The sequence below is a fragment of the Rhinichthys klamathensis genome, unplaced genomic scaffold, assembly GCF_029890125.1.
Source record: "Rhinichthys klamathensis goyatoka isolate OS25496 unplaced genomic scaffold, OSU_Roscu_1.1 h1tg000123l_1, whole genome shotgun sequence".
Lineage (NCBI taxonomy): Eukaryota > Metazoa > Chordata > Actinopteri > Cypriniformes > Leuciscidae > Rhinichthys > Rhinichthys klamathensis.
In genome coordinates this window covers 7,056,563-7,344,920 of record NW_026606660.1, presented here as the reverse complement: position 1 = coordinate 7,344,920, position 288,358 = coordinate 7,056,563, and the positions used below count along the sequence as shown (strand labels likewise).

The window sequence follows — 288,358 nt, the reverse complement described above, 5'->3', positions numbered from 1 at the left end:
ATACTAAACATATGACATGTGACACAGGTGACAATAACAGGACAAGAAGACATTACTCACCGTGTTTGTTGACTTATTTCTTACTTACCTGGACTTTATGAACTCAAAAGGCGCGGGCGCGCGAGAGAAAATAAATATATAAATGAGCGCACGGGTGGCGCATTAGCAGGCTAACGTTAGCGAGTTACTAGCGTGCTGTCTTAACAATAACGGAAGCTAGAGATGTAAGGTTAATCTGAGATGTTGGGTAAGCTGTATTTAGTAGTATAAACAACTAGATAGTAAATGATGGCTCAAAACATCAAGACTTTGAAAAACTTGTTCATGTTTTCATCACCAGCAGGGTGGATTATTGTAATGGACTCCTCACTGGCCTTCCCAAAAAGACCATAAGACAGTTGTAGCTCATACAGAATGCCAGGATTCTGAGCAGAACCAGAAAATATGAACATATCACACCAGTCCTCAGGTCTTTACATTGGCTCCCAGTTACATTTAGGATTGATTTTAAAGTATCATTACTGGTATATAAATCACTCAATGGCCTAGGACCTCAATACATTGCAGATATGCTCACTATATAAACATAACAGATAACTCAGATCATTAGGATCACATCAGAAATACCAAGGGTTTACTCTAAGCATGGTGAGTCCGCTTTTAGCTACTATGCCAGCAGCTGGAACCAGCTTCCAGAAGGGATCAGATGTGCTCCAACAGTAGTCACATTCAAATCCAGACTCAAAACACATCTGTTTAGCTGTGCATTACTGAATGAGCACTGTGCCACTGTGCGTCCGACTGATTACACTGTATTTTATTTTGCATCCTATTTAATTTTCCCCCCTCTATTCTTTCTTGGTTTTCTAACAGCACTCCCTGTAACACAAGTCTTTGTGAAAAGAGAGAGGAGGATGAGGATGTTTACACACATAAAGTACCATCTCCAGAACCCAGTGTGTCTGTGAACAGTGACGGATTCATGAAGAACCCCCCTGATCTCAGTGATGGAGCAGTGAACACTGACCCTGAGTGAGTATAAACATCATGCAACATGATAAACGAGGATGTTGACCACGTAAGATCAAAGCGAACAATTTCTTAATGTTTCTTTTTTGATTATTGTCACGATACCTGTGCAGCGTGATGTGTTTTGTAAGGACTTTTATGTTGAAGTGTTTTCTTAGTTCCCATTGTTTCTGTGTTCACTTCCTGTTTTGCCTTGTACCTTGTTTGTCGCCGTAGTTACCCTCATTAGTTCCCATGACATCAAATCACCAACACCTGTCCCTCATAAGCCCCTTGTTAACCTGTTTTTTTAACCTGTGTGCTTCAGTTGTTGTTTGTCATTTGTTATACTTTTGTTCTTATGGATTACCTGTGTTTATGGTTTTTTTTTAATAAACTTTTGTGCTGACCAACATTGAGTAGCCTACATCTTGGATAAGATTCCTAAGCGTTTTGCACCTAAGTACACATTACAGACATAGATGCACAAATGTGGATAAGTTCTATATGTCTAAAGTATATAAACCAGTCTTAACATCTTAAAATATTATCTGCATGCACAATAAACTATAGTCAAATTTGACAAAGATTTTTGAGGGTTTTTAATAAAATGTTATTTAATAACAGTAGTCATAAAAAGCATAGGGGAGAGCGGGGCACAACCTAACATTTTGGTTTTGGCTCAATTATTAAAAAAATAATTAAGTTAGATTTTTTTCCAGGGCCTACCATTTTCGTACAGTTGCACTGAAAGTGACAGAAATGCAAATGTTACAACTTACCCCATATGCGGGGTTAATTGTAACAGACAGAGGGGTTAGTTGTAACACTTATGTAAAACACATAATTCAGTACTATTTTATCTGTATAGTTTGATATTGTTTGTACATCTGTCTAGATAGATATCCATACATCCATTCCTCGTCCAATCATCCTTCTATTATGAATATCATGGATAGAGATATAGAAAAGGAAAGTAAATAAAATCAAATATTGTAATGCAGTTGAATTACATTTGTGTGTGGCAGCTGCATGTAAAATTATTATTATTAATAACAGTAATATAATAAAAATAAAAATTTAAAGGGTTTATTGCATTAAAAAAGGCTATATTTTAAATAAATAAACAAGTGATCAATGCATAGTAAACTAAATAAAATGAAAAAATCCAACATTGTTTGTGAAAGTCCAACAAAGTTAAATATATAAATACTCAAACCTGAAAAGTTGTGTGGCTCCCTGTTTTCATTTGATTATCATTGTACACGTGGCGGCTTAGTTGTAACACTGCGCTACAACTAACCCCGCTGTGTAAAAAATATTTTAAGCCATAGCTAACACTTGCTAGGAGTTGCTGACAGGTTTTCAAAACAGTGCTATGTTTTAGCCAACAAGACAGTGATTAAGGCAATATAAAGTTAGATTTGGAAACGTACACACCCAACTCAGAAACCGAAAAAAACCTATGATGAAAAAAATTCTTGCATGGTGTCAAAACACTCTTTGTCCAGTATCTTCACGAAATATTATCAAAACTTTCCACAAATTCGCGGGAGACCGTCTTTTGGCAGCGAGAGAAAAAGACTGGAAACACAACCTGCTTGATCCTGACTAACTATGTAAAAGGTCCGTGTTACATTTATGTCACAATTTGACTGACATACAAGTGTCGAAGGTGGGTCTAGAACCCAGGTCTCCCGGTTAGAGAAAGCTATTTCTCTACCTCTGGTCTACTGGGAAGACAGTTTGTAGAAGACCCATGTGCAGAAGCAAAAGCAAACTAGGAGGCTCAGATAACTCAAAGCAGGGAGTCTTTACTTGAACTCAGTTCTCAAATACAAACAAAAGAGCAGTCATAGCTTTACAAAACAAAACATAAAGTAAGCCCAGTGGCAACAGAGAAACAACACTTAACTCTTCTAGAACTCAGGAAATCCATAGATGGTGGGCTCAAGACTGAACACAGCTCAATGAAAACTGCCAACTTAAATAGGGCAAAATTCAGGTGGAACGCATTAACTTGATTAGCAGTCATTATTAAAGAGTTCACAGCAGGTGGTGCCGCCTAGTGACTGGGAGAGTAATTGCAGAAAGGAGCAGACAGCACTCTCTAGTGGCTTGGAGTGTCATTGCAAGAGGGATCAGGCAGTGCTCCCTAGTGGCTTGGAGAGTCGTTGCAGGAGGAGTCTTACAATTTAACCCCGCGTTAGGTTGTGCCCCGCGCTCCCCTATTTCCAATACTTGCCTCAGGCTTGCATAGTATCGTCAACTCACTCATCAGAATCCTCTGTAATCCTTGGCAAACTTTGCATAATATAGGAAGTTAATCAAGAATCTAAAGGAGTCAGTGTACAGAAAAAAAGCAGTCGTATGTGTGATGTCTTCTACCAAAATGGAGTTGTTTCTAGACAGCTAGTGGAATGCTGCTTGAACTGACAGTTCTGTGTAAATGTGTAATTTCACATTAGAGTTTAAAGTTTGGTGTGCTGGAACATTTGAATGTTTTTCTCTATTTTGCAGCTTTTTCACCATTTTTCTGTTTGTCTCACTGTTTCTGCAGAGTGAAGAGAGATGGCGTGATCAGTTTAGTGATGTTCTACCTGACTCACTTTGTCTCCTACTGTCGGAACCTCATGGGGTGGCACAACACAGAAGCAGCCCTTCGGACACTCACACTGCTAGAGGAGACTACAGACCTGCAGCATGATTCTCACCAAACAGTAGATGATGTCCTGCAGAGAGTCAAAGAACAACACAAAACCATAATGAAGAACAAGTATGGGAGCTTATTGGAAGGAATAAAACTAGAAAAGAATCAAACCCTCATGAACAGGATCTACATACAGCTCTACATCATAGAGGGAGAGAGTGAAGGAGTAAATGAAAAACAGATGGAGAAAACACATGACACTCCAATCTACTGCAATGATATCTTTAAACCCTTACATGAATCAGGTTGTGAGAAAGACAAAATCAAGACTGTTCTTACTAAAGGCATCACTGGAATTGGAAAAACCGTCTCTGTGCAGATGTTAATTCTAGACTGGACCGAGGGAAAAGCCAATCAGGATGTAGATTTCATGTTTGTGCTTCCATTTCGAGAGCTGAACTTGATTAAAGATCACCAGTACAGTCTTCATAGACTTCTGCTGGACTTTCATCCTGAACTTCAAGATCTGGACTTAAAGATTTATGAGGAGTGTAAAGTTGTGTTCATCTTTGATGGTCTGGATGAAAGCAGAATTACACTGATGTTTTCAGACATTGAAAAAGTTTGTGATGTGAATGAGTCTTCATCAGTGGATGTGTTGATGTCAAACCTCATCAGAGGAGAGCTGCTTCCCTCTGCTCTCATCTGGATCACCTCCAGACCAGCAGCAGCCAATCAGATCCCCTCAAAATACATCAACCGTCTGACAGAAATTCAGGGATTCAACGGGCCTCAGGAGGAGGAATATTTCAGGAAGAGAATCAATGATGAGCATCAAGCCAGTAGAATCATTTCACATATTAGAAGATCAAAAAGTCTTCATATCATGTGTCACATACCCGTCTTCTGCTGGATCTCAGCCACTGTGCTTCAAAACCTCCTGAAACAAGATGACAGTGCAGAAATCCCTCAAACTCTGACTGAAATGTACATCCACTTCCTACTGACTCAGATCAACATGAGGAATCAGAAGTATGATGAACGAGATCCAGAGAAACTCCTGCAGTCCAACAGAGACATGATTGTGAAACTGGCTGAACTGGCTTTCAATCAGCTGATGAAGGGCAATATGATGTTCTATGAGGAGGACCTGAAAGAGAGCGGCATAGATGTCACTGACACCTCAATGTATTCTGGGATGTTTAAGGAGGAATCTGTGATTCATCAGAGGAAAGTCTATTGCTTCATACATCTGAGCTTTCAAGAGTTTCTGGCTGCTTTCTTTGTATTTTACTTGAATGTAGTCAAGAATACAAAATCACTGAATTTGTTCCTGGATGGCTGTAACTGGAACATCTGGGAAAGCTTTCTTCTGCATGAACTACTAAAAGCAGCAGTTAATAAATCCTTACAGAGTGAAAAGGGACACCAGGATCTCTTCCTGCGGTTCCTACTGGGCGTCTCACTGGAGTCCAATCAGAGACTCTTACAGGATCTTCTGGCACACAAAGTGAACAGCTCAGAGACCATCAAGAGAGTCACAAAGTACATTAAAGACAAAATCGAAGGTGATGAATGTCTCTCAACTGACAGGTGCATCAATCTGTTCCACTTTCTGCTGGAAATGAATGATCAGACTCTGTACAGAGAGATTCAGGAGTTTGTAAAATCAGAGAATCACTCATTGAAGAAACTTTCTCCATCCCACTGCTCAACAATAGCCTACATGCTTCAGATATCAGAGGGACTGGATGAGTTTGATCTGAAGAAATACAACACTTCAGATGAGGGCAGAAGGAGACTGATACCAGCTGTGCTGAACTGCCAAAAAGCTCTGTGAGTATTAATTTATGTGATTGTGTGCAGTAATGTCTAAATATATTCATCCTTATGAATTGCATCCTTCACAAGGATTGCATCCTTCCTCTAGGCCTTTAAGATCTGTACATAGGTTTCAGTTAACCACTCCAAAGTCTCGACTTAAATCAAAAGGAGACAGGGCCTTCTCTGTTGCAGCTCCCTGTTTATGGAACAGTCTACCCCTCCATGTTAGATCTTGTGCCACCCTTGATGCATTTAAATCTCTTTTAAAGACTTATCTCTTCTCTCTTGCTTTTGACTGTAATTAAATTCTTGCAATTGTTTTATACTTTGTTTTATAATCTTAGATTATATGTGCTGGGCTATATGTAAAGCACTTTGGCCAACGTGTGTTGTTTTTAAACGTGCTATATAAATAAATGTGATTTGTGATTTGATTTGACAAAACCAACAATATCAGATCAAGCTTATTTTGCAGCCTTTTTGGACTGATTAAGTTTGAGTTCTGTAAGTCAGTTTGTTTGATGGTACATCAAACTATTTTAAAAGGAAAATGTATGCAGAAAAAAACAACCACAGCCTAATAAAGTATATCAAAATCCAAGTCAGGAATCCAAAAAGGTTGAATAGTATGAAGGCAGCAAAAGACAGAGACCATGTTAAACTGGGAAGATGAAGGATCTGGACTTGAATCATAAAGTACTTTATTGAAGTAAAGTGATTTGACATGAAGGCCAAGTATGGTAACCCATACTCAGAATTTGAGTACAAACACACACACACACTACACACACCCACTTCAAACCATGGGTACACACCTTGAGCAGTGGGCAACCATTTGCTGAAGCACCCGGGGATCAGGTGTCTTGCTCAAGAGCACCTTAGTCATTTACTGCCTGTATTGAGAATCAAACCCGCAACCTTTTTATGGGGTTATTACATTATGTTCAAGAACAATGGCTGTCATTCTTATATGTGTTGATCTCTTATTTCATTTATACAAGTTACTGCACTGGTGTGTAGAATCAGTTGCTTTAGAAAATAAATCAATTGATTTCAGCAATCAGAGCTTTGCCTGTGTCAAATATTTGACTATATTATGTCTCGAGTCAGTTTATAATAATGTCAGTTCATTACAGAAAAACCAAAAGGCCATAGCATTATTTTTTTCCTGCCATCTTTTCTTGTGATATCAACATGATATCTTGTGATATCAACAGCAGTTGTTGTTGAGCTTTTGACTTCATTTTCTCACTAGACAAAAACTGAACATCACTTGCTATTGCTGTGGTCAGCCACAATTTATTTTTATTTAGCATTTGTCAAACATCATTATATTATCATTCAGGCATCCCAGTACCTTGAAGTGGCAGGCAGAGAAATTGATCACATGTTCAGAAGCACTATAATGTCTATGACGATTGTAGCTTCTTTGTCAACTGTTGGACACTAATTTTGAAGTGGTTTATTGCTGAAAGAAATACTGTAGAGCTATTTCAGTTTCAGTCCCTAATCAAAGTTAAACCCCAATAATATATGCAGCATTATGTAGCTATATAGCAATTATATGGCTTTTGTTAACTTGAATTGGTATTTTGAGACAAATGAGTGTTGCTATGTTGAGATGACAAGATAATTAAGTGATCATGACTTAATAACTCACATCTATTTACTGAGCCATATTTCACCCTGTGTTATAGACTTACTGACTGTAATCTCACTGATCAGTGCTGTGAAAGTTTGTCTTCATCTCTACAATCGTCAAACTCCTCACTTAGAGAGCTGGACCTGAGTCGTAATGACCTGCATGATTCAGGAGTGAAGCTTCTGTCTGATGGACTGAAGAGTTCACACTGTCAACTCAACATACTGAGGTAATAAAAGCAATAAAGATTCACTTGTTTTGACATTTAAGATGCCTTCTGCTCTGGTCCCGATCTCCTGGGTGTTTGCAATGAATCAGCAGACCCCAGTCTTAAGAGGTTACAGTTAAGTTAATGAAAAGGTTGAATCATTATCACAGGGAGAATTTGGTTTTATTGTTCCCTTTTACTCATTTGCTAGAAGGTACAAAACACAAACTGTTTACCCTTTTATAAACTCCAACAAAATAGTCCCAATAATTATTTCCATTACACGAGAGTAGATGTTAAAACTTCATGCTGATTTGTACTCGGCTTTCGCCAAGATAAGCCAAACTAAGACGTAGCTTTACAGTAAACTATGCTTCTCCATCCATTTACGCTTCTTTCCATATGGTGGTGTGACTCCCCTTCTGTCCGGCATTAACGGCTGCAGTGTACTTGGCGCGTCAGCACACGCGACGGCTGCAACTACAGGACCAGCACGACAACCGTCTGGATTGAGCCGAGTAGGGGACATCTCTAGGGTCTTCAAGTGGGCACCTTCCGTCCTCAGTGTTTCGTCGACTAGCCCACGACACCTCAAGAGGGCTCGACAGTGACTCTGGCGTCCCAGAGTCACCCCCCTCCGTCCCCCACTCAACTCAGCCCAGCTTACTGACCTCTACATCCCTCCTGCTGCTGAGACCTAACCACAATCTCACAATCTCTCCGCAACCCAACCATACGCGCCAACCCGTTTGACTAAGGCTGTCGAGCCCCACTGGTGCGTTAAAGCAGTTTCAGTGGCAATGGTTCCGTATGGCATACCACCTACCGCAAAACACAATATCTACCCAACCACCCGTCATTCACGCAATATCCACAGGAACGTATACAAATAAACCAACAGACTCTTCAAGTTTTCAAGAATTCTACGAAACCGTAGCGTGGCGGTCTGTACACAGCCAGCTAGAATCTTTCCGTCTCAACCACAGCCAGTTGCTGCTCCTTTCTGCTGCTTCAGATAAGTTCTTTTCTGTGCGACGCAACTCTTGGCCGCTGAATCCGACGTCTCTGAGGAACCGGGTTGTAGAGTGTGCCACAAAACCTCGACAACCCACTTCCACTGGATAAACCTGGACTCTCTATCCTCGCTGTTCTGCTTCAGTGGACAGATGAGCATACCGCAGTTTCTTCCTCTCATATGCCTCATCTACCGCATCCTCCCATGGCACTGTTAACTCTATCAGTTGAACCATGCGTGCTGATCCAGACCACAAAACAATATCTGGTTGTAGGTTAGTGGTGGCAATCTCAGGTGGAAAAATAAGCCGTTGATCAAGATCAGCCAGCATCTTCCAGTCCCTAGCAGCTTCCAGTTGTCCTGGGCGAGAATTGGTGTTAACACCTTTTCTTGGTGGTAGCTCGCCTGGGCGGAGTAATATTGTCTTCTGCGTGTAATGTTTTGCTAGAACAGGCGGCAACTTATTGGTCATACTACGCTTGCCTTCCAATGCTAAGGCCAAACATCGCAGTACTTGGTCATGGCGCCAAGTAAACCGACCTTGGCTAAGAGCCAACTTACATCTGGTCAAAATGTGCCTTAATGTGGCAGGTGATGAACACAAAGGACAAGAGGGATCCTCTCCTGCCCAGAGGTTTAGGTTCTGCGGTGATGGGAGAACATCATATGTTGACCTAATAAGGAAACTGATCCTACTCTTTTCCATTGACCAAAGGTCTTGCCAGCCCATCTTGCGCTGTTCCACACTCTCCCATCTCATCCACTCTCCCTGCTTGGCCTAGGAAATGGCCTTTATACACCTCATCCTCTCCTCCTGCTTTTGCACCTCGTTGACTACCAGCTTCCTCCTTTGAGCTGGGTCTGCCTTGTGCCATTTAGGAGGAGCTAAACTGAGCCCAAAACCCCCTCTTCCATGCTGTACCCGTCCCACGATATCCCCAATTTGAAGGGCAGCCTTTGCCTCTACTACAGATTTCTTTGCTGATCACTTTCTACCAGTTTTTAACACAGGGGCTGCCTCCCTTACACATTTGTTGCGTGACTCTACTAAGGTCATTTCCAGTCTGACCTTGGCACACTTAAACTCCTCGGTTAAAGCAGAGACTGGCAGCTGCAATATTCCTTTACTATAAAGTCCCACTCTGCTGAGGCAGCGTGGAACTCCCAACCATTTCCTGATGTATAAACTTATCAACGCTTCCAGCTTATCCACTGTTGTCAAAGAAACGTCGTACACGGTCAGTGGCCACAGTAACCTCGGCAGTAGACCAAACTGAAAGCACCAGAGTTTTAGTTTGCCAGGTAGAGCACAGCTGTTTATGCTCTTCAACCCTTCCACTGCTTGTCGTCTAACTTCTCCCACCCGAACTGTGTCCTTTAGATCCCCATCGTACCATCTCCCAAGACTCTTCACTGGCTTCTCAGAAACTGTTGGTATTGCCTCACCATTAATGAAGAATGTTTTATCTACTACCTTTCCTTTAACTATCGAGATGCTCCTTGATTTAGAGGGCTTAAATTGCATTTGTGCCCATTCAATATTATCTGTTAACTTCCCCAATAACCGATTAGTGCAGGCTACTGTTGTAGTCATGGTTGTCATGTCATGCATGTATGCTCTAATTGGTGGTAGTCGCATCCCAGAAGCCAAGCGCTCTCCTCCTACTACCCATCTTGATGCCCTAATGATTACTTCCATTGCCATGGTAAAAGCCAGTGGAGAAATGGTGCATCCTGCCATTATTCCAACCTCTAGGCATTGCCATGCAGTGCTGAATTTTGGAGTTGAGAAACTGAATTGCAAAACTGATAACATTGATGTGTTCTAAGCATCCTGAGAACCCTGAAATGCCCGCTTCTTGAACTGAGGTGCCAATGAAGCCATTCTTTAATAGGTAGGTGGACAATCTCTGGACAATAATGCTGAAGAAAATCTTACCTTCAATGTTTAATCGTGAAATAGGACAAAACTGACTGATGCTTGTAGCATTTTTTCTTTAGGTATAAAGACTCCACCTGCTCTGTGCCATGCTCTAGGTACAACCTGTTTTTCCCATGCCACTTTTATGAATTTCCACAGAATTCGCAGAACTCCTGAAGCAGTCTTGTACACTCTGTACGGAACTCCATTAGGCCCTGGAGATGATGAAGCCCTTGCCTTTCTCACAGCCTGCTCTACCTCTTTCCACTTAGGTGCACATACCTCCATTTGGTATTCTGGTGGGTTAATAGGTGGTATGTCTGATGGAATTGACATGGGCTCATGCCTTTTTGCATCTGTATGCATGTCCTCCAAATATCTCTCTAGCTCAATCCTAGATGTTTTTAAAGTGCCATTCTTCTCACTGGTGAATAACTTCTTTACGAATTTAAATGGGTCTTTATAGAAATTAGCCCTCGCACGTTCCTTCTTTTTGTAGCGTTTACGTAGGCGCTCAGCTCTGCGTAATGTTACCAGCTTATCTTTTATGGCCCTTTGTAAGAGATTGAGTCCCTCCTTCTGACTTTGTTCTGCTCTTTTCCATTGCTTCCTCAGCTGTCTCCTTTCTCTAAAGCCCCTTTCACACAGAGATTCCGGAAAATACGCGGATAATGTGACCCGGCATTTGTCCCGGGATTGTTTGATTTTGGTTCATTCACACTGCCAGTGATTTTCCGGGATCTGTGAGTGCGTTCACACACATCCCGTAAAGATCCCGTAAAGACACATGACGTCAGGATGAGACGTGTAACGTACGCGTCGAAAACATGTACACGCGCGTACCATTCCACAAAGCTGGCGAACGATCTCAGCTTCAGCGCGGATAGTAAGGAGCTCCTGGTCTCTGCTTCGTTCCAGTTTGCAGACATTTTTTCGTTCTTTCTTTGTTGAGGACGAACACAAACTTTATTCTAAGAGCAACAGAGTCGCACTATGACACACCCCTTACGGCATTGGTCGTGGCTTTTGTTCACACAGGGCGCGTTCCGGGACTGATCCCGGCAATGTTACTAGGTCCTCAACCCGGCATCAATGCCGGTATCAATCCCGGGTCGTGTTTGCGTTCACACAGCGTTCTGGCAATTTGCCGGGATCATCGCGCTGTGTGAAAGGGGCTTAACTAACCCTTCAATTTTCTGCTGCCGTCTAGACATTCCAGGAGTAGTTTGTACTTTTTCCTTCCTTTTTTTCCACACCAAACCTCTCACTTCCATATGCGTAAATGATAATAGAAGTCCATGAATAGGCTTATTGGCCTCAACACATTAGTCTCTAAGTCCATAGAAATAAAACGTATTTGCACAAATAATACTCATCAGTCTGACGAATCTGGGCAGTCAGCAAACTGAAAGTCCTGAAAGTCCAAATGGAAAAATCAAATGTCCCTAAAAAGAGAAAAAGTATAAACAGCTGGAATTGTATTTGGTTTCTTTTTTTTATGTAATGTTTCACCTAGCCAGGGTTTCCCCATGCCGCCTTGAGTGCAGCACAATTTTATTCACGCTGCTGGGCAGCCTGGATACCATGAACCAGATTTTCGCCTCAGCGAGGGGACCGATCACAGAACGGGGAGAACGCAGCAAGGCGATGACGACGTCTATGCGACACACCGAAGCAGTTTGTTTATATCTATGGACCCAACATGGCAGCAGATGCGAAGTTACCTTTCGATGCAGCCTTAGATAGTATTCTAAGTAGTTTATATATAGTAGACATAAATCTCTGACCCATTGTCTTCTTCCTTGTCGAATTTCTGTCGCTCTACATACGTCATCTGGTATAATTGAAACGATTGGCTATGAGCTACGTGCAGGCGCATTTGATAGACATTCGTAGCACCCAATAAATGGCTCTGGACATTCGTAAACCACGCCTCAAATACGAAAAAATGAACATGTGGTTCCCAGACCACGTCTCAATCTCAATGAGACGAGGTCTGATGTTAACCAGGCTATGTTTAACCAGGAAAATGTGACAATATTAAGTGTAACGGGCATGAATTTACATTTGATTTATATATAAAGAAAACATTTTTTTTAAAACTGTGAGGACTTTGCCTCCTCATTTCAGAACACTACTGCATGTCACTGGTGCACATACATTGTTGCAGTAGTGTAACACAACTCCTGTACACAAAGTACAAATATAAATAATTTGTCATTTTCTTTTACGGTATTTGTACGGTATTTGATCTGTTTAGATTGACAAGCTGTAATCTCACTGGTCAGTGCTGTGGAAGTTTGTCTTCATCTCTACAATCATCAAACTCCTCACTGAGAGAGCTGGACTTGAGTCGCAATGACCTGCATGATTCAGGAGTGAAGCTTCTGTCTGATGGACTGAAGAGTTCACACTGTCAACTCAACATACTGAGGTAATAAAAACAATAAAGTTTAACTTGTTTTTGAAATTAGAGATGCCCTCTGCTCTGGTCCCGATCTCCTGGGTGTTTGCAAGGAATCAGTAGACCCCAGTCTTAAGACTTTCAATTTGTATTTGCTTTTGTCTGTATTTAGGGAGATGAACAGAAGCTGTCACTGAGATCAATTCTGCTCCTTCAACACTGTGACACTCAGTAAAACACTGAACCCAGAATTACTCCATATGAACCTAAACCTGTAATCAGTGATCTGTGGATAAAACAATTGAACATTAAATCCATTTTATTTAAAATTAGAGGTGGGCATAGATCATTTTTTTTTAATCTAGATTAATCTAGATTAATATTGAAATTAATCTAGATTAATCTAGATTAAAATGGCTCATTTGAATTCTCCCGAAGGCATTCAGAATATGTGTGCTACCCAAATAATGACTAAAAGTAAGTCTTTGAGAATAGTTTGCCTCGCGTAGGGATGTGAATTTCTGCCAAAAATGCCATTCGACAATCGAGGAGCAAAAGTCGAATATCGTAAAAAAACAAAAAAACAAACAACGCAATGACAGAAAGGGAGGCCAATTTCATCTTTAGCGATTTGTCATCAAACAAACTGTTTATTAATTGAACAAGTAACATGTTTTCGTCCTTTTTTTAACATAGTAGGCTAATTGGAAGAAAAAAAAAACAATACGCACGACAGTCCGTTTTTGCATCGCCAATGCTCATTAGATCAAAAAATAATGTCATCATATGTCATAAGAATTTTATGTGAACCTGCCTTGTTTCTGCAATAGCCTCATTTTTAAACAAATTAGTTTCAATCAATGTAAACTATTCGTGTGATTATGCCACTGCGCAATACACGCGCAATACACACACAATGTATTACCTGAATGAAATGAAATCGAATGTATCGTCCTGTGGAATCATTCATTCACAGACAGCTGACGAAGATGATCAACTAATAAAGATCTTCATCGCTGGCAAAAATATGATGCATTTGCAGATTTGCATTCACTAGACTAGACTGTAGATTGGCCACTTCATCCAACGCTCTTGATGCTCTTAAATCTTCCTGTTTCGACTCCGAGTGTGAATTGAAAGCGCTTTAGACGATTCAGTGCGCGAGGAACTGAACAGATCAACTGATTCGCGAACCGATTTAGACAGATCATCTGACAACTTGTTTGATTAAGTCTTTGAACAGAATCGACTCAAAAGAGTGATTCATTTGTAAATGAGCATCGCTCATGCCCATACAAAGGACACAGCGCGCTTGGAATAAACTCATTTAACAACGTATTGCATTAAAATAAAGTAACGAGAGGAACGTCGCCCAACGTAACAAAGTAAAAGTACACCTTGTGTCCCTGACAGGAAAATACCCTACTGGGCGATCTGTGACAGTAGGCGCGGCGTCATACTACACATTAGAATTGCGCGAAAATATAACGATATTCGAAAAAGCTATTTATGATCCCAACCCAACTTTGATTAACGGCGATATTTTTTTTATCGCCCGATAAGAGTCTCACGTTAACGCAGCACGTTAACGCCGATAACGGCCCAGCACTATTTAAAATTATTTTTAATTAAATCAGAATTACAGGAATCTGAACACACTGGGCCTCATTCATGAAACTTTCATAAATATATATTTAAGTATAAGTAAAATGGACCTTCCCGAAAACTCTCCTCTGGATTCACAAATGCTTCATAAACCTCGGATTTGAAAGTTAAACATGTTAATGAATTGCATTAAAGCTACAACATGTAATTTCTTTCGCCGCTAGGGGTCGCTAACCTGTTTTTTACCATGACTGTGGTATGAAGCAGGGCGCGATTGCTAATGAGACAGATATCAGCGCCACACGCAAGTCCCGCAGATATAAAGGAATAAGGACATTTCATTACCGAACTACCCGCAAGTGCTGAATTACTATTCATACAGGTGTTTATTTGACGAATTAAACTTGTGAGGTAACGCAGGGCTGTTTCACTTTGTCTAACATTACACTATCATACTAAACTGCACTTGAGTGTGTTGAAAGTTATAATGTTATTTATGTGTTAGTTTGTTGGCTATATGAGACTAGTAGTAAGCTAGATCAACATTAGAATAACATACTGATCATATTCTAACATTTCATTATGTTGAGCTATATTGTTATGTGGATGGCGGATAACCCAAGCGCAGACAGCAAATGACTTTCACAGGATTTATTAAAGCACAAAAACAGAAAACAAAAGCCCACGATGGGGCAAAACAAGACAGGGCAAGGCAAATACTCAGACAGTAAACTAACAACTACGACAGGAACCGAACTTGATGACAAGACTCTCAACAGATTACTCACGGTAAGACTCACACAACGTATGACGATGTCAAACAATGAACCGACACAGGACAGCAAATACAAGGGGATTATAAAGGAAACACTAATGACAAGGACAGGTGAAACTGACTAGACGATGATAACAAGGGGGCGGGGTAACGTAACGAGACAACACAAGCACATGGTCCAAACAATTGGCCATGCGCTTGTACACAAAACATGATTCTGTCATGATCCTGCCTCACGACTAGGAAGATCAAGGATACTAAGGCAGAATTATGACAGAACCCCCACCTTAAGGAGCGGCTACCAGACGCTCCTCAAGGGGACATTAAACACGGGACATGACAGACTGTGACAAAGACACGAACCAACAAAACATGGAAAACATTAATAATGGCAAACATGAAAAAACAATAACAGGGCTGGGGTGAAACATCAAATACAACATACAAGGCAAAGGAGGTGGAGGAAACACAGTTCATGGGGGGAGGTCCAGGGTGGATGGGAGGACTGGGGGTCTTGGGTCCACGGGATGAGGGCTGAGGACGAGGACTCTGGGCAGGTTTAGACGGAGACACACGAGGGGAGGTCTTGGGGGAAACAGTCCGGGGACTAGTGGTGAGTGGAACAAACGGGGAAACAGTCTGGGGACTAGTGGCAACAGGAACAAACGGGGAAACAGTCAGGGGGCTGATGGAGACAGGGACGAACGGGGAAACAGTCTGGGATACTGCTTCAGTGGTGGCAGCAACAGATTCAGACATGGAGGACACAGAGGATGAGGAAAAGGGACTCCTGACGGGGGACATAGCAGGCGAAGGGGCAGGACTGGGTGCAGCGCTCCCCATGACAGGCTTGGGGGCAGCGCTCACAGACACAGTGGGCTCGGGACAAGACATGACCGGAACATCGAGAATCTTGGCAAGGTAATCTGCTAGAGTCTCGGCAGCAACAACGATAGGCATCCTCTTACGAGCAGACACCGCTTGCAGGACTGCTTCTGCAGCTTGATCAGCCGCAGCTCTCACAGAGGCAGATTCTGTAACCGGGCAACCAGCTGCTGACTCAGGAACAGCGCTTGGAGTAGCGGGTTCCGGGACGGCGCTGGCTGGAGCGGGCTCTGGGACGGCGCTGGCTGGAGCGGGCTCTGGGACGGCGCTGGCTGGAGCGGGCTCTGGGACGGCGGTCACGGCTGCAGATTCAGGAACAGCGCTTACAATAGCAGCTTCAGGAACAGCGCCTCCAGCTGCAGACTCTGGGACAGCGCTTACTGTTGCAACCTCAGGAACAGCGGTCGTGGCTGCAGACTCTGGAACAGCGCTAACTGTTGCAGCCTCAGGAACAGCGGTCGCGGCTGCAGATTCAGGAACAGCGCTTAATGCAGCAGACCAGCATTCTGAGCTCTCAGTTGCAGCAGCGGGCTCTGGGACAGCGCTCGCAGTAGCGGGCTCTGGAACAGCGCTTGACGAAGGATGGGAGGCTCCCCTCTTCCTCCTCTTTCTCCTAGGTCGGGAAGCAATGGTTACAGCAGGACTCGTGATCGGCTGGACGGGCTCAGCGGAAGACAAAACAGGACCTGGGAAGACCACTTCTGGTAGGGTGAGCTCAGATGACGATGACTCCGAGGGGGAATCCCAAAAAACCCGTCTCCCTCGTTTACCACGGAGGTCAGCGGGTGTGGAAGACGCCTCTGGAGTCGTGGGGAAACCAGCCTTGTCCCCAAGCGTCACGACGCCTATCATACGACCCTCCGGGATTGCGGGCAGCACACCAGGTGGTGAAGACACGGAGGAACTCTGCGACCCCTTCCGAGACAAACAGTCCACCATCTCACGGAACGGGCGGCTGACCAGCCTTTCTCGTTCAGCCAGAGGAGGGGGAGCATTGAGACCCGCGATGAGGTAGCAATTGAAGAGGACATCAGGTAAGAAAAACCTCCTCTCATTAGCTACCTGAGCATACTCCCTCAAGGACCTCTCTCCCTGAGGAGGGAAAGGAAGCTTGCCCATCTTCATATCAGAAAAAGTGTTCTGCCACCAATGTTTAAGGTCCTCCGAATGGTGGTCGACAGAAGAAAGCATACTGTCTGCTGGGTTCTGCGTTGGTCGGTTCATTCTGTTATGTGGATGGCGGATGAACCCAAGCGCAGACAGCAAATGACTTTCACAGGATTTATTAAAGCACAAAAACAGAAAACAAAAGCCCACGATGGGGCAAAACAAGACAGGGCAAGGTACGTTAGTTGTAAACTAACAACTACGACAGGAACAGAACTTCTTGATGACAGGACTCTCAACAGATTACTCACGGTAAGACTCACACAACGTATGACGATGTCAAACAATGAACCGTCACAGGACAGCAAATACAAGGGGATTATAAAGGGAACACTAATGACAAGGACAGGTGAAACTGACTAGACAATAATGACGAGACGAGGATAACAAGGGGGCGGGGTAACGTAACGAGACAACACGAGCACATGGTCCAAACAATTGGCCATGCGCTTGTACACAAAACATGATTCTGTCATGATCCTGCCTCACGACTAGGAAAATCAAGGATAGTAAGGCAAAATCATGACATATATAACATTGATTCGTTTTATGTACATTTGCTCACCTGTCTAAAAAAGTGCACGTAAGAGCTCTCTGTCAAGTCGTGAAGCTCTGTCAAGTCCAAGTTTGTCGTGGAGCTCTCGGCATTTCGAAAAGGCCACGCCGATATTGATCCTTGTTTTATTTCCACTTATGTCCCAAAGTCTGCTTGCCATGGTCCATAATGTTTGAACGAAACAAGAACAGCGTGAGCTTGAGCATGTTGCTACCGCTAGACGTAACACAGTTGTCCACGTCTGTTGCCATGGTTACTATGGCAGTACAAGCGGAAACCAGGGATAACGCGGATATTACGTCATTGGCAGGCGACAAGTGACAAGGGACAGGCACTATTTAAAATTGTGATTTTCTCTGAATTTACAAATTTGTGGAAACATTTAGGATAATGTAAGTACACAATTGAAAGAAATATATAACACTGTGCAAGTGGTTTTTGGATATTTTGATACAAAATTCTTACATATTGTACCTTTATTTCGTAAATAAGGTGCACGTGCATGCTCATTGACAATAAGCATAAACCTCACCTATGAATTACAGCTACATGAATAATGTGTACCGGAACGCTGTGGGATCTTCTGGACTCCCTTCTCAGGTTTGGCTCCATTATATTGCATAAATGCAATTGGCAATATGCCTAACAAAAATTATTAAATGAAAGTAGACTACTGGTGCTCAGAATAATAAAAAAGGAAAACAGACTACACAGCTGCAAGTGTATTTTCACATTTAGCTCATTGGTTAATTCATTTTGTTATTATATGAAATTCCTAAACTCTACTCCGGGAGGAGTGAAAATGATCTAATCTTGCAAGTAACTGCTGGAGCATATTAGCAGTTACTCACCTTGCTTCAGCATCCCTCCACCTCTCCAACTCCACCAACATAATTTAAGTATCTGTCACATTTGGTTTTGGGGGTTATGTATCACAATTAGGTTTTTATGTCTTTCATTTTCTATTGTCACAGTTATGTTTCTGGTTTTGTAATGTGTTTCCCTGACCCCATCACGTGATCCTGACATGTGCCCTGTCAATAAACTTACAGTTTTTAACAATCACTTTGCTACTATTTTCAGAACCTTCATGTCATTTTTCAAAACTCTAGACACAAAAATCAAAACGGTTATCACTTGTAACACAGGCTGTCTAATGTTCAAAACATTGCATTGTGCATTCACATCTTTAAAGAAATCTTGCACTTGCACAATCATTGGTTCAAAAAACAAATTTACTGTGAAATACCATTTAAACATAACTATAGATCACCCACACACAAGCAACCGATAGTTTCACTGTGTCATTGTTCGTACAATCATTAAATTTTGTAGAACAAAATAGGTGATACAGGTTTCATTATGGTACTACATGTACAGTAAATATATCTCTGTAAAATTACAGTAGTAGTAGAGAGAATACTACAGACACAGTGGAATCATTGAACAAAGTTTGTAATATATTGATGCAAAACACTACAGTGCAATCACAACATAGGTTTATTTGAATCAAAGCAAAAATAATTAGCTATGAAATAGAAAAGAAAAGACACTACTGTCATCAAATGCAGTGGTCCTCAACTTGCTTGGTTGTAATGTAAGAAACAAAACAGGAGTGATTACTGTATTTCTACATTGTAATCAACTCTGTGCTGTGGATTTGGCCACAGGTTCTCATCTACATCACAATGGATGGTTTCATTAGCCAAACATCTTGGAAAACACCTTCGGCATGGCGAATCCAGGCCTGACACTGGTCTGCTGCGATGGCATTGCAGGCGTCGTCCATGGATATTGTAGTCAAATTGGTTCATGCTCCACGCAAATTGGTGACAATGAATCTCGTTATCTTGAAACTTTCATGATTTACTGTAAACATGGAAGATTGTCTGTTTCCATACAACTATGCATTACTAAGAGTAATGCAACAGTTACTTATCATTTTGAGCAGTTGTATCAATTGATAGTTAGATCATTGTACTGAAATGAATAGACACTCATTTGAAATGTAATATGTGAATTGCCTTTTGAAATAGTAGTACTTTGATGTTAAGTTGTGTCATATTGAACAGGTGATTTTTGTTAAATGAACAAATGATCTAAGTTTTATGTGTATTGTATCCAAGCAATTGAGGAAAGGGTTAGAGTTTTGAAAAATGTGCATTTTGATCATTGGTTGAGAGTTTTGTGTCTAGAGTTGTGAAAAATGACATCAAGGTTCTAAAAATAGTAACAAAGTGATTGTAAAAAACTGTAAATGTATGCAAAAAAATGACTGCAAGTAATATCAAGAAAAAAAAATGTATATCAGAATAACACTTCTGTGTTTTTTCCCCATATCTATTATACTAACAAAACATCGCCAAATTACTAAAGGTCACTAAAACAGATGTTGCATGTTGAGGGCTTGAACTTGATCATTTGTAATGTCACAATCATGTTATCTTAATTTTGTGTATGTGTGTGTGTGTGTGTGTGTCTGTGTCTGTGTCTGTGTCTGTGTCTGTGTCTGTGTCTGTGTCTGTGTGTGTGTGTGTGTGCGTGTCTGTGTCTGTGTCTGTGTCTGTGTCTGTGTCTGTGTGTGTGTGTGCGTGTCTGTGTCTGTGTCTGTGTCTGTGTCTGTGTCTGTGTCTGTGTCTGTGTCTGTGTCTGTGTCTGTGTGTGAGCGTGTGCGTGTGCATGTCTGTGTCTGTGTCTGTGTCTGTGTGCGTGTGTGTGTGTGTGTGTGTGTGTGTGTGTGTGTGTAGATTATCTCGCTGTATGGTGACAGAGGAAGGCTGTTGTTATCTGGCTTCAGCTCTGAGTTCAAACCCCTCACACCTGAGAGAGCTGGATCTGAGCTTCAATCACCCAGGACAATCATTAGTCAAGCTGCTCTATGATCCAAACTACAGACTGGACAAACTTAAGTATGTTTAACATGAACAATCATCCTGTCATGTGTATTTGGACATGTGTGCATTATAAAGTCATTGAAAATGTGTACATAGATCTCTGCATATAGCACATTCATACACATACATACTGCACATAAAAATAAAATAAAAAAACACGTCTTGAACTCTGTGACTGAAGATGATCTTGATTCAGCTCAACAGCTGCTTGTCACCCATAACAGCAGCATCTGAGCAACATAATCAAGTCTCTGATCCCAAAACATCAATTCAAAGGTTGTTGCTGCTCTAGAAAGTAAATTATCATTGCTGTCAGAGAGGCTGAAGGAAACACAGATCCCAAATACAGGCTAAGAGATCACAGTCTAAATGAGCAGAAATTATGTTTGAACTCATGATACTCAATAAAGCAGATCAGCACAGTGGAGCTGAAAAACAGTTGCAAAGTCAGGGAGGACGAGGGGCAGGTCTAGTTATGCACTACTGGCCCAACCAGACCTGGTTCCTGAAACTCATGCTCCTTGCGAAAGCCCCTCCCTGGCGCATTCCTCTGAGGAAGGACCTGCTTTCTCAGAGACGCCCAATGGCGGAGGACTTAGGTGATCTACCCCAGGCGGGGATAGACATCACTTCGGCGAGTGTGCCCTCAGCGATGCACGTCTACGCCTTGATGTGAAACCTGTTCGTCGAGTGGTGCTTTTCTCACCGAGAAGACCCCCGGAGATGCCCAATCATGGCTGTGCTTTCCTTCCTGTCTCCCTCCAACCTGGAAGTGTTGCCGGTATTGCCGCACATCACAATGCACTAGATGGTAAATTTGTGGGAAGGTATGACCTGATCATTAGGTTCCTATAAGGGGCGCGAGAAGATTAAATCCTTAAATCCTCACCCTCACCATGTACCCTCTTGGGACCTCTCCTTGGTGTTAACAGCCTTGCAGAGAGTGTCCTTCGAACCACTGCAGTCAGCAGAACTTAAGATCTTGTCGTTTGAGACGGTGCTTCTGACTCCGCAGGCTTCTGTAAGAGGGTAGGGGACCTGAAGGCATTTTCGGTCAACGAATCATGCCCCTCCTAAAGACCTGGTACGTTGTGCTTGGAGCAAGCGCGCTTCCATTCATACCCGCTTTGCAGGGCGGGGTGCGCGATGCAAATCTCACACGCTAATGTCCCTTGGCTCGTTTAGTTTACGCTTGAAAGGGGATTGGGCTCTCAGGCTCTCGTCAGTTCAATTCGTCAGATCAGTTCTGACGTAACGTCTCCGTTCCCTCCTTCAGGAACAGTACGTAACCAAGGCGATTTCTGCAGTTAGTAGATGAATATCAGTTATTGATTAAAACACTTGCACAAATGGAAGGATAAAGACACAAATGATCAGTGAATGTAAAGGCAAGTCAATAGCTCAAGACTTGAGGATGTTATCCAATGATAGACGCTGTGAATCAGGAACTACATCAAATGCTGGAGGATAGACAGAGGATCTCAAAGGATCTTCATCAGAAGAGACACCGGACAGATTTTGGAGATATAGTTTAGCTGAAAATGACAATTTTGTCATCATTTACTCACCTTCAGATCTATAGAAATATGTATGACTTTAATATACTGTGGTACTTTTTTTTATGAATGTAGCAAAGTTAGGCCCAGGTGAACTAGTTGTAAAACTGTATGGTGGGTGATAATACATATGCCCATGAACCATATAAACAGAAGGAAGAGTAATAGCACTAAACTACTAGTGCAAACATGCAACACACTAGCTGATCTTCTGACACTGACAAAGTGTAAATTTATCATTGTCAACTACAATAGATCATGTAAAATATGAGCATGAACAACCATCCACGTATATAATATGGCAATAATTTTTATGTAAAATGTGTGACGTCTTTTGTTTTTATAGTGTGGATCATGCAGGAGAGTTCAGGATTACAACAGGACCACAGAAATGTAGGTCACACACACACACACACACACACACACACACACACACCTTAATAGTGGTTGTTTTGTTGCTATTAATGTTATTATTTATCTTCTTGTGTTCAGATGCATGTGATCTCACATTGGATTTAAACACAGCAAACTCTCTTCTCATGCTGTTTGAGGAGAACAGAAAGATGACACATGTTTCAGAGGATCAGCTGTATCCTGATAATTCAGAGAGATTTGATGAATGGTGTCAGGTTTTGTGTAGAGAGAGTCTGACTGGACGCTGTTACTGGGAGGCTGAATGGAGTGAGCGAGCTGATATATCAGTGGCATATAAAGGAATCAGCAGGAAAGGATGGAGTTATGACAGTTTATTTGGATACAATGAAAAGTCTTGGAGTCTGAACTGTTTTGAAAACAGATTCACTGTCAGACACAATATTAAGAGAAAAGTCATACCTGCCCCTTCACATCCTTCTAACAGAGTAGGAGTTTACCTGGACTGGCCAGCCGGAACTCTGTCCTTCTACAGCGTCTCTGACACACACACACTCACACACTTACACACATTCAACACCACATTCACTGAACCGCTCTACGCTGGATTTGGGGTTTATTTTAATAGTCCAGTGTCTCTACAAGATTAAATGGCTTCTAGTGAGTCACACATGCACTTGAGAGAAAGAAATACACTCACATTATCTCTGTCTTTAACTCACACGAGTTTGAATGAGTGATCCAATTTGTGGAGTTCTTTTTCCTGTTTTTGACATTTATTTCACACTGGTTGTAATTTTATACCTTTTTAAAAATCATTATGTGATTAAAAACACTAAAATATAGAGATATTGCAACAAAAAAAATATGGGTAAGGTAAAATATTGTTATTTTTAGGCATTAACTCAGCTTAATGTGTTTTACTTAATAATGCACTGAGGTGGAATTGTTGTTAACTCGCAACACTGTAAGGACGAAATAATAATTTGGTGGATGGTTTAAAAATATTCGTTAATCACCTGTAGTGTATTCATACTCTTCATACTTCATGTAATCATAACGGGTTCCTGATGGCGCTATGCACAAGATCCTGCTTAGCTCGAGCATCAAGATACAAAAAATAAATACATAAAATGATGTACACTTTTTATCATGTGGTATTCTTCTTCTCGGTTTTAATTATTAATTGAATGGTTGTGAACACAAATTAAGCAAGTGTCACAGATTCAGCCAGCATGCCATTGGCACCAGGTCCTTAAGCTCCACCCACTCATTCAAAATCACAAAAATACTACAGTAACATGGCACACCTCACAGTGTCAATCAAGTGTCAATCCCTTATCAAGCACCCTGTCAGCAAGGTGTGCAGGAACAGACTGAAGAGGCAGATGATGAAGATCACACGTAATATTTCATAAAAAACCACAAGACAATCTATAATAGGGCAGAGGAAAAACAGACCAAACGCAAACGTGACCTGACACTGAATGACTGTGAAGGACGAACTTAAATAGTAGACAGAACAAGGCTAAACAAGGTAATTAATCAAACACAACTGAAAAGAACAAACTAATAATGACGTTGCCATAGAAACAAAGGAGTGGGAAAATGAACAAAGGAAGATATAAAACTAATAAATACAAACTAAAAGTCCAAACTAAATAAATGAAGTTCCTAAGTGTAAGTTAGGGAGGAGTGAGCCAATCTAATCTTTCAATCAACAGCCTGAGTATATAAGCAGCCGCTTACCTCTCCCTAGCATCAGCTGTTCCAGTATCCCTCCACCTCCCCAAACTCCACCTTCATCTTAGGTACCTTGCCCTTTGACACACCCATTGTAAGAACACAGCTCACACTCACTATGGCTGCGTTTACACTTGGCATTAACATGCGACCTGTATCCGGATGTTGTCCACATACACATTGAAAAGTGTAATCGCGCTTCTGATCGGAATGTTATCCGATCAGCGTGTCCAGGTTCGGAGGTAGTCGAGGACGCATTGTGATTGGATCTCAGTGTAATGTAAACGCAATCCAGCCATCGTGTCTGCATTCACAGGTGGACGTCACACAAAACCCTGCCCACTGTCATCATTCGCCCTCCTCTTCTCAGGAAGTTCTGCATGTAGCTGTGTGGTTTTGCAATACTGTCGAGTGAGAAGTACATCGCAAATATACTGAAATGTTTGCCTTTGCAGTTCGCACCCGAAAGTTGCAGAACCATTAATTTTCTGTAAAGAACGCGCAATTGTCCCACCACAGCTGGCAACGTTCTCGGACCCATACGTTTCACTGTGCCGTGTCCTGATAGGCAAGATCATTGAAAAAGTTGTCTTCAATCAGCTGAACAAATTCCTAAGCTTGAATGGATACTTTGACAATTTTCAATCTGGTTTCCGATCACATCACAGCACAGAGACAGCTCTCATAAAGATAATAAACGATATTCGCTTAAATACTGATACAGGGAAATTATCAGTGCTGGTACTACTCGACCTCAGTGCTCCATTTGACACTGTCGATCACGACATACTACTTGACAGGCTGGAAAACTGGGTGGGGCTTTCTGGGATAGTCCTAAAATGGTTCAGGTCATACTTAGAAGGGAGAGGTTATTATGTGAGTATAGGAGACCATAAGTCTGAGTGGACGTCCATGACATGCGGAGTCCCTCAAGGCTCAATTCTTGCACCACTCCTATTCAACCTATATATGCTCCCAATGAGCCAAATAATGAGAAAGAACCGAATCTCTTACCACAGCTATGCAGACGACACGCAGCTCTTCTTAGCCCCATCGCCTAACGACTACAGCCCCATTGACTCCCTGTGCCAATGCATTGATGAAGTAAACAGTTGGATGTGCCAAAACTTTCTTCAGTTAAACAAAGACAAAACTGAAGTCATTGCGTTTGGAAACAAAGATGAAGTTCTCAAGGTGAATGCATACCTTGACGCTAGGGGTCTAACAACTAAAAATCAAGTCAGGAATCTTAGTGTGTCTCTAGAGTCAGATCTTAGTTTCAGTAGTCATGTCAAAGCAATAACTAAATCAGCATACTATCATCTGAAAAATATTGCAAGAATTAGATGCTTTGTTTCCAATCAAGACTTAGAGAAACTTGTGCATGCTTTTATCACCAGCAGGGTGGATTATTGTAATGGACTCCTCACTGGCCTTCCTAAAAAGACCATAAGACAGTTGCAGCTCATACAGAACGCTGCTGCCAGGATCCTGAGCAGAACCAGAAAATATGAACACATCACACCAGTCCTCAGGTCTCTACACTGGCTCCCAGTTACATTTAGGATTGACTTTAAAGTATTATTACTGGTATATAAATCTTTTAATGGGCTAGGACCTCAATATATTGCAGATATGCTCACTGAATATAAACCTAACAGATCACTCAGATCATTAGGATCACATCAGCTAGAAATACCAAGGGTTTACTCTAAGCAAGGAGAGTCTGCTTTTAGCTATTATGCCAGCCGCAGCTGGAACCAGCTTCCAGAAGAGATCAGATGTGCTCCTACAGTAGTCACATTCAAATCCAGACTCAAAACACATCTGTTTAGCTATGCATTTACTGAATGAGCACTGTGCCACTGTTCGTCCGACTGTTTTTACTGTACTTTATTTTTTATTCTAAACTGTTTTAATTATTCTTATTTGTTTTGATTATTTTAATTTCCTCTATGTAAAGCACTTTGAATTACCATTGTGTATGAAATGTGCTATATAAATAAACTTGCCTTGCCTTGCCTTGCCTTATGGCATCTATCCACATTATTACTTCACTCTTCTCATTTTGCGAGATTTGTAAAATGTCCCCAGACTGAAAACTATTTTTAAAAGAAAACCCACCACTTTGCACCAGAGCCATCCTTTTTTTTCTTTTCTTTTTTCCCGCGGGAATGCAAGATCCGATCTGTTATCCAGATACAGAAGCCACTTGATGTGGACAGAATAAACGCACCGTGTCCTGATTGGCTTATGATCCGATCTGCTTGATCGGATCACTGTGATCGCATGTTAATGCCAAGTGTAAACGCAGCCGTCGGTCAGTCTCTACACAAGAGTGAACCTACCCGACTACTCACCTTGAAAAACCTACCTTCTTCATCCTCCTTATACTACATATTCCTTCAGACTGTATATCATTGGTGTGCTCATAAACCATCCTGCAAAGAGAAAGATTTGTCAGTTGAGTGGTATTGCTAATTGAACTGATCGCAATCAGCTTGTGAATAAAGAACTAAGTTTATCTTCATGTCTCACGTCCTGTTTGATGACAGCATGATAAAACCAAATTACACAAACTAAACACTGTGTTTAGTTTCTTTTTCATGGACTTTTAGTTTGCATTCGTCAGTCACCTGTTTCCTATGTTTCCATTGTTCCTAGTTTCCCGCCGATTGTTAGTTGTCATGGACACTCATTAATCATCACAGCTGTTCGTCATTGTCTCGTCAGCATTGTGCATTTAAGTTTCTCTTTAAAGGCCCCATTTACACTGCATGGTTCAAGTGACCCAAATCCGATTTTTTCCTCTCATGTGGCATAGATCGGATATGACCGGTGAACGTGTAAGCAGGAAAAAAAACGCATGGATTCCGATTTTCTCAGATCGGATTCAGGCCTCACTCATATGTGGTAATAAATCGGATATGAATCGGATACGTGCATTTGCGTGTGCCATGTAAGCAGAATAATCGGATATTCCCCAGTAAATGCGAGTCGTACGTCATTAAAAAGGGGACGTCAACTCAGGTGGACACCTGCGGAGGACGAAGGCTCAACACAGTGGAGTAATTTTTCTCCGCCTTACGAGAGCAATGTTTTGCTGACCTTTGAAAATAATGCGGAAAGAAAGTAAAACACTTGATAATTAGAGATGCGCGGATGAGTTCCAACGTCACCCAAATTCACAGCCAAAAACAAAATCATACCCGCACCAATAATTTTCTCTGATTTAAAGTCCCTGTAAAGGCAATTCTAAAAAAAAATTCTAAACCCATTATAAATGTTAGAAATGTATTGCTAAAACATATTACAAAGACTGTGAACTGTGAATTACTGAATTGTGGAGTTAGACCGTTAAACAGTTTTTCACCATTGCTATTTTCCGGATTATTTGGGCGGGGCTAAAACGGGGCTCGATGACGCACTGGAGCCCCTGACCTCGTGGACACGCCCCTACTTGATGACGCACTGAGGCCACTGAGGCTGGCTCCTCCCCTAACAATAGAGCACATTCACTTCAGTTTGGCGCTCAATCGCGAGTCACTGTACTACTACAGCCTACAGTTTGCTAGTTAGCTATGCCTTCGACACGGAAATGTGTAGGCTACTACCTGGATGCGATCATGTACAAAACAGATCGGTGTCTTTATTTAAATTTCCTGAAAACGATCACATCAAGAAGAGGTGGATTAATTTTGTGAAGAGCCAACCTTGATGGAGAGCTGAGGATCACCGCCAACACTCGCCTCTGTAGTGATCATTTTACACGGATAGTTTTATAAACTTTCGTCGAAGACAACTGGGATTCACTGATAATCCGCTGTTACTGGTGAATGGGGCCGAACCGACTATCTCCCGCCTCGGCCTTCATCTCTCCGTCCCGGAAGCAGTATCACCGTCGGCAGCTTTCCCGCGAGTGGGCGTGGTTTCAGCGCAGCCAGCGGACATGCCCCCAGCGTTTGAGAGCAGAGAATACTGCTCATTTTTTCACGATTTTGATAGCTTATTTTACGTACTTTCCGGCTTTTTTTATCATTCAAATTTGGCTGGGTGGCTATTAACACATTTTTCTATGGTGTGACAAACTCAGAACACATACTTAATTTTGACTTTACAGGGACTTTAAGTATCCACACCCGATGGTCAACTTACTATTATTCTTATGTGTTGTAACCCGTGAGGATAAATGGATTATCATCACCTTCAACGGCGGACTCGGCGATCGACGGTTGATGCGCGCATCTCTGGTAGTATAGGCTATGATAGCCTACACTGATGAATGCGCGCTGCTTTTAAATGAACATTTCTTTAAAACAATATTTATTTGACAGAATTTTCATTTTCTTAATGGCATTAATTGGCTTTACTCCCTTGAAACTGTAGTATCCTCAGTACTAATCAATAAACAGCAGACATCGAGGTAGCTTTATCTGGGAGTTTACTGAACACCGGACATCCATACAAACAGTGCCAGCCAGTACAACAACATGAGCCTGCAGATTCTTCCTCGGCTATGTACCCCATACTCCTTTGACTGAGCTACTACTGCCACCTAGTGTACAATTCTAATATGACAAAGATAACTCTCCCCATCTACCACTTTCCTTCCCCCTTAAGCTCTTGCCTTCGTCCAAACCCCCAACATCACTTTAACATGTGCTAGTCATATTTAACTCTTAACACTTTTTTATTTTTTTTAATAATTTTTTTTAACACTCATAGTCCTTCAAGGTTTCGAAACAGTTCTCAACGACCGGCGTACTGGGGCAATCGAGGATAGTGACTGCCTTGGAGTACCTGGAGGTTGAAAGTCCATCACTACTGGTTTGGCCTTTTCTGAAACAGGTTTTCCCACACTTTGAGTGTTTGTCTCTGGAACACCGCAGGTTTCCTCGGGAATGGATGTCTCTGATGCTGCCACAGCTGCCGCTGAAGATTCAGACAACCCCAAGGGTTCCATAATCTTTGGTTCCATCCAGTCCTTATCCTCAGAACTGGCCAATATCTGGTCGACATGTCTGTGTACAATGTTGCCACCTCCTAACATGACCTTGTAAGAGACAGGACCTGTTATCTTGATAATGAACCCGGGAATCCACTTAGGTCCATGACTGAAATTCCTTGTGATCACTGCATCTCCCTTCTGGAAACTTCTCCCGGAACCTTGCTTGTCATGATGTTTCTTTTGAAAGCTCTGTTGCCGTTCCACCCTCCTTCGGCGGTCCGGATGAATAAAGTCTAATGTCGATCTCAACTTCCTGCCTTGTAACATTTCAGCAGGCGACAGCCCCGTAGTGGACTGTGGTGTAATGCGATAACTAAATAACACCCTTGATACTTTAGTGGCTAGGCTTCCCTCACCTACCTTCTTCATCATCGCCTTGAATGTCTGGACTGCGCGTTCAGCACAACCATTAGAGGAAGCATGATAAGGAGCAGAAGTGATGTGTTCGATCCCATTCTTCTGCATGAACTCTCGGAATCCGTGCTCACAAAACATGAGCCGTTATCGGACACCATTGTCTCCGGTATTCCTTGATTGCTAAAGCTCTCCCTTAGACATTCAATCGTGCTGGCTGAAGTTGAGGTCGTTACAGGGTACACATCCATCCATTTGGAATGCGCGTCTATCAGAACCAAAAACATGTGTCCCATAAAAGGTCCTGCATAATCAACATGTAACCTTTGCCAGGGTTTGCTCCGCCACTCCCAGGGATGAAGAGGTGCTGGAGCTGGAGAATTACGATGTTCTTGGCATGCTACACATCTTTTAACGACCGCTTCAATGTCTGCATCTAACTTGGGCCACCAGAAGTAGCTTCGTGCTAATGCCTTCATTCTAGTGATGCCGATGTGACCGTGATGTAGCTGCTGTATCAAGGCGTTCCGGCCTGGCGGTACACATCCACCTTGCACACTTAACTCTGTTTTCCTCACAGCATATGGTTGGAAAACTGGGTTCCCGTCTGGTGGCGGCCAACCATGTTGGACGAATTGCCTCACTCTGGACAACACAGGATCTCTGCTTGTCCATCTACTCATTTCTGCTGCTGAGACGAGGGTCACATTCTCCAACATCAGCACTCGCTCCTCCTGCTCTTTTGTGACAGACGGCTGAGGTAGAGGAAGTCGACTCAACGCATCCGCATTACCATGATGTTTTCCGGGCTTGTAAACAATCTCGTACTCATACGCTCTCAAGGCAACTGCCCAACGTTGTATACTAGGTGAAGCCATTTGAGGTACAGCCTTCATCTCATTAAAGAGAGCTAGTAGCGGTTTGTGGTCCGTGCAAATGACAAACCTCCTTCCATATAAATATTTGTGGAACCGCTGAATGCCAAATATCACTGCCAGACCTTCTTTGTCCAGTTAGGAGTAGTTTAATTCAGCTGACGTTAATGTCCTAGACAGGAAGCTGATTGGTCGTTCCTGCCCATTTGGCATGCGATGCGACAGCACCACACCCACCCCATAAGGAGAGGCATCGCAGGCCATGATCAGATCTTTTTGGCTGTCATAATGTACTAACACATCAGACGACAGCATGAGTCGCTTGGACTCCTCAAAAGCGTGCTCCTGTTCGCCCTTCCATTTCCAAGTGGTTTCTTTCCTTAATAATTCATGTAAAGGCGACAACAATGATGACAGGTGTGGCAGGAACCTGTTGTAATAGTTAAGCAGTCCTAGGTACGCTCTCAGTTCTGTGACATTAGTCGGTGCCGGTGCTTCTTGTATTGCCCTGACCTTATGTGGCAAAGGATGAAGTCCAGCTGCGTCTACCTTATGACCAAGGAACTCTGCTTCCTGTTCCATGAACACACATTTGTTGCGCTTCAAGCGAAGACCAGCTTCCTGCAGTCGTGTCAACACCTGGTTCAGCGTTGCAAGGTGACCCTGGTCACTATGGCCCGTCAGCAAAATGTCGTCCAGATAGACGGCCACATTCGGGATGCCGGCCACCAGACTCTCCATCATTTGTTGGAATATGGCTGGACTGGAGGAAACACCAAATGGAAGACGATTCACCTGAAACAGACCCTTGTGCGTATTAATAGTGACATATGGCTTAGATGTCTCATCAAGTACCACTTGCTGATATGCATGGCTCAGATCCAGTTTACTGAACCTTTTTCCTCCTGAAAACTTCTCAAACAAGTCCTCCAATTTCGGTATTGGATACTGCTCAAGCTTCGATACCTGGTTGACAGTGAGCTTATAGTCACCACAAATGCACACAGAATTATCAGCTTTTAACACAGGCACGATCGGTGCTGCCCACTCTGAGAACTTCACTGGCTCATTAACCCCCTGGTTTGTGAGTCTCTCTAACTCCACCTCCACCTTTTTCCTCATGGCATAGGGCACGGCCCGGGGTTTATAAAACTTTGGACTCACCCCTTCGGTAATGTAAATTTTTGCTGGTGGACCTCTCCAAGTACCCAGTTCCTCCTTGAACACATCTTCATTTTTCCGTAGCACATACTGCAATGTTAACTCTTGCTGCTCCATCTTATTTATACTGACACAGTTAATTCCCAGCTCCTTGATCCATGCCCTGCCTAACAGGTTTGGACCTGGCCCTGTTACCACCACTACTGGTAGCTGTTTGACTTGGTCTTGGAACCTCACAGTCACCCTTGCCACTCCTAGTGTTGGTACTTTTTCGCCTGTATAGGTTTTCAACGTCATTGAGCAGTCGTGCAACTCTTGCGTGTCCCCTGCGGTCCATAACTTGTCATATGCAGCCTTTGACAAAATCGTCACGCTACAGCCAGTATCCACTTCGAATTCCACAATGTTCTCATTTATGTTAAGCTGTGCAGTAATGGGATCGATTTTCGTTAACTTTGGCTCTGTTAGATTGTACATCGTAAATACATCTTCATCACTCGTGACATTCTCCACAGATTCACTTATGTGATGCGCCGACTGATTTTTATCGTTCCTAAACCTTCCAGACTGCTTGTGCTTCCCTCTCCCTTAAGCCACTGGTCCGCCAGAGGTGAGGATTTGCACACTCTCTTCAAATGTCCCTTTTTACCACAGCCATGGCACTTTTCATTGACAAAACGACAGTCTCTTGCCATATGTTCACCCCCACACCGGTAACATGTCAATGGTGATGCTTTTGGTGGTTTGATGGTTTGACTCCACATTATGCACTAGCAGTTGATTACTGACATTACTCCCGACGCCCTCCACAATTTTCAATTGCAAATCACGGACATCCCTATTTGCTGTCTCAATGGCCAGTGCCACTTTCAACACTTTTTCAAATGTGAGCTCAGGCTCCGCCAACAATCTCCTCTGCATTCGATCGTCCGCTATGCCACACACGAGCCTGTCGCGTAGCATCTCTTTTAACTTATCGCCATAGTTGCAATGTTGCGCGAGCTCTCGCAGCACTGCCACGTACTACATCACAGTTTCATTCACGGTAGTCCGCAAATTAAACTTAAATCTTTTGACTATTTCACTGGGCTTTGGGTTATAATGCGACTGCAGCAGGACCGTCAAATCTTTATATGATTTTTCGCCAGGCTTATTCGGGCTCAATAAGTTCCTCATTAAACTGTATGTCCGACTGCCAACAGAGCTTAACAATATTGCCCTCTTTTTTTCCTCATCCTCAATCCCATTCGCCATGAAAAAATGTCCCAATACCTCGACGTATTCCTCCCATGGTTGGGTCTGATTGTCAAAAGCAGTAAGTGTTCCTACCATCGCCGTAGCAATCTCGACGTTTTGGTTAGCGTTAGCTGCCTCGTCAATCCACTTCCGTCAAATTTCCGCATGATTGACTCACAAGCTTCTTCCGAGCTCAACCGCCATCCTCGTCGCCAAATGTAGTATCCTCAGTACTAATCAATAAACAGCAGACATCGAGGTAGCTTTATCTGGGAGTTTACTGAACACCGGACATCCATACAAACAGTGCGAGCCAGTACAACAACATGAGCCTGCAGATTCTTCCTCGGCTATATACCCCATACTCCTTTGACTGAGCTACTACTGCCACCTAGTGTACAATTCTAATATGACAAAGATAACTCTCCCCATCTACCACAGAAACTTAAACTGGAATGGAACATGCTCATATTTTAGAGAAAGTAGGCTAGTTAATATTTTCGTAATAATGATTTATCACATCCACACGAAATTAATCAGAATGTTATTTTTATCACTTGACCCGCCCGATCCGAGGATTATCCGCAGAGCCCCCGCGGATATAACCGCGATCCGCGCATCACTAATCATTTTGTCTGCTTCTGTGTCCAATGCATATCGAGCTGTTTTACTTCATTTTCAGAACGTCTATATTGGGATGTTTTGGCAGTATAGTGTAAATGCAAATATCAGATACGGGTCACTTTTAAAAGATGATGTAAGCGGGTAGTCAAAAAAATCGGATATAGCCTAGTCAGCAAATCGGAATTGGGCATCAAGACCTGCAGTGTAAATGCAGCCTAAGTGCTCACTTCAGTGTCCGGTATTGTTTGTGTCTTACTACTGGCTGTATGTTATCTGCTCCTTGTATTGGATTATTTAAATTTGTTTTGTAAATAAATACTTTGTTTTGGAACCTTTTTCATCCTTCTCTTCATCATCTGAGCCTTCATGTGACACATTCACACATTGATTCACACACTCAGGTTTCTTCAACCATTGATCTTGGAGTTGGACTGACAAAAACATATTTTGTTGTGAATAAAATCCATAAAAGAGTTTTGATTAATGTTATGTACTTGCTGTAGAGTTCATAGCCATACTGAAACTGATAAAGTGTACCCAAGATGTTCTTTTTTTTTTGGACTCTCCTCATGTGTTTGCAATTTGAATATAATGATGCATTTAAATGGCTAAACATATCTTTACAAAAGTTCACAATGCTGCTGCGGATGCAATATAATGTGGACAACATTGCATAAATACATTTTCTTCAGGTTAGATACTGATAATTAATCACTCTCAAACCCCTTTATCTAAACCTCTCTAACCGCCGGACTTGCACATCCTCCATGTCTGTAGTTTTTTAACACTTTTTATGGTGTTTGTAGTTCTAAACGAATCCTCGTCCAACGAGCAATGGTTTGGGGGCAATATTAGCCATTAGAGTGTGCATCGATCTGCACTTCGGATTCTGACCGGAAATAGTAGACCATTCGGGTCTCTTTGGAACACTCATTTCAAGATACTACGGATTTGGGACGTACTAATTCTATTTTCGAATACTGTTTAGGATGGATAGTATGTGAATTGGGATGCACCGTCTGTGATGGAGCAGTGACCTCTGACCCTGAGTGAGTATAATGTGGTTTCACTGTCCTGGACTGCAATCCACTTTCACTTATGCCCTTCCATCACAAATTCCTTCCATCTCTTATTTCCATACTTTCCATCTTCCAACTATGACTATAAAAAAACACAGTCTTAAAGGGGTCATATAATGCCATTTTTGTACAAGCTAATATCATTCTTTAGGGTCTAAATTAAAAGTTTGTAATATACTTTAATTAAAAATTCTCATTAGTATTGTAAGAAAACACTTATTTTACCTGGTCAAAAACAGCTCTGTTTTCAGCACGCCGTTTCAGTGCATATGACTTTAAATGATCATGAGCTTTGCTGACTCCGCCTCTCTGTTCTATGCGTACACGTTTGTAACACAATACCATAACGTGTTGTTCATTATAAACGTGGGATTATGAATTACATGGAGAACGTCGTACATAGAAAACATGCAGTAATGTACCCTGAGTGTAAACCTTAGACTCATTCATCGTGAAGCGATTTGCAAAGATATAAATATTAATATAAAGTTTAATAAAACGTTACACTCACTTCAGTTGTTCTAGAGGTTCAGCAGGAACACGAATATCTGGTACCGATTCTTTATTCAGGAGCAGCTGCTTAGCAAATCCAGCTTTATACTGATCCTCGTTTATAAAGCAGTCTGCTGAGAAATGATTCGCGCAAACATGAAAGCATTGACGTTGCTCGTGGGGAATATTCCCGTCGAAAACAAACTCAGCCACTGCGTCTTCAGCGGTTTGGATTTAGGAACATTAAAATGACTGCTGTGTTCGTTATTACACCCAAGAACAGAACACCACAATCGCTTAGACGCCATTCTGCTCATAGACAGTGCTCCAGCATATTAACAATGACCGCGCCGGTCCGTGCGGATTATGATTGACAGCTCTCACGAGCGAGGGCGGGTCTGTGTTGAAACGCGCCTATCAATCAACAATCGTGGGAGGGGCGTCCAACCGTGTGACGTCACACGGTCGAACGGCTCGATTTGAGGCAGGGGAAAACATATAAGGAGATTAAAACAAAACCACTGGATGGATTTTTATCATTATATGATGGTTGTGTACAGGCACTGCCAACACACATTTCAGTACAATCAGAGAGACGCAAGAAAAAGTGCATGTACCATTATATGACCCCTTTAAAGGTTCTCTAAGCGATGTCGGGGACGTCACTTCTTGTTGACGTTTAAAGTATTGTCAAACAAAACGGAGGCTAGCTAGACCCTCCCTCCTCCTCATCCGCGCACTAACACCCCCAAACCCCGCCCCCAAGTCCTTCTTGTCGGTGATTGGCTAGAACAGTTTGTTATGTTTCGTGGAGCGGGTCACCGCAGTTTGTTTTTGTTGCTGTTTGTGGAGCCTGGGCTGTCTACAGAGATCGCGTTTCTTTACAGTGTGTTCAGGGGACAGGCAGCCAGCGGATAGTGAGGAGATGTTTGCTGTATGTGACAAAAAATGTTTAGGCCTAAAAAACACGTGGCATCGCTTAGAGCACCTTTAAGGTAGCTAGAATAATTCATATAGCATTCACTAGAGTTGTGTGGGGTGGAGGTAAGTTAAACGCGATCTTCTGTGACGTTGCATTTTGGGAGATTGTCACAGTTGGTTGCAAATCAAGTTGAATGCAAATGATTTTTGACTTGCTTGTGTTTAGCTGATCTAAACACAAGCAATTTTTAGTTTATTTTAACAAAGAACTCAGGATATATAAAACTCAGGACAGAAAAAGCTCAGAAAAAGTCTGAGTAAGTTATAAAGGACCCATACTCAATTTCATTTTGGCAATGTCAAACGCTGATTTAACACTCCACTTCTTATCGTCCATGTATTAATGTTAATTATTCACAATTATGTTAAGTGCTCAACAATTTGAACCATGTCATAATGTAATTCTGCTGTAATTCTGATCAGTCTTATTGCTCTCGCTGGATATCTGCTGTCCATCTGCTGATTTAAAGCAACATAACTGGAGAAGATTCACACAAGCTGTTAAAAGACACAGAGACTAAATAACTAAAAATGCTCTTGAATTATAAAGTTTAATTTGCATTAACAAGCAGCAAACAAACCTCAAGACTGAGTAATGACTCCATTGTCTATTATTATCTTCTTCGTTGTGCGTTTGATATCACCAACCCGTTAAACTCTTCCTAAAGTAATGTGTAGTCTAAAATAATATGATGTTTACCTTTATTGGTCCAATTAAACAGCCTTTGAGTTGTAAACAGAATTAGGGTTAAAAAGCTGTGCGCCTCAGTTTAGCTTTATATGCATAATCATGAAACAAAATAATTATTATATGTAAATATGTTCATGATAAATATTCAGGAACAGTATCCATATGAAAAATAAAATAATTTAATTTAGGCTATTTTATTTTTTGTTGAAACCTGGCATGCACAAGTAAAAGTGATCTTAACAGTGAACTTTTGGAAAGTTTACTGTTAAGATCACTTTCAGGAAGGGGAGCTCCAGTGAACTTATTTATTCACGATGTTCTCTCTAAAAAAATAATCATACATGTCTAAGGGATTGTAGTCTGTCAGAAAACACGAGCCCACTGATGTAATTAATTCAGTAAACCTGCCATTATATGCCAACCATTATTCCTATTCGGGGGCTTCCAATAATATTTATTTTATTGGAAGCATTTTATATGTTTGTAAGTGGTATTGCAGGGATTCAATGATCCTCAGAAGGAGGAATATTTCAGGAAGAGAATCAATGATGAGCATCAAGCCAGTAGAATCATCTCACACATTAGAAGATCAAGAAGCCTCCACATCATGTGCCACATACCCGTCTGTAGCAAATGTCAACGTTCGGATCAAGGGAAGGAAGAGGACAGGGTCGGCTTGAGGAGACTGTGGGTATTTATTCAAATTCAAAAACTCTTTCAACATAAACAAAAAGTCGCGCCCCACGCGCTGGACAAAACAGACTCAATTCACGGTGATCCGCTGTCACCCGATGCCTCTCGCTCTCGTCACTCTCCTCTCTTTCTCTCTCGTCACAGTCGCGTTCACCCACAAGTCTCCACCGGTCTCTCTCAGCCACTCTCTCGTTTCCTCGTGGCTTTTATCCGTCTCCCCACGCCAATTACTGAAATAAGACACAGGTGTTTGTCATTCACACTTAACCCACTCACGCCGCACCTGTCTCCCGAACCTCTCTCCCGTCACAGACTTCGCTGAACCACGCCCCCTCTGCCACACCGTCTTCTGCTGGATCTCAGCCACTGTGCTTCAAAACCTCCTGAAACAAGATGACAGTGCAGAAATCCCTCAAACTCTGACTGAAATGTACATCCACTTCCTACTGACTCAGATCAACAGGAATCAGAAGTATGATGAACGAGATCCAGAGAAACTCCTGCAGTCCAACAGAGACATGATTGTGAAACTGGCTGAACTGGCTTTCAATCAGCTGATGAAGGGCAATATGATGTTCTATGAGGAGGACCTGAGAGAGAGCGGCATAGACGTCACTCCCCCCTCTCTCCCCCCCCCCTCCTGGAGAGGAAGTCAGCCACAGCCATCTGTGCACCCGGCCTGTGGACCACCTGGAACTTAAAGGGTTGTAAGGCTAGATACCAACGGGTGATCCGCGCGTTGGTATCTTTCATGCGGTGGAGCCATTGGAGGGGCGCGTGGTCCGAACAGAGGGTGAATTCCCGTCCCAGGAGATAATATCGGAGGGTGAGGACGGCCCACCTGATGGCTAGACACTCCTTCTCAATGGTGCTGTACTTAGTCTCTCTCTTTGAGAGCTTGCGACTAATGTACAGCACCGGCCGTTCCTCCCCCTCCACCTCCTGAGACAGGACTGCTCCCAGCCCCCTGTCCGACGCGTCGGTCTGTAACAAAAAGGGGAGAGAAAAATCAGGAGCCTGTAGTAGCGGCCCACCACATAGAGCAGCCTTTACCTGGGTGAAAGCCTGCTGACACTGCTCCGTCCACTGAACCGGATATGGTGACTCCTTTTTAGTGAGATCAGTCAGCGGGCTGGCAAGGTCCGAATAATTAGGCACAAACCTTCTATAATATCCCGCCAGCCCCAGGAACTGTCTCACCTCCTTTTTGGTCTTGGGTCTCGGGCATGTTGCAACTGCTGCTGTCTTATCAATTTGGGGACGCACTTGCCCGTGACCCAAGTGGAATCCCAGATACCTGACCTCTACACGCCCAACTGCACACTTCTTTGGGTTGGCCGTCAGCCCAGCCAGCCTCAGTGCTCCGAGGACCGCGCGCACATGCTCCATATGGCGCTGCCAGTCATTACTATAAATGATTATATCATCCAGATAGGCAGCGGCAAATGCAGCATGTGGCCGGAGTATTCTGTCCATGAGACGCTGGAAGGTGGCTGGAGCCCCGAACAACCCAAACGGAAGTGTAACGAATTGGTGTAACCCGAACGGCGTCGTAAAGGCTGTTTTTTCTTTAGATAGAGGCGATAAGGGGATCTGCCAATATCCTTTAGTTAAATCCAGCGTCGAATAAAACCGAGCAGTGCCGAGCCGATCAAGCAGTTCGTCAATCCGGGGCATTGGATAGGCATCGAATTTCGATACAGCATTAACCCTGCGGTAATCCACACAAAACCGAACTGAGCCGTCGGTTTTAGGTACTAAGACTATCGGGCTCGCCCAATTACTGTGGGATTCTTCTATTACGCCCATCTCGAGCATCGCCTCTAATTCCGACCGAACCACATTTTTCTTGTGTTCGGGCAAACGATACGGCCGGCTGCGCACCACCACGCCCGGCTCGGTCTCAATATGGTGCTGAATGAGGTTCGTTCGACCGGGTAGGGGCGAGAACACGTCTGCAAATCCTGCTTGCAACCTGGCAACGTCAGAAAGCTGAGACGGCGAAAGATGATCTCCGCCTGGAGCCAGTGCGAGAGATGGGGGTTTGATATTCGCTTCTGGTCCGAGATCCTCTTCCGCACTAATCACCGTCGCCAGCATTCCTGACTCCGCCTCACTCCATTTTTTTAGGAGGTTGAGGTGGTAAATTTGACGTGCCCCGTTCCTATCCGATCGAAGTACCTCATAATTGAGATCCCCGACTCGCTGTGTGACCTCAAAGGGTCCTTGCCACTTCGCGAGTAATTTAGAATTCGATGTGGGAAGCAATAGAAGGACTTTATCTCCCGGTGAAAATTCTCTTAGTTTTGTTCCCCTATTGTATAACTGGGTCTGTCTGCCCTGAGCCTGTAACAAATTCTCCATTGAGAGCCGCCCCAAAGTGTGGAGTTTTGTTCTCAGATCCAGGACATACTGAATTTCATTTCGACTCTCCGAAGGCCCCTCCTCCCAAGTCTCCTTCAGCACGTCTAGCACCCCGCGGGGCTGACGACCGTAAAGGAGCTCGAAGGGGGAAAACCCCGTGGAGGCTTGCGGGACCTCGCGCACAGCAAACAATAGGGGTTCTAACCATTTATCCCAATTTCTGGCGTCTTCGTGAACGAATTTACGAATCATCGTCTTTAACGTGCGATTAAATCGTTCCACCAAGCCGTCCGTTTGTGGGTGAAAGACGCTGGTGCGAATCGATTTAATGCCCAATAACTCGTAAAGTTCGCGTAAAGTACGTGACATGAACGCCGTGCCTTGATCAGTGAGGATCTCTTTCGGGATCCCCACTCGGGAGATTAAACGAAACAGGGCATCCGCTACACTTTTAGCGGAGATGCTGCGGAGTGCCACTGCCTCAGGATATCGCGTTGCATAGTCCACTATGACTAATGCAAAGCGATGTCCCCGTGCTGACCGTTCTAATGGCCCGATGAGGTCCATCGCAATTCGTTGGAAGGGGACCTCTATCAACGGAAGTGGGCGCAATGGCGCTTTTGGGGCGGCCGGCGGATTTACCAGCTGACATTCACGACAAGCCGCGCACCACCTGCGCACGTTCTCGTGAATGCCCGGCCAAAAGAATCGGGCCATGAGACGGTTAAGTGTCGTTATTTGCCCTAAGTGTCCCGCCATGGGATTTGAATGAGCCGCCTGGAAAAGCATTTCCCGACGGCTCTTTGGTACTAACAACTGGGTTGTAATTTCTTTTGTTTGAGTGTCTTGTATCACTCTATACAACCGGTCTTTCAGGATCGCAAAATATGGATACGAGAGCGGTCGAGCGGGCTGGAGAGGTTGACCGTCGATGGTACGGACCTGTTCAAAAGCATGTTTTAAAGACTCATCCTGAGACTGTTCCAGGGGAAAATCATCACGCTCTGGGAGAATCTGTCTCCCAATTGCGTTCGGATCCCCTGGTTCCAGTCCCGGAGGTCCCGGTTCAGCCTCTCCCAACCGCACGACCGCTTCCCCCTCCTGCTTCCCTTTTCCACAAGAGACATCCGCACACAATAACCCCAATAATTCAGTAAAAGCAGGCCAATTAGTCCCCAGAATCAGCGGATGCCTGAGGTGCGGGTTAACTGCCACCTCCACACTATGGTTTTGACCCCTAAATTTAATCATAGCAGACATGAGCGGATACTTCACCACATCCCCGTGCACACACCTTACCCGAACCATGCGGCTCATATCCAATGCCTCAGGTTGAATCAGGCTTTGGTGGATCGAGGTTTGGTTACATCCTGAGTCCACCAGAGCCTGATAGGTACCCCCCTTTATACTCACAGGTATTTGGTACCGGCCAGCCTGATCGTGGGCAGCCTGCGGGGCATCCGGGACCCGGATCATTGTCCCCACATCCATCATCGGACACCTGTCAATGAAATGGTCCGGGTCCCCGCAGCGCCAGCAGGCCGGCCCAGGCCTCCCCACCGCTCTATGGGCAGGAAGTGGGGTAAGTGACTGGCGTGGGGAGAGGGAAGGAAGGGAAACCGGGTCTGCTCCAGCGGAGGTTAACCCCGTGCCCCTGGGCTGAGGTCTCAGGCCCACTGCCGGATCCAGCGAAGTCCCTCCCCGTCCCCGGGGAGGGCCACGGAACGGTCCGGGAGGACGGGACCTAGGAAGGGGAACAGGTCGAGGGGCAGAAGGGGAAGAGGGGGAAGGAGAAGAAAAAGAAGAAGAGAGAGAGACTGTTGGAAGGCTCTCGCCGACCCTGGAGCACGCCACCAGCTGGTCCTCCGCCAACTGAATGGCCAAGTCCAGCGACGCCGGTCGGTGGCACTGGACCCACTCCGCGGTCTTCCGTGGTAAACGGCTGATGAACTGTTCCAGCACCACACGGTCGATGATCTCCCCGACGTCGCTTCCCTCAGCCAGCAGCCACTTGCGGCAGGAGTCCCGGAGCTGCTGAGCCAACACGAAGGGTCGGCCGCTCTCGCCCAGATCCAGTGAACGGAACCGCTGGCGGTGTTGCTCTGGGCTCCGGCCGACCCGCTGTATAATGGCTCTTTTCAGGTCGTCGAAGACCAGGAGGTTCTGGACGGGTAGCTGTTGTGCTGCCGCTTGCGCCTCCCCGGTCAGCAAAGGGATGAGGCGCACCGGCCATTGCTCTCTTGGCCACCCACCTGCCTCCGCTGATCTCTCGAAGAGGTCCAGGAACGCCTCTGGGTCATCCTGCGGACCCATTTTATTCAGGGGCAGGTGGGGGCGCTCGACCGGTGGCGGCGTTGGTTCCGTCCGAACTTCCCGGTCCATCCAGCTCCGGAACCTCTCGCGATCCTCTTGTTGGCTTTGAACCAGGAACTGGAACCGACCTTCCAGATCGGTCCTCATCTCCAACATGGCTCGATGTTGATCTTGGTGGAGGACCGCGAGGGAAGCAACCACGTCCGCAAGTGGCGAGGTTGCCGGGGACTGCATGCTGGCGGCGGCTTCCGTCTTCCTTCCCGGGTTTCGGCACCAGTGTAGCAAATGTCAACGTTCGGATCAAGGGAAGGAAGAGGACAGGGTCGGCTTGAGGAGACTGTGGGTATTTATTCAAATTCAAAAACTCTTTCAACATAAACAAAAAGTCGCGCCCCACGCGCTGGACAAAACAGACTCAATTCACGGTGATCCGCTGTCACCCGATGCCTCTCGCTCTCGTCACTCTCCTCTCTTTCTCTCTCGTCACAGTCGCGTTCACCCACAAGTCTCCACCGGTCTCTCTCAGCCACTCTCTCGTTTCCTCGTGGCTTTTATCCGTCTCCCCACGCCAATTACTGAAATAAGACACAGGTGTTTGTCATTCACACTTAACCCACTCACGCCGCACCTGTCTCCCGAACCTCTCTCCCGTCACAGACTTCGCTGAACCACGCCCCCTCTGCCACACCGTCTTCTGCTGGATCTCAGCCACTGTGCTTCAAAACCTCCTGAAACAAGATGACAGTGCAGAAATCCCTCAAACTCTGACTGAAATGTACATCCACTTCCTACTGACTCAGATCAACAGGAATCAGAAGTATGATGAACGAGATCCAGAGAAACTCCTGCAGTCCAACAGAGACATGATTGTGAAACTGGCTGAACTGGCTTTCAATCAGCTGATGAAGGGCAATATGATGTTCTATGAGGAGGACCTGAGAGAGAGCGGCATAGACGTCACTGACACCTCAATGTATTCTGGGATTTGCACTGAGATCTTTAAGAATCTGTGATTCATAAGAGGAAAGTCTACGCTTCATACATCTGAGCTCTCAGGAGTTTCTAGCTACTTTCTTTCTGTTTTACTCACATGTAAAATAAAATGATTGAATAAAATGAATCACTGAAGTTGTTTCTGAATACAGAATATCAGTGGAAAAAATCTCTGTCTGAGCTTATAGTGGTAGCAGATAATAAATGTTTGTGAAGGAAAATGCACACCTGGATCTCTTCCTGCGGTTCCTACTGGGCGTCTCACTGGAGTCCAATCAGAGACTCTTACAGGATCTACTGACACACACAGTGAAGACCACCCAGAGAGGCACACAATATACATCAAAGACATAATCATAAATCAAAATTTCTCAGCTGACAGATGTATCAATCTGTTCCTTTGTCTGCTTGAAATGAATGATCAGACTTTGTACAGAGAGATTCAGGAGTTTGTGAAATCAGAGAATCACTCAGTGGATAAACTCTCTCCGTCTCCCTGCTCAACAATAGCCTGATATCAGAGGGACTGGATGAGTTTGATCTGAAGAAATACAACATCAGATTATGATCTATAATCATATCATTTACAATAAGTGCTTTTGAAGAAAGGGATCGTACATGTCCTTCTCAAAAAATTAGCATATTGTGATAAAGTTCATTATTTTCCATAATGTAATGATAAAAATTAAACTTTCATATATTTTAGATTCATTGCACACCAACTGAAATATTTCAGGTCTTTTATTGTTTTAATACTGATGATTTTGGCATACAGCTCATGAAAACCCAAAATTCCTGTCTCAAAAAATTAGCATATTTCATCCGACCAATAAAATAAGTGTTTTTAATACAAAAAAAAAAGTCAACCTTCAAATAATTATGTTCAGTTATGCACTCAATAGTCAATACTTGGTCGGGAATCCTTTTGCAGAAATGACTGCTGCAATGCGGCGTGGCATGGAGGCAATCAGCCTGTGGCACTGCTGAGGTGTTATGGAGGCCCAGGATGCTTCGATAGCGGCCTTAAGCTCATCCAGAGTGTTGGGTCTTGCGTCTCTCAACTTTCTCTTCACAATATCCCACAGATTCTCTATGGGGTTTAGGTCAGGAGAGTTGGCAGGCCGATTGAGCACAGTAATACCATGGTCAGTAAACCATTTACCAGTGGTTTTGGCACTGTGAGCACGTGCCAGGTCGTGCTGAAAAATGAAATCTTCATCTCCATAAAGCTTTTCAGCAGATGGAAGCATGAAGTGCTCCAAAATCTCCTGATAGCTGCATTGACCCTGCCCTTGATAAAACACAGTGCACCAACACCAGCAGCTGACATGGCACCCCAGACCATCACTGACTGTGGGTACTTGACACTGGACTTCAGGCATTTTGACATTTCCTTCTCCCCAGTCTTCCTCCAGACTCTGGCACCTTGATTTCCGAATGACATGCAAAACTGAGCAACAGTCCAGTGCTGCTTCTCTGTAGCCCAGGTCAGGCACTTCTGCCTCTGTTTCTGGTTCAAAAGTGGCTTGACCTGGGGAATGCGGCACCTGTAGCCCATTTCCTCCACACGCCTGTGCACGGTGGCTCTGGATGTTTCTACTCCAGACTCAGTCCACTGCTTCCGCAGGTCCCCCAAGGTCTGGAATCGGTCCTTCTCCACAATCTTCCTCAGGGTCCGGTCACCTCTTCTCGTTGTGCAGCGTTTTTTGCCACACTTTTTCCTTCCCACAGACTTCCCACTGAGGTGCCTTGATACAGCACTCTGGGAACAGCCTATTTGTTCAGAAATTTCTTTCTGTCTTACCCTCTTGCTTGAGGGTGTCAATGATGGCCTTCTGGACAGCAGTCAGGTCGGCAGTCTTACCCATGATTGCAGTTTTGAGTAATGAAACAGGCTGGGAGTTTTTAAAAGCCTCAGGAATCTTTTGCAGGTGTTTAGAGTTAATTAGTTGATTCAGATGATTAGGTTAATAGCTCGTTTAGATACCCTTTTCATGATATGTTAATTTTTTGAGACAGGAATTTTGGGTTTTCATGAGCTGTATGCCAAAATCATCAGTATTAAAACAATAAAAGACCTGAAATATTTCAATTGGTGAGCAATGAATCTAAATTATGAGAAAGTTTAATTTTTATCATTACATTATGGAAAATAATGAACTTTATCACAATATGCTATTTTTTTGAGAAGGACCTGTATATTCATCAACCCGAGCTTTATCATTTTGTTTTTCCTCTCACTATGCTCACAAATCCGTGTTTTTAAAACAGTAAAAGACATGATAAAAAAACAACAACATAGACCCCACTTTAATTGTATTTAAATACAATTTGTTGAACTTTATTCTTGTACAAACAGATGCTGTATTACGTAAGCAGTACATACAAATATTGCATTTATTTCACTTCATGATAACTCTTTATTTTGATGGTCCCCCTGTGCAGAATTATTAGGCACGTTGATTTGCATGGCACATTGATCATATTTTTTTCCAGACACATTTTACCAATTCCAAACCACATTCATTTTAATAACTACTATTAATTTTGTATTTAATCATTTATAAGTGATATATAATTGTTCATGAAGGCTGGAAATGAAAAACACCTTATATTCATCAGGTGTGCATAATTATTAGGCACGTTTTCTTTTACAGATAAAATAAGCCAAAAACGAGATTTATCTCAGACTGAAAAGTCAAAAATGATTAAATGCCCATGAGAAGGATGCAATACTAATGCAATACTAGAAATTGCAGTTAAGGCATGACCATTGGACAGTGAAATGCTCAGGTCAGCAGGGTCAGACAAAAACAGGTGGAGAAGAAAAGACACGTTAACTGCAAAATAATTAAGAATTAAGTGTGAAACTATCAGGAACCCTTTAGTCTCCAGTGCCACCATTTTCCAGAACTGCAAACTACGTATGGAGTCTCCAGAAGTACAAGGTGTCAGAATCTCAGAGGTTAGGAAAAGAATCCTAAAAAACAAGAAACTCAAGCTGAATTGTGGTAAAATACACAAAGACTGTTTTTTTATAGGCTTTATAGACAGATTGAGAGTGACTCTTGAAGGACCAGCACCACATCCTCTCGTACCACTATTTGAAGAATTCATCTTCCAGAATCTGGCAGTAAGTTTTGGGAGTTTATTTTTAGTCCATCTCTGCAAAACGGACTTCAGGGTAGGAGATGAACAAAAAATTATTTGATCTGTAAAAGAAAACGTGCATAATAATGTTTCATTTCCAGCCTTCATGAACAATTATATATCACTTATAAATTATTAAATACAAAATTAATTGTATTTATTAAGATTAATGTGGTTTGGAATTGGTCAAATGTGTCTGGAAAAAAATATGATCAGAAAATCAACGTGCCTAATAATTCTGCACGCACTGTAGATAGTGACTATAAGTTACTTATCTACTTACTTTCATCAGGGTAGTATCTGTAGATTGTCTATTAAATGTTCTGTAGCAAATATTACACTGTATGTGACATGTAATCAACAACTAACAGCTAATCTCTTCATTTTTTATGTACTAGAACACACACATTGACTTCCATCTAGATGAGACACACCACAGTCTTCTATTGTGTTTTAAGACGTTTGAATGCAGCTGAACAAGAGTTTTGTCTTTCTGATTCTCTGAGCGCCACCTGGCTGGAGGAAGATTAAGGAATTAAGGTGATCAAAGATGAAGGTGTCTGAAATCACCCCCCTATATCTTTAAATAGGACACTATTTAAGGGGACAGCCATTTGAGGTGTCCGAAACCATAGTGGACATTATTGAGTGCACTCATTCAATCCCATAATGCACTGCAATAACGAGTGTACAACTGATGCAAAGCCACTTAAAGGCAGGCCTGCAACCTTAGCCGAAAAAAAGCAGATTGTTCTTGTCTCCATTTAACAACGACCTTTGCGGCCTTTGAAGGATGCAGCCTCTGAATTGGGACGCAGGTACAAAGCTACTTGAAGGCAAGCCTGCAACCTTAGGCGAAAAAAGCGTCAAGCCTGTGGTACGCATGGGAGATGAGGCCTTTTTTTTCTCTTTTTTTTATTGATGTAAATGGAGGAGAGGCTTCATTATGCTGAATAAACTGCTTTTGTGAGGAAATAGCTTATCGTTTAATGAATTGAAAGCCCATTGGCTAATCTTCAACACATTTGCTCTAAAACATTCGTTTCGGATTGATCTATTTTATACCAACAACAAAAAAATGCTGTTTTATAAGAGAAGTCATATTGCACAACAGGTATTATTCAGTTTACAGCACTTCTAAAAATGTAGAGACACGGCTGTGAAACCTTTAAAATGAACCTTCTTCTGTGAAGACATACAGTAATAATGTTATTGAATTGTGGTCTGAAGACAGAAGGTTTTTGGGTAGTGAGTGATGATGTAATATTATAAAATCAAATAAAATGGTACATTTGTGTTAAGAACATTCTTGTGATCATCTGATTAATTTCAAAGTGGACATTTTGTTTTAAAATCTAATAACAGGTGAAACCGTGGGACATGTTTTTCCTCATGTCTCCAGAATCAGTGACGGGATGGTTTGATGTTTCAAGGTCAAATGAATGTGGCATCCAGTGCATTCATCTCACCACTAGGGGTCTCTGTCACCCGCTCAATGCAATGGCGTGTCTGAATGTCTGTACATTCTGTACACTGTGATTTGTAATATATCTCCTCCTGTTCTGCATCATTAGTGTCTCCTTACAAACCCTAATATCAATTGTGTTACTTCTGTGCATTTCTGAATGTATCTGTTTCTTTTTGAAGATGTTCTGTGGAGTTGAGATCTGGATAATCTTGCAGGATAGGTTACTTTTCTGGCTGCCTTCATATAGCCTAATATAACTGAAGTAAACATAATAGAAACACATTTTAGTTGGATTTTCTTCATTGCAACAAGATACTCATACAGATATCATGCTTGATTAAATGTATAATAATTGTTTTTCTGTGTATTTGTGTCTGTGTCTGGTGTTTGACCTGCTTTCACATGAAGTGATGCTAAAGGAGGAGGTTCCTGCGCTCATGTTGGAGGATGAAAACAGGACGCTCAGTTTGTGCTCCAGCAGCTCAGGAGAGAGATGTGACGACACACGCTGTGATTTCAGGTGAGAATGAGCAGATTAAATGAGCACTGACTGCATGACACAGATATACATCAGTCAGATCACTAAACTAATGTGCTGTTTGCAATTATTGCATGCCGGCTGTTATACCAGGTATTATATTTTTGTCTTATTATAACACAGAACAGCTTGTCTACAGGCAGATGGTGCAATGTTGAGGAAACTCTGACCTGTTCAGATCGAAACTTCCTTTTTCCTCCAGTTGTTTCAATATCTATTTGATTCAGAAATAGCATGGCCATGGCAAATATCTAGGATGATGTGCATTTATATTGGATCTGAATTTCAATCTGTATCAGAAATAATCTACAAAGCATCAGGATATACTTTCACTATGATTGAATCGCTCTTGACAAAGTGGATTTCTGATTCAACACAGTCTACAATTCAGTGACTTTAATCTACTGGCATGAATAATAAAAGAACAAACCATTTACAGTTTATTTCATCTGTATGATGCTGCAAGAATGCGATATGAAGTGATTCATTCTCATCTTTATTCTGCAGGGAAGCTTTTTGGATTGTCATGGCCGGACTGGAATGCAACAAATATCTATGTCTCTTACCAGCAAGATGGAGCTGATTTGAAGTGAAGACATCTGACACCATGACGAAGATGATGCAGAGAATAAATGTCATTATTATTTGGTGTCTTTCAGTCTTACTGTTCTGTACCCATCCCATCTCATCAGCTGATGTACATCAGAGGTCCGTGATTCCCAGGCCAGCGTCCCGCTCGGTGGCGAGGATGGACGGCGATATCATCATCGGCGCTCTGTTTTCTGTCCATCATCAACCGGCGGCAGAGAAGGTCTCGGAGAGAAAGTGCGGTGAGATCAGGGAACAGTACGGGATCCAAAGAGTGGAAGCGATGTTCCACACACTGGACAGAATAAACGCTGATCCCAACCTTCTTCCCAACATCACTCTGGGTTGTGAGATCAGGGACTCCTGCTGGTACTCATCAGTGGCTTTGGAACAGAGTATTGAGTTCATAAGAGATTCTCTCATTTCCATCCGTGATGACAGAGACGGGTTGAAGTGGTGTGTTGAGGGAAATCCTTCCGCTCAGCCGCCGGCCACTAAAAAGCCCATCGCCGGTGTGATCGGACCTGGATCCAGCTCAGTGGCCATTCAAGTTCAGAACCTGCTGCAGCTCTTCAACATCCCTCAGATCGCGTACTCGGCTACAAGCATTGATCTGAGTGATAAAACCCTCTTTAAGTACTTCCTGAGGGTCGTGCCCTCTGACACTCTTCAGGCCAGAGCTCTCTTGGACATTGTGAAACGCTACAACTGGACGTATGTGTCAGCCATTCACACCGAGGGTGAGTTATACTGTAGCTCTTCTGAAGCTCGAGATACTGTATGACCTGGAATTCTGAAGTATCAAGAGGTTTCTCCTGAGAAATAATATAGACACATTTTGATGCACAACAACAAGAGTTTAGAACTATCAAGTGAATGTGTGTTAGATCATTTGATTTTGGAAGAATTTGATAAGAAATGTTTTGCATTGAAATCAAATCGGAGCATGGTTTGACATGTTAAGATCTATTCTGAAACTTTTGCTGAGGAGAAACTGTGAATTTGACTTTCTATTTGCTTTCTCATTGGTGTCCAAGAGAAGCATTTAAATAGCATGAAATGATCTGATCAAATATCACTGGAGCCATGCAGGGTCAAAACGGCAAGACATTTTTTAACAGACTTTTTAATCACCATATCATTATCGAGAGATTGATATTGGTCTCATATCAAGCACAGCACATTATTCCAAATATAACCCAATCTGTGATTAAAAAGTAACACTGTAATCTTCTTAACAGCATTTGAAAGCACAATCAGGGTCACAAGCTGAGCTCTCAAATCATTCAATTAAATAAATGCCTGTGTCATAATCTGTAGTTTCATTCATTCATTTGCTTAATTCCTTCAGTCATTATTTTGTTTTCATTTCAGTTGTTCATTCGTCATTCATTCAGTCGGTCATTATTTGTGTTGTGCGTTGGTTCGTTCATTAATTTGTTTGTTTATTCTTTCATTCTTTTTAATCATTAATATTTTTCACTCACCCTTGACATGATATTGTACTTTTTAAGTAACAGTAATGCTTTTTGAATTGAATTGTGAATTGTGAATATGGATGTTGTTTTCAATTCACATAATACACATAGGCTACTTTGCCATTTCAATTCAGTATCCTGAATTGAAAGGAGACGATTCTTACATTCTGAATACTAATAGACAACTCTGGGTCTGTTTTTTGTGTAATATTCAAGGTAGGACATGAAACTTTAAGGCGCAGTTTCACAGACAGGGCTTAGATTAAGCTAGGATTAGGCCTTAGTTTAATTAGGACATTAAAGTAGCTTTTATAAATGTGCCTTAGAAAAAAAACATTACTGGTGTGGTGTATCTTGAGACAAAACAATGGCACTGATTTAAGATATCTCAGTGCAAGTAGCTTTCAGTTAAAACAGGTCAAATATGCACTTTAATCTGGGACTAGTTTAAATCTAGTCTGTGAAACTGGGTGTTAATGAGTTAGTCTAAAGTCAGTTTGCATTGTTCTTCTGTTTTGAAGATGCTGTTAAGTTGTCAATCTCACTGCATTTTCACTGCAGTCTCAGGTGAGCTGGATTGAGGTAATGAGAGAAGCTCTGATGCAGATGCTCTTGTGTTGGTGTTCGTTCCTCAGGGAACTATGGTGAGAGTGGGATGGAGGCCTTTAAGGAACTGGTCTCTCAAGAGGGTCTGTGTATAGCACACTCTGACAAGATCTACAGCAACGCTGGGGAGAAACACTTCGACCGGCTGCTGAGGAAACTTCGAGAGCGTCTGCCCAAAGCTCGCGTGGTGGTCTGTTTCTGCGAGGGAATGACTGTTCGCGGTCTCCTCATGGCCATGAGACGCCTTGGTGTGGCTGGAGAATTCCTCCTCATCGGAAGGTGACTATGTTTAGTTTAGGGACATTAAGGACATTTAAAGGAATTAAAGCATAATCCTTGATAGTTTCAGTTTCATAAAGCACCAGATCTATTCTGCTTAGAAATCATCATGGTTTCCTGATGCTGCAGGTTTCTATTAATGAGATATTAAAATGATGGATGACTGTTCCATAGGGTTTTTTTCTTTTTTGCTCAGCAGAACCCTCTCTTGTTGATGTAAAGTATTTCAAACCTCTGTCTTGATGCCAGTGCAGTCTCTATGAAGTGAAAAGAGGAACATCAATTGGCCAAGGCTGCTTTATTCTAGGTCAAGGAGACAGTTTTAAAGGAGACTAGTTCATAGCCATATACTTTAGATATTTACTGAAAGACATACTAGTCACACCAGGCTGATTTGACTAGTTAAAAGTGTGTGCACTGCATCAATTAAAATTAGTCAGTTTTAATGTTATGTAGGCTTTTTGAGTATTTTTATTTTGGGAAAACTGTTTTTACCTCCCTACATTCCAAAGAGACAAAAACACGTGGATACAATCTGCATGTCATCTGAAGGTTTTAGATCCAGTCACTGTCTTCCACCAGAGTTGTTTCATATTATGGTATTTTATTCTTTAGTACAGTCAAAGACATACATACAGCACATTTAAGAGATATAACCAGCTTAGATGGACAGGATCTCAAGCTGACAAGCTGAAGACGTTACTAATAGACACGGTACTTCCTTGAAAAGAAATTACACAGCACTACAACATCCATAATGAAATGACCCTTTACAATAGATAATGCTTTACAATGAACTCTGTTACTCCAACACATTCTCATCCCAAGGCGTCATCTAACTGACACTTTTGACCATGCGCCAACATGCCGACGCACATGGTACCCCTTAAGCATCAATATGAGACGCTCATCCTCGGGCATCATCTAACTGACGCTTTTGACCATGCGTCAACATGCCGACGCACATGGTACCCCTTAAGCGTCAATATGAGACGCTCATCCTCAGGCGTCATCTAACTGACGCTTTTGACCATGCGTCTAAATCCGACGCACATGGCACCCTTTAACGTCAGTTAGATGACGCTTCCGTTATGGGTAGGTTTAGGTCTGGGGTAGGGTTAGGGTTAGACCACTAGGAGGCGCTAGTGGTCTAACCCTCATATTGACGCTTAAGGGGTACCATGTGCGTCGGCATGTTGACGCATGGTCAAAAGCGTCAGTTAGATGACGCCTTGGGATGAGAACGGGCTGGTTACTTACCTGTTGAGTAATAAATATGCCATCTCTGTGTCACTGTTACATTTCAAATCCCATCTCCAAAAAATGCCAAGCCAACGTTGATTCTTGTTTTATTACAAGCTCTGTCGCATTCTTTTTTAATTTTTTTATTCCAGCAGACTCTCCTCTGTTCGGCGCTTGTTTAAAATGGGTGATTCCCTGTTCGAGGTTTGAGAATTATCTGCTTTCAACCTTTCTCACTCACTGTGACAGCTATAAAAGGTGGTAACCTGAAATTGTCACCTTAAAGGTGCAGTGTGTAGATTTTAGCGGCATCTAGTGGTTCAGTTGCGAGTTGCACTAATGGCTCAGCCCACTGCTCACCCCTCCCTTTCGAAGAAGCTACGGTTGCTAAAACGGGACAAACATATCGTCGTCTGAGACAGCAGAGAATAGCCAGAGTTAGCCAAGTTTCTGTACCACAGTCCATTATAAACCACATCATGGATAAAGTTTACAAAGCCATAGTCAGACTCAGGTGAGGATCAAGGGTATTAATATATAATATAATAATAGCAATCAGCTGATTGTCTCACGAAGGTAACCAGCACATTTCTCCCCACATAGCAAACCCATAATACAGCGAGGGAGAAGAACCACATGAAACTATTCAACTACATATTTTTTCTAACAGGGTAGTAAAAGTTTAGCTGGCTAATATGAGTTATGCTGTAGAGCTGTGGCTGAGCTGGTTAAAGCGTAAAGCCTTGTTTAAACTCGACGCGACCGAATGAGCGCAAAGGTGCGAGTGGCAAAAATGACGTGATTGTAACAGCGCGCGCCTCCGCATCCCCTAGACACCATTTACTACACACAAATTAATTAATAATAATGAATAAAAATATAGTTTTTTTTCTCTGCTTTTGAAAACTCTTCGCGATCGACTTAAAATGCTTTCAAGATCGACTTGTCGACCGTGATCGACGGGTTGGTGACTACTGTAACGTTACTGTTTCACGGTCAATAGTACTAATCAGCTGATTGTCAAAGCCATAACACAGCGAGGGAGAAGAACTAAGGGTGCTTTCACACCTGGATCGATTGGAGACGTTGTTCCGAAACAAAGGGGCGTTTCCCTTTTGGCCCGGTTCGTTTGGTCATATGTGAACACAAAAATTGCACTCTGAATCGGAACAAAACAACCGAGCCGAGACCGCCTAGAAGGGGTAGTCTCGGCTCGATTCCATACGAACCCTGGAGCGGTTCGTTTGTAGTGAGAACACAACCGACCCACGAACCGGAACAAATCAATAGGCAAGGTGGTCTCGTACCTTTATGTACTGCTGTCGGAGTTTTTTCGCCTTTGCGCGGCACTGCTCGACGGACCGTTCATAACCCCTCTCTTTCATTTTATAGCTGATCTTCTTGTACACTTCGGTGTTCTTGTGTGTAGTGTCCAATATCCGGGAGATGTGTTCTTCCGACCAAATATCTATGAGGCATTTTACCTATTCGTAGCACCAAGTCAACCCGTGATTCATTTTGTGTTAGGCTACTGTTGTCATGGCGATGTCCCACAATGGAATGCGCGACCTGAACGCATGAGGTAGTGACGAAAAGCCGTAAGGAAAGCCTTGGAAGGGTGCGCGATTTGGACCGCTTTACAACAGTGTGGTGTGAACAGAGTGACGTATTAAATTGATTCGGAACAAAGTATTCTGTTTCGGATCTGTTCCGGAACAAAACAAATCGATCCAGGTGTGAAAGCACCCTAAGTTACATGAAACAATCCAACTACATATTTTACACCACTGACAAGGGAAAAGTCACTACTCACAGTGTTTATAGCTAGCTTCTAACTTTCTGCGGCTTCTCTTTCAAGGTAGTGACGAAACGCGCTCTGTAGCGCTGTTTGTTCGCTGTCGGCTACGGTAGAAACATGACTCACAATTTCTCGACCTTCATAGAAGGGGTGCCCGCGGTTATGTAGATATAAATGTCTCATTCTAAGGTAATAAAAACATTACGGTTTATTAAGTAAGTTCTTTATACACCACTGAACACATAGTTATGGATCTCATATTGCATTTCTGTCAAAAGATCCTCAGAAATATTACACATTGCACCTTTAAAGAGATTTTTTTTATTTGATCTAACCCATAAAAAGGAATTTTGTTGGTATAAACTAATGTATTTAGGTTGATTCAACAATATCAAATAATATTTTTGACTTGGAATAAATTATTAAATAAATTAATTTAGATGTTATCATTTTAGGTTACCTTTTTTTATCAGTGTACGCCACTCCTACGCCATGAGCAGGGGCGGACTGGCCATCTGTGTGATCTGGAGAATCACAGAACGGCCGGTACTCCAGGACGGCCGGCGGGCCGGCCCACCAGCCGCCACACACATCCCACAGTCTCCCGCATATTGATAGCGGCTCCCTGATGTCCGCAAATTAGTTAAAATCTCCCGGAATCTAGAGCGAGTAAAGGTGATGATACACAGGGCAACTTTTTGAGCAATGTTGCTGGGCAATGTTGCCGTCAACAGGCAACCAGATGAGACACAGGCCCCACAACCGACCTAAAGTATCCAGATAGAAATGTATTGCCCATTTTCAATGGGAAAGTGCCCAAGCAACAATCGCTCGGCAAGATTGCCCAGCAACATTGCTCAAAAAGTTGCCCTGTGTATCAACACCTTAAGAGCGCGCATTAGTAGCGCGTGCACGGCAGAGAGAGAGGGAGCGAGAGATTGCGTGTGTGTGCTAGTGTGCGCGTGTGTGCTAGTGTGCGCGTGTCCCTCACGAAGCGCATGTAAGGACCCAACCAATCAATTGTCAGTGCGGGCGGGTTTTTATCTCTACTACTCCCAAACCGAATTAATCAGAAATTACTTTGCAAGTTACTTGCTAGGGATGATGTTAGGAAGTGATATTCAGCTTGCTACATTTTTAATGATTACAGTAGTTAAAACAGCTAAACTTCAACATTTTAGCTGTAAAATGCCACATGCAGTTGCTAATATTAAGAAATAGGTTGTGCTTTTACTTTTAAAAATGTTGGTAATGTTACAGTTAATGCTTACAAACTTTGAAGATTTTGAATACAAAAGTTACATTTGTAATGGTGTATTTTCATTTAGATGTGGTATTATTATTTGTGCAGTAGCTAAGATTATTTACTGCATAAACTAATTAAGATTATTAAGTAATAAATTCATTTTAAGACAGCATGGAATAGATTGTATAATATCCTGTTAGCTATAATTTGGATGGTATAGTATCATGAGCCACAGTTAAAGTGACACTCATGGCAGGCCGCAGGCGTTATTGTTGTTGTTGTCGAGTTTCCGCGCACCGATTGCTTTGGGCCGGGCCTAGTCAAAGTCCAGGGCCGTTTTTTAGTCCCAGTCCGTCCCTGGCCATGAGACATGCACGGGCGAATGACGTATGTACGCAATTTCCCGCAAAAACATCCCGACAGGTCTAAAATGTAAACACATATAATAAGCTTACCTTAGCGACTCATCTTTTGGAAGAAATGTTGATGATGTATTGACTCATTATTTAAATGTTGTTATTTTTGAACAAAAAAAGTTACATAGTGTAGCTTTAAAATAACACAGATCGGTGTCTAATGCATCTTCCATGCTGTTTCAAATTATATATAAAACTAGGCTATATATATAAAAAACTGCCGTGTTGGCAGTTATTCTTAAAATGGTAAAACGTGAGGTCATTTTATATTGTGTTTATTCAGTGTTAAACTAACTTCAATTTATATAAAAAGTTAGCTGTTAGATTTATCTGTAAGAATTGAGAAAAAAAAAGTTTTTCACACATGACACGGCAAAAACTTTCCAAGACAGATTTAATTTGACCTAAAAATCTAAATTAAAATCATCCCCTGGGACATAAAAGTGCCTGAAGTTGAAGAAACACTTGATTATGGCTTCTTTTTTTTTTTTTTTGTGGTAATACATTGAGAAGACAATGCTGCTGGTAAATTGTTGTCATCTGTGAAATATGAATGTCAACTAATAATAGTCAGTTTTTGGCATTCTGCCAGGAAGATGCTGAGAGGCAGATGGTGCTGATATTGCCATGACCACAGAAAGATACCTTCATTATGAACTCAAGCAACACACGTTCACGGTTCAAGCAGGAATGGACTGGGACTAAAAAAAAACTTGGACCAATGCTGGCCTAATAGACTCTACCGCCTGCTATGTAAACGTTTTCATGCTATTTTGATATGTTTATGCATTGCAGATGCTTCTAGTTGCACACTATTTAACTTATTACCTCCTAGAATTTTTTTCAGAGAAGATTATACCAATCTGCTGGCAGCCATCATCTCATCACTTATGCCCTAATGATGAAACTTATAACACAGAGTAAGCATTGTAAGCATTAGTCTATGCCAAAGTAGTTCAATGCACAGTGTCAGATCCAGTTCTTCTCTGAGCCTGTGATTACTTTCGGGACGGCGATAGCCGCTTTTTATTTCCCTGTATCCGTCATGACTATCCTTTACTTGGCGAAGCTCAAACGTGCTGCGTAACACGAGAATGAACCTCATTGGTTCTTGCCGAAGCTCAAACGTGCTGTGTAAAACGAGAATGAACCTCATTGGTTCTTGCCGAAGCTCAAACGTGCTGCGTAACACGAGAATGATCCTCATTGGTTCTTGCCGAAGCTCAAACGTGCTGCGTAACACGAGAATGAACCTCATTGGTTCTTGCCGAAGCTCAAACGTGCTGCGTAACACGAGAATGATCCTCATTGGTTCTTGCCGAAGCTCAAACGTGCTGCGTAACACGAGAATGAACCTCATTGGTTCTTGCCGACGCTCAAACGTGCTGCGTAACACGAGAATGAACCTCATTGGTTCTTGCCGAAGCTGAAACGTGCTGCGTAACACGAGAATGATCCTCATTGGTTCTTGCCGAAGCTCAAACGTGCTGCGTAACACGAGAATGATCCTCATTGGTTCTTGCCGAAGCTCAAACGTGCTGCGTAACACCAGAATGAACCTCATTGGTTCTTGCCGAAGCTCAAACGTGCTGCGTAACACGAGAATGATCCTCATTGGTTCTTGCCGAAGCTCAAACGTGCTGCGTAACACGAGAATGATCCTCATTGGTTCTTGCCGAAGCTCAAACGTGCTGCGTAACACCAGAATGAACCTCATTGGTTCTTGCCGAAGCTCAAACGTGCTGCGTAACACGAGAATGAACCTCATTGGTTCTTGCCGAAGCTCAAACGTGCTGCGTAACAGGAGAATGAACCTCATTGGTTCTTGCCGAAGCTCAAACGTGCTGCGTAACATGAGAATGATCCTCATTGGTTCTTGCTGAAGCTCAAACGTGCTGCGTAACACGAGAATGAACCTCATTGGTTCTTGCCGAAGCTCAAACGTGCTGCGTAACACGAGAATGAACCTCATTGGTTCTTGCCGACGCTCAAACGTGCTGCGTAACACGAGAATGAACCTCATTGGTTCTTGCCGAAGCTCAAACGTGCTGCGTAACACGAGAATGAACCTCATTGGTTCTTGCCGAAGCTCAAACGTGCTGCGTAACAGGAGAATGAACCTCATTGGTTCTTGCCGAAGCTCAAACGTGCTGCGTAACATGAGAATGATCCTCATTGGTTCTTGCTGAAGCTCAAACGTGCTGCGTAACACGAGAATGAACCTCATTGGTTCTTGCCGAAGCTCAAACGTGCTGCGTAACACGAGAATGAACCTCATTGGTTCTTGCAGAAGCTCAAACGTGCTGCGTAACATGAGAATGAACCTCATTGGTTCTTGCTGAAGCTCAAACGTGCTGCGTAACACGAGAATTAACCTCATTGGTTCTTAGAAGCTCAAACGTGCTGCGTAACACGAGAATGAACCTCATTGGTTCTTGCCGAAGCTCAAACGTGCTGTGTAACACGATAATGAACCTCATTGGTTCTTGCTGAAGCTCAAACGTGCTGCGTAACACGAGAATGAACCTCATTGGTTCTTAGAAGCTCAAACGTGCTGCGTAACACGAGAATGAACCTCATTGGTTCTTGCCGAAGCTCAAACGTGGTGCGTAACACGAGAATGAACCTCATTGGTTCTTGCTGAAGCTCAAACGTGCTGCGTAACACGAGAATGATCCTCATTGGTTCTTGCCGAAGCTCAAACGTGCAAGCATCAGGCGTTCAATGCAAGCATCAGTGTTATTTAGGCATTGCAGGTGAGAGATTGAAAAGGAAGTTGGTGGTAATTTTGTGACGGGTTTCCTTCAGTGATGGCTGGGCAGACCGAGATGAGGTCGTGGAGGGCTACGAGCAGGAAGCTGTTGGCGGCATCACTATGAAGCTTCAGTCGGCAGAGGTCACGTCCTTTGATGACTACTACCTGAAGCTACGCCTCAACACCAACAATAGAAACCCATGGTTTGCTGAATTCTGGCAGCATCGTTTCCAGTGCCGCCTCCTGGGACACCCACAAGAAAACACAAATTATAAGAAGAACTGCTCAGGTATGAGGAGTGAGAGAGAGGCTGTATATGGGTCATTCCTACTGTATGTAGTACATTTCCATGTCCCCATCATAGATGACCTAATATATTAGATAAAATATTAATGAATTCATATGAGTTAGTTTTCTTTTATTAAAGTATCACAATGAAAGACTTATGTGTACTAATTTCTCAAATGGGGCAAAAAATTATTTAGAAATATTCCAGGTAATTCTTCATATTTTCCTTTCTCTAATTGATCTGTGTCAAGCTTCTAGGTATTGTTTTAATTTGCAATCAGTTAAGTTTTTTAAAAATGTTATCCTTTATCCTTTGCCCTCTATAATTTTCTGTGAATAAAACAGATATTTTTTCACTATTGTAACCATGTGATCCTCTTTAGGGCTGTGTGGTATGTAGGGAGGCACCGATCCGATACTCCCATTTTTGCCGGATCGGCCGATCCAAATCCGATATTGTGCGTATACTATTCTGTGTTATTGTTAAGCCCCACAAAAGGCACAAAAACATTATAAAGCACCATAAAGTTTTCGTGCACTATATTATAAGTGTTCAGAAGCCATTATATAGTATAATGTGAGATATTTGATATTTAAGTCATTAAATTCAAGATCACGTAAACTTTTCCCTCCACGGCGGCTGTCAATCATTCTTCATTCAGCATTCAAACAGCGCGCCGCATTCGGTTACGACAGTCAACACGATGAAACTCTCTCCAAGATGATTCAATGTTACCATTATTATACTTGATCTGTAGATAAAGGTCTATGGCTTCGCATAAAACAACTTTATATTGCTGTACTTCATTGTTGTAACTAAATCATGTTACTTTCTACCGGGTGTCTGTTCGATTACAACACTAGAGTAGAGTCAGAGCACTATAATTGTTCTTCACGCGCACAGTAACTGAAATTTAAAACTGTTAAAAGAAAAGGCTCAATAAACTATTGCATAGATAGATACTGTATAATACACTACGCATGTCTTTCCTTTGTGCTTTGAACTTTTCAATGCGGACTCGATGCGCCACCATTTGCCTCACGCAGTGCAACACATCTCCTTCGCATAGGGTTGATCAGGTTGTTGATTGTGGCCTGTGGAATGTTGGTCCACTCCTCTTCAATGGCTGTGCGAAGTTGCTGGATATTGGCAGGACCTGGAACACGCTGTGGTATACGCCGATCCAGAGCATCCCAAACATGCTCAATGGGTGACATGTCCGGTGAGTATGCTGGCCATGCAAGAACTGGGATGTTTTCAGCTTCCAGGAATTGTGTACAGATCTTTGCAACATGGGGCCGTGCATTGTCATGCTGCAACATGAGGTGATGGTCGTGGATGAATGGCACAACAATGGGCCTCAGGATCTCGTCGCGGTATCTCTGTGCATTCAAAATGCCATCAATAAAATACACCTGTGTTCGTTCTCCATAACATATGCCTGCCCATACCATAACCCCACCGCCACCATGGGCCACTCGATCCACAACGCGCACAAACCGCTCACCCACACGACGCCATACACGCTGTCTGCCATCTGCCCTGTACAGTGAAAACCGGGATTAATCCGTGAAGAGAACACCTCTCCAAAGTGCCAGACGTCATCGAATGTGAGCATTTGCCCACTCAAGTCGATTTCGATGACGAACTGCAGTCAGGCGAGACCCCGAGGAGGATGACGAGCATGCAGATGAGCTTCCCTGAGACAGTTTGTGCAGAAATTCTTTGGTTATGCAAAGCGATTGTTGCAGCAGCTGTCCGGGTCTCAGACGAGATGCTGGATGTGGAGGTCTTGGGCTGGTGTGGTTACACGTGCTCTGAAGTTGTGAGGCCGGTTTGATCTACTGCCAAATTCTCTGAAACGCCTTTGGAGACGGCTTATGGTAGAGAAATGAACATTCAATTCATGGGCAACAGCTCTGGTGGACATTCCTGCAGTCAGCATGCCAATTGCACGCTCCCTCAAAACTTGCGACATCTGTGGCATTGTGCTGTGAGATAAATCTGCACATTTTAGAGTGGCCTTTTATTGTGGCCAGCCTAAGGCACACCTGTGCAATAATCATGCTGTCTAATCAGCATCTTGATATGCCACACCTGTGAGGTGGATGGATTATCTGGGCAAAGGAGAAGTGCTCACTAACACAGATTTAGACAGATTTGTGAACAATATTTGAGAGAAATAGGCCTTTTGTGTACATAGAAAAAGTCTTAGATCTTTGAGCTCATGAAAAATGAGGGCAAAAACAAAAGTGTTGCGTTCATAATTTTGTTCAGTGTATATCTTAACAATTATTTTGAAGTTCTTAATATAAAGCATGGATTATTACTAATTGGATTATGCACTTTCCCTGCAGAAGTTCCTCCGCTATTTGCTATTTTTCAGATGCGCTCATAATATCAAACTAATGTGGGCTCCGTACTCGTTATTGCCTCATTATATAGCCTATCGTTTATAAAAAAATATCTATTGTACAAACTCAATATCCCACCCAGACCTAATCATCTTAAATGGCCTTACCCAGTTATTATAAAAACCCGCCCAACAATTTACCTGGTCATTTCTACTATATTTCTGAAATATCATGTTTTGTTTTTCATCCTGTTTGATTAAATTACAGTCCATGTTTACTAGTCAATACTTCACTGAGCAATGACGAGCTTTAGCTCTCATCGTAGCCATGCTGTGAATTTTTTAGTTATTAAAGTGTCTGACCACCAGAGTATGTTTTATAAAGCTATCTTCTTAAATTGCAATTGCAACAAGCATATATATTTTAAAGAAAAGTTAAAAAATTGTACTGCAGAACAGGAATGACCCATTCCGCATGCTACAGTATAGCTGTTATTTCCCAAAACAGAAGAAAATAAAATACTTGCTTATTAGGTTTATACTAATTTAAAGCCACATTTTGTGTGTTTTTTGCTCTTTTTGTATCTTTGAAACATTCTCTGCTGACTGAAAAAGGTGATCTAGGTAAATTAACTCTTTTTATGGCACATTTCTGGCTGGCTGGGTTGATATGTATTAACATAAGATATTTAACATCCCTATTTAAAGACAACACTCTGTAAGCATGTTGTCAAAATGACACCTGACTTTCTTTTCTGCATTTGCAGCCACATCTTTCACAATGCAATAAATACTTTAACGTGATAAATAATGTTTTTTTTTTAACCTTTATACAACCTATTTAAGTGCCATTGTAAATACAGGGAAGCATGCCACTCACTTTATTATCTGATTTTATGCTATTTTCATGTTAGTTGTCCGTGTGTGTTTTTTACAGCATTGCTTTGCTATATAACTTTTATTTATTTATTTATTTAATTTATTTTTTAGTTGTTTTAGCCAAGAGGTGAACTGTCATTGGTCAAATGATTTTGAAGCAAAATTATCATTTTAACTCTGTGCAACGAACATAAAGCCAAAATGAAAACTGTTACAAATAATCAAACAGAGAAATAGTCATAGTGTGTTGTTCTGTTATTATTTCTTTGTCTAGAACTCCAAGATGGTAAGTGAATATTTTTCTGAAGAGCTAACGTGGAGACACCTCACTTCAGAAATATAGATAGAGGTCGACTGATATTGTACAACCATATGAATTTAAAGTAAATTATGCTCTGTGATTCTGTGTCTGTATAAAACATAAGTCTTTTTTCTACAATTTCGGATCACTAGTAAAGGTTATTAGAAAAGACTGTCCTTTACTATTGTCAATAAGGTCACAAAGCGGCACAGTATATCGGTTGACCTCTAATATATGAAGTTATTGGGATGTTTTATCCCCAAAATATTGGCGTCTGTAAGGGTACTTTGGTTTGAACTTTACTGTATATCCCAATAACATTAACTAGATCTCTCATGCCAGTTGGCTATGCTGCATGGGGAACTTTTTTAAGCTCCAAGCATTTTTAGTTGCTTGTGCTAATATGAATCAGAGCCTTCAGAGAGAAGAAATAAAGAGGTCACGCTTCTTATTTCTATAGATTTGGCTCCACTTACAACATGCATCTGCTAAATATGCACCAAAAACAAACAAAAAAACAAACACTGTATCGATGTCATACTGTGACTGTGGTGGAAGAATTTTAGAGTGTTTGGTGTTTTGTTGTTCACTATTTTTAACACAAATAATAGAGGGACACATTATTATCCAGCAAAATTTACACAGAATTTTAAACATGGTAAATGGGGCCATAGTATATGCGGACTACTTATTTATTTACTCCTAAACCATAAAATATTACAAAATGTACAAAAATTTGTTCGAAAGTTAAAGTTAGACAACACATTAATTTCAAACATATTATCTGATTATCGTAATGGTTTTGATGGGATTTTTTATGAGATTTGATGATTAATTTTTATTGAGTTGAAATATCATATCACAGTATCATATCTTTACTGAGACCTTCTGTCCTAAATATTTCTCTTTGCATGTAAACAAACCTTTGACATACCATAGAAAATATGTAGTTTTTGCACATAAATGATTGAATAGAGAGCGAGGGTGTAAGAAACACTGAGAAATCCTTCTCGCAATCTGCCTTTATCATTAATAAAACATGGATTTAATGTTTCAGTTTGTCCTCAAAGTGTCACTGCTTTCTTATGGTTTGTGCCCATTTAAAATTAGGGATCAACCAAGACAGCATTTTCAGCGAAGCATGCCTAGGTTTTAGCTTTCGCCCGTTGCTTGCTGCAATGCCCTTTATTTTACACGTGTAATGTGAGAGCCATGTTATGATGAGAGTTTTCTTTGAAAATGTGTTTCTTAATCTTCAAAATCATCATATTTATCAGCTACGGTGCCTGATACTGCTTCCTGCTGGCTTGTTACAGATCACCAGATAATGATCCGATAGGGTGTCCTTTGACATTGCCCATTCCTTTGAATTAAGACGGCGACCTTTTTTTTCAATTGTCAGCCACATTTACATTTGCTTGAGGGAGACGGGCAAGAATGAGAACATGGATGAATAATTAATTTCCTTGCTCAATTAATAATAGTGTCAACATCATGACCATTACTAATTAAATGCTGAGTTTGGTTACATAAATGGTTTGCTTCGCCATGGCAACAAGCATTTCCTTTGATCTTCTGTTTTAATGCTGCTGTCTTTTGATTCACTGTCTAATGGAAATAGAAAGAACTTACTGTCCTGTCGCCCGTGGCTTCGGAATAATAATATGTCTCTGGACACCCTATCGTTCCCTTTCAAGTGCTCAAAAATTATATTTCTATAAAATGTGGTCGGAAACTATGGCTGAACTGTTACGGATGGGTTTTTTTTGTAACAGTGATTTTCATTTCAGTAAAAGTGGAATAATTATTTTGTAGAATTTGCAGGTATTGCTAAATGATTTAGTGTAGTCAATATGAAATCAAAATGGACCCTATTTACTTTCTTAATGCATGTTTCTGGTTTTACTGTGCACGATATTCTAAAGAAAAACTATTTGTCTTCATTGTCTGTATAAAAAGACTTTCCTTTTCAGCTAACATCACTTAGGCCATGCAGGCTGTTGGACAATGTTAACCAATAGTCAAATAGGTGTTTAGATATATAAGGAAGTAAATTGGGTTGCAAATGTTGTTTTATGTTGACTAAGACGCTCAATTTGACACAGTGAAGCTCTAATAATTGCTGTTTGGTTTGCTGATTCTCTCAGGGTATGAAAGCCTTGAGGATAACTATGTCCAGGACAGTAAGATGGGGTTCGTCATTAATGCCATCTATGCCATGGCTCACGGCCTTCATGATATGCATGAGTACTTGTGCCCGGGTTACGAGGGACTTTGTGAGGCGATGGACCCCATTGATGGCAGCAAACTGCTAGACTTTCTCCTCAAGACCTCATTTACTGGTGTGTCTGGAGAAGATGTGTGGTTCGATGAAAACGGGGACTCGCCAGGCAGGTCAGTCTTACTTACTGGCCTACATAAAGCTACATTTTATGCACTAAATGAATAACACAAAAATAGCTATTAATTAATTTTTAAACCACCGTGGAGTTGCATCCAATAAGTCCAATGGCCTGGCTTCAGCAAACACTCACTTGCAGGAATTTCTGGATGTTTTGAGAATGGTTTACTAAATTGTGTTTTCTGAAGAATATGTGGAAGACACATTATTTAAGGGATCATTCGTGTTTTAGCACAAACAGTGTACGATGAGTTACACATGCAGTGTAAGTACTATGGAAGCTTGTTTCCGCCACAGAATAAAACATTTTAAAAGATAATTGCAACTTTTATCTCACAATTGCGAGTTTACAACTCACAATTGTGAGTTTATATCTCGCAATTCTGACTTTATATCTCCCAATTGCGTGTTATAAAGTCAGAATATAAAATGCGTAAATGTAACCAGCAACAATGATAATTATGATTGACTGTAAAACAACTTTGTGTCTTTCTTTCTTGAAGGTATGACATTATGAACCTGCAGTATGTAGAGCCTGGAGTCTACGACTATATAAACGTCGGCTCGTGGCATGAAGGCATTCTGAGTATTGATGATTATATGATCCAGATGAACCGCAGTGAGATGGTCCGATCTGTCTGCAGTGAGCCCTGCTCCAAAGGAGAGATCAAGGTACGTTTGTATATTTATTAGCATTTAGCAAACACCCTCATGCAGATGCATTTGTATTGTTGCCATTATTTTAAGTTGCTTCTTCTCAAAGAAACTTTAGTCCACTGGGGAAATGTGTGTAATGTGTCCTCATAGGTGATCAGGAAAGGTGAGGTGAGCTGTTGTTGGATCTGTACAGCCTGCAAGGACAATGAATATGTCCAGGATGAGTTCACCTGCAAAGCCTGTGAGCTGGGATGGTGGCCAGACGAAGAACTGCACGGTACTTCATTTGCAATTGTCATCATTTTATTGCAACAGTTATATTGTTTAAAGCTGTAAAAATGCATTTTTGAGCAAGTACATAACCAGCCAGTGTTAAAAACTATTTGCTTGCCGTAGCTCGATTCAAAACGGTAAGCTTGTAATCATGTTTTAACTCCAGTGGTACTGGTGGATTTCCGCGGGAGATTCGAGCATGTCTTTGCGTCATTACATCACATCTGTACACATAAAGAAGAGTCTCGGCTAGTATAAGCTATATTGCGTGTGAGGATGCTGGAGGTGGAGATTTATAGCCTTTTCTCACTGCACTTGATATAATTAAACTTATCAATTTGATGGCGGATCCAGAAAGGTTCAAACGACAATCACCAGTGACAACTGGAGACTGGAGACCGTTGTAAAAACGCAAAAGACTTTGTTCGGACTTCGGAGTGGCTACAGTAAACTAGGATAATATCGCAAGGGCATTAAATGTAGTCACGTAATGCTGATGTTGTTAACATTAACAATTTGAGAACAAAGAATAATTTGTACGGTTTGATGTGATATGATAAGCGATCGTTAGATTTAATCAGCGCGATTTACTGCAATGCAGTCCCTTAGTTGGTCAGAAGAACAAAGGTGGATGTTACTTACTTGTTCAGATGACATTTTCAGGTGAAAATTCTTATGTTGGTCATACTTCCAAAAAGTAGAATCTGTGATTCTGAATGACATTATCCACACCGGCGCGGTGACTGACATCCACACACTGTCCTCAAAACATTGTGTTCATCACAATGTGCCGTCCCGAAGCACAACCCACGTAAAGTTGACAAAGAGGAAAAACTACCGACTGCATCTTTAATGTGGTCAGTTCTCCTTCAGGGACTACCGCTGCGTGTAATCGCAGTGGGAACGCCCTCAGCGTGACGCGTCTGAAGCATGAATGAAATCAGTCAATGGAGAGAATGAGCGTACGGCGAGTGACGTCATCGACCAGGAAGCTATAAATATCCCCTGAGCACACAATACACCAGCTTTTCGTACTTCAGCAAGCTCTGTGTGTGTCTGAATCTGTCGATTGTGTTTGTCTGCTTTGTCAGGAGTTTATCACTATATATATTATATAAAAAAAAACATTATGAGCGAGCAGTATAAGAAGTGTGTTCCCCCCTGTACTCGATACATCACGGGTGGGGATTCACACAAGCTATGTGTGGCTTGTTTGGGAGTTCAGCATGCCCAGTCGGCTCTTGAGGGAGTCGATTGCGAGCATTGCGAGCGCTTTCCTCTGAGAACTCTGCGCTCGCGGCGATCGCTCTTTGAGGAGAGTGGTTTGCTGCGAGCTCCCCAATGCTCGGGTCCCGCTTCTGTTGAGGCAGAGCGGCGGCGCTTGTTTTGGGGTTCGCAGATGGATCTCACCGGCGACGTTGAGCCGGGCCCCGCCCTATGTCAGCTTTCTCCGGCGGGATCCAGTGCCTCTCACCCGGCTTTGGAAGCACGCGCTGCGGCGTTACTTCTGCCCGAGTGGAGGCACATGATGATGTTGAATTGAGATTATCCAGTTCTGAGGATCTGGATGTCGAAAGTTTTGCATCAGAGGAAACTAGTGTGACACATTATACTGCAAATGAAGAATGTGTTATCTCGGGCTGTTGAAAAGCTCAGTATCGAGTGGCCAGCTGATAGACAGGATTCTAAAATTAAAAGAAGAAAAAAAAAAACTTAATAACAAACTAGATGATAGATTTCTGTCTGCACGACCTCAACCTTCTCGCCAGTGCTTACCGTTCTTCCCAGACCTTCATGCTGAGGTTTCAAAGACCTGGGTTAGACTAGTTTCAAGCAGAATTTACACGAATCAGTCAAATGCTTATGGTAACATTTTTGGTGCTAAATCTGCTGGTTATGTGACGATGCCGAAGGCGGAGGAGACGCTCGCGAGCTATCTCTCTCCTGCTGCTTCGGTTTCACTTAAAGCACCGGCTCTTCCATCTAGACCACTAAAGAATACCTCTGTGCTGGTGGGGAAGGCTTACTCGGCGGCTGGGCAGGCGGCTGCGTGTTTCATACGATGGCTATTATGCAGGCTTATCAGGCCGACCTGCTCAAAGATGTGTGTGAGGGGGGTGAAATTTCTGCTGATATGATTAGCGAACTCAGGCAGACTGCTGATCTCACTCTGCGTGCCACCAGAGAGTCCACGAAATCTATTGGTCGGTCTATGGCAGCCATGGTGGCCACAGAAAGGCACTTATGGTTGAGTCAGACCTCTATGAAGGAAAAAGATAAGTCTCTCCTTTTAAATGCTCCTGTTTCGCCTGTGGGCCTCTTCGGTGACGCTCTTCACTCGGTCACGGAGAGGTTCCAGGAAGAGAAAAAACAGGCGGCTGCTTTTCTTAAATTTATCCCTCTGAAGGTGCGTGTCACTGGGGCTGCTGAGCGAGGGCAGTCCCAGCCGTCGAGTTCTTCTTCCAAAAGAGCACAGCAGAAGCGGAGTGTCGCGTCTCGTGCCCCCCCGCAGAGAAACTGGAGGGATGAGGCGGGGCGTTTTCCGGCGCGGCCTTCTCGGGGCAGGACTGATCTGAAGGAAGAGGAAGGCCGCGTCGAAAAAGTCCTGACGGGCTGAACGTCAGGACTCTGAGGGTGGTCCCCATCGGGAAAAACTTGAGTTCACCGCACAAGAACACGGTGCCCTGTCTTTCTCGATGCCCTCAGGGGTCTGTTCTACTAACCCTGCCTATACAGGGCGTAGAGAGACTCGGCGAGCGATTTCCCGAGGGACGCTCGCCCCCTCCGAGGAGGGTTGTGGAGTGCTCAGACCAGCTGTTTCCTGCCAGTGTGTTACAGGGCGCTGTGTCTGTCACTCGGGATGTTCATCCAGAGGCCAGCCTCGAGAGTCGTCGCGTTATGCTAATGACAGATGCCTCTCTCACGGGTTGGGGGGCGATCATGAGTGGTCGCCCGGCTCAGGGTCTGTGGGAGGACTATCACCGTCTATGGCACATAAATTGTCGGCAGTTGGCAGTGTTTCAGGCCCTGAAACATTTCCTCCCAGACCTAAGAGGCCACCATGTTCTTGTCCGGACAGACAACACATCGGTGGTCTCTTATATCAACCATCAGGGGGGTCTGCGTTCTCGCCCGCTTTACAAGCTGGCACGTCAGATCCTTCTATGGTCCCAGGGGAAAATTCTCTCTCTCAGAGCTATTTATCTCCCGGGGTATTTGAATCAGGGGGCAGACGTCCTGTCGAGGCAGGGGCCGAGGCCCGGGGAATGGAGTCTTCACCCCGAGGTGGTGGAGCTCCTATGGGGACATTTCGGTCGTGCCGAGGTAGACCTATTTGCGTCCGGAGAGACATCACACTGTCCACTGTGGTTCTCTCTCAGCCAGCCAGCCCCACTGGGGTTGGATGCGATGGTACATCCGTGGCCGAGGTCATGCCTGTACGCTTTTCCCCCGATCGCTCTGCTCCCAGGAGTTCTGGAGAGGGTTCGCCGGGACGGGCTCAGTCTCCTGCTAATAGCCCCGTTCTGGCCGGCCCAAGTATGGTTTGCGGACCTAGTGGGTCGTCCTTCACCCCCGTCCAGAGCTATGGAGGCTGTGGGCTTGGCCTCTGAGGGGGCCCAGCTCATAGATTCTGGTCTCTCGGCTGAGGTCGTTGAGACCATCCTCCAATCCAGAGCTCCCTCCATGAGGAAGTTATATGCCGCGAGGTGGAAACTTTTCACCTCTTGGTGTGGAGAGTGCCAGCAGGACCCAGTTAACTGCCCGGTTGGTACAGTGCTGGATTTCCTGCAGGACCGTCTTTCCACAGGGTTATCCCACTCCACACTGAAGGTGTATGTGGCGGCCTTAGCTGCTTACCACGCCCCTTCGAGTGGAGGTTCCCTCGGGAAACACCCACTTATATCTCGCTTCCTTCGTGGCACCTTGAGGCTGAGGCCTGCAGTTCGCATGAGGGTACCAGCTTGGGATCTGGCCATCGTCTTAGAAGTTCTCTCCCTTGCTCCTTTCGAACCCATCGAGGAAGTTTCGGAAAAGTTTCCTACTCTTAAGACTATCCTTCTTCTTGCTATCTCATCTCTAAAAAGAATTGGACATATTCAAGCACTTTCGGTGGCTCCCTCGTGCCTGGAATTTGCTCCTGGTATGGTTAAGGCCTTTCTCTGTCCGAGACCAGGCTATGTTCCTAAGGTGCCAACTACTTTTGTTAGACCTATAGTTCTGCAGGCTTTCTGTCCTCCGCCTTTTCTGACGTCAGACCAGAAGAAACTTAATTTCCTGTGCCCTGTTAGGGCTTTAGATGCTTATGTCCACAGAGCTGCCCTGTGGAGGAGATCGGAACAACTGTTTGTCTGTTTTGGGTCACCTAAGAAAGGGTGTCCTGCATCTAAGCAAAGGATGAGCAAGTGGGTGGTCGAGGCCATCTCGCTTGCTTACGGTTCGGCCCATCAGCCTTCACCTTTGGCTGTAAGGGCTCATTCCACCAGGAGTATGGCTGCCTCTACAGCTCTTCTTTCAGGAGCTTCCCTTCAGGACGTTTGTGATGCGGCAGGCTGGTTCTCACCGCACACTTTCATCAGATTTTATTCCCTTGACCTTAGCTCCACTCCAGGGCTCAGGTTCTCTCATCGGTTTGTGTCTCCTGATGACACACGACGGGGATTTGGTCGTATGGGGATGTGGGTATTGCGTTCCCACTGCGATTACACGCAGCGGTAGTCCCTGAAGGGGAACGTCCCGGGTTACGTATGTAACCCTAGTTCCCCGAAGCGACGGACGCTGCGTGTCCTGCCATACTCTCGGCATCCCCTTGGGTCGCTTGCTTCAGTAACTTTTAAGCTGGCGTATTGTGTGCTCAGGGGATATTTATAGCTTCCTGGTCGATGACGTCACTCGCCGTACGCTCATTCTCTCCATTGACTGATTTCATTCATGCTTCAGACGCGTCACGCTGAGGGCGTTCCCACTGCGATTACATGCAACGTCCGTCCCTTCGGGGAACTAGGGTTACATACGTAACCCGGGACGATTTCACTCTGTCAGATGTTTCTCCTAAAATTCCTCAGAAGTAAAAATAGATACTAATAGTGACTATAGGGGACCAAGTAGAAGTATAAATCTACTGTATAAAAGGAATCTGCATAGTATAGCTGAGAAAATTAAACTAAGGGTGTATTCACACCTGCCTTGTTTGGATCGATTGAATCGAACTCTAGTTCGTTTCCCCCCTTGGTGCGGACCTTTTGGGCAGGTGTGAATACAGCAATCGAACTCGGGTGCGGACCAAACAACCGAACCGAGACCCAGCTGAAGAGGTGGTCTCGGTACGGTTCCAAACGAACTCTGGTACGGTTCGTTTACGGTGTGAACATGAACCGACCCAATTGCGAGAAAGCACTGCGCCTCTGAGTTAACAGGCTTCCGTAGTCGGAGTTGCGTTATGGGAAAGTGATCTGTTGTAGCCTACTACATTCCATTCCGGCGCGCTGTCTGCCGCGCCACACGATACTGTTGCGCGTCTTTCTGCGCGTCGTGTGTGCATCATTGGAATGGAATGAATGAATGAGTGTGTGCATCAGGACATTCACATACAGAGCGTTCTCTTTAGTCTAATGGCGCATAGATGCAAAAAAAGCTTTTGCTTCTCTCACGAAATATCTCCATGCTGAGCCTTTTTTCCTGATTTCCCTACTTGAGAATCCTTGTCCAATGAATGGACGACCTTAGCACACGTGTGGTTTTGTTTACAAATTTTGGTTCACTTGCAAAAAGAGCAGTGTGAAAGCGAACCGTACAAAAAAAAAAAAAAAAAAAATTTGGTCCGGACCAAAGCAAGTGAACTATCGGACTTTCCTGGTGTGAATACACCCTTAATTTGAGAAATGTTTGAGGTCGTATTTAAGACTCAGATTACAAGCTTAAGTATCTGTTTCTGTTTCTGTTGAGACCTCTTTTCAAGCTGTAGAAGAGACATGAGATTACTGAGGTCTTTAGCAATAAATAAATAAATAAAAATCTGAGAGTCAAGAGACTTCAGCAAAAGTCTACAAAAAGTTCTCCATTTAGTCTCGTAGTTGTCTTAGAAACAATGGAGATACTGAAGGAAAATTATCTGACATAATCAACCACTCTTCATTTGAATGTTTTTTTGTAAAACTAAATATTCAAATATATAAGCTAGTCTGCATCTTAAAACAATCCATTGTCTGTCAGTATTTATTCTATCAGGCTTGTTGAGGAGAGGTGTAATATTATTTTTCTAAGCAATCAGACTTACTGTGGTGACTTTTGCATTGACAAGCAAAGAAAATGTCTTCAGAAAATGTCTTCAGAAAATGTCAAAATCCAGTACTTAAAGATTTACCTATGGTGCTTTTGCCCAGAGTTTTGATAATTCACTTTAATCGGTTTTGAGTTTTGAAGTAAAAAAAAAATGTGTCTGAATCAAAGCATCAAACACCCATGCAGAGGACTATTCTCCAAGTCTAGCATTATTACTGATTTGGCTCTTTAAGAGACCTTCACTGTCCTATTTTCAAAAGGTTTCCCATGACACCTGAAGGCCATTTATCATTTTTACAGATTGCTTGGGCCGTACAACTTATCGCCTGTGACAGCCCTACTTCACTGCCTACTTCTCTGGCCTATTTTCATACACTATGATGGTCAATGTCAATGCAGCAGCTTAGAGTGTCCTAGCAATGTATTTTTTATTAGCTCTATAGTTCCATATATGTTTCTGCCGTAATGCACAGATTCACCATAGCTCAAGAAAAACCCATGCGGCAATGGTCAGGAATGCTGAAAAATATGAATTTTATTTATCTTTTAGGAAGTTATTCATATCCTGCTAGATGCAAATGGTTGTGTCGTTGAGTTTTAATCTTTCGTAAAAGGGTCTGGCTTTCATGAATTCTGGTGTTGGTAATGAGGAAGCATTCATTTCCTCTCTCCTGCTGCAGTCTCTCAAGTCTCCTTTGGCTTGGTTCTTTCTTATGGCCGGTCCCTTAGTGGAGATGCTGTTTATTTTTAGGTGAGCTGGAAACCTACTTTAGCACTTGGTGCATAAGCGAGCTGGCCACACTCAGATGGCCAGTCTTACAAAGACACGCAGCAATGCGAAGTGAACGCTTTAGCCATTTTTATTTCATATTCAACAATGTACGCTTTGATCTCACTCCCCTGTTGGCCTCTTAAAGTGTTTTCATATTGGTGGAGGCATAAATTCATAATGCATCACATCTTATGAATAATTTGAGTCCACAGTAAAATGGGAAAAAGCTCTGCAGGTGTGTTGGCCTTTGGTAAAAGAAAACAGACCCAATTTTTTTGAGAGGTTGCCAGGGCATTGCTATGTGGTTAACCCTTTGATGCGCAAGCTATGGATACCCCCTCTAATGCACACCATGGGTCTAAAAAGACCCATATTCATTTCCTGTGTTAATTCATGCATGGCTCTGCATTTTTTTGTTTCACCTTTTGAAATCACTTAATTTGAGCATTTTATATTCCATGATCTATAAATTTCATGACTTATGAATATTCAAAATATCTTGTTTTCAATTATCACAAATTCATATTTTAATATTTCCTAGGTTTTGTGTAAATACATCAAGTTTACACACATGGGTCTAAAATGACCCATCTATGCAAGCGTGATAAAACAAAATAATAAAGAGAACTTTTTGTTAAAATAACCATTGTCACAGTTGTTTAGATCAACACATTTACTGTAGCACTTGAAATATATTTATTGGCCACTTTGTCACGCATAACACACAAATATAACCGATAACACTGAAATTGAACTGTAGGGTAGTGCAACTGTAGGGGGATCTCCCCACCACCAATGATCTCCCAATGTGCAGCATTCACCCGGATGATGCGACAGCAGCCATAGTGCACCAGAACGCCACCACACAACGGCTTACGTGACCGATAGCATTGATTTATGACCACAAATAAAAATGAATGGAGGTACTGCCCAGGTAAGGTTTCTGCCCAACAGCGCCAATATATACTTGTATATATAACTTTCTATTGCAACTTTTATTTTGTTGACCTAGCTAACATTAGATAAAATAAAATATGTTGACCGCAAGCTAGCTAATAGTATTGGACATGTTTCTCTTTTGCACTAGTAATGGATTTCAAGGTCAAGGCTAAGGTTAGCCTAAACGTTCAAATTTTAGGCTATATCTAGATGTCTTTCACAAAATATCAAATATTTTCTGAGACAAAAAATGGATTAAATAAAACTTACATGCATAAAATATACAAAAGCAGCCGTGTTGAATTGTGAAATGTGTGGAAGGTGAATAGTTTTCTGCAGTAAATGGGTCATTTTTGACCCATGTGTGTAAAATTGATGTAGAAATACAAAAACCATGTTTGTTTATAAAGTAAGAAAGTAAAAAAATAAAAATAATGATTTGTGGAAATCAAAAAGAAGATGTTTAATGAATACCTGGATTAATAAATGATAAAATACATTTCTTTCAAATATTCAGCAAAGAAACATGAATACGGGTCTTTTTAGACCCATGTTGCGCATTAGAAGGGTAGTGAAACAAAAACAATTTTTATTCGAAAAGTAAGAAAGGAAAAATTTAAATAAGGATTTGTAATGATCTAAAACAAGTTAATTGAGGAATACCTGGAATACTGAATGATGAAATTAATTTCTTGCAAAGATATAGAAAATGAAAACTCAGTCGTGTCTATTTAGACCCATGTTGTGCATCAAAGGGTTAAAAGGTGTTCAGAAACATTTAAGTGTATTGTATTGTTATGCAGTTGCTAGGATGTTCATAATTGTTACTTTTGAGGTCTTTTGAGGTTGTGGTGCATTGCTATGCAGTTGCTAGGGTGTTCAAAATAGTTTCTAGGGCATTGCTAGGTGGTTGCTTACTGGTCCAAATCAACAGAACACATTCCAAAATTTTGTGGGCATTTGCCAGGATGTTGCTATGTGGTTTTGTTTTTTGTGCATTGCTATGAGGTTGCTAGTGGATTGCTAGGTAGTTACTTACTGTCCCAGGTTCTGAGTGGGGTTTAGTGCATTTCTGAGTAGTTGCCTAGGGCATTGCTAGGTGGTTACTTACTGGTTCAAATCAACCAAACTCAATTCAAAATGTTTGTGGCTGGTTGCCAAAACATTGCTTTGTGGTTGCTAATGTGCTCTGAGTATTTTTTTTGTGTTGCAATGCAGTTTGGTGTTCAAAGTGGTTTCCTAGGATTTTCTGATCTGTATTTTTGGCAAGGCTCCCCCTTCAGTGTAAGTCTGTTGGATTCTTTAGGTCACTTTATTGTACACCAGACAAAATCGAAAGTTTGATGCTTATAAAATGAATTGCACATCGCTTATAGCACAGTATAGTGTTGTAGTCAAGACTAAGTCAATACCAAGACCTGAGTGTGTTGAGACCAAGATCAAGACCAAGACTTGAGGGGTTGAGACCAAGACAAGACCTGACCAGACCAGCAGCACTCTGCAATTTCATCTGAAAGATACACATTTACTTCCTGAGAAATGTCTTATATTTAATAAATAAAGTTAGAATAGTGTAACAATAACAGTGTATACTATACAGTTATAATAATAATAATACACTATGTAGAGCATGTAAAATAAATCCGACAATGCACAGGAAATTTAGTGATGCCACTGCAGTTGTGGTCTTGACTGTTTTTGAAATAAAATCCAGAGTCCTATTGGTCTGAGACCGAGACGAGACCTAGTACAATTACAAATGCGGTTGATACCTAGACAAGACCGAGACCTTCAAAAAGTGGTCTCGAGTACTACAACAGTACAGCAATAATAATAATAGTGATGCTTGCCGTAACAAACACTTTTAATACTAATTTCATGCATTGTGTTCATATAGTCTCACATTGATATAATAATTTTGTCTTTTCTCTTCAGTCTGTGAGCCACTTCCCCTGCGCTACCTGGAGTGGAGTCACCCTGAATCCATTGCTGCTGTCGTCTTTTCATGTCTGGGCATCCTAGTGACCAGTTTTGTCACCTTCATCTTCATACTGTACAGAGACACGCCAGTCGTCAAGTCCTCCAGCCGTGAACTTTGCTACATCATCCTGGCTGGCATCTTCCTGGGTTACATTTGCCCTTTCACTCTCATCGCCCGTCCCACCCTAGCCTCGTGTTACCTGCAGCGCCTCCTCGTTGGCCTCTCTGCCTCCATGTGCTACTCGGCTCTCGTCACCAAGACCAACCGCATTGCTCGCATTCTGGCCGGCAGCAAGAAGAAGATATGCACGCGTAAACCGCGCTTCATGAGTGCCTGGGCACAAGTGGTGATCGCATTCATCCTCATCAGTGTGCAACTGACTTTGGAGGTCACGTTGATCATCTTGGAGCCTCCAGAGCCGATTAAGTCCTACCCCAGTATTCGAGAAGTGTTTCTAATATGCAATACCAGTAATGTGGGCATGGTGGCGCCACTGGGCTATAATGGCTTGCTCATTCTCAGCTGCACCTATTATGCGTTTAAAACTCGCAATGTCCCTGCCAACTTCAACGAGGCCAAGTACATTGCCTTCACCATGTACACCACCTGTATTATCTGGTTGGCCTTTGTGCCGATTTACTTCGGCTCCAACTACAAGATCATCACTACGTCCTTCTCTGTGAGTCTCAGCGTGACGGTAGCTCTCGGATGCATGTTCACGCCAAAAATGTACATAATACTCGCTAAGCCCGAGAGGAACGTACGCAGCGCGTTCACCACCTCCGATGTGGTGCGTATGCATGTGGGCGATGGAAAAATTGCTTGCAGGAGCAACAGCCTACTAAACATGTTCAAACGTAAGAAGAACTCATCTGGAAATGCCAAGTAAGTAGCTCAGCGGCATTAGCACAGTCTTTCTCCGTCCTGTTGCGCTAGAGCCCATGGATCCAGTCCTGTAATTCTCTCCAGACCTCAGGATCATGCCATTTCCAGGAGCTTACTCAATTAACGGCTCTCTCAGACATCTTGTGATTTTCAGGTCAACTACAATTAAAACCTGCACACCCAGGGGCGTCTAAGCAGCAGGGCTGAGAGAGACTGTGTGACTATAGTAGCTTTAGATGTATGTAATGGCAAGTGCAAGAGTTATTATTCTTCTACAACCAACTATTGAGTTGCTGGGCAGTTTCATGGTGTATATCAGATAATGGAAGGAATGTGTCAGCCGGAAAAAGATTTAGCTATAATTTTTATTCCACAGTAAATATATTGGTGGTATCTACACATGAAAGCAGTGAAACAAAAAAGTAAAGCAAAAATACAGAGAAGGACTTGTCACAAACAAGTCAAGATATGTATGACCTCTGCACCTAGTTCTTTACGGTTGCAACTTGTTGCATTTAATATAGATCATATTATGTATATGCTGTTTTGCAACAGCTGTGGTAAAATTTAGAGTTGCAACTAATTGTTTTATAATATTAGTTTTACTGTTACTGTTAAAATACTGTTTTACAAGTATTTTTTCAATTCAAATGTCCCATAATGCGAAGCTGTTTGTGCACTGATGCCAGACTAATTATTTGTTATGAATAATCTGGTGTTTGGTTTGAGTCCATCAAGTTCCAAATAAAATGGGAAAATAATCAAATAAGCTGAAGTTCCTTTTATTTGTAATGTATTTTGTGATATAAAGTGGGGACCAAAAGTCTGAGTGTAGAAATGCTGCTATTTGCTATTTCTTAATGTAATATTTTATATATATATATATATACACACACACACAACAGTTTGTTCTGGTTCTCGAATCTGATTGGCTAAGAGCCTTCTCCAGCCATGCGATATTCTACCAGTATCCCCAAAGAAGCTATTTCACCTTTTGTAACACACTGCTTGCAGCATTACTCACATTGAGTGTCATGGCGGATGAGCAAACCCACTATAATTTACAAATACTACTGTTGTTGTGTGATGGAATGTAGGTTTAAGAGTTTTTTAGGAGAGAATGAAGTTATTTAGATCTCAAATATGTGACTAACATAGCACCTATTTGACAATTTGTTTAGATGTTTGCTCCAGGCCATCAGCGGCCGTTCAGCGTGTGAAAGTTAGGCAGCAAAGATTGTCTTTATGAGTGAGTCAGTAGCAAGTTTGCAAGACGTTATTTTTACTTTAAACAACACCTTATAAAACGCAACCAACAAATTAATTGACTAGCGCGGTCATGTGAAATCCCCTTAACTAAAAGGAAAAAGACAAAGATATTCATTCATATTCATCAGTGGGCATTCACACTGATTTTGTGATTATAATGAATATAAGATTGACCTGAAGAATATCAGATAGATGCATGTAATTCACTTGCTTAGTCGATCTCTCTCTCTCTCTCTCTCTCTCTCTCTCTCTCTCTCTCTCTCTCTCTCTCTCTCTCTCTCTCTCTCTCTCTCTCTCTCTCTCTCTCTCTCTCTCTACATAATTCAATAAGCTTTAATGAAGCAACTCAGCGTTCCTGCGTTGCTAGTTCTAAAGTTACGTTTTAGACTTAGTAACGGAGGCTTGGGCTCAACTGTTAAACTGTCAACTTGAGATTTGAATCTGTGGTTGGAAGGAAGTAGTTCTGCACAAAAAAAAGGGTTTCTAAAGACAATGTTGTTGTTTCTTATTTATTTACACATTTGAGCCATCGAACTGTTCAATGGGTGCAATGCCGGTTCTCATTCAAACAGCTCAGCAGGATTTATTCTGATTCAGGATTTATTCGGTGGAGTGGAGTGGAGTGGACTGCCCCTCCCCCCCTCCGTGCCGGTTCTCATACAAACAGCTCAGCAGGATTTATAGTGATGAGACCTGCATGGCTAGAGCTCTGAGCTATTTGCTTGAGGGAGCTGAGCAAGGCCATGTCAGAGGGAGGACATGTGACAAGCTTATGGAGGAAGTACAGTCCACGGCCAACTACATACTATGTGCAACATGTTGCGCATTAGTGTCTTTGGGTCATGCGATGGCCAGAGGTGGTTCATCGCCATCTGACGCGTTTCAGGCATGGTTTGAGAACTCCCAGAAACAGGAGGAATCTCTGAAGGGTTCACTGCCTAGAAGTTCAGCAGACCAGTGCAGTCGTCTGCACAACCGAAGTTTAGGTCGTCTTCCCGACCGTCACCAGCCAAGAGGCCAGCCACAGTGCTTGGGAGGCTGAACGGGCGCACACACAGCCTAAACAGCAGGCGTGGTCCGGGAAGAAGGGTCCGCCCCCGGCAAAAGGGAGATATTTCTCTGCAGGAAAGAAGAGGCAGTCAGATCCCTAGATTTTAGATGAGGGAAGAACGTCGGCCCAGATGTAGCCGCATTCTTCTCTCTGTGCAAAAAAAGACCCTGCAAGTTTGTTATCAATAAAGAAACTTTGTCTTCAGCATACAATGCCTCATGTGTTGGTATGTCAAAACAATCTGCCGACAGTTGAGAAAAAAGCAGTGATATGCAATATCCATCAATGTTCACAAAAAGAGGTGGGGGTTCCCCGGTGAACGTGATTTCACCAAGTACCACATGTTCCTGGATCAACATCTTTGTTGATCCTGGATCAACTTTCCAATCAACCAATCAGATTTGAGGGACAAGTTTACCGTTTATGTCAAGTTTAGGCTTAGAACCAGGGTGAAGTACTTAAACATCAGTGTTATTCACCTATCACTACCCTTTTCGTTACCCATTACGATTTTAGGGAAACGTTATGGGTAGGGGTAGGTTTAGGGGTAGGGAATGGGTAAGGACTACATTTTGGGACAGGAATGTTGATCCAGGATCAACAAAATATGTTGATCCAGGACCATGTCTTACTTGGCAAAATCACGGTGACCGGGGTTCCCCAGGTGATGCCAGGGATCCTCGCTGTCTGTCTCGAGCAGTGGCGCGCATGCGCACTATAACACCGTGGGTTCTTCGCACGATTCAGTGGGGTTATCGGCTGCAGTACCTTACGCGCCTCCCCTGTTTCAGCGGAGTAATTATGACTTCAGTGTCGTAAGAGGCTTCCCCAGTCTTGAGGGAGGGAAATCGTGTTCTCCTCAGCAAAAGGGCAATTCAGGTGGTTCCATAAGGGAAAATGGGGGAAGGGTTTTAAAGCTGTTACTTCCTCTTCCCAAAGAAAAGTGAGGGCTTGCGCCCTATCCTAGATTTACAGCAGCTGAACAAGCATCTCAGATGTTACAAGTTCAAAATGCTTACAGTACGTCACCTGCTCTGCTCTCTGTGTCCCCGGGAATGGTATACATTGGTGGATTTGACCGATGCATATTTCCATATCAAAATCCACCCAGGGCACAGAAAATTCCTGAGGTCCTTCTTCAAGGGGAATGCATATGGATTCCAGGTCCTGCCATTCGGGCTGTCCCTAGCACCCTGCATATTTATGAAATGTGCAGAAGCGGCATTGGCTCTGCATCAGGGCATGAGTGTGTTCGCGTAGTTAGATGAGCTGCTCCTGGCTACAGACAGCAGGGAACAAGCAGTGTTGCAAACACAAGCACTTGTCTCCCATTTATGAGCTCTGGGATTCTTAACAGTTCAGCATATTTCGTATCTCGGTTTAGGAACAGATTCAGGACAGAACATAGCTATTTTTGAGGATTTTTGCAGTCTTTCTCAGCTGGGCAGGCGAGTGCATTTTCGTAAAGTGTTGAGACTGCTGGGGCTCATGGCCTGAATGATAGCGGTCATTCGGCTGGGTCTCCTCTTTATGCCTGCATTCCTGAGCACTGGGCTGAATGCCATGCGACATTTAAACGGACAAGTCATGACAACGCTATCGTGCGTTTGAGCTCTGATCCCCTGGGAACCCAGGATCTGTTGTGAAAGGGAATTTCCCTGGGCAGGGTTACGTCCCGTATAGTAGTGACGACAGATGTGTAACTACATGGATGGGGAGCTCTATAAATGGGGAGTGGTCAGCGACAGTGCTGAAACAGCCCACGCTAGACAACATGCATCAGCAGGGTCTGTCACTGATTTTAGTGGCCCCTTGCTGTCCAGCGAAGACATGGTGCGCTAGTATCGTAACGTTGCTGTCAGGGACACAATGGTGTCTTCCCCTATGCAGTGACCTGCTATCTTAGACAGTGGGGGCAGATTCTATACCCTCAGCCAGAACTGTGGTCTCTATGAGCCTACACGCCTGAGAGGGAGAATCTGAAGGCAGCGGGGCTCCCAATCAATGTCGTGGCCACAATACAGAGCACAAGGCCGCTGTCGACAAGGGGGCTATATGTGCATATTTGAAGAGTGGTGCGGGCGAAGATCTTTATTGCCTTATTAATGCCTGATTGCAGGAATATTGAGAATTAATGGTGGAAGGTCGCTCCCATTTCCACGCTGAATTTTTACTTGGTGGCCATTTTGGTCTCTCATGAGGGCATTAATGGTGCTGCGGCAAGCGTGCACCACTGCACCTGCTTGCCATTCAGTTTCCTGTGTGTGGTGTCTATGGCCCGTTACAAAATCTGATTGTAGTTCTGGAGGCGATTTGTGAACCTTTATTTGAGCCATTAGAATCCTTGGATCTAAGGATGCTGTCTTATAAAACAGCTGCTGGCACTGGCGTCAGCGAAGCACGTTGGTGATCTCCATGCACTGTAAGATGGGTCAAGAGTGGTGTTGCATCTCGTTCGAGCTGCCCACCCTGTCAAACCTCTCTATTGACTCGGAGGAAGGAGACTCCATGCCTTGTGTCCTGTGCGAATTTTACGCAGGTACATCAAGCAGATGCAGGCGGTGCTTTCTTCTGGCCAACTTTTTTTATTTTTTGCCAACCTGGTTCATGGGAAACCACTATCTAAACACCGCCTTTCACATTGGATCATGGAGGCGATTTCTATTGCATACAAGAGTAAAGTGTTGGCTCTGCCGGCAAGAGGCATGACGACGTCATGGGCGCTATTTAGAGGGGGACATTTGAGTGGAGGCCAGTTGGGCTTCGCTGCACACGTTTGTTCAGTTTTACTGACTAGATGTCACTGTGGCGACGGTGGCTCAGTCCGTGCTTACCGCGGGAACTTTAAGCCAGGGGCTATCGCTCCCATGAAAACATGGGGATAATATGTGGCGGTGCTGGTCCCTTTAGGTTTAATTCAGCGGACTAGTAGTTATATGCATAACTCAACGTTTTGAGCGAATCAACCGGGTGAACCAATGATTCATAACGAGCCATTGACTTAATTCCTGAATGAATCAGCCATTTAAACGAATGACTCAATGACTTACTTATTTAGACATTTACCGCCACCTACCGGCAGTATTAGTTTCTCTTTTATAGTTTCATTAAAATGTTTTTTCAAATATTGGGGATAGTTTGCCCAAAAAGGAAAATTGTTTTTTTTAGCCTCTACTCACCCTCATGTTGTTTCAAATCTGTATGACTTTCTTTCTTTTGTGGAACATAAAAGAAGGTATTTTGAAGAATGTTGGCAACCAAACTGTTTTGGTCTTATATAAATACCAATTCAGATGCAGCTTCTGAAAAAAATCATGGCCGTTGTAGCCTAAAAGTGTATGTGTAATAAATTCTGTTAAATCAAATAAAATATTTCTTTCTAAAGCAAATTTTTGTAATGTCTATTTGTTGCTTTTCTCATTTAACACAATTAATAATGATTTTAAACCATCTTTTGTGCGTAATTTCTCAGCCAAATTTGTTGTTTTGAATTTGCGATTAATTAGCATAATCTTTGAGTGAAAAGTTTAATTGAATTTTCCACATATTTCTGTATCTTTAAGTATTTAGTTTTACTTTTACTATAAAGGGATAGTTCACCCAAAAATGAAATTATCCCATGATTTACTCACCCTCAAGTTATATCCTAAAAAATATCCTTGCTCTTCCAAGCTTTATAATGGAAGTGCATTTTGAAGTGCATCCATCCATCATAAAAAACATCCACACGACTCCAGGGGGTTAATAAAGTCCTTCTGAAGTGAAGCGATGCGTTTTTGTAAGAAAATATCCATATTTAAATCTTTAGAAACTATAATAACTAGCTCCGGGCAGACAGCCTATGCAAACCGACTTATGCCAAAAGAGTAATCTCTGACATGACGCACTGACGAATGCGTAAGCACAAAGGATAGTCTATAACGAGAATTTTTAAAGAGAAAAATCGGAAGATTTCGATATAAGAGAAGAGGAGCTTGAGTTTGTTGCCCAGCCCTGTTTGTTTGAACTCCAAGAGCTTATGGCTTATGCTACATACTACGTCATACATCGCATCAGAAGTTACTCTTTTGGCGCAAGTCGACTTGTGTAGGCCATCTGCCTGAAGCTAGATATTTTAGTTTATAAAGTTTTAAATATGGATTTTTTTTTTTACAAAAACCCATCCCTTCGCTTCAGAAGGCCTTTATTAACCCCCTGGAGTCGTATGGATTACTTTTGTGATGGATGGATCGACTTTTTTGGACTTCTAAATCAGGAATAATTTTCACCTTTGGGTGAACTATCCCTTTAATGACATCGGGACTGGATTTGAACAAAACCTGAAGATCATAAGAAGACCATGTTCCAATGAGCATTTAATAGAAAAACGTCTGACTGTCACAAAGAGTCACATGATCCAGGTTTATGTGGAAAAATACCACATTTAAGTTAGTTTTAGACTTTTGGTCCCCACTGTAAATCATTATGCAATATAAAATTGTTCATTCTGTGATAAAAGATTTTGGTCATAAAAGATTTCCACCCACCTCTATTGACCTGTAAACATATATTTTTAAGGATACTCTAGATGTATGAATAATAATAATAATATTCAGCATAATTTTTTGCTTGTTCAAACTTTTTTTTACACGAACGAGAAATGTTGTTCTTGTGTTCACCTTTCTCGGTTCCTGTGAAATAACAGTCGTCTTTATTTTGTTCATAGTTCTAATGGAAAGTCTGTGTCATGGTCTGAACCAGGTTCAAGACATCCTCCGAAAGGGGAACACATGTGGCACAGACTGTCTGTACATGTGAAGAGGCAGGAAGCCGGATCCAATCAGACGGCTGTCATCAAACCCCTAACTAATACCTACAATAACCCAGGCATGGAGTTTTCCGATTTAAGCACCAAGACTCTATACAATGTAGCCGAGGAGGACGAGGGCGACCCGATAAGATACAATCCCTCGGGCAGCCCTCCTCTGATGGCTCTCAGGCTGTCGCCTGTCAGCAAGCCTATGAAGGAGGTGGGCGCCCATCTGACTTTTTACACTTCTGAGCAATACGTGCCACAAAAAAGCAGTGTTCTCCCCCAACATGTTATTGCAGACCACTTTCAGCAAGAGATGCTCAAGTTCGTGCCCGATCTGGATGAGATCATAAGCCTGCCTGAGCCAGGTGACAGGGTGATGCTGCCGCTTCAACCCCAAATATTGCATCCACATCCAATTTTGCCCATGCAACTGGGTGCTTACCCAGACGAGCCTGTCTCCCCTTTGGAGGAGGATGAAAATGAGCAGTTTGGACTTCTTCATGGCTACATGTATGACAATGCACAGATCCACGATGAGGAGGAGTTGGTACAGATCAAAATGTCAATGGAGGACTCTCTGGCTCTGATGCCACCTTCTCCGTTTCGTGATTCTCTCGGCTCGGGCAGCCCCGTTCCCAACTCCCCGGTGTCTGAGTCCATCTTATGCACGCCGCCGAGTGTGACGTACGCGTCCGTCATTCTCAGAGACTTTAAGCAAAGCTCCTCGACCCTCTGAAACACATTTATTTTAAGAGATCATGTCAGCTGTTGTGAAATAATAGCTACTAGTTTGTACAGTGGTGTGACTTAAGTCGCTTGCACTGGAGAGCTTTAATATTATATGTGTTTGATAGAGCATCTGTATGGATGTATGTTGACCAGGGTCCAAAATTAACAAGTGCCAAATGCAAGTCAAATTTTGCCAGTACGTCTTTTAAAGTTGCATATAGGCATGGAGGCATGGAGCGTGTGCACAATGTATTTATTTTCAATGAGCCAGTGTTTGTTATTTTAGTATCTTTGGTTTTTAACTATTATAGTTTTTTGTATTATTATTTTGAACTAGTTTTTATTTTCTATTTTTATTTTGTAATGTTTTTGTCATTTTCATTATTTTTATGTCTAGTTTTTATTGCTTTCCATGTCAGTTTTAGTTACTTTAGTACTTCAGGTTGAACTACATGAAAATTAGAAATGTTGCCTTTGCGACCAGCTGAAATAAAAAAGTTTACGTTTTTTAAATATTTTATTTTATTTCAGTTAATGTTTATTTTATTTCAAGTAACAAAAATGTTACTTGAAATAAACATTTTTTTTATTATTATTTTACAATAACCAACAATATAACAAAATGGCCATTACATTTTCTCAATTTACCCACAATTGGCAGGTGTGGCCAAAAAAGTTTTTCATTTATTTTTCATTAAATGTTTAATTTTCCATTTTAAAGTTTTGGTAATTTTGTTGTGTTTTGAGATGCATATTAGTTGTTCAAGTTAAACTAAATTAAAATGAAAATACTGAAATAAAATGTGTTTTTTTTTCTAAAAAAAAAAGTAATGAAATTATTTTTTTTATGATTTTATAGCAGGCAAATTTTCAAAATTCACCCACAATTGGCAGGTGTGGCCAAAAAAAAAAGAAGAAGTTAATTTTGGACCCTAATGTTAATGCTGGATTGAGTAAAAGCAGAAACCCAAACATGCAGGATCCCTTTGATTTCTGTCACTATCACTTGCTTTAGAATGGCAGCAGTAGTTGACATGAAAACAACACCAGTCATTGTAATGCTGTATATTCTGCGCCGTTTAAGCTTTTAATTATAGATCAAAATATCTAAAGGACCAGCAGAAAATAACCATTGTAGCAGAAACTGAAGATTTAGAAATTTAAAAAATGTGCAGCGACTCTTATGAGTGACAATTTAATGTTTAATGTGTTTAATGTGTTTTATACAATCAGTCTACATGACTTTTATAAACTGTATTTTAAAACTGAGACTATATTAAATGGACATGATTATCAAACAGTTTTAGGTCTAGTTAGGGCATCATATCAGTGTATGTATGCTGTAAACTAAGTGTAGATAACCAATGCCTAAAAGTACAATGTAGCAATTAACGGATAGTGTTTAAGTGCCAATGTCAATACTAACTGTATTTTTCCATGCTGTATTATTTTTATGTAATTTTTTTATAGTTTGTGTGTTTGAAGTACAATAGAAAGTGTATATATTAATTTTCTTCCATTTATGTGTGATTTTTTAAAAGTTATGAAGTAATGTAAATATTTATAGCTTTGGATTTAAATGGTCATAACTTAAAGCCAGAGTTTGTATTATTACATAGACCTTTTCAATAGACAACATTGATCTTTCAGTTTCAATGCCTGTATTTAGTAACTTCTCTTTATTGTTGGTTGAATGTTTTCATATCTGTTCCGAATACTTATATGCTTCATACAGATAGTGTGTTAATGAAGATTCAAGGACCCCTAATGCTCAACAGGGCCACCGACGGCAGTTTCACCAGAATGTATCATGAGTCCTCATATGTTTGCAGCATACCTGTAGACAGTTATATCCTCTTATTGTTATGACCATTTAAGTTCTGTATGACCTGATGGTTACTAAATTAGTATTATTAATAATAGAATTTTAACTTTTTAAGCAATTATAGAAAGTTTTTGTAACTTATAGATATTAATGATTATGCTGTAAGCTTTTTTTTTCTTTTGCAATGCAATGTGTTTGTTTCTGATCTTGTCAGATTGCATACTATAGTCTTGAGTTTATCTTTAAACATTTGTGCTATTATATTTTTGAAAATAATCATCTGTGTCCTATTGCATACCATATAGATGTAGATAAACTACATGTTTCTACAGATTAAATATACAGTATAGTTCTGTATTAGTCAGAATTGCTTATCTTATAATAGTGAGCATGTTTTATTGGGTTTATGTTAAATATTGTACATTGTTAATAAGCTCTCAGGGTTGTTGCTGCAGGTGTTTAGTTAATAATTTCCCAAAATGTGACTAGTTATTGCTTTCATATGACAATGTTAAAGAACTGTCTACAACACCCGTATGTCTCACTGTCACTTTATGCATGTTTTTTGCATTTGAAATGCCAAAAATGGCCTTTTATACCTTTTATGTGACTTATTTGTTTTATGTAACTTCTTTTTGTTTTATCGTTTTGATGCTGGAAACTGTCTGTGTTAGGTAGTTGGAAAACAAGACAGGGATTTCAACGGCAGAATAAACCTGAACGATCATTTGTTGCAGATGAGATTTGTTAGAACTATCCAAGGAAAATGTCAGAAAGACTCAGAATTAAGATTCACTGAACATTTCTTAAAAATTTTAGTGATTGGAGACCATAAAGTTGGGAAAACCAGCTTTGTTAAACGATATGTGAGTTGAAAACGACTATGTGGATTTTCCAATGAAGGTGATCGATTGGGATAGTCACACACGTGTGAGATTACAGCTTTGGGATATAGCAGGTAAGTCGTATTACCTTGTTTAAAGGAAATTATTTTAATAGAATTATGTAGATTACATTTGTTATTTTGATTTGCCATAATAGATCATGAATGCATAAAACTAATAATTTTAATGTGCATCATGAGAAAAAATGGAGAATAAGACAGAAATTAAACACTTATAAAAAAATCATGGAACAGTTTCACTTTCATATTCATATTTCATTTGCATATTCATTCATTTTATATTCATATTTATTGAGTACAAAGCACCAGGCAAGAATTACATGATATCCGAAATGCATGTAAGCTGATCAGTGTCTGTGTTTCCATGAAACTGGAGAATTGGGACCATAATTTGCTTTAAAAATGTTTTTATTTGCTGCTATTTAGGTCGCGCGTGAGGGGACTGAACCGAGTGTACTTCAAGGGATCCAGTGGTGCATTTGTTATGTATGATGTGATAAACGGGTCAACATTGGATCGAGCTCTGAACTGGAAACATGAACTTGATTGCCAAGTAATGTTGAAAAATGGCTGTCCAATCCCTGCTGTTCTACTGGCCAATACATGTGATGAGACTAAATTGTGCCAGAGGAATGCCTCTCTTTTGGAGAACATCTGCCAGGAGAAGGGTTTTATTGGATGGTTTCAGACATCAGCAAAGGTGACTGGATTTGTATCATGCTAGTTTCCATATTTAGACTATACATTTAGGGTTGGAAGCTGGGGTTCCCTTTTGGGGCAGCATCATGGAGTTGACGCTATGGGGAACACGTGTACCAAGCACGGCAATTTTACTGGCTGATGGCAGTCTTTGACATCATGAGCAGGGTTTTCTAAGTAGGACTCAAGCTCCCCGGTGGCACCCTCGGGTTGGAGCCTAGGTGATCATAAGTTTTTGGGCACACTATATTATGCACTGCTTTCATTTTCTCCCTAGAGGAGTAGGTTTCCCCTTGAAGGAAGAGCAAGTTGAACAGAACTGCGGTAATTCACATCTCCCTATCTTTCGTTTATCTAACTCCCCATTATTATTGGGTTCTTAAGTAGAGGTTTCACTCTTCTTTGGATAGGTGCTCTACTTAAACTAATTTCTGGCTATAGCAGTTATGAGCTGTTTCAATGTTCAATGACATTGGGGTTTTAAGTAGGGCCTGAGCTCCCCTGCGGCTCCTTTTGGGTTAAAGCCTGGGTAGGAGTTACTGGGCACATTGCATTATGCCCTTCCTTTTTGGCAAAGTACAGAAGTAGGCTTCCCTCTCGGAGGAGCAGCAGCTCTAAGCAGCCTTATAATGCCCTGCTCTCATTCTCCAACGCTATCTCACGACCAATGCGTCCGAATTTGACGAGTGATTAAAAGATGGCTAATTCGTACAAATTCGTACGACCTCATTCGTACGAATTTGTACGATTTGTCTAAACCCATGTGATGGGTAGGTTTAGGGGCGGGGTCAGGGGTAGGTCATTCGTACGAATTCATACGAATTGGGCAACTCGTCAAATATGTACGTTTTAGCAAAAATCTTACTAATTCGTACGAGTGAGGTCGTACGAATTGTTACGAATTAGCCATCTTTTAATCACTCGTCAAATTCGGACGAATTGGTCGTGAGATCGGGTTGCATTCTCCCTCCTTTGTTGAACAGGAATAAGGAAGGGAAGGGCAGCAATAGTGAAGGTTGTGGCCTGGAAGGCTAATGACTAAGTTTTTAGCATTTGGCAGGCTCCCTTACCTAATCTGCTCTTAAGATACAGGGTGGACAGAACTACAATGGGCCACTCACAAGATTCCCCCTGTTTTGTTTACCTGTTTCCAATTAATATTGGGACTTGAAGTAGGAATATCGTTACCCTTTTGAAAGTGTGCTCTACTATGGTCCACAATGCTAATACGTAGAGAAAGTTTACCTGTGATGCATCCCTGCTTGTTAGCTGTCACCTATAGTCTAGTGTCAAAAGAAAGAAAGAAAAAAACGAGGCGCTAGCTGTAGTGGATCTTAGGTTGAGTACTTTTACTCAAGGCAGGGTTCGAGCTGCCAATTGTGCCCTGTCACATTGTCTTAAAGTAGGGCTCAAGCTCCCCTGCAACTTTCTTGGGGTTTAAAGTCTGGGTAATGAGAATTACTGGGCATACTGCATTATGTATTGCTTTCATTTCCCTCCTTCTCTAAGTAGGACTAAGGATTAGGCTCTCTCTTGTAGAGGCAGAAGTAGTAAATAGCCTGAAGGACAAATTACTAAGGGTTTGAGCACTTAAGCAAAAACATGAACTCCTCTCAAGATACCCGTGGGGTACAGCAGGAAGGATGGAATTGTGATAGGTATTCACGAAATTCCCCAGTTTTGTTTATTCCCTCCCCAACTAAGGTTGGGTTTTGAAGTAGGACATTATGCTCCCCTATGGCTGGATATTGTGCAAAGTCTCTAGTTGGTCCATGCTGGCCTCCCTTCTTGTTAGGGCCGCACTCTGATCAGATGCGTATGGAGTCTCCTAGTGGTTCCTGGATAGGTTATTTGCTCAAATAGGGTTAAGCACTCTTCCCTATGGCTTTAGGGTGAATAAGTAGAGCTTAAGCTCCCCTGCTGTTTCCCTAGAGGTTGAGTTGCAATGGCAAGAGTTTGGGCATTTATTTTATGCCACTCTCTCCTCTGATGAAAGTGGAGGTTATATTCTCCCCCTTTGAAGTAGTGATACATTGAAGGTTGTAGTTGATTTACTCCCTTTGATAAGCTACTCCCTAAGAGCTTTGTCTAATACTGACATAGCTAGCACTTTATTAGAGCTTTTGGCATCATAGACTGCTGTAAACCAATAAAATTGGAGTGTTTAGTACACGTGCTCAGACACCGGTGATGCTGAGGGCATCCCCATAGTGTCAACTCCATGACGCAGCATCTCTTTCCCTTTCTCGGGGAATTCAGGGTTGCAGTCATAACCTGAGATGTTTTTCAACCTTCACGGAACAAGGGTTTTCTCATACTACATAATTCACATAATTACAACAATTTGTATTTATTTATTGGAATGTCATAAAACTTAATTTGTCACTACTTGTCCACCTAGATTTAATTAAATTAAAATAAAAGTTTTGTGTTTTGTCTGTTGTGTACCGAGCCCCCCTAGTCCCACTTTGTCAAAAAAATTAATTATAACTATCTCATGGCCTCAAGATAGTAACTCGTGGCCTCAAGATAGTATCTCGTGGCCTCAAGATAGTAACTCGTGGCCTCAAGATAGTATCCCGTGGCCTCAAGATACTTTCTCGTGGCCACGAGAGATACTCGTAGAGATACTATCTTGAGGCCACGAGATACTATCTTGAGGCCACGAGTTACTTTCTTGAGGCTACGAGATACTATCTTGAGGCCACGAGATACTATCTTGAGGCCACGAGATACTATCTTGAGGCCACGAGTTACTATCTTGAGGCCACGCGTTACTATCTTGAGGCCATTAGATACTATCTTGAGGCCACGAGATACTATCTTGAGGCCACGAGTTACTATCTTGAGGCCACGAGTTACTATCTTGAGGCCACGAGATACTATCTTGAGGCCACTAGATACTATCTTGAGGCCACGAGTTACTATCTTGAGGCCACTAGATACTATCTTGAGGCCACGAGATACTATCTTGAGGCCACTAGATACTATCTTGAGGCCACGAGATACTATCTTGAGGCCACTAGATACTATCTTGAGGCCACGAGATACTATCTTGAGGCCACTAGTTACTATCTTGAGGCCACTAGTTACTATCTTGAGGCCACTAGATACTATCTTGAGGCCACTAGATACTATCTTGAGGCCACTAGATACTATCTTGAGGCCACTAGATACTATCTTGAGGCCACTAGATACTATCTTGAGGCCACTAGATACTATCTTGAGGCCAAGAGATCTTGAGGCCATGAGATACTATCTTGAGGCCACGAGTTACTATCTTGAGGCCACGAGATAGTTATAATTATTATTTTTTTGACAAAGTGGGTCTAGGGGGGCTTCGTAGTTGTGTTTGTTTTAGTAGAATATCAATGTGGATGAAGCTGCTAAATTCCTGGTGAAGCACATTCTCAAGACCAATGAGGAGTCAGTGAAAGAAGAAGAGCACACCATGCAGATAAACCTGAAACAGCAGACAAAGACGAATTCTGCCTGCTGCTGATTTTATAGTCCAACTCTAGTATATTATTCTTTCTGTACAGTATATAATTTCGAAATTATTAAATATTTTTTATGTATTTTATTTTCAATGATTAATACTCGTCTGAAAAATTTCAGTGGCCATGAACGAGTACCATGGTGAGTATCTAATAAATACCCCTGTGGCGATGCGTCTCAACTTCACTGCTAGTCCGCTACATGCTTACTGGTTATTAAATACATTAGCAGGTAAGGAAACTAACTGAGATCCGCTGTACACACTTCAGCCTAAAATATTTCATCAAGTGAACAGAAATACTGTAAAGATGCCAGATTCATTATGTTTCTCTCTTCAGAAAGGACTGTGCACAGGGACATGGCCTATATTTTGTCATGTATAACTGTTAATTTGTTTCTTTGGAAAATAGCAATAGGAGAGAATGGGTTTGAAAATAAAAAATCTAAATAAGTTGATGAAAAATAAAAGTATCTTCAGTGTAAAATTCATCAGGGCTTTAGAGGCTATCTGTTGTTCCATCAAGCGTAAATGCCTCAGAATGAAGTCAGATCGCATGCTAATAAATCTATCTGTGATCTTAAAGCTCTTTTTACATTATTTGACAAATAAATCAGAATTTCCATTTCAGTGCATCATTTTCAGACATTTCTGCAAACTTAATTGAGAAGTTAGAAAGCAGACTCTAATATAGGCCAATGCCCTGCCCTATTTATCCAGTTTATTAAATAATCAAATATATAAAATATAGAAGTAAAATATCCCTCATACAATGATTATTTATCCAGGTCAAGGGAGCGATTAAACACAAAAAGGGAGCTTCCATACACAACGGCCGATGTCACAGAAATAGGAAACAGTTCCAAGCATGACCCATTTTTGCTGTGCATTTTTGAGGGAATGTTAAGAACTCTGGCGTTCTGATACTCCCCCTAGAGATCTGTACTATATTGAGCAAACAATACTGTGTTCAAGCCTCCATACCAGCCTGAACTGACTGTAGGCATCAGCTGCCAGCAGATTCTGTATTCTGTGGATGGAAGAGCGGGTTTAAATGCGTTTATGTGCTCGTACACAAACATCCATCAAGTACAGGTTTCATGGTGCGCAGTGCATTGTGTTCCCCCAGAGGCACGATAAATGTTCCCATCTAGCCCCCAAGCGCTTCCCATCTGTTAGCGCTGCCAGACAGGTTGTACAGGTGTAGCGCTTTTACATTTACTGGCAGATTTCCATGTGAGTATTGTGAGCAAACGAGAAGGCACTGTTGCATCATTGTGTTTTGATAAAGATGAGTTGTGACTCTTTGAAAAATTCAGTAGAACGTGGATTATTTATTAATTGACTCATTACTGTGCTGGTCTCATTCTGGTCTCACTCTCATTACTGTGCTGGTCTCATTCTGGTCTCAATCTCATTACTGTGCTGGTCTCATTCTGGTCTCAATCATTACTGTGCTGGTCTCATTCTGGTCTCACTCTCATTACTGTGCTGGTCTCATTCTGGTCTCACTCTCATTACTGTGCTGGTCTCATTCTGGTCTTTCTTATTACTGTGCTGGTCTCATTCTGGTCTCACTCTCATTACTGTGCTGGTCTCATTCTGGTCTCAATCTCATTACTGTGCTGGTCTCGTTCTGGTCTCACTCATTGCTGGTCTCATTCTGGTCTCAATCATTACTGTGCTGGTCTCATTCTGGTCTCACTCTCATTACTGTGCTGGTCTCGTTTTGGTCTCTCTCATTACTGTGCTGGTCTCATTCTGGTCTCACTCATTACTGTGCTGGTCTCGTTCTGGTCTTACTCATTACTGTGCTGGTCTCATTCTGGTCTCTCTCATTACTGTGCTGGTCTCATTATGGTCTCACTCATTACTGTGCTGGTCTCATTATGGTCTCACTCATTACTGTGCTGGTCTCGTTCTGGTCTCTCTCATTACTGTGCTGGTCTCATTCTGGTCTCTCTCATTACTGTGCTGGTCTCATTCTGGTCTCTCTCATTACTGTGCTGGTCTCATTCTGGTCTTTCTCATTACTGTGCTGGTCTCATTCTGGTCTTTCTCATTACTGTGCTGGTCTCATTCTGGTCTCTCTCATTACTGTGCTGGTCTCATTCTGGTCTCTCTCATTACTGTGCTGGTCTCACTCATTACTGTGCTGGTCTCGTTCTGGTCTCTCTCATTACTGTGCTGGTCTCATTCTGGTCTCTCTCATTACTGTGCTGGTCTCATTCTGGTCTCTCTCATTACTGTGCTGGTCTCGTTCTGGTCTCTCTCATTACTGTGCTGGTCTCATTCTGGTCTCTCTCATTACTGTGCTGGTCTCATTCTGGTCTCTCTCATTACTGTGCTAGTCTCGTTCTGGTCTCTCTCATTACTGTGCTGGTCTCATTCTGGTCTCTCTCATTACTGTGCTGGTCTCATTCTGGTCTCTCTCATTACTGTGCTAGTCTCGTTCTGGTCTCTCTCATTACTGTGCTGGTCTCATTCTGGTCTCTCTCATTACTGTGCTGGTCTCATTCTGGTCTCTCTCATTACTGTGCTAGTCTCGTTCTGGTCTCTCTCATTACTGTGCTGGTCTCGTTCTGGTCTCTCTCATTACTGTGCTGGTCTCATTATGGTCTCACTCATTACTGTGCTGGTCTCATTATGGTCTCACTCATTACTGTGCTGGTCTCATTCTGGTCTCTCTCATTACTGTGCTGGTCTCATTATGGTCTCACTCATTACTGTGCTGGTCTCGTTCTGGTCTCTCTCATTACTGTGCTGGTCTCATTCTGGTCTCTCTCATTACTGTGCTGGTCTCGTTCTGGTCTCTCTCATTACTGTGCTGGTCTCGTTCTGGTCTCACTCATTACTGTGCTGGTCTCGTTCTGGTCTCTCTCATTACTGTGCTGGTCTCGTTCTGGTCTCTCTCATTACTGTGCTGGTCTCGTTCTGGTCTCACTCATTACTGTGCTGGTCTCGTTCTGGTCTCTCTCATTACTGTGCTGGTCTCGTTCTGGTCTCTCTCATTACTGTGCTGGTCTCGTTCTGGTCTCACTCATTACTGTGCTGGTCTCGTTCTGGTCTCACTCATTACTGTGCTGGTCTCGTTCTGGTCTCACTCATTACTGTGCTGGTCTCGTTCTGGTCTCTCTCATTACTGTGCTGGTCTCGTTCTGGTCTCACTCATTACTGTGCTGGTCTCGTTCTGGTCTCACTCATTACTGTGCTGGTCTCGTTCTGGTCTCACTCATTACTGTGCTGGTCTCGTTCTGGTCTCACTCATTACTGTGCTGGTCTCGTTCTGGTCTCACTCATTACTGTGCTGGTCTCGTTCTGGTCTCTCTCATTACTGTGCTGGTCTCGTTCTGGTCTCTCTCATTACTGTGCTGGTCTCGTTCTGGTCTCACTCATTACTGTGCTGGTCTCGTTCTGGTCTCTCTCATTACTGTGCTGGTCTCATTCTGGTCTCTCTCATTACTGTGCTGGTCTCATTCTGGTCTCTCTCATTACTGTGCTGGTCTCATTCTGGTCTCTCTCATTACTGTGCTGGTCTCATTCTGGTCTCTCTCATTACTGTGCTGGTCTCGTTCTGGTCTCTCTCATTACTGTGCTGGTCTCATTCTGGTCTCACTCATTACTGTGCTGGTCTCATTCTGGTCTCTCTCATTACTGTGCTGGTCTCATTCTGGTCTCTCTCATTACTGTGCTGGTCTCGTTCTGGTCTCTCTCATTACTGTGCTGGTCTCATTCTGGTCTTTCTCATTACTGTGCTGGTCTCATTCTGGTCTCTCTCATTACTGTGCTGGTCTCATTCTGGTCTCTCTCATTACTGTGCTGGTCTCGTTCTGGTCTCTCTCATTACTGTGCTAGTCTCGTTCTGGTCTTTCTCATTACTGTGCTGGTCTCATTCTGGTCTCACTCATTACTGTGCTGGTCTCATTTTGGTCTCTCTCATTACTGTGCTGGTCTCGTTCTGGTCTCTCTCATTACTGTGCTGGTCTCATTCTGGTCTTTCTCATTACTGTGCTGGTCTCGTTCTGGTCTCTCTCATTACTATGCTGGTCTCATTCTGGTCTTTCTTATTACTGTGCTGGTCTCATTCTGGTCTCTCTCATTACTGTGCTGGTCTCATTCTGGTCTTTCTCATTACTGTGCTGGTCTCATTCTGGTCTCTCTCATTACTGTGCTGGTCTCGTTCTGGTCTCTCTCATTACTGTGCTGGTCTCGTTCTGGTCTCTCTGATTACTGTGCTGGTCTCATTCTGGTCTTTCTCATTACTGTGCTGGTCTCATTTTGGTCTTTCTCATTACTGTGCTGGTCTCATTCTGGTCTTTCTCATTACTGTGCTGGTCTCATTTTGGTCTTTCTCATTACTGTGCTGGTCTCATTCTGCTCTCACTCATTACTGTGCTGGTCTCATTCTGGTCTTTCTCATTACTGTGCTGGTCTCATTCTGGTCTCTCTCATTACTGTGCTGGTCTCGTTCTGGTCTCTCTCATTACTGTCGTGGTCTCATTCTGGTCTTTCTCATTACTGTGCTGGTCTCATTCTGGTCTTTATTACTGTGCTGGTCTCATTCTGGTCTCTCTCATTACTGTGCTGGTCTCGTTCTGGTCTCTCTCATTACTGTCGTGGTCTTATTCTGAGTCAATTATGCGAACGCTGAGCCTGAAGGCAGGTTTTTGCTGACATGGTGCGTATAGGAGGGCAGATATTTTTACTCTCCCATCTGTTCCACACTGTCCCGTAAGTTTTACTTTGTAGCGTCCTTGGTGTGCGTCTAGGGATCTGTTCTACATACCACTTATTTGAGCCCCTCCGCTGCAGTTGTTTACAAATATTGTGGAGTGAATACATCTGTCCTGATATAGCAGAGAGTCTTTATAATTGATTTCAGCACATAAAACGTTTAAGATTTTCTTTGGTACTTTGTATCAAATGTGACTGATTCATACTGCTTGCAATGTTCTGCTCTGATGGATGCACATGCATTCTAACTGTTTCTGATTGCATTCGAAGTGGATATTTTGCTAAGAGGAAAAACAAAGAAAACAGCCTGTGTCCTACTTCAGACCTAGTTTCAGAGACAGAGTGAATGAATATCTGTAGGAAATACTAAAATAATAAGCACAAAAAATATTACATGTATAAAATATTTCAAAAACTTTAGAATTCTACTCTCTTAAAGGTACAAGTTTATTTAATTTTGATTAGCATTAATGTCAGCCAAGGACACATTTCTCATATGGCTTAGGTTGCTTTGCCTAATCTGAGACAAAGAGGTGGTTAAGATGTATCAGTGGTTTTTATAGAATTATTTAATGAAAAAAAAAAAAGTTTATTAAATAGAATTTTGGTAACACTTTACTATAAGGTTCCATTTGTTAACATTAGTTCTGTCAGGACCACTATCGCCAAAGGTGATTGACAAATTATCATGCAGTTTGGATTTGCGGTATATGATTCTGTTCTGGGCAAGAACTCCTGCCCATCCATGCAGCCTAGCATGGATAAGAGCAGGGAGAGCAGCAATAACCCCCCTTAGGGTAAACAGAACAGAACCAACATAAATCTATTGCAGATATCATTAATGTTAACAACATAATTCAAGAAAACTGAGTCTGAATCGCAGAGGAATTTCATAAGGATAAGTCCTGACTGAACGAGAGGAGCTGGTGATGGAGGGGGTAATTAGCTCCTTAACAATGCGATAAAGCTGCTGATAAAACTGAATGGACCTTATATACAGTATCCCTGTTGGTAGACGTGGATCAGCTGAGAGTCAGCTGATGCGAGCTTGCTAACGCAATGCTTGATTTAACTATATTAGTAAAATCTCAATCTTAGTTTGTTAATTTCAACATTTACTAATAATTACAATCAAAAGTTTTATTTTTAAGTTTATTTACATTTTTATAAATGGACCTGAGCTAAAATAGTATTTTTATTAACTAAAATTAACAAAGATTAATAAATACTGTAACAATTGTGTATTGCAGCTAGTTAGTTACCGGTAATCAATTAAACAAACTAAAGGAACCGGATTGCAAAGTGTTATCAGAATTTTCTAGAAATTGCTTGCATGGTAAAATATATATATATGTGTATAATTTACATGGTTTATATACATTCTACATGATACATATTTTATACATGTTAGAGATTTTCTAATGTATAAACCATGAAAACTGTCTGGCTAAAAAACCAAGGAATTATTAAATAAAGCCCGAACTGGTATCTGTGGGGTAAAGTGTGTCAGTGACAAATACAAATACAAATTTAAACACTATTGTATTGGTCTCATTGTCAGTACACAGACATTTAGGGGCAAATTAATTTCTGAATATTAAACCCTTTCTGGTCTTTTTCGGATCATAAATCAGATCATAAATCATTTACTACATATTCCCATCAACTTTCCCCTTGACACATGACAGCTTACCCCTAACAAACTGTGTCACAGGACACAAAGGGCACTGCATTTGTGTCTGGTGGGTAAAGCGGCAGCTCCATGTGTGAGAGCAGATGGCTCTCATGGAGAAGCGGATGATGACTTTGCTGACGTACGGAGCCTGAGAATCGCACAAGGGAGGGATGCTGGACAGAAGAGAATCCACAGGATGCATGAAGAGCTGCGCTGAAAATTATTCTACTGCAAACCAACAAGACCTTTCTGCACTTCAGTTGTATTTTTTGTGCTTGATTAAGCTATTAAATGTATAGTGGGGTTGACATTCAAATATGGGATTTTCATAAGCAAAAAGAAGTTTTAGGGTTTAAAATGTTTTGTTTTTTTAAAGTAAAAAAAAAAAAAATCATTTCATAAATGCTATGCTGATAATGTATTTTGATAATACTTAACTTGAAAATATGCTAAATCATTTTCACTACTGCACAAAGAAAAAAAAAACATTACAGAATATCGCTGATGATGCTATAAATAAGTAATTGTCTTTTTGGATATAGTGATTGTTTTCTTTTCATTTAAAATCCAGCATATGACCTAGTCTGAACCTCATTTTTGGCAATGTTAATTTGGGCATCTAAGAATGATTATGGCACCATCTAGTGGGTGAAACACACACTGCCCTTTCATTCAGTGCTTTTAGGAAGACCAGTGGCCTATTTGTGCTGTAATCAAATGTGCTTTAATAGTTTCTCTGACTTTGTTTGTTGCAAAAATTAAACAGGTTTGTCTTTTGGCCACAATATATAATAGAAATGTTAAAAACTCAAATTTAAAAAGGAGTACAGTTGAGATTAGTTTGAAGCTATTATAAAGAACAGATTAATCGTTAAAGATCGGAAAAGAGATTTGTTTAAAAAGTAATGAAACAAGTCAAGTATAAGTGAGTCATTGAATCAGTCATTCATCTTTTAAATAATTCATTATTAATTAAACATTTTAAATAGACTGCAGCAATTAACATTTTGTCAGAACCTTTAGCAAATTACATGTTATTTTGTTTAATTGTTTGTTCAGATTTGTGACCTGTATTTGAAAATAAATAAATAAATCATAAATTTCAATTTCTCCCGAACATGCAGTTCTATACTGTGATGACCCAACCAACATAAAAATTATTGCAAATGTATTATTTAGCATTTTTACACACTAGTGTTGGATTGTAAATTACAACATTAAACTCTTGAGACACTGAGAGGAGAGGAGACCCTGGAGACTTTTGTGTTACCAAGCACGTACCCAGACTGAGGCTCCCAGATGATCTGATAAACTCAGTACTGATCACTCATGTCTCAAAAAGAAAACTGTTGCCAGTGATGATAATATCCAGAAACTGATGCAATCGCATTAGCCTATAGACTAGAACAGAACATACATTATATTATTGATCTGCCTTACTTAAGGTGGACGTTGACGCAATTTTCTTTTAGAAACAAACTTTGTTATATTGTTTTCATGTTATCACTGTGAAGCGCTTTGATACAATCTGTATTGTAAAAAGCGCTATATAAATAAAGGTGACTTGACTTGACATTAACACCAATACATTCACAAAAAATCACATAAAAACTACAAATTTAGGAATAAAATCTCCTCTACACTACACACAACACTTCTGCCTGTCCCCAAAACTCACTAATTTGCAACCACATTTTTAATTAACTTAAAAAAAGCAACCTTTGTTTTAATCCTTGCAGAAACAAAAGCCTTTAAAATAACTTCAGGTAAAGTCGTTCCACTATCCTTCTGCTTGTTTTTACTTGTAATCCATATTGCCAGCTTTGTGTTACCAATTAAGAAAATTATAGAGAATCTGTGGCAACATACTTTATATATTTTCATCCATATCTTCTCCAAGTGTTATAAGTCACCTCTTTAAAATCTGAAACAAACCATTTTACCTAGAAGGATCTAAAAATAGATTTCTTCATGACCACAAAAATAACATTCTTTCCCCACAGTGGGTCAACACGTGCCAAATATCTATTCGTCACAATTGCAGAATGTACAATTCTCCACTGAAGATCTGCAATGCGTTTTTCAATGGGTGACTTATACAGCGACTTCCAACATTAGGAGATGAGTCTTGCCCAAACAGATCCGACCACTTTGATACTTTTTTGATGCTTTTTGAATCTCTCTTTACTTGAAAGACACAATTCCCCACTTTTGAAATTGATTTATAAAACAGAGAAAAATCCTTCATTCCATATCTTTAAGGCTGATTAAAAACAAATTCATATCATATTTAAAACAATTCATACTGCGCAATAAGGAACAAGCTGTATCAGCCTAACAGATTTTCCCAGAGTAACTTGTGCTCCCTGCAGCCTGAAAGCCTTGATTCTGCTTTTTATATCTATTAAGCCTTGTCCACCTTCACTGACTGGTTAATATAAAATAGCAGACTTTACCCAGTTCTGACCCGGCCAAAAAAAGTCATTTATATTCTTTTGTAGTAAATGAACTACTTCATCAGGTGGATTCAACACGTTTAGTTTATGCCAAAGTGCTGAAGCAGCCAGATTGTTTGCGACCAAGTCTCTTCCCCTAAATGATAACTGAGGCATCACCCATGTCCACCTTGACAAACGGTCACACATCTTATTCCTTCCCAGTTCTTCTGAATATATTTGTCAGTTCCTAAATAAATACCCCAAATTTTCAGGCCTTCTTTACCTCATTTCACAAGGCTGGTGGCTCTTCTCCAGACCAATTTAATAAAGCCTTTTCCCAGTTTACCTTTGCTAAATAGGCATTTTAATACTTCTTTAAAACTTATTTTAAAACAAACACATGTGGAGGTTCCAAAGATTGGGACGAGGGTCCCATAGGGTGCCCCGTCCCTGAGAAAGGAGGTCCTTCCTCAGAGGAATTGGCCAGGGAGGTGCTGTCGCGAGGAGTACAAGTTCGGAGAACCAGGTCCGGGTGGGCCAGTGGGGCGCAACCAAAATGACCTGCTCCTCGCCCTCCCTGATCTTGCACAGGGTCTGTACGAGAAGGCTCGCTGGGGGAAACGCATACTTGCGGAGGTCCTGCGGCCAGCTGTTCGCCAGTGCATCCGTGCCGAGCGTGCCCTCGGTCAGGGAATAAAACAGGCTGCAATGGGAAGAGTCATGGGAGGCAAACAGATCTACCTGAGCGTCCCCGAACTGTTCCCAAATCAGCTGAACTGACTGGGGATGGAGTCGCCATTCGCCGGAGAGAGGCTGAATCCGTGAGAGCTCGTCGGCTGCACAGTTCAGGTCTCCTGGAATGTAAATAGCATGAAGCGACCTCAGATGCTTCTGACTCCATTAGAGGAGGTGGCGAGCGAGTTTTGACATACGGCGGGAGCGTAGATCACCCTGACGGTTGATGTACGCTACTGTCGCGGTATTGTCTGAACGGACTAGTACGTGCTGGTCTTTGAGCAACCCATGGAAGCGGTGCAGACAGGGGCGGACTGGCCATCTGTGTGATCTGGAGAATCACAGAACGGCCGGCCCACCACCCGCCACACACGCAGTCACAGACATCCCAAGTCTCCCGGAAGTTCCGGGAGTGTCCCGCATATTGATAGCGGCTCACTGATGCCCGCAAATTAGTTAAAATCTCTTGGAATCTAGAGCGAATAAGAGCGCACATGCGTAGTGCGCGCACGGCAGAGAGAGGGAGCGAGCTAGAGACCTTGCGTGTGTGTGCTAGTGTGCGCGTGTGCCTCGCGAAGCGCATGTAAGGACCCAACCAATCAAGTGTGGGCGGGCTTTTATCTCTACTACTCACGAACCGAATTAATCAGAAATTACTTTGCAAGTTACTTGCTAGGGATGATGTTAGGAAGTGATATTCAGCTTGCTACATTTTAAATGATTACAGTAGTTAAAACAGCTAAACTTCAACATTTTAGCTGTAAAATGCCACATGCAGTAGCTAATATTAAGAAATATGTTGTGCTTTTACTTTTAAAAATGTTGGTAACGTTACAGTTAATGCTTACAAACTTTGAAGATTTTGAATACAGAAGTTACATTTCTAATGGTGTAATTTCATTTAGATGTGGTATTATTATTTGTGCAGTAGCTAAGATTAATTACTCCATAAATTAATTAAGATTATTAAGTAATAAATTCATGTTAAGACAGCATGGAATAGATTGTATAATTTGCTGTTAGCTAGGTATAGTATTATGAGCCACAATTAAAGTCTTGTGACACTCATGCCAGGCGGCAGGCGTTATTGTTGTTGTTGTCGAGTTTCCGCGTGCCGATTGCTTTGGGCCGGGCCTAGTCAAAGTCCAGGGCCGTTTTTTAGTCCCAGTCCGTCCCTGGGTGCAGAGCTAATCGTACTGCCAGCAACTTGAGGCAATTGACATGCAGAAGGCGCTGGGGTCCTGTCCAGGAGCTGTGTAGCCGAAGCGGCACAAGGGCTGCCTCGACGACCTTCGTAAAGACGCAAAGAGACAGGGCTAGCCCGAAGGGGAGAACCGCATACTGACATGCCTTCCCCTCGAAAGCAAACCGAAGAAACGGTCTGTGTCGAGGAAGAATGGAGACATGAAAGTAGGCGTCCTTCAGGTCGATCGCTGCAAACCAATCCTGTGGCTGAACACATTCGAAAATGCGTTTGGCCGTGAGCATTTTGAACGGAAGCCTGTGAAGGGATCGGTTCAAAACGCAGTTCAAAAGGCCCAGGATTGGCCGTAACCCACCGGATTTCTTCGCTACAATGAAGTAGGGGCTGTAGAACCCCAACATCATTTCCGCTGGAGGGACAATCTCGACCGCATCTTTCGCCAACAAGGTTGCGACTTCCGCACGCATGACAGGGGCATTGCCACCGACCATAGTGTAGCGGACTCCCCGAAAGCGGGGAGGAGATCGTGCGAACTGAATCGCATAGCCGAGCCTGATGGTCCTGGCGACCCAGCGGGACAGGTTGGGAAGCTGAAGCCAGGTTCCCAAAAACTGTACCACCGAGGTCATGGGGACCACAGACGTACCCTAGGTGAGACAGCGAGGCGGTATGACTGGCTCGGACTGGGGAGGCATACCGTCCTGGTGTGGGAGCACAGTGTCCTGCGTCCTGACAGAGGAGACCAGGGAAGGACGTGCGTTCCACTGGGGTCTCGTCTGACAGGGGTCTGGCGATAGAGGGGGACCCGAGTGGCGAGGCTCGTAAGCGGCGCACACTGTCATCCAAGAACTCTGTGATAGAGGGGAACGAGAGTGGTGAGGCCCGTAAGCGGCACACACTGTCATCCGTGCACTCTGGGGGCTCAGAGATGGGGGTGTTAGTTCTGTCCTTAGCCACATAGGGGTGCCGCTGTCCGGACGGCCAGCGGCAAGAACAAGAGTTTCTCCCCCGGCCCTCCACCAGGGGAAGGAGTGGCCCTGCTACCACCTCCTTGGCAGAACTGTAGGCCATCTCTGAGCTGTCCGCGTCAGGAAGCGGACTGGGGCGCCTTCCTGCGATCACCTCCCTGGCGCGGCCCGGTAAAGGCTGCTGCTGGGGCCGAGCAGGAGGGATGGAAGTCGCAGGGGGCGCCCTCGGTGGTGAACAGACTGAGTGAACTGTGCCGGCGGCTGGGTGGAGGCAGCAGCTGGCCGCCGGGGCAGTATGTGCTTAATAGCCTCAGTCTGTCTCTGGGCGGCACAGAATTTTTGGGCGAAGTCCTCGACCGCGCCGCCGAAAAGGCCTGCTTGGGATATCGGGGAGTCGAGGAGACGAGTCTGCTCGGCATGCCGCATATCAGCCAGGTTAAGCCACAGTTGTGTTTCCTGGACCACAGCTGTGGACATCACCTGACCAAGGGAGCGTGCGGTCACCTTCGTCGCTCGGAGAGCAAGGTCGGTGGCGGCGCGCAGCTCATCAAAGAGCTCTTGGTCAGCTCTGCCCTCGTGCATGTCCCTGAGCATCCTGGCCTGGTAGACCTGGAGGATGGCCAAAGGCATGCAGTGAGGCGGCGGCCTGCCCCGCAGCTCTGTAGGAACTTGCCACCAAGGTAGACGAAAACCTACAGGCTTTGGAGGGGTGCTTTGGGTCACCACGCCACATCGAATCACTCTGTGGACACAGTTGCATCGCAACAGAGCGTTCGACAGGGGGAACCCCAGTGTACCCTTTCACCGCGGCCTCATCAAGGGCAGAGAAGGCGGAAGAGGTCGCCGAGCGATTACGGGAAGACAACGGGGACTTCCAGGAGCTTGTGACCTCCTCATGCACTTCCGGGAAGAAAGGAACTGGGGGGGGGGGGGGGGTGCGCCGCCAAGAACCAATAATCCAACCGCGAGCATTCAGGAGAGGGTGGAGAGTACCACGCTAACCCGACACTCGCGGCGGCCCAGGAAAGCATAGCTGTTAGTTCCGGGTCGGACTCGGACAATGCCGCGACCCTGGGGGGCGGCAGCACATCCGAATCCTCATCCACAGAAAATACCAGCTCGCCTTGTGATGCGGCGATCGACATCGCCTCATCATCTGGAGCACTGAATGAGACACGAGGCACATCCAAAGACGGCCCCGCGGCTGCACTCGAGGTGCTTGCGGGTTGCTGCGCTGGTGAGGGGGGTGTGGCCCGAGGACGCATCGTCGGGACAGAGTTCCACACCATAACCCTCTGATCACCCTGACCACCAGCCAAAGTATCGCCTCTCGTGGAGGGGACAGATCGGGTGTGGCAGAGGGGACTCTACCTTTAATAAGGTCACGGAGTCTCGATCTTAGAGCAGCGATGGTCATGTTCCCGCAGTGAGAACATGACTCATCCATGAAAGCTGCCTTTGCGTGTTCTAAGCCCAAACACGCAAGACAACGATCATGCCCATCAGATAATGAGACGGAACGACCGCACCCAGAAATACACGGGTGAAACATCTTGAAAAAGACGTGCCCGTGCAAGCTCTTTTGTGAAAGGACGCTCAGCAGCCTGTGCTGAAGCGGCCAGGGAGAAACATACACGCTGGATGCAGACCACTGCACAAATCAGCAAGGCAGGAGTGTGAAAATCGCTGGGAATCGCCTTTGCACCAACACAGACTGGAGAGCTGCTCGTCTCAAAGGATACTCGATGACACTCAGAGAGAATTCAGGCTGTAGGAGTGAAGAGGACCTCTTGGCTCCGAAGCAAAAACATGTCTGCATTCTGCCAGCGTTCTTCCTTATATACCCACGAGGTGGGGCGGAGCTAGGCTATGCAAATTCCGCAGACCCATGGCATTTCTTTGCCATTGGCTCGTTTTTTAATACTCGAAGGTGATAGGCTTCTAAGCGAAACCCCCCATTCAGTTGCCATTCGACGTAACTCGCAGTGACTACAAAAGGGAACTTAGGTTTGAGCTTTTTGTCCATCAATTAGAAAGCCATCCAAAAAAAAAATCCAAATAACGAAGCAAAGGTTCAATGGCTAAAGAATATTACATTCCTGACAAAGGACAGCCTTGTCTACTACGTAAGGACACTGGTTGGCTTAGCCCTTCTCCATGAGTCATGAAATAAAAAGAAAACCAAAAGCTTTAAGGGAGCTAAACAAATAAAAGTGACTGACTCTATCAAATGCCTTTTCTGGATCAATTGCAAATATTCCAATACTGTCACCAACCATCTCTTTTTTCCAATATATTATACCACGGACAAGAAAGATGTTATCCATATTAGTTCTGTCAGGAATACAATAAGTTTGATAATCATTTACTATATGTTCTAAATACAATTTTAATCTATTTGAAAGACAGTACACAAAATTGCCACTCGTCTCCAGTTCTTTAACAGACCAAGATCACCTTTCTTTGGTAACAAAGACAAATCGGCTCTTCTAGAGCTTGTTGGCAGTTCTTTTTTTCCTGTAAGAGGATTTATAAACCTCAAGCAAATCCTATTTTAATAAGTCCCAAAAGTGTTTATAAAACTCACCTGGAAGTCCATCAATTCCAGGTGCACGTCCAATGGATAGCTGGCTAACAGCCTTTTGTTATTTCATCAATATCACTTTCAAATTCCAGTTGATTCCTCTGTTTATCAGTCAACTTTGGTAAATCTTTAAAAAGGTCATCCATACAGCCAATGTCACATGGACCATCTGAAAAGAGTTCTGTATAAAAATCAATAGCCATTTATCTCATTTCTTTAGGATTAGTTGTCACAGTTTCATCTGATTTCTTTAGATGTAGCATTGACTTCCGTGCTCCTTCCCTCTTTTCAAAACTAAAAAAAAAAGAAAGAACTTAGTGCACCAGATCATGGATCTCTTAGAGAAAGGAAACGAGCTCTTATTAAAGCTCCCTTAGCTCGTTCATAAAAAAGTGAGGTCAAAGCTTTCCCTTTTTCATTCAGTCTTTCAGTTGATTCACCATTTCGGTTAATTAGCCTTCTTTCAATTGATTGGATTTCATTTTCCAATTCCATAACAGTTTTTTAAAAACAATAATTTGCATTAGCTGTATAATTTTGACAAAAAATCATGTGTGCTTTTCCCACATCGCACCAATGCACAACATTAGCAAAATCAGTCATTCGCTCTCTCCATTTTGCCCAAAATAAATGAAATTTTTCACAAAAGAAAGCATCCTGCATGCAGCAATTTTACATTAAAATGCCAATAATAACTATGACATCTTATCTTTTGTAAATGAAAAAGAATCATACATAAATGATGATCTGAAAAACCATTCGGTTAAATACAGGCCTTTAAAATTCTAATACACCAGTCTTTATCAATATTAATACGATCTAACCTAACAAATCGGATGTGGTCACTTGAAGACTTACTTAAGTATATTGTTTTTCTACCGGATGTCGTAATCTCCAAACATCACACAAATCAAAATGGCTTATTACATTATTTAAACAAGTAGCAGAAATCTCCATTCTAAGGTAAAATCTAATGTTCAATGTACAATTCCAGTCATCACCCAAAACTAAACAAGCATTTTTTATCGTAATTCCCCAACATATTTTGGCAATTTTTAAAAACCTTTATCCTTTCTGCACCATTATTGGGTGCATAGAAATTAACAAACACAAATGAAAAACCCATTAAATTAACATGAACGAGATGCATTCTGGGATATCTGCTGTCTCAAGTCCGCACAAGTCACCTCTCGATGCATCCTCATAAAAGGGGCAGATCATGAACACATCCGGGGATTTCCACTGTACTTAGATGTGAACTTTGAATTGGAACAGTACTTGGGCAGGGACTGATGACGTTTCATAAGTCCACAAGAACACAAGTACAGACAAGAATGCATTAAGAAACAGCCGGAGAGAGTGACAAATGCCCTGTCCAAATACCCACACTTGCGGTCTTGGCCACTTGAGAGGGCGCATATCGACCGCAAAAGGGGCGCTCATGAGCACCCTTCTGAAATGACAAATGGTACACCCTACGGTCTCATGGACTTAATGGAAACGCGCAAGTGGCAGCCATTGTAAGTCCACAAGACCGAAAGTGCATATGAAGGGTGCCATTTACAGGGCCTATCTCGAATGCCACTTCGGAGCGGTATTCAAAGCTAAGCGTATCCCATAATGCCTTATATTTGGGAACTCAAGTGCCCCGAAATCGCGAGATGTTGAGGAAAACATTCCACTGTAAGTTAAATTAATTCGATATTTGGTAGTAAAACATAAAGTGTTATTTTTATTGGGGCAAAGAGGAGCAGGCTGTGTGTAGTTTGTACAACATTTGCAACTGCTTTTTATCATTTAATTAGAAGCACCACAATTTTAAACTGTCTTCTGTTACGTAGGGACTACTGGCAGGCATTTAGAAGTTTATTTTAAAATGCAAAGTATTGAGAATCAAAATAAAGCTCTGTAAACATTGCATTTTTGCAACACTGTGTGTCCAGTTTCCCATCGGGTAATCAAAAGTTCTACACACACTTGCAGTTTACACGCCAACTTGAACACTTGGGCCAAATAGAGGAAATACGTCAGGTAAGTAGGCAAGTGGTCAAATCCAAAGACTGCAAGTGTGGGTATTTGGACAGGGCAAGTGACAGAGAGATTAAGCGTGTGAATTACCTCAGTCTGTGCATCTACCAGTTTTGGGTTTTGGTTCTTTTGTTGTTGTAGTCTGTAAGGACCTTTGAAATAACTGAAATCATTTGGCGAAGTGATATGGAACTGTAATGTGGTCGAGAGCTGCCTGGAACTACTTTATCCTTAGTAGCCTATTTGTCAACCAATCAGAATCAAGCATTCAACAGTCTAAAGTATAACTAATGTTAAAATGTATGTTTTTTAACGTAACATTCTCCCTTTGTATAATACTTTGAATAATTTATGCAATTTCACATTATTTATTTTAAAGAATTAAAAGAGCAGTTTCATGTCTATCCTTGTATTGTTCAACTGGTCATGAGTTTTTAGAAAGTAATTAGTAATTCATTTTTTTCTCTCACAAAATACAAATTACACATTACCAAAACAAAACAAAAAAACTAAAACAAAAACATCCATTAATTTCATCCAAAAATAACTATACAAACAACTCAGAAACTACAAAATCCCATATCTCGAATGAATTTTTTTTGTAAATATAACAAATGTAAAAAATAATTAATATTGCTTATAAGTATACTGGCATATTAAACAATAGTCCAGTTGCACTACAATTTTCTGTAGAAGTAGTTTCCATCAAAACTGAATTATATTTTTGAGAATTCTGTCAAACTAAAAACAAAACCACATTCAAAATAGACATGAGTTATAATGTTATAATTTTTTTTAATGAGTGTTTTTTTTGCACATTTAGGTGGGGGCAAATTGCCACATTGTTATCAGGGAAAGCTGCAATATACGTAACTTTATACAGTCAATTACATCTGTTGTCCAAACAATGAATGCATATTGGATATGAATGGATATTTCTATATGTTGCTGTTTCATGACTTGTTCTTTGCTTCTTTTGTTAATTGTATTGTAGTAGCCTAGGCTATAATTGACTATAATAGACTATACAGATTCCCATTGCGACAACTACTTCAATTTAAATATACAATTACAAAGTATATCTTTTTTTCCCTTTGTTTGTTTATTTTATGTACAGGATACTTTTTGTATACATTTTTTGTGAGACTTGTGTCTGTTTTGTAAAAACTGTTATAAATAAACACTTTTTTAAAAGAATCCTAAAAAGAATGATCAGTTTATCCAAAAATATTAAGCAGCACAACTGTTTTCAACATTGATAATGATAATAAATGTTTTTTTGAGCAGCAAAAAAGTCTTATTTTTATTAAATATTGTTAAATATTATGATAATAATAATACCAAATGTAGTACTTGTTTATTAATATTGTTAAATGATAATAATAATAATAATAATAGATAATTTATAAAAAAATAAATAAAATTGTTTCTTTATTATTTCATTACCATTCATACTATAGTGATTCAATAAAATTGTATTAGGCTATTATTGAGTGTACAAAAATAAAACCGAGGAAAGCCATCCTCATCACGGTGGGTGATTGCTCTCATCTTCATCATAATCCTCATCTAATGTTGGTAATGTTGGTACTGTTGACTTTGCTGAAGGCTGAAGGTTATTTTAGATAACTGTCATAGACCAATCGCACTGATCCTGAGTCAGTGCGCCGCAGCGGCGCGTCTCCTGCACATCCGGGTGTCGCGTCGACAGCGCAGACTCGTCGCGGGGATTGCAGCGCTCTGCGTTTCCGTGTTAGCAGTGGGGGGAACCAGCCGAGGGGAGGGAACGGAACACAGTGAGATTGGCCAAATCTAACTGGATTACGCTGTCCGCGACGCGATTAAGATGAAAAAGAAGTGACATTTCGATCCTCCGGCCTTGTTTAGGAAATGAGCGTGGGATTATGACATTCGCTCGGGCACGAGACGGGATGACAACACTGCCTGACATGTGAGACATCAACAACAGTGCGCTTGTGTGGCTGTCTCCGCCACCTTCGGTTAATGCTCGCTCTTGTTCATGCACATTTTGCATTCGTTTTGCTTTTGCTGGAGGTAATATGAAGAAGTTTAATATCAGGAAGGTGTTGGACGGCTTGACTGCGTCCTCCTCTTCCTCCTCCGCTGCCGCGTCCCCTCCATCGGGAAGCAGAGAGAATGACATGATTCAGGAGACCCTGCAGTCAGAGCATTTCCAGCTCTGCAAGGTGGGATTAGTTACTGTGATGTGTGATCTCACACAGGGGGGCTGAGTGTGTGTGTGTGTGTGTGAGTGGCGCCAACTCGCCTCAATATTCTAATGATATTCTAATGCATTTAAAAGCTGCTCGCCAAGGGTCGATGGTTTTCAACTCGAATCACAGTCGGTTAAATCACCCACACTCGTTTTTTAACCGTCACCGACTGGAATAATCACCCAGAGGTCGGTCCATCGAGATAAATCACTCGTGTGACGTCCGAGTTGACTGTTGACTAATCGGTGTTCGGTGTTTAAAACGAATTGATTTACTCTAATTACTTTTTCAAAGAGAGAAACTGATTCAAGTTAGTATGAGGAATGAGTCATGTTAAATGACAGACTGATTTCTGTCATGCCGAAAGGCGTGTCAGTCTCGTCTGTCAAGAAATACCTGTGCTAATCTCTTGTCTAGCAGTTTAATTCGGATTTTAGAACAGAACAGTGTGAATGCATCGTTTATGTTCTAATTCGCTGGCTGTTGAAAATCGTAGTAGCCAAACTAATGATTGTTTAATATATTTTTTAAATATTTTAAATGATTAAAAAAGATTACATATTGATATTAATAATGATAATAATTAAAATACTATTTTAAAATAATAAATATTATTATTTTATTATTATATTGATTGAGTGTCACTGTGTATGGTGGATCTAGTCATCATCTAATGTTGCTTTCCTGAAGATTATTATGGAAGCAGAGAAACTGATTTAAGTTAGTATGAGGTATATGACAGACTAATTTATGTCAAACTTGTCTGTCAGGAAATATCAATTTTTCTGGTGAAAGTAAAGACATACATCAATTAAGAAGAAAGCAAAAATATTAAATGTCCTGGATGTATATTTACTGAGTAATCCATTAGGCTATTTTGTATAGAGGGGTCAAAATGACCTAAAAGTACAAAAATCCCCCCCCCCAACCCCCCCCCCCCAAAAAAAAAAAAACTTTGGGCAAAAAAAAAAAGATGTGCTTTTTCCCCATTTTTGAACTGTCACCATTGGCACATAATGCCAAAAAGTTATTAATAATAGACCAACCAATCTCTGTGTAAAATAAAAATGATGCTGTCATCTTTCTACAGTCATTTTTACCCCCCTGTTCTAAATCTCAGGTGAAAATTGTCATTTTGACCCCCTCGACAAAACAATGGATAACTCAATATACATCCATGACTTTTAATATTTTGGCTTTCATCACTTTATGTGTTCTTCTTTTTTCAGAAAAAAATATTAACAAAATAAAAAATTTGAGCTTGGGAAATTTCGAAAATGTTGTAGATTTGACAGAATTACCCTATTATAATAAAATTATGACCTTGCAGAAACTCAAAATAAATAATATAAATATGAGAAAATATAACTCAAATGATTTAACAAAAATATAGATATTTAAAATGTTCTAATTATATTTAGTAATTTCATTTTCATAAACTGTGAATATACTGTAATTGCAACTTTTTAACTTTTCAAATGTTATATGATGTACTTTGTGCTATTAGGAATTACTGCGTTGTGGTGGCAGAACTTTCGGGAACGTTTAAAATTAGGTTCAAAACAATCACACCCTGTTCAGACCCTGTTATACACACAGTATTACTTTAACTTTAGTAAGCATTCGACTACTTTAAAGTTCTTATCGCTGATAAAAAGAAAGGCCTTGCTATATTGTTCCTTTTTACTTTTCTTTGTTTACCTCATGTATATTGACATACTCAAAGTATCATGATGATTATGCACTGACCTAAGGATGTTTCCGCATATGCAATGTTTAACTAATATTGTGTTTTCTTTGCTCAAGTCTTTCAGAGATTCTTTTGAATTATTGACATGGAATGATGTTATCTGTCATGCGTACTATTTTCCAAAGGAAAGATTAAGTTTGCCTAAAAAATGAAAATTATTGTTATTATAGTATTTCCAATGGAATAGAAATGGAGAATTTTTGTATGTCTTTCTTTACGCAGATCTTTCACATATAATAACATGTCTGTAAAGCTCTAAAAAAAGTATGGTAAAAGTGCTTCATATTCTAGTCTTCTGAGGCTGTCTGAGGGACAGATTGGATTATAGGTTCTTTTCTGAAAATATCAGCTTTAAATTTTATAAACCAATCCACATCTTTGAATTGGTGCATCGTGTTTGGTCACAGGGAAGGTTATCAGTAAAGAACAACTTAAATTTCTGTCAGTTTCTCATCAAAGTTGCTTAGAATATAGTGCACTTGATAAACGTGGTCAACACAGGTTTAGATCAAAATGTGAATAAGAACTTTAATTTTTGTGTGAACTATTCCTTTAAGAACTCCATTGTCATGTTTGTAGTTGAATGCAAATCATGTTCTGCTTCACAGACACTGCGACATGGCTTTCCCTATCAACCCTCTTCCATGGCTTTTGACCCTGTACAGAAAATTCTGGCTATTGGCACACAGAGTGGAGCCCTAAGACTGTATCCTTTTTTTATGAAGAGCTGGCAACATAGCTAGCCTAACTCACTTCGAAGAAAGTGTCAAATGTGGATGCGTTGTTTGTGTATATCTAAACAAAGGCAGTCCTCCCACCCTTCGGTGTTGGAAGTATTGTTGCACATAGTAATTTTGCTGCATGTGCGGCTCCTTTATTCCTGACTTCCACGCAAACATTTGATTACATAAGTAGCAAAATACAAGTAACAACATCCTTTGGCAAATAAGCTTCTAAGAGCCTTGCTGTTCCCCCAGGAGATATGAATATTTACCCTAGAGAACCATCGTAGGAGCTACTGGCTCAACGCAACTAAAGGAAAACTAAAGGAAAGACACCCAAGCCTGTGGGAAAATGAGCTTGAACATGATCAAAACATGCCTAGAAATCAACATGCCTAGTATTATTGATTGACTGGTGTGTGTTACTCAGTGACCGATGTTGATGCCAATATCTAGAAGGCAGTGTGGCTGATATAAATATGACATTAAGGCAATAATGATATTTTATTTTGGTAAAACACCCTTGTAGTAAACCTATGTGACTCATTGCTTTTATAATATAAACAGCAGTATTTTGTTTGAATTAAAAATGCATTTATTCTCAGTAGGGCTGGGTATCGTAACAAAATGTTCGGTACCGATACCGATACCTTGACTTCGATACCGGTTCCTGAACGATACTTTTTTCGATACCAATTTTATGTAACCAGGTTTAACAATATAACATTACCTAATTTTTTTTTCAGTTTGTTGACTTTTTTACACTCATATTTTGAGTATGTAAAAAAGCACCAATGCTAAAGTTTTCTATGTTTCCTAATCATTTAACAACATGTATTCTTTACTTCAATGAGCTCATTGTTTCTGCTTTAACTTAATGCATTAATTAACGATGAAACTGAATGAAAATTAATTGAAATGCATTACACTGTCACCTCTGATAACAGATCACTCTAAATTGTAATTTAGACATGCATTTTCTGTAAAGCTGCTTTGAAACGATATGTATTGTGAAAAATGCTATACAAATAAATGTGAATTAAATTAAATATAGGCTACTGGGGGGCGGGATAAATACCTGCACGTGAAGCTTGCAGCAAAGCACTGGCAAAAGTAGCCTAATGATTATGGATGTGGAAACAATAGCAAGGAGATATTTTAATTGTTTATTAATGAACAAGTGTTAACTAATGGTGTGTTCACACCGAACGCGAATTTAATTATTTGTGCGAGTAGATTACATACATAGTCAATGCAAAGACGCGAATAGACGCATCATTCGCGCCGGGCGTTGCGAATGACGCGAATTGGGTGACGCGTTTGCCGCGAACGTCTTCCGCGCAAGTTGAAAAATTTGAACTCGAGCTGAAGATTCAAGCGTCGAACTAGACGCGATAGACGCGTATTTGACGCTCTATTCGCGTTCGATGTGAACACCATTACTCTCAAGTGTATTTTGTGCGCTTCAGTGCCTAGATTTACCGTGTTGCCGGTCTTGGCAGCAATGATCTTGTCGAAAATATTGCATCGCGTGCATCTGGCATCGAGTCTGGCACATGACATAGGTACACTTTGGATAATTTCCACATATTTTCTATCTATCTGGGTTGGGACGCACGCTTACACACACACACTGCAGCCTCACGTGCGACGAGCCGCGTCTCTGGGCAGCCGCGTAATCTAGTGTTTTTCCGCCACAGCCAATCATGCTGCATGCTTATTGTTTCACTGACGTTGACGAGATTAACCACTTAGGTACCGAAATGTGGTACCGAAAAACAAGACATGTTTCGATACTCGGTAGTATCGAGGCAATTCGGTCGGTACCTAAAAAGTACCGAACTCGGTACCCAGCCCTAATTCTCAGTGCTGTTTTTAAATGTTCACACTTTATTATTCAGACAAGTACGCAGAGTTATTGGCCAATGGTGACATTCTCAGATATACATTGGCCTGTCTGATAAATTGTGCATATCTAGAATACCTCCTCCATTGCTTGACTAAAAATCAAAATAAATATATATAAACATTGAGCATTTTAAAAGTGGTGCTTTACATGCTCAGTCATCAGTGAGAAGTTCAGTTGATTCCAGGCGGGTAAAAATCAAAGAAGCCAGTTTCTCAGAGTCATGTATTTGAGCAGCCTCATTTCAGAGGCACATTTCCTAGAAGCAGGGTCTTTATCCCAAAGAAAGCTGCACTCATTAATGATATCCACTGTGGCATGAGCAGCTCTGTTGCCATATGTTGCAGAGCTCGTCTCATCATTGGTGCTGCCGACTCTCTGCCAGAATGCCACCTCGCACGTGCTGGAAACATCGCCAGTCCTGCTGGGCACGTCTGTTAGAGACACACACACTCAGCCAAGCTGCTCCAGCTTATTACTGAGTGTTTTCATGTTCAGAATCAGATATACACATTTCTGTCAAAGGAAACATGGCTATAAAGTACAGCTTGGTGGTGCAATAGTAGAAATTTGTCAGCTGGTTAAGAATCTGCACGACTCTCGTGGGTTAATATCTTATTTTAGTGTACATCTTATGTTCAGTAACTGGTCACATCATTTTTTGACCTTCACTTTAAAGCACTCTGCAGTGTGATCAATTTAAACGTTTCTTGAGTTTGTCATTTAATATGTAGTCATTAAAACTAGGGGTGTAACGATACCCTCATGTCACCATTCGATACATATCACGATACTGAACTCACGATACGATATTATTGCGATACTCCAAGACATATGATAAAAGGTTAACAAAAAATGTAATGTAATTAAAATTCTAACTTTGATATTACATTGTGTGTGTAAATGAATAGGCTTGGACTCAGTGTTTTTAACCCAAGGACAATGGTGACACCAGAATAAAAATATTCATGATTCTGAAGCTGAAAATACAGAACTATTTTAGACGAATATGCTTGCACTTTTTCACTGACTAGATATATTTAAAATAATGTTGGACACTTTTTACTGGTCAGGTAACATTTGGTATTATCAGGGCCCACAAATATTCCCCCATTGCATTATTATACATTATAATCAACATTATATATAGTAGTTTAATGTAGTACTGACACTAAAACTCTGAAAACTTGAATTTTTTTTCTCACATAGTAATTTTTTTTGGGGGGGGGGGGGACTATCCACGATACGTATTGTTGCATTTTTGTATTGCGATATATTGTGGCACGATATATTGTTACACCCCTAATTAAAACTGAATGTACTATAATAAAAAAAAAAAAAAACCGTTTGTTTAAAATAGTTCTCGGGTATAGCATGTTTACTTCCCAAATGTATTTCATGTCATCATCTATTTTGTGAAATACAGCATTAACGTGATGTATATAATAGGGGTTGCATGACTGATTTCCTATTTTCTTTCGTGGTTGGTTACTTGTCAAAACAATACACGAGTTACTCGACTACTCGTCTTTTTGTTAGTTATAAATAAAACAAAAAAAATGTTTGTGTCAACAAGTGTTTATTAATCGACAGCCCAATGTTTGCCACAATAACGCCTCTTTCATGTATGATTAAAACATTTAAATAACACGTGACGTTTCATTTTGTATTTAACTTTGGAAAAATAACACGTTGTACAGTAAATTGACATGTTGACAGCCGCGTCTTTGACGCCGAACAATATCCGCATACATATAGGCTATTAATAAAAATAATTTTAACAGTTAGCCTATTAACAGTTAGTGTATTATAAAAACAATAACTAATCTGTACTCGCATCACTAAGATCTTCCCCAGCTTAAATACTCTTCTACACCGAGGCCATAGAAATATACAGAGCTACAGCAAAAACGAAAGTTCGAACACAAAGAGTTAAAGATGGCTGCACTGCACGCTTATTTGCGCTTACTGGTGTATAAGCTCTATATAATATAAGTTATACCACCCATCCCTACTACAGTTGCACGGTTGCAAGGCCAGACTTGGTGTTGTCAGATTTTAATTTTGAGAGTAGGAGTGCACTGGTATTATGCTTTTGTAACGGTGTGCAGTGGATTGCCCATGACTACACTGTATCAATGGCATTTTGTCCTTGTGGAAAGTCACTAGCCACCCACCTGGTCAGTTTTCTCTGTAGTGTATAGTTGAGTTGATTGGCTCTGTCCTCAAACTCAGCTGTTGCCTGGATGTGTTAATGTGCAGCAAGAGGTGATGGGCTTACTGTCATTCAGTCGATTGGGCTATTTATCAAAAGACAGAATGTATCGATTTGCCTCATTGCCGCCAGCATTGGGGAACACCGCCACAGCTCAGCAGACACAAACTCAATGAGGTGTTTACTAACAGTAAATATCTAATTTTACATGATTGGTCCCTTGTGTCTCAATCTGTGTGTTCATATAGAAGCCTTGCAGGTCATCCAGGGGGTTTGGTGGAGTTTTTTTAATAGGTACTAGCAGTTTGTTTAAGATGTTTGGCGGAATAAAAACAGTGAAGCGCTCTTTAATATGCAGTCTCGCCGCTGCTTGGTAGTGTTTTTACAAACTGCAGTGCTAAGGAGCGAACGTTTTTGAGGTTTTATGCATGAATAATTCACAAATTGATTCTTGTTGAATGAATCAGAATCTTCTGTGTTTAAAACACAAAAAGATTTGTGCAAAAAGTCTGAGTCAAGCATCACATTTGAAGGAACCCCTCCTTAGAAACACCACAAACCACGGTGGTTTACCAAATGAGGAAGTTGCCCTCTTTTGCTTTAGAATGCAACTTTCTTTCATCTTTTCTTATTTTGCAGCCGTCTCACTAAAGACGAGTACTGGATAATGTGTAAGGACTTCAACAAGTCAGGTGATGCTGTCATAGGGTTAAAAAGCTTGTGACTAGATTGCTAAGCCAGGACATTTCTCATGCATGGGACCTAAAGAGTACAATTGATATACTAGTTCTGTTTTTTTATTTTAAGAGAGTGAACTATATAATTTAGTGTAGATTGTGCTGCAAAATTTGTTCATGATGATGAATTTTGTAATAAGCTGATGAATGTAGAATTAGTGTCTGAATGGTGGAGTTTGTCTCTGCTGCTGTGGGTTATAAGTAAGTGTACTTAGATACTTAGATATTCAATATAATGTAAAATATTAAACTTTGGTGTGTAACTTATTCTGCATGTTTGTGCTGCAGACAAATTATATCTCAAATCAGGTGACTTCTTGTGAAAAGGAATCTTTACAAATTTGTGCAGGAGGTAAACATCAATTACTCCTGTTCGTTTATTCAATATTATTCGTTTGGTAATGCTTTCATCTCCCAACAAGAATGTAGTAATCTCAGCTCTGTTTAACTTAATTAAGTGTATTTCACAGAACTTCCTACTAAGATTGGTACTAGGGGTGTAACGATACCCTCATGTCACGATTCGATACATATCACGATACTGAACTCACGATACGATATTTTTGCGATACTCCAAGACATATGATAAAAGGTTAACAAAAAATGTACTGTTGATTAAAACAAAACTTGGTGCTTGTAACCCAAGGACAATGGTGACACCAGAATAAAAATATTCATGATTCTGTAGCTGAAAATACAGATTTATTATAGACGAATATTTTTGCACTCTTTCACTAGCTAGATATAGGCCTATTTAAAATAATGTAGGCCACTTTTTAATGGTAACATAAGACATTTGGCATTATCAGGACCCACAAATATTCCCCCATTGCATTATTATACAATATAATCAACATTATTTATAGTAGTTTAATGTAGTACTGACACTAAAACTCTGAAAAAATGTAATTTATTTCTCACACAATAATTTTTATTTTGGGGGAACTATCCACGATACATATTGTCACTATCCACGATACGTATTGTTGCATTTTTGTATTGCGATATATTGTGGCACAATATATTGTTACACAGGAGAACTTAGCAGGTTCCATCAGGTTCCATTAATCTGGTTGTTCCAGGGCTCCAGACTAACAGTTGAGAGAAGTAGCACAGATGCCACTAAGTTCTACAGATGGTGGCACCAGCACCTGATCTGGTAGCGCTGGGGGATGGGGGGATTTTTAATCATAAAGGTAAATTAATTATATAATTACTATTGTTTTTGCATTAATAAGTGCAGTAACTAATAAAATTACGTTGAGATGAAGATAAAATGAACTTTTATTATCCCAGTAACATGTAAAACCCACATTTTATAGGGAAAAATGTAGTCATCATTTTTTTTTTGGTCATCACAATAAAATCTTTATTTAAATTCGATAATATTTTGAGCTTTGAAGTGCTGGAAAATGTGTGAAGCACAAAATCACATTCAAAAGTTTGCATGAACCCTGAAATGAATAATCTAAAAACATGTGACTATTTCTGCCACAATACCATGGTTACAGTTTGCGTTACTACATTTAATCCATGGTGAATGTTGGTGATTTGTGGACGGAAAAGCCTTCTATAAGTTGTTCGTTCATGGCACAATGTTTCTCCTGGTTTCCATGTCAGCTCTCTTTTGATCTGATATCTATGATTTATTACAGAATTCTGCACTGAACTTGAATGCTTCTCACTAGATCTCGCAGCGATGTATTAATACTAATTCAAGTGTTTTTTCTCAGTGGATCTCTCAGCGCTGTCTGTGTAGTAACGGTGTCGCGTGATCAAGATCGGTCCGCGAGTAAACCTGTTCTGAGCTCGCGCTGCGCTGTAATATTGCTGGCACTGCGAGCTGATAAACGGTCCTCGCTGTGCAGCTCAAACGAGAAGTACGGATTTGTTCCACTTTCGTTTCATTGCCGTTTCATATTTCTCATATGCGACAGAAATGGCAGCTCTTGTCGGTTGGGAAACGTGTTGGTCGTACTCTAACAAAATTTAGTTGCACCGACAAGACAAAATGTCGCAAAATGCAACTATTTGTTCACAGTCTGGAGCCCTGTTGTTAGTTTTCTTGTAAGTTATTATGTTTTTACCTGGTGGTTGAAAAATGACATCCAAAAGGTTGGACTCCTGAGCCATCTAGAAGAATATCTTAGGGTGTATTCACACTAGGAAAGTCCGATAGTTCACTTGCTTTGGTCCGGACCAAATAATTTTTTTTTTTTTTTTGGTACGGTTCGCTTTCACACTGCTCTTTTTGCAAGTGAACCAAAATTTGTAAACAAAACCACATGTGTGCTAAGGTCGTCATTGGACAAGGATACTCAAGTAGGGAAATCAAGAAGTGCAAAAAAGGCTCAGTCCCACTGTGCGGGAGACCTCTCATATCCCCTCTCCTTCATCCGTTCAGTAAACATGTTGAACACATCAGTATTTTTATGTGTCCTCTCCAGCAGCTGCGCTACATGGGCATCTGCCCAAATGTTAATAAGGCAGCTCGTCTCTTCGAAGCTCCAGGTCAAACCACGACTCATTTTATCAAATGTAGTAGGCTACAACAGATCACTTTCCCATAACGCAACTCCGACTACGGAAGCCTGTTAACTCAAAGGCGCAGTGCTTTCTTGCAATTGGGTCGGTTCATGTTCACACCGTAAACGAACCGTACCAGAGTTCGTTTGGAACCGTACCGAGACCACCTCTTCAGTTGGGTCTCGGTTCGGTTGTTTGGTCCGCACCCGAGTTCGATTGCTGTATTCACACCTGCCCAAAAGGTCCGCACCAAGGGGGGAAACGAACTAGAGTTCGATTCAATCGAACCAAACAAGGCAGGTGTGAATACACCCTTAGAGATTTGTTGTCACTTGGTCTAACCACATTGCAACGCACTTATACAAACCACTCAGAACACATTTTCAATAACTCATGTTTATTATACAACAGTAAATTAAACCACTTGTGTGGAAAACAAATTTTTAAAGTCCCCTATAGTCAATCATTTTATTCCTTTCAAACTCATCTTTGATCACCCAAATTACATATTTAAACGTATTTTCCTGTGAAAAAAGGGATTGATGCCTTAATTTTTTGAATGCAACTCTACACCCTTGCTTCATTTAGTATATGTGGACCCATGAATATGCTAATTAGCCCCGCCCCCACTCTCTCACTCTCTCGCCAGCTCAGAGGTTCACTCAGCCAACTTACTGAGGTAAACACTGCACAATGGTATCGCTCTTTACAATGTCGGACACATAACGGTAATTAATATGATTAGCCTCAAACAGCTAATGATGTGTTGCTAATGCCACACAAACTATGTTCCCGTTCGCCATCTCAGTCTGCCTTTTAAGAATCATCAGAAATGCTTTGAACAACTCATCAGTTAAGAAAAGCATATAGTTCATCATAGCATTGAATCGTAATATACATTATACACCCACTATATTGCTAAATCTACCCAATTTTTCATATCAACAGAAAAATATACTGGGATAACCTGGCATCTCTCTAGACTCCCCTGCTAGATCGCTGTTTATGATATGCTAAAGCCCGCCGGCACGTTGACGTGATTGGTTACAAGGTTGTGACGCCAGAAACACCAGCGATTTCAAACCGTGTTTTTGAGACTGTTTTTGGTTCACTGCAGTTTTAAGGAGAAAATACCCAGTAATGGTGTCGACTTATGAATTTGCACATGGTTTGTCTTAAAGCATATTAAAAACACCACATAGACATATAAACAACATTAATAACTTGATTTTCACCACAGGGGGACTTTAAGAAACGTTCAAAATCAAAAGGAGGAAGTGCCACCCAAGAACTGTGTGCTGAAAACCGATATCATCTTCAGCTCTCTACATGCTTATTTACGCAGCCAACGACGCCTTACAATTCATGCTCGAAGAATTTTTTATTAGGCTTAAGCACTGTATAAATTGAATTGATTAGTGCTATTTTTAGTATCATCAGCGCTGTTTCAGTGTTGCTTGCCCTGTGATCTATGACCCTCTCCTCTGCTCTTCTTGTAGGCTGCTGTTGGCAGCATCCAACTCCAAGTGCTTTAAATAACGGCCATTTGAGACTCCTCCAGTTTGTTTAAGGCACCCAGGGCCTGTTTGATTACTGTTCTTAATCTTGTTTGGACAGATCCTATCTCTACTTTATCACTCTGAAATCTACTAATGGCTCAAGTTCGGCTTGGACAGGGAGGCAGAGTGCAAGCCGTGGAGTCAAATAGCTCTATAATTTTATGTTTTTTTTTTTTCATTGCGCAAAGAGCTTGTCATTAGTGTGCTATGTGTATATCTGTTTTCAGAAGCATGTTGGAGAAGGATGCAAGATTCTTCTGTAGATTGGAGGATATTAGATATTAATATTTTTAATATCTATCTAGCAGTGTCCTAGCAACCATTCAGAGCATATTAACAGCCACCTAAAAATGCCATTATCTATCTGTCTCTGTCTATAATTGTTACGTCTAGAACTAATAGGGAAAGTAACATGTATGTATTACATTTAGTCAAATAAATAAAAAGAAAAGAAAATAGGTTCAGTTACTGATAACTTGTGTTGAGATGAATTAGAGAGAGACAGATTTTGTTGAATACTTTTTAGTAGGCCATAATAATAACCTGATGGTTTTACAGTTTCAAAGTGAAGAAATAATTATTTACAGAATATACACAAATGATAATACAAAACGTAGAACACAGGAGAAAGGGACAATGAGCGGTGCTGAAGCAAAGAAATAAACATAACAAAACACACTAACCTTAACCCCTTTGATATTCCTAAACTATCAAAGAAATACAGGAAAATAAACAATTCTCCGGCAACGAATCGCCATCTAAACTACACTAAATAACAAACATAAATGCATGAGGTAGCACCCGCTCCTTACCTGATGTATATAAACAAACTCAAAAGAAAACCAAAATACGACACAGACGTAACAATAATATTAGCAACTGCCTATCAACACCTTAGCAACAAGAACACCTAGCAACACCCTAGCAACCACTGGTAAAAAATTAGCAACAACCTATCAGCGTCCTTGCACTCTGAGGCGTATATAATCTCGTAAATGTAGCTTTCAGGCAAGACTTTGTTAAACCAACAATCAAAGTTAGTCTTGATGAACTTGCTTTCGCTTTCTCGTTAATAGATTGTGTTTTTCATTAAATATATTTAAGTCTCCTTTAATGAACTACTCAAGCGTACTTGGCTAGAGAGGCAGAATTTTAATTATGCTCTGATGACAGTTTTTTTAATAGATGTACATCCTTGTGCTGTGCAAAACCTACATGTGTGTAGACCGTTCTCTGACTAGTCACCTTCTCCGTTATCTCATCATCATTCATATCTCCTCTCTGTTTTGCTCTTCTCCTCCTTGTTCTCTCTTTTCAGAGCTGGTTTACTGCCTTGTTGGCACTGTTCAGTTTCCAGAAACAAATGTCAGCGGTTGCGTTGACAAGTTTGTCTGCTTCAGCTGCATTGTAATCTTTTGCACTTGAGTCCTGTATTATTAGGGCATATAGAATGACAGCACCCTTATCAGATTGCACGGCTGTTTGCTCTCAGCGGAAGCCCCTGTTGTTTGAAGTGAGTCATCCATTGTGGTCGGCAATATGACGCTTTAGAAAGTACAACTTTTGTTTGGATTTCCTAAATGTTACAGTGCTCTGTTCTCTTGCACATTATAGCACTTAAACCGTGTTGCATGCATGTAAACATTGAACATTAATCAGAAGGAGTTTAGGGTGAATCTCATGAAACCTGTCAAGAACTCACCCAGGTCATATTTCACCTCAAAATCCAAAGAAAGAAAGAAGGGTGAATATTATTGTACTGCCTTAGATTCTTTTGAGTTCAATCAGCATAGATGCTTTTACAATGAAGCCTATGGTGTTTTCTGGCTAAGGACTGCACTCTTCGATAGAAAGGGACCGTTTAACTGACATTTAACACAACCAGTCAGTTAGCTTTTCCCCACATAATGTCAAATGTATATAAATGTATATTTTAGGTTAAATTTAAATACAACAATAATTCAAAGTTTTTGTTCATAATGAAGTGCACATTGTTACTGTAGTTTAGTTTTGCATACTTTTTAAAGTAGGTCTTTTGCATGCATTTTTTTTTTTATCTCAGTTGGCAAAAATATTTTTGTTTACTAGTACATTTTGTTTTCTTAGTAATATGCATTAACAATGATGACATTGTGTCTGCTGCTTGAAAATCTCTCTCTCTCTCTTTATCTTCAGTTCTGTGGCTTCTGTCTCTTCTGACAGAGTGTTATGTCACGTGTTCACACATACAAATAATCAACAATAATAAACAAACAATAATAAAGATAGAGTAAAAGAGTATTTGGTGTGCTGTCCAAGGGGAGGACTCTGGCTGGGATGTGGGATGGGAGTCGGGGTGGTGGAGGGATGCAGAAAAAAATGTTGAGGAACATATTTAGTAGGCTAAATATATATAGGCCTCCTTTCATGCTGGTTGGGTAGATAATTTGAACGTGCTCCTCCCGAACTTTGTTAATAAAACATCATATGTTGGTTTTGTGGTGATCAAGATATTCAGTAATAGAATCGAACAGCGATCTGTTTGTTGGGTTGGACTCCGGCTCCCATGGAAAGTGGAGAGCGACTGACTGAGTCTGACCCTGGGCTCTGATCCAGCGTCACAGAGAGCATAAGCTGAGGAGAAACTGGCTGGTCAAGGGCCTGATGCTTACACTTATGAATAAATAATGAGTCAGTGGTCCACTGCAACTTATTTATAACAGCCCTCCATTATTTATTCAGACCATTTGCCAAATATGGTATAGGCAAGCCTGCTGTGTAAACATCCCTGTTTGGTTTCCCATCAGGGCATCAAGACATGGGATGTGAGAGAGAACAACATTTTTTTTTTTTTTTTTTATTTTTTTTTTTTTTACAGAAACTGAAATTCACGTTTTTATTTACCCAAAAACTCTAATTTATTTTATGATTTTTAGAAATTAATTTACTCATAGTCATGTTCCCGATTTTTCCAATGAACAAATTGTTCATATTGATACTCATTGCATCATTATTGTTCCACATTGCTGGCATGTTTACCTTTTGAAGCTTATCCAGGTTGCGTGCATGAAATAGATGCTGAAACGGTCAAAACGCATCATCAGAGAAGCTTTAAAACCTTTATAAAATCTGGCCCTCTCCACCTCTGACCATATAATTTTGTTAAAAATAAAAACGGAAAGATTTTTTTAGATTGAAAAACGTGCAATGAAAACAAACACCTGCAATAGCTTCACTTTATGTTCACTTTATGTTCACTGAATGGGCTGGAAGCAGATAATAATGCCTACATTTTTCCTTTTAAAGCATTATAGGCCTAATCTTTACAGGTACTTACAGAAAAACCACATGAATTTCCCATGTTTTCCACATGTGATAATAACGTGGATAATGTCATCACGTTTCACATGTGATCACATGGATTTCACATGGGAACCGTTCCAAAACCACATGTTTCCTATGTGCAAAGTATGTATTTCACTTGTGTTTTTGCACAGGCGAAATTCAGTTGGTTTTTCTGTACGTTCCTCTGTCATTAAAATAATTTTTACTTCCGGTTTGACTTCAAATTACCATTATTTAGTCATTTTTAAAGGTTGTGATCTCTTTTCTATACCACAGACTAAACCAATTTTGGATTTATAATATGTGCTATACTATACTATACTATTTATATCAGTATTGGTTATCTGTCATAACAAATATGGTGCACCATAATGGCCTGACAAATTGTCCATGCCCATAATATCTCATGTATTTCTCATATTTTCTCTATAATAGAGGGCTAGGGCTCCATCGACTTAAAAAAGCTCACCACTATGATTTAGTGGTGCCTTGTTACTCACTGAATTTGTAATACACAAGGTTATACATTTTAAAATAGGTACTATAGGTTAGGGATTTGACCCCAGTATAATAGTGGCTGACTAAAGCCCTATTCAGACGGTAATTGTTTCTCATGGGGATGTGAGGTATTTTCAGCATTTACAGGGGCTAGTCTGTGATTTTATTGCTGTCCGATCCAGAACGTCAGTTTTTCTCCCACCAACCGTGTAAACATCCCCGGCCGAATTACCTACTGTTTTTTTTTGACGAACATCAAGGTCGTGTGGTAATTTTAATTGCCGTGCCGAGTTTACAAGAGAAGATCAATTAAAAATTCACTGTTTAAATCCTTTTTGACCACTCCCGAGCACCATAATATAACTGTTGTGCTTCGCTGTACTTGTCATGCATTTTAAATATGCATAGCGAATGGAGCTGTTAAGAACAAAAAAGGGAGAAGGAGAAAAAAAGCATGTAATCATTTGAAATGGACTGTTATTGTGGCAGCAATACATGCTATACAATTTTCAAATATTATATATAATTATATACATTAAAAATGTAAACCAAGCAGCTTTATGTTTACCTCATGTAAATAAGAGGTTGCATTTAACTTGATTTAGCTAATTTCCATATTTTTCAAATGCAAAACAGAAAACCATTTCAAATATAGTGTGTCTAGCTTTCTATTTTTAAACAGGAGATTTAGATAATTAAATCATAAATAGGACATCGTACTCCTTTTATTAAATTAAATATGAATTTATTCATATTATTCCAAGCATATGACATTTTATGTACAGTTGACAATCATGCGACTGACCACATGAGCTAGCGTGTTCGCTAGCTCCTCCACCGTGAATAAATTGCCATCCGAATGCACGAGCTTTTCACTGAGGTCCCATGCTAATTTATTTTTTACAGACATCCACATGAGAAACAATTACCATCCCAAAAGGGCTTAATTGTAAGTTTCTGCTCTGTGAATCTCAAGTGCACTTTCTAAACATGCTGTGTTACAGTGAAATATTAACAAGACTAAATGCGTAGAACATGCATTAGTTTTGTCTTGTTCTTGGTTTATTGCCCTCTCGTAATCTCTGGTGATGTCTTGTTCGCAAACCGTTGTGTCAGCAAGGTGAGTTTATCTTCAGTGTAATGGCTCTCTTCCTGAGCACAGCCCTACCAATGTTGCTTACCATAATTTATCTGTTTAACAGAGATACGTTAGCTGGAAGGGGTAGAACGTACAGGTATGTGACTGTACAGCACAAAGTTAACATATCAGACACTGTAAAGCTTCACATACTGTTAGCTGGCCGCGTGTGCTTGTAGGGCTCTCAGCAGGTCTTATATGTTTTCACAATAGCAAGTTACTCAAGAGGAAATTAGTACATTGCTGCAGGAAACCGCTGATTCAATACGGATGAGAAAGCCATTTCCTGTTTATAGCGTCAACCATTTCAGAATTCCTTCCCTGGCATTAGAAGTGTGTTAGATGTCCTGAGGTAACAACATACAGTGTCCATATGTTGTTTTGCAGTGTTTTCATTTGGCAGATAAGTAGCTTTCTAATCTGAGGTTATTGCTATAGCAAGAGCCTCTTTTTACTCGCCAGTATTGTATTTTGCATTATACAGACGTTGAATTAAAGCTCTCTAAAGTATCTGCATGTTTTATTTGGGATTTAAAAAAAAAGATATTACAAGAGCTCTATTTGGTATTATAAGAGCTCTTGTTGGTAAACGCACAAGAACATAACAGTTTCTTCACCCGTTGTGAAGCCCTGGAATCTGCAAACTGATATGGAACAGTACTCGCATTTGTTTCTGAATGCACATAGAAAGCATGCAATGCAGCACAGCGCTGATGAATATGAAGGACTGTTTGACTGTAGACAGTCGCTGTTGTCCTGCTGGAGAAGGGGTTTATGGGAGCAGTTAGAGTGCTGTACTCCAGAGGGCTGAAACAGCATTCACAGACAAGACTTAAGACTCCGATTAGAGACTTTGTATAATCCTTTTAGTTAAGTCAATGGACAAGACCCTCGGTAATATGACGCACCGTCCTCTGCGAACACAGATTCCCTTTAGTGCTGCACCCTGTTGATTTACTTGCATTCTTTTTTTGTTGTCTACTGGTAAGCTGAGAAGTAACATGACATGAACAATTTTCTCAGCAAGGTTTTAATGTTAATATGTACAGGTCCTTTTAAAAAAATTAGCATATTGTGATAAAGTTCATTATTTTCCATAATGTAATGATAAAAATTAAACTTTCATATATTTTAGATTCATTGCACACCAACTGAAATATTTCAGGTCTTTTATTGTTTTAATACTGATGATTTTGGCATACAGCTCATGAAAACCCCAAATTCCTGTCTCAAAAAATTAGCATATTTCATCCGACCAATAAAAGATGTGTTTTTAATACAAAAAAAAAAGTCAACCTTCAAATAATTATGTTCAGTTATGCACTCAATAGTCAATACTTGGTCGGGAATCCTTTTGCAGAAATGACTGCTTCAATGCGGCGTGGCATGGAGGCAATCAGCCTGTGGCACTGCTGAGGTGTTATGGAGGCCCAGGATGCTTCGATAGCGGCCTTAAGCTCATCCAGAGTGTTGGGTCTTGCGTCTCTCAACTTTCTCTTCACAATATCCCACAGATTCTCTATGGGGTTCAGGTCAGGAGAGCTGGCAGGCCAATTGAGCACAGTAATACCATGGTCAGTAAACCATTTACCAGTGGTTTTGGCACTGTGAGCAGGTGCCAGGTCGTGCTGAAAAATGAAATCTTCATCTCCATAAAGCTTTTCAGCAGATGGAAGCATGAAGTGCTCCAAAATCTCCTGATAGCTAGCTGCATTGACCCTGCCCTTGATAAAACACAGTGCACCAACACCAGCAGCTGACATGGCACCCCATACCATCACTGACTGTGGGTACTTGACACTGGACTTCAGGCATTTTGGCATTTCCTTCTCCCCAGTCTTCCTCCAGACTCTGGCACCTTGATTTCCGAATGACATGCAAAACTGAGCAACAGTCCAGTGCTGCTTCTCTGTAGCCCAGGTCAGGCGCTTCTGCCGCTGTTTCTGGTTCAAAAGGTCCGGTCACCTCTTCTCGTTGTGCAGCGTTTTTTGCCACACTTTTTCCTTCCCACAGACTTCCCACTGAGGTGCCTTGATACAGCACTCTGGGAACAGCCTATTTGTTCAGAAATTTCTTTCTGTCTTACCCTCTTGCTTGAGGGTGTCAATGATGGCCTTCTGGACAGCAGTCAGGTCGGCAGTCTTACCCATGATTGCGGTTTTGAGTAATGAAACAGGCTGGGAGTTTTTAAAAGCCTCAGGAATCTTTTGCAGGTGTTTAGAGTTAATTAGTTGATTCAGATGATTAGGTTAATAGCTGGTTTAGAGACCCTTTTCATGATATGCTAATTTTTTGAGACAGGAATTTTGGGTTTTCATGAGCTGTATGCCAAAATCATCAGTATTAAAACAATCAAAGGCCTGAAAAATTTCAGTTGGTGTGCAATGAATCTAAAATATATGAAAGTTTAATTTTTATCATTACATTATGGAAAATAATGAACTTTATCACAATATGCTAATTTTTTGAGAAGGACCTGTATATGATTGTATACGATGCATATATTTAGGTGCTGTGACTTTTTCCAGTTCAATTAAATAGTCCTACAGTACAATATGTAGTCTCTCTATTATAGTCCAACTCTGTATTATTTTCTTTTTTGAAACACAAAAAGGAGATTCATGGTAAGAAAGTTGGAGCTATTTTCTGTTCAAAGAAAAGTGATGGTTTTTACTGCAAAGCTTCAAGAATTAGCTCTCGAATATCTCTCAAATTTGACATGGATTAATCAGTGCTGTTTGCTGTAAACGCATGTAAGAATAATATAAATTTGCACCTGTTCTTCACACAAAGACATTGGTGGGAAAAATCACCAGCTAGTTTCATCGTATTGAATTCTGCCTAAAATCTCACCTCAATAGCAAAAAATGGAATTACATGAGGGTGAGTGAATGATGACAATGTTACTGTTTGAGTGAAATATCCCTTTAATTTTGCAATGCATTTATATGCAATAATGGTATTTTGGATTTAGCACATTTGACGGGTACTCTGAGGTGTTCAGTGGTGTATGTACCTTAACTGAGCCTGCAGATTCGGCCGAGCTGGAGTGGAGTGTTACTGCCAGCATGAGAGCGGATCGGCTGTCATCCAGCTGGAGTTTCTTGTCAATGAAGTGAGTTCTTCTGCCTAATGGGCATTTCATCTTTCTTACTTTCTCTCTTGGTTTTATCCCTCTTCCTGTCATTGTCTGTAGCTTTTTGGTTTAATATTTAGTCATTTAAAATGAATAATATGTTCAATATGTAGAGAATTACAGATTTAGAGCTCTCTTTTTGTGTGTGTTTGGTCCATAGGGGGCACTGGTTAGTGCTTTGGCAGATGACAGTATTCATTTGTGGAATCTGAGGCAAAAACTTCCTGCCATTCTCCATTCTCTTAAATTTAATCGGGAGAGGTAAGCATTCTGCATACAAGTAAACCATGCACCTTTACATTAATTAAATATATGTACTGCATGTTTCAGAGTGAAGTGTGGCAACGTGTTCTTTTACATGTGAGCAGTTCATTACCCACCGGTGTTTGCAGCGTCTCAGAGCAGCTCGGTTCACAGTAAATGCTGTTCCTCACAAACTCCATCTGTGCATCTGCTCTGCATTTGGTCGCTTTAATGTGCATTTGGGAACGCAACATACGCCAGTCATCTTTCCAAACTTGTATTGAAAAGCGCTTATCATCAAAAGAGAAGCTTTAAAAGAAAAGAAAACCTGCTGTTTTCCATAAAAATAAATGCTTGATGGTTTGACGTTTAAAAAAAGAAGGAATTATATGTTATTATTGTAAACATTATAGAGTTGTATTGTAAAATATTATTATTATATTATTATTATTTTTTACTGTAAAATATGACAAGTGGTATTAGTAGTATTTCTGATTTTGTTTATATTTAGTAATGTTTATATTTTTATAAAATAATAATAATTTTGTAGCCATATTCATATATAATCATACATTTTTTACCAAAAATGAGCATCCTTACAAACAAGCACAACAAAACTGGATTTTTTTTTTAAATCACTGTTTTTTTCCCCCTGAAAAGGTTTTTTCTCCAAATCGTGCTGTCTTAACTGTTACTATTGCTCATATTTGGGATTAAGGGTTTATTCAAAACATCCTAGCAACATGCTATCTCTAAAAACCTTATCAAGTGCATAGCAACACCCTAGTGACCACCCAAAATACTCTAGCATTGTGGCAGCAAGGTTTGCACAGGCAAACACCACTCACGTTTTCTTCAGAAAATGCAAAAGTTGGCCTTTACCTGGGCAAAGGGCCCAGTTGACTGCTAATCAGCAGACCAACCCAGAATAAAGGGGTGAAATGAATGTTTGTTCAGAGACAAGAGGGCAGGACAGTGTTCTCAAGTGTCCTTAAATGCATATAGACTTGATTGCTGTGCCATTCACAAGACACACAATGGCAGTAATGCACAGTCGTCCACAGTAATACCAGTTGATTTATCAAACGTGACTCATTCATTTTGCCAGGTTTCACTCTGCTGATATTGGCATTTCATCCTTAATGCGTCACGACACACAAATCAGTCAAATGTTCGCTATCGTATGAGATAATCGCAGTGAGTATTTCACTTTGATTAAGGTCAGTTCTCTCTTTGTCTTTTGGCAGGATCACGTTTTGCCATTTGCCGTTTCAGAGTAAATGGCTCTACGTGGGCACGGAGAGAGGGAACATTCACATCGTCAATGTGGAGTCCTTCACCCTCTCAGGCTATGTCATCATGTGGAACAAAGCCATTGAACTGTAAGGGTCTGACTCTCCATGTATAGACACCATAAACTGTTATTCTAATTAAATATCTTATGCTCAAATATTTACACACATGATCTTTGCATCCAGCCTTTCTATTTGTCAAAACACTATAAACTGTCACCTCTCTTCAACAGTTCCTCAAAGTCTCACCCTGGACCTGTAGTTCATATCAGCGATAACCCCATGGACGAAGGGAAAGTATGAAGATTAAATATATTTTCTGATTGCTCAGCTTTTAGTTTGCACCATTTCAGAAAAGTTGTGTTTCTTTTTTTGCAGCTTTTAATTGGTTTTGAGTGCGGTATAGTTGTGCTGTGGGACTTGAAATCGAAGAAGGCTGACTATCGGTACAACTATGACGAGGTGAGACATTGTTATTGTAGATTACAGTTGCCTCCGTGCATTCTGATTGAATTTCAGAGTTTGAGGTAATGTTTTTTTTTTAATATTAGGACAAACTTTTTACATAGGACAAAGCATTTTTTAAACAGTTACTTAGTCTTGTTCAGTTACATCCCTGAAAGGAACGAAGGAAGGTCTTCAAATTGGTACAGGCTCCAAGCACTCGACAGGTCTCCAGACTGCGACCACATGATTGCATTTTGCGACCTTTTTTCTTGCCGGTGTGTGACTTTTTTTGTACAGTCACGGAAAGACTGCACATTGTATATAAACAGTAAGCATTTGAGAGTAAAATGGCAAATGCTGACAGAAAACATGACAATTTGAGTGAAGAAGAGACCGTTTCATTCTTACCTTTATTAGTCCGAAGTATCCATTCAGTATAACCTCGATAGTATAGTCGGCAATACAAGGATGTGCAATGCTAGAGCTTTTATGTAAACAGGTTGCATGCTGTGTTCATCCAATCAATGACACTGACCCCGCAAATATGCAAATAAGAACTTTAACCCAGGGTTAGTGACTGTACAATGTGAAACATCAGCTTATGAATACCCAGGATTAATTGATAACCCCGGGTAAATTATGAGCAGTGTGAAACGTGAAGCAAGATAACCCAGGATTCAGTTTACTCCAGGTTTAGAATGACCCAAGGTTAAATATTTCAAGTGTGAATAGGCCATAAATGAGTTATAGAAGGCTTTTCAGTCCACAAATCACCAACATTCACCATGGATTTAATGCATTAACGCTAACCATAGTTAAATGTTTTTACATTATTCATTTCAACTAGGGATGGCCCGATACCATTTTTTTTCAAACCGATACGAGTACGAGTATTTACATTTGTGTACTTGCCGATACCGAGTACCGATACCGATATTTCTACCGCAAAAGTAATAGGCTCCCAGAAAAGAAGATGACTATTTTAGAACACAGGTAGGAAGACTGTTTTTATTTTCTTCTCTGCTTGTTTTAACAAGTCTAAAAATAAATAAAAATTAGTAAAATAATAAATGTATTAACACACAAACCACTGTTAATTTAACATAAAAGCAAGCAGGCTACTGCGTGCATGGTCTGGCATGACTGAATGCGCGCAAAGTGCGCTCCCTTAATAAATCCTAAAAGCTGACAGTTCATCGCGATCTCACACATCTCTGTTATTATCAATGAAGCTGACTGCACAATCAATCTTTCATAATATCCACACTTTGTTTGTTATAATTAGAGGATTTGCCAGCATACAGAATTCAGCACTGAACAAAAAAGTCCGTTTTGATCGGTGAGGGGAGTCTATCTTAAATGCTTCTGATTGGCCATTGCGTTCCAGAAATCAACACATATGTCTGTGATTGGCTACATCGCTCAACGCTGTAACCATGTTATGAATAGAAACTCTGTCCTGTAAATCGTTTCTATTTTGTTGTAGTTGTTCTTGTTGCTTTTCTGCAAGAGATGAATAAAAATCTTTTAGTTTTTATGTTTTATTCATAGATATTTCTAGTTTGCGGGAGTCCCGCGAATCGTTTCTCCCGTAACCCGCACACACAGAGTGAGTGCATTACCGCCCGTGCGCGCACTCGGCCATCAAATCTATGATGCGTCTTCAGATGTTTAATTAGATTGCTGGTGTTAAACGATGTACTTTCTTTCCCTCCTCTCGACACCTTAGCTGAACATAACTCACAGTCTGCCTTGCTGTTGTCATCATCCCTTATCTTGAAATGAGCCCAAACCGCCGACATTATACTTTCCTATGCCTCAGTTCACCTCGACAAAGCACTCGCAGCGGCCAGTTTCGTTTTGCAAAATGTACGTGGTATCGGTGCGTGGTATCGGCAAATTTTTATGAGTACGAGTACGAGTATATTAGGACAGTATCGGCCCGATCCCCGATGCCAGTATCGGTATCGGGCCATCCCTAATTTCAAACTTTTGTAAGTGTACAACCTTTTGCACTTTTTCAAGGACTTTTAAGAGCTTCACATTTTTGCACCATTTCAAAACTCTAAATATTATCCAAGTTAAATGTTCTTTTTAAAGTCATGACCAAAAAGAACATATACATATTATATATATATATATATATATATATATATATATATATATATATATATATATATATATATATATATATTTTTACATTTTTACATGTTACTGTTGTTAATAAAATAAAACATTTCTGCATCTCAACTCAAATGTGCATTTCCAAGAAATAATCATGTAATATTATTAGTTACTGCAACTTAATGCAAAACAATACAATTACATTTTTACATTAAATTAAAAATCATAATCACTAAAAGAAATTAGTGGCATCTGTGCTACTGTTCTCAAATGTCCGGAGTCCTGGTACTCAGATGTGACAGCAGTGATTGATCATGAAAACAATAACTGCAATAATTATTCACTTTAACACAATAAAGTACTTCAATTACAACTGTACACATTTTTAATTTTAGGATTAGTTGTGACATTATTTTTGGCGGTAATTTGTCATTCACATCATACAATTACATAAATGCTGTTTATGGTGAAATACGTTTGTCAAAGTGGAGTGCGGAGTGCTCAAATGAACAACTTTAATCTACAGGAAGTAAATTATTCCAGAAGAACAGAACAGAACTAAGATGTTTTTTTTTGTTGTTGTTATGTTTATTATTATTATCGACTCGTATTTGCTGTCACAACACATGAACCGTAGTTTGCCTGACCTGGTTTTCTTGTGGTTCATTACTCATCCTTTGTTTGGCCTGTAGGCGATCCACTCGGTGGCTTGGCATCATGAGGGGAAACAGTTTGTGTGCAGTCACTCAGATGGCACACTTACCACATGGAATGTACGCATTCCCGCCAAGCCTGCCCAGATCATTACACCGCATGGTAAGCTTCTGCCTAAACAAACTCCTATTCCAAGTTCCTCAGGTTCAGAGGTTCAGGGAGCACAGAATAAATATCAATATCAAATATCAGAGGTCAAGTGTGTCATTTGTGTGCCACTAGCAGCACAAATGAACTGGAAATGTTTGTTTTTGAACAGGTTTCTCAAACACATCAATGTTCTGTATTTACACTTTTTCAATAAACTCTGCTACAATAATATGTGAGCAGCATGTATGTAAAAGTTTGTAGTTTTGAGAAAATTACGTTTATGTGTGGTTTGTGGAGAAAAAATTAAGTCACTGAAATAAGGCCATAAAACAACACTACACAATCCAAATATACATAACAAAGGACAAAAAAGGCACATTATTGAGCACACTGATCTAAAGACAGAGACTTGAGCAGTCACACACCATTGGGCCATTTCGAAACAGTTCCTGTTATACCTGTCATTGCTTTTTAATTTACCATGTTCATGTAGAAGCTTGCTGTTGTTGGTACAAAATACAAAACTTATCTGTATGACCAAAATCGACTGAGTATTTTGAGTTTTTTTCGCACTGATAAGAAACAAAGCGACCCCAGGGGTTTAATAAATCCATAACCTTAATAGGGGCGGAGCAAAACAATCTTTTCACAAATGCATCATGATTTTGAAAAACGTCAGACTCAATCTGTCCACAGAAATGAATCATCAGAAATGTGTATTATTGTTAGTTTTAAAAAGATGAATAATTCGGTTCAAATAAGGGACATTTGGGATAAGCCACCTCAATGTGTCAAAGAGTTGTGTCTCTATACTGTTGCTTAAAGATTTACCAACAATCATTTTTTGGAATCAAATTGTTCCCATGATTAAAATACACAGATACTGGAGAAAAAAAAAAAAAAAAAAAAAAGTGAAGGTATATTCATATGCACACCTTGTTTAACATGCAATATTCTCTCGCAGGTAAACAGCCCAAGGATGGAAAGAAGCCGGAGCCTTGCAAACCCATCTTGAAAGTGGAGTACAAAACTACCAGGGCAGGGTAAGGCTCCGGGTTGCATTTAGGAAGCAAACAGAGCATGATGCATTGGTTTAAGACTTGTGCAGCGTTGCATTGCGAGAGACTGTCTGGCTTCTGTTTTATAGGGATGACATGATGATTTACAGAGGACTGACATAAAATATAAAGCTAATATGACAATTATTTTTGGATATGAAAGACAAGTTTTGCATTTAATCATTTTCTTCATTCCACTCCTTCTGAATGAAGCACTAATTTGTTTTTACTTCCTGCTTGGCTTTCCCTTTGCATCATGGAAAATTGAGATTTGTTCATTTGTTTTGTTAAGGGAACCATTCATGATACTGTGTGGAGGTTTGTCATATGATACAGTGGGTAGGCGAGCCTGTCTGACTGTGATGCATGGGAAAAGCACTGCAGTGCTGGAGATGGACTACTCCATAGTGGATTTCCTTACGCTGTGTGAAACCCCATATCCAAACGGCAAGTCACTGCCCCACCTATCGCTGGATTTTCCCATAACATTTCCTGTATATTCAGCAGTGCCTTTAAAAACAAGAGGCAAAAAAAAAAGTTTCTTTCGTTATCTTTAAATCTTGACAAATTTAGAACTATACAAAGTACTAAATGTTTGGCTGGGCGATATACTACTACTAATAATTTTTTTAATCTAATGAACTGTAATTTGGACCAAACAGTTGTTGCAAAGTAGATTCAACTTTTATGCAAGCACTAAAATGCAATAAAAATATAGTTATTAAATCATTTTCAATCAACAGTTTTTCACTAGGAAAAATAAATGGTATTTTGTAAAGATGTCTCATCTAAGTTTTAAAATAATTGTTCCTTCTGTATCTCCACAGATTTCCAGGAGCCTTATGCTGTTGTCGTCCTGCTGGAGAAGGATTTGGTTGTTATTGACCTTGCACAGATTGGGTGAGTAAATCCCAAACGGGAGAGAAACTCTAATCTTTTGCGCACAGTTGATTTCTAAACAGCTCTCTGTGCAGGTATCCGATCTTTGAGAATCCGTATCCTCTGTCCATCCACGAGTCTCCGGTGACCTGCTGCGAATATTATGCGGACTGTCCTGCTGAAATCATTCCTGCACTTTACTCAGTGGGCTCCAAACAAAAAAGACAGGGCTTCAGTAAGAAGGTAACGTTCTGCCCTCCGCTGAGGACCTATTATGCCCTTTTACAAAGTTTTGATTTCGGTTTGGGGTCTACTAGGATAGGTTTTCATTAGTGCTGTCAAACGATTAAAATATTTAATCGCGATTAATCGCATTAATGTCATAGTTAACTCGCGATTAATTGCAATTAATCGCACATTTTTATCTATTCTAAATGTCTCTTGATTTCTTTTTGTCCCATTATTTGTTTCTCATTTTAATGCTCTTATCAACATGGAAAAGTGGATCGGCTTGCTTTGTGCAAATGTTTTTTTATTGAAAACAACATGGGCATATACTGTGTTCAATTTCACACTAACATTCTCATTTGGAGCAAACAATCTCTCACACAACGTAACACTGTCCATCAATAAAAGGGTGAAAGAAATACTGACGAGGTCCTGATATTGACGAGGGGGCGGAGAATTCGCATCAGCTGTGTGTGTGTGTGCTTGGCCATCAAGTGGTATTTCAGACTCGACGTGCTGCGGTGATGATAGCTCAGTTCACAACGACAAAACACACAGATCACTTTGGTCTTGTCAATGGGACCATTTGGCAACTTTTTAAAAGTAAACTTTCCATTCAGAATCTTATTGGCATCCATTTCGGCGTCTCGCGCTTGTCATCCACTCAAAACGTAACGTTAGCCAACTATTTGGCCGCCTCGCAAGCCCAAACAAGTGTGTGCGGCGTGCCTGTTATTTTGTTTCCGGTCTAGCTAGATCCGCTTGTGCTTTGGGTCGACGTAGCAACAAAATGTCCTTGCGCAGCGCAAGCCATTGAAATGAATGGGTTTCATAGTGCAGCGCCGGGCATGTCCTGTTGCAAAAGCATGTGAAAAAAACTACAAAGTTTGCTAGGCCAAAAAGATCGTTAATCTCGCGATAAAAAAATTGACGCCGTTAAAATGGGTTTGCGTTAACGCCGTTAATAACGCGTTTAACTGACAGCCCTAGTTTTCATGCTTGTATGTTAAAAAAAACAACGTTTTTTACATATTTAACATTGTTGCAGGACCTCTCTTCCCAGTCTGTCAGAATCGCTCTGTTTAGTTCCGGTCTCTATGAAGCCCCTCCTTCTGAAAAGCACAATGTGCTCTGATTGGTCAGCTGATCCAGTGTGCTGTGATTGGTTAGCCGCCTTACAATAACCACGAGTTTCAACACACTACTGGTACTAACTAACTCAACCAGGCCCCGCCCCTTTATATTGCGTATGCCTTTGGCAGGAATTATTTAAATGAGAAATATTGTGATGTGTTCATTCCCGGAAGAAAACTCAAGACTACAATGGAGGCGTTTCAGGGAGTTCAGAAACAGTGCGCACTGATATAGAGAATAACTCCCTCTGGAGGGACTTTGTGCTTTGTAACTTTACAGAGCTTTTTCATGCTCAAACAGCAACATTACACACTAAAGAAAGTTAATAATGTACAAAAGCATAATAGGTCCTTTAAAAAAAAAAAGAAAAGAAAAAAGGATAGTCCTATATGACTGATACAAATCTGTGTTTATGCAGGAGTGGCCAGTAAGTGGAGGTAACTGGGGCCAGGGAACACTAAGTTTCTCAGAGATCATCATCACTGGGTAAGTGATCTCTCACACACATACATAAACTCTTTGCTGTACCGAAGCCTTTTCACGTTTAATAATTGGATTAGCGAGGGACACCTTTTATACTTGTTGGACGTGAAATGCTTTTTAATGCTTTGGCAGTATTTCAGGGCTGTTATTGGTTTCTTTCTTTCTTCCTGAAACACCAGGCATGCTGATGGATCTATCAAGTTTTGGGATGCCTCAGCATGTGAGTTTCTGTCTCAGAAAACAAACACTTACTTTTGATGTCACATGTAGATTCTATGGCAATGTTTTGAGTTGGAAAAATATAAATCAGATGCACACAGAATCTGCACAGGATATTTCTGCAGATGTCCAAAGAATAGATATTTTTACTAATAAGAGTAAAGCATTCTCAGCTACATTTAAGACATTTTTACTTGTCTACATCCATTCTGCAGACTTCTGCAGATGCTCCCCAAATTCAGAAAATGCAATTAATTTATTTAAAACAAAAATGATTAACAACAGCTAATAAAGATAATTGGTAACACATTTGCTCTGTTGTGTCTGTTAGTAATGCTGCAGGTTTTGTATAAGCTAAAAACAGCAAAGGTGTTTGAGAAGCCCCGTAGCAAAGAGGAGAAATCCAGCACTGACATTGTGGATGAAGATCCGTTCGCCATCCAGATCCTGTCTTGGTGTCCAGAGAGTCGTGTGCTCTGTGTGGCTGGAGTATCGGCTCATGTCATCGTCTACAGGTTCAGCAAACAGGAAGTCACCACTGAAGTGGTCCAGGTCTGACCCATTTTAATACAGGACGTTTATATGTGTATAAGATATGAACAAGATGTGTTTAAGGTAAATTTCAGATGATGTAACTGCTGGTCACCATTTGATTAATTTTTTACCACTTTTATTTCACGATTTCATTTTAAATGGTCTAACTATGTGACACATGATTAATATTAATATGATGTCCTAAAACACTGCATGGTGATTATAATGCAATTAGAAGAATGCTGTTGAAAGCCGTTTTAGACTGAGTTTAGTATGCACACTGCAGGATATTTCATTAAACATTAAGTTGTTTTGACACATGATTTCCAACAGTTAAACTACCATATGCTGCATCCACACAAATGAGTAAAGCGCTCACATATTTATGGTTATTAATCCTAAAAACCTTGCTTTTTTTAATGAGTAGGTTTCACACTGAAGGACTGAATAAATTAATGTTGAAGTAACTTAACATAAATATTACAAATGTAATTAACAGCGGGTAACACTCTCCTTCATCCTTTCATGCCTGGAAAATATTTTCCTGTCCTGATTAGCAGTGTTATATAATATTAAGACTCCCCAAGAGATTGCTCAAGCAATAAATGAATTTTGTGTAGATTTGTCTATATATATATAATTTTTTTAATTGATTTAAACATTTTAATAATGTATATAAATAAATTAAGCAAATATATAGTCATTTGGCAAAACAAGACAAGACAAAACAATCACCTCTAAAAAATACCCCAATGAGATAATGCTAATATATTTAGTATTTCTAGACATACACTATCAGTTCAAAAGTTTTGGATCAGTAAGATTTTAAATTTTTTTTTACTGCTCACCAAGGCTGCATTTATTCGATAAAAAACAGCAATTTAAAATAACTATTTTCTATTTTAATATATTTTAAAATGTAATTTATTCCTGTGATAAAAGCTGAATTATAAAAAAGGATAGTTCCAGTCCTTGATTTTGATTGGTTGGGTCGCGTTCGAAGCCGTTGTAAATTACTCAACAAACACACACCTGTGACCGCATTACATTAGTGTTACTGCGCAACTGTGTTTGTGATTCTTTGTTGCTGCATGTGTTGCTTGGCAACCTCTTTGGAAATACATTGCTTGGCGGAGAAATAAATGTGTTATAACATTATATTTTTTGTTGCTGGTGTTTATGAATAAAATATATTCATAAACACCATCATAACTCCAGTCTTCAGTGTCACATGATCCTTCAGAAATCATTGTAATATGCAGATTTGATGCTCAAAAAACATTCATTATTATTATCAATATTGAAAACAGTTGTGTACATTTTTTTCAGGATTCTTTGATGAATAGAAAGTTCAAAAGAACAGCATTTATTTGAAATACAATCTTTTGTAACATTATGAATGTCTTTACTGTAACTTTTGATCAATTTAAATCGTCCTTGAATCCCTTGACAAATAAAAGCATTGATTTCTTTTATTTATTTCCCCCAAAAAATAAAATACAAATTCTTACTGACCCCTTTTTTAATGTTACAAAAGCTTTCTGTTTCAGATAAATGCTGTTCTTTTGAACTTTCTATTCATCAAATAATCCTGAAATAAAAATGTAAAAAACTGTTTTCAACATTGATTTTAATGAGAAATGTTTCTTGAGCATCAAACCAGCATATTAGAATGATTTCTGAAGGATCATGTGACACTGAAGACTGTAATAATGCGGAAAATTCAGCTTTGATCACAGGAATAAATTACATTTTACTATACATTCACATAGAAAACAGCTGTTTTAAATTGCAATAATATTTCACAATATAAAAGTTTTTTGGGGGTATTTTTTATCAAATAAATGCAGCCTTGGTGAGCAGAAGAGACTTCTTTTAAAAACATAAAACATCGTACCGATCCAAAACTTTTGACTGGTAGTGTATACTTTATGTCCATATCATTCATTTTAATACATTTCTTTTGTTTATTTTGAGGACAGTCAGATTTGTGGAAAATACTAAAATATTACACAATTTGCATAGATAATTTTGTGTTAATGGACAAAATCTGTGTACTTTTCTGTCCAAATAAATGATAAAAAATAAAATAGAGGAGAAAAATTGATTGGAAATGGAAATCTGGATATCCATTTATAGACATGCGGATCTATGCATATGTTCATGTAAATCTGTGTGCAGAGTTAATGAAAGTTTTTCTGGTGTGCAGCTGCTGGAGGTGCGTATGCAGTGTGAACTGAATGAAGTGGAGTCTCCTGAGGGCGGAGGAGAGCAGGCGTCTGCCGTTTCCACCCCAGGAACATCATCCAGCCCTCAGACCAGCCTGCCTCAGTCCCACCCCTCCACCAGCAGCAACAACTCCTCCGACGGCCTGCGAGATAACGTGCCCTGTCTCAAGTATGTCAAAACATGTCAAAACAACGAAACCAAAACTTAAAGGGATAGTTCACCCAAAAATTTAAATTAGCCCATGATTTGCTCACCCTCAAGTCATCCTAGGTGTATATGACATTCTTCTTTCAGACGAATACAATCGGAGTTATCCCTTTAATATGGCCTTTCCAACTACATTTGCTTTGATGTGAATCAGATTTATTTATTTATTTTGCTCAAATGTCTGGCTGTGAGAAAGAGCCTTATGAATGACATGGTCTGTGTTTATATTAGCATATAGTTAATTGTGTCCTTTGTCCTATTTGGCCAGAGTCAGGAGTTCTCCTCTCAAACAGTCTCCGGGTTACCAGGTGGAGCTGCTCATTCAGCTGGTGTGGGTCAGCGGGGAGCCGCCACAACAGATCACCAGCCTGGCCGTCAACTCTGCGTATGGCCTGTAAGTCCACCAAACGACAACACCAACTCATTTCCTACACCTATGATGTGTTTACTGAGCAATTAAAAGTGCTTTCCTTCCACAACAACTGTTCATTTTCTTTCAGACAAGTTTTATGTGTCATGATCCATCAAATTTAAGCCTAGCAGGCATGTAAAGTACTTGAATAATTGTTCTTAATTATGATAATTAGTGGAATTTGAACTGTATTTGAACACTAGTGTATATTTAAAAGCAGAAATGTAACTCGCCACAAAAATGGCCATTCCCAAAAATGTTTCTTGAGCAGCAAATCAGCATATTAGAATGATTTCTGAAGGATAATGTGACACTAAAGACCATAGCTGTCAAAATTGAACATTGAAAATAAGGGAGATTTCCCGGAATCCATCCCCAAAATAAGGGATTTTTTTTTATACATGATTCTTACCCACAAACTTTTTTTTAAAAAGAAAGCACGAATCATTAACAGTCTAAAGCGTTTATAACTACATATGTGTGTGAGAGAGAAAGAGACAGTGTGTGTGTGTGTGTGTGTGTGAGAGAGAGAGAGAGAGAGAGAGAGAGAGAGAGAGAGAGAGAGAGAGAGAGAGAGAGAGAGAGAGAGAGAGAGAGAGAGAGAGAGAGAGAGAGAGAGAGAGAGAGAGAGAGAGAGAGAGAGAGAGAGAGAGAGAGAATAAGAGACAGTGTGTGAGAAAGACAGTGTGTGTGTGTGTGTGTGTGAGAGTGAGTGAGTGAGAGAGAGGTAGAGAGAGACAGTGTGTGTGTGTTAGGGGTGTAACGGTTATTATATAACCGTGAGACCGATGGTTATAGTTGAACACCGTCATTATAACTCTATAACCGCCAAAACCGTGTTATTAAAATATTTTTTTACAAACATTTTTTTATCATAGAGATCTGTTTAAATACCAATATCAGCTTACGAGGGAAACGGAGTTAGTGGTGTTTCGGGGGCTGAGTGCTGGAGATGATTCGGGAGAGGTCTGTGCTCCTTTACCGATCAGAGCGCGCGCTGACACGGAGTAAAGCCTTGTTTATACTCGACGCGTCCGCACGAGCGCGAAAGTGCGCGCGGCAAAAATGACGTTGGGTGCGCAAGACCGATAGGCTACTTTACTGGAGGTCTAGCAACCCAAGTGCAAGCCACACAGATAGTTGCGTGTTCTGAGTTTAAACACAATCAGGGCGTAAAAATACGGGATATTTTACGGGAAAATACTAAAACGGGAAGACAGCGGGAAAAGAGCTAAAATACGTGAGAAACCCGGAAAAAACGGGAGGGTTGACAGCTATGCGTAAAGACTGAAATGATGTAATGATGCTGAAAATTCAGCTTTGCCATTACAGGAATAATTCACAATTTTAAATACATTTTCGATTAAACATAATTATGCAGCCTTGGTGAGCAGATGAGACTTTCAAACACATAAACAAATCTTAATGATTCCAAACTTTTGACCCATAGTGAATATCTGTCATGTGTTTTACAGAGTTGCATTTGGCAATGGTAACGGACTTGCAGTGGTTGATTACCTTCAGAAAACACTTCTTCTGAACATGAGCACAGCCGAGTTGTACGGCTCAACAGATCCTCACCACAGACAGCCACGCTCACCCCGCAAAGCCAGACAGCCTTCGGCAGGTGAACAAAAATCTTCATACTAATAATCATAACCTCTGCATGTTGTCAGTCTATGTGTATCACTTTCTCTCTGATAAAGTAAAGCACATGCTCAGTATGAGCAGTGTCAGTGTAGGACTCATGATGCTCCTGCAGGTGGTCATCTCTGGTCGAGGAACCATCTGCTCCTGATCTTAGAAAGTCTTCCGATCCATATGCTCAAAAAACAGGAGCGCCGATGTTTGTTCTTTTCTCTCCCTTGTCTTTGCATGTTCTTTTAGTTGTTCACTCATCTGAGTTTCAGTCTTTGAAATACACAGATGCCAACAGACTGAATTTATGGCCCATGTGATATTTTACATTATTGTTAGCGATGATTTAATACAGAAAATCTGACCAATACCAATTATAAGTAGTGTTTGATAAAGCAATTTTTGATTATGTAACTGTAATTGCTATTGCTAGTGCTATTGCTCATACTTGGGGTTTGAAATGTACGAACTGGCATATTTTTTGACTTCACTCATTTATTGAAAATGATAAAGCAGAACAAATGTGTCCAAACTGTCCTGAATCCAGTCTCTGGAGTCTAGGAGTTCAAAGGCCTTTCAGCTGTTCATTTGATTTTGTGTCATTGTTTTGTCTCACCCTTTCAATATTCGTCTCTCTCTGTGGTTTCGTAAAGACACTCAGCATAAGAAGTCTTGCATGTCCGGCCTCTCTAACTTTTATTCTGAATCTGTGAAAAAGCTTCATTCTTCTTACCTCAGTAAGTCACATGGCACTCATCAAAGGTCTTGTCCTTCTCTTTATATCTGTCTGCATTCTTCTTTATGTCGTTGTTTAACACTATAGTATATTTTTGTACGTTTATTTATTAGTTTTAAGTGTTATGTGATGTTTCCTGTACGAAGTCCATCTGGCTGTTTGGTTTAGACGTGTTTGTTTTCAACAGGTTTTTGTGATGGTAATGATGCATCAGCCACCCCAGAGGAGAGATGTAAATCACCAACTTCAGGTAAAGATGCCCTCATTATATGACAGGATTTACTGGTAAAACATGAAGAGCATGAATTAATGCTAGTTTTATAATGAGTTGATTGACAGACCTTTAAAGGAACAGTTCACTCAAAAAAGTAAGCTTTTGTCATGATTTACTCGCCCTTGTGTTGTTCCAAACACATGTTTCTTTCTTTCGTGAAAAATAAAAAGAGACCTTAGGCAGAAAGTGTTTCTTTTTGATAAATCACCATCCACTTTCATTTAATACTGCCAAGCTCCTAAAAACATGTTCTTTTTGTCAAAATCCTTTATCCCTGAAGCATGTTTTATTATATATATATTGTGTTGGTTTTAACCCTGTCAGAAAACTTTAACACTGGAAGAATTTTTTTTTTAGCAAAAACTGATTTAAAAAACCTGATATTAGATCTTCTATACATTTTTCTCACCAAGAAAATGGCCACAGAAGCTGGCATGACATACAACAACAAACAAACAAATCAAAACAAAGCTCCAAAAATTTAAAAATACAAAGATTTGTCTATATTTCAAGTCGTTTGACACTATACAATATCTGAGATTAATAGTCCAAAATTTTAGACCATAAGTCATTATTCGTTTTCTTATTACGTAAGATTTACTACCACTGAATTTGAAAAGTGCAGCTTGCATCTATAGGATCAGATCAACATGAGGGTGAGTTTATGAAAGACAAAATGTTTGTGTGGGCTGTGCCTTTTAAAAGTGAAATATGTAATTTCCCCAAAAGTCCACTGCCAGCATGGCTCGGACCAGCTGGTAGTCCCGCCAAGCTCATGCTTATCCTCTGGAAGTTCCTTTTGGTGAGGCAGAAATTACACACTGCAACTTAAAGACAGACATATTGACAAACACTGCAATGCCAGAGCATTGGATGTGAAGCTCCATTATAGTTGAAAAGTCTTTAGCACAGCGAAAAATTAAAACAATTCTGCAAGCGTCGTCAGAATTCAAGTCAGGTGTGCTGACCAAGGAAATTTCATTTACAAGGAATTCGACTTTGATATGCAGATAGTTGCCAAAAGTTACATAAGACCCCATTGGCTGTATCACATTATTATGCAGACTGTGTTGTTGCTATAGGCTCCGGTTCACCATGCAATTCTGATGAAGACAGCAAACACAAGTTCATTGACAAGGGTACAGTACATTTACACACCCATTTTGTGTCTTAGAAAAGCCTTTATTTTCTTTGATTTGATTCTTTTCAACACATTTTCCAGTGATGTTCAAAAGCAAGCGGATATCCAAGACTGTTGCCAATGACTTTGGTACTGTATAATGTTCATATTACGGCAGTCTGGGTCTCTCAGTTTCTGTGCTAATGGGCTCTTGTGCACTAACCAAATGAACTAACCAAACAAATTAAAACGGGTTTGCTTAAGTGCATAGTAGAGCTGAACTTGAGCTTTGTGCATCTGTTGCTTGGTGGTTAAGTGCGGCAAAAAATGGTGGAGCAAACTTTTTACAAAGTCAACTTTCTTAATGTACTTATGTTTCTCTAAGGAGAAAATATTTTCGTGATTTTATTTAATTTTTTTCCCTGAAATGGATTGTAAGTGCTGCACATGTTGACTTTAAACTGTTTTGAGATCTAAAATGTTTTTATTCTCATAATATCAAAATTGAATCTCCTGCAGGAATGCTTTTTTTCTAACCTTGTTTAACATTACAGGCTTTTACTCTGCTCTGCTGCGTTTCAAGGGTAAAAATACACCGGGCAATGGAAATGATGTTAGACTTTTAACAAATCTCTGATTTTGAATCGTATGTTTTACTCACAGATTTCTACTGAACATCTGAAATCATAGATCTTCATATGGGCGATTACACACACACACACAATGTCAGAGAGAAATGAGGCTCATGGTGTTCTGACTCTGGATCGGTGCTGGTTTCATTGCCACTAATCTCAATGCAATTTTCTGGGCATGATCAATTTGCTTCTGAGTGTAACATACTAAATAAACCAATGTCTCTTTTTAAGGCTGCTGATGGGCTCATGGCTTTATTATACATCATGATCCTCCAACTTAATCTTAACCTGCTTATTTCTGTCCTCTTTTACCTGTTGATTCATTCTTATTTAACATTTTAGTAACAATGATTTCCCAGATGAACGGCTTTGATTTTATGTTCAGAACAATGTTTTCTTTTTTCCAGCTAAGATATCCCGGAAAATTAACATGATTGCTGATCAGAAAGATGGTAAGCGTTTGTTCTCTCACTTTAGTTTCTAGGAGTAGCTGTGCATCTTTTGCAGGTGATCATTGTCTTCCACGCTTATGTAAACTGGGCGTTATTTTTAAGCAGCACTTGTCATCAGATTGAAAGGGCAGCTCTTGAAGTAGCGGTACTAAGAGAACACTAATACTTCATCACTGACTACTAGGGGTTGAACGACTTCAGAAGTCGAAATTTATGTGATGAAAGTCTAGTCGACGTCGACTCGTCGCTGATGACTTCATTAATGAACAAATAAGCCTCGAGCTGAGACTTGAATGCGGGTTGCCTTGTGCACAGATATGGCATATTGACACAGCGCTGCCCACAAGGCTATTGCTTCTACATAACAGCTTATCTTTATCAGTTCTTTTGTCATTGGGTCGTTACATTTCTCACAGATTTCTGCTCGTTCTAAATCAGATTCAAATAAAGTAGCACAGTAAAGATTACATGCACACTCACCTAAAGGATTATTAGGAACACCATACTAATACTGTATTTGACCCCCTTTCACATTCAGAACTGCCTTAATTCTACGTGGCATTGATTCAACAAGGTGCTGAAAGCATTCTTTAGAAATGTTGGCCCATATTGATAGAATAGCATCTTGCAGTTGATGGAGATTTGTGGGATGCACATCCAGGGCACGAAGCTCCCGTTCCACCACATCCCAAAGATGCTCTATTGGGTTGAGATCTGGTGACTGTGGGGGCCATTTTAGTACAGTGAACTCATTGTCATGTTCAAGAAACCAATTTGAAATGATTCGAGCTTTGTGACATGGTGCATTATCCTGCTGGAAGTAGCCATCAGAGGACGGGTACATGGTGGTCATAAAGGGATGGACATTAGAGGCCTGCATTTCAGCCCGAGCCCGACGGGCCCCAACTTATTTACCCTTCTAGGGCCGGGCTTCGGGCCAATTTTCATGTCATAGTTCACACGCGGGCCGGGCCTCGGGCCTGTTTTAGGCTTATCTCTTTTTATAGCCTATTTTAGACATTAATTAAAATAAAATATGAGAAGATGACGATTGAAAAGCAAACATAGAAAGACGTTTTATAACATCACACTGACATGACTGACACATGACAGTCTGCTCACGCACACAGGATTCCCGGCTGCGCGATCTGAGATTCGCCCGGCTCGTTCTGTGTTTAGTGTCCCGGTAGTGAGCGTGACTTCAGCGCAGCTGGAAAAAGTACGACTGGATTAAAACCTTCCACTGGATGCTGTGCTTTTTCTTCACGATGCTCTGAGACTGTTCTTAGCCATGTTAGGAGGTTGTTTTTTGTTTGATTGGACTTTATTTTCATGAGTCTGTTGGAAACTATTGGAAATAAGAATGGCCATGTTCTGTAGTGAAGACTTGATTTTTGAGGTATTATAACCTGCATGTTTGTTTTTAATGTAATTTATTTGATTTGTTTAGATTGCATTCTCTGTATTGTATTGTATAAACTCATTTAGTTTGCGAGCGCTGTTGCGACTGAGAAGCAGAGCAGTTTGCTTCAGCTTTTCAAAATTCTGAAAAATTCTAAATGAGCTGTCGGACACGGGCCGGGCTAGGGCCTAGATTTGAGGCCCGTGCAGGGCTCTAATGGACATGGTCAGAAACAATGCTCAGGTAGGCCGTGGCATTTAAACGATGCCCAATTGGCACTAAGGGGCCTAAAGTGTGCCAAGAAAACACCCCCCACACCATTACACCACCACCACCAGCCTGCACAGTGGTAACAAGGCATGATGGATCCATGTTCTTATTCTGTTTACGCCAAATTCTGACTCTACCATCTGAATGTCTCAACAGAAATCGAGACTCATCAGACCAGGCAACATTTTTCCAGTCTTCAACTGTCCAATTTTGCTGAGCTCTTGCAAATTGTAGCCTCTTTTTCCTATTTGTAGTGGAGATGAGTGGTACCCGGTGGGGTCTTCTGCTGTTGTGGCCCATCCGCCTCAAGGTTGTGCGTGTTGTGGCTTCACGAATGCTTTGCTGCATACCTCGGTTGTAACGAGTGGTTATTTCAGTCAAAGTTGCTCCTCTATCAGCTTGAATCAGTCGGCCCATTCTCCTCTGACCTCTAGCACAGCCTTTCTCAAAGTGGGTGCCGCGGCACACTGGGGTGCCCCCTGTCAGGGGTGCCGCCAAAAAATTACGTAGGCTAAAAAAATATATATATATTTGAATTTACATAAATACATTCTTCTTCTTTTTAAACATATGAACGTATTAATAAAATTGTAAATTCATTTTAGATAAATATATATATATATATATATATATATATATATAAAATTAACCATAAAAATCCGTCTCACAAGACCGAAGCAAGACACACACACAACTTGACGCAAGTGACGCAACCCATAGCAACGTGTTATAGCAACAACACCGACCGCGCGAACGCGCGTCACACAGCAATTGCAGGCTCTGACAAACACACATACAAACTATACTATACTTCTGCATAACGTGTCTCTTTTTACAACAAAAATGTGAATTCTGCCGGTATTCAGACAGTCCCATGCATACAGATACAGATCCGGACTACAATCGCCTACGTAGGCGAAATTTGTTTGACATTTCTAATCGTAAACACAGCCATGTTGAAGCCTGCAGTAATGTTTTTCATTGATGTTATGGCAGTCCACTCTGCTTATTGTTTTTCGAGAATCTTGCACTCCTGTTTGTCATTGTGCACGAAACTTCATGCCAAAAAATCATCAGAAATATTGCTGACTTGTGCGCGTCTCAAGCGCATTCTTTACGCTCGTGCTAATGCCTGTTAGTTGTCCGTGGATTTGCCTATATTTGGCGCTGAAAATGGAAACGTCTTTAGACATGGAAAATCGATTTTACAATCGATTCAATGAACGTTTATGTCTCAAAAATCGATCAGGATTTTTTCACAAAAGTGATAGCCCTGTAAAGTTGTTATTATTATTGTTATTTACAGTTCGTATTATGCTCTGTTCATTACTGTTCTGTCTAAATAAACAGGACATTTGCATTTACATTTGGGTTATTTTTTTATTTATATTTTACACTGGGGTGCCTTGAGATTTTATGCACTTTTGAAAGGTGCCCCGACTGAAAAAAGTTTGAGAAAGGCTGCTCTAGCATCAACAAGGCATTTTCGCCCACAGGACTGCCGCATACTGGATGTTTTTCCCTTTTCACACCATTCTTTGTAAACCCTAGAAATGGTTGTGCGTGAAAATCCCAGTAACTGAGCAGATTGTGAAATACTCAGACCGGCCCGTCTGGCACCAACAACCATGCCACGCTCAAAATTGCTTAAATCACCTTTCTTTCCCATTCTGACATTCAGTTTGGAGTTCAGGAGATTGTCTTGACCAGGACCACACCCCTAAATGCATTGAAGCAACTGCCATGTGATTGGTTGATTAGATCATTGCATTAATGAGAAATTGAACAGGTGTTCCTAATAATCCTTTAGGTGAGTGTATATATGAATGCATTATAAGAGAGCGATTGCGTGCTAATTAAATATATACAATACAATACAATACAATTTTATTTGTATAGCACATTTAAAAACAACTGACGTTGACCAAAGTGCTAAACAAAGCAATAAAAAAGGTAGACAATACATGCACGAAACCAACAAATACACATCAAAGAGAAAAAACAGACACATCAAGGTATATTAAAAGCTAGTGAAAAGAGGTGCGTTTTCAGTGAAGTTTTAAAAAGTGTCAGAGTTTGGGCAGATCTGATATTTGAGGGTAGGCTATTCCATAGCTTGGGTCCATAAGCTGTGAAAGCACGGTCACCCCTATTTTTTAATCTGGTCCTGGGGACAGAATGAAAGTTAGTTCGAATCCCCGATCTTAGTGATCTTGACTTAGATTCTGGGTGAAGCAGTTCAGATAGGTACTGGGGAGCTAAATTCTGTAAAGATTTAGAAACAAAAAGCAAAACTTTAAAATCTATTCGTAATTTAATCGGTAGCCAGTGAAGCGAGATCAGAACCGGAGTAAAATGTTTACATTTTCCTTTGAGGAGGCGTGCTGCTGCATTTTGGACTAATTGTAGACGGGTGATATGTTTCTGAGGAACTCCAATATATAAAGAATTACAATAGTCCAATCTGGATGTTACAAAAGCATGCATAGCTATCTCAAAGTGTTTACCAGACAAAAATGGCTTAACCTTATAAGAGACGAAGATGAAAGAAGCAGGATTTTACCACAGCACTGATCTGCTTTTCAAGGTTAATGTTGTTATCAATCCAGATCCCCAGATTCCGAATACAGGTGGTACTGTAAGGTGACAACGTTTGAAGGTCACAAGCATGTGTACTACGATCACTGGGGCCAAACAGGATAATTTCTGTCTTGTTTTCATTCAGACTCAAAACGTTACCAGTAGCCATAGTTTCAACTATACAGTCCAGTAGTGGCTTTAAGGCAGACTTGTCATCACGTTTTAGGGGCAAGTAAATTTGGGTATCATCGGTGTGCAGGTGAAAAGAAACCCCATGTTTAGTTAAAATAGAACCCAGAGGTAACATATACAGATTAAATAGTTCTGGCCCAAGGATAGAACCCTGCGGAACGCCGGACCCAAGTTTCATTTTAGATGAGCACTGTTTCCCGATGCGAACAGAATAGCTTCTGTTAGACAAATATGAGCGAAACCATTCCAACACCATGCCCCTAAAACCTGTAGATGCTTCAAGACGAGAGATTAAAATATCATAGTCGAACAGGGCAATATCCCACGCATCGTCTCTCTCTTCTAATAGTGAAGCTTAAGTTACGGTACTTAGAAATATATACTAGAACTTTTCAGCAGAACCGTGTTGACAATACATTTCTGTGCTACTGAATGATTCGGTGTGCGTGTGATCTGCGCGTGAGGTGTGAGCTACTGTCTGTATGTGTGTGCATTACAATGCTGCAGCGCATAAGTTTAGAACAGCGATTAACTGTACAATAAGCTGTTTAAAACGTGCATTCACCCGATCAATTTTGAGCATCCAGATGGTATAATCAAACATATCTTGTGGCGCGCTCTCAGAGTATACATTTATTTGTCATTTTAACTGTTGTAAACGGAGATTTCTCAAAGATTTCTTATCCTGTTGCGCCCTCTATAGGCCATGAATGATCAGCGACTAGTCGACGTCAAGCTTAAAGGAGAACTCCGGCGCAAAATGAACCTTTGGTCTAATTACACATTGTTACCTAGTCAACCGTTATCTGAGATTTGTTTTCATGATTATCGAATGTAAATAGTTTTATCTCTAAAAACAGTTTAGCCTATAAAGCTAGTATAACGCTAGTATATTGGGCATAGTGTAATGACAAATAAAAATCGCTTGTTAATACCACTAACAAGGCTGAAAATAGACCCACACTAACACGGTAGCATAATGAGGGTCCCTACCTTCAAACCGAAGCATTGAGAACTTTGTAAGTGTACAGACAGTTTAATAAGAAGATATTTTAAACATACAGTCAACTTCGCGTATACAGGCAGAATCCATCTTTGAAATACAGCCTTTACCAGTCGATCTACGAACGCCGATCCAAGTGCGCTGGTCAGATATGAACGAGCTATAAGTTGTGATAAGGTGAGCGCGAACAGCAGGCTTGGATCGGCGTTCGTAGATCGACTGGTAAAGGCTGTATTTCAAAGATGGATTCTGCCTGTATACGCGAAGTTGACTGTATGTTTAAAATATCTTCTTATTAAACTGTCTGGACACTGACAAAGTTCTCAATGCTTCGGTTTGAAGGTAGGGACCCTCATTATGCTACCGTGTTAGTGTGGGGCTATTTTGAGCCTTGTTAGTGGTATTAACAAGCGATTTTTATTTGTCATTACACTATGCCCAATATACTAGCGTTATACTAGCTTTATAGGCTAAACTGTTTGTAGAGATAAAACTATTTACATTCGATAATCATGAAAACAAATCTCAGATAACGGTTGACTAGGTAACAATGTGTAATTAGACCAAAGGTTCATTTTGCGCCGGAGTTCTCCTTTAAAGCGTCATGGCAGAGCATTAAAGTCAACTAGTCTGTGCAACCACTAGTCTCTACCTATATTATCTAAATTATTATAGTCAGTAGTCTACATAGACTATCTCCATGAAATCTGGTCTGGTTTATAGATTATTCTGGCCTAGAACCGCCTACTTAGACAGTAAAGGTCTGAACCAGTCGCAGTTTTGTTTTTACGTTGAGTTTGAATCAATCTAAAATAGCTGTCACTACAATAATGATTGCAATTATTAATTATTTGCAGGCAATAAACAACTTTAAATCCTACGTAATTTCAGAGGTACCCCAGATATTGTAGACCTATAATATAGGTCTATATAGATTGTAGACTTGCATGAATGTTGGTACAAATGTATTCAGCTGCAATTTATACATGAGCTAGCTAGTTAAACTTTACGCTTACTGACTGTTCTGCATGTAGAAAGGAGGGTACGCCGTCACTGCTCTCTCCCTGTTAAGAAACAACAGAGTTGTGTGAAGGAAATGAAGAGGAGACACGCAGCGTCTTTCCGTGAGACCTCACTATGTGACCTCAGTGAGTGGCCCGGTTACAGGCTGACCTGACCTGATTTGGACTGGCTCATACTAACTCACTGGAGCTTACTGTGTGCAGTTTGTCTGTTGTCTTTAATGATGGTGCAACTAATGTTTAATTCCTCACCTTTTTTCACAGTTTTATTTTAAACTGATTACAGATTAAGGTTTAATATTCTTAGTGCAACACACAAGTTGCACAACAAATTCTTTCATCATCCCGAAACAAAGCAGATTATGGATTTTGACCTCATAATACTCTTCACATTTGCTGTGTAATCCTTCGATTCCTAATGATGTGTCCGTAGCGCACTTTATATTTTTCAGCTGGTAGTCTACAACGATCAGAGCAGCAATAGCTTGTGTCGTATTAACTTCTCTGTCTTTGTTTAGCTAGTGACTTTTATGAGCTGTTATTGTGTGATTTACTAACCAATTGCAGACATTTTACAGGGGAATCTTACAGACCAATAAGCTTCATCAAGAGTCATGTTTCACCGCAAATTCAAAAGAAGAAAATCGTATGATTTCATGATTAAAGTTAGAATATATTCAGTACAACAAACTCTGCTGTTATGTATAATTATTTGTATGGATCATTATTTTATTCATAATTTCGAAATCGAAAACTCTTTCCGTTTTGGAGTGAAACATGAGCCAGACCTGTTCTTGTCAGTTTTGGTGAGATTCATTGCTTTTAGAATTTGCATTTATACTAAAATATTACTGTTATGGTTTGCCAGAAGTATATCTGAATGCATCTGATTGTCTGAGAGTCCAATGAAACCACTAAACAATGTTCTGTAGCTGGTGACTGCTAGTTTTGTGGAAATGTGTGATTTCATTGCAACGGTTTGTGTCCAGTGCCTGTATGTTTTATTCATTCCTCACTACATATAACTGAAATGTAAAGATTATGTTAATGCTGCACATAAAACACATTTCATAGCAATATCTTCAATATACTGAATGAACTGCTTTTGGTTTCAGGTGTCCTGAGGTGGTTCAGACTTGATTTTAACTTGATAGAGTCATGTTAATTGTCCGCTTCTGTTGTCTTTTTGTCCCTGATGGTTCTCAGATGCCAGGGACAACTCGTTCAGCCGGTCGCGCAGCTCCAGTGTGACCAGCATTGACAGAGAGTCACGTGAGGTTGTTTCCTCCTTATACTTTTGTGACTCCCTTTCCAAGAGGAGTGAGACGTTGGCAGTGCCCAGCCTGTGGGTGGGCACCTCATTGGGCGGCATGATGGCCATCACCCTCAGTGTGCCCTCTACGCCAGAGCAGAGGATGCAACAGCCTGTGGGCGTCTCTTTCTGTGGTAAGACTTGCTTTACATCTGTATGTAAAAAATGTGTTTTTCTTCAATTTTCTGTCTTCCATTAAAAAAGGATGTCTAATCAATTTACTTCATACAAATTTGAACAATTTCATGTTTATTCAACTTTTAATAATAGGGCCCTATGATTTTTCCCCCTGAAATTCTGTTTGATTTAGGTTATTTTAATTCTGTAATATTGATTTAATATACACTACCGTTCAAAAGTTTGGGGTCAGTGAGAATTTTATTTTTATTTTTTGGAGGAAAGAAATCAATACTTTTATTTATCAAGGAATAATTAATTTGATCGAAAGTGACAGTAAAGACATTTATAATGTTACAAAAGATTCTAACCCTAACCCTATTCATCAAAGAATCCTAAAAAAAAAAAAAAACTGTACAACTGACAGACCAACAACTGTTTCAACATTGATAATAATAATAAATGTTTCTTGAGCATCAAATCCTCATATTATACTGATTTGTGAAGGATCATTTGACACTGAAGACACTGACACTGGTGATGCTGAAAATTCAGCTTTGATCACAGGAATAAATTACACTTTACTATATATTCACACAGAAAACAGCTGATTTACACTGGAATAATATTTAATACTATAACTGATTTTTGTTGTATTTTTAATCAAATAAGCGCAGCCATGGTTAGCAGAAGAGAATTCTTTTAAAAGTATTTAAAATCGTACCGACCCCAAACTTTTGAACGGTAGTGTATATATATTTTTTTAATCAAAAACAGTGGTAAGTCCAATTAATTCATAAAACTTATGAATACAAATAGAAATTTTGCCCAACAAATTGCTGCACAACAGAGGTTTACCGTTTAAATTAAAACATGGAATGCAAAATTTTGATATTCCTTAAAAAACAATGTTTTAATAAACTGTATTATTGTTAGTGTTGGTTAAACCAAATTTATATTTTGGCAGTTTGTAAAGAAGACATTCGAGTTTATGTGTGTATCTTGCGATAGTTTTTTCAAATGAAATGGTGAAAACGTGTAGACAAAACTGCACTAATTCACACAGAGAGACAGAACATACAGACTTAATATTTAAATAGCTGTCATTCTGCGCTTTAATATTCTCAGACACTTGTCCATATTGTGATTTGATTTACAGTTTACAGTCTTACTTTTGATTTGTTCATCCAAATTTTGCCAAATTCAGTGACTTTCCACGTTATACTGTAAATTCCACTTTTATGACTATTTCGAAATTCCATCTGCTTTTTTCGCATAGTGAAAATCACTATTGATGGAAAAAGACACTTTTTGGTTTGCCGCTTTCTGCCATCACAGGTTCAGTAGTGCGCTTGAAAGGAGGCATTCTGCGCATGGCCCAGCTGGATGCCAGCGGGACCTTTCTGCCCCACGTTTATGAGCCCTGGTATGAGCCCAACGCCCCTGAGGAAGAGCGAGAACCGCCACGGAGACGCCGGCCCACCTCTCTTCCTTCATCTCAGGAGAACCAGGACTGTCAGTACATTGTGGTTTGCTCAGAGAAACAGGCTAAGGTGGTGGCGCTGCCCTCCCAAAACTGCATCTACGAGCACAACATCACTGAGGCCTCCTTCGTGCTTCGAGCTGATGTGGTGACGATGACCTGCGGGGTCGGCTTGGCCTGTTTCTGTGCCAATGGCCACATCATGACCCTCAGGTAATGTGATAGATCTTACATTCAATGCCACTGACTATTCTTTTCCTCTTTGTTTCTTCTTCATAAACCTGTAAACCATCTGTTTTCAGTTTGCCCAGCCTGCGGCCACTGCTGGATGTGAACTACCTTCCTCTGACGGACATGAGGATAGCCAGAACCTTCTGTTTCTCAAACCAAGGCCAGGCCCTGTACCTCACATCGCCCACTGAGATCCAAAGAATCACCTATAGCCAGGAAACCTGTGATAACCTGCAGGTCAGAATGTGCCCATGATTGTTTTATGTGTGCAGGATGTTCTATGCCCTATTAAAATCCCATTCATTGTATACATAGAAAGTGATATTTAACGACAACATATAAACCTTTTAATTCAGACTATGGCTGCATGATAATGGTGAAACTGATCACAATTATTTTGCTCAAAATTGATAATCGTCACACAGATTACCAAAGACGTTGATGTTACCATGATGCATTGTGAATGAAATAGGTTGTGCTGTGTTTTTTTTTTTTTTTGTAATGACATATAATAATATTATTTATAATGAATGACTATAGGTCAATAGTTTTACCATTGTATTATTAATGATTTATTTACTGAATTTTCATGACAACAATCAATCAAATTAATAAACAAACAAACAAAACCCCACAGCAATACAATAATAATACAATAATTAGACAAGAATAATAGTGCAGTGTGGACAGTCACTCAGTTAATGGAGACTTCACACAACCGCAAAGATTTGATATGCTCTAAAAAGGATAGCCAAATTCCTTTATAAAGACTGTATACACACAGTCTGTCTTGTTTCTGATTTTTCAAAAGCTTTTTTTGCTTGTAATCAAAGTTTGAAATGTGATTAATCTTGGAGAATGTAGAAAATGAATGTGAAAAATCCTTCCAGGAACCAAAGCACCTTAAAAGTGGTTTTATTCGCAGTGCCTTTAAAGACTCAGACATAAGTTGTATTACATCAGTCTTCATATCCGTTTATTTTGAGGTGCTCATTTTTGCAGGAGATGCTTGGAGAGCTGTTTACCCCAGTGGAGACACCAGAGGCCCCGAACAGAGGGTTCTTCAAGGGCTTATTTGGAGGCGGCGCTCAGTCCTTGGACAGAGAGGACCTGTGTAAGTATTAATCTGTCATTTACACCTACAATATGCTATCAATGTTTCTTAAATCACTAAATTGAAGAAGCGCTCTAATGTAAAAATTCTGATTGTTGATAGTTATTGTGGCTGATATCTATACTGTTTTCATTCAAATGTTCATTTTGTCCAATATCCATGTCCATTTTCAATCAAACTTTTACATTTTTTTTATAATAAAACATTTCAATGTACAGTACACTTAAACACATTTTAGATATCTCACTAATTAAAACACCTGATTAAGCTAATCAGCTTGTTGAATAGGTAGGTCTAAATAAGTGGTTCTCAACCGGGGGGCTCAGTGATCCTCCAAGGGAGCCGTGAGAACTTAAAATTAATTTAAATATATGAATTGTACGTATATTCTGTGTTTGTTTGGGAGCAGCCCAAGCCATTTCTCATTGTGCTGTGAGAAATACAGACTGAACTGCGGTTCAAAACACACAACCGCTTCATGAATTTAGGATACGCAAATTACATCTCTCAGTTGGATAATGAAAACCAGTGTCGCTAATAAAGTGTTGATGGATGACGATGACCTCGAACTAGGCATGTGCGGGTCCATCATTACTGATGCGCAAACAAACCATATATGTGTGCTCTCGGCTCACTGATCGCTATACATCTTATTTCTGTATGAACAGTTCAATATATTTGCGTAGTTGTCAAAATTAATCAAATTAATCCGTTTCATAACGCATGTTCGCCGAAGAAGCTTACTTGTAGAAGTTTGTGAGGATCAATGGTGTTTATGGACACGTCAGTCGCTCCAAACATTGACAAAACAAAATCATGTTCTGTACGATCAGCCCCTTATGCCTGCCATTCAGAAGTCAAATGTCAGATTGGACTGTGAATCTAAAGCGCTTCTCATTTTGCGGATGAAGAAAACTGTGCAGCGTTTAAAGCTCATTTCTATTGATTGACATCAAACAGTTTACCAGAATTTTGGTTCTGATGTGTGAATTGAATCTTAATGGTAAAAAGACAGAACACTGTTGCTTGTGTGAGCAGCTCAAGTGTGTATTTACCTGAAAAGTCGATCTGGTAATATTATGATAATTTACCATATTTATTGTGTGAAAGGAACATTGATGGCAAAAAGAATAACCTTTTTTAAGAGTGTAGAGAAGAACAATATATAATGATTCTCACAAAAAGATGTCCGGCCATATTTCATCCCAAACTCAAATGAAACCTATTTTAGGATTGTGTTTTTAGGCACAATAATATATATATTTTTTTTTATTGTGACATTATTTCCATGGCAATTAAGCAGATTTCACTCCAAATTCTCATTAATGTAATGCAGATTTTTTTTTTTATTCTCCTGTATTTTTTCCCCTACTATATCCTATATTCATTTTTCTATTTTATTCAAGCATTTCTTGATATTTTATTATATGTCATTTTTTATTATGTGTGTATGTCCATAATTCCTTGTTGGTTCTGTTTCTGAGATGAGGAACTAAGAAAAACATTTCACTACATTACATCATATGTATGTGACAAGAACAATTTATAATAATAACAATTTCAGCATTGTTGTAATAAAAACCCTTCTTTGGCAAATACTAATTTTAGGTGTGTCTTTTCATACTTTAAAACTGATACGGTCAGAAATTTGCCTAGTTTGAAGATCTCTCGTTTTGTTCTGGTCTACAGTTGGAGAGGTGACTGCTGGGAAGGCTTCACGCAGCCTGGCGCAGCACATCCCAGGTCCAGGTGGCATGGAGGGCATGAAGGGGGCCGCGTCTGGTGTGGTGGGAGAGTTGGCACGGGCAAGGATAGCTCTGGATGAGAGAGGGCAGAAACTAGGCGAGCTGGAGGAGAGGACAGCAGCCATGATGTCCAGCGCAGACTCCTTCTCCAAACACGCACATGATGTGAGATGATCACTTGTGATTCAACATGCAAATTTCATGCAAAATCAAGCAAGCTTACATTTTTTTGTCCTGTTTCAGCAATTGTTCTGCAAAAAAATGTTAACCTGAAAGGGGGGAAAGCAATATTAGCTCAAATATTACCTGCCACTGCATTGCAGTGAATTCAGTTGTGGTTTGCACCTATGCGAAGCACCAGGACACCTAGTTTTATACAAGTGTTTTAAAAGGAAAGAACATTTCTGTCACAAGGCTCATTTGAGCGACAGACAGGGTAATATTTAATATTGAACGATATCTCCCAATCGTTCTTCACGACATACACTTGCCTATTGCCATTTAAACCTGTTCCCTTCCAAAAGCTGCAGTTTGGTGGAGTTTATATCCCCATTAAACAACAGTACTGCATATTTTACATAAAATGTTAATCAACTTTCATGCCACATGGTTTATTTATGCATAGATGTACCCCTAATAACAAAAAGTCATAATGACTTGTACCTAAGAATCATTGATTTGAAATTTTTACTAATTCAAAAGCAAATTCCCATGTTCACAGTCATGTTTTCTCAACTTTAATCAAAGGTTACATATATATTCATCAATTAGCAATTAGTAAGTATTAGTATTTATTAAATTGAAGTATTAGTATTTACATTTTATATACATTTTTTATATTCTCTTTGACATAACATACAATTTCTTGTGATACATGTGTAAAACCATTAAATTAGTTTATGTCCCTCAAATTTGAATGAATATATGGACATGAAAATGTTTATAAATTTTTTTTTTAAAAAGCCTATTGCTTATATTAGACCAGCCACTAGTCAGGTGGCTGTAATTACATGGAACATTGAGAGGCCACAACATTTGACCACTGGATTTACAGAAATCATTTCAATTTTAAGGAGTGTTTTCTCAGCATTGCAACATTGCGTGTCGAATCAACCCCTGAAAAATACATTATTTTAATTGTCATCAGTGAGTCATTGAACCATGTATTGCTATGTCTTTTAGATGCTTTTTTCTTTCAAATACATTTTTGTTTATTTCAACTTGAATTATTTATGTAATTAATGCATGTGAGACCAGAACCACGATTTGAGTAATTAAGTGTTAACGTAATTGTACTCTCACTGAAACTAAATACATCATGATTATTGGTGGGTTTTCACTGCAAAACAAGAAACACAAAAATGCTGCAGATACCACCACCATTTCTAGAGATTTTAGGTCTCAAAAATCTGAAAAGCTCCTGCTGGGACTGATATTTGCTTTCGTTGTGTATTGATATTGAGTAGGTTGGTTGGCACTAGGTTTTGAGATGCCAAACGATATTTGTGTTGGATAATTTGTTTCATAGAGGGTAAACCATCTGTCTTTCTTCACCAGATAATGCTGAAATACAAGGATAAGAAATGGTACCAGCTCTGAGGTCCCTCCAGGGAGTCAGCGGACCTTCCTTTGAAGACAGCAGATCCATCATCTCTCCTCCGTTTCTTCCTTCTCTTCCTGTATCTCTCTCTCTCTCTCTCTCTCTCTCTCTCTCTCTCTCTCTCTCTCTCTCTCTGTGATGTCCAGAGACTGCCACTCTCGTCACGCGGCATTGCCTCGAGCTGAGGAGCTGCGGAAAGACAAGAGGAGACAGGAGGGGAAGGAATGGGACAGGCGAAACGCATCAGGGCGGGATTTCCTTCCCTTCTCAGTGGCAGTTGAGTTTTCCTCTCCGTGTATCTTGTCTTGGAGTTGGGAGAGGGGGTCCGTCGCTGGTGCTGCCCCCTGTCTCATACCTTCATCCGCCACGCTGTCATTTTCACTGCCATTCTATCTGCAAAGAAACTACAAAAAAGGATTGTGGGACATTTTGGGAAAATCAATTATTTAAGGCGAATGAAATGGGTCAGAGGGACATACAACTGACAGAAGGAGGTCTAATGTCTGCATTGCCAAGCTTAATGCTTCTGATAATCTGTCACTAGAGCAAGAAAAGATTGCATGTCTAGTGATTTAATTTAGGAAATTAGTGCTTTTTCTTGTTTTTACGAATTAGAGTGAATCTCATGAAAACAAATACTTCACCTATACTATTTCACCCCAAAATCTATATTTTGCATTTTAAGGAGGCAGGTGTGTTCTTTAAGCAAAACATTTCTTGTTTATTTTGATTTTGGGGTGAAACGTAATCTTAATTTCATGAGATTCACTCAGTAATCATGTTAGCTATGGAAAAGGCCGGATTGTCTTACATAAGGTGTGATGAAGTACCATTTAATTTCACCTCTAAAGGGCTGGAAGTTGCTGTATTTACCACATATCATGTGATTATTTTGCCATATGAAATTGCAGACAGGCCCGGGCAGTGAAGCTGATCTGATCATGCATCATATTGTTGGTTCTTTCGTCTAAAGGACGTATTGGTTTACACTGATCAGGTCTCAAAAGAGCTTTTAGGGAAGAGCTCTGACTTTGATGTATACTATACGCTATGCTGACACTGGAGAACGATGTTCATTTTAAATGTATAAAGATGTAAAGAACGCGTAGGTGAATCTCACAGAAACATGTCTGGCTCATATTTCACCCCAGAATTAAAAAGACTAAATATTTATTTAGGTTTTTTTTCCATTGTGTTTTAAAGGCAATACATTTAAATTTAAATCAGCAAAAATTGAAACAACACAAATACGGCGTAAAAGTATTTTTTTTAACCTTTTTTGCTCTACAGAATAAAAATGTGGCTAATTTTGTCATGAAAATGTGCACCAAAAAAAAGGCTTCATTTTCTGTAAACTAAGTCTAATATAGTATTTTTCAGATTTTTTGGTGGTGAAATGTGACCCCGACATGCTCTCAACCGTTTACACCTGTGTGAATAACTGCTGAATGTTTGCTGGTTATATACGAAACAGAGATCCGAAGAGCGTCAATTATTTTTGTTCTAAAGGAGCGGGTTATTTTTGTCGCGAAGGAACGCGAGCGAGAGTCGGGAAGTGTGAGGCATGATCTTGAATTATGTGCCTTGTGATGATTGACATGTCAGAAACCCTCCTACGGACGAGAGTACTGAATCTTCATATGCAAAAACAGGTTCCTCTTCCCCATTTCCCACGATGCAAGGAATCTCACGGCGTATGGGGGACTCAGTACAGTACCGGGTGACCTCCTCATCCGAAGTACTATCCGTGTATTTTCTAAGAAGCCTTTTGGATGGACTAATGCATGAGTTTGTCATCCTCACAGAGAGGTGAATATATCTATCTCTGTGTTTGTTGCTGCAGTGGAAGTGACCACTAAATGTTCAATGCAACTCCATACTCTCGATCAGCAGCACCCCTCGGACATGAGAGGGGGTTACCTTCTGCCTTTGCTTTGCGACCCATGAATATGCTAACCTCGACTCGTCTGCGTATACGTGTGTGTTCGTGAACATACATGTATGCAAGAGTATGTGTATGCTCACTTTATATATAAACTAAAGATTCAATATATTTGAAAGCATATGTTTTCTTTAAGTGTGTTTTCTTATTTATGAGGTGCAAGAAATCGCTGCTATTTGTGTTGAATTCGGGGCGTCTGTCAAATCTGTCGACGCTTGTTATTTTCCTTCTGTTTTGTTATTGTCACATTGCTGCCAAATGTTGTAAATATGAATACTTCTGAAGACAAACTTGAGAGTGCTGACGACGCAGTCAAAGTGATCCGACTAGACCCCAAAGAGTTGCTTTGCTGTGGAAGTTTTTCTCACTGAGAAGAGAGAATGTTCCTTATAATTTAAAACATAAGTGTCATGACACACACACACACACACACACACACATACATATATGGCAAACCAGTTGCCATGGTGTTTGTGTAAATATCTACCAAAATAGCCATTTTCAATGTTGACCAACTGAAAATCTAATCCAACTTGAGCTGCTTCATATTTTTCTTTGCTAGCGGTTGTGTGGTCTTGCGCTATGTTTAATATTATAATGACATCCGAGCCATTTTATTATTTTTAATATTTTTGTAGTTGGTATTGTTCTTTATTTTCTTCAAGAAGGACCAAACTAAGACAGATGATAAGTGTAAATGAGGTGGCTCACACTCTCAGATTTGTCCTCATTGCCAGTTTAATGATATTCTATTTTGATATATATATATTAGGGCTGTCAAATGATTAATCACGATTAATCACATCCAAAATAAAAGTTTTTTTTACATAATATATGTGGGTGCACTGTGTATAATTATTTTGTATATATATAAATACACACACATGCATGTATATTTAAGAAAAAAATATAATTTATATATAAAATATTTATATTTATATATAATATAAATTATATATAAATCTATATACAGTATATACATGAAAATATTTCTTAAATATATACAAGCATGTGTGTGTATTTATATATATAAAATAATTATACACAATGCACCCACATATATTATGTAAAAAAACTTTTTATTTTGGATGTGATTAATCATTTGACAGCCCTAATATATATATATATATATATATATATATATATATATATATATATATATATAATTTCAGATATTTAAAAAAATATATTTTTTTTCTATTATTTGGAATGAAAGGGCACATTTTAAGATACTAAATAAACTGGTTATGTATATATTCTCACTGAATCAAACATGAAACCTTTTATGGTGAGCCATCTGCTTAAAGAAGGAAAGACGACCTAAAGAATCTGAAATCATTGGCCATCTCTGTACCGTTTGTCCTCTGATTTCTCTTGCACAAAAGGCAGCATGTTATCGTGTTTACAAACTTGAAACATCCATATACATTATATTTTGGCTTTTTTTCTTTAGTCCTGCTAGTGAGATATATTTACTCTCTTTTATTGGTTATTATGAAGGCGAGATTATTCTTTTTTTTTCTTTCTATAGTATGCTCACAGCATTGTTCTTTGAGTTTCCATGAACATCATTTGAATATGCCTGGCTGAGCTCCTGAAGCACTATCCTGGGTAAGGCTCGGTTCTAAAGTTCTTGGGTTTGATTCTCCATGAGGTTCTCTCATCATAGCCGAGTTCTTGTACAGTTTTATTAATCAGACTTTCACATGAATGTTTGTCTTAATCTGCTGCCACATAACAATTTAGGAAACATGTTTATAGACATAACTGTGCAATGGAAAATAAATGTAATAGAAAGGTTTATTTTTGCCGTTTTGATTCCACACTTCATTTTGCATACTCTGGCCACTAGATGTCACAGTTTTAAAACTAGTTGATTACACATATATTTTACACCTTTAAAATACATATAAGAAATAAATGTATAATCTGAATAGAAACTAGAAACATATAGGCCTATATATATATATAAAAATATATTGTGTATGTGTGTGTGCATATATATATATATTAGTGCTGTCAAATCGATTACTCGTGATGATTTGCATCTAACACAAAAGTTTGTTTGTATAATATGTGTGTGTGTGTGTGTGTGTGTATATATATATATATATATATATATATATATATATATATATATATATATATATATAATTTAAATATACACACACACACATATATATATATATATATGTATATACAGTACCGGGTATGTGTTAAATCATTGATTTAACAAAAAAATTAACAAACTCCTTTTGTTCAAACTCAAATTGCTACCATGACTTATCTGAGTAAAAAAATACGAATAGCCTATGGCCTATTTAAACAATAAAATGTGTGTATAAAATTGCAGATAAAACTGTCAAAATCTGCCTGTGTGTTCCTTAATAGGCTATTAGACCATTTGGCGAAATTGGGCGACTGATAATGGTCTGTTCATAAAAACTGGCTTTTTTTGTCAGCCATTAAACTTTGACCTCCTCCGTTGGACTGATGGTCTGATAGCGCTGCAGTTTCTCATACGGCCTGCAGGGGGATCCAAAATCAACCAGAGCAACTACGAAAGGCGCATCAAGGGGAGGGAAACTTCAATTTGGCGTCTAGCGCTCCGTTGAATTACTTAAACTCTCTCAGTCTGCCTGGAACGGTGCTCAGCAGCAGCCGCTTCTCCTTTGTTTTCCTTTTTCTATGTTTATTTAAGGATCCGATCAATGGAAATGAAACCGACGCGCGGAAAAAAGCGACTCTCACTGACACTGGATACGAACGGCGTTTCAGACAGTGATGATCTGATGCTCTAAGGTCCAAAGTGAATCTGCTGAAAGGAAACAAGCGTCCATCACCAACTTACAAGCTGTGAGACTCCAAGAAGATCGCATATGTTATGAAATATATATACACTTTTACGACGAGATTTTCACCATTTTCGTACGCCAAACCTTGTATTCATTTAATGTCCGATATGACAGGGCAAGTTATCAAGGTATTGAGGTAAATTTGATGCACTTTAAACTTTGTTTACATAGATGCATATGCGTATTTCTTCATCTGTTTGTGGGAATGTAATAGCTTTTTCTGCCTTTTGATAGTGAATTCAGCACTGGAAAGTCTTGTTTACTAATGATGGATTGACATACAGCACTGAAGATGTGAAGAATGTATCACATGGACTTTGGGAATGTCCAGTGATTTGGGAATGATGAACAACGGACCCACTATCGTCTATGAGTGGCTGAAAACCCTCCAGCTGTGTCAGTATGTGGAGTCCTTTGTTGATAATGGGTATGATGACCTGGAGGTGTGCAAACAGATAGGAGACCCTGACCTGGATGCCATCGGTGTCATCACACCACACCACCGGGAAAAGGTCCTCCGGGCCGTGGAGAGACTCCGAGATGAGGACAAGAAGGTGGCACCAGGACTGTATTTCACACTGGAACCCCTTCCACATGGCACATACCCGAACACACCTCAAATTAGTGAGTGCAAACAGAAATGCACCAAGTCATGGGTCAATTCTACCTGGGACAGTCCCAGGATTGGACTCTCCAATGAAATCAAAGCACTAGAGAACCACAAGGAGCCGGTGGTGTATCCTAAACTCAAGCTGAAGATAATGATAAGGGATAAGCTGGTGAAGGATGGAATAGACCTGAGCAAAATGCCCTACTCATACAAAGTGAGTGCTAACCTTTACGTCATTATTGTTCCTCTCACATCACCTGAAAATGTTTGCACAATCTCTTTGTTTTGCAGCAGAGATACTGACATTTCATTCCTTCCTTGAAAGGTTACCCGTTGGCTTGAAATTTACCCACCTGGTGTGTGTGTGTGTGTGTGTGTGTGTGTGTGTGTGTGTGTGTGTGTGTGTGTGTGTGTTTAGTCGTTCGTTTTTGGGGTAATGAACATCCAAGGGAAGTTGTGCAAAAGGCCTTGTAAATGTCATCTATTATTATATTTATTTGTGCATTAATGGTTGACCGATATTGGGTTTTCTTTCAATGGTTGACATTTATGATAGCAAATAGGATATACGCACAATTTTTGAACTGAAATGCTGAATTACCTTATAATATTTACTCCAGATTCTCTAGAACATTTGGCAGACTCTAGGCTGAATGCCCAGTTCTTTTTTTTGACCCATGCTTAAAATATTGTTGCTTGGAGTGGCAGCACAGTGAACATGCCATGGTATAGTTTAACTAGTTATCATCACATTGTCTTGGGTGGATAGATTGCTTATATAGGTTGATCTCAATCCAAAAAAAAAGCAGTAGGCCTATGTAATATGATAAAGAAGTGTGCGTACAATTGAGGTGTAGAGAGATGAATGGGACATTTTGTTTAATTAAAACTACTGAGTAATCAATCTTTTTTACTAGCATCTTGTTGGTCTAGTGTAGTATTGTAGTTCCATGTTGTGGCATGTTTGATGCTTCCCAAGACGGATCATTTTATCCAGCCGGAGACGTTGGATTATTAGACAACCTTAATTGAAGTCATTATTCATTAGTGCACTCCAGGGCTTTGAGAGCAGGCGAGTCTCGGCTCTAATCGATAACCCAGAGAACAAGGACTGTAATCCATTATCTACACCGAGTGCTATTAAAAGAGTTATTTACTGTACAGTTAACATCATCGGATGGTTAAGAGCTTTTAAATAATAGGCAGGCTAATGCAAAGCACGTTTAAGGTTTTAGAAACATTTCACTTGTAATTACACTTTGTTTTTTTCCATGATCAGATTCAGGATGGGATTTTATAGAAGCGATGTTCATTCATATGATTTTATTGTGCATGATTAAAATGTATAAAGCGCAAAAAAAATGCTTAATGTTTGATCATTTTAAAGATTCACAGTTTATTTGGCTTTTTTTTAAAAGAAAAAATAAACATCCTTAACTAGATGTATAGTGTAAAAGGAAAATAGCATATTAACATTTGTTTATCATAAAAATTTATTCCTAATTAAATTTTTTTAACCTTTTAGGAAGTATTTTTTTTTCTTGTTTTTACATCATTCTAACAATTTAGTGATATCCATGCTTGAAACAATAAAAATGAAACTTAACTCAAGGTATGTTCTTCGCAGGCTAGACTTTTTATTGTATACAATTTTGATGTTTTTACTGGAAAACAAGACAAAACACAGATTGAGAAAATGGGTCTCATTCACTAAACATTATGTGAATTATCTGTATTTATACGCACAGGAGAACATCTCACCAAAACTTGTGCACGCACATGTTCGAACATTAAATAATTTGGAGTATTCTAAATGAGCGACTGCGTGCCAAGGTCAGTAATTTGCATAAATCGGATCCAAACCATGTCCATATTAGGCCTTTTCTGCACACCTTTTCCTTTCGTCACTCTCAGCAAACACGCCACTTTCTAAAGACGCGTTCTCACCTGACAAGATGCAAATTCCAATTCTAAGTGTGCCATCCTCAAAACAAGTTCAAATGCAATAAACACTTTTAATACAGATCCAGATTACAGACTCTGTAAAGTCTCCTCCAGCACATCCCAAAGACTTTCAACGAATTTAAGGTCTGGACTCAGAGTTGCCAATTCGTGAGTGAAAATAATGCTATGCTCCTCCCAACCATTCTTTCACAGTTTGAGTCGGATGAATCATTGTCCTCCTGGAATATGGCCATGATTTGTTTTCCTACATGGTTGTTTAAGAAATGAGAAGCTACACACTCCATCAAATAGGGTTAGAAGAACTGTTGCCAAACATATAACATGCTAGAAACATAATAATCACTGCAACAATGATCCAATCATAGACTCTTAGGGTGTGTTCACACTTGGCATGTTTGGGTGGATTAAAACGAACCCTGGTGCGATTGCTCTGTTAGTGTGAACAAGTGTGAACACTGGCATCTGAACCCTGGTGCGCACCAAACAAGTGGACCGAGATCGCTGAAAAGATGGGTCTCGGCCCGCTTCCAAATTAACTGGTGCGGTTCCAATGAAATATGAACGCCAACATGGACCAGAGACATGTAAACAAACCAAAAATAGGCAGTACACCATAAAAGCCGACCAATCAGGTTGTGAACATATCCCTGCTTTAGGTTTGGTGATAAAAAGGCCAATCTGAACTCTAAGCGGACCAGGGTAGGGTTGCACCAGCCGTTCGTAAGTTCTTTCTTGAATTGTAACGTAAAGTCCACACTAGAGGCTTAGCAACTACTAGCTAGCTTGTAACTAACTCTGTACTTTATTCCGTTGCACCATTTGTTCGTAAGGTAGAACGTAGCTAGTAGGTCGTAAACTCTCCGTAAAGTAATGCGTAGTCGCGTAATATGACGTTTAGCCTCGATGAACCAATAGCAGCCTTCAAATACGTGAGCAGAAGTTGTGTTGAAATGCCGTGAATTTCAGTTTATCCTTCATTCCAACTTCTTTTCCCTCACGTTACTAACGGTAAAAATAAGTTTCCATTTAATACGATACTTGATCATGAATAACATAAGTGTTTTTATATATAAATAACATTCAGAAACTGTATTTGAAATGAAATGAATAAGGATCAATAAATAAATATTGATACAAAAAACAAGGAATTACGTTTATTGATTATGACTGATATTTGACATGCACAACATGGACCGATGCACACAGCGGCGCTGTTTAGGACGGGTTCGTGTTAAAGAGCTGCTAACAAAGTAGGCCTAATCTTTTCACATAATGTTCTCTCTCTTAAAATGTAAGCGAGTGTAAATGTCAGCATCATCATATATGTCTAAAGAATTGAAGTCTGCCAGGTAAAAGAAGAGCTTATTGATGCAGTTCAGTCTGTCTGATATTTTATTCCAACCGTTACTCCCGATCGGAGGCTGCCGTAAATATTTAGTTGGAATGTAGAGTTACGTTTAAACTAAGTTTAATAGTGCAACGTAAAAATATTTAGTAGTGCGTAAGTGCCTTGTCCACACGGACAAGGCACTTTTTATAACCGGAGTTTTTCCTACAGCGTTTTAAAAAAAATCCTGTCCACACATGCTCGGTCTCCGTCTACATGAAAACGCAAAAACACGCAATCAAGCGCGGTCAAGAGCATGCCACGCCAGCAGGCGGCGATATAAACCTCAACCGTAAAGCCACGTTGGTCAATCAGAAGCGCAAATCTGACGTCAAACACAGCGGATAACGGCGCACACTCTGACGTCGCAAGGCAAAAACCTCGGTTTCACTGTCTACACGACAACACTGTAACCGGCGTTTCTGAAAATCCTCACCCTGGCAGGGGTTTTCAGAAACGCCAGTTACAGTGTTGTTGTGTAGACAGTGAAACCGGGGTTTTTGCCTTGCGACGTCAGAGTGTGCGCCGTTATCCGCTGTGTTTGACGTCAGATTTGCGCTTCTGAAACCCGAGGGAGTGGTTCTAGCAGACCAATCACAGCGCTTGCGTCCGCGTAGAATTGACGCGTTGTTAAATTTTTGGAGAGGTGCACGTCAGGGTACGCCGAAGGGTACGCGCGCTACACACAGCCTACGACGTAGCTACGGCGGGAGGTCAACGCAGAAGTAAAAATTGGGCTATAAAGGCTGATTTATACTTCTGCGTTGGACCTACGCCGGAGCTTCTACGCTATAGACTACGCGTTGGTTTTCATTTATACTTCTGCGTCGTTGTCCGCGTTGACGCGCAATTACACATGCAGAGGGAGCATGTAAAAGCCGGGGAGCGGTTCTAGCAGACCAATCACAGCGCTTGCGGTACGCGTAGAATTGACGCGTTGTTACATTTTTGGAGAGGTGCACGTCAGGGTACGCCGAAGGGTACGTGCGCTACACACAGCCTACGACGTAGCTACGGCGTGAGTTCGACGCAGAAGTATAAATTGGGCTTAAGTTGTAACTTACGCACAGCTGGTGCAACCGGCCCCAAGACTATAACGAACGTTCTGGACCAAATGAACCAAGCGAAGTGAACTATAAGTGTGAACACAACCTTAAGCATTTGTCTATTTAAGCCCAAACAGTGACTTTTTTTTTTGAGCGGGCAGTGTGTGTATATATATGTATATATATATCTTAAATATAATTCATCATTTTATATATATATATAATGATGAATTATATTTAAGATAAAATATTTATGTATAAAATTTCATCTTAACACGTTTATAAGACCACCCTGAGTATGTGCATTTTTTTTGCATACGTGTGGTTTCAGTTGTTCCTAAAAAAAAATCACTCATTTGTAATAACATTTTGAATGAAACGTATTGATGAATCAGGATTTGTCGCGTGAAGACATTGGTTCGCAGATTTCACACACAAAATCCTGAATGATAACCATTGTTTTTTGCATTATTTCCACCAGAGAGTCCCACATTTTATAAGTAACGTTTCTAAAATAATTGTAATACATTCATTTGATTACAGTCCACATTTTCCCTTCATATGATAAACAGTCTTCATTAGCAGACTGGGATTTAAACAGTGCACCATTCAGCGGAGTATATCAACCTGTAGCAGTGCGGCTCTCGAACGGTTGGTTGTCATGCCTCTGTCACTGGACTCCTCCGCCGCTTCTGTTCTCGTCCGAGTCGTGTTTCCATTCTGCTATCTTATCAGCGCATTTATCTGCGACGAGTCTCTGGTGACAGATGGCTTCATCATGCTTTGAGCTTAGAGAGCCATTTAATGTCTCATGTGATGCCAAAGTCCTCATTATCATTACTTCCATTTGCATTTGTAAAGAGTGGCCCACTTTTCAAATGTTTTCACTTGCTTCCTTGGTTTCACAGTATGCGAACTGCTGCCTCCCAAATTGTCTTGCAAATTGAGACGCATTTATGCTGCAACTAGCAATGTAGTGCGCTTGAGCAAGCTTGTTTTAAACATGTATTTGTGGTTTTCCAGACTTTTTCTAAAGCATACCTGTGGACTGAGAAGAATTTGTTAACATCCCATTTAGGGCTTAAATAGTTCACCCCAAAATGATTTACTTACTCTAGTTGTGGAAACTCAAAATGGAAATGGATTTTTTTTCTTTTGAAGAATATTCTTGCAGATCTTTTTACAACAACAGTTCATAGTTACCGTAATGTGACAATCTTCTTCTTCGCCAAAGCTCTGAAATCTTATTTGTGTCCATGGTTAAAATTTGTCTTTAGAGGTCATTTAAAAGTCCTCAAACAAAGCTATTTGGGTAGTGCACGAGTCATATGATATTTTATGGTCCATTTTTTTTTTTATTTGACAGATGTGGTGAGTGTGAGTGAAATTTCTCAAAAAATTCTCTTTTAGTATTCTATGGAGTGATAAAGACCCTGTTTACACCTGGTATTTCAGTCGATCGGATCACAAGTAGATGAGGGAGAAACACCCGTTTACACCTGGTATTTGAATCTGTCTCTTTTGTCCACTTTCAACCACTTCTGTCCTGATTTCTTCGAGGGTAGGGTCTAAAGGCAGGAAAATATATGGGCTTTTTCAGATCATTCGATGTAATGGATGAAACAAGCTCGTGCAATATACATATGAACGTGAAAGGAGACAACAGAAAAACTTACAGAGAGCAGCAGCTTTCGGGTTTTTTTTGCTCTGAAAGCCGCAAGATCACTGCGAACGTGGCGAATGCGTGTTAGAAGTCAGGAATGGTGAGAGAACATTGTGCTTGGTACGTTTTTCATCTTCAAACTAAATTTTGGTCTTCAGTCGACAGAGTTTAAATCCCATCTGGCTAGTGTGCTTCCCATAATGTTTAAGCATCAAGTCAGTAGGCGTCTTTTGTGGCTGTTCAACCATGTTTTGACCACATGAGCGTCTACACTACGAAAGAAATTCAGTCGAATGTGTTTTCGACTACCCCTGGAAGTGGTCTAAAGTGGAAAATATTTTAGACCCTGTTTACACCGGTATTTAGCGCCAACCACTTGTGATCCGATCGACCAAAACGCACCTTAATACCAGTTGTAAACAGGGCCAAACCTTACCAGTGTAAACAGGGCCAAACCTTATCAGTTGTAAACAGGGCCAAACCTTAACAGTTGTAAACAGGGCCAAACCTTACCAGTTGTAAACAGGGCCAAACCTTATCAGTTGTAAACAGGGCCAAACCTTAACAGTTGTAAACAGGGCCAAACCTTATCAGTTGTAAACAGGGCCAAACCTTAACAGTTGTAAACAGGGCCAAAGTGAGTAGAATCACTTTTTAAATGAACTATACCTCAACATTTGTGTCTGGCGAAGTAGATCATGTATTCCAGGGGTTTTCAAACTTTTGGTGTGTGTGGACCACTATTTGTAATCAAGAATTTTCGCGGACCACCTCATAATACATATAATAAAATGTCTACACAGTCCTACCTGAATTAATCCACACCTCTAAATAGGCTAACTAGCACTAAAACTATAACTTGTCATCACATCAGTACAACAAGCTTGTTAAAGACAGTTTACTGCACACAACGGCTGCCACATATTTTATTTATTTATTTACTCAAGCGCCCGAGGGCATAATCCGGTTCATTTGAACAACAGGCTTATTTCCATAGCAATGGAGTAGGCTATAAAATCTATACAGTAATAAGAACACTTGGATATAGTCAGCATTTCAAAACCTTTGGCGATTTTAGGGGATTATTAACGTAAGTCCTCAAAAAGTAGGCTTGAGTTTGTCCACTTAACAGCACATCCGCAAAATATTTCAGAAACACAAGATCAAGAAACTAACATTAACTGGAAATTAAAATAATAACAGGCCTTATTCATTCCATTTATAAACATTTTCGTTTCATATAGGCCTAAACTGCCTATAAAGGCTATGCATGTGATGTGATAATGAGAACATATTTGCCTCTGCCCTATACACATTTAATGAAAACGTAGTAGGCCTAACGTTACTCCAGGTTAAAAATAAAAGAAAGTTGGCAAAAGGAAAAGCCATTGGAGTCTATTTGCCAGCCCAATATGAACGTAATATCCTCCTTTGTCACCCTCCACATCTTTCCCTTCCTCTTTGTATCGTCTGTCTAATATAGGCCTATATTAAAAGCAAACAACTAAATAAATGCTCACCTAACCTGTTGCTATCCACCGATCCATGTTGTGGTTCTGACGACACTGAGCTTGAACGTCACAGCCGAGCGCCACTAGCCTATTTTAGTAATCACACAATAACTTGACAATTTAATTTACATTTTATATAAATATAGGCCTACATAATCGTTTTACTTTTTTTATGGGAATTTCCTGGTAAAATGAAGGTAAAAAAAATTATTTTATTTTGCCTTTTCACAGACCACCTGCAGTACCCTCACGGACCACTAGTGGTCCGCGGACCACAGTTTGGGAATCGCTAATGTATTCCATGTCTTGGCAGTGGGAACTTGATTGTTAACGCTGCTCGTATTCTGTCTGACCTGCATTACGAATGCAGGTGCTTTGCTGGCATATGCTTAGATGAAACGCTCTTTTCCAAACTTGTCTTTCCAAAAAAAGCTTGTGTAACCGAAGCGCGTGTCATAACGGATGAATCCTGTCTGGTCAGGGTGAGCAGGTCCTTGTGGCATGTGGCAAGAGGGATCAAGGCATCAATTGCATATTCTTTCTGGCTTCATGAGTCAGAAGGAGTCTGTCTCTTTACATTACAAAGCAGCGTCCTGATTTTTATTCTACATGGCACGCTTTTAACTTGACGTTGAAGTGATGTTATGCAACTATGCTTTAGGAAATTGCTCAGGTTGAACTCGCACCCAACCCTATTGCACTTCATCATAACTCATCCCTCACCTTTGATATTAATATCTCTTCAAATCGCCCGGCTTGTTGACGTACTGTTTTGCCTTCTGAGCTATTGTTGAAACTATATTTTCTGACAAAGCCACTAATCTGGTTAAGCTGTGTTTTGGAGCTTTGTTGTTTTGGCTTTTCAGACCTCGTTTTCGGATCCATGTGGGCTGTTGCTAAATCGTTTTTGTACATCATATGTGAGCCGTGTTACGAAACGCCTAACTAAGGGGCTTAAAACGAGTTTAAGGCATCAATTTTCCTACCATAAAACATTTAGGAACCGTTTTACACATTTAAATGAGTTTTTACTGCCCAACAAATCTTCAATGAGACTGATTTGTGAAGTAAACGGGATATTCTCTAAGGGGAAAAATACGGAGCCCCTAAAGGGAAATGGTGGGGAAAAAATTAAATGGGAGGAAAAATAATAAGTCAATGCTTTTGCGTTCTCTCGCAAATGTTTTGCTTTCCTCCGAGAAACTTTGCATTCCCTCGCAAAACCTTTTCTTTGTGAGCGAAAGCAAGGTTTCTCGGGGGAATGCTAAACATTTGCGAGAGAACGCAAAAGCATCGACAAATCATTTTTCCTCCCATCTCATTTTGTTTTCTTCTCCATGTCCCTTTAGGGGCTCCGTAGAAAAAATACAGCTGGACTTTATTGGTTCAGTTTTTGTTTTTCAATTTATGTAGGTCATTTGAGGTTGTAAAACACAAACAATTCCTCATCAATCATCATCTACTTATATTGTCAAGATTTTCATTGAATATGAGTTGCATTTAGTTCTGTTCATCATAGAAGTGGCATTTTGGAGCTTGACTGACAGTTAATGTTATTAAATGCAACTTGATTTGCTTATTTTGTGTTCCACAATGAATTGCAAAGTTTTCCAATAACACAGGGTGAGTAACTGATGACTTTGATTTTGGAGTGATTTTTAATATTATGCCAGTTGACTTCCATGCAGATCTGCATTTTCATTGGACGGAGAGAACAGAAGTTCACTGATTCTCCACTGGATAATGTTCATGAAAGATTCATGCACAATCTGTAAAGTGCAGCATTCTAGAAAGCATTTCATGAGTCACCGCTGACCTTTTATTAGATCTGAGCAAAGGGTTTTTGTGATTTTTTAACATTTCTTCTCAGGTTTCTGTCTGGCAGCGGGCGCAGAGGCATTTTAGAAGTTTCCTCGAATGGCCCGTCCTTTCAGGACAAACTACATCATGTTTTGGAGTCTTTGCTGTTTTTAAATCAGAGTAAATCTGTTCTCCTGTCAGGTTTAAGCTGGGACAGAGCGGAGCGGAGTGGGCATCAAAGATGTGTTTTCTGAACAAGTCTGACAGAAACACTGTATGGAGGGACATCAGCTTAAAAGATTTTGTATTTAAGTGTTTTTTTTTTTTTTTTTTACCAAGCCCTTACCCTTTAGTTGGCACTTAACTCGTCCCACATTGTACTACAGAATTAAATTCACTCCTTAATTTCTGAGCTCAAATAAATGTTTTTTCTTGCTTCTCTGAATGGAGGTGCGTTGTGATCTCTGGGTGACCCGGGGGTGAGGGGTGATCCAAACTCACAGCTGTGACCCGAACGCTTTAAGATTAATGGATTTTGAAGGATTACCACCCAATATGAGCGTTATTTCACATGAACTTATGGCCTTACAACAACAGCAGCTCTTTAGACCCACTTAGACGTCTGATTGGACATTATAGAGCTGTTTTTCTTAAGTCTTAAGATGGTGTGAAGTAGAAGCCAGTCATCTTTCCTTGTGCGGTATAGTTGAATCGAGTCTCAACAGTATTGTCAGTGGTCCAAAGAATACATTTGTTTCCTGATGCATGTGAAAGCAGAGTGATATCAAATAAACATGCCTCTGCAAAACTGATTTGCATTTGATTTTGTTTGCCAGAATAAGTTAGGCTATTAGTTTCAAATGCAACCATTGGCATTCCTACTTGACTATAATAACTGTTATCATCAGATGACCTCCGCTTTCTGAACTCCCATTGGTCAACTTTGTTGCATCATCAGCAGTGGTTTCTGATGTCCATGTTGCCTTTAAAATGACAACCCTGGCTCATTGGAAAACCGTGCCTATACCTACATTTCTGCAAAACCCCAAAAACATACCTATACATTCAATTCAACGCACTTTCCAGCTGAAATGAAGACAAATTATGATTACAGGGGCAGATTATTTGATTAATAAAGACTTATTTTTGCGTGGTTCCTTGCACAATACTATATTATGATCTCAAAATACTTTTACTGTTGTGCACGTTTTGTAAACTGATACATTTTTACGTTTCCATTACATAACCAGTTCCGTATGTTAGGCTTCTCTGAGCCTGTTTACACCTGGCCACTTCACGCGTTTTCTCTGATCGGATAGCTATCCGATCGTGAAAAGACCAGGTGTAAATTGTTACATTTACATTTATTCATTTAGCTGACGCTTTTATCCAAAGCGACTTACAATTGCTATATATGTCAGAGGTCGCACGCCTCTGGAGCAACTAGGGGTTAAGTGTCTTGCTCAGGGACACATTGGTGTCTCACAGTGGATTCGAACCCAGGTCTCTGACACCAAAGGCATGTGTCTTATCCACTGCGCAGTGGCGCAAAATTGCCCTCCGAAGCTCTTTTGAGACAGATTTAAATCTGATCACTTAAACCACTTCAGGAGGTGGTCTGAGACGCATTCCAGACGAAACTGGACAAGTGTAAATGCATCTGGTGGTTATTGAAACCATAGATGTTACTCCTCCCAAAATATTAAAAAAAAATGTGTAAGAGCATTGTATAGCCATATGGCATGTTATATCCAGATATGACGGCAGATGAATTGCTGTGTATCTCTTCTGAAAGCCAATGCGCAAACAGCTGCAAATGAAACAGAAAGTAAGTCGCAGACGCTCAAAACAATCATCCTAATTAAATGTAGTGAGACTGAATGATCTTACCAGTGTTGATGCCGCTCTCTCTCCTATTGTGGTCCTCAACACATTTATGTGGGCAAGTGTAAATGGAACCGTTTTAACAAATCAGATAGCTATCCGATCAGTAAAAACATGAAATGACCAGGTGTAAACAGGCCGTCTGACGTACTAAACTTGTTCAGTAGCTCGTATTTGCACTCGCGATGCGGAACGCTCGGGTATGATTCCCGTGAAGCTTGTCACAATTGTAGAACTCGAAGACTTGTAGATGCAGCTAAAAGGGCACGGTTGCTTCAGCAAATGTGTTTGTATCCCACTTTAGCTTTTGTTAACTACCGGTTGGGTTTAGTGTAGGTGCTATGTTACTTTCAAATATGATAGAGCGTTAACCTTTTAGTGCCATTCATCAGATATTTCATTTCTGCTCCTGCAATACAACCAACGAACGTAATAATGTGTTGCTAGATTCACGTTCATCTGTTTTCGATAAAATAAACATGCTTTTAGTGCCACTAACTGGTTATTTCACTTTGAAACTGTATGAAGAACTGTAATATCAATTGGTAATATCCCAATTGATTAGTTATAATTTTGCCTCTCATCATCTGCATGTTTACTTCAAATTAGCCAAGGCCTGCTCTGGAAATGGCTTGGGTTATTATGCTGGTACCCAAGTACTACCATTATGACCTAAAATAGAAACCATGATGTGTACAGTCATCACAACAACACTGGAGTAGAGTTAAGATTATAGATTAATTTGTAGAACATACTCTGCATCAAATCGATCTTGATGGACCATCTTTGATGGATGTAACTGGTCCAAAGGCATTATGGGAAATTGGGATATGCCATTTGATGGTGGCTGTCTTTTTCATTATTTGCTTCGTCGCACAATCAATTTATTTTGCTGTCGGCCTGTCTTTCTGCATGGATGCTTTGAACAGGCACGTTCTGTGTTAGTAAAACAGTTCATTAATAAAGGATTGTTGTAAATGACCTAACAGCCCGAGATGGAGTGGATGTGTTGGATTGAGATATGACAGACTACTTCGGTTCACTGTGTTTTACGATACCAGGCAAGTTTATAATGTCCCTTAGGACCAAAATCTTGTCACAGTATGAGTAATTTAATAATGGTAACAATGGCACTAAATAACCATGGTGGTAATTCTTTTTCGATACATTTGGTTACATAATAATGCAGTGGCAAGTCATTTTGCACAAACTAGTGAATAGTGTGTGTGTGTGATACATTTGTCTTTTTTTGAATACTTAACTGTTAATTGTGAAATAGCCCATTTTTGAAGTTTAAACGATAGAGCATTTATATGGTCATACAGCCCAGTCATACTGGGAGTTGATTTGATTGTTTCCAAAAAACTGAAGCTACTTTATTCTCGCTTTGCATAGTAATGCCATTCAGGGAGTGAATCTTAAGTATTTTGCTCTCTAAAACAATGGTACTTTATGTTTCAATTTTTGAGTTTGAATACACTAAACATACACATAAGTTATAATGTATGGATGTTGTGCACACCCTTTTAGTTGGTGATTGTTCAGAGGCAGGGTCATTTACTGTAGCTCCATGTTCAGCATCTGTTTTAGCTTTCTGAGGAGACAGATGGGATGGAGATCCTCTTTAATGCCGAGCAAACACAGCTGTGTGTCGTGATGTTACTGGCTGGCGGCGCAGAAGAGCTCTTCAACACAAGAGTAGCTATTTAACAACCCTCAAACATCTATACATTCGTGCTACACACAACAAACATGCTTAAAGACTGTGTGTGTGGAATAAAAATCAACCCATTTTACGCTTTCTTTTAAGTGATGTTTCTGCTCTTATAGTACATTTTATAGTACAATTAATCAATTGGGTGTTTGCTATTGGGGAAAAAATGTTTGCTTTCAAAATATTTTGTCAAATGTGATCAACTCTGTGAAAACTTGTTTCCGCCACTGAATAAAAAATAAAAAAGGTAAAATTTGCGACTTTTTATCTCACAATTTTATTCAGTTGTGGAAACAAGCTTTCTAACTATCAGCCTTTTAATTTTGTGTAAAAGTCATTGTTGAATTGCTTGTAAAAGTAGGGTAAGTCACAAGTTGCGTGCTGAAGTTGATATTGACCGTTCACATAATGATCACAGTCACACAGGGATCATTATACCAGAGTGGAAGATCATAATAAGAAGTTATTTTGAGGACTGACACATCCTTTCCACTTGGGTGAAAGCTGCTAGTTATCTCCCTTCTGTAGTGCCTCTGGTTTCCGCTGGCAGACGGCCATTATATCCGGCGGACGGACAGTTGATATCCAGCACATCTCTGGCTGTAAAGAGTCAAGAGTTAATCTACTGACAAATCCATCCACTTACAGCCGCGAGTGCTTCAGCGCTGTTAAGATGACATGAAAACGGCTTTCTTTTTTGAGACTCAAGAGTTAAGATTAAGGGCCAGATTTACTAACAGCTTGCGCCAGCGCAAACCCTCTTTTGGTGTTAACAAACTACTGTCAGGATTTACTAAATACACGCAGTGAAAAATTAGCGCTGAAAAGGCTTGGACAGGGTTATTTTTGTGGCTGATCTTATTGCATACGCATTTGTGTTAGTTTTCCTTTCAGACACAAAATTTATGGGAGGAGAGTATTTAAATGAATCATGCAAGGTGATTTACTAAGGTTTGCGCTAGTCAGCTTACTGGCATTTGAGCCATTATTTAACACCCCAAAAAAGCATGTCTTAAACCAGACGCTAATTCACGCTGCTCTTGGTAGATTGCGTTGGTCATAATTGGAAATGATCCGGCTCAGTCTGTGTTCTTTCATTTGCATGTCGTCAGTAGGTCATGTGCAGAACTTTACACTCCCATCTGCGCTTTTATGGGATTGCGCTCTCATGCTAATGTACCCTGTTTAGTAAATCTGGACCTAAGAGTCAAAACAGTCAAACATTGCGCTAGCAACACAAAGGTCATCATGGGTTTAATTTTCAGGGAATGCATGAACTGACAAATATTTTGATGCTGAGTCAGTGCAGTAAATTAGCAGATAGCCTAAAAGTTTCTGCCAAGGACATAAATATAAAATAAAATCTTTTGTTTGCATTATTTGCCAAATTCTTATATCACATTTATTTAAATATAATTTCAATTAATCAAGTTTAACAAGTATTTTTCTTTCTTAAAATTAGCTTTTTTTATAGTCATGTTCGGTTGGTTTCATCTTTTTAATGTAGCTTTTTATGGAATGTTTCAGCATCCAATTTCATTGCCATTTTCATTATATTCCACTTGTCAAATCTCTTTCCACTTCTTTTGGGGGCCGCAACAGGCACTAAATGTGCGATATTCGCCTTTTCTGCTCACATCCCAGGCTCATTTTGTTCAGTGGGATATCAGTCATTGTTCATTTTACACTCGATATTCCGAAACATAACTCACATGTGATGGAGAAGACAACCCTGCTCAGTGTCCGTAATGTACTTTACCGCTGAATTCACATGTAAATATTTTCCTTTGTCTCCAAGAGCCAGGGCCCCAGGGAAGTGTCCTGTCATACAAAACCCTCCAATTGGACAAATCCCTGCTGCCAGTTCCAAAACAATAGAGCGCTCATCTGTACTGTACCTCCGTCTTTCAGAGAAACCGATCGTCCCGTAGTTTGCGGCTCCTCTTGAGAGTATCGAGCTCTTTCAGACAGGAGGTGTCCAGCAGAAGCTAATCTGTGAATGGGGCCAGTGGCCCCTCGGTTCCTCACAGCTGACAGCTGTGTGTGTCTTTTCAGAAGGCCGTTTGTGAGGTGTAAAGCTCAAGCCGTGTTTTACCCCCATTCTTCACAGAATAATAATGCCAGCCTGAGCTGTTGTGTGTAAGGAAGGATTTACCCTCACAGTAATACTTACCTCATTTGTAACTAAATTTGCGCCATGAGTTCAGAATTTGAATTTTTTGTCATATATTTTTTTGATGGCAATACCCTTAGATAAGATCAGACCTAGTGATGCACAATATTGGTGATTTAATTTGTATATTTGTAGTATACTATTATAGTTTTTAGTAGGGATGCACCGATATAAAAATGATGGCCGGTACCGATAATTCTTTATATTTGAAAGCCGATAACCAATATATTTGCAGATAAAAAGTTTTTATATAATTTTTGAGAGCCTGATTACACCATTAAAATCCATGTCCCAAGTACACAATTATAATGATGTTCTCGTTATCATTTTATGTACGGTAGCTTATATGACAGACTTGTCCATAATCCATTATTTATCGGCTTTAATATATCGGTCAAATTTTTTTATTGGGCCGATAACGCTAACATTAAAAATTGACATATATCGGCCAATACCGATATGGTGGCCGATATATCGTGCATCCCTAGTTTTTTAGTAATATTTAGAATTTAGTTTTTTGTCATCTGGCATTTACAAGCAAGTCAAGTCACCTTCATTTATATAGCACTTTTAACAATACAGATTGTTTCAAAGCAGCTTTACAGTGATAATAGGAAATTAATGGAACAGAGATTGTTTTGGTTTTACAGCAGCTCTAGAATAAAGTTATTGTCCTGCTAAAGTATGTTTTTGATTGATTCACTTCCATTGCAAAGATCATTAGTTATTAACTTAGGGGCCGCTTACACGACACCGTTTTAACTGAAAACAGAAAACTTTTAATGGGTTCATTTGCACATCAACGGTGTTTGATGGCTCGAGAACGCAAACTTTGAAATAGGTTCCATGTTTTGAAAAAAAAAATTGACACTCTGGTGGTTTTTGATCTGTTAGAAGTTCTCTTTTCTAAAGTGAGCATGCTTTTTAAGGGATTACAGTTTGCACTCTCACACCTTCACAGCAGCGCTGCGGCGGCTTGTAGGAGAGAAAGTAATCGGCTTTGTCCGACACTTCTCCCTCACACCTCTTCCTCTCTAAGGGATCAGTGGAGAGGTGAGCTGAACCCGGCCCTGCGTATGAGCGTTTTTGTTCTTTCACTTGCACATCTAAGCCGGCTCATATGCTCCCATCATGCTGGTTTAGGCCACGTTACCATGACAACACGAATGCCTGGGGTCTCTGTATGATTTAGCTCGAAGGCAAGCAGAATGTGCTGCCATAATGCGGCCACGGTTTCTCTTGCTGGGACGGACAGAACAATCTCTTCGCATGTGGGACGTGCACATGGCACGTCCGTCCCGTTGAGAACCCTTTCTTGGCACAAAGACATTTTCCATAAGATGAGACGCTCTAAGCGGTTTGAGTTGTAATGGATGTGCTGTCTAGTTATCTAAATAAGGACATGACTGAGACTTTTGTTGCTTTTAGTGGCGAACCGATCATGTGTGATGTGTGATCTAAACACTATGCTGAATGGTGGTTGATATAATGCAATATACACATAATACAATTCCAAATGAGAAATTTTTAAGATAAAATCCTGCTATTAGATTTTTAACTGGATTAATGGGTTTATCAACTAACCAGGCACGTTATTGCCTATTTTATATTCTCAAAATGGCCAGATATCAGTTGTTTAATCAACTTCACACTGCAAAAAAAAGTTTTCTTACGTTGTATTTTGTCTTATTTTGCCGTTCAAATTAAAATATTTTTAAATTCAACATTTTAATTGAGTTAAAATCAATAAATTGATTAAAATTAAGAAATGAGGAAAAATGAACTTCACTTTAAAATAAGTTTATTTTCCTTGCCTCATTGGCAGATATTTTCCCTTACTTTTAAGCATAAATCATACTTAATTTGAATAACTTTCTCATAAAACAACATTTTGCATTTCAAATAAATATATTTTAAAGTCCCCCATGTAGTCAATAATTGTATCCCTTAAAGCTCATCTTTGATCACCAAAATAACATATTTAAAAATTCCTTGTAACTCTACACCCTTGCCTCATTTAGTATACGTGGTTCTATGAATATGCAAATTAGCCTCCACTCACTCACACCAGCTCAGAGATCCACTCGTTGACGTGATTGGTTACAAGGTAGTTTGTGACGTCAGAAACACCAGCGATTTCAAACCATGTTTTTGAGACTCTCTTTGGTTCACTGGAGTTTTAAGGAGAAAAAGCAATGATGTTGACTTATGAATTTGCACATGGCTTATCTTAAAACATATTAAAAACACCACATAGACATATAAACAACATTTAAAAGCTTGATTTTCACCAGGGGGACTTTAAAAGAATGCTTAGATATTTGTACTGCAAAGCAATATAAAAATACTTGGGAAAAAAATGAACTTCTACTCCGTGCTGATCGGTCTGTCTTTGATTTATTTGATATAAAACAAATTATAATGAATTCACACACTAACCCTAGAATGCGTTTTGCATTTTTTAAATAAAAATAAAATTGTTTTCTTGTGACTCGGTTGCAGTCTGTTTTGAAAGATGGAACTGATTCTCAACCCCAGTAAACACACACGTTCCTTGTGCAATCAGATTCCCAAATGGGAGCTCAAGACAGGAAAATTGAGCCGTCTGGCGGGCATACGGGCCCGTCTCGCACCTCTACTCAACACACAGCACTCTTAGCCCACCACCTGTCCTCTGTTCACCTCCACACACACACACACACACTAATGGAAACAAAAACCTTGTTCTTGCATCCAGATATATATCCTCTTCTTTTGTCCCAATTTTGTCACATTTCCTGACACACACACATTGTGACACACAAATGTTGCCTGTAGAACATGCTCAGTGTTGAGCGAGAGGGAGCAGCAATGTGCTTTTCATGTACATTTGGTCTCTTGAGACCACAGGCGATGTGAAGATATAGGTCAAAAGAAAAGTTGTGCATCTTTATCTGTTGCAGTTCTGGAAAGCTGAACGTTAGCAAAATGGAAGTTATTTGATAAACTGTGCTTCATTGGATAAGCAGCGGGAATGACAGACTAGTATATCTTCATGTATCATGTGGGAAGACAGGCTTTATAGAGCGCTACATTCAGGGTCCGGAAGTTAAAATCCCATGCATTTTCTCCATAGAGAAATTGATTTTTAGTGCTAATGTATGACTCTTTCAAGGCAGACGGATTGTGAAGGCGTTGTAAGGCTGCAGAGTGACGGTTAAGCCAAAGGTTAGTAATACCAAAGACTTAAGATATACAGATTGTTTCAAAGCAGCTTTGCAGTGATAACAGGAAAATGATTAATTGATCCAAACAGTTCATTTCTGCTCTACAGCAGCTCTAAAAGAAAATAGTGTCATTGTTCAGCTGAAGTCAGTCCAGTGTTGATTCAGTTATTCTGTAAATACTATGAATGTGAGAAAGTGCAACACGCAATATGGCAGAATAAGTCCCGCCTTCTAAATAGAAGAGCCAATCGCCAATAGAGTCCAACAGTGCCCGCCCCCTTTTTTAGCAGGAGTATTTTTTTTCATTCATTTTTCCCATAGGGGATATTTGAAATGAGTCTTTTTTAAAGAGTTATATGCCACAAACCAAGTCAATAAGCTACAAGGTGAATCACAACACTACAAACTTTGATTTTTTGAAGCAAAAAATATTTAGAAAATTGGACAAAAAGACAAAGGTACAAGACTGTGTACTTAACGCTTTTAGTGAAGGAAAGAGCTACAATCCAATGAAGCATTGCGAAGAGCATAGCCTAATCACAAACATATGATACCAATCATAAAGTAATTGACATTCATTATAGGAATAGTTCACTTAAAAATGAAAATTCTGTCATCATTTACTCACCCTCAAGTTGTTTCAAACCTGTATGAATTTCTTTCTTCTGCTGAACACAAAGGAAGATATGTTGAAGAATGTCAGTAACCAGAGAGTTTATGTACCCCATTGACTTCCATAGTAGGAAAAGAAATACTATGGAAGTCAATGGGATCCATCAACTGTCTGGTTTCCGACATTCTTCAAAATATCTTCCTCTGTGTTCAGCAGAAGAAAGAAATTCATACAGGTTTGAAACTACTTGAGGGTGAGTAAATGATGACAGAATTTTCATTTTTAAGTGAACTATTCCTATAATGAATGTCAATTACTTTATGATTGGTATCATATGTTTGTGATTCATTTTAGTCCTGATTGGTTTGAAATGGCTATTTATTTGGATGAATAAAAAATTATTTCAAAATGAAGGCTGCTCTTATGTTTAAATGTTTATTATAATTTTTTTGTCCCTCAGTTTGCAACATAACAGTAAGCTTTTTTTTAAAGACGGCTATACTGAAAAGTAGAAAACTGTGTTGCTTTCATACACGTTTGTTTTTGGAGTATCCCGACCAGCCTGAGACATCAACAATGACTCATCAAATTGTGTCTGAGAAACTTGTTTGATGATCGTTCCATGACAGAATCAACATTAGCACTGCTTCAGATGGAAAAGCAGCATTACATTAACTCATGCTCAACTACCGCCGCTTCCTTATAAAACTTCGATAGCTTTCATTAAAATGCCTTATGAATGTATAACAAGCTTCAATAAACAACGACGCATGATTTCATAATGCATTATTCTACAGCCACTGTGTCTCTGACCTAAATCTCCAGAGGGGAAATGAGGTCTTCCAATGGGTTACCAGACGTGATAAAAGACTTAATGGTGAAGGATTAATCTATATAAACAAAAAGATTTTCTCTCTGTGTGCAGACAGGCATCGTATTTTTAATTTTTTTAAAGCTTACTGAAGCACTCACTATGTGCAGATCACATTCACAGGCTTGCTGGATGGATTACCGCACCATAACCCATGAGGCCGCCTCATCATAACCCCTGCGACATCCTCCTCTCCCCCTGCTTGGATGTTCACAAATCAGGCATTTACTGTGGCCATTCTGCTCTGAACAATGCTAAAGCTGGTCCCGGCGTCTAGACGCTGTGCGCTGCATTTCAATCAGGCTGAGAGAATAGCCGCGCTCGCGTCGGCTCACAGACGCATGCGAGTCACATGGCTCGCAATTAAAGCGGAAAGACTTGAAAGGGAAGGCGTTTCTGTGCCGCTGTCGTGAGGGCCTGTGAAAGCGCGAGATGCTTGTAATTTGTGGGTGCAAAGAAGGTAAAAGCCGAAGCGGAAATGTCATTAGAAACGCACAAAAGAGGGGAAGCTTTGTTGTGCACTTGTAATAACGCCTGAGAATGGTGGGTTTGTGTGATTTTGAGAAGCTCTCTCGGAACCAACCCATGTGTCCGCTGAATTAAGAGTTGAACGGTGATGTAACTGACTGACCAGACACAATTCAGAACTGAAGAGTTCAATACATGAGCGTGAATTTGAATTGGCCAAAGCCACGGGAAGTTAAATTGAATGGAATCTGTCTGTCTGTCTGTCTATCTGTCTATCTATCTATCTATCTATCTATCTATCTATCTATCTATCTATCTATCTATCTATCTATCTATCTATCTATCTATCTATCTATCTATCTATCTATCTATCTATCTATCTATCTATCATTTAAAAAAATGTTTTAAGGGCCGTTTTTTCCATCTTTTCTTCGGAAGAAAGAGAACGGGTCCAGCCATGTTCACACCAGCTGTCACGCCTGATCGCACCTCTCTCTCTCTCTCTCTCTCTCTCTCTCTCTCTCTCTCTCTCTCTCTCTCTCTCTCTCTCTCTCTCTCTCTCTCTCTCTCTCTCTCTCTCTCTCTCTCTCTCTCTCTCCTTGAGTCGTGCTACTGTGACCTTGATCACATTCTGAAACTGTGTTCTCAGCTCAAGCTATTTTTGTTTTCATGTTAATATGCTGTATCAGCAGAATTAGTCTTCCAGGCAAACAAATCTACCAGTCGAAGGCGGTCATGGTACTAGTTAAACGTCAGCGGGCCAGTGCAGCACTATGTGACCGCTGCGTTGTGCTATTCTTTATGCATGCTTGAGCACTGTTTAATGGAAGCCTTTATGGAGTAACTGTTGTTGGTCGCTCTGCAAATGCACCTGATTTATCCCACAGACCTTCATGGTCAGAGAGCTGACACACTTATCGGCATGTACGTTTTTATTTTTATTTTATTTTTTTATTCTTTACAAATTTGAGTGCTTTATAAAAGTGCTTAAAAGGGAAATGTTCTTGTTCTTTTACATAAGAGCTTCATGTCGGGATCATTTTTACCATGAGCTTTAGGATATTAACAGATGGTTCATGCATAATGCACAAGATTTGTGGAGGTTGCATTTATAGAGCATCATTTGTCTAAGAGATGCTGGACCTTCCAAGAATGGTCTTTAGGACTAAAAGATTTATATATTGATAATTTGTAGCCTTTTGTCCATATTCCAGGTTGATTTTCAGAAGAACCATTTTGATCAAACAGCCAGTGTTGCCAAGTAGATTCAAAATGTTTAAAGGAATATTCCAAACAGAATAATTCAAATTTGTGGGTTTGAATTTAAAGGGTTAGTTCACCCAAAAATGAAAATTCTTCAAGAAAGAAACTCATACAGGTTTGGAACAACATGAGGGTGAGTAAATGACGACAGAATTTTCATTTTTGGGTGAACTGTCCCTATAATTGAATTGGCCTCATTCCACAGGAAGTTGTATTGGAATGTTTGGAAGCCGAATGTACTGAACTGCAATTCATGTCCATAAACACCAAAACACACAATACATAAAAAATGCATAGAGACAAGACATGAGTTATATGTGTGTTAAGATGATCTTAAAGTCATAAAATTGCTTGACTGTAAAGATATGACAACGAAGCAAAAAAGAAACAACTTTACACAGACAAGGTTAATAAGCAATTTTTATTTCACTAAAAATTGTTAACATGTACAGTGGGGGAAATAATTACATAAAGGTTGTAAATTGATTAGCATTTGATAGAGTGAAATAAGTATTTGATCCCTCAGCAAGAATTATGCCTCCCACAGATTGGTTATGTGCCCATGTGGAACACAGATTAGTCCTGTCACTTTAAGAAAGTACTAATGTCCTAATACCTAATGTCCTAATGTCAGTGGACACCTGTCCACAGAATCTGTATCTTACATTCGAATCTCTCCACCACCATGAGCAATACCAGGGCACCAGATTGTAGGCCTGCACAAGGCTGGAATGGGCTACAAGACCATCAGCAAGAAGCTTGGAGAGAAGGAGACTTTTGTTGGTGTGATTATTCAGAAATGGAAGAAATACAAAATTAAAAATCAATCGCCCTCGGTCTGGAGCTCCATGCATGATTTCGCCTCATGGGGTAAGGATGATCATGAAAAAGGTAAGGGATCAGCCAAGAACTACACGGGAGGAGCTTGTTAATGATCTTAAGGCAGTTGGGATCACAGTCACCAAGCAAACCATTGGTAACACACTACACCGCAATGGATCCTGGGGCGCCCGTAAGATACCCCTGCTCAAGAAGGCACATGTTCAAGCCCATCTGAAGTTTGCCAATGAACATCTAATGATTCCGAGAAGGCTTGGGAGAAAGTGCTGTGGTCAGATGAGACCAAAATGAGCTCTTTGGCATCAACTCAACTCGTTGTGTTTGGAGGAAGAGAAATGCTGACTGTGACCCCAAGAACACCATCCCTACAGTCAAGCCCGGAGGTGGAAACATTATGCTCTGGGGCTGTTTATCTGCTAAAGGGTACAGGACGACTCCGCTGTATTGAGGGGCCAATGGACGAGGCCATGTACTGTAAAATCTTGGAGGAGACCTCCTTCCCTCAGCCAGAACACTGAAGATGGGTCGTGGATGGGTCTTCCAGCATGACAGTGACCCAAAACATACCGTCAAGGCAACAAAGGAGTGGCTCAAGAAGAAGCACATTAAGGTCTTGGAGTGGACTAGCCAGTCTCTGTACCTTACTCCTATAGAAAACCTGTGGAGGGAGCTGGAACTTTGAGTTGCAAAGCGACAGCCAAGAAACCTTAAGGATTTAGAGAGGATCTGTAAAGAGGAGTGGACCAAAATCCCTCCTGAGATGTGTGCAAACCTGGTGACCAACTACAAGAAACGTCTTACCTTTGTGCTTGCCAACAAGGGTTTCTCCACCAAGTACTAAGGCATGTTTTGCTTGGGGATCAAATACTTATTTCACTTACGGAAATGCAAATCAATTTATAACCTTTATATAATGTGGTTTTTTTCTGGATTCGAAATCAGCAGGGGATCAAATCATTATTTCCCCCACTGTATATTATTTACCTTCAGTACTTTTGAAGTAATATGTATATTTTCTTTTATACGGACAAAAGATGGACTACTAGTTTAAATGTGTTTTTGTGGTTAGGCTATTGTTCCAGCATTGAGCAATGTTTTTATATGAGAGGGCCAGAAGTAAAATATATAGTGCAATTGTTTATAGTGAATTGGATTTTTATCCTCAATTCAATCTGAAACACATTTTCAGAGGACACAGCTTTTACACTTTTACATGTTCACTGCTGTGTCTACGCAACAGGTCCCGTTGCCATAAATCACCACAATTATCAATCATTATTTCAGAATTTTACACACTCCATGACAGATAATCATGTTGAATTATGAGCGTTACATGTTTAAAACCCAATCAGATGAGACGAGATGCACTTGGTCAGCATACGTTTATCATTTTGCAGCAGGGAACCAATTACTGTCCTGCTTTGAGCCAAAGAGAATCGATCACCATGTTTTAGCACCCAGTATTTATTAGAAACAGCTCTCCTCTGCTTCAGACAGCTCCTGATGAAGTTTGTAGCAGACGGGTTATAGATTCAAGATTGAGCGGGTGTGTCTAAACCCAAGCAGACGGTATAAATTTCTGTGTGCTTGCAGCTTTCCAAGTAGACTGCAAATGTGTTTTCTGTTAGAAATGTGCCTTGCACGAAGAACTAAAGACTCTACTCTTGGGTGTATGAAATGACACATTATAAATTTAAGTCTAGATAAGATTCTTCCACTAAAACAGCTGAACTTTTCAGTTCATTTTTACTGTAATTTAACACAAGGTGTCAGCCAGATGATTGTCTTTTAAATGATTTGATTGTGGCTGGTTGCTAGGGTGTAGAAATGAAGTTGCTGGTCTCTTCTGTTTGGTATGTTTTGCTAAACATTTGCCATAGTGTTCAAGATGGTTTCGTTGGTTGTTGGTTGTTGCTTATTGCCGTTGCACGATTCTGGATAAATAGAGAATCACAAATTTTGTTGGTTCAAATAGAGATCACGATTCTCCCACGATCCTGAACAGACAATTAAACAAAATGACATGTAATTGTCACAGTTGTGTTTCTGTCTGAGTCTTGTTGTCACTAGTCACATGCCTTCCTTTGTTCTGTTTTCCCGCCACTCATCTGTTTCCATGGTTACTTAGTTCATCTGCATCACCTGTGTTTAGTTCATCATCATCATCATCATCATCTTTTTCACCTGTGTTCTGCTAATCATGTTTTCTCGGCACACTTTAGGCCCCTTAGTGCCAATTGGGCATCGTTTAAATGCCACGGCCTACCTGAGCATTGTTTCTGACCATGTCCATCCCTTTATGGCCACCATGTACCCATCCTCTGATGGCTACTTCCAGCAGGATAATGCACCATGTCACAAAGCTCGAATCATTTCAAATTGGTTTCTTGAACACGACAATGAGTTCACTGTACTAAAATGGCCCCCACAGTCACCAGATCTCAACCCAATAGAGCATCTTTGGGATGTGGTGGAACGGGAGCTTCGTGCCCTGGATGTGCATCCCACAAATCTCCATCAACTGCAAGATGCTATCCTATCAATATGGGCCAACATCTCTAAAGAATGCTTTCAGCACCTTGTTGAATCAATGCCACGTAGAATTAAGGCAGTTCTGAAGGCGAAAGGGGGTCAAACACAGTATTAGTATGGTGTTCCTAATAATCCTTTAGGTGAGTGTAAAAACACAAGATATAAAGGTATAAGAAATATACAAATACATATCTGTGTTTATACATATCTGTGTTTGTATTTAGTTCCCTTCAGTCAGTCCTGGTCTGTTCTACTTTGTATCTAGTGTGTGTGAACCTTCTACCTGTCAGTACCCGTTTTAGTTATATTATTGGGCACCCTCCTCACCCCAGTGAACCCAGCTAATTTTCTCCTTACCCGCCTCCAAGATGGTTGGCCGATCGAGGACTATGTAGAAGAGTTCCTCGATCAGGCGCATAAAGTACCTTGGAACGAGGACACATTAAAGACTGTCTTTTGGTGTGAGTTGGACGATTTCCTCTACCAACAAGTTCCTGTGGCAACTACCACGTGTTCCCTGGCTCATTATATTGATTATGTTCTATGGTTGAGTGGTTCTTCACTCACTGTTGGTGAGGTTGGTGAAGACACCACCCCCACTCAACCACCTCTTCCACTCCAGAGTCTCGTTCCATCGAGACCGCTCAACCTGACTTTCTTCACGTCAAGTCTACCGAGCCTGAGGTTCTTCACGTCAAGTCTACCGAGCCAGAGACCGTTCACGTCATGCCTGCCGAGCCTTATTCTAATTTTATTTTATTCTAATTTAACTTTCTACCTTTGTTTGTTTTATATCTTGTAATTTGTTTTATGAATTTCTACCTTGTAGTTTTTGTTTTTTTATCTTTCTACCCTGTAGTTTTTTAATGTCTTTATTCTACCTTTGTTTTTTGTTTTAATATTTCTACCTTTTAAAAAAAAATCTTTTTTACCGTTTACCCTCGTTTTTTTATCTTCCTACCTTGTAGTTTATTTTTCTACCTTTTTGTTTGTTCTTATACCTTTCTATCTTGTGGTTTTATATCTTTCTACCTCATAGTTTGTTTGTGTTTTTATCCATCTTGTAGTTTGTTTTTTAATCTTTCTTCCTTTTTGGTCTTTTGATAAGAATAGAACTTGGTCTTATAGGCTGTAACCTCCTCTGAAATACACAATTGTTAAGCAATTGAGCGTGTTTACAAAATTACTTGACACACATTTGATGTAAATAAATCATTACAAAGATTTATTAGTGATACATTTCCATCATGACTTTCTGCTGACTGCAGCTAATATTCCATTAATTAAGGCGAAACGAAGCCTTCAGTATTACAGGTTATAGTTGTTTTGGGGCCGTTGTGAATCCTGAATCATTTCTGGCAGTAATTGCGCTCTCAAGTGCTCTTGTGCTGCCCGCTGGAGAGCTCTTCCAACAGCCAATCAGACGCTCTTGTTTACAGCCTCTTTCCTGCATGGCCTTTTCCTTTCATCAGCTCTTTACAGACACACACACACACACACACACACACACACATACATCACGAGTGCAGCTGTACTGTGAGGAGACTTTCGCACCTCGAGAGCACTGATAATGCACAGAGACTTTGATCGATATTGGAGCTCGTGAGCTGCTGAAGGAGCTGTCAGCACCGATGCGTCTCATGGCCTTTTAGTTACAGCACAGTCCTGCGCATGGACTTCTGTTATGGGGAATTAGAAGATGTAAACGCTTTGGGGGCACATATGAGACTTGTTGTTGCTATATGGGATTTTAATCCTGGCCTATTCTGATACAGTAGTGAGCAGGATGGACTTGTTTTTATAATGCAGTTTCATAAGAGCTATTGAGACAATTTGGAAATTTAAATGAACACTTACACTCAACTTCACTGTAGGCTATGCAGACTATTGTATGTCTGTCTGTCTGTCTCTATCCATTATCTATAGAGAAAGAAAGTGTGTTGGGTTTACATGTTTTAATCATGTACATATGTCCAACTTGAATCAGTTAAGTTAAACAAACAATTTATTCTTGTAATGTCAACATCATGAAATGAAGTCATTTTTGGGTGACCCAATTAAGTAGTCTCAAAGTGATTTTATTTTATTCATTAATTCAACTTATTATTTTTGTATTATTTATTATTTTTTTCTTATCTCTCTTTTTTTGTATCTCTTTTTATTTTTTAAATTCTTCAAAAAAACAAACAAGGCTTTTTCAAGTGAACATAATTGTTTTGCCTACAAACTTTGCTTGTCTTAACCTTTGAATTTCATTTTAATTCTAAATCCTCTTTTGCAATTGAATTCTGCAATGCTGCATCTTGTTTCTACCACAATTTAAATTTATTTCAATTTCAGGAATTTAATTGGAATTCTGCATTCCTTTCATTTTAAAACAAGCTAACTTGAATCAATAGTCTGTCAGGATTCGAATAGTTTGTGGAAACCAGTTCTATATACAAATTCTTTCATGATATTATACAAATTATAGATCACTGTCAGCCTATTTGGCTGATATGAATTAATATTCATGACCATTTTTATTGCATCACACAGATATGCCAGAACGTGCAAAGAGTAATTGCACATTCACAAAGCAAGAGGTCATTCTCAACGCCTGTGCATGATCTACGGCAGATCACATGACCCGCTTTCCTCCATCTTCAGGCACAGCAGAAAATAAAGGTCACATTCATCTGATGTTCACGACACATAACGCATGGCACGATAGATCTCATGAAACGGTAATGAGAGGTGGTCGTCGCCCGCGTGACAATTTGCAGAAGGCCTGCTATTCGTCAGACTGTGGGTTAATTTGGTCGGGTGTTGCTGCTTTGTGTGGGGTCATCATTAACCATGTCTCGATTTTGATAAACCTCAGTGGGGTTTCTGCATGCTTTCTGTTGTCTTTCTGCTTCACTGAAGTCAAGTCTCACCTCATGTGCTACTAAAATCACCTTTGCTTCACTGTTCATAGCACAAATTTGCCAAAGGTGAAATGAAATGTTGATGGCTTTTTATTTTATGCTGATCTCAAACTTTTGAGATGTGAAGGAGGAATTAGATGAATATGATCTTTCTCTGAATTGGCTGTTCCCATACACCCCAGTGCATTAAAGATTGATCCAGCCTGCAGATTTTACTACACATTATTTAGAGATGCTGTATGTTTTTGAGTCGTCAAAAAGTACCGACTTCGGTACCAAGTCGGGAGCGTTATAGCCAATGATATGTCTGTCATTATAGCCAATGACAGACATATCTGATGAGCGCATGAACACAATGGCCAATTAGAGGTGTTTACGATTCCGCTCAACAGCGCTCAAAGGGTCACATTTTTTTACATTTCAGTACCGACTTGGTACCGAAGTCGGTACTTTTTGACAACTCTAGGCTTATGAATTACCTGCATTCAGATGTATAAAAAAAAAAGGTTTTAGAAGGGAAAAGACTTCTTTTTCCTGAAGATGAGTTTAGTGAGAGACTTTAAAGTCTGATTTCAGACAACCCAAATGTGCAAAATGATTGACAGATATAGGATGATAGGTGTGGTGAACATTACTATAACCATTGTTTTTATTCAGAATCTTACAGCATTTGCACAGAAGTTTTGTGTTTGGCATGAAAGGGTCTCGTTTATTATTATGGCATTATTAATATTTTTAATTGGCTTTTATTTGTATATTTTCCGTTTAAATTGTATTATTTATATTAATGTAGGCTATTCTTTATTTCTATTATTTATATTACAGTTTTAGTAATTTTGTTATCTGCTTGCAATTTTAGTACTGCAACATTTTCTATTTATTTTATTATAATTTCTTTCAAGTTTTGGACATGCTTTTGAGGAGAGGTTTTATTTTTCTTTCATTTTGATGACTGATTATAAATCCTTTTTTTTTCTTTCTTTTGAATAATGCGCACAATTAGACGAGGGACATTTATTAGGAAAGAAAATAAGGTCACTTTCGATTCATGTTGATCCTCTCTTGTCTTTTCTCTAATTAAAAGCGTATGTTGTGTGTGTCATTATAATAGCAGTAACCATAGCAGGACATGTTTTGTTGCTACTATCACTTATCACTGCTGTTGAGGTGTTTATATACTGCAGTATACACGAATCCTCCGACATTTTAACCATCTGATCGACAGCAGCTGTTCCCACAGGCCGCGTGCGAGAATCCCACTTCACCGAGTGTCTCAACTTGATCTGATACAGGTCACATAGCGTGAAAAGATTCTTAAAAGATGTTGGTCCAACTTACAGTATATGGTTCTAACTTCATCCAGAATTATTTGTGCGGAGAAACTCAATGCTGCAAAACCATTGCAGTGCTATATATATATATATAGGATGTCTGGGGATTAAAATGCATTGCTTTATATCATTCGGCATGATTATATTTGTTCATAATCTATAAAGCAGATTAAATACAGGTTTGCCTGCTGTTACAGTGTCTTGACTTTTGGATGGCACGGGTCAGAGATTATAATGATCGGACAAGAGCTAAAAGAGTTTACGGATATCTGTGCCATAGTTATTTTTGCCTTCTGGGACTGAGCGACAGACATCAGGTCTATTGCATGTGATTTGAGAAAGGCAACTTTTACTCTAATGCATCATTGCAACCATGTCATTTGAATCACTCTTTACCTTCATAAACCAACCACTGGACTATTTCAATTTCATGCTTTCCAATTGCTCTCTAATGACTTGTTGAAACATCTGCAGATCCTCCAGATGTCATCACACGGCTCTGACATAATTATGTAGATGGATGCAGGCGCGACGCGTGACCTCTCATCGTTTTTTTTTTTTTCATCACGACAGGGATTTTCTGTCATGTTCCCCCTCACTGACGTACCCCTGCTGTCTCTGTTTGCCAAACTGGAGCTGCTGAATTATAAATGGCCACCCGTACTTCTGTACACATCAGTGACACTTTGACTCCTATTCGCCTCCAATTGAGCAGTCTTCAGTCGCTCACCGGATTGGAATCTGAGATTTGCAGATGTGCAGCCTGCGTTTCATCAAGAACAAATGCTGCGATCAGCACAGTGTGTCTGAAAACGAACCAGGCCACATTAAAGAGAAACATTTCGATAAATGATGTGATATTTACTGTGATGGAATCGGGACAGTGAGTGGAGAGCTTGTTTATCCTGCCCGGAGTTATGAAAGATTCATTGTTGGGTCTTAAAATTGTATATCGCAAGGTTCCTCGTTGTTTATTTTAGAGATATGCTATAACCTACCGGTTCCTGATGATGTTTTAAATAGATAGTCCTCCAAATGCAAAGTGGGTCAGCTCAGTTTAAATTTCAACACGTTTCAATGTACTTAACACTTTAAAGCCTACTGTATCATATTTGATACAGGAATTTCTAAGACCTCTTACATGATAAATAACTGAAAAATATTCTGTAAACAGTGTACTACATGCCTTCTGATATTCTGATTGATAGTTAATACTTTTTTAGCAAGTAAAAGATCTTTTAGTACTTGTAAAAACGCTCCCTTCAGGTCGTGGTTCATGTGTCATTTTGCGGTGAAATCTTTACTGTTTTTTATTATGAAAACATAAGAATAACTTTTATATTGTTAGTAGGGCTGTCAAGCAATTAACATTTTATCTAATTTATTACACGATGTGGTGATTAATCTAATTAATTGCACATCAAATTTCCATAAGAAATTACTCCAAAAGATCATTTAAAGTCATTATTGTGTTAAATGAGAAAAGCATCAAATAGACATTACAAAAAGTAGCTTTATAAATTTTTTTTTTTTGATTTGATTCAACATATAATGCCACTCACGTGATATTGCGCTTGTTACTTGTGTGATAGTGCTTAATTAAATCATGATATAAATGAGACACTCATACATGGGCATTTTTGCCCTGATATCTTGAATTTTGGCAGCATTATTTATAACTGCATTCTATTGGCTCCACTATGCAGTGAGTTAATGCCCTGCTGTCTGTTCGTCACCAATTAGAGCTTTGAAACGATTAATCGCGATTAATCGCATCCAAAATAAAAGTTTGTGTTTACATAATATATGTGTGTGTACTGTGTATAATAATTTTGTATATATAAATACACACACACAATGCATGTATATATTTAAGAAATATTTGCACGTATATATATTTATATATTATATATATTATAATATGTTCTATATAAATAACACATTCTTTTTAAATATATACATGCATGTGTGTGTTTTAGAATTTTTGTCAATATAAATGCCAACATCTCAGCAACTGCATAGCAATGCCCTGGTAACCACTCAGAACACCTTAGCAACATTCTAGCAACTACCTAGAAACACCCTGGCAGCCATCCAGTACACCATAGCAACAGCACAGCATGTTAAAGGTATTGTAGGTAGAAATTTTATAAAAAAGTTTTTCCCAAATTTGTTTAAACTTTCTCTGTATATCAATGCATAATTAAAATGTAAGTACTCTGATAAAAAGAGTATAAAAATCGAGTGACTCTAGACCGTTTAATCTCCACTAAACACAGCTCATTATTTCCTTCCGGGACGAAACAAAGGATTGGCTTAGGCGACTGTCACTCTCTCGCAACCATGGCAACCACCCTTTTGCCACACAGGACCTGCCCACTTGCGCGTACCCGTTTGATTTGAGGAATTCAAGAGGCACGGAACCTAGGAATAGCAAAACAATGGCAGAGAAAGACCAATCAAAATTCACATATGCAGTTCGCGAAGGCAAACCAGCCAAAAAAAGGAAGAGAGTAACGTTACTAGAAAAGGTAATGAACAAAAAGTCTTTGGATAAACAACGAGCTGACGATGCGGTAGGCTACTTGTCTCTGGAGAGTGATTATCAGATAGTCCTCATCAGAGTCAACAATGCTTTCATCATGGAAACTCTTACATGCAGAACACCATATACGGTATGTTATGAATGTTACACGAAATTCATCTTCATCACAGTGTAAATGATGGCAATGGAAAAACGTGTATCATGCAACCTGTTTTTAGCTTTGCCTTATAGATAACTAGCTCGTTAGCGAATCAATATATATTTTAAACTTTACCGATATATGCTAGCTTGATAGTGAGTACAAAAATACATCTTATTTGTTTATCTTCATAATGATACAGTTAGATTTTTTTTATTACATGTGATTCTGACATGATGTCACTACATGCACTCCGCTCCTTCCTCTCCGCTCGTCTCAGGTAAATAATGCGTCTTCAGCTCAGCGGTCGGAGTCGCGCGTTCATGTGTTTTTGGGGCGTGGCTTTGGAAGGAGCCCAGAAGGGAGGGGGTGGAGTGAATGGAAATAATGAGCTGTCTTTAAAACAGTCGTGAGAGGTCTACAGACATGCGATTTTTATACTCTTTTTATCAGAGTACTTACATTTTAATTATGCATTGATATATATAGAAAGTTTAAACAAATTTGGAAAAAAGTTTTTAAAAAATTTCTACCTACAATACCTTTAATGTCTATTCAGAACACCATAGCAACTGTATAGCCACACCTTTGGGTTAGCACCATTCGTGTTTTCTTCAGAAAAGCTAAAAAATATGCAATATTTTTTGTTTTTCTTATAAAGGACTGTTTTTGAGATGTCTTTGTGTTTGAAATGGAAGCTTTTGAGGCTGTTGCACGCTGGTCAGCATTTAAAACAGTACAGAGTGCTGCAGGGATGACGTATCTTTGTAGGCCAGTCTAGAAGTTAGCATTACCCATGGTTCCCTCAAAAAAGTAGGATTTTAGGATTTTTCCATTAGGACAATAGGATTTTTCCATTGGCTTTTGGATTATTGTAGAAATTAAGCTTTGTGACCAACAAAAGTTACCGATTCTTACTGGTTTTGTTCATGAAGATAATCTTCACAAATGACCACACATTTTAAAGTCTTTTGCAATTGGCAGAAGTAAAATCTAAACATAGGCTATAAACGAACTACACCATGGTCACAAGACTTCAACGTCACCAACTTTAAGTTTCCGGCAGCGCTTCAAATCTGTATTTGAAAATGTACAAGCTGAGTTTGATGTATTTTATGTGGTAGAATAAAACGTGAAAATATCTTGAGCTTGTGTTAACCAAAACCCTATTAAAAACCCCCATTGACCGGAAGAAATCTTTCTGGGTTTTAGGACTCATTCCTGCAGCTCTCTTTTTCAGTTAGTCCATGATGGACAGTTGAAGCATTGCAGATCAAGAAAAGTTCAGATATGGCCTCTCGTCCCTCTTTCCCCAGTCTAATGCATGGAATTCCCATTAGTCACGCTTCATATCAATTTGGATTTGCATTTTGATTGCTGGGTGGAGGGAGCTTAACTCTTCTAAGAGCTAAACAAATGCAAATAGATCTGTGAGCGCAGTAATCCCTGTGTGGAAACAGCTGCTGGTGTGATTCAGGAAGTGAATAAGTGCTTTAGTGGCAAAATAAAGTCGGCACATCACGTTTATGTCCAAATAGTCTCAGACGTCACGTTTTATTCTGATTGGAAATATAATTGTAGTCGCAGGAGTTTACAGGTAGCCTATAGTTTAAGGTAGCAAGTTGATTCAGTAAGAGTTTTTATGGAGAACTAATCATAAAACAGGTCGTTTTTCTGGGTAAGGGTGTCAAATCTTTAAAAATACTTAGTTGCATCATGTAAACTATGAGTAGAACTGTAAATTCTGCTTTGTTTTCCAATCATTAGAGTTATGTCTGTGACTTAAAGCGGTACTTCACTGCTAGCAAAATGGGCTTTCAATAAAACTCGGCTGCCTATACAGCCGAAACATTTGAAGACAAAAGTCTGTTACACTTTAATCAGTCGCATACTTATTACTCTTAGATTGACAGATATTCTGATCTCAAAATCGGTGCACTATTTTCTGTAAAAAAAAAAAAAATCTGTACAACCGTCATGAAGATGGATCTAATATGATTCTATTTCAGATAAAACTGCCTACTTAGATGGGGATAAAATGTTAAGCGACCAACCACAGTTTGCTTAATTTTTAAATACCATTAAACATAAAGCAAAACATTTACATTTATTATTAAGCAGACACTTTTATCCAAAGCGACTTACAAATGAGAACAATAGAAGCAGTTAAACTAACAGTAGGACAACAATATGCAAGTGCTATGACCCCTCTCAGTTTCATCTAACGCTGGCCATGAATTTTCTTTTAAAAAAAATTTTTAAATTTTTTTTAGATAGAATAGAAGAGAAAGTGTTAGGGCCCTTTCACACCTACCTTGTTTGGTCCGGACTTTCGGACTTTTCAGTTTGGTCCGAATCAAAATTACAGGTGTGAAACCTCCCCCGGACCACGGTCCGGACCAAACAGATGAAATTTGGTCCGACGAAAAGAGGTAGTCTCGGTCCGGATCAAACTGAACAAAGGTTTGGTTTGTTTCTAGTGTGAAAGCATTTCTGTATGGTTCGGACTTTCAGACCTTTTACAGGAAGTTCCGGTGGTTCCCGCATAGCCGAAAAAACAGAAGGTGGCAGGAAAAATGAGCCGTGGTAGCACATGGGGAGAGGGGGAGACGAGGTTTTTAATTGAAGTATGGTCTGATGACATAATAAGAAGTCAACTTTTCCTCCTTTCCTGCCGGCGACGATAAAATGTTCGCACGACGAGGACGTTCATTTGGCGAATTTGAACTACCCTTGTGTATAGTTGGTGCTGCAGGTAATTATGCCATAAAAATAACAATATAGTTGCAACGATATGCGTCTGTTCATTCATGTTGTCAAAGTTACCCGCCGAATTGACAACACGCTGACGTCAGACGCACGTCCATTTACAAAACCAATCAATGTCAAGATGCAGCCCATAGACAGTATAAGAAGTGGACAGAACCATCTCATTGGAACTCAGTTGAGACAGTTGAAGCCCATTTTTAGCGATTTTTGAGCACTTCCGTTCCTGACGCGCAGACTCAAATCGACTCAAACTAAGCTTGATGACGTGAGCAACCTGTCTGACAGACGTAAATCTTCTAGTAGCTGTGCGTGAAAATTGCCAACGTTAATCTTGCAGAGACGGGGAACTTGAGCAAAGAGTTCTTTGGCGTGAGTGAGCAGGAGTAAGTATTCCGTTGCTTTTATGGACTCATTATCTATGGGCTTCTCCCTTGACGGGACGTCCCCCCGATCGCCTGCGAGCTTCTCCTCCTGTCTGTACGGTAATTTCTGTACAGCGCGACAGAGAGTCGAGTGGTTATGACGCAATCGTTTGCCTATTTTTACAAAAACTGTTTCTACGGGGCCATAATGTAACATAGAAGGTAATGGAGCCCTTTATACACTGTCGTGTTTCTTTAGAAATAAATAATGGACAAATGGAGTCTTTAAACGCCTCAGATGTAAAGTTATTCGCTGTCAAAGTGACGCCAAAATGAATGGGAGTCAATGGAAATGCTAACGCAAGTGAAGTTCTGCTACAAGATGGCGGCACCCGGCCGGCTTCAACTTCCGGTCGATGGATTACCCCCTTGATGCAGCCCACATAGATGATGACGACAGGACGCAAGAATGTCACGTAAAGTTCTTTAGTGCGCTCGCATAATTGCAGTGTGAAACCAACCCAAAACTTTCTGAAAGTATAAAATGTATCAAAACGTGAACTTTGGTTCGGACTTTCAGGTGTGAAAACGCCCTTAGTGTTACTGGATCAAGTGCTGCCGAAAAAGATGCGTCTTCAGCTGTTTCTTGAAAGTGGCTACTGACTCCGCAGCTCTGGTTGAGTTGGGCAGATCATTCCACCTGCAGGGAACAGACATGATAAAGGTCAGAGAAAGAGATTTTGTGCATCTTTGAGATGGTACCACAAGACGACATTCGCTTGCAGAGCGCAAGTTTCTGGATGGCACATAAGTCTAAAGTAATGAGTTTAGGTAAAAGGGAGCAGTGCCAGTGGTTGTTCTGTAGGCAGACGTCAGTGACTTGAATTTGATGCGAGCGGCAACTGGCAAGCAGTGCAGTTTTGTGAGGAGAGGAGTGACGTGTGCTCTCTTCGGCTCATTAAAGACCACTCTGGCTGCAGCATTCTGGATCAGTTGCAGAGGTTTGACAGAGCAAGCTGGAAGACCAGCCAGGAGAGCATCTTCAGGGAAGGATGAGAGTAGCACATCATACTGCGGTTGTTTGTTTTACATTTCGTTCAGGCAGTTTCTTCCTCTCGAAGTGGCAGTTCTTTGCTAGATTACAGCATTTGCAACCCATTTCAGTTAAGATTTTCAACAAAAAGAAAATGTAAGGCAAAATGTAGAACTTGTTAAAGTCCCCCTGTGGTGAAACTCAAGCTTTTAATTTTGTTTATATGTCTATGTGGTGTTTTTAATATGGTTTAAGACAAACCATGTGGAAATTCATGTCAACATCATTGCTGAGTATTTTCTCTTTAAAACTGCAGTGAACCAAAAACACGGTTTGAAATCGCTGGTGTTTCTGACGTCACAAACTACCTTGTAACCAATCACGTCAACGAGTGGATCTCTGAGCTGGTGTGAGTGAGTGGAGGCGGGACTCATTTGTATATTCATAGAAGAGCGTATATTAAATGAGACAAGGGTGTAGAGTTACATTCAAGCTATAGGCATGAAGCATTTTCTTCCCAGGGAGTTTTAAGGGATAAAATTATTGACTACAGGGGGACTTTAAGTGGGTCTTTCATATCAGGGTTTGTGTGTTTTGAGCTGCAAGTATCATCAGGTACAGTCACAGTGTTTTCTTGAATTTTGAATTTAGGTTCTTGGACGATCTTGAATTTTGTGATGACGATTAATTGTCAATTTAATACAGTTTTGTTCATGTCACCAAATCCTATATAATATAATAAAAAAATGATAATAAAATAGGTCCATATGATTTACTTTACTACTTTGAAAATGAATATTAATATTTCTATGTTAATATAATATAATGCAGTCTGATTAAACCCACAAACCTTCATTTTATATAAACGAAGACTATCTTTATGTACTTTACAACAGTGTTTTGTATAGTTTTTGGCAAAATGTGATTTAAATTTAAATTGCACAATTAATGCAGTTATATCAAATAATTGTGATTAGATCAAAAGACCACGATAAGGCTATTAATCAATAAGCGCGACAGGCCTAGGTTGTGTATGTGAGGTAGTTCTGCTGTGATAGAGTTCAATTCTCACTATATTAAAACTGAGGAAGGGATTTGTGCGGGTCAGTCAGTCAGTCATTCCGGGATAATCTCAGACAATCCAGACGGCAGGCGGAACAGCCCAAGCACAGGCTAATATGACACCAGACCTGCACACCTGGAAATATCACATTTAATAACACAAATTGTCAGCAGAAACTTATCCCAACAGTACCACCCAAAAAAGTACAATTTAAATTCCACAACTTTGTTGCTATTTCCACATCAGTGATTTAACTAATGTGTGACTCCAGACATAATTCTGGTTTAAATGCAAGTTAAACTCAACTCAAACAACAACAAAAAGTCAGATGTGAAACATTTGAAACCCATTTTACTTTAGTACATTCTGAATATCCTGTTTCGCATTTTAATTTGAGAAAATGTCAGTATTTAACTGGATCGTGAAAAGCAAGCATTTCAGAATAGAGGTGGTTCGAGAAGAAGAGTTGGAAAGAAAGATGGATTTGTGATGTCAGCTGAAAATGTATGTGCATCTTAAACTGGACTTTGATGAATACGGATGAGATCTTAGAAGTTTCCTAATCAGGATTTGAAGACAAAGGAGGATTAGATTGTGTCTTTGTGAGCTTTGCATCTCAATGCCTGCGACAGCTGTTCAGACAAGTGAGACAATGATATGAAATTCATTCTTTAGAAATGTCTTAATCTTTCCAATCCATGCAAGAGGAGTTTGTACAGGCTTACCTAGAGCATCTGGAGAGATGCAATCTATACTATTAACTATAGCCATGCTTAGTTAGGATATCTTGTGTTGATGTACAATATTTTTATGCAAATTCTTCTACTTTGTAGAAGCTAGTCATAATGGACTGATGCCAACATGGACAGGTTGCCCTTAGCATTGAAATCTGTAGTTTTATTTTTGTTTATGTTTAAATGAAACACTGTTTTGCTTCTGTTTTGGGTCACTACTTGATTTCTAAAGTAAAACCAGTTTCTGTTCTGTCACCCTATCCATTTCTGACCTGCTCAAATAAACTGGATTGTCGATTGCTATACGTTTTGGAGCGCAGCCACCAGCTCTGTTAATCTGGGGCCGGTTTGTGTCTGGAAAGCACAGATTGCACTGCACAGATTTACTGGTCTGGTGTGGTTGATATAAACACTTCGGCAGTACAGATCTAAACTGATGTTTGTGTGCTGACAGAATTTCACCGTTCTTTGTAGGCCAGCATGAGTTGGCGTCTGTAATCTCACTGTCCTTGCTTTGGTGAGGCTTAATTCTGCTCTAATGCAGAATCTCATCTGCGTTGTCTCTGAAACCCATTTCATCCATCTGTTAGTGAAATTCTGTTCACATAGGGCTTAATGGGTCTGAGAAGAGAGAGGTTTTCAAATAACACGGCGTGTTTTTGTTGATGATGGGTCCTGTGCAGATAAAGATGTTTAACTCGAAAGAAAAGGTCTGACGCGAGAGAATTTCAAACCATCTCTTCATACAGTATGTGTAGAATCCTTTTATTTAATTGATTTACTTTGTATTAAATATATATATATATATATATATATATATATATATATATATATGTATGTTTATTTATTATTTATATTGAATAATTATTATATGGCCAAAAGTTTTGGGATGTCTGCCTTTACTTGCACATGAACTTTAATGACATCCCATTCTTAATCTGTAGGGTTTAATGTGGAGTTGGCCCACCCTTTGCAGCTATAACAGTTTCAACTCTCCTGGGAAGGCTTTCCACAAGGTTTAGGAGTGTGTTTATGGGAATTTTTGACCATTCTTCTAGAAGCGCATTTGTGAGGTCACGAGAAGGCCTGGCGGTAGTCTCCGCTCTAATTAATCAAAAAGGTGTTCTATCGGGTTGAGTTTAGGACCCTGTGCAGGCCAGTCAAGTTCCTCCACACCAAACTTGCTCATCCATGTCTTTATGGACCTTGCTTTGTGCACTGGTGTGCAGTCATGTTGGAACAGAAAACCCCATCTCCAAACTGTTCCCACAAAGATGAGAGCATGAAATTGTCCAAAATGTCTTGGTATGTTGAAGCATTAAGAGTTCCTTTCACTGGAACTAAGGGGCCAAGCCCAACCCCTGAAAAACAACCCCACACCATAGTCCCACCAAACTTTACACTTGGCACAATGCAGTCAGGCAAATACCGTTCTCCTGGCAAACGCCAAACCCAGACTCGTTCATCGGATTGCCAGACAGAGAAGCGTGATTCATCTCTCCAGAGAACACGTCTCCACTGCTCTAGAGTCCAGTGGCGGCGTGCTTTACACCACTGCACCCGATGCTTTGCATTGCACTTGGTGATGTAAGGCTTGGATGGAGCCGCTCGGCCATAGAAACCCATTTCATGAAGCTCTCTACGCACTGTTCTTGAGCTAATCTGAAGGCCACACAAAGTTTGGAGGTCTGTAGCTATTGACTCTGCAGAAAGTTGGCGACTTCTGCGCACTGTGCGCCTTAGCATACACTGACCCCACTCTGTGATTTTACGTGGCCTACCACTTTGTGGCTGAGATGCTGTTGTTCCCAATTGCTTCCACTTTGTTAGAATACCACTAACAGTTGACCGTGGAATATTTAGTAGTGAGGAAATTTCACGAATGGACTTATTACACAGGTAGCAACCTATCACGGTACCACGCTTGAATTCACTGAGCTCCTGAGAGCGACCCATTCTTGTAGAAGCAGTCTGCATGCCTAGGTGCTTGATTTTATATAACTGTGGCCATGGAAGTGAGTAGAACACCTGAATTCAATGATTTGGAGATGTGTCCCAATACTTTTGGCAATGTAGTGTATATATACACTACCGTTCAAAAGTTTGGGGTCGGTACGATTTTAAATACTTTTAAAAGAATTCTCTGGCTGCGCTTATTTGATTAAAAATACAACAAAAATCAGTTATTGTAATAAATATTATTCCAGTGTAAATCAGCTGTTTTCTGTGTGAATATATAGTAAAGTGTAATTTATTCCTGTGATCAAAGCTGAACTTTTAGCATCACCAGTGTCAGTGTCTTCAGTGTCAAATGATCCTTCACAAATCAGTATAATATGAGGATTTGATGATCAAGAAACATTTATTATTATTATCAATGTTGAAACAGTTGTTGGTCTGTCAGTTGTACAGTTTTTTTTTTTTTTTTTTTTTGGATTCTTTGATGAATAGGAAGTTCAAAAGAACAGCATTTGTTTGAAATAGAATCTTTTGTAACATTATAAATGTCTTTACTGTGTATAAACATTATTCTATTACCCTTGTACTTAAAAATGTCAATAATTAGCCAGTATTCCCTAGAAGTATTTGGGGGAAAAAAGACAAAAAAATTAAACTAGACTGCCATACATTTTATTGAGATAATGCTTCTGTTAAGCACCAGGTTAACACCCTGTATTGATATAATATCAATATCAGCTGATTTATTGACTCATTATTACGATAATGGATATTTTGAGGGTGGGTCCATATAATTGTCATGAAAATGTCATTATGATGCCTGTGAAAAAAAACCTCTTCTTCTGTGTGCAAAATATAATTCCTTTCTTTTGATTTAGGGGTGAAATATGACCCAGACATGTTCTTTACAGATTTCATGAGATTCACCCATGTTTCTGTGCGATGAAGTTCTTCACATTCCTGTGCTTACATATACACAGAACGAGGTTTCAGTTTCTAAACGCTGAGCATCTGGATGTAAAAATAGCACAAAGCAGGACTTCACCAGCGACCCAACTGCAGGTTCCTAAGAGGTTGCCATGATGTTGGCACCCGAGCAGCCCTATTTCTGTCTCCCACAGAGTGTACTTTACCTCGAAGGGGCACGCGGTGAAAGTGCCTGCAAGGATCATTAACTATTCATGGAAGTACATCCCTGCTAATGGGACCTACAACTATTTTAATTATTGATGTTGTAATTGACAACGCGGGTCCTGCCTCACCTCATGGGATCGGCTGAATTAACGTGTATGACATTGTTCGTCCACCCCATCCTATGACCCCGTCCCTTCTCGTCTTCCATCTGTCCTCTCACAGATCACCGTGATTCTGCATCTGTCATTTGTTATGTGTTGTGCCAACTGGGCTCTTTTTTCCTCCTCTGCATCTTCTTCTGTCAGCCGGCTGTTGATGTTGACGGACAGCTGTCAGGTTGGTTTACGATGATGACGTAAAGACAGGCATGTTGAACACGGGGACGCTGCTGGCAGGAAGCTGCATTAATTGGTGATAAATGAAAGCGTATTGGTGGTAGAAACACGAGTGTAAGGCCTCAGGGAGCTTCTCTCACACCAGCGCTGATTAAACACTCATTAGGGCAGATCCACAGCTTGAGTTGCCAGTAAATTGCGCCCAGATCTGTCACTTAGCGACACGTCAAAGCGCCGCAATCATTAGTTATCTCCTGGGTAGGTGGGTGGACGGGGGGGGTTGTCCTCTTAATTACATAAAGTGATAAATAAAATGTAAAATGGCATTTCCTACTCATCACACATGAGAAAAGAAATGACATTAATGATTTTCATTAGCGGTTTTTGATAACCATCGCTATTACTATTCTTCATGCATAGGGTTAGAGGTATTACATTTTGGGGTTTAAATTTACTTTGTATCGTAAGTCACTTTGGATAAAAGTGTCTGCTAAATGCATAAATGTAAACTTGTCCATTGGTGCAACTGCAACAGACATGAATGTGTGCTCAAAACCATGCTCTTGGGCTTTTTTTGGTCCAGACCTTACTTTCATGATGCTTTTTGGTCAATTTTCAATCTTGGCCGTGTGAAAGTGCAGCTTGGCTGTTCTTTATAACATCTCGTCTTGTGTTACATGGGTGAAAAAAAGTCACACGGGTTTGGAACAACACGGTTAAGATGGCAGAACTTTCTTTTTTTGATGAATTATCCCATTAAAGCGAACCCTAATGCGACTCAAGCCTTTAGAGCCTGCTCTTCTAACCTCACTGTTAAAAACCACGATGTTTATCCGTCTCTAATGAATGTGCTGTTGTGGCTTAGCGTCAGACTTTTCCCTATTATTTTTAAGAAAAATTTCAGGTTGCCGAAAAAGGATTATTTAATTCATTGCAAATCCATGCCAACAGTTCTCTGTCAATAACAGCAGGTTTTTTTCTTTCTTTTTTGTGGTTGTCGCCAGGAGCATGCATGCAGACAGACAGCCCATCTAACTTCTCAGGGAACATGGTGTGTTGCATTGACAGCTGCATTTACCCAGCATGCCCGCTCACCTTTGGGTTGCGGGGTGACCTGGCCGACGGCTCACAGCTTAATGAGTGTAGATGAGTGAGTTCTTTCTGGAGTGCATATGGCATAATGAGGGTGAATCAGGCTGAACGGAGCAGGTTTGGATGGAGATGCCCGCAGTGCTGCGTGACTCACCTGTGAGAACCAGAACAGTCTTTCCTCTAATGCAGTGTCGTGCATGTAATGTTCCAGTACTAAATCGCAGACTTATGGACTGTTTGACTTTGATCAAGAGGAGAACCATGTCACAGTGCTAGTTTGTTGTGGGCGGTTGCCAGGGTGTTGCTATGCAATTGCTAGGGTTGTTGCTAGGGTTGTTACTAGGGTTCCAACAAATTAAGTATAATCTAATTGGCTGCGCAATTGGCTGTTGAATCTCATATAACTTAAAAAATGAAGTTGGTTAAATTATTTTGATGATTAGGGTTATTATATTTAACTAAAACACACAAAAAATAATTTTACCTGAAATAAAATAAAATATGGAAAATTTTAGAAACATGTTTCATTTTAATTTAGTTTAACTTGATTTACTATGCTAAGAAATGTTAGAAATTAGAAAAAGTGCTTCCTTAGCTAACTGAAATAAGTTTATATTAAAATTGTTCAAACTAAAATACAAATTAATAGATAATATAATGAGATTTAATAAAAATTAATAAGCAAACATGACAAAAACACAACAAAATTACTAAAACTTTAACTAAAAAATAATTAAATTAAAACAGAAAACAGAAAAACTAATTCAAAATATTAATACAAAATATAATGGTATATCAGTGATATGGAACCTTATTTCCACTAAATAATAATTTTTTTAAAGTTAATTGCGACTATATCGCAATTTTGAAATTTCTTCTCACAATTACGAGTTTATCTTGCAATTCTGAGAAGAACTCGTAATTGTGAGAAGAAATTTCAGAATTGCAAGAAAATTCTGAATTGCGAGATGTAAACTCGTAATTGTGAGGAAGAAAAAGTCAGAATTGTGAGATAAAAAATCACAATTATCTTTAATTTTTTTATTTATTCCCTGGTGGAAGCAAGCTTTGATACAATGACACTAAAATAATGTTGATGAGTTAATGTAATGGAAAAACATGTCTAACCAACTCCAAGTTATTATTACTTTTAGTGGCGTTTTGTGCTCTAAAGGTTTGTGAACCTTAAAAATGTATTGCTAGCTGCTTGTTCATATGACAATGTTTAGTTAAAAATCCACATTGGCAGTTTTTGTCTGTAGTAAGTGACATTTCAAAAATGCTATTAAAACGGTTATAAAAAGGCCATTGTCCCCTCCTCCATTGACTCCATGTAGATATTGACATTGGTTCTTAAATGCAGCTCATCCATGCAGAAAATCTGGATTAGTCCTTTACAGATTTTAAATTACAAATAGGATGTTATTTTTATGCCAATTTTTCCGGCAAAAGCCGTTTGTGTGCTACAAAATTTAAATCGCTTGGATTATTTTTGAATAATAGAGCTGAAAAGGTCTGTTGTTATGGGCTTGTGGACCTTTTCTATCAAATACTAAATAGATTACATGTAAAAAGACAGTTTGAAGTACATATTGTTTTGTATGCATCTAATTTCATGGAAATAATGCTGAGACAACCTGATGCTTTTGCATCCGAAAGGCAGTCAAATAGTATATTGTTTTGTGCTTTGGGTCTTGTGTGTTCAACAAGATGTATATATTGTGTTTTAGATTTGGTGTTTGGTGCAGTGATGGGTGTTTGTACATCTGCCGGCACCATTATCTTTCTGGCCCATTTTCACCAGATGAATATTCATGATGTGCTCTCCCTCCTCATATGAATACAATTCATTTGTGCAGTATAAGTCACCTTTACTACATTACAATATCTAGGCTACGAGTTTAATGGGAATATTTTTGCATGTCTTTTTATTCCTGTGCCTTTTTTTAGTAACTCTTGATGTCTTGAAATATTTTGTTGAAGATGGTGGATTAGTTACAAAAGCTTTGATAGGAGATAAATTCAGAATTTTGGGGCAACGATAATAAAAATACCTTTAAATAATAATAATAATAATATCCGATAATAATAATCCTTTAAAGGGGCTATATGTAATAATTTTCATATAATCGCTATTTTATTGCCAATGTGTCAACAGCCTGTAACGAAACTTAAAAAGGGAGACCTTCCTTGACTTCATAGGTTGTCTATAAAAGCCTGTAGACTCACTTTTTTTGTAAAAGACTAGGGTCCTTTTTGACCAAAAGCCTCTCTATTTCATTCACATTAAAGAACCATTCTGTACTGTAATGTCAATGTGTCATGCAAAGAAAAGCGATTAATTCAAACTATAGTCTCAAATATACTTTCTAATTAAACTATCATAAGTGTAATTTTAATGAGCTCATCTGTCGACATGATGCCGGTGAAACTCAAATGAGTTTAGTTTAAACACAGATAGAATCGTTTGCTTTTCAGGTCGTAAATGACTGGTCATAGTAGAGTATACGGCACTCGCATTGAACAAAGTTTACAGAGAGTGACTAGCCTAGAAATCTAGACGCACCCTAGCGGCAGCAAAAATTATTTTGCAGCAAAGTGTGGTCTAGCAACTCTCCATAGACTTTTGAGCTGGAAAAACCAAAAACTGGTCCGGCCAATCAGATCGTGTAGAGTTGGTGCGCGGGCTTAACATAATGACGGCAGAGTTATGACGGTTCCGCGTGATTTCCATAGGTGATTTCCCTCTGCTTGAAAACAAAGAAGATGCTGCTGGCGAACAGCGGTCTTTCGGATCGGCTTTGCCCACGACTCTGGATGACTTGGAGTTAAGAGAACGTCACTTAAGTCATTCCTAAAAAAGGAAGATGTGTTCAGAGTTTTGACGACCGGATACGGCAAGAGTTTAATATACCAACTAGCTGGTTCACTGGTGGAAAAACGCATGGGACTCACTCAGCCACAGCCGTTCGTTGCTCTTGTTGGTTGTAGCGCTATCCTATTGCGTGCCGAGGAATATTGAAAGACAACCGTTTATCCCGCCCCTCGGATTGAGGTATGCCAATTGTGAGTTCCCAGACCTAACATCTTGATGTAGGTCTGGCTTGCCAGGCTAGAGAGTGACTGCTTTTTCCAAAAATCTTTGTTGTAACATATTGGGATGCCAGGATGTGTATCCATTGTCAGAAACATACATTAGCCGAACTCTGTCTGTTTTTTTTTTTACGCATTGCTATTTTCAAGAAACCATATTATAGATGCGTCGTCAGATTTGAGATTAACCGCTGTGCAAGTTTGTGCCGAACCGTGGGATTTTTTACAGAGAACCGTTACACCCCTTATATTTACATGCTCATTTAAATGTCGAATGTGAGGTGGAGCAATAAATTGCTGGCTGCAGTTCACTTAACAGCCACTGGTGTCGCTAATAACGAGGGTTTCTGAATTCTACAAATAGTGCATTTATACTTTTTTTATGTAGCCTACTTAAAGGCTACTTCACCTCTGGAAAGATGAATGTGTATTTAAAATCGGTCATTTATGTAGAAGAAATGTGAAATTATTTTTGGATTTGGAGCTTTCTAGACTGAGAAAAGCCAGAAAATGTATTTTTGGCTTATGTGGATGAAAGACAACAACTCCCAGAATGCACTTGCTTCGCTGCCCTAGGAGGCCACGCCTACCGTTAACAGAGCGCAGTAGTTAAACAACAAGTCTAGGTTACTAGTGAGTCTCCGTGATGAGTCTGCCCGGGATTTCGAGATCGCCCAAAATGTCCGGGATTCGGCTTTTGCGTTCTACAGTTGCCGTTCATTGTGTTTACTGTGGCGAGTAGGACGAGGCCGAGGGGGTGATTACTGACGAGAGACACCTGTGCGACGCATCGGTCTCGCATCTCTCACGGCGTAGCGGGAATTTTCTTAGTAATGTTAAAACGCACATCAACCGATCACTTGTTTAGCGTTCATGTAAACACTACATTCAGATTCACCAATCGGAATGAATTCAGTTAGATTGAAACAAAAGGTGTGCATGTAAACAATGAATGGCGACTGCAGAAAGCAAAAGCTGAATCCCGGACATTTTGTAGAATCTCGACGGCCGGACATCTCCGGGAAAAAAGAAGATGAATGGTAACCCCTACTACTCAGCTTTCTCCAACTAAGTTACTCAGCTTTCTCCACAGAACAAGAGCCTACTAGCTTAGCTTCCAAAAAAGATGGCTGACACTATGTGTACATTCTGTGAGTGAGATCCCACCAAGGGGGTAATCCATCGACCGGAAGTTGAAGCCGGCCGGGTGCCGCCATCTTGTAGCAGAACTTCACTTGCGTTAGCATTTCCATTGACTCCCATTCATTTTGGCGTCACTTTGACAGCGAATAACTTTACATCTGAGGCGTTTAACGACTCCATTGGTCCATTATTTATTTCTAAAGAAACACGACAATGTATACAGAGCTCCATTACCTTCTATGTTACATTATGGCCCCGTAGAAACAGATATTGTAAAAATAGGCTAACGATTGCGTCATAACCACTCGACTCTCTGTCGCACTGTACAGAAATTACCGTACAGACAGGAGGAGAAGCTCGCAGGCAATCGGGGGGACGTCCCGTCAAGGGAGAAGCCCATAGATAATGAGTCCATAAAAGCAACGGAATACTTACTCCTGCTCACTCACGCCAAAGAACTCTTTGCTCAAGTTCCCCGTCTCTGCAAGATTAACGTTGGCAATTTTCACGCACAGCTACTAGAAGATTAACGTCTGTCAGACAGGTTGCTCACGTCATCAAGCTTAGTTTGAGTCGGTTTGAGTCTGCGCGTCAGGAACGGAAGTGCTCAAAAATCGCTAAAAATGGGCTTCAACTGTCTCAACTGAGTTCCAATGAGATGGCTCTGTCCACTTCTTATGCTGTCTATGGATCCCACCCTCTATGGGCGGGTTGAGAACATGCAGGACAGCCCCTACTACTGGCTGTAGTCTTTAGCCTCTGGCCAAAATATCATCCGATGACACAAAACGACGATTTTTGCGTCATCGGAGGATTTTTTCCAGACAAAAAATACATAAATCTCTCGTCTCAGGGGGATATAAGGGTGGAACGCACGGTAATTCGAAAATACTACAGGTTTTCTACTAATACAAAGCTTAATGCTAAATCCTGAAGTATCCCTTTAATAAAATATACTTTGAACTGTGTCTTGCATCTGTACACTTTTTTGTGTACTGTTTTACATTCTGTATGTTTCTGTAACAATTTATGCTCTCTTTGAATGTCGCCTTTTCTTTAGCTGTTGTGACATGTTTTTGTTGGAAATTAGGATTAAGTGACATCCAAATGTAAAACCTGACCTGAAAGCACATGGAATACTACATGTATATTGTAGGATTCATCCGTACGGTTTGTGATTTGGTTACTCTCAGATCCTTTAATCCTATCTGAGTTTCCAGCGCCCCGCTGAGAATAATTGGTGTGTTTTCAGTTTAGTCACACTTCTTTTCTCTGGTAGGACTCTCTGGAGTCGGAGAGGTCTTACAGGTCTCCGTTCTCTCCAATTTACCCTTATGAGTGTGAGTGCACAACACCCTCCGACTAATTCTGCCTCCCGCTGTGCTCTGTCCTCACTTGTTTGTAACTAATTACAGCTTGAGAGAGTGAAAACAAACATACATCAACTTGGACGAATCATGTGTGCCCATGCTAAAATTACCCATGAGGCCCTGAAATGAAAAGCAGCTGATGTCTGCAGGAGACCAAATCTCTTCTCCTGTGTCTCCAATGCGGTGCACTGTGAAGACTGTTGAGGACGTGAACTTTAGGTCATGATTGTTCGTGATTCTGTTTTCTACTCCACTTCCTTTCTGCCTCTAAGACTAGCCGAGGGCTATTATGATGATGCTTTCTGAATATATTGTGCATGTTCATGCAGAGAGCTTATGTGTGGCATGTGCTGCACCAGACCATGTTTAAAATCATAGTGAGATAACTTATGAATTCAGTTCAAGAAAAGAAAAAAAACATTATATATCTATATATACCAGCATCATATTTCTGATGTGGTGTTAGCATTGCACATAAGACTAGTGATCAACCAGATTTAAGGATTTTTTTAATGCTAATGCTACAGAGGTGGCTAATATAATATGTTTTATATGCCAATGCAATTTAACTAGAATTTCAACACATGTATGCGGACATTAAAGGTAGGGTAGGCCATTTTGGAGAGGCAAGCGATTGCAAGTTAGCTTTGAAAGCATGAGATCTCACCCTCCCTTTACAGCGCTCTCTAAAGCAATGCTTTAGTCTGCGAACCCTCACGAGACGAGAGACTGCGTTAAATTACCTCATGTCTCAAAGCACATAAACATTGACAATAATAATGAACGTAAACAACTTACAGAGTAGTGACTTGTACCACCTGACTGCTGCAGTATCATTTCAGTGTTTACATAGAAACACATAAATCCAAGTCTGAGGACGTGAACAGCTCTGGGCAGAACGTTCAGGTTCAGGAGGAACTGTAAAAGGCGGCTGCTGTTTGTTTACGGCGCCCTGGTGACTGTCTGTCTACAAATCGGCATAGTCTTACAGAACGCGCTGATGATGTGTGACCGAATGCAGTGATTGGACGAACATTTTTGGTCTTCCACAGAAGATATGTACATATTTTAATATTCAGCCCTTTTCACAAGATGTAAAATAAATCTCTGATGTCCCCAGAGTGTGTATGTGAAGTTTTAGCTCAAAATACCCCACAGATATGCATGTTAAAGTTGTAATATTTGAAAACAGAAATTGTGCCTTATTCATTGACACCATGTAGGCAGTTGGAGATCAGCCCGATCTATATAAAGTTCATACGTATTAGACAGGTTGAGATTATGATCACATTTTACCAATTACAAAACATTATCATTAACATTAATAGATAAAATGTTGGCTTGAGAAAGCCTGAACTTGAAGTTTGGAGGGTTTGAAGGCCATACAGTCTGGGCAATCAGACAAACAGACCGTCAGAAATACAGACAGACAGACTGCTATGGTGTTCTGGTTGGATGCTTGGGTGTTGGTGTTGCTATGTGGTTGTAAAGGTAGTTGCTTGCATGTTGCTAGGCTACTTAGGGTGGTTGCTAATGTGTTGCAATGCGGTTGTTTAGGTATACCCAAAAATGTACTCACTTTCATTTCTCATAGGACTTTATCTCTTATGTACTGTTGGAATCAAATGCGGAGAACTCAATTTGGTAACTCAAAAGCCACCTGTCATACTGAATTGAGTTCTCTTTCACATCTTCTTGTGCTTGAGCAGACATATACATAAAAAAAGTCAAAATATCCTCGGAAACACAGTCGGTTTTGTTGAGAACGAAAATGCATGTGTAAAAGTATATTAGAGCTGTGCATTAGTTCTTAAAGTAACAGCAGCCTATTAAACCTGCTGCCGTCTGTGTCATTACTGTTAATCAAAGTAGGCTACAAAAGAAAAGAAAGTCACTCGCTGATCTTGACTGAATAACTTTTTTAACTTTAATAAGGATTAATCTATATTTTATTTATAAAAAGAAAACTATGCAGTGTTATTTTACATTTGATTTCAATTTCTGAACTTTGTTTTGTTGTATTTATTTGTGCCATTGCTAATTTGCTAGTTTACTGAATGTCTTCTTTTTAATAATGTTTGAAATTTATATTAGTCTGTTTGTTAGTTGTTCTTTAGGCTGCTGATTTTTGAGTCCGGTTTCGATGAAGTCCCTCCTTCCGAAATACGACATGTGCTGTGATTGGTTAGCTGGCCCAGTGTTAGTGTGTGTTCGGGAAATGTCCTGCAAATGTCCGTAACTGCGAGTTCTGCTCTAGTGTAAATATTAAGGATGGTGGCAATTTCAAACCAATTCAAGTCTGATTCAGACCCTGACAATTTTAAGAAACAAGAGGATCGTCCAGAACAGATTTTAATGCTCTGACTTTGCAAGCACGGATTTCACAGGACGTTTCAGAGTGGAATGTTTTTTTTGTTGTTGTAATTTTCTTATACATTTTAGGCCCTGTCCACACGGACACGGGTATTTTTATAACCGTGACATTTTTTACGCGGTTCGGCCGTTCGTCCACACGAAAACGCACTGAAACCGAACATTTTTGAAAACCCCTGCCAGGGTGAGGATTTTCAGAAACGCCGGTTACAGTGTTGTCGTGTAGACAGTGAAACCGGGGTTTTTGCCTTGCGACGTCAGAGTGTGCGCCGTTATCAGCTGGGTTTGGCGTCAGATTTGCGCTTCTGATTGACCAACGTGGCTTTAGGGTTAAGGTTTATATCGTCGCCTCCTGGCGTGGCATGCTCTTGACCGCGCTTGATTGCGTGTTTTTGCGTTTTCATGTAGACGGAGACCGAGCATGTGTGGATGGGATTTTTTGTGTGGACATGGCCTTAGATAAGTTACACCATTTAATCATGATATTTGTCAGAAAACTATGGTAATGCAAACAGTAATTGATCACAAAACCATGGTTAATTTCCTAAAGGGTGGACAGCCTTACAAAAGCGAGAGCTTACAAAAGCTATAGTAAACAACACTGTATCAACACTAATGTTTGGTAGCAGGAGAGCGTAGCAACAACTTAAAACTTATAACTGTAATTGGTAATAGAAAACGCAACTACAAATAATAAGACATACTTACAAGTTGTGATCCACAAACAACAGATTGTCCCGACAAAGTGGGAACTGTTCCATTTCAGGAAAATATTTTTTGTGCTACGCTACAGTTGTGGTTCTGGAAGCTGTTCTCCGTAAAATGTGCAGCCCACAGATAAACATCAGGATTATAATGTTCAGGAACAGTGTTTAAAATAAATGTTTAAACCCTCTAAGTTTGTCAGCCTTAGGAAGGTCAAACAAATGAGTTGTGGAAAAAACAATGTCTCTTTGACAAAGCACCAGCTCAACCAGGCCTCGTCCGCTTTTCTGCGTATTCCGTGGGCGGGGATTATTTAAATGAGGAACATTATGGGCCCTATTTTAACGATCTGAAACGCAAGTGTCAAAGCGTAAAGCGCAAGTAACTTTGTGGGCGGATCCCGGCGCTGTTGCTATTTTCCCGGCGGGATAAATGCCTCTTGCGCCTGGCGCAAATCTAAAAGGGGTTGGTCTGAAGTAGCTTCATTATTCATAGGTGTGGTTTGGGCGTAACGTGAAATAAACCAATCAGAGCGTCATCTCACATTCCCTTTAAGAGCAGGCGCGCTTGTTCTAAAGCGGATTCCTATTAGAACGGCGGATTTGCCAGGCGCGCGCCAGGAGCGGTTCACAGCCGAGGATAGCAACGTTCTCGTCAGGGCCGTAAAACACAGAGAAGTGACATTGGGGATGGAGAAACCCACCCAAATTAACTTCTGTTAAACAGGCGTATGATAATTTGGGTAAATGTGTAAGCTACATGCTTTTATAATAAATTGTCTATCTATCTATCTATCTATCTATCTATCTATCTATCTATCTATCTATCTATCTATCTATCTATCTATCTATCGTAATAATGTATGATTTGCAAAAATGAAAACTGCTGCTTAGATGAGAGAATCAACGTGTATGCGCGTTGTGCACACGCTACATTGATTATGGCCAAGCATGCGCCCTTAAAATAGCATAATGAACAACGCGCAACGCGCCACTGACTTTAGACTAGGTTTTTTCTGGTCAGTGGCGCAATTGTTTTATAGAACAGCAAAATAGCATGAGGGAAAGTTTGCGCCGGAACACGCCTCCTCTTTGCGCTGAACCGCCCCGGGGAGCGCAAGTGTATTTCTTAGTTAACCAACGTGCGTCTGTGGAGGGAAAAGTCCGCTTTGCGCGGGTGCAAAATAGGAATGATACATGCGTCAGTGTACAAAGTCATTTGCGCCGAGTGCAAGATAGGGCCCTATGACTTCACAAAGCCCTGAAAAATCACGTTGTTATCCAAACGAGCCGTTCGTTGTAGTTATTGGACAGTTGATTCTGTTAAATAAAATATCTCTCTTTGGAGTGGACTTTGAGCTTTGTAACCTTGCAGATCTTTTTTTATGCTTTTTTTATGCTCAAACAGAAACATTACACTAACTAAAGTTGAAAAAGTGAAAAAGAATAATACGACCCCTTAAAGTTCAAACGAGACGGAGACCCAAGCCTAATACATACACTGCTAATTCTGCTAAAGTGGATTTGAAATGAGATAAGAGTGAGTATATGAAAGAATTTTTCCTTTAATGCACAAAAATGTCTGTTAGTTATATTATATCTCAGCATGTGCTTTAGAACGTGATGTTGTAACATTGTAGCAGATGTGATGGCGTTTTCCGTTTTTAACAGTGTTCTTACACCTCCGGCTCTCACCTCCGTTCACTCCGTTGACTGTGATCAGAGAGGTGTTCATGTCGGAGCGTGACAGGAGCTGCTCATCTTGTGCTCCCGAGGAAAAGATTCTGTGTTCCTCTATTCAAGGGACAGTAATGGAGACTTCAGCCCTCCATTCTCATCCATCATTTATAGAGCACAAGCTGCTTTTCCGTGTTCCCAAGTAAACAGCATGTGCATCTTAAAACTGGGCTGCTTTCTGCACATTTTTTAGCCGAACTTTTAATTCAAAGTCCAGTTTAAAGGTTAAAGGAGAACTCCGGCGCAAAATGAACCTTTGGTCTAATAAAACATTGGTACCTAGTCAACCGTTCTCTGAGATTTGTTTTCATGATAATCGAATGTAAAGAGTTTTATCTCTAAAAACTGTTTAGCGTATAACGCTAGTAATGGGGGCATTTAATAAGTAAAAAGAAATGGCTAGTTAATACCACTAACAAGGCTCAAAATAGCCCCACACGAACACAGTAACATAATGAGGGTCCCTACATGCAAAACGAAGCATTGAGAACTTTGTAAGTGTACAGACCGTTTAATAAGAAGATATTTTATAAAGACAGTCCACTTCGTGTATACAGACAGGAGCCATCTTTGGAAAACAGTCTCGACTAGTCAAACCACGAACGCCATTCATACAGTTCAGCTCACTTAGCACGTCGTTCGTGGTTTGACTAGTCGAGACTGTTTTACAAAGATGGCTCCTGTCTGTATACACGAAGTGGACTGTCTTTATAGATTTTACTCAAATTGGAAGACTGGAAAAGCTGGAAGGTGCCGAGCCATCTGGTTTAGAGAAGGGCTACTCTCGGAGAAAGAAAAAAGGACGTTTCTGGAAATTATCATTTGAACTCTCTCTTGCAAAATTAGCATCCCCATCATAATTAACTCTTCCCCCATCTCTTCTCTCCACATGCTGAGATCATCTGAAATCATCCAAAAATATATATGGTTTAATGTGAACAATCATCATACAACGCTATACATGTTTGGTATCATTTGAAATGTCTCAGTGCGACTGGTACAAAGGCCTCATTCCCACAGAAGTAAACTAAAAGGTAATAAAGGTTTTAAGAGTTTAGAGATATTTGCTTTACTGTGGTGGGTGTGCCCTCTCCGGGGTCTTTCATGCAAATTACCTTCTGTCCTCAGTAAGGTGTAAACTATCCAGGTCTATCCCAGAGTATGTTGTTGCCCTAGTCTTGTGGTTTCTTATGATCATTTCAGGTTGGTGTTATCTGGTTATATATTTGATTCAGCTGTTTATTTTGAATACAGTAAATCGAGCCATTTATCCAGGGCTAAAAGCTGTGCACCTGCCACAATCCTGACATCCATGTAGTCCTAAACTGTAGCCTGGACGGACTGTTCGCATGTGCGGACCCCCTCGGGGCCTTAAACAAACCCTGGAGCGGGAGCATTTGGTAGGGCTGCTGGTTCACAGACCCGTGGCCCGCTGAGCTTCAGACATTTCACACACAGCGCTGATGGCACTTGCTGATACGGCTTTCGCTCCGTCCCTAGAGGTGAAACGACCTTGGTGCCCTGGAACGTGAAATTGCAACCCTGCCAGAAAAGGAGAGAGGTCGTTGCGAGAGCTACGGGGCTTATGGGAATGGAGGAGTTGCAGGATATGTTTAGGAAAAGGATTTTTTGTTATTTTAGCAAACAGAACAGGCTGCGCTTACTGTTCTTTGTGAAAATACAGACGCTTGGAGCTCTTTATATTTGCACTGAAAAAACATTTGCTGCAGGATTTAACTTTGAAACTGTTTTTACTTCTAATTTTCACAAATAATTACAAAGAAACGGCTTTGAATTAAATATGAACTTTGGAAGTAGAAAGACTGAAGTAGTGTTTTCTTGTTAAGTGTACTTCGATAATCTGTTTTATTTACTACTTAAAAGAACAATGTTTTTACAGTGTGGTTGAATTTTTTTTTTATTGTTGGATGTGCATGTGTCTGAAAAACTCTGAGGGCTCTTATAATGGACTCTCATGCAGAAGGACTTTAGCTTTATTTTATATGGGTCAGTGATTTATATGAACTCCACTGTCCTGCACAGAGGCATGAACACAATAACACGATTTACAGTCATTCCTTTCCCGTGTGGCTGTTTGTCATTTCTGCTCTGGGCGGCTCAGATGCTCCCATATAAAGCAGATTGGACGTTTCTAATGAAACTTTATCTTCATGTGTCCTTAAATGACTGTCTGGTGGTCATTTCTGTTCTGCGGTACATTTTAAACTCTCTTCAGCTAAAAGGTAATTTTGTTGCTTTGTTAAAAAAATCTTTTGAAATGTCGATATATCATTTGTGCAATTTGATCAAACAGGATTGAATGTTTTAATATACTTACACCATAAAACATCTTGAAATTAAATTAATTGATAATACTCACTGTTGATTGTGCTGTCATTACCCCTCCAAAATGATTTCACTTCCTGGAGGATCATGTCAGTTTGGTTACTGATTCTTTAAAAATTGTGTTTATTAATATGTTATCCAAGATAATGGAGACCATAACATGTTGTGCATAGAAAGACCCCCTAGTTTTAGTCAATGAAAACATAGTCACATTTCCGTGCTACATAGTGGTTAAATTGATAATCACGATTATTTTGTTCAAAATTATAATCGCAACGGTTGTTTTCATTTGAGAAATGTATTTGACATTTTATCAGAATGTTTGCACTTTCACATATAAGCAATAAAGAGAATATCAACTTGCAATGCGCATGGTTTATTTGACCTCATAGTTTCCTGATTTATTATAGGCTATTTATCATATAAATTAACACAATCTCTACATTATGAAAAAAACATGAATTTAAAACAGTTAAATTCCTAATAGTAATTCAAAATCTCTAGATTATGAAAAAAACATGAATCTAAAACAGTGAAATTCCTAATAGTAATTCAAAATCTCTAGATTATGAAAAAAACATGAATCTAAAACAGTGAAATTCCTAATAGTAATTCCAAATAGATTACTTTCTATTACTAACAGCAAAATTGATGCACAGAGGTTGCATATGTGCATTTAGTCTGTAGCCTCATGCAGATTCATGTTTGGATTTATTACAGTTTGTCACTGAGAAGGTTTGATCACAGATTTGTTCACAGCAAACAGTGCAAGCAGCTCGTCTTTTTCTCTCCGTTTTGGCCGGCCATCCACATTGAGACCAATTTTGTCAACGAAGAGTCTAAGACTGAGCATTTTTAAAACGTTCTCCCTACATTTAAAAACACTGTTTTTGCGTTGTAGTGTGGACTTTGAAGATGGAGGTATTTGAAAACGATGATGCATGTTTAGTCTTGTGATGCATATTGTACCCATAGTAGATATTTATTGTTATATAGGCATTCGTATGCCTGCTATATACTTTAATAGTGTTGCTAAAGAGAAACGTTCCTTTGTGCAGTCTTCATACTGCTTTCTCTGTATCATCTTGTTAAATATTTTTTATGTTTTACGCATGCACAGTAAGCTTTTTCAGATGTCAATGTGGATGAGCAACTTTTGGAAAATGATTGAAAACGCTTTAGTGTGGACAGGGAGCATTTTGAAATGAAAACGCCGTTTTCAAATGTATGGATTAATGTATAGCCTGAATGACTTTCACAAGCAGAATATAGCAAATGGAGATCGCAGAACTCCAGCTTACTTGTTCGTCCGTATTTTCAAGTTGTTATTTTTACATTTTAGACTCGTCTTTTTCTTCAATGATTTTACATGTTGCACAGTTTAATAAAGGTTGTCGTCGAACATTTTTTGTCATAGTTTTCATTAAGAAAATGTATACTGTTTTCTTACAACAAACTGAAAAAGACACAAAATCATCTATTTTAAGCAAACTCTTGTGAGTGTGCATGTGTGCAATATATACAAGATCACACTTGAAATCTGAAAGCAGTCGACTGTACCGCATTAACCTGATGACACGGCAAACAAGAGCTCAAATGCGTTGAGATGGCAGCGTGTCTGGCCCGTTGACATTTAGCTGCTCAGTGCATCATGTGGACGCATCCTTCCAGAAACATTGATTTGGCATTAATATCAGTCAAGGAAAGATGTGACATTTCCAAAAACTGCTACTTGAAAACTCTTTACACTTACCTCTCTGACTCTAGACTTGCTTTCTAATCTAGTTGTCATATAAACCTGGCATTACCTTTGTTAGTCGCTTTGGATAAATGCATCTGCTAAATGCCAAGTGCAATTTTATATGTAAATGAATTTGTAAATGTTATCCTCTGCAGACCAGCTTGTTTACCAGGGTTGACTGAGGATGGGCGTTCATATGTTAATAAGCTCATTATTATCACCGCTGCCAAACAACAAACAATTATTTTGTGGCTTCCAGCAGATGATGAAAAAAAAAAATGGGTAGAAAAAATCCCATATAGGCCTACTTGAAAAAAATGCATGGATGTGAGATCTTTTTTTTAAAAGTTAAAGCAGCACTAGGTAACTTTTCAACCTTCATAATATATTTCCAAGTCTCTTGTGATGGTACATCGACTTACAATAGGTTGAATGACACGTCTGCCATAGCCTGTCGGGGTCTGTAGCGTTTTTAATCGTACTTTTAAACTTCGGGTTTCGGGTAGTAACCGGCGAACAAAGAGAACTACAAAATTCGACTGCTTTACGGCATATACGTCACTTCCACCACCACCCCCACTTCCTTAAAATCGGACGTGCGAGCCAAATGTTATAGTCATGGCCAAAGCAGCACAGAAAAACAAGAAAGCAAAGGTTTTATCGGAGCAAAGCAAAAGAGAAAAAGAGAAAGTGATCGCGTTAAAGGCAGAACGAGGATCAACATTGGGCCAGCGTTTTCTCGCTGCCGTGAGCTGAAGGAGGAGGAGGGGTGCCCGACCGATGCGAACTTGGCTGTCATGCTTTTGGACTAGTAAGTAAGTATATTGCTTGCATACTATCTCTTTGGGGGTTTTTTTCAAAAAAAAAAAATTCAAATGAAATCCTATGTCTAAACGGCGTGTACAAGTTTGGTAGGGGCTACATTCTTGCAAGTAAATATATAAGATGTACAAAATCATATTTTAGGATACCTAACATGTCTGTGAAATTTGTTTATTTGTCTTGCCTCAAGATATAATGCAAATCGATTTGTAAAATTTGCAGATTCATTTTGGTAGCTTGATATTATAATATTGACGATATATGGTTATTATCTACCACTCAAACATTGCGTTGAAGTATCATATAGATTCAGTAAAACTGTAACCAATAGACTAGGACAGGGGTTCCCAAACTTTTCAGCCCACGACCCCCAAAATAAAGGTGCGAGTGACTCGCGACCCCTACTATCCTCGGAGGTGGTTAAAGTATACAAACATTGCGTGAAACTGTGCACACGCACTAATAGGCATACTTACAACACAGAAGAACACAACAGTCAAAACAACCATTATATTATTTTATATTATACTACAGGGCTGTTACATGCTTGATTCTGATTGGTTGAGAACGTTATAAGGTGTGCAATTATTTTCAGGGAAACGCACGGCTAAAGTAGTTTTGACCGCATTAGTTCCATATCACTGCGTGTAGTAATAACTGTAACAACGGAAAATAGGATACAATTCATAACAAGAAAAAACATGCAGCCCCATGCGCTTGATCTGCAATTTTTAATGTCTAACTTCACAATAAATGGACACATGCAGTTTAATTTTAATAAAAATTAAACTGCACGGGTTTTCGTTATTATTCTATAACAAATAAATAATTATTGATAGGCCTACTTGTTAAAAGGGCTTTGTGTTTCATTTAGCCTATTAGCTCGAGTGTGCACTATTTTTCTAATAATTCAACGGCCTGTCGTCAATTATTCCTTACTTAAATATTAACATCTCCTAATGAGATGGATGGGCACAATATCGTTGCGCACAACGGCGCACACGCACAAATAGGCCTATCTAAACACGAGCATGTTTACAACAAAAAAATGAACACAACAATCAAACAACTCTAATATTGTTTTATAGTAATTTACTCATTACTTTCATTTAAATATTAGCCTAACATCTCCTAATGAGATGGATGGGCACATGCCGTTGCGCACAAAAGCGCACACGCACAAATAGGCCTATCTAAACACGAGCATGTTTACAACAAAAAAGAACACAACAATCAAACTATAATACTGTTTTATAGTAATTTACTCATTACTTTCATTTAAATATTAGCCTACCATCTCCTAATGAGATGGATGGGCACAATGCTTGGAGCACAGCAAGTCCATTCTTGGTTTAATTTTGGAGACCGCCACTCGGAGTTCATCCTCCACATTCAGTCGCGATCTGTGTTTATTTTTAATGTACGTGAGTGCCGAGAAAGTCTTTTCGCACAAGTAGGTAGTGCCAAAAGGCATCAGTACATCCATAGCGGCCTTGGATAGCTGTGGGGATTCCTTCTCGACAGAAATCCAGAACTCAGCCAGCGTCTTGGAATTAAACGCTGTCTTTAAGGTTCGGTCGCTTGACAGTTCAACCAATGCGTCCTCCAGGTTGGATGTCAGATGATTAGCCCTTGTTACAGTGAACGGTGATCTTACCCAGTCATATTGTTCTGGAGCTGTTTCCTTTGGGAAATACTTGTTGAAGTGTTCCAGTAGGGATTGAAGGTGAGTAGTGATAGACTTCATCACTATGTTAACACTCAGTTCATTTTCCTCAATGAATTCGTCCAGCTCAGAAAACATGTCAATCCTACCCATTTCAACTCGCTCAGTCCAGCGCTCAAGTTTTCTCGTGAATGCGTAGATTTTATCATTCAGTGACATGATGCTTGTGTTTTCACCTTGCAATGACATATTAAGGCCATTCAGTTTTTCAAATATGCAAGACAAATACTCTAGCCTTGTTAACCAGTCAGGATCAGTGAGGTGGTCAGCGAGCTGGGACGCATGCTCCATCAGAAATAAGCGCACTTCGTCCCGCAGCTCAAACAGGCGGCTGAGCACATTCCCTCGCGAAAGCCACCTGACTTCTGTGTGGAACAGCAAGCACTCATGCTCCGATCCCAGTTCGTGACAGAGAGTGGCAAACAGCCTGATATTGAGTGGACGCGCTTTTATGTAGTTGACAATTTTTATCGCGGTTTCAAGAACACGTTTAAGTTCTGGGTCAAGTGTTTTGCTCGCAAGAGCTTCTCTGTATAATGCAATGCGTGAAATTTATGTGAGGCGCCACTTGCAAGACTCTTGCTTTAAGACCTTTCTTTTTCCCCAGCATCGCTCCAGCACCATCTGTACACACACCGATGCACTCACCCCAAGACAGTCCCTCTTCTTTTAGTTTGTTGTCAACTTTTGTGAAAATGTCCTCGCCTGTGCACGTTCCCTCAAGCGCGGTGCAAAACAGAATGTCCTCGTTAAGTTTTCCATCAAAACTGTATCTGACGAATACAAGCAGCTGGGGAGAGTTTGATACATCTGTGGATTCATCTAATTGTAAAGCATATTTCCCTTTCTTCACTCTGTCCACCAGCTGACACTTTATGTCCTGGGCCATGTCGGAGATGCGCCGGGCAATAGTCCCGTTAGACAGAGGCACTGCTTCTAGCTCACGGGCCAGTTTATCCCCATGCATAGCCCGACTTATTGCTATAGCAGCGGGTTTGATAAGGGTTTCACCGATCGTGTGTGGCTTTTTTGCCAGTGCAATTAAATATGCCACCTCATATGATGCCTGTTGAGCTTTGGCAGGGATTGTTGTTTGTTTAGTTAGAACTTTCTTTTGGCCTTGCAACTCTCGCTCCTTTCGTCGGAAAAAAATCTACTGGTTTAGCAGCAAGAGAGGGGTGCTTGGTTTTCAAGTGTCGTAGCATTTTTACAGGCTTTAGGCTTTCATGTGCTAGCACATCAGTGCACACTACACACTGGGGATGTTGTACTTCGTTGATGATGACGGATGTGAATCCATACTGGATAAATTCGTCTCGATACTTTCGACACTTGGAGGAAGGCTGATCCGACTGCTGATGGATGTGCTCTTTATGCACACGCCGGCCTCTTTCCGTATCTGAGGTCGATGGCATTTCCGACGGTGGTAGGCCTACTTCTCCACTCTCCTCCGCTGGCACCTCTGCTGGCCTTCCTTTGTTGTCTTTGGTCGATATTAACCAACGTTTCATTTCGAAAACAATATTATCCTATACTTAAACCTAAAAAAATACCTTGCGCTACGTGTCAGAAAGACTGTTTATCTTGGTGCTGTAGTAAAGTGACCGCTAATTGTCGTTAATCTCTCGTCATCACCTCAGGCTCAGGACCAACGGCTTTTTTTTTATTTGTATGTTTTTTTTGTTTTTGTTTTTTTTTACAACTATTTTTTTGTATTTTGTTACAATTATGGATAAAGCTATTTCTAATCGTTATATATATTTTTTTTTTTTATTAGCCTATTATTATTTTTTTATTTAGGGACTGTTCGTTTTTTATTTAAGGGGCCACCGGAGGAGTTTTGAGATCTGTAGTCAAAAAACTTGACCCTCCCTTCGCCAGTAATACATTTTTCCATGACCCTCCAAAATGATTGTGAAAAAGGCATGACCCTCCCCGATAATTGATTGATTGCTGGTTTGCGCTTGGCAAAGATGCTCAGATAGCCATTGTTTTTTTTTTACAAAATGACAAACGACTAAACTCCTACTTTCTCGTTTTACTAAGGCTGTAACGATGGACCAAACCTACAACTCGGTTCGTATCATGATTTTTTATTTTAGATTTAAAAAAAAAGAAGAAAAAACATGTTTTCGGTGCTGATGCAGTGGTGACGCGTTCATGTAACAAGGGTGGCGCTCCCAATAAAGTATCTAAAAGCTGCCACAAAGAACCGGCAAAAGTAATGATTATGAATATGTCAAATAGTATAGCAGGGAGAGATATTAATTGTTTATTAATAAACAAGGTTTTTCTGTGTTAGTGTGTCGGCTTCAAGATGAATTTGACGATGCTGACTCGCCATCTTCACAGTAACGCGCCAGAGAGAAATGCAGATTTCATACGGATTACATAAGCAGAGAGCAGTCTGTTTTTCGTTTTTAAATGTTCTGTTTAAAAGTTGACATCAAGCTTTCTATATATTTCTCAATTCTGTGAGGCAAGTAGCTACATTATACGCTGAGTTTCGGTTCATGAGAAAGAGTCCAGTTCACGCGCCGGCGACACCGTGTCATGATGATCTATTTTCTACTATATTTACTTCTTATTCATTAATCCAGGTAATTGGTTGATGAAACATTAAATAAAATTTAGATACAATTAATAAAAAACGAAATTTACTTTAAAGAAAGGCTTTGTGCTTTCTGAAGTCTCTGTGGAAGTTTTAAAGTCGCTTTCAGAGCGGTCATGTCCGAAACGGAGAACTGTCACGTCCGTATTGTTTTTTTCCTCATAAATGCGAACACGAAAAATAAAATAAAATAAAGAATATTTTATGTTCTGTGGAGGCCGACCCTTCTTCATCCGGTTATTAGCGTACTTTTGTTTTGTGTAATTCAGTGTAATTCGTAGAATTATTAAAAAGTATTTTGCCACATAAAAGTTAAAGATTTTTTGTGTCACGTCACATGTGTATTTCGCTCATATTAAATATAAAACGCATGTGTAGACTGATATTTTTCTAATGTCTTGACTCCTTTGGGGGTATGGATAGCCTATATAAACAGACGTTTCAGTATTAAATACATTTTCTGATCATTTATATTTAAAGTTTTGACTGCAAATGTCACGTCCATAACGCTGGAATTGCCAAATTTTAAATAATTTATCCTCAAATAGTTTTTTGGTGTAGGTCTGCGTATTTCCGATTATTTTAACTTCAAATAATACTAATAGTAATTTACAAATGTGATAGCCCTACGTCACATCACACTCCACTGTTATTAGGGGTGGGAGAAAAAATCGATCCATCGATGCATCGCGATTCTCTCTCCAACGATTCTGAATCGATTCTGAGAATTCCAGAATCGATTCTGAGCTTAGTTTTTAACCAGATGTGCGATGACGTTGAGTTGACTTTAGAAACACCCGTATTCTGGTTGCTTCCAATTCCTCACACACATACACCACTCGAACCTTCCGTAAAATAATCTTTCATAAAGTTCGGATAGGTTGAAGCGAATTACAAGGACATTCACAGGCTTCATTGCACAGGATACGCTGTGAGAGACGCGCGCTTTCTTTGATGTTACACTTGAAGTGTGCTGTCTCGCCCGTCGGTATTTTCCTTACAAATGCTCTACGAAGTCATCATTTATGTGGTTTGGAATGCAGTGGACTTATATATTTAAAATATGAACCTCACTAACAGAAGGCTGCTTTCAATTTCAAATGCTGACGCGCGCTTTGTTTGTGAGACTGCTCGCGCATGCGGCTGTGCGACTCCGTGTAGTGGTTTAATGTACTTGTGCAAAATTAACGTAAACACAGCCAGTTATGTCTTAAGGGATTAAACGGACAGGACACACCGCATTACTTCTTTTACTTCAAAAGAGATGCGTGCGTGAATGCAGCTTAATAGATCTCCCGCAGTCTATGATGTCATAGTAAAAAACAACAGTAAAGATGAAGAAAAATCACTTACAGTTCTTGAATGGAAAACGTTCAGATCATCTATAGGCTACTGAAAGCACTTTTTGTTTGTTGTTTTTTATATTTTTCTATGCTCCTCTTTATTATTTGTTATATTAGTTATATTAGTTTAACATTCTTAACATACAACTGTTTTAATAAAAACAAATTAATTTGTAATTATTTTTTAAAAAGTACTTAATTACTTATGTAAACTAATGAATTAATAATTTGGAAGGTAGATAAAGAATCGTTCTGGAATCGGACCGTGACTCCCAGAATCGGAATCGGATCGGATCGTGAGGTGACCAAAGATTCCCACCCCTAACTGTTATGGTGGCAATTTCAGTATTTACTCACTAACATTGTTGTGGAAACACAATAAGAATGGAAACTAAAATATGGAAGTATCGTGCTACAGCGCACATTATATCAGCTGCAGTTCTGGCGCTTCAGTCCCAATACACTCAAACACTCAACGTACATTCACATCACATGTTAATGCAGCGGTAGAGTTACACTCACAGGACACTGCACTTATTCGTAATCACAAAAGTTAATTATTTAATCGTGCTTTAAAGCTATGCCAGGTAAACATTTCATTGGCGTTCTGTACATGATGTACTTTTTCTGAGCGCGCACTGAAGCGCGCGCGCGCGCACTGTCAGACAGCGCTAAACTGGATTTTTGTTGGGAGACCCATCTGATAGCGATGGGGAACCGAGACCGAGAGAGCTACATGGAAAAAATATTTGAAATTTTGCTGTTTTCATGGATACAAAAAGTTGAATGACCCTCCCCTCAACAAAGAATAAAAATACACCCTCCCCTATTTTCCTCCGGTGGACCTTTCCATAAATACCGAACGGTCCCTTGGAAATCATCTCGCGACCCCCCCTCGCTGTCTCACGCCCCCCCCCGGGGGGTCGCGACCCCTACTTTGGGAACCACTGGACTAGGATACTATAATGATGCTGGCTTGTCAACGTGATCATCGCGATCATTTGTCGTTAGAAAAAAAAATAAAACCCATGAAATTATATTCATATGACATGCTGAAATATATGCCACTGTACCTGGGATGAGGACATTTCACACGCGACGCAAGCAGGACACCTGCATGTGACCTCCTCCTACAGTGTTCAGGGCTATCATGGTTGTCAACAAATGCACGTGCATGTAGGATGACAGAGTTTACGACAGTAGTAGAGGGCAATACTGTTTCGCAACTGTAGGGGGACCCCGAGAGCAAAAGTTACCTGGTGTTACTTTAATGTGACATCTACAGTTGTCTGTTGGAATCTGATGAATATTGAATGTGGGAAGTGAAGCTGAAGATGTTTGTTTTGGTTTTGTGCTGTTGTATTACCATCATCTCATTTTGAGTGTGTCTTTCCCCCACAGTTAAATAAATGAGATGGCTATGGGGAAATATGACACACATAAAAATCTTAGTAGCATCAGAGGAATTATATAAACCCACCCGCTCGCTCTTAAGCGCTTCTATCATGGCCAGAAAAAAGAAGCACTTAACGGCCAAAATGTTGACGCAGAAACCCTAAAGAATATTCATGTTAACACTCAAGGTCAAATAGCTCCCATGCGCCCTGTTAAAAGTGCTCAAGTTGCCCAGAAGCCTGAGCTGAGGTTTATTATTCACAGGGCAGTTAATTTTTTATGGCATTAGCTCTATATGTTGGCAGGGAATACGTATTTCGTGGAAATTAATTACACTAATCACAAATCTGCAGCCAGATTCAGAGCATATCAAGAGAGTCAGCATCTTAACAGAAGACATAATTATCTTATTCTGCACATGCATAATTACACAACCCTCATTATTACCTATTACTTTGATCATGTGCGCATAGCATAAAAAACACAAACATTATTACAAATCATTATTGTGCAGTCTATTTACAGTTGATCTCCTATAATGATTGACTTGCATTGTAATTTTTTTTTTTCTACTTTGGAAGTCAATGGGGTTCATCAACTGTTTGGTTACTGACATTCTTCAAAATGTCTTTTTTTGTGTTCAGCAGAAGAAATAAATTCATACAGGTTTGAAACAACTTGAGGGTGAGTAAATGAAACCAGTTATTGTAATAAAACTTTTACAATATTTTTTTTTTATCCAATAAAGGCACTCTTGGTAAGCATAAGAGACTTCTTTCAAAAACGTTATTTTTTTTGTATTCTTACCGACCCCAAACTATACATGCATACATGCATATATAAAATAGTACCAAAAAGTAATAACAGAATAGCAGTAACAATAACAGAAGTGGACAGAAACAGTCTTTGACTTCTGTCTCTTGTCTTTAAGAAGGTCCCGATCTGTGTTTCCGCTTGTTTTGCTGTTTCTCTGTCCTGCTCCTGCGGTTTGCGCTCGGATGGTTTGAGGTTTGCCCCAAGAATCTTCTTCCGTACGCTGACTGTGACGTCCTGTCACAATGATGAATGGTCACTGAAAAGCCATCACATCCGATTTGTTTCTCCTCTTACCTTTTGTTTTTCCAAAAAATCCAGACTTTGTTTTTCAGTGGAACGCAAACCACTGAGAGCATCCTAGTGGAAAGAGTGATAATTACACAGCTGTGGCCTCAGCATACTTTCTGTGTGCCGATCACAAGGTGACACTCCCTCGGGACACACACAGCACGCTCTATTTTCTCCTACGACGTCCAAAATGTTTTCCATTTGTATCTTTATTAGATATAATGCTTACTTTGAGGTCTGTTTCACTCAGAAATAAGTCACATTATGTAAGGTAAATGGGTCGGAAATGCTTTTTTATTTTGACTTTTTACTTCGAGGAACTATAGTAAAAATGCATTTAACTTAGCATGCATTGGGAACGAACACCTTCTCTGTCTGTACTCTGTGTTTGCACAGACGTCCTGAAAGACGATTCTGGTGTTTTGTACTTTCTCACTCATTCTGTGGTGTGAAAGGGAGCATCTGTTTCAGTAGCTGTCTTGTTTTCCCTGTCACTTTCTCCGTCTCTGGTATCCTAGTTTGGCCTGAACACAGTTTTGTCATGTTCAGCACAGATAACTTGAGGCATTTTCATCAGACTGTGAGGGATGCTTGTTTTAAAGTAATGTTATACTGATAAAATAATCAGTTTTGCATCCTTGATCGACATGTATATTAATAGGGACTTCCTCAACGGAGGAACGTTTTCATAACTAATGGCGGAAGTGCTTTTTGCCGTGTTCGCACCGCAGGAACTGGGAATGATTTTAGTTCTAGGAACGCCTTTTGGGATGACTAAATTAGCTCCTACTTCAGAGTAGGGTCTAACCCTAGACCGTACAAAAATATGGACGTAGTGTCCGTGGCGTCACCCGTAGGTTTCTGAAGAGCATTTTTGAAGCTCAAAGTGGGCGGAGCCGGCCGTCGCCATCTTGGCAGTGCGTCACTCCCGGATAAACGAAAATGGGCAAAAAGGCGGGATTAGCTGAGGTGACGTGCCGGCTAACAGACAGCAGACAAACGGCTAGTAGTGACAGCAGCGGCAATCCACCTGTCACTCAAGTGGCCACGCCCTTAATTATTCAGAACCTTAAGGCTTAATATAATTTAAACGGATGAGTTATAAAATAATTCACCCCCCTCACAGTTGTCATGAATGGCAAAATTAGCTATATAGACCAAAATAAAACCTTTTTGTACCAGGCTGTAAACATATTGTCTTCTGCTGTACAGTTGGGCATATTAACATTGGGGGTCTATGGGATTGACTCTCTTTTGCAGCCTGTCTCTAGCGGCCAGTCGATGAATTGCAGTTTAAGTCACTTCCGTGTTGGATTCAAGAGAGAGATCGGAAGGTTGCCGCTTGGGTCTAGGAACTGGCAGTGACCATAAGTGTACATTGATTGGCCAAACGCATGCCATAGGAAACACCAGCACCCGCCACTTTTAAAAGTGTAAATGCACAGTTTACATGAACTTACTCCAAGAACTAACTCCACGAACATGGGAAACAGCAATAAGACACAAACATACAGAAAACTAATATTAATGGCATTTAGCTGTCACCTTTTTCTCCGGCGTTGTTCTTTTCTCAGCCTCGATGATATGTAGCACTGCAAGTTGTCGCGGGAAATTTAGTCTCTTATCCTTCCTTTTTGCTCTTTCAATCGCATAACTTGTACGTCATCTCCGTCTTCACGAAACCCACGACACACAACAAAAACACAGCTCCGATCACGGCGTCTGTCCTCCAGTTGCTTACGTCACTTTAGAGTTCATACTGGCGATGCCAATGCAACCAGGAAAAATGGCCCTAGGGGAAAATGTAGTTCTCGGGGGACCGAGTTCCTATAACTAAGTTCTTATAAACTACCTGGTGCGAAAGCCCCTAATATAACGCTGTGTCCCATTTAAAGCTCCAGTCCGTAACTTTTTTAAGTTAAAAATACTCCAAAATAATTATATAAAAAAAAACTTATTCTGCCAGTGGTCAAAACTATCTGCTTGCCATAGCTAGATTCAAAACGGTTAGCTTGTAATAATGATTTTAATTCCAGTGGTACTGGTGGGTTTCCGCGGGAAATTCGAGCATGTCTTTGCGTCATGACGTCACACCCGTACACATAAAGAAGGAGTTTCGGCTAGCCGGCTATACTGCGCGTGACGAGATGTTTAGATGTATAGGCTTTTCTCGCAGCACTTTACATAATTAAACTTATGGCATCCAGAAAGATCCAAACAACAATCATCAGTGTCAACTGGAGATTCAGCAGTTATAAAACCCAAAAGACTTCGTACTTCGGATTTAAGGTGGCTAGAGAAAGAGAAAGAAACCGTCTCATGCAAACACAAGGATTTAAACATCGATACATTAAACAACAATTTTGAAAAGTGCGTGAACTCCGTGTTTTGAAGGGGTTCGAAACGGAAGAAGAGACGGCTTTTTTCTGCTGAACAAGTAAGACATTTCAATAGTTCAATCGTGTAACAGTACGTTTTCTTAATTCACACAGTTATGGAGTTTCCTTTGTTGTGCCTTTCTCGTTTTGCTATTATGGAGAATATGAATTCTGAACTACGCAGGTAACCATAAAACACATTAAATTTAACATTAGTCACGCAATGCTGATGTTGTTAACATGAACAATTTGAGAACAAAGTAGGCTATAATTTGCACGGTTCTTATGATGGTCAAACTTTCAAAAAGTGAATCTGTGATTCTGTATGACAGTATCCACACAGCGCGGTGACGGACAGCACCACTCGCCTCAAAGCACTGAGTTCATCTGCGCTGTTTCATGCCGATTTACAACCCACGTAAAGATGATAATTCCGCGAATCACTGCAGTTACAGATTTCGAACAGAGAGATGGCGACAAAGAGGAAAAGCTACGGACTGCAGCTTTAAGAAACATTAACATGAATTTTTGTGTAAAGCATTCATAAAACGTTATTATTGCATTTATTTCAAACCATTTACAGTAAACAAGAACGATTTGATGAAATTCAGCTGGTGGACCGTAGTTGACCTCTGAACGAGGTGCTTGAAATTAAATATGGCATATTTTCTATTTTAAAAAAATGTATTGCCTCAATGATTTACAACATTTTCTTGTAAAGTACTTTTTTTGGGACTTTTAACATTTCATTTATAAAGGGTAGTTCTTGAATTGGAGGCTTTTTATGGGATGTTTTTTTTTTATTGTTGCTTTCCTTCTTTCTCTGTTTGCGGTTAAAGGCAGAAATCTTTGCGTTTTTGCTTGATGTTTATTTTGTATCATCCTTTATATTTGAGGTCACTCGATTTAGTCCATCTACAACACCACTAACTTGCCATTTAAGTTTAACTGTTTAACCAAGATCTAACAAAACCCAATGATTTTCTTTTCTTTTTTTGCTCTTTGTGTGCCCTGGAGTTTGTCTGATTCAGCATTCATCTCATATTGTGAGGGTTCTGCTGTGAATCTGGCTTTCTGTACCCAAATGCACATTGAGCATTTTTATTAGAAAATGAGAAATGAGAGGAAACTGGCTGACAAGGATGTTATTAAGCTGCTCTTCAGGAAGCAGCCATCAAAATATCCTCGACTGGCTTTTAAACCCAGCAGACAGTAAGTCTGAGGCCTTGCGTGTGGTTTCAATGGGGTGATTTTGTGTGTTTGTGATGATTCCCTAAAGCTGAAAGCTAATATCCCTGAACTGAAGAGGAATATTCTCTCAGTATGAGGGGAAGCATAAATCTTATCAAAGTTAACTCTCCTCTCCCATTTGCTTTTCATCGGCTTCTCTGTTTGCTTAGCCAGGTCTCCACCTCAAGAATAGAATTACAACTTGGATAGTTCCAAAATCTGATTGGACTTCAAAATTAAAATGGTGATAAATGGACACCTTTGACAAAAGGCCAATTTTTTTTTTTAAATATATATATTAAGGCAACAAGTTGAGACATTTATCAACTGTAAATAGTAGTTGAACGATGAACTTCTGAAGTATTACTTGGCAAAAGAGTTTTCTTCTTCATAATTAATATAATTAGTTATATATTATATAACGAATTATATTAATTATATACATATAACAAATTATATTATACTATATATATATATAATTAAAGATATAGAAAAAAGTTTGCATATCAAATTTATTTTTTATATTTTTAATTACAGTATAATTGTAGCATATTTTAATCTTATAAATAATACAAAATTTAAATAATGTATAAATATATATTTAATATATTTCATACCATATCATTATATATATATATATAAAATTGTAACTATTTAATATAGCATTGATGTATTTTGTCATTCTCCAATGGGATGCATATACAGTTTGTATTGCTTTCTTTAAGAATTTGCTGCAAAATTTCTGAAATGTTCTTCTCTGTTCTTGGACACGTCTGTGACTCTGAGGAGAGTTTTATGACTCATCCTCTGAACGAGAAATTACACTGGAACATTTTGGAAGCTTTTGGAAATGGGAGGAACAGCTATGAAGTGAGAGCAGAGGTAGTTTAGAAAGGGATTGTGTGAGAGGAGAGGAAGTAAACGGACAAGAGGAAGATAAATGGAGCGCAGCTGGGTAATTGAGATATCAATCTGCCCGGCGGTGCTGCTCTTATTGAAGATTGGATTGGGATACGGAGACACTCATTAAATAAGGCAGAGCTCTTACCAAACGCTGATCTGACTGCGGTGGGATATTACACAGTCAACAATTAAATCTATTTTTATGTTAAAATCCAAACTACACCTTTAAATGTTGTTCCTCTTAATGATAATGTTTTTTAATTTGCATCTTTGCTGCTCCTGCAGCATGTGCGACATGATTCAGTGCTGGAATATATCATTTTTATAGTGATGATGTTAGATTGGATTTCCTTTTATACGTTCTCAGGGTGACTGTCTTATTGAATGTTCTGAGTGAAGCGAGGCGGTTTTCTGTGTCAGCATGTTTTCAGGATGGTTTTAAGCACTTGTGGTGCTGCGGCGGCCGGTGAAACGGGCTCTTGTGTTGGTGGAGACTCAGACTCTGAGCTGAATCTTATTGACGGGGCAGAAAGCAGTGCAAACCTGACACTTGGGCAACCAGCCTTAAATTGGCCACATGGGGAGGGAGGAGAAGGGCTGGCCCACATCGACTGAAAAATCAATCTATTTCATGATTCATGATGCGTATTGAATGCCAGCAGCACAGCTTTGACTCCTTCATTATTGGATGTGATGTCGCATCTGTCTAGTGTCTGACACTTAATTGTTTTGTTGTTGTTTTATAATTAACATCATGTAAAGCAAGTCATCCAGATGAGTTATAACTATGAGACTTATAATCAACATGAATTCAAAATGGACATAAAGAAAAAATGTTTGCCTTGGAAATCTTATCACTTTTGATCATTCAGTCAATTCCCTAAAGAGCCCTGCACATGTGGCCAAAAATATGTATATTGTGGCCATGAATTAAAAATTCCTTCTCTCGTTTTAAGTAAATCATGCGCACAATATAATAATTTGTTCCCTCTTTTTACTAAATCGTTTACACAATATAATTTGTCCCCTTAATTTAGGAAATTGTGGCCATTTTGTACTAATTCGCTCCATTGTTTAGATTGAACTAAAACGAGGTACTGAATTATTATATTGTGTATTATTTGAAACAAGTGAACGAATTGGTAAAATGAGCTGACATATTAGTAAGTCGGGATATCGTGACCACAATATACATATTTTTTATCCCTCATGTCATGTCCGGGGCTCCGTAATTCCCAATAAATTAAATCTAATCATTATTTTCTTGATGAATGTATTGTTTTACTGAGAATAACGAAGTGATTAATAAAGTAACGAAGTGGCCCAGGCTAATTAGGTACTTAATTTGTTAGCGATCACATCGTTATCTACATGGTTGCTGTTGCCTCAGCAGCCAATGAGCTGCTGCTCAACATTCAAATACTGGTAGTGTTGCTGTTAGCAGTGTGCAGCGTGCTTTCAGAAACCCTCCACCTTCCCCAGCTCCACCTGTATGGATTTGCTATGGGTTATTTCTAGGGCTGTTAGTTAAACGCGTTATTAACGGCGTTAAAGCAAACCCATTTTAACGCGATTCATTTTTTTTATCGCGAGATTAACGGTCTTTTTGGCCTACCAAACTTTGTAGTGTTTTTTTTTTTAACATGCTTTTGCAACAGGACGCGGCATTCGCGCGCGAGGACACAAAAGCAGTAGCACCTCATTGCAGTACATGAGATCCAGATCTAAGGGGTGGAGATGGGTAGGATTGGAGATGGGTAGGATTAGGGGTGGGATTAGGGATCAGGGGGCGGAGATGGGTAGGTTTAGGTATATGTAATTTTCGTTTTTCTGCAGTGAGGACCATCTCGACCAAAGCGCAAGAGCAGCGGCACGCACACCGCAGTCAAAATTCAAAATAGTTCAACTTTTGCCGCTGTGACGATTACCAGCGTGGCCAATAGAAACTTTTTGGCATCCAAAAAGTTTTGAAAACTGGCGTAGCGCCGCGCATTCCGCGTCCTGTCTGAAAGCACCGGATCTAGCTAGACCGGAAACACACTTGTTGCTAGCCGGCCAAATAGTAGGTTAACGTTACGTTTTGAGTGGATGACGAGCGCGAGACGCCGAAATGGATGCCAATAAGATTCTGAATTAAAAAAGTTTACTTTTAAAAAGTTGCGAAATGGTCCCATTGACAAGACCAAAGTGATCTGTGTGTTTTGTCGTTGTGAACTGAGCTATCATCATTGCAGCACGTCCAGTCTGAAATACCACTTGATGACCACAAGCACAACACAGTATTGTCAATTGAACTGAAATTGAAATTGAACACAGTATTGTCAATGTTGTTTTCAATAAAAAACATTTGCACAAAGCAAGCCGATCCACTTTTTCATGTTGATAAGAGCATTCAAATTAGAAAAAATAATGGGACAAACAAGAAATCAAGAGACATTTAGAATAGATAAAAATGTGCGATTAATTGAGATTAATCGCGAGTTAACTATGACGTTAATGCGATTAATCGCGATTAAATATTTTAATCGTTTGACAGCACTAGTTATTTCATGTCTCTGTACTTGCACCTCTTGTGTTGTTATTCCCCTTCTAGCACTCGCAAGTGACGATTCTCTGTCAACCAATCAACGTTCTGCAGTGAGTCTAGTTTCACCCTTTAGTACCGGACTACTATGCTAGGTACCCCAACGGAAGGGTCCCAAAAAAGTGGTACGGAATTAGGGTACCATTCACAACTTCTGACAATGGAAATGGCAAAAATTGCATACTGTTCTGAACTGTACTATACTGTACCGCTGGGTGGAAACGAGGCATTAATGTACTCTACTTTTTAGAGGTAAATAAGTACAAAGATGTCCCTTCTGGGTTTTTTTTTTTTTTGCACATTTATTTTGATAGTGTTGGCAGTATAAGACTGTTATGGAACAATCTACAGGTTGTCAGGTGGTGGTGATGAATCTGCTGGGATGCGTATGATGTGCTGCCAAAAGGATGTTTTGTAAGCAGTAAAGATGGTCCCTAGAATATTTCTAAGTGAAACATCAAGGTGTCAGAGGCAGTGTGCTGGAAAGGACAAGCCCAGAGGAGCAAAGTCAAACCATCAGGAGCGTCAACAGTGAGATGGCAGAGAGAAGTCAGCACTGGGAGCAACGGATTCAGCGTTTAACCCAAGAGGACGCACCACCAGAAAGAGATGTCGTTCAAACGTCACTGCGCCTGCCGTGGCAAACAATAGTCCTGCGTTCAGGACTAGATGAGAAAGACGAGGGTTCTTTTTTAGGAAGAAATGATTGATGTTTTGCGGTTGTAGTTGGAAGTGAAGCTGAAATGGGATTGCAGCTTTGTGGAACTGAAATGTTCATGGTCTTTGTCCTTCCATTCTTAAAGAGAGAGTTCACCCAAAGATGAAAATGTTGTCATCATTTACTCACCCTCAAGTTGTTCCAATCTGTATGAGTTACTTTCTTCTGTTGAACAGAAATTAAGGTATTTTGAAGAATGTTGGTAACCAGACAGTTGACGGTAGCCATTGACTTTCAATAGTAGGAAAAAAATACTATGAAAGTCAATGGGGCCCAACAACTGTCTGGTTACCAACATATTATTTATTTTTGGGTGAACTATACCTTTAATTTTTAAGTATTACAGTTCCTTCCTTTGCCATTGTGTAATATCTGATCCCCACAATCACAATAGACTCATGTTCATGTTATTCTAAAGCAAATTCCTTCTTTAAATTAACTTTGATCTGCTTAGGTTTGTTAGATGAGATTAATACTAGATTTAATGGATTATACTCTTTCATGGCAGCTGCTTTGGTTCAAGGTAAGTTCATCTGCAGGATTTGTTATCGTATAGATGACTTCAGGTCATGCTTCGGTGGTGTAGCTCCAGGTCTCTGAGGGAACGTCTGCAGGCAGTTTGGAGGAACTGATTAAATCTTAATTAGGACTTTCACAATAGATGCACTTGTTACTGTGAGGTGGGCCAGCTATATGTGGGTCAGTCACCAGTCACCTTTATTGACTTTATCAGCAAGTGAGAGCTCTGATATGTTTTCTTTGAGATGATAGCATGCTTAAAACCCTGCAGACCGATGTGTGGCGGATCGTGTCCATAGGAATTTTAGATCACTCACCCGTAGGTAATTAAACAGCACAACGCCACTCCTCCAAATTAAACATGCTCTAGTCTAGAGTTATTTTTTTCGTGAGGAGGTAGATGAAATGTGATAGTCTGGTTCTGTCTGACTGTTGAAGGATTCGTGGGATTGTAGTGTCATAGTAACTGAATCCAGTGAGCCGGGCAATGATGTGGAAAAATGCGAGTCATAGGTTGAGTCTTTGAGACATGTGTTTCTTAAAGAAATTATGAGCCATTATATATTTATGACCATGATGCTATAGGCTGTTCTTCTGTAGTTCACTTGGCTTCTATTCCACTCAGTCTTTGGCAGAGCAGAATCATGTGACTGACCATCAGATAGAATATAGGAAAGATGATCTCTAATAATAATTATCTCTTGTGGTGCTGCCATTGTCCATTTGAAGGGTTAGTGATTTGAACATATACTCTTAAGTGTAAGTAATAAACTTTAACACAAAGCGCATCATGCACAATTGGACATCACATGATACCTTGACATAAAATATTTAAACATGCTAAAAATACATGTAGTATTGCAACAACTAGAATAATTTAGTTTCAAGACTAGTTTCTTTAGTTTATCTACAGTGCATGGCAGTCGGTCTTGATATTGTTCTAAGATGATGATATTGTTTTCAGGTTTGAAGACCAATATTGCATTTTATGTTTTTATTTTCATATGTAAACACAGGCATAGTTTTATCTAATTTTATGGGAGATTATTTAAAGTCTCACTGAAGTGCCTTGGAACGCGCAGCTTTGTTTGATGCGTTGACGTAATTTCCACTGAAACAGGAAGCTAAGGCGGGACATATTAAATGGCTCCTCTCCTTTTTCAAATAGCCAATAGCGTATAGTATACCTCACAAACCTCAAGTCGTACTTGACAGCGCCATGGAAGCGAATCCCAGCGCTGATGATACGTTGGATTAAATAGTAGAGGTGTGAATAAATTCTAGCCTTTTCATTCTTAAAGGGATACTTCACCTCTGGAAAGATGAATGTGTATTTAAAATGGATCATTTATGTAGAAGAAATGTGAAATTATTTTTGAATTTGGAGCTTTCTAGACTGAGAAAAGCCAGAAAATGTATTTTTGGCTTATGTGGATGAAAGACAACAACTCCCAGAATGCACTTGTTTCGCTGCCCTAGGAGGCCACGCCTACCGGTAACAGAGCGCAGTAGTTAAACAACAACTCTAGGCTACTAGTGAGTCTCCGTGATGAGTCTGCCCGAAAATGTGTTTCAAGATCGCCCTAAATGTCCGGGATTCGGCTTTTGCGTTCTACAGTCGCCATTGATTAGGTTTACTGTGGCGAGCAGGACGAGACTGAGGGCCGCGGGAGAACGGCGCGAGGCCGGTGGCGTGATTACCGATGAGCGACACCTGTGAGACGCACCGGTCTCGTATCTCTCACGGAGGAGCGGGAATTTTCTTAGCAATGTTAAAACGCACATCAACCGATCACTTGTTTAGCGTTCATGTAAACACTACATTCAGATTCACCAATCGGAATGAATTCAGTTAGATTGAAACAAAAGGTGTGCATGTAAACAATGAATGGCGACTGCAGAAAGCAAAAGCTGAATCCCGGAGATGAAAAAGAGGATGGTAACCCCTACTACTCAGCTTTCTCCACAGAACAAGAGCCTGCTAGCTTAGCTTCCAAAAAAAAGATGAGATGGCTCTGTCCACTTCTTATACTGTCTATGGATCCCACCCTCTATGGGCGGGTTGAGAACATGCAGGACAGCCCCTACTACTGGCTGTAGTCTTTAGCCTCTGGCGAAAAAATCATCCGATGACACAAAACGACGATTTTTGCGTCATCGGAGGATTTTTTCCAGACAAAAAATACATAAATCTCTCGTCTCAGGGGGATATCAGGGTGGAAAGCACGGTAATTCGAAAATACTACAGGTTTTCTACTAATACAAAGCTTAATGCTAAATCCTGAAGTATCCCTTTAACCAACGTACAGTTAGAAAACAGAATAAAACTCGAGCGTTTGAGCAACCGAACTCTAGTCTCCAACCCATATTGATCCGTGACGTGTCAACGGTCGCTTTGGCCAGGTGGTATTTATAGCATAGGGGACGGGAGTCGCGGGACGCTTTAGATTCTAGAGAGCATTTGATTGGACAGAAGATGTGATGAGAAACTAAAGTCTGCGGTGATGTCATAAAAATCCGTGATCCATTTTAGCGGAAGTGAGAGACTGTAAGTTTTGAATGCTTATATCTCCTAAATGCGAATTTTGTAATTGTTTTGGAACACACCAGCTTATTCATAACCTTAAGGCTAACATATTCATACTAAAAGCTACATTTTGAGTTCAGGGGGCCTTTAAGTGTTTTGGCTCCAGTGTTCTGGAGCTGGCAGCGTGTGTCAGCGTGTTGGTTTATCATGTGACAGGAGCGCATTGGTGAGTGACAGCTGGCTACAAAGAGACGCGTCTGTTTAACCCCATGTGCCTCTAGAGACCTGTCAAAATTCACTTAGCTGTCTGTCCTTGTTAGACGGGCCACGCAGACGCCGGCCTGCTGCCCGGGAGGTCGTCACAGTTCAAGCTGAGGCAGTGTCTTAAACACATCGCTCATCTTATTTACAGTCTGTTCACTTTAAATCCCACAGAATATGTGTCCGCTGGGAGTGTCATGAATCTGTCGTTTGTCACTATCAACATCAACGTGAAATTAACTGTGCTATTTACTTTCTAAATACAGGTTCCTGATGCTATTGGGCACAATTGATCTTTGCACGTTATTCCAATGGGAAAAAAGGTTTATCTTCATAGTCTTTTGTCAAAATGCTCCACCTCTGAAATTAATTTCCTGCTCAGCTGATGTCACCAGGGTCATATAGCCAAATATATATGGTCATAGTTTTAGGTAATGCTTTCTGAAATATTGCCAATAGTTTCCACAGTAGTGGTGGTTAAAGAGGGCCTATTATGCTTTTTTACATTTTCAACTTGCGTGTGTAATGTGTAATGTGTGTAATGTTGCTGTTTGAGCATATAAAAAGCACGAAGTCACTCCAAAGGGAGTTATTCTCTGTATCAGTTCACTCTAAACTCCCTGAAACGCCTCTATTGTAGTCTTGAGTTTTCTTCTGGAAACAAAAACATCACAATATTCAAATAATATTTAAATAATTCCTGCCCAAGGTATACGCAAAATGAAGTTGCGAGGCCTGGTTGAATTGAGTTCGGAGTGTGTTGAAACTCACGGTTATGGTAAGGGGCGGGACATCTCCCAAACACGCTCGAAGTTGTTTACTAATATCAACACACAAGTCCAGCCGACCAATCAGAGCACATCGGAAGGAGGGGCTTCATAGAGACCGGAACTAAACAGAGCTTTTTTGACAGACTGGGAAGAGAGGTGCTGCAACAATGTAAAATATGGGGAAAATAATGGGGTTTTTTTGTGCACATCCAAGCATGAAAACCTATTCTAGTAGACCCCAAAAACAAAATCAAAACTTTGTAAAAGGGCATAATAGGTCCCCTTTAAAAATCAAGACTTTTATTTTTCACTGTTGAATATCACTATTTTAAATATTTCACATTACGGAAGTAAAATGGGGTGTAAATGCTGTGTCACTTGATTTTTGCTGATATTTATATGGTGTGTGTTTGTTTTAAACCAGTGACAAAATTACATGCAGATATGAGAGATTGCATTCATAAAAAGCATTCGTAAATTGTAATTAGTAGATTGATTGGCACGGAAAAGTTGATTGGTGTAATTGTGTGAGATGCTGGAACGTCGAAACATCTGGCAAACCTCTGAATCAGCCCTGATTTTTCAAGAGGGCAAAATTAAAGCTACATAATACAAAGACTAAATAAATATGCTGAATGAATTTACTTTGCACAGCTGTGCCCGCGTTGGACGTGCTTTCGGCTATTCAGACACAGAAGGTCATGCTGAGTTCACACAATCACACAACATGACCAACATCCCAAGAGAACCAGATATCCGGAAGCATCACGCTAGATTTTGAGTGATAGCTGTTATGGGCATGAGTCACATGTGTGTTCTCGCTTGACTGGATGGAACAAACAAAAAGTCAAGGCCTTGTGAATCACTCTGTGTTCACCATGCCTGAGCTGTGGGATTCTGTGACTCTCACTAAGGCCTAAGGGGCCACATTCTCTCTCCCTGAAGTCCACGTCCACTGTTAGACAGGGTGTCTTGTGCCAAGTCGTAATCACTATCTGAAACTTGAAAAATGTAACAGGCTGTTTTGACTCTTAAAGACAAAGACAATGCCTACGAATATGCCTACTTCCATTCTATATAACACTATTACAGCCCGACGCAGTTATCATTTTCCAGTCCTGCGCCAACGAGGTGTGTTCAGGCGCATTGTTGGCGCGTTGCTATTTTGAGGCAACTGAAATAGACGAAATAACAAAAAAAAATACGGCATATAGGCGCACATTACTAACGCGCTCTTTAAAGGGATAGTTCGGCCAAAAATGATATTTAACCCATGCATTACTCACCCTCAAGCCGTTCGAGATGCATATGTCAATCTTGTTTTAGACGAAAACATTTTCAGTTATTTTAGAAAATGTCTTAGACCCTTCAGTGGATATAATGTGAAGCAATGGGGTCCACCTCCTTCAAGTCCCAAAATGTGCATACATCCTTCACAAAAGTAATCCATCCGGCTCCAGGGGGATAAACGAAGGCCCTCTGAGGGTAATCCGTGCGGTTTTGTCGTAAAAATATACATATTTAAAACTTCATAAATGAAAACATCTGACTTCCGGCAACGATCGACGCGCGTTCACGGGTGATGGAAGTCGGCGTACGAGGTATGACGTAGCGTAGGAACCGTCGTGACGTAGAACGAACGCGCCAGCGCAGCCAGAGAGCAGAGCAAAACAAATCACCCGTGAACACGCGTCGATCGTTGCCGGAAGTCAGATATTTTCATTTATAAAGTTTTAAATAGGGCTGTGTTGAAAAAATCCATTCACCAATTCTGAATCGATTTTCATATTAATTTCTAAAGATCGATCCGTAACTCAGAGGATCGATTTAATAATAGGAGCTTTAACTTGCCGGGAGATCCCTGTATGCGCATTGAAAGGCTTTCACTCAGCGCGCACACTGTTACAACAACGGGCTTTGAGTGAGTCATTCGTTCATTCAACGAACACGTTCAAAAAAGCTGATTCATTAAAAGAGATGTAATGAAACAAGGTGTTAATTATTTTTAACTTTGAGTTCCACTTTTCAAGGCTCAGCTGAGCAGCAATGCGTCGCATGGGTAACGCTGAAGCTGATGCTTCACTTAGACCAATATGGCATTGATTCAATGCGTGACTCGCTGATTTTATTTCCCCGCGGCTTCCTCGCGCTGTGGAATGCTGACCAGCGCTGCTCCTGACGCGCATTTATGGTAAATACCCGTGACGTGAACGTTAAAAGGATGATACAACAAATATTTCGCTTTCCTTTGACACGGCAACCTTTTTCACGAATACATATGACTTCAAAGACAGACGCAGGTAATCGCACGCGCTCTGCCGATCTCTCTCATTCACTGTCTGTGCGAAGCCTCTGTAGGCTACACATCACCACGATAAACAGTCTTATTTGTTATTATGAACTTGTTTAACATTCAATACACATGCATGAAGTTCAAAACAAGCAGTTAAATGTCTATAATAGCCTAATAGTATCAGTATGTTGCATAACTACAGTCCTGTAATTCAGGTAACAGCTGGAAAAAACAAAAAAACTCATATCTAAATCTCGAAAATCGGATCAGATCGGATCAGATCGAATCGAATAATGATAATCGATTCAAGATCTTGAGAATCGGAATCGAACCGATTCTTGAAATTTGAATCGAAACCCAGCTCTAGTTTTAAATATGTATATTTTTACGACAAAACCGCACGGATTACCCTCAGAAGGCCTTCGTTTATCCCCCTGGAGCCGGATGGATTACTTTTGTGAAGGATGTATGCACATTTTGGGACTTGAAGGAGGTGGACCCCATTCACATTATATCCACTGAAGGGTCTAAAACATTTTCTAAAATAACTGAAAATATTTTCGTCTGAAACAAGATTGACATATGCATCTCGAACGGCTTGAGGGTGAGTAATGCATGGGTTAAATATCATTTTTGGCCGAACTATCCCTTTAAATAACAAAAAATAAATAAATAATTGCGCCATTGACTTTAGAACAGGTTTCAGTTGGTCAATTGTTTTTTAAAGAACGCATTATTAATAGTAGATGGTCCCGTAGATGGTCTGCTCGCACGCTTCAACCTCGCGCACGAGCAGATCCGTTTCCTCGCTAGAGAAGCGTTCAGTCTTTCCCCTTTGCAAATTCTGCCATGTAAATAGCGAATCCGCCATGGCGCGAGCGCAACTGGCTTTTAAAGGGAATGGGAGATGAGATTCTTATTGGTTTATTGCACATTACACCCAAAACACACCCATTACTCATTAAGAGAATAGGGACAACCCTGCGCCGGGTGTGCCGACCGTTTTTCACGTCGTTAAACTAGCAAAAGTGGATCCGGACACGCCCTGAGTGCACTTGCGCCGTGCGCTTTAGACCATGCGCTTAGATCGTTCAAATAGGGCCCTATATTAGCCGAGTAGTATCATAGGCGAAAAGTACCAGGATTACCTACTACTTCCGGCAAGGTTCTGAAGTGCAAATTCGATGGACACTTTACTATCCCATGAGGCCACGGGAGAGGATTTGTGAATAGAAGTGAACTGACGATGTAGGTCACATGATAATGACATGGCGGATGTTGTACAGTACGTCCGGATTCATTCATACAACATAGAATGTAGTTTTTTAATCAGTTGTGAAGCAAGTTTCAAAGTATCAAAATACTTAATGCAAAAATCCTTTTTGCAACCTATTTTGCCTTTTTATGTGACAAACAGAAAACGTATATCCAGTGATCTAGAGTGCAGTTTCCTGTACTGGTGCAGTACTGTGACTGTGAGTGAGTTCAGACAGTGAGGAGAGACGCGGACAGACAGGCTCAGTTTCTCTTCCGGTGCACTGGTGCGCAAAAAAATGCCCTTTCTGGCACTTGTACGCCTATCTCTGCGCCCTCGGGCATGTGACCGCCGATGTCCACAAATACACACAGACATGATGCAGACCCCCGACCGGCCATCTGCTCCTGACTGTAATGTGCACTGCTACTGATCTAATGATGTCAGAACCCACAGACAGATTCGCAGTCACTTCCTCGTACAGTCTCACAGATCAATAGTGCTGTAAGTTGGTGATATTGGAGCGAGAACAACATGACACAACAGATAGATCACTCTCATTATAATCAGTGTAGGTGTCCACACAGACCTACTGTACATGTTGCTGTTCACCAGGTGAAAAATCATGTGTAAAGTTACAGGACACATTTAATCCATGAGACGCGTGATTTGCACTGGTACTTTTTAATATATACCATGGTATTGAATAATTACTGTATTCATTTACCATGGTATTTATGGTTTTTGTAAGGGTTTTTATCAGTTGTGCCTGAGATTGTTTGAGATAATACTGCTGTCCAGACAAACCTCTTGTAATTCACAGTGATGTCAAACTCTTGCTGTCTGATGCCATCTACTGGTGTTTAGTGCTCTGCATCTTCAAACGGGTTTTGTTGATGATTCTTTGAGATTGTTCACCAACCAATTAGTAGTAAGAATATTTGGTTCCCTAATGTGTCAGTCTCACAAATACTGTCAAGAAATATGCAAGTGCTGGTTTGTTTATTTATTTTTTTACTTCTCTAAACAAAAAGAAAAAAATTATTGGAAATAATTTTTTTGCTTTGAGAAGATATTTTTTCATAAGTCATACTCAATATATGATATTATATTATGTTATATTATACAATATTTTACTCTCAAATAAAAAAGAAAAAACATAAATTATATTTTACATAAAAAAGATAAAGCCTATTTCAATATTTTAGTATTATATTATTATTATTATATTATATTACGGTAGTCATATTTTACTTTCAAACCAAAAAGAAAAAAAACATGAAGATAAAGCCTATTTTTGACAAGCCATACTCAATAGTTTTGTATTATTTTCTATTATATTCTATTATGCAAGTCATACTAAATTGTGTCTTTTTTATATATGCTTTACAATCTTTTACAGTAATTATAGTGAGGTAAATGTCCTTAATTGTTTTGTTAGGCTTAAGTTTCTTCATTCAAAATATAAATTGGTTATGTAAAAATATAATTGCAAAAATGTATATATATATTATTTTGAGTAAAGTATAAACCTGACATTTATTTGTGAGACTCACCCTAATATCTGTCATTCATCTGTTTAAGCACACACAGGTTCTTCGTATAAAACATACTGTTTTTCTGTCCCCTCCTGAATTCGTTTCCTCCCGTCAGCAGCATAAGGGTCGTATCTTTTTACCCATGCTGATAATAAGAGATCTGTTCAGCTTTTGTCAGGGTAATCTTATCTGCTTCTGCCCTATCAGCCTCACAGACACACATTTTAAAGCACAGGAGGGAGTTTATTAAACTGCGCTGACTGTCCCGCAGCTGGAGAGAGAGAGGGTTTCGCAGCTCCACCCTGCAGTATTTTTCATGTCATTTTCCGGCCGCATGCGTGATGTGTGTGTGGGGGTCAGTCCTCCGTTCACAGCAGCGTGTGTATTGTTCTCTGAGCGTCCAGGGAAAGTTTCAGCAGTCAAACTGAGCTTGTTGAACACAGAGGGAGCCGCATGTTAGACTCAATGGTGAGTGTGACTTTTCAAAGGGTGTTTTACTTTGTTCTCCAAGGGAACTTGTAAATGGACATAGTCTAACTGTCATGATGCTTTAAATGAATTAACACACTTGTGTGAATATGATGTCAATGCTTTTGAAGATCATTAGATGCTCTCTGTTGATATTGCTCAAACTTTCTGGTTAGTTTGTTTTATGTTTTTATTTGTTTAATCTTGTTCAATTAATTCAGCCTAAACTTTTTAATGTTAGGACATTAACATATTATAGATCATTTCAGCTTTAGATTATGTTTTGGTGGTTATATGTTTTAAGCTTGCCTTAGGATGCTCAGTATTTGCATACTGAATTCCAATTGGTCTTCTTTCTTACATGTACAGTATTTGTAAACTGAATTGTGAATTATCTTTTCCTTTTTGCATGTACTTATCTTCTTAGCACTGACACATTTATAACGTTTAAAAGATGCCGTTTATTCGGTTGTTGTTGCTCAGATCCTAAGCAGCACAAACTGTGTGAACATCCATCTTGTAAGGCAAGATGTGTCACAACATGAGAGTTATTTTATATTGTAAATAAGAAGTTTGGCCCTTAACCTTCTAAAGTCAGCATTTTATTTTTCCATTTCTCTCATAAATTGAAAAACCTTTTGAGATGTCTGTTTGAAAATGAAATGAAATGAATGTGTTGTTTGGTGTACTGCTTTAATACATGCCCATTTCAATAAATTGATGTGCATGTTTTAATTTTATTATGGTAATGAGAATCACTGTTGAGATTAATGAGTGAATGAATAATATATATCCTTGAAGACGATGAAATGAAGGAAGTGTGTTGAAGTAAAAGCAGGAAGGCTGTGAAACAGACAGGGATCAGATCAGAGTATATGTACATGATTAAAGAGACTTTGGGGTAAACGTTTCAGTTCGTGGACCCCGCAGGCAGGGCGAGAGAAACTCCTCACACACCAGCTGCAGAACATACTCATCAATTATAAACTTTTAAGACTTTTTCCCTCCACATTTTTGTGTGGGATAATCAATGACAGTGATGCAGCTGAATGTATCGTGAGATTTCCTGGTTGTGTCATTTCCTGTTTCCCAGAGCCAGAACGTGTCCCGGCTGCTTCATGGAGCGTGTGTGTGTGTGTGTGTGTGTGTGTAGACGTAAGTTAGGTGATGTGCATTTGAAGCTCTTAAGTTTATGCTTTGGTGAGGAGACCCTGCTGTGTATATCAGGATCTCTGTTTTCCTTCTAAATCAATCCGAGGAAAAGAGAGAGCTTTAGCTGAGAATTTTGGACACAAACAGATTTTTCCTTTTTGGTTGCTAAGATGTTGTGGTCTCTCACTGAAAGTTCACCCTCGCATGTTTATACTAGGGATGCACCGATATGAAAATTTTGGCCGATACCGATAACCGATAATTCTTTATATATGAAAGCCGATAACCGATATATTGGCTGATAAATCTAAATTTTTGGGAGCCTGTTTACAAGAGAAAAAGTCTCCCAATCAAAAGCCATCATTCTCATTATAATTTTATGTAGCCTATACGACAGATGATTTTGCATTTAACTGAATTTTCCTTTTTTGAAGTGATTCATATCATATTACAATCAATTCAAATCCATGATGTTGAACAGTGCGCATCTGAAGTGTCTCAGCTGAGGGAAATAATACATTATTTATCGGCTTTAATATATCGGCCAAATTTACTTATCGGGCCGATAACGATAACATTAAAAACGAACATATATCGGGCTGATACCGATATGGTGGCCGATATATCGTGCATCCCTAGTTTATACTGTATGTATGTATATGTAAGTTCAGAAAAAAATCTAGTTTAGAAAACTTGAATCTCTAATATAAAACCTTAAAGGGTTAGTTCACTCAACATTTAAAATTCTGTGATTAATTACTCACCCTCGTGTCGGTCCAAACATCTTTAGAACACAAATGAAGATCTTTTCCACTTTCAAGCCCCAGAAAGGTAGTAAAGACATAATTAAAGTAATCCATGTGACTCCAGTGGTTTAACCTCAAAAGTGGTAGTTGCGTAGTAATCAATGACAGAAGGGTCATCAGGGGTTAAGTTTTAAGTTTATGTCAAACTAGCGATCGAAGACTACAGATTTTAGCCTAGAATTGGAGGAATCTTGTAGGAGTTGTGAAATTTGTCTTAGATGGCCAGATCGTACAGTGTGCACCAGTGTGTACCAAGAATTTTAAACTTGGCTTTATCCAATGTCAGATTTTTGTTCTGGAAATGTATGCAAATTAGTGCATATTTAAAGTCGGCATGAAATGGAAGTTGCGATTCTTCCAACGCATTCTCATCCTTTGGCGTCATATAGGTGACGCCTGACAAAACGTCGAAATACTACGCACATGGCACCCTTTTGCGTGAATATAACACGCGAAGTGATGGGTAGGTTTAGGTGTGGGGTAGGGTCTGCGTCTCATATTCACGCTAAAGGATGCCAGTCAACTTTATGACGCCTTGGGTTCGCGTGTTATATTCACGCTAAAGGGTGCCATGTGCGTAGTATTTCGACGTTTTGTCATATAGCGTCACCTAAATGACGCCAAAGGATGAGAACGGGCTGATTCTTCCCTTTTGTGACTTATATCCAAGTCAAAAAGCTTCTTGATCAAGGAAAAATATAGGGCGGGACTTGATTTTGTCAATGGGAAATTGATTGGATGGATGTGGTGGTTTGCTATTGGTGGATCTCATGTGAGTGACAGGTTGTCCCGCCCTCATGCCAGTAAACGTGTCATCAGAGAAGAGAAGAGATGTCACTGCAAGAGGGAGGGGAGTTATTTTGATTAAAGATTATGAGGGCTCAAGAATTAAAAAAAAAACATATTGATGTGCATTGATGAATCATTTATAATAAATCCCGCATTATTCCAGAATTTTTTTTAATTTACACATCGGTTTGTTGATGCTGATGATAAGGGATTACATCTCATAATGTACCTCAAACTAAGTAGTGTTTCACTGAGAAACGTCCTGCTCGAGTCGTCCTTGCGATGGAAGTTCGGGTTGAACTAGTTCTTCCGATGTTTCATCATCGGACTCGCTCTCGGATTGATATGGTAAAATCAACCTCATCGTTACTGTCTTTACAGTGTGTACAATCACTGAGCTGTAGGAAGCCTCCGGATGGAGCTGAGGTTCACTTATGGTAATGGGCGTTAGCTTCCGGCAGGCGCTGCATGCGGTAGACCAATCACAACAGACTGTGCCATCGGACCAATCAGAGAAGAGTTGCTTGCGGAAAGGAGGGGTTTAGAGAGACTGATTCATCCATCGAGTCGTTTGAGAATCATTGAAAAATGTGATGTTCTATGTATAATATAAGAAAGTTAAACTGTTTTTTGACCTTTTGATGCATGTAAACCTGTTGTAGGAGACCTCCAAAACATAATCAGGAGACTTTAAAATAGCATAATAGAGGCACTTTATTATATAAAAAAAGTATAATACTTGTATTAATTGTTAATGTAATGAATCAGCTGATGTAGCTTCATGTATCTGATGTGTGAGGTTGGCAGCGGGCCTGTGTGAAGTGTAATCGATGCGACAGACACATTCCCCTCAGAGATATCGTCTCCCAGGAGCTGTTGAAAACTAATTGAGGTGAACGTGGCGTGACCCTCGGCTACCCGTACAGTCATCCAGACAGATAACCCGGGGAATTGGAGCCATTATAGCGGGTGTAATCCCCCCTCACCCCTCGTCATCACATTCATCATGCCCAGGGTTCCCCGGTTAATGAGGAGGGCGACAGAGCGGCCCGTACACAGAGAGGAGAAGATAAATGAGCTGCTGCTCGTCCCGACACATGCTGAGACCCTTGAGCCGATGATATGTTCCCTGGGTGATGTGACATTGCACCTCATTTTAAACCCTTTTACCTACAGTAGAATGTCATGCTCCTGTCCCACTAGTGGCTTGAGATGTTTGATGTAATGTTTGAATTCATTTTGTACTAGCTGGCACATTTATGTTCAGATTTGCATTTATATTATGTAGAAAGTAATACTTAACATTCATTCAAGGTGATTAACATAATCCTTATTAGTGGATTATATAAGAGTGAATCTCTCAAATCCTGGCAAGAACATGTCCAGGTCACATTTTACACCATAATCAAAAGAAATAATTTACATTGCTCTGTCTATGCAATTAAGCATAGTTTCTCCCCAAATTGTTAATTACCATAATTGGGAGAAAAGAAATTAAAATAAACATTAAAATAAATATTAGAATACAATGACAATCGCAATTGAGAATAAATAAAATTTATACAAATTAAACACAATATATGTATAATATTATTATATAATGTAATGTAATATATTATATATATATATATATATATATATATATATATATATATATTACATTATATATTTTTTTTTCATAAGGTTTGTGAGAGTTCTCCCCTCTGTGCATAATTTATATGCTCACTGTAAAAAAATTGCTGTAATTATGCAGCTGTTTGCCAGTAACTTACTGTAGATTTAAATTGATGTATATTTACTGGCAACAGTTTGTTCAAAGTTAATTGAACATTAAACATTAACAAGTCTTTGTCTTTACAGAATAAAATTATAAAATAACAATATAATGCAAAGCATTCTGGGAACCAGAAATCTTCTTCAACCTTTTTCTGTTTTTTTCCTTCAGATTTTGGTTCCCAGAATGCTTTGCATGAGGCTGTTATTTTAGTTTTATTCTGTAAAGATAAAGACTTGTTAATGTTTAATGTTCATTTAACTTTGAACAAAATGTTGCCAGTAAATAACATCAACTTAAAACTACAGTAAGTTACTGGCAAGCAGCTGCCAGTAATACTGTAATTTCTACAGATTTTTTTTTACAGTGTATGATCAATATGTCACATTCATGCACATATACATGTGGCTTCACTGATCATAGCTTTTTTATAGCTTGAAAATTGTTGTTTTCGTGCAATGAAAAGGCTGCACATAGGAGACAGCGAGCAGATCATGTGATTGAACCATAATAAAGTGTTTATCACAGGCCGGCTGTGTTGTGCAGCTCAGATCAGAGACGTCCCGTCACAGAGCTTTTCTCTTCGGCATCGCCTGCCTTTCTTAACTGATGAAAAGTGGCCAGATTTCGCGCAGCTTTGACTGGAGGGCATGTCACTTAACAAATGAATGGTTCTCTCTTCGAGGACAGTCGAGCCAGTCACAGAGAGCGCGACCACGAGACCCCTGTGCCTCTCGCGGTGGAGGAATGCGCATGTTTTCAGCCCGATGAAGGAAGCGTCTCACGAGTATAAGAATCTATTCTGTGCCTCAGATCTGCTCTGCATTCGTCGATATTAAATGACAGCATTTTCTTGAAGAAGACACTGCATTTGAGCCATTTTTAGCAAATTACAGTTTACAGTCTAACCCAAGACATGTTTGATTATTTGAAAAGAGATCTCCCATGTTTTTTTCATTATTATTTTTTGGAGGACTGTGGGGAAAGAAACACAAACAGTGGGTCAGAGTTTCACAGTGGTCACTCTACTTTTAGACCGTGTCTGTGAGAATCTAGAAAGAGCTTAAACCTCAGTACTATAACTGACCAGAATGAGTGTGTTAAACCATCTGGACAGTGCTAAACACACTAGTTATGGGATACATATTTTCAAATTCAGCTAGTAGCTGGTTTGACATGAGAAATAAAATTTGCCTTGATCTTTTTTCGACATTGGTCTTTGTACCATTAAAACATCTTGCAAGTTTCATTGTTTGAAATGTCATCCACATTATAAACAAAAGCATTCATTAAATCAAGCTCGTTTTGTTATAATTCATATTAAAGGTATCGACTCATTTTTTAATTACATAACTCCTGGCACAAATTAAGACATAACTGTCATTATAAGTTTCTCAGAATACAATAGTGGTCAAATACTGAAACTTGAGTCTTATATCTTTTTAATGATGTATAGTTTGTCAAGGTAATAACATTAAATATGATAGTAACTTTGAACTTTCAGTGCGCCGGCGCTCTGGCAACGGTTAAGAGGTTAATTCAAGCTCCGAAAACAGCTCGTTTTGACATTGCGGGATCTGTGATGTGACACGGGCGAATACATTTGCATATGACCACCTCCAGAGCAAGACATCGACGAATAGTTTTACAGCATCGCACCATAGGCCCCGCCCACTGGCATTCAGTCGTTTAACAGCTGACATTTACCTAAACTGGATGTGAGCGTCAAAAGCAAATAGAACCCATTATAATCACTGACGCTTTCTACACTGGATACAGACTACAGATGCGCGTTCAGTTTCTGACATACTGCATGAAAGTGAGGCGGTCGACAAATGGAAGACTGAAAGAACGTTTGCTTTGACGCGTCCCATTTTAAACAGCTCGTTTGCGTCTCTGTACAGATTTCAGAAGGATCCCAGCACCGGAAACAAGTTGATGGTTTGTTTTAATGGCTTTCTGAATCACGTCGGAGAATTATATGTCTCTTCGGAGCATTTTGTTTAGTAAACGAGGTACAGTGTTATGGAGAGTTTGCAACTGTATCGAATCTGACAGCAGCTGCATCACAAACCGTACAAGCTTTCATAATGCTTTGTCTGTAAATTGTATTTTATGTGGATGATGTTTTCAAAACACTTACTCACGTGCAACAGCGAGTGGGCGTTGATGCTGTTTCCTATGTTAGCCAATCATAACAGGTCGGATGCCTTAAAGGAGCCGCCCCTTAAAACTGATCATTTCAGACAGAGGGTCAGAATGTGGATCGTTTTTCTGCATGTATATTTGGTTGTTGTTGTTTTTTGTGCAAAAGACTTTTATTAACATTATAAGTGAACCTCAAGGAACATATTAAAATAATTAAAATATATCATGACCCCTTTAAAAATTAGTCTAGGGTTCACCTGACTTATGGGGGTCGTTTATGTATAGTAAGTTCAAAACTATCCAGTAAATGCACATTTTCTTCCAACCAGAATTTTTCATTAGTTTTACATTGTTGACCATATTTTCCAGAAAAGTCACACCGTATTGTTGAGAGGGGAAAAAACACAGATAAGTCGCGTTTGTGTGTAAGTCACATTATTACATTCAGAAATAATGTAAATAATAAATAATGTAAATACAATGAAATGTTTGCAAACATTATAAACACTATAAACATGTATTTCAGTTCCCCTCTCTCCACAACAAATCCTTTAAATTTACCAGTATTTAGAGCAGGAATGAAAAGTATAAGTATAAAGCAAACATTACTTCATTATAAAAAAAAGCCTAAACAAATTAATTTAAAGTAAAACTGCATCATATGAGGTCATTGGATCATATAAGTCACTTTGCACAGATCACATGACAAAAAAAGTGACTTATTTTCCATAAAATACGAATAATTTAAATGTTAGATTTATTTTACATTACGACTAAGGGTTTAATTGCCTTATTAAATATTCACATCAATTATAATTAAAGTAAAGTAAATGCAACTAAAGTATTTTTTTTATTTTTTTTTATAAAATGCGAGTGGTGTTTGCCAGCAGTTTCCATGTTGCTTGGATGTTGTAAATGGTTGCTAGGTCGTTGCTAATTTGAGTGTTTTTGCTGTCCACTTGCTACCCTAAAAGTTATTCTAAATGTAATTGATACAGTGTTCTAGGTGTTTAGTTTTTTTGTGTACTCTGGGTAATGCAAGGTGGTTAAAATCAAGTGAAAATCATAAGTCTGATCACATAGAGGATTAACAACACACATCTCCTCAAGTGTTTGTCAGATAAATCTCCTTAATCTTCAATCATTCATAAGCATGAGCAGTCATAATAGTGATGCTAATGAATGACTATTAAATACTGACAGACATTAACATACTCATCATTAAACTATTATCTGTATATCTTATTTAGCTTGAGGTGTTTGTTTTTGTAATGAATTTCCTTGTTTATGTCTTGAAGGCTGTCGGGGTGTTGAATGGACGTCTCTGAGGGCTCATTGATGCATGTAAATCTGAGCCAAGTTCAGTCTTTGGAAGTGTCACTTCCTCCAGCACAGCGCTGCTCAGTCTGTGGAATATTAATCACCCTCAATAAGCTGCTCAGTGTCTGTGAACATCAGCGATGAGCGCGCAGGTGCGTGTAGGCTCGGACAGGCTTCAGGGGCTTTTGCACTCATACAGGAGAGCATTAAGAGAAAGCTAAAAGAACTGGAGTAAATCTTATCTCTCCGCTTCGTTCCGTTTGGTTTGTTGACAAGTTTCATTGGCCGCTTTAAGTGTTGTAACTAAAATCTCATGCTGTTTGACTCCAGTTGGCTGTGGTTTGATTGTTGGACAGCAGGAGCGTTAAAGCCAGAAGACTTTCCAGATTTGTGCATTTCACTTCAATAATTTACCCATGAGTGAGGCATTATGTTTTTCCCATCTGAAGACAGGATGAACAACATTTGGCTCTCGCCTTCTCGCTTTCTGTAAGGATGCTCCTTTAAAACTCAGTCTTGTATTTGGAGCAGTATTATATTTTTGACTATGGATAATGAAACAAATACCGATCAAGAAATTTGTGGGGATTTGAGCACGACAGACAGTTTTTCATATGTATGGGCAGACCTGATGAATATCTTGGTAAGTTTGTGAATTAAAAAAATTTTTATGTAAAGTTTTTATCTTTTTTATTTTATTTTATTATTTATTTTATTTTATTTTTATTAATAAAAAATATAATTTATTTTGTAATGAAATAAAATATATTTAATATATAATTTAATTGTAATATTGATTTAATATTTATATCATGTTTAATATTTATTTATATTTATTGATATTGAATTACTGTTAGTAATATTATTAGTGAATTATATAACAAAATGTGTCATTCTTCTATTCATACATGCTGAATATTTATGTGTCTGCTATTAAAGAGGTTCTTATAATTTAGTTTGGATTCGTAAGATTCCCTGCATCCCGAAACTTTCCCATCACCACTAAAGTACATTGTGTGCTTTGCTTATATGGGTGAGATAGTTGACTAAAACAGAGTGCTAAAAATATTTGAGGGAATTTTTTAGGAGATGAGCTTGCAGATCTTGAGATGATGCTTTGACCTCAGGCTCTCTGAGTTTACAAGAGAGGTCACGTCTCTGTGTGTCATACAATACCAGGAAGACATGCTGAGAGAAAGTTGATTTCTTCTGACTGTGAATATTGAGTTCGGGCTTCTCCTTTCATGGATCTGTTGATCTCAGGGTGTTTTCTGCAGTATGATGAAGGCCAGCAGGATATTGACTGTAATCAGATATGAAGTGTCTCGCTGAAGGTCCCAGCACTGATAGTTCATAGGGAACTTTTCATTAACCAATACATTAACCTCTATAGTTGTGATTTAGGGTGTGTTCACACTTGTAGGTTGGTTCTTGGTTCTTTTGATCCAGATCAAAAAAAGAAAATAATACATTTAATCCTGGTTTGCTTGGCGTTCACACTTTCATCTTCAAAACCGAACCTTAAAGGGATACTCCACCCAAAAATGAAAATTCTGTCATCATTTACTCACCCTCAAGTTGTTGCAAACCTGTGTGAGTTTCTTTCTTCTGCTGAACACAAAGGACGATATTTCGAAGAACGATTGGAACTTTGGCACCATTGACTTCCATAGTATTTTTTTTTCTACTATGGAAGTCAATGGTGCCAAACAACTGTTTGGTTCCAATCGTTCTTCAAAATATCTTCCTTTGTGTTCAGCAGAAGAAAGAAACTCATACAGGTTTGCAACAACTTGAGGGTGAGTAAATGATGACAGAATTTTCATTTTTGGGTGGAGTGTCCCTTTAAGGTACAAAACCTACAATCCGCTCGTTGTATGTCCGTACATATGATGGTATTTTTTACCAGCTGAAAACTCACAAAGAGCTTATAAAATGTCTAACCTTGGGCTTGGCAATAGTATGCATCGAGGGCGCATATCGACCGCAAAGGGGGCGCTAGTGAGCACCCTTCTGAAACCTAAAATGACAAAATAGGACACCTTACAGTCTCATGGACATGGCAGCTTATACTGCCTTTTTTTACATAGGTCCACAATACCGAAAGTGCATATGAAGTGTGCCATTTGGAACAGGGCCTGTGAGAAAAACCAGGTATGCTTCAGAATTCTGTCCTTTTAGCGTCACATCTTGTGACATCACATCCTGTTTTTGGTTCGATTACATGTCTTTGGTCCGTGTTGGCGTTCATATTTAATTAGAAATTCGAGTTCGTTTGGAAGTGTTTCTTGTTTGGTGTGCACCAGGGTTTGGTGGCAGCTTTCACACTTATTCAAATTAACTGCACTAACAGAGCAATCGCACTAGGGTTCATTATAATCGAGCCAAACCTGCCTAGTGTGAACACACCCTAAGGGTGTATTCACACCAGGAAAGTCCGATAGTTCACTTGCTTTGGTCCGGACCAAATATTTTTTTATTTTTTTTTGGTACGGTTCGCTTTCACACTGCGCTTTTTGCAAGTGAACCAAAATTTGTAAACAAAACCACACGTGTGCTAAGGTCGTCCATTCATTGGACAAGGATTCTCAGCCTGTTAACTCAAAGGCGCAGTGCTTTCTTGCAATTGGGTCGGTTCGTACCAGAGTTTGTTTGGAACCGCACCGAGACCACCTCTTCAGCTGGGTCTCGGTTCGGTTGTTTGGTCCGCACCCGAGTTCGATTGCTGTATTCACACCTGCCCAAAAGGTCCGCACCAAGGGGGGAAACGAACTAGAGTTCGATTCAATCGAACCAAACAAGGCAGGTGTGAATACACCCTAAGACTTGAGGCCCGATCTAAGTGCATGGTCTAAAGCTCACGGCGCAAGTGCACTTAGGGCGTTTCTGAATCCACTTTTGCTAGTTTAACGACGGGAAAAATGGTCGGCACACCCGGCGCATGGTCTAAAAGGGTTGTTCCTATTCTCTTAATGAGTAATGGGTGTGTTTTGGGCGTAAAGTTCAACAAACCAATCAGAGTCTTATTTCCCATTCCCTTTAAAGGGCAGTTGCGCTCACGCCATGGCGGATTCGCTATTTACATGACAGAATTTGCAAGCGGAAAGACTGAACGCTTCTCTAGCGAGGAAACGGATCTGCTCGTGCGCGAAGTTAAAGCGCTCAAGCAAACCATCTACGGGACAAAGTGTACACGCGTTGTGGACCCGCCTATAGGCGCATAGTACTAACGCGCTCTTAAAATAAAATAAATAAATTATTGCAGTCTATTTCAGTTGCCTCAAAATAGCAATGCGCCTGAACACACCTCGTTTTCAGACCAGCACGCCCATGGGCGCACAGATGGGCGCAAATACATTTGCTATTTAAACAAAGTGGCGCAGGACGTGAAAATGATAACTGCGTCAGGCTGAAACCAGCAAAAAAGCACTTGCGTCGTGCTTGGTTCTGCATTGCGCAGGGTGTATGATAGGGCCCTTGGAGTCTATCTGAAACAGCTTTCAAAGGCACAAAGCTGCTCTTTTGAGTGTTGTGTGGTCTGAGAACTGGATATCCGTCACAGTTTTGCGATGATTATAAAGGCAGTTTTTTTTCCACACTGCTGTTTTCAAACTGCAAATAATAAGTGCATTGTTTGTGTGTTGTAGGATGGCTCTCTGGGTAACATTGAGGACCTGGCCCAAGAGTATTCAGAGTATTACAGCACATCTTACAGCGAAGTGTGCGACAGAATGGAGGAGTTACGCAAACGCAGAGTGGCTCAAGAAGCAGAGACGGTAAAACACTCACATGAGCCTCTGTTTAAGGGCATATTGTACACTTCTGAATCCTTTATTTTTTCAAGAAACTCCACTACTAAGTTTGAGGTTGGTAAGATTTTTTTAATGTTTTTGAAAGAAGTCTCTTCTGCTCACCAAGACTGCATTTATTTGAACAAAAATATAGTAAAAAATAGGGATATTGTGAAAATGTATTACAATTTAAAATAACTGTTTTCTATTTGAATATATTTTAAAATGTAATTTACTTCTGTGATACAAACATCATTACTCTTCTTTGTGACATGATCCTTCAAAAGTCTTCTATATTCCTCATTCTCTAAAATATATTCTAATATTCTATATTCTAATCATTCATATGCTGATTTGCTCAAAATGTGAGGACTTCGACTTTTAAAACACCACTGCACACCACTGATATATACCTATAAATATTGCTTCACAATGAAAGTGATGGTGAGATGTGTCATTTGGTTCGGCAAGATAATGTTATCAGAGACTGAAGGATTGAACAGTTTGTCATTGAGTGTTTTGTTTAACTTGCTGCATGACTTTGTTTCTCAGGCAAAGGCTGAATCAACAACATCCCTTCAGCTGCGGTTGGAAATCCAGGTGGGTGGATTAATCACAGAATGACCCGTCCAGGAACTGGTGCTTTTGTGGGAAAGGCACTAAAAGTGTCATCTTTACTCTTTGTTCAAACACTTTGACACTATTTTAGTCTTTATTTGCTGTTAAGAGTCTAAAATGTTTTTATTTTCCCTCCCAGGAGTCATTGGGACTGTCTAGCGCTGTGTCCACACCTGAGGTCGAGAGAAGGTACATGACGTCTTGTTGCATTTTTAGTGTTTCTCAAACCAGACTTTGCAAACTGTGCTCGTTTCAAGAACATGATTATGGGACTTTCTAGATGCAAATGTTTAAAATAATGAGATATTTGAGTTCCTGGACATAAGATCCCGCAACTTAACAATGAAACCCATCCGGCCATCAGGACATTGGAGATGATGCATGTATTTCCTGTTGACCCCTTTTTTCCTCATTTCTCTTTTTCCTTCCTTTCATTGTGCACCGGATGAGATATAATCTGAATCACCACCATCAGCATGTTAATACACGTAATGCACGGGTCAATTTAGTTATTTTTGTTTCATTATTCACAATATGAACTGCATTAGTAAAACATTGTGGCTCTAAACTCTGATTGGATGAGCCATGGTCAAAATTATTGTGAAATAAACCGAAAAACTTTACAACACCACATGGTACAGTGATTTGACCTTATTTAAAGGATTTTAAATGTTGAAACTCCCCTGAATAATTGTAAAATGATGGTAAAATGTCTTAGGGTTTATTGCATTTATAAATAGCACCTAAAATCAATAAAAATAATCCATGGCAATTAGTAAAAAAAAAAAAAAAAAGTTCACCAAGTAATATTTTCATTAGCTTAAAGGCGCTATATGTAAAATTCATAAACCCTTGTTATTAGCGACACCGGTGGCCGTTAAGTAAACTGCAGCTATTAACGTATTATCTTGAACACTGTATATGCATTAATTTCATGTGTCATTAAATGAAAGAGAGAGGTTTTCTAGATGTGAGCGCAACCATCACATCCTTTGGATTTTCCCTGCAAAACTGGCCCGAGTCGTCCTTCACATAAAAATCAGTCTACAGGCTTTTATTATTAAAACCATTATTACGTTGTGTTACAAGCTGTTCACACATTGGCAATACAAAAAGCAATTAATACATAAATGTTATATATTAGCCTACAAAACATATATAATATTAGCCAAAAGTTGCACATTAGCCATACTTATACCAAGTTTGGAGTCGGGAGTTTTTTGTTTTTGTTTGTTTTTTGTGAAAGAAATTACTGTTTTTATTTGGCAAGGATGCATTAAATTAATCAGAAGGGACAGAAAAGACATTTGTAATGTATCAAAAGATTTCTATTTCAAACTGCATCACAGTTTCCACAAAAATATTAAGCAGCAAAACAGTGATCATTGATTTTCAACATTGATAATAATCAGAAATTATTCTTGAGCTGCAAATCAGCATATTAGAATGATTTCCGAAGGATCATGTGACACTGAAGACTGTAGTAATGATTCTGAAAATACAGCTTTGGATCTTTGAATAAAATATATTTAAATAGAAATGTTTTGTTTTAGATGTAATAATATTTCACAATATTACTTTTTTTTACTCTCTTATTGATTAAATAAATGCAGCCTTGTTGAGCATGAGAGACTTATTTCAAACACATTTAAAAATGTTATTGACTCCAAACTTTTGCACCCTACTGTAAACTCATACTACTCTCTGTTTTATAATAGGTGACGCAAATAAATTCGATTATATTGTGCTGTAAACAGCTGATAGTTTAGTTAATGATCAATGTTACTTTTTTATTTTTAATGTCAATGTGTATTTAAAATATCATTAATACTGTAATCTGTTTAACATGATGAATAAAAATAATGAACCTGCAGTTTGCAGTTTTGAATGTATCTGTCTAGGGGTGGGTTATATACCGGTAGACACTATTATCTTCCTAAACATTTATGTCGTAAGAACGGAAACCGAGTTGAGAACAGTATATTAGATCTGTGCATTCAGTCTTAAAGTGACAGCAGCCTAATAAACCTGCTGATGTCTGTCATTAATGTTAATCAAACAATCGCACTGCTCTTGACTGAATCGCTTTTGTAACTTTAATAAGAGTAAATGTATATTTCATTTACACAGTAAAGACTATGAAGTGGGTTTTTTTTTGTACATTTGATTACTTTATACAATTTATGTAGTATTCCTTATTTAGTGATTGAGGTTTTCAGGTCTATTGCATTTGTCTCTTTGTTCTTTTGTAGTTTTTTGTCCCATTGATTGTAATTAGTTTCTTTATTCCTATTTTATCACTGACTGTTTATTTGTCTTCAGAGAGCTTAAGCATTTATTTTTTTACTTATGTTAGGCTAGTATTAGTTGTTAGTGGTATTGAAATTGGTGATGAGATTTATGAAATTTCAATGGTATCAAAAATGTTGACATAAAAACTTTATTTAAAGCAAAAAATAACTATAACGTGATATATATCATTATCTTGAAATAAAATGGCACCCCTAGATCTGTCCTGACACTGCTTAAACGTTTTGCAGTGCTTCTGAGAGCTCAGGTACATGTTAAAATCAGCAGCTGAGAGAAAGACAAATAAAGGGAGGGGGACAGGAATTTACAAGCCATGTGAGCGCTCTGTCACTCCAAAACCCCTCCGGTGCGTGAAAAAGCCTCCATTGTTGCTGTGAGGTGTGGTGTGGTGTGCTGGCCGACAGAAGCATGTCTTTATTCGCTCTGACAGACGGCGGAGTCTAATCCACTGCCCCACAGGCAACATGGACACCAGTTAGGACAGACAGATTACTGCAAATGAATGGATAGGGGTTGAAAATGAAGAAAATAATGTGGGAGAGCAGGTGAGATGAGACTGTGTGACGATGTTTTGATGGAGGCACTTTTGCTGGAGTTCATGCATGTTTGTACTTTTACTTACAGGCAGTCAATGAACAAGTCCAGCTCTGAAGACGGATCCGGTTAGTAACATATTTTGTGTTTGTTGATTTATTGTTGTCTAAAAACTAGTAAAATCAGGGTTCCCACAGTCAGAGAAAACCTGGGAGTATCAGGGAGATTTAAAATTGATAAAAGTCAAGAGTGAGTTTACATTTTTGTTTTGCATTAAAATGCTTAATTGGCTCAACAGTGTTCTTTTGTAAATGCACTATACAATTATTTATGAAATTGTATTGATTTGTTGGCCAAAAGGTGTGTGAACCCTTTAAAATGTCAGTCAGATGTTTAGACACACCTACTCTTGTATGACTATTTTCTACTTCTCAATAATTGTAATATTAATGATTTTAAATACGGTTTAAGGAGTTCGCGTTTTTTTTTCCTTCGCTAATCTAATTTTTTTTCCATTATAATACTGTTCAAGAGTTTGTTAGACAGTAAGAGTGTTTAATGTTTTTTAAAGAAGTCTCTTATGGTCACCAAGGATGCATTTATTTGAACAAAAATACCAGTAAAAACAGTGAGATATTATTACAATTTAATAATTATTTCTATTTCAATATATTTCAAAATGTTATTTATTCCTGTGATGCAAAGCTGAATTCTAGCATAATTACTCCAGTCTTCAGTGTCACATGATCCTTCAGAAATCATTCTAATATGATGATTTGCTGCTCAAGAAACATTTCTTATTATTATCAATGTTGAAAAAAGTACATTTTCATAGTCGTATATCATAGTGACACATTTCCTTCAGGATTCTTTGATGAATAGAAATTCCATAAGAACAGCATTTATTAGGCACAACTAATATTTGCCTACAAAACTCTTTAAGATAAAGTATTTTAAGTAAATTTTTTGTTCTTGGAACATGCAGTTAAAACATTTGTTGAGTTTAACACTTTCTTTCTAACAGCAGGGAGATGGGACAGAAAGAAAAACAAATCGTTCTGGCAAAACTTCCGCAAGGCACAGAAAGGGAGCGTTCGAGCGCTACCGAAAGGTTCTTCACACGTTTCTAATCACAATTTCATTAGATCTTCCTATCTAGAAGATTAAATATTCTTGAAATGATATGTATGACCTTTGACCTCTGGTCTACAGGGGAGGATCCTGGCTTTGTGGCCAGTGAGATCACGATGAGTGATGAAGAACGCATCCAGCTGATGATGATGGTGAAGGAGAAGATGATCACCGTGGAGGAAGCCTTGGCTCGGGTATGAAATGGTTCACAACCCATTTTGCCTCCATAATGTGATGCATTTACAAGATAACAGAATGCTCAATAAAAACAGTGTAGGATGGGACTTGATTTTACTCCCCCAAACATCCGCTAACATGCATTTTACTGTCCCCCAGCTGAAGGAATACGAAATGCAGAACAAGCAGCCCAACAGCGTGGACACAACCAATTGGACCGACACACCCAGTCCCTCCATGACCGAATCCTCCTACTGTAATGTAAGTTTCCCAGTCACCTTCTGCGTTTGCCAATGAGACGTTCTCTCGCGTGCCAGATCCCGTGTGCCACATCCTTGTTTATTGGCAGATCTTCTGTCTATAGACGCTCACAGCAGGGTTTTCACCTGCTATCTGTGGGATTTATCACCCCTCCATCCCCCCATCATGTCCTAGAGATGAACCACGGCCCCTCTGGGCCTCCAGGCGGGGTCCTATTCATCCACTCAATGCTGTAACCCCCCATTGTGCGCTTTTGGCCGGTTGAATGCAGGGCTGCTCTCTCATCAGCGGCCCAGCAGCTCTTTTGTGCAGGGATTGTGTGATTAAGGCGCTGGGATGCAGGAGCCATTCCACCAATTCCACTGGACAGAGCCACCGTTTACCATTCGGTGCATTCTGTAAAAAAACGAATTAGGTGCTTTTCGATTTTAGTTATTGTGTTCGCTAAGACAAGCATCACTGTTCGTCTCTGTCGGGCGGAAACCTCATATCTCCAAAAACTCTACTTTACAGGAAAAGGGAAAAAACACTGTTTTTTATTAAATAATTCAACGCTGCGTTGTCAAAGTTGATATTGTAGCTTTACATAAGGCCAGACACTTGCATGAGTCATTATATAATTAACATTTGACCAAAATCAAGCTTGAAATGGACCTACCAAGTTTTTGACCCGGGAATTTCTGAGAATTTAGGACATACTGTACATCATTAGAACGGCCGCACCTGAGTTATTGCGTCACATTTTCTTCAATTTAGGTGTTATAAAGTTTACTCTAGCTATGTGGGTGCTCAGTTTTTTTCTGTCATTTGGACAAAATCTCATGTTATTAAAGATGAATATTGACAGTATTGCTATGACTCGACGACAAATGCTAAACTAAGACTCATAAATGAATAAAACATTAACCTTTATATATATATATATATATATATATATATTTAGTGTTTCTTGAGTAAAAAAAACACTGTACTTTTGCACTGGAGATATGAGGTTCCGGCCCGACATCGACATATTATTATTATTATTGCTTTTAAGGTTAGAGATATGAACAACCCTCTAAAACCACTTTTCATACAACTGACTTGTATTCAAACACATGCGAACGCAGGAGACCGCCAAACGCAAAGCTCATGCGAAGAAGCTTCGGATTTCACTGCATTCAAAAGTTCAAGCTCGGTGAACTCTGTCCGAAGTCGTACCATTATTGTACCATGGTACCTCCATAATGCTTTTATGTGAGGGATTCAACGTTCTCAGTGCTGACCATTTATTATAGTGTCTGTGTTTTCATCGATGACAATAGAATTTTACAGATGCCAATTACATAACATCCCACCCGCTGAAATAGTTTGTCTGAAATGTTCAGTTCTCAGACTTGCACACAAGAGCCGTTTATAACAGACGTTAGCAGACTCTTAATAGTCTCGCACTGACTGTATTCGACATTTCACCGAGTTTATTTCGGGTCTTGTGATCTTCTGTGGGTCTGAACTGTGGCAAGAACTACACAGTGCTCACATTTATGAACCATAAACGATGAGTAATTTTAGGTGAGATGTGGCTGTCTCTTCTGCGCGTGGTTTCTGTGCCGCTAAAACAGATGCTTCTGAGAAATACTTCTCTACCTGCTGGAAAATAAGCGAGAAAAGAGTCTGGCACGCTCAAGTCTGTGATAATCTGGTCTTCAGATCTCTGTGTGTGGGATATGGTTTATGGTCCAACAGGTGAACACGCATCCCTTAGTAAAGTAGCAGCACACCTCTCTGTAATAACACTTGTGATTTGAGGAATAATTCATGTCTGGAGCACAAACGTTGCAGGACAAGTTACATGTTACAAGTAAATGAGTCTGAGTTTCGAGTTCACCACCTGTTTTTATCATTTGCATTTGGAGGATTTTGGTTTACCATATACTAAAGACCAGACCACTGAAAGTATGTGGTAAATAATGAGTCAAAATACTTTCCATTACATGTAAAGTACCTTGCATGTGCAACCATTTTTTGTTTCTTTTTGTTTCTTCTTTTGTTATTTTAATTCATTATTTTTATTCTTATTTTGTTTTATATTATGTTTTGTTTTATTTTATCATTTTATGTTTGTATTTATTTATTTTGTTTTATTTTATATTTATTTTTTATATTATTTGATTTGATATTTGATATTTTATTGTTATACGTTTTGTTTTGTTTGATTTGATATTTTGTTGTTTTCTATCTATTTTGTTGTTGTTGTTGTTTATATTGTTTATTATTTGTACAGTCGAGAGAACAGTCGGAGGACGAGCTGGAAGAGTCCATCACCTTTCGCCGACTTCATAAACTCGTTAATTCAACTCGACGTGTGAGAAAGAAGTTAATCAGAATTGATGAGGCCAAAAAACACGGATCAAAAGGTGAGATATGACTGCATTTCATTGAACTTTTCATAATCATACATACTCATGTCACAAATCACACCTGTGCAGAACATCTAGGATAAGAAACTTTTTTACAGTAATAGAAAAATCACTGTGGAGTGAATTCGAGTTTCACAATTGGCATGTTTGATTTGATTAAAACGAACTCTGATTGCTTAGTTAGTGCGGTTCAGTTGAATAAGTGTGAACGCTGCCATCCGAACTCTGGTGCGAAACCAAACAAGCGGAGCGAGACTGCTGAAAAGATGAGTCTCAGTCCTTTTCCAAACAAACTCTGGTACGGTACGAATGTAATATGAACGCAACACGGACCAAAGACACGTAAACGAACCAAAAACAGGACGTGATGTCACAAGATGTGACCCTGAAAGGACAGAATGCTCGAGCATGCACTGAGACCAGGAAAGTGTATTAAGAAAGTAAATGGGGTGGTCAATAGTTTTCAGGTTGACTGTGTTTCTCCTCCAGACCCTGTGAGTCCTGAAGCGTTCCCGTCGGGCGAGGAGGGCTTCTCTCTCTACTCTGGGGTGCACAAACGTCTGGCCGTGTCTCAGGGTGACGGTCTGAGCTTCGTGCTTCATGAACAGCTGTCTCTGGACAGAGACTCGGACAGTCTGACCACGTCTCCCTCCTCCAGCAGCTTGGACACCTACAGCGGCCACAAGCTCTTCAAAGCCTTCAGTAAGTGCAGCAGCAGTCAGGGCCCGGGGCCGGCGTCTGGACCCGGCGGAGCAGTTTCTGGGCTGGACGCAGGCAGCGGTTCCTCCTTCTCTGAGGCAGACGGGGAAGTCGAGCCCAGGATGTCCCGCTCTGTGACCGACGGGGAGATGAGACGAGCCCTGAGCCCCTCGAACTACCATGGAGTGAGTATAAGCCCTGTTTTGTGTTTTGTTTATTTATTTATTTGTTTGTTTGTTTGTTTGTTTATTTATTTATTTTATTATTTTTTTAATTTTTTTTATGAGCCCTGAGCCCCTCTTACTACCATGGAGTGAGTAAAAGTACTGTGTTTTGTTTTGTTTTATTTCTATTTTTTATTTATTATTTATTTTATTTTATTATTTCATTTTATTTTTTTGACGAGCCCTGAGCCCCTCTAATGGAGTGAGTATAGGTATTGTGTTTTGTTTTGTTTCATTTTATTTTTTATCCACCACAACGGTTTATTTTATTTTATTTTATTTTATTTTATTTTATTTTATTTTATTTGTCCTAGGGGGATGTCAAGCTCCAAAATGGCAACAAAAAATATTATATATATATATATATATATATATATATTTTAGGTTTTATTTAATTATTATATTTTATATTATTATATTTTCCATGTCTCAGGGTGAGTTTAAGCTCCAAAATATATATTTAAAAAAAAAAATATATATATATATATATTTTTTTTTTTATGTCCCAGGATGTCAAGCTCCAAAATGATAAAAAAAATATATATATATTTATGTGAGGAATAGATGTAATTTAAGTCATTATTCACTGAAAATGTTACTTGTATGTCAAGATTTAAATGTAAAGATATAACTTGAGCCAAACTCTATTCTTTGTGTCACAGAGGACCTGTAGCTTTGGAGGATTTGATCTCACAAGCCGATCTGTGTACATGGGCAACAGCAGCTTTGACCCCACAGTAAGGACACATTGGAAAACTGCAAAATAATCATACAATCTATTCCAAAATCTATTCTGCTTCTTGCATGCCGTTTTTATAATTTTAGAAGATTTTGAAGTTGTGCATTCGGTCATGTCTGTCTTGCAGAATGAAAACGGCAATATCAGCATGAGAGACGCATCCAGATCTCCAACACCTTCCCGTATCTCTCTGGGGAAGAAGGTGAAATCTGTTAAAGAGACCATGAGGAAACGCATATCCAAGAAATATAATCCCTCTCCATCAGAACAGGTGATTGTGTGATGAGGATTCATGTATAATGCAGATGACTGAAGGGACTACTGAGTAACCATTTTAGCAATTCCAATATAGCAAATCTGTCATTTTTGTCAAAGCAGAATGCAGTTTGGCCTTAAAAAGGCCAGGGATTTTTGTGTATGCCATGATGCCAGGGTGTTTGGGCTAGTTACTAAATGATTATCAAAGTCAAAGTGTTTGTCATTTTTTATCTACCAAGTAAAATTCATGAAGTCTGCTTGCTTAAACACTAAAACCTAGGGTTAGGAAGTTGTTCAGATATCTTACTCCAATATGAGAAACAGTAATAGTGATATTTCACTTGGCAAACACCATTTATCTTGGAACCAAGTTACATTTGAGTCATTTAGTAGTAGTCAGCACCTGTAGAATATGCTTTAATTCATTACAGCTTGATTTCTGTGTATCTAGCGCCCTCTGTTGCCCATGGCATTGATTTCAGTGTGTTGTGTTTGACTCAGTCAAGCCCCAGCAGAGCTCCCAGCAGCCCTCAGTCTCCTCACACCGACACAGACTCTCTGGAGAAACCCAAACTCAAGGCTGGAGGATCAGTGGAGAGTTTGAGGAGTTCCCTCAGCGGTCAGAGCTCCATGAGTAAGTGTGTGTGGAAACGCTTCACTATACTTGTGCAAGGCACATTTGTAAAAGTGTCAGATAAAATAAACAAATATAGACTTTATAATATTAAACCTTATTAAAGTATATAAATGTACAAAATATAAAAATATTATATAAAAGCCAAATAGTCATCCCCAAGTTCATAAATGGCCATTCTATGTTTTTAGGTATTATGTTTTCATTCAAATATTAAAAAGCCAAAAGGTGTCTGTATAATATCTAAGTATAATACAGAGTTTTTATTGTCAAGTAAAACTATTTTTTCTTTTAAATTAAGTACTTAAAATGACTAAAACTGAAATAAAAAGGAAAAAAAATGATTCATGACTTCATGAAAAAAAGCACATAACAAAATTACTGAAAAATTACGAATAAAATATATGTATAATACAGTGGTGTTATTGTTAACTAAAACTATAAAAAAAAAAAACTGAAATAAAATACAATTGAAATTGAAATACTTGCTAAAATTACTAAAACTAAAAAAGAAATAAAAATAAACTAAAGCTAAAAAGTAAAAATAAATAAATTCAAATGATGAAAGCACATAACAAAATAATAATAGATATGTATAATACTGTGTTGTTTTTGTTTACTAAAACTATTAAAAACCGTTTTCATAACAAAACGAAAAATGATCAATTTTGCCTTAAAAACTGAAATAAACGTAAAATAAGTAGAAATAAACTGTTTAATATATAATTATATATAAAAATATATAATTTAATATAAATAGAAAAATAATTACAAATTACAAATTTTTAATCTAAAATTAAAATCAAAACTGAAATACAAAATCTATTTCAAAATGTTATACAATAATAAATACAGTATTATATAGTATATAATCAATACTAAAACAACAGAAAATGTATAAAAGAATAAAGTATAATGAATGCTGAATGTATAATGAAAGTATACATAGAATATAACACAGTAGTTTAATAGATAATAAACAAGCCTGCTGGTCATCATGCAAAATAAACCTGACAGGGTGATGTTGGTGTTATAATTGAATTATGTTGTGAAAATGACTTGCTGACTGTATATTATTTTACTTAGTACACATCTGCTTATTGAATAAACTGACATGAAATATAGATTTTTTTTCATTGTTTTATTTTAAGAAGAAATTGAAATTAATAGTTTTATAGTCTAGTGACTTTAAAATCTTGTTATAGTCTAGTACAGAATTGACCAGAAATGGATATTTATTAAAAACCGAGAAGAAAAAAAACACCTTATGGTATCAGATGATACTCTGGTACTAAATGATTACCGTATTCATATACCACGGTATACACAGTACTTTAAAGAATACCAGGGTTGATCCATGGTACTTTTGGTCAGTAGATGTGTTTAAATCAGAAGTTGTTTTGGCAGGCGGTCAGACGGTCAGCACCACAGATTCGTCCACCAGCAACCGAGAGAGTGTGAAATCAGAAGACGGTGATGAAGACGAGCTGCCGTACAGAGGACCGTTCTGTGGCCGCGCTCTCGTACACACGGACTTCACCCCGAGCCCGTACGACACCGACTCCCTCAAACTCAAGGTCACACAGCTGCTTTCTCATAAATAACTCCAGCATCAGTTCCTTTGCTCTGCATCTAAAGCACACGTTTGCCTTGCAGAGAGGAGATATGATCGACGTCATCAGTAAGCCGCCCATGGGCACGTGGATGGGGCTGCTGAATAACAAGGTGGGAACATTTAAGTTCATCTACGTGGAGACGCTAAACGAGGAAGAGGAGAAACCCAAACGCAGTGTGAAGAAGAGGAGGAAGAGCCATCCTCCCAAACCGACCTCTGTAGAGGAGCTTCTGGAGCGCATCAATCTCAAAGTAATGTCTCTTTAAACTACAAAAACACAACAATGCTCCGTTCAGTTCCTTACTATGGAGACCCTGAAGGGACAGTGTGACCAAAAAAATATGAGATGGGAGGAAAAATTATTTGGCAATGCTGTTAAAGAACACACAAGTTTTTGCGAGGGAACGCAAAAGCAATGACTTATTCCATCTCATATTTCGGTAACACTTTACAATAATGTTCTCATTTGTTAACATTAGTTAATGTATTAACTAACACGAACTAACTATGAGCAATACATTTGTTACAGCATTTATTCATATTTGTTAACGTTAGTTAATAAAAATACAGTCGTTCATTGTTCGTTAGTTCACAGTGCATTTACTAATGTTAACAAATACAACTTTTGATTTGAATAATGTATTATTAAATGTAAATGATTAATAAATGCTGTAGAAGTGCAGTTCATTATTTATTCATGTTACCTAATGTAGTTATGCAGTGTTATTTTAGTATTATTTATACCCTATTACAGTATATAAATATATTGATATATATATGGAATTGGCTTTTATTTTATACATTCCGTTTTCATTTTAATTTGTTACATTTTTAGTAAGTTATATTCACATGTCATTTTTTTATTAGTCAATTTGTTACATACTTTTGTTATATGCTTTTGTCATTTTTAATTGTGTTTAATTTATTTTTATCTCAGTTGTAGTTTTAGTTCAGGTTTATTTTTTTTATTTCCAGCTAGTAATTTTTGTGCTAAACTAAACTTAAGTTCTTCATCTGATATTTGGATTTTATTTTATTTAATTTTTACATTTTCAACTTTCTTTATTGTGTAATGTTGCTGTTTGAGTGCCTCGTTTTTAGTCTCTTTCCAGGAATGAACACGTCACAATATTCCTCATTTAAATAATACATATGCAAAATAAAGGAGTGGGGCCTGGTTGAGTTAGTTAGTAGTGTGTTGAAACCATAGACTGTAAAAAAATATGGACGTAGTGTCCGTGGCGTCACCCGTAGGTTTCTGAAGAGCATTTTTGAAGCCTAAAGTGGGTGGAGCCGGTCGTTGCCGCGAGTCACTCCCGGATAATTGAAAATGGGCAAAGAGGCGGGACGTGGGTGGAGCTGAGGAGCCTGGTTGCTGAAACCACGCCCACCTTGCTCGACGTGATCGAGTTAGCTCTGGATTAGGAGCTAATGCTATATGCTACTAGCAGTGCCAAGTCTGCGACTGCACAGGGGCTCGCGTTAAAGTTTTAACATGCATTTTAACATGGGGAGTATATGGAATTGACTCCCTTTTGGAGCCTGTCTCTAGCGGCCAGTCGATGAATTGCAGTTTAATTCACTTCTGTATTGGTTTCAAAAGAGAGAAGGGGAGGTTGCCGCTTGGTTGAAACTCGTGGTTATGGTAAGCTTATGGTATGGAAACTCGTGGTATCGTAACATCTCCCAAACACGCTCGAAACTGTTGACCAATCACAGCACACTGGACCAGCCAACCAATCAGAGCACATTCTGCTTTTCAGAGGGAGGGGCTTAGAGAGAGGAACTTAACAGGTGCGTCTCCAAAAAGCATCATTAGTCAAGTCAAGTCATCTTCATTTATATAGTGCTGTTAACAATGGAGATTGTTTCAAAGCAGCTTTACAGAGATAAACATACAATTTACGGTAACAGAGATTGTTTTGGCTTTATAGCGATTTTGAATAATGTTATTTCCAGCTAAAGTTGGTTTTGATTGATTCACTTCCAGCAAAATTATCATTTGTTATTACATTAGGGGCCACTAAGACGACGGCGTTCTCTCTAAACAGACTTTAAACGCGAACCTGTGACCGGATGGCGTTCACATGCGCATTAAAAATTGATTCTATAGTTATATTCGTTTGAATATGTGTGCGCAGGTTTGTAATTTCCCTACAAACCATGCCTAAACAAACTACTTGTCTTGCCTATAAATTTGATACAGAATTTTATTTTATCACTTCGGGGTACGCGAACCGGATTTTCAACAACGCTTTATCTGTAGAGTGGGAAAGGGATCCTCCATAGGGAGAGGATAGTTGACACTTCAGCACTGCATTGTCATCGGGTCCAGGCGAATCTCCTTCGTCAGATCTGGATACAGCCTGGATCCGGCAGGCTGCAGGAAAACCTCGGGATAAACAAAGACACTAAAGTTAGCGTAGATGCCATTCTTCTTATGATGTAACGAGTACATCTGGATTTAAGGGAAGTGTTCCCAGTTCCGGCTGACCTAATCTATGCAGCCTAACATTGAATTATAGAAGGCTATAATGTATTATGTGTATGCTAGGTCAAAGAGATGTGTTTTTAGTCTAGCTTTGAACTGACAGAGTGTGTCTGCTTCCCGGACAATGGTAGGAAGACTGTTCCAAAGTTTTGGTGCTAAATAGGAAAAGGATCTACCGCCAGCAGTCGATTTAGATATTCTAGGTATTATCAACTGGCCGGAATTTTGAGATCGCAATAGACGTGAAGGACTATAATGCTTTAAAAGCTCGCTCAAGTACTGCGGAGCTAAACCATTTAGTGCTTTGTAAGTAATCAACAATATTTTAAAATTTATACGATGTTTAATATAGGCAGCCAATGCAGTGTTGACAGAACCGGGCTAATATGGTCATATTTCCTGGTTCTGGTAAGAACTCGAGCTGCTGCGTTTTGAACTAGCTGTAGTTTATTTATTAAGCGTGCAGGGCAACCACCCAGTAGAGCATTACAATAATCTAGCCTTGATGTCATGAACGCATGAACTAATTGTTCTGCATTTGTTAGTGAGAGCATATGGCGTAATTTAGATATGTTTTTAAGATGGAAAAATGCGGTTTTACAGATACTAGACACGTGACTTTCAAATGAGAGATTGGTATCAAAGAGCACACCCAGGTTCCTAACCGACGACGAGGACTTAACAGAGCAGCCATCAAGTGTTAGACAGTATTCTAGGTTATTACATGTGGAAGTTTTTTGTCCAATTATTAGAATCTCTGTCTTTTCAGAATTTAGTAGTAGGAAATTACTAGTCATCCAATTTTTTATATCGGCTATGCATTCCGTTAATTTTGTGAATTGGTAAGTTTCGTCGGGGCGTGAAGAAATATACAGCTGAGTATCATCGGCATAACAGTGAAAACTAATTCCATGTTCCCTAATGATATCTCCTAATGGTGGCATGTACAGAGTGAACAGCAATGGTCCTAGTACTGAGCCTTGTGGTACGCCATACTGAACTTGTGATCGATAAGACATCTCTTCATTTATTGCTACAAACTGATAAGGGTCAGTTAAGTATGATTTAAACCATGCTAATGCAATTCCACTAATGCCAGTCAATAGTATCAAATGCAGCATTAAGATCAAGTAACACTAATAGAGAGGTACAACCACGATCGGATGATAAGAGCAAATCATTTGTGACTCTGATGAGAGCTGTCTCGGTACTATGGTACGCATTAGCCAACTATGGTCGCAAGTTCTGTTTTATTGTGTCGAAAACTTCAGGAAACACTCTGCGTACTGACCGACTGGGAAGAGAGGTGCTGAAACAATGTAAAAATAATGTGTTTTTTTGAACATTCAAGCATGAAAACATTGTAGCAGACCCCAAAAAGAAAATCAAGTCTGAAAAAGGGTATACTAGTTTTAGTTGTAATACACAATAATAACCCTGGTTCCTCGTCCTGCAGGAGCACATGCCCACGTTCCTGTTTAACGGCTATGAGGATCTGGACACGTTTAAGTTGTTGGAGGAGGAAGATCTGGACGAGCTGAACATTAGAGATCCTCAGCACAGAGCCGTCCTGCTCACCGCCGTGGAGCTTCTGCAGGAGTGTGACAGTGAGAGACCGACCACAAACACACACACACACACTAAGTGCGTTTACATGGAGCCTTGCATTCCGATTACAATTGGTTTAAAAGTCCAATCCGAATGAAAGTGCTCCATGTAAACAACTCAATTGGAATAAAAATAGCCAAACCGATTGAAAGGGGTGTGATAAACCTTTTCTAATCCGTTCGATAGGACGTGTAAACACCTGATCGGATTGAAAACCGAAACTGGAAAGTTGTGTGCATGTGCAATGACTCGGAACGAGCTGATGCTGTTGTTGAATATAATAAATGACTATCGTGTCATTCTAAAATTCTCTTTCCACTCATCGTCTGTGAAACGCTGCAGGGCAATGTTGTTCCACAAGTGCTTTCTTCGACTCTCATATGCAGACGCCTTGTTTTGGGCACAGGAAGGGGCGTTTACTGCTTGACTAATATAAGCACCATTGGCACGAAGCTTCGTGAGCTCATCGTCTCCTAAATAGGACCTGAAATAAATAAATAAGTCAGCTTTTTAAAAACAAAGAAAATGAGGATGGAGAGTATGCGCCAACAGTGGGAAACTGTGTATTCGTGCAGTGTGCGCATGTCAAAACTTTCAGTTCGATTTTGAAGCTTGTGACATAAACACACACATCAACAAGATCCAAGTGTCCATGTAAACATGCCTACTGAGAGATATTTTACTGTTTTGCCTGATATCCGCACCATATTTAAGTCACTAAAAAAATGTGTACTGTAAGTCTCTATAAAAGTCTATATACACTACTGTTTACCAATTCAGGTCAGTAATTTTTGAAATAAAGAAATAAATAATTTTATTCAGCAATACAGCAAAGGTGACCGTAAAGACATAATGTTATCAAATATTTCTATTTCAAATAAATGCTTCGTCAAAGAATCATGAAAAAAATAAATGTTTCTTGGACACCAAATCATCATATTAGAATGATTTCTGTAGGATCATGTGAGACTGGAGTAAAGATGCTGAAAATTCAGAGTTACCATCACAGAAATAAATGACATTTTAAAATGCATTTCAATAGAAAAGAGATATATTAAACAATAAACAAATTGTAACAATTCTTTACAATATTACTGTATTTTTGATGCATCCTTGGTGAGCACAAAAGACGTTTAAAATAATTTCAACGTTAGTTATTTATACTATTGGTATATATTTATAATAGTAAATATTTGTATTTAATAATATATATTTTTAAATTAATATATATATATACAAAGTAAAAAAATATTTTTTACAAATATTTTAAATAATATTTACTTCAAAATTGTCAGTCAGTAAGGGGATGTAAAAATATATCACTGTAATAATATTACTATTGTAATACCCAGATACATATGTGTTTATTTCTCATTAAAATATTCCTAAAACTTTGAATGTAAAACCTTGTGTATTAAATTAAAAATTAATGTTTGCTCTCGAACTATTTTTTTTTTGTGAGAGAAAAAAATGAAAAATATGATTTCAGCTGAATGTTACTTTGTCCCTCCTACATTAAATTTATTACATAAAATTGTAATTTAACCGTATGATTTGGTTTGTCATTGCATACATTGCTATGTATGGATCATAAAGCATGTAAATGCATTTATATGAACTATATGCATTGCAAATATTTATTATAGGCCATATCCAACATTCAATTTCATACAATATGTAACAGAAAAAGCTTATAATGTTACATTTGAACAGCATTTATTAAAAAAAATTAACAGTCATGCCAAAATAATAAAATCGAACCAAATTCCGACCACATTTTAGACTTCATGAGCATCATATCTTTTAGTAAAGAACTAAAATGGTGTTTTTGTTCAGGTAACAGTGACCCGGAGCGCGAGGGATCATCTGGAGAGAAGCTTCTGTTCGAGGGCAGCGTCCCGCCAGGAGACTCTCCTCGAGACTCGGGCTGTTACGAGAGCAACGAGAACCTGGAGAACGGTAATGACAGCCTTCCTCACCTGTGACTCTCCAGCCCTCCTCTTCCTCCTCTCTGTGATCTCTGCATGCTCCAGAATACAGTCTTCTGCTTTCACTCCTCTCTCTGCTGTGAGGACGACATCTGCTTTCATTCCCAGCTTTCAGCGGACCAGAGCATCTCTCATCCACAGCATCAGTTACTCGTGACGTGACTTTGCATTGAGATTTCACTTCAGTCCCATTTCCATTCGAGAACCGAGTTTCTACCGTGTTGCGTGATTTGCTGAATTTGTGTTGAACCAAAAAGAGTGAAGAAGTTTGGTCCTAAATCAATATTATTCACTGTCACAGCTTGAAATTCTGATCACATAAATGTTCAATATCATTTGCTTTGGTATAGACGAACAAAAGAATCCTACTCATAACATGCTCATGTTAATAGCCCTTGTGAAGAGTTGACGATGTCATTTTTATTTTTTTTGCTTGTGCTTGCGAGACGTTGCTGTTTGTGTGTGTATATTTTTCTAGTAAAAATACTATGATGTTGCACAATATCTTTAAATGTGCCTAAAAATCATTTGTGATATGCAAACGTATGAGACTAAAGTAGATATATTTACAAAACAAAAAAAAGTCTATACATCTTGCTCCACTGGTAGAGACAAGAGATACAGTACAATCATAGCTGCAATGACATCAACATGTCTATATGAGATATTCAGTCTTAAATAAAGAGTGAAACTCATGAAAACATGTCCTGGTCACATTTCACCCCAATATCAACTTGGAGAAATACAAAATTAAAAGAAAAGGCCTGTTTTAAGCCAATTTTTCTTTTTTTTCATATATATTAAACACATTTTACCCTCAAATGTATGTTTACATAAATGCTAAATGACTATTTAAAAGTAAGATTTTTGTGATAACTATTATTTTTAGTGGTACTTGTCATTATTATAATACACAGTTTTTTTAATTAGCTATAAATTAAAGCAGTACACTACAACCGTGTTAATACTTTAATACATTAATACTCATTTTTATAATATTATGTAATACTAACAATAGGAATTCAATAGAAATATGAATTGAAATTGTCTAAAATTATTAATAATATTGTAATATTATAGATTATATTGATAGTAGGTTTAATCAGATATAATAATATTAGATTATTAATTAGTTAATTTTTGCATTACATTAATATTGACATTTTTTTTACAGTTTGAGGGTGTGTTTAATGACAATCTCACAGTGCAAGAAGTTCATAATGGAGTGATCGTTTTTGTTAAGCAAAACTTTTTTTTATTTGTTTCTTTGATTTTGGGATTACATATGACCCGGAAATGTTCTTAAGATTTTGTAAGATTCATCCACAAATGTCTTACATGTTCTTTTGCAACTGTGGCTAAGCGTATAGGATCCATGTACATGGACTGACTGAAACTCTGAGCTCTGTGTGTGTGTCACTGACCGAAGGAGAGATGTCAGTCAATGTCATTACAGAAGCTATGGAATAAAATACTCTATGATCTCTTCATCTGAATCGCCTGCTTATTCCTGTCTGCTCCTTTTCCATCCAGTACATTCTGTTCACTCTTATATTTCATCACTATGCACAACAAATCAGTTTCTCTTTGCATGATCTTTTCCATCAGTCTATGATCTGTCTCAAGTAAAAAATGCTGCTGTTTAAAAGATTTGCTTAATGTTTTTTAAATAAAACCAAGACTGCATTTATTTGATCAAAAATACAGTAAAAAGTGTAATTTGTCCCTTTTCAGCATCATTACTCCAGTCTTTTGTGTCACATGATTATTCAGAAATGCTGCTCAAGAAGCATTTATAACTATTATCAATGTTGAAAACTGTTTTTTTCTCTCTCTGATGAATACAAAGTTAAAAAGAACAGCATATTTGAAAAAGAAATCTTTTGTAACATTATAAATCTTAACTGTAACTTTTGATCAATTGAATGCATCTCCCTAAACTTTTAAATGGTACTATTTAAAAAAAAAAAAATATATATATATATATATATATATATATATATATATATATATTTAGGGCTGTCAAATGATTAATCACGATTAATCACATCCAAAATAAAAGTTTTTTTTACATAATATATGTGGGTGCACTGTGGGTGCACCCACATATATTATGTAAAAAAAACTTTTATTTTGGATGTGATTAATCACGATTAATCATTTGACAGCCCTAATATATATATATATATATATACTGTATATATATCCAGTTGTGTCGTTTCAAACTCGTATGACTCATTTTGAACTGTGTTTTGTTGTCATGTTGAATCACATCTTCTTCACGTGAATCTTCCTGTAGGCAAAGGCAAAAAGACGTCTCATTTAAGCAGGTCCTCATCAGGCTTTGAGTCCAGCCATCTCTCCTCCCCTGAGTTTCCCATCCCACCCCTCTGCCATTCCAGCAGGTTGACCCCAAAACCCAGACCGGACCTTCCACTTCCACTGCAGCTCGACTCCATGCAGGATCTTCATCTGGGAAGGAACCCCTACATCCTCGGAGGAAAACCCCTGAGTCGCAGTTGCGGCGCCCTGGATCATCAGTCCAGTCCAACAGAGCTGTTGAAGCGTTACTTCTCAGTAGAGGAACTTCATCTGCACATACAATCGTCTGACGGTACTGAGGAGAATTCAAGTCAAGGACAGGAGAATGTCGAGTCTGAAGAGATTGGACATGGAGCTCAGCCGTCCTCAAGCGTTTCAGTGGTGAAGTATGAAGAGGTTCCTGTAGTAGATGACCGTCCTCCAAGCACACAGCGCACGAAACCACCAATTCCTCCAAAACCTCTCCCACTGGCATTATTAAAGAGCAGGGACACTGGCGTCGGGAGAAATGAGGTTTCCACAAGCACATCATCTAAGACGAACTCTGGCCAGGAAGTTCCCAGGAACTCCAAGTCACTCATTTACAGACCGGCCAAGAAAGTTCATTCTGGGAAAATGGCCAACCTGGAGACTTTAGTGGAGGAAAAGTTATGCTCTGATGGCATCGACCTCACAGATGAGCCATATTCTGACAAGGTATCTGTTTTTTTCTGACTTGATTAATGGTATATATTACAGATGTTGTCTTTGCAGAGAACCCTCTGGTGGTTCTTGGTCATTTAGACTGAAAAGTAATGCATTTAGAATTTTCTTCATTGGAATGGGACAACTTGATGACTTGTGTCGCACTTGGTGTATGAACACAAAAAAAATTGTGGACATGATTAAAAAAAAATAGAAATTAGTCACACTTGTGATAGGAAAGGAATGGGAAATATGAAAATACAGAACTATTGTATCGGGTACAATCTACAAATCAGCCACAATGAAGATTTTGTGTCTAATGTCTAAATATATATATATATATATATATATATATATACTACGGAGCCCATAAAGGGAAAAAATATGAAATGGTGGAAAATATATTTGTCAAACAGGTCAAATGGTTTTGCGAGCAATGCAAAGTTTCTCGGGGGAGAGAATGCAAAAGCATTGACATTATTTTTCCTCCCATCTCATATTTTTTTCCACCACCATGTCCCTTTAGGGCTTCTGTAATAACCAAATCCAAAACCTAATAAAAGTAAGTAATTATGTCTGAAAATACTCTAAGCATAGGGGTCTCAAACTCAACTTAACTGGGGGCCGCTGGAGGTAAAGTCGGGGTCAGGCTGGGCAGCATCAAGTATTCCTCAAAAAATAGTATTCAAAAAGGAGTAGGCTACATCTGATCCAATCTTCTCAATATTTATTATTAACGTTTCTTCTGAACTGTTCCTCTGAATTTGAACATTCCTTTCTGTACATGATTGGTTCTTCATGAGCTGTCCTTCTGACAGTTGAAGTTCATTTTACAAACTTTCTTTGTCTATAACGCATATTTGTGATATTTATATTTGCTTATGTCCTTTTTATTTTCTTTATACAACACATTAATGATATTGAATGTTTTTTTTGGAAGGCACATTTCCTTTTATTATACTTAGAAAAACAATTATTGCTTTTGAAATACAAATATTTGCAGTCATGTCTGCCCGTCTTATTGAATTCTTTTTACACATGTATAGTGTCTCAAATTACTGACTGCACAAATCAAAGCAAACCTTCTTATCAACCTGTTGGACACATATTACAAGCTCAAAATGATTATTCTCACATTGTTCTAGAGCAGGGGTCTCCAACACGTCGCTCGCGAGCTGCCAGTAGCTCGTGGCCTGATTGGTGGTAGCTCGACAAGGGGCCGTTCACATATCGCGCTCACATATTTTGCACGCTTAAGTTCGTTATTTCAAATGTAGGCGCGCGGCAAGCGAGCTCATAATTGAAGCGACGCGCTCATTTTTTCCAGGCGCAGTATGTTTGTACTTCGCGGTTGTCTATGACAACTATTGACAACAAACCCACCGTAAGCTGTCACGAGACTATCTGTGGTAGCCCGTAAGGGATAAAAAAAATTTTTTTTTTTAAAACGCGGCACACGCAACGACGGGCCGCACTAACATTAAACTTTAATGTCAAGTAGGGGGCCCCGCGGGCCGCGAGTTTGAGACCACTTAGAGAATGCACAGACATATTTAATTTGAACACACTGGATTCATTGAAAAGAAAATTGGATAAAAATTGTTTAACTATTCTAGCATTTGTATTATATAGAAATAAATGCTGCATAATTTAGAGGTAAATATTGTTTAGTACTTCTAAATATAAAATGTTAAAGAATAAATATTATTGAAACAAAATTTAGTGCAATTATTTCATAAAAAAAATGTTACACTTATTGTCTTCGGTCTGTTTTGATCGTCAAGGATGTGACCCTTAGCCTTTCAAAGTATACTGTATTGCGCGAATGCAGGCGGTCGACACATGCACTCTAAAAAATGTCATCTTTGCCGATGTATTCTTTTAAACTGAAGCAAAGACTATAGATATAGAAAGATGTTCCACTCATATATTACTCATGAATGGGAGAAACTGCAACGCGCAATATGGTGGAATAGTCCCGCCTTCTAAGTAAAAGAGCCAATCGCTGATTGGTAAAGTCATAACATCACTGCACCTGACGTTTCAAGCTTCGGTTCCCCAAAAAAAAGAAGAAGCTTTTTTAACGCTATTTGAGCACAAGAAACAACATTTATTGGACAGTTAATGTCAGATTCTGTTGCTGATTTGAAATATGTTATTTAATTGTGAGTTCAGGAAGCAGTTTTTGAGATTTCAGGATTCCCCCATTCAAATAGATAGGACATTGTATTGGATGGCCGAAAGAGCTGCCCGGAGGCGTTGCAAATATGGCCGCCGAGTGAACAGACTTTCATTGAAAGGGACTTTGACCAAAGACTATAGAATAACACAAAACGCACCACTCGTATTGTTTCGAATGGGGAAAAGTGCAATGCTCAATATGGCGGAATAAGTCCCGCCTTCTAAATAAGAGCCAATGGCCGATTGGTAAAGTCATCGTGTCACTGCATCTGCCGTTAAGAGCTCCGGTTCCTATAGAAACAGTCAGATGCGAGTCTCCACTGCGCATTAGCTTGATCCAGCCTGAAAAATTTCGTTTTCTGTCGCAATTTGAGCGTTTAAAAACAAAATGTATGAGACTGTTGTTGTCAGATTTCGTTGGGGATTTTAAATATAAATTTAATCGTAAGCTTGGCGAACAGTTTTGGAGAATTTGATGTTTCCCCATTCAAAAAGAAGCTGCACTCGCATGCCGGAGAGGCGTTTCAAAGATGGCCGCCGAGTGAAATGACTAGTCTTAAAGGGACGTTGGTTATATTCAACTTTCTGAAAACAAAACAGGGTCTTTTCTTTGACTAAAGTTGCAGCTATCTCATAATCCCCTCACACAAGGGCTTGTCAATGTAGGCGTCTGTTGTTGTTGCAGTCTTCTGTATTTTGTTGTTGTTCCATCTATTTAGTTTCTACAGTGACACAATGGCCTTGTCTAGTGTTGCCACCTTGTGGAATAACCGATTAGTGCAAAACAAATTCTGTACGCATGCGCGTACAAAGTGCTATAGTTTATTGATCTCTCTTCTCTTTCTTTCAGCATGGCCGTTACGGAGTGCCTTTCTCTCTGATCCAGAGATATTCTGAAGATCTGGACAAACCTTTGGGTGACATTGCCATTCTGATTGATCAGACAAGAGTCCAACGACTTCTGAAGCAGCATCGTATAGCAGTGAGTGTCCTGTCTCGTGACGCCATACAGTATGTTGAGTGTCAATGGACCCTTTTCACATTTCTGGGGTTCTCCGAACGAAGCAGAAATCGTCATAGTTGGGTAAACTTTTAGTGGTGAACGGGAGACATCAGAAAATGTCATTTTTCAACTAATAGCAAAAGGAAAAATCCATGATAGTGTTTCCATAACTCTCCAAGAGGGAAGAGAATTATTGAAATTTGCCATCACTCCCTCAGCCTTTGTATTAGAAACACCCTTGCAGCCATGTTCATTTTGTAAGTAATATAACTGCCAAAGTAGTACTATAACACAAAAGTTTAATGTTATATATGAAAAACTTTACTAGATTTGTGATGTTGATAACGGTGTAAACGCTTCATCGCTGTCTGTGAAAAGGGTCAGTTACACATTCTTTACAAATGTGTCTGACTTTGACTTTCTTTCGTATGTTCATATCACAGATCCCATTGAGAGGATTGTCAGAGATATGTGTGATCCCTTGAGCACTTCCGGACAACATCGTGCTGAATCCTGAACTGTGGGAGAAGCTTAGGATAATACCAGCTGATTGATTATAAATCCAGCTGACTCCTGAAGTTTAAAGATCATGAATCATTGACTCTCCTGGTGGAATTTGACATGCTCTTGATTCACCTGAAAGTTTGTTTCTAATTCAAATTTCTCTTTACCTGTCCTTTTAGGCTTGAGACAGCACAGTAGAAACTGAAGTAGTCTGACATTTATTTGTGGTTTCATTTGAAACCTCCACTAGTGGACACTGAAGAATGATTTGTTTTGAGTCAAATTGAATCTGTTATGATCAAAAGGCACCAGTTCCAGATTTGAACCAACTCTTTAGGAGTTTGTGGAAACCATAAATGTTGCCTTTGAAAATGTATATAATAGTTCATCTGAGTGAAACCTACTTTTGCTGTCATTTGTTTTGGATAGATCATCATTATATTGATATTTTATTTTAATAGAAGCAGTTTTTGTATTATTTTGTTATCTGCCCAAACTAAAAAGCATGTTCTCTGTAAACTGCATTGTCTTATATTTTGAGTAATGTTCATATTGATTTCAAAACATATTTATTTCCTGCTGTAATATAGGACTTATTTGGGGATTTTTGCTTGTAAAATTTTACATAGGCTACATATTTTAATCAATAACGTTCTGTTATGGGGTAAAGAAGGGTTCTGTTCTGTTATGTGCTAATGCAAGTTGGTGTGAATGAACTGAATGTTTGTAAATGTATTTTCAGAGATGTTTAAAAACTAATAAAGCTTTTGATTCGTTAAAAACCTTGATTAATTATATATATATATATATATATATATATATATATATATATGTGTGTGTGTATATACACACACAGCACAGTAGCACAGTATATATATAATGTCTTGGACTTTGATAAATGGACTTGGAAGTTTGTATTCTTTTTCGAGTTCAGTCAAGTCCGTGGAACTAGAGGACACAATATAGTATTATTCAGTAATGAAACAAAACGACTTACATTGTGTTTGTGTAAAACTACTTACATAGTGTTTGTGTTCACAGTTGAGCGCATGGATGCCAATCATAGGCGTTTTAGAGTCACCATGGTAGAATTCACTCAAAATATGCATTGTAAACAGCTTAATTGTTTATTGTATACAGTAATAAACTACTTAACAAACATTTGCAAACTATTGTAGTTAATAAAAAAAACTATTATATATTGTATTATACACTCACCTAAAGGATTATTAGGAACACCATACTAATACTGTGTTTGACCCCCTTTCGCCTTCAGAACTGCCTTAATTCTACGTGGCATTGATTCAACAAGGTGCTGAAAGCATTCTTTAGAAATGTTGGCCCATATTGATAGGATAGCATCTTGCAGTTGATGGATATTTGTGGGATGCACATCCAGGGCACGAAGCTCCCGTTCCACCACATCCCAAAGATGCTCTATTGGGTTGAGATCTGGTGACTGTGGGGGCCATTTTAGTACAGTGAACTCATTGTCATGTTCAAGAAACCAATTTGAAATGATTCGCGCTTTGTAACATGGTGCATTATCCTGCTGGAAGTAGCCATCAGAGGATGGGTACATGGTGGCCATAAAGGGATGGACATGGTCAGAAACAATGCTCAGGTAGGCCGTGGCATTTAAACGATGCCCAATTGCCACTAAGGGGCCTAAAGTGTGCCAAGAAAACATCCCCCACACCATTACACCACCACCACCAGCCTGCACAGTGGTAACAAGGCATGATGGATCCATGTTCTCATTCTGTTTACGCCAAATTCTGACTCTACCATCTGAATGTCTCAACAGAAATCGAGACTCATCAGACCAGGCAACATTTTTCCAGTCTTCAACTGTCCAATTTTGGTGAGCTCTTGCAAATTGTAGCCTCTTTTTCCTATTTGTAGTGGAGATGAGTGGTACCCGGTGGGGTCTTCTGCTGTTGTAGCCCATCCGCCTCAAGGTTGTGCGTGTTGTGGCTTCACAAATGTTTTGCTGCATACCTCGGTTGTAACAAGTGGTTATTTCAGTCAAAGTTGCTCTTCTATCAGCTTGAATCAGTCGGCCCATTCTCCTCTGACCTCTAGCATCAACAAGGCATTTTCGCCCACAGGACTGCCGCATACTGGATGTTTTTCCCTTTTCACACCATTCTTTGTAAACCCTAGAAATGGTTGTGCGTGAAAATCCCAGTAACTGAGCAGATTGTGAAATACTCAGACCGGCCCGTCTGGCACCAACAACCATGCCACGCTCAAAAATGCTTAAATCACCTTTCTTTCCCATTCTTACATTCAGTTTGGAGTTCAGGAGATTGTCTTGACCAGGACCACACCCCTAAATGCATTGAAGCAACTGCCATGTGATTGGTTGATTAGATAATTGCATTAATGAGAAATTGAACAGGTGTTCCTAATAATCCTTTAGGTAAGTGTATACTACTGTATTATAATTACAAATTAATACGGTTTAATTAGCTCATATGTAAAGAGTTACAAGAGTCTTATGGCTTGTGGCCAAATGTCCCCACTAGGATAATAATCGTTTACAGTAATTGTACAGTAATTGTTTACCCTGTGGGGACATTTTTTGTCCCCATGAGGAAAACAGCTTATAAATCCTAGAATGATGTTTTTTGGAAATGTAAAAATGTAGGAAGTTTTCTGTGATGGGTAAGTTTAGGGCTAGGGTTAGAGTTAGGGCATTGGTTCTCAAGTGTGGGGAGCACACTTTTTTTTGT

General features: G+C 39.7%; 5 protein-coding genes, 1 long non-coding RNA gene and 3 pseudogenes across 20 annotated transcripts; 7 read left to right on the top strand and 2 right to left on the bottom strand.

Moving 5' to 3' along the window:
• The first annotated feature begins 3,758 nt into the window (after positions 1 to 3,758).
• Positions 3,759 to 5,498, top strand: LOC130088978 (NLR family CARD domain-containing protein 3-like). Its single transcript, XM_056256031.1, has one exon. The coding sequence runs from the start codon at positions 3,774 to 3,776 to the stop codon at positions 5,496 to 5,498; it is 1,725 nt and encodes a 574-aa protein (XP_056112006.1). The 5' UTR covers positions 3,759 to 3,773.
• A 23,456-nt stretch (positions 5,499 to 28,954) lies between these two features.
• LOC130088857 (uncharacterized protein K02A2.6-like) lies at positions 28,955 to 32,100 on the bottom strand (annotated as a pseudogene).
• A 44-nt stretch (positions 32,101 to 32,144) lies between these two features.
• On the bottom strand, positions 32,145 to 33,173 carry LOC130088977 (uncharacterized; annotated as a pseudogene).
• A 9,085-nt stretch (positions 33,174 to 42,258) lies between these two features.
• Positions 42,259 to 48,414, top strand: LOC130088856 (uncharacterized; annotated as a pseudogene).
• grm1b (glutamate receptor, metabotropic 1b) lies at positions 47,967 to 84,625 on the top strand. Of its 3 annotated transcripts, none has more exons than XM_056256029.1 (9): positions 47,967 to 48,227; positions 48,753 to 49,573; positions 50,947 to 51,196; positions 58,707 to 58,951; positions 64,623 to 64,869; positions 65,380 to 65,548; positions 65,684 to 65,810; positions 75,732 to 76,662; positions 83,723 to 83,917. In XM_056256029.1, exons 2-9 carry the CDS (start codon positions 48,853 to 48,855, stop codon positions 83,829 to 83,831), a joined length of 2,799 nt encoding a protein of 932 aa, XP_056112004.1. In that variant the 5' UTR covers positions 47,967 to 48,227; positions 48,753 to 48,852; the 3' UTR covers positions 83,832 to 83,917. The 3 variants fall into 3 exon arrangements, with proteins under 3 accessions (XP_056112004.1, XP_056112003.1, XP_056112002.1); XM_056256028.1 differs by having other exon boundaries at positions 47,968 to 48,227; positions 58,707 to 58,942; positions 83,688 to 84,625; XM_056256027.1 differs by having other exon boundaries at positions 47,968 to 48,227; positions 83,688 to 84,625.
• Positions 84,626 to 87,068: 2,443 nt separating this feature from the next.
• Positions 87,069 to 91,436, top strand: rab32b (RAB32b, member RAS oncogene family). The gene is given in 4 exon segments (XM_056255831.1): positions 87,069 to 87,199; positions 87,201 to 87,293; positions 87,662 to 87,935; positions 91,296 to 91,436. Coding segments are annotated over 4 exon segments (639 nt in total).
• An 18,072-nt stretch (positions 91,437 to 109,508) lies between these two features.
• stxbp5b (syntaxin binding protein 5b (tomosyn)) lies at positions 109,509 to 161,433 on the top strand. 11 transcript variants are annotated; one of them, XM_056256016.1, is made up of 29 exons: positions 109,509 to 110,003; positions 112,389 to 112,486; positions 129,439 to 129,520; positions 129,702 to 129,802; positions 131,032 to 131,166; positions 131,310 to 131,373; positions 131,455 to 131,538; positions 134,340 to 134,463; positions 135,416 to 135,494; positions 135,802 to 135,956; positions 136,337 to 136,409; positions 136,484 to 136,631; positions 138,169 to 138,236; positions 138,413 to 138,453; positions 138,784 to 139,004; positions 141,196 to 141,383; positions 141,691 to 141,816; positions 143,310 to 143,461; positions 144,396 to 144,458; positions 145,565 to 145,621; positions 146,157 to 146,186; positions 146,645 to 146,689; positions 153,171 to 153,284; positions 154,365 to 154,604; positions 155,926 to 156,283; positions 156,373 to 156,538; positions 157,304 to 157,415; positions 159,105 to 159,325; positions 160,718 to 161,433. In XM_056256016.1, the coding sequence occupies exons 1-29, from the start codon at positions 109,857 to 109,859 to the stop codon at positions 160,757 to 160,759; spliced, it is 3,534 nt and encodes a 1,177-aa protein (XP_056111991.1). In that variant the 5' UTR covers positions 109,509 to 109,856; the 3' UTR covers positions 160,760 to 161,433. The 11 variants fall into 11 exon arrangements, with proteins under 11 accessions (XP_056111991.1, XP_056111990.1, XP_056111994.1 ...); XM_056256015.1 differs by lacking the exon at positions 146,157 to 146,186 and adding an exon at positions 145,705 to 145,752; XM_056256019.1 differs by lacking the exon at positions 145,565 to 145,621.
• A 596-nt stretch (positions 161,434 to 162,029) lies between these two features.
• LOC130088974 (uncharacterized) lies at positions 162,030 to 162,825 on the top strand. Its single transcript, XR_008807518.1, has 2 exons — positions 162,030 to 162,210; positions 162,245 to 162,825. It is a non-coding gene; the product is annotated as an uncharacterized LOC130088974 (long non-coding RNA).
• Positions 162,826 to 165,311: 2,486 nt separating this feature from the next.
• Positions 165,312 to 286,402, top strand: sash1b (SAM and SH3 domain containing 1b). 3 transcript variants are annotated; one of them, XM_056256012.1, is made up of 21 exons: positions 165,312 to 165,693; positions 165,792 to 166,381; positions 261,097 to 261,225; positions 261,793 to 261,840; positions 261,998 to 262,056; positions 264,814 to 264,830; positions 265,727 to 265,813; positions 265,915 to 266,027; positions 266,170 to 266,271; positions 268,535 to 268,667; positions 269,160 to 269,554; positions 270,256 to 270,330; positions 270,460 to 270,603; positions 271,092 to 271,224; positions 272,632 to 272,801; positions 272,881 to 273,090; positions 276,787 to 276,937; positions 278,775 to 278,897; positions 281,226 to 281,944; positions 284,964 to 285,095; positions 285,560 to 286,402. In XM_056256012.1, exons 2-21 carry the CDS (start codon positions 165,881 to 165,883, stop codon positions 285,599 to 285,601), a joined length of 3,483 nt encoding a protein of 1,160 aa, XP_056111987.1. In that variant the 5' UTR covers positions 165,312 to 165,693; positions 165,792 to 165,880; the 3' UTR covers positions 285,602 to 286,402. The 3 variants fall into 3 exon arrangements, with proteins under 3 accessions (XP_056111987.1, XP_056111989.1, XP_056111988.1); XM_056256014.1 differs by lacking the exons at positions 165,312 to 165,693; positions 165,792 to 166,381 and adding an exon at positions 249,295 to 249,460; XM_056256013.1 differs by lacking the exons at positions 165,312 to 165,693; positions 165,792 to 166,381 and adding an exon at positions 257,962 to 258,092.
• The last annotated feature ends 1,956 nt before the right edge of the window (positions 286,403 to 288,358 follow it).

Excerpts from the sequence above, each read along its gene's own strand:
- LOC130088978 (XM_056256031.1), top strand. The coding sequence starts at position 3,774 with ATGAAGAACAAGTATGGGAGCTTATTGGAAGGAATAAAACTAGAAAAG.
- grm1b (XM_056256027.1), top strand. The coding sequence starts at position 48,853 with ATGACGAAGATGATGCAGAGAATAAATGTCATTATTATTTGGTGTCTT. Across the intron at positions 51,197-58,706 it reads GAATTCCTCCTCATCGGAAG|TGATGGCTGGGCAGACCGAG; the intron begins GTGACTATGTTT and ends GGTTTCCTTCAG. Across the intron at positions 58,952-64,622 it reads GAACTGCTCAGGTATGAGGA|GGTATGAAAGCCTTGAGGAT; the intron begins GTGAGAGAGAGG and ends TGATTCTCTCAG.
- stxbp5b (XM_056256015.1), top strand. The coding sequence starts at position 109,857 with ATGAAGAAGTTTAATATCAGGAAGGTGTTGGACGGCTTGACTGCGTCC. Across the intron at positions 138,237-138,412 it reads TCAGAGATCATCATCACTGG|GCATGCTGATGGATCTATCA; the intron begins GTAAGTGATCTC and ends CTGAAACACCAG. Across the intron at positions 145,622-145,704 it reads ACACAAGTTCATTGACAAGG|TGATGTTCAAAAGCAAGCGG; the intron begins GTACAGTACATT and ends CACATTTTCCAG.
- sash1b (XM_056256012.1), top strand. The coding sequence starts at position 165,881 with ATGTCCAGTGATTTGGGAATGATGAACAACGGACCCACTATCGTCTAT. Across the intron at positions 272,802-272,880 it reads CCGACTCCCTCAAACTCAAG|AGAGGAGATATGATCGACGT; the intron begins GTCACACAGCTG and ends TTTGCCTTGCAG. Across the intron at positions 278,898-281,225 it reads CAACGAGAACCTGGAGAACG|GCAAAGGCAAAAAGACGTCT; the intron begins GTAATGACAGCC and ends ATCTTCCTGTAG.